This window comes from Moschus berezovskii, chromosome 9 (assembly GCF_049115385.1).
Source record: "Moschus berezovskii isolate FMDL1 chromosome 9, NW_MosBer_1.0, whole genome shotgun sequence".
In the NCBI taxonomy this organism is placed as follows: Eukaryota; Metazoa; Chordata; class Mammalia; order Artiodactyla; family Moschidae; genus Moschus; species Moschus berezovskii.
This window is the reverse complement of record NC_142468.1, coordinates 45951488-46175231: the sequence shown is the minus strand read 5'-3', so window position 1 is coordinate 46175231 and position 223744 is coordinate 45951488. Positions and strand designations below refer to the sequence as shown.

General features: G+C 39.4%; 1 protein-coding gene across 4 annotated transcripts; it reads left to right on the top strand.

The window, feature by feature from the left end:
- Positions 1-10389: 10389 nt before the first annotated feature.
- On the top strand, positions 10390-213806 carry MYO5A (myosin VA). Of its 4 annotated transcripts, XM_055435566.2 has the most exons (41): positions 10390-10552; positions 82414-82524; positions 85517-85688; positions 88963-89107; positions 102316-102472; positions 109211-109354; positions 112049-112130; positions 112763-112870; positions 114614-114720; positions 121099-121364; positions 121993-122074; positions 127268-127408; positions 130432-130557; positions 131853-131936; positions 137340-137501; positions 139310-139407; positions 141425-141511; positions 141600-141708; positions 143864-144075; positions 145902-146058; positions 152792-153031; positions 154004-154252; positions 157031-157124; positions 159239-159387; positions 164447-164560; positions 171044-171187; positions 171414-171467; positions 175056-175283; positions 181836-181936; positions 184986-185066; positions 186667-186865; positions 189172-189246; positions 190528-190621; positions 195747-195893; positions 197923-198077; positions 200218-200307; positions 201825-201975; positions 203409-203691; positions 204933-205107; positions 207125-207205; positions 207489-213806. In XM_055435566.2, the coding sequence occupies exons 1-41, from the start codon at positions 10526-10528 to the stop codon at positions 207639-207641; spliced, it is 5634 nt and encodes a 1877-aa protein (XP_055291541.2). In that variant the 5' UTR covers positions 10390-10525; the 3' UTR covers positions 207642-213806. The 4 variants fall into 4 exon arrangements, with proteins under 4 accessions (XP_055291541.2, XP_088695743.1, XP_088695742.1 ...); XM_088839617.1 differs by lacking the exon at positions 184986-185066; XM_088839616.1 differs by lacking the exon at positions 189172-189246.
- Positions 213807-223744: the final 9938 nt, after the last annotated feature.

Sequence of the window (223744 nt, the reverse complement as noted above, 5' to 3'; positions counted from 1 at the left end):
AATTTGGGTTTCTTTTCCGTTAAACATAGGACTGGTTCATAGTTTGGCTAGCTCTTTTTCATTCTCATCTCAACTCAAATTTAACTTCCTTGGAGGAAATCTTAGTTTATTATTGCCTCCCTAGCACCTAGAAACAGCTTATACATACTCAGATGCTTGTTGAATGGATAAAGTGAATTGGAATATTTATTGGAAGTTAAATGAGAAACCAGGTTAAGGATATGGATGCAGAGAGATTATGCTTGATTCTCCATCTTGGTCATGTCTAGCATTTTTCCTTCCTTGCACTAGGCCTTTATACCTTAAAGTGGTTTTGTTGTTTGAACTCATAACTTTTTAGAAAAACTGTTTTTTCATTTGCACTGAATGCAGCAAGTGCCTTCAGTGGGATGTCAATTGCTGGCGTCAGAATGATAGAACCGAAACCTGGTTCTAAGTTAATAAATAGATTTCTTTTCCTGCTCCTCCTACCTTTTTAAAAGGTAAAACTATACTCGTAGTGATTCTACAGTCGAGTAGTATAGAAGTACATGGTGCAAATCTAGGGATCACAAAATAATGCCTCTACCACCAAGCTGAACTCCCTAGAGGGAGAACATGGGACAGTCAAGCTGTTCCATGTTTCTTCTGGTAGTTGCCTCCATGGCTCTCAGTAGTAGTTTAGACCACTGTTTCCTGATTTCTTAATTTTATATGTAAATGAATAGTTTTCCGGAATGATAAAGGAGGATTAAGTTTACATTCCCTCCTCCTCCCTCCTCCTAAGATCATATCACTACTTTTGATTATAAGGCTTCTTTACAATGTCTAATAATATATTTTCACCATTATTTCTTTACCTATAGGCTGTGAACCATTTCTTGTCTCTAGTGTGTAAGAGGACAATTTTAACATCACTATCCTTCCTTTGACTCTCCTTGCTTCTTGGCTTTTGTCATATGTTCTTACAATTACCTTATTAAGGTTGGTAACTTGCCTTCTGTTTTACAATCATTATTAATAGTCCTCTTAGGTTTATGGGTTGATAACAGTTCACTGCAGATCACAGGGTATACTCTGATTTTTAATTTCTTAACATAGCTTTTTGTTTTTCTTGGTGTTTCTAATTATTTTCCCCCTTATCCTTTTGGCCTATATCATAGCCACAATTATTTTAATACCTTCCGTCACGTCAAGTATTCTGTAGAGTCGTCCTTTGGGCTCCAGCTCCCCTGTAGGCATGTCTCCTTGCTTCAGTCTGAACTTGCTTTATTATCCTAACGCACAGTTGTCACCTTGGGACTTAGCTGCTCTCCCAAACTGAATCCATTATTTTCAGGATTTTATGTGTGGCAACATTGCCTTTTACCAGTATCTTAGGTCAGATTCCCCAGAAGTGGGAACTTCCCTGGAAGTTGAAGTTCTTTATTTTTTAAAAATGTCATGGCTCTTTTGTTTATGTATCATGAACATCTTTCTCCAGCCTGTGGCTTGCCTTGTTTTAGTTGGTGATATTTACTGATACATTCCTAGTTACATTTTAGAACTTAATTCAGGCATACCTTTGAAATCAGACATCTCCTCTTGTACATCATGTTAATTGTTCCATTAACAGAGATACAATAACCATTTCCACAGAACATTATTTTAGCCCTTCCGTTCCGTTCTGTTGCTCAGTCGTGTCCGACTCTATGCGACCCCGTGGACTGTAGCCTACCAGGCTTCTCCGTCCATGGGATTCGCCAGGCAAGAATACCGGAGTGGGTTACCGTTTCCTTCTTCCCGACCCAGGGATCGAACCCGGGTCTCCCGCATTGGAGGCAGACACTTTAACCTCTGAGCCACCAGGGAAGCCCTCAGGCGTGATACATTTTAATTGCCTTCATTCAGTTATCCTCTTCCAGGCAAAATATTTTATTTTGCTCTAGCACTTAGCCCAGTGTCTGGCTGTTTTTAGTGCCCAATAAGTATTTTCTGAAAGAAAATTATACCCTTGGGACTGTAACCATTCCCATTCACCCCATTCATCCCATATACCACACTATAATGGTCAGTATTCTTAATCACAAATTCTTATTTCTGGCTTGTTTAAGGGAAAGGGGATTCATTGAAAGATATCAGGTCACTTACAAAATTGTTAGAAAGGCTGGAGAAACAGTCTTGTAAATCTAGGAACAACCCCAGAAACATGCTACAACAATGGCCTGTTACGGAAGCTGCTGCCACCTTCACCGCAAGCCAGGAACTCAACGCTGATGTGACCACTGTTGTCCCCCAAACTTAGCTCTCTCTGCTACTACCTTCACTGACAAATGGAAGTTCTGGGCAGAGCCTGTTTCTCCATATTTCTCACGTCTGTAACCTAGGTCTTGTCAAATGAAACTGATCTTTGTGGATAGGTCATAGGACTGCATGCAAGATGCAAAGGAGGAGAGGATTTGCGACTATCGGGAGGCAGAACTGCTGCTGCTGCTAAGTCGCTTCAGTCGTGTCCGACTCTGTACAATCCCATAGACAGAAGCCCACCAGGCTCCCCCGTCCCTGGGATTCTCCAGGCAAGAACACAAGTGGGTTGCCATTTCCTTTTCCAATGTGTGAAAGTGAAAGTGAAGTTGCTCAGTCGTGTCCGACTCTTAGCGACCCCATGGATTGCAGCCTACCAGGCTCCTCCATCCATGCGATTTTCTGGGCAAGAGTACTGGAGTGGGGTGCCATTGCCTTCTCCAGGAGGCAGGACTAGTGTCGAAAATTTCCCCAAATACAGAAAGTAAGACAGATGAACACAAGTATGACATACCATTATACCTTCTGGTGTGTTCCTTCAGTAAAATATTTCAGTGTTTTCTACTTGAAGGTGTGAAAACTTCAGAGTTTATTTAATCTCCTTATTCATTTTGATATGCTTAGAAGAATTAAAAGAGGATCTTAAATATACAGCCAGGTAGTATACCCAAGAAGTCAATAAATTTATACAGTCCTAATTCTGAAAGAGATGGGAATACCAGACCACCTGACCTGCATCTTGAGAAACCTATAATGCAGGTCAGGAAGCAACAGTTAGAACTGGACATGGAACAACAGACTGGTTCCAAATAGGAAAAGGAGTACATCAAGGCTGTATATTGTCACCCTGCTTATTTAACTTATATGCAGAGTACATCATGAGGAATGCTGGGCTGGAAGAAGCACAAGCTGGAATCAAGATTGCTGGGAGAAATATCAATAACCTCAGATATGCAGATGATACCACCCTTATGACAGAAAGTGAAGAGGAACTAAAAAGCATCTTGATGAAAGTGAGAGAGAAGAGTGAAAAAGCTGGCTTAAAGCTCAACATTCAGAAAACTAAGATCATGGCATCTGGTCCCATCACTTCATGGGAAATAGATTGAGAAACAGTGGAAACAGTGTCAGACTTTATTTTTGGGGGCTCCAAAATCACTGCAGATGCTGACTGCAGCCATGAAATTAAAAGACACTTACTCCTTGAAAGGAAAGTTATGACCAACCTAGATAGCATATTAAAAAGCAGAGACATTACTTTTCCAACAAAGGTCCATCTTGTCAAGGCTATGGTTTTTCCAGTGGTCATGTATGGATGTGAGAGTTGGACTGTGAAGAAAGCTGATCGCCGAAGAATTGATGCTTTTGAACTGTGGTGTTGGAGAAGACTCTTGAGAGTCCCTTGGACTGCAAGGAGGTCCAACCAGTCCATTCTAAAGGAGATTAGTCCTGGGTGTTCATTGGAAGGACTGATGCTAAAGCTGAAACTGCAATACTTTGGCCACCTCATGCGACGAGTTGACTCACTGGAAAAGACTCTGATGCTGGGAGGGATTGGGCGCAGGAAGAGAAGGGGTCAACAGAGAATGAGATGGTTGGATGGCATCACCAACTCGATGGACATGAGTTTGGGTAAACTCCAGGAGTTGGTGATGGACAGGGAGGCCTGGCGTGCTGTGATTCATGGGGTTGCAAAGAGTCGGACACGACTGAGCGACTGAACTGAACTGAAGCTTTGAGTTATGTATCCCTTCTGACTTGACTCCTAAGTTCGTTTCATTCCCCATGAAAAATAGTGTTTAAGAAGTCACTCAATTCTTGTTATAACTTCTGTTGGATCTTGCTACATGGCAGAACCAGGCAGTCAAAGGCAGGGAGAGAATATGTGAGGACAAACAGGACTGAGAATTTGATTAATAATATCTTAAAATTCTATGGCACTATCCAGTTTCCAGTCCATTTCCTCATTTATCTCACTGAACCCCTCAATGACAATACACACAGAAGTTGCTCGTTTTTAAAAAAAAAAAAAAAGCTCAGGTTTTTCACTTTAGTAGAGTTTGTAAGTAAGCTAGGGGAGGAGGCAAGAGGGATCTAGGTGGTAATAGATATGGAGTTGGAGACATCAGTATGAACTATGGTTTAATATAGGGGGCTACATTACATACACAGGTTCAGTTCAGTTCAGTCGCTCAGTCGTGTCCGACTCTCCGCGACCCCATGAATCACAGCATGCCAGGCCTCCCTGTCCATCACCAACTCCCGGAGTTCACTCAAACTCATGTCCACAGAGTCGGTGATGCCATCCAGCCATCTCATTCTCCGTCGTCCCCTTCTCCTCCCGCCCCCAACCCTTCCCAGCATCAGAGTCTTTTCCAGTGAGTCAACTCGTCGCATGAGGTGGCCAAAGTATTGCAGTTTCAGCTTTAGCATCAGTCCTTCCAATGAACACCCAGGATTGATCTCCTTTAGAATGGACTGGTTGGATCTCCTTGCAGTCCAAGGGACTCTCAAGAGTCTTCTCCAACACCACAGTTCAAAAGCATCAATTCTTCGGCAATCAGCTTTCTTCACAGTCCAACTCTCATACACAGGTTAGCATACACATAATTCCTTGGTCTGTTGTTGAGAAGGTCTAGAAGTAATAATACCGCTGTAGCAACAAGGCTGAGATCATAGCTTTTAATATTCTCCAATAAAATGTATCAGGACTTTTTGGAGAAGTGACTGATTCTAGAACTGTGGCAGGGACTTTACAAGATGAGCTTGTAGAATCTTGTAGTACTAGAAAGAAAGTGCTAAAAATATTATAAATAAATAAAAACCCCAAACCTACACAGAATGATGGAGGGGGTGGGTTAGTATGTGAAAGGGATACAGGTACCAACTGAAATTTCCCAATAGCCAAAGCTTGAGCAATTTGAGCAGCAAAATAAAGTAGTATAACATTATAATGCAAAATGTAAAATAAATATCCATGAGTCTGCATGTATAAGCAAATAGGGGTGATGAGACAAATCATCCATGTAGAAGACTTCCAGGTTTATGGAGGTACTCTCTCCTTAAGGAGGTGGAGCAAGACTCTCCCCTCCTTAAGTGTGGGCTTCATATGGTGACTTTATTCAAGTGTGTAGAAAGGGGGCCTGAATTACTTTGCTGGGGCTGCCATAGGAAAGTACCATAGACTGTGTGGCTTAAACAAAAGAAGTTTATTTTCTCACAATCCTGGAGGCCTGGAACAAAAAAGGACAGTAGGTAAAAATTAAGCAAACCTGACTAAAATACAGGTGTTTGTGATTTCCAGGTGTCTTAACCTATTTAGGCTGCTATAACAAAATAGCATAAATTACTGGATAGCTTTTAAACAATAGAAATTTATTTCTCACAGTTATAGAGGCTAGAAAGTCTGAGATTAAAGTGCCAGCACATTCAGTATATGGTGAGAGCTGACTTCCTCATACGTGGCTGTCTTTTCATTATATCCTTACATGGCAGAAGGGGTATGGGATCTGTCATTTTCACTACTGAGGGACTTTCACCGTTACCACGTGGAAGGGAGACGTGTGTCAGTGGTTATTGGAGGCACACAATGAGAGTGGCTAATAAGTATTTGAAGTCAAGTAATTCAGGAAGATAAAGGCTATATAAAGCAGGCAAGTGCTATGGATTTGAGCAGACAGTATTTCAAGATCTAGAACAAACAACTGCTAGAAGAAGCTAGGCTTAGAGATGCAGAGGCTGCTCCAATAGCAGGTGGTCAGACACAGGCTAGAAGACTGGGAACAAAAGGCCAGAGCTCAGAGATATTTTAGGAAACACAAGATTAGAATCTAGAATTAGAGTAATAGGTACTGGGAATAAAACTAATTGTACCTTTTGAGTTAAGTACGATCCTTTTTATCTTCCTTGCCTGGGGAGTCTTAAAGTGGGGCTAGGCCTAAGCTCCCAAGTGAGAGGAAGCTAGGATAACTGGCTGGAACTAGGGAAGTGCAGGGGTGGGCATTCAGGCGTACCTGATGTCTGCCTTCCAAATTTCAAGGCTTTTAGGTCAGTTTTTGTCTATTCACTCTGCTTTTTCTCCTTCATAGCCTCGTTCCCTCTGGCTGTTCCTTTACATATCTTTTCAACAATAAATGACTCCCTCTCCAACCAGGGTTGCAAAGAGGTAGTGACTGAACACACACACATATGCACCCAAGTCCATATCATCTTTTGGATCTTTTAATTGACTGTATGAGGTTCCCACCCAAGGGTTACCTATGCCTATGCATAGTCCTCTGAGACATTAAATATTAGGGTATATAATTGCCAACAAAATTACTGTAACCACTAATACTGTACTCTGCCTCTAGAGCTGGACCAATGTTACAGAATTAGAATTACTACTTTATGTGACCATGCAGCATAGGCTGCCCCTTCCCCTACCCCTTCAGCCACTTCTTCCAGTGAACTCCCCCAGGCCAGGGACTATATTTCATTCATCTCTGTCTTTATGGTCTTCAGGGCTATTGCATGACAGGCCCTTAATAGATTTTTTTTTTTTTCATTTTGAATAAAGCAATGACCACCCGACTAAAAAACGCTGTTTAGTTTTTCTTTCTCTTCTCTATTTAGTTTTTCTCCATTGCACTGTTGAATTGTGCCCCTTAAAAGATGTTGAAGTCCTCACCCCTACAACCTGTGAATGAGACTTTATTTGGAAATAGGGTCTGTGCAGATGATCAAGATGAAGGCACTAGTGTGGACCCTAATCCAGTATGACCATGTCCTTAGAAAAAGGGGAAATTTAGACAGAAGCATGTATGCACACAAAATACCACATGAAGATGAAGACAGAGATTGATGCAGCAGAAGCCAAGCAATGCCAAAGATTGCTAGGATGCCAAACCTTTAGGATGTAGGAGACAGGCATGGAACAGTCTTCCTTCCAGATCTCAAAAGGAACTAACACTGCCAACACCTTGTTCTGAGACTTCTAGCCTCCAGCTCACACAGTACATTTCTGTCTAAAACATCCAGGTCATGGTTCTTTAATATGGCTCTAGGAGAAAATCTTCCTTCTTCTTTCTCTTGGGCTAGTAAAGTAACCGGAGAAGGCAATGGCAAGCCACTCCAGTACTCTTGCCTAGAAAATCCCATGGATGGAGGAGCCTGGTAGGCTGCAGTCCATGGGGTTGCTACGAGTCAGACATGACTGAGCAACTTCACTTTCCCTTTTCACTTTCACACATTGGAGAAGGAAATGGCAGCCCACTCCAGTGTTCTTGCCTCGAGAATCCCAGGGACGGGGGAGCCTGATGGGCTGCCGTCTATGGGGTCACACAGAGTCGGACACGACTGAAGTGACTTAGCAGCAGCAGCAGCAAACTAATACACTTATCACCTCCACTTTCTAACTTTATAATTGTCTGTCTTCCTGACTAAAATGTAAGCTCCACGGGATCAGGGATTTTATTTGTTTTGTTTACTTTTTTTGCCCCCTAGGCACGTGGGATCTTAGTTCCCCAACCGGGGATCAAATCTGCACCACCTGCATTGGAAACAAGGAGTCTTAACCACCGGGCTGCCAGGGAAGTCTCTGTTTTGTTTACCCTGGAAACCTTAGCATATAGAATATTTTCTGGTACAATGTAGTTCTCAGTGTCTGTTGAAACAGATACTTTGGAGGAAAGAGATTTTCCACAATAATTTGAACACTTCATTTGAAAAACAATCTATATGAAAAATTTCCCCCTTATAAAGCAATAACTGAAAACTTTATCAATTTAAAACAGCATATAAAATGTTCTCTGGTTACTTCTTTGGGAGTGGGAAATCTTGAAACCCTCAGAAGTTGTTCCTACTTCTGGTTTCCCCTGTTCCCTGATGGCAGAGTGCTTGGGACTATGAATATACATGGTTAAGGTAGGGAGGTCAGCAGCAGGGCTTCCTGATTGCTTCTTCCAGCTTTTAAGTCTATTCTGAATGAATTAATGTAAGGTCCAGGGCAGAAAACCCTTTTCCTCTTCCTCATCCTCATTACCTTCCTCCTACAATGGGCCCAAATATTTGAGTGGCTCAGCACCTGTGTTCAGGAATTAGAGGAACATAATTCTAGTTTCTTCAGGGGAAACACAAAACAACCAAAAAACGTCACTGATGCCTATATCACTTAATTTTTTAGTTTTTTTCAGTTTAGGGGAAGAAAAAGTTTTCCTCCACCCTCCAAGGGTCCCTGGCTGGGTCTGAAAATTAAACTGACAAAAAAAGATTAATGCAAGAAAATCATTCTGATTCATATTGCTTTACATGATACAAAAGCCTTCATAAGGAAATGAAGACCCACATAAGTGACAAAACTTACTAGCTTTTATATTGGGTTGAACAAAGAGAAGCAGTTGTGGGAAAGTGACTTAATGTGGGAAGGCTAAAGGAAGATAAGAATTATAACAGGGTCTGTTTGTATAGAATTCTCTTGCTCTTGATTTCTCGTCCTTGAAGATAAGAATGTTACTTTCCTTCTGGTACTAGGGAGGGTATCTTTCATATAGAAATGTCATTTTCTGCTTTTGAGAAAAAGAAGGATGTGTTTGATGTGTTTCAAGGTCCCCCAACTCAAAACAGCCATTATACCAAAGCATCATATACCCTGAGGTGGAATACCCTGAACCCCTTCATCGGGGCACTCCCTGGGAGGTAGGTTACTAGCTGCAGGGTGAGAAAACAGAGTGGTTACCCGCCTTATACAAGGCATGGAGAACCTGTGAGGGGTAGGATTCAAATCTCTTAAATCTCAGTCCAGTGCCTTTCCTGGTGTACTGCTCATAGCTGCACAGATTTTCTCTTTTTTAAAGAAAGGGTGGGATCCAAAGATTTGGTTTCAGAACTGGAAGGTACAGAGAATTCTGCAGGTCTCTGCAGTTATTACCTCTGGCAGATCTGAGCAGACTGTGGACAGTGAGTAAGGGGAGGACTGGCTCCAAGTGTTTCCCCATCAGTGATCTTCCTTCAAGTACACATGCAGGATTCACACCACTACCAAGGCCACCAGCCTTGAGAGATGCTCTTGATAGAAATCCCAGAGCACCAGGACTGACATTAGGCACTTAAGAGTTCAAAGAACTGAGGGAAGGCGGCCACACTAAAAAGAGGTTGGGATGAAAAATACGGAGATTAGCCAAGCTGGAATGAAAGTGTGGCTGGGTAGGGGGTAGCGGGTGAAGACGGCATGGGGGTGGAGTGGAAGGATCACATTCTTGTGCTTGAAGTGCAAGGCTAACAGCGACTAGAGAAAGAGGCTGGGACCAAAGAGTATCGGACCGCTCTGCAGGCGCAGGCCTAGGAGCAGAGGCTCCAGGGCTGCCCCATGGCGGCATCGTGGTACCAGGCGCACTTAAATTTTCTGTAGTTTAAAAAAAACCCTATGCTTTGGTTTCACGAAACGACCCTGCGGCAGATGCTGAAGTGGTCGGGGTGACCATGGTGATTATTTCTCTCAGATTCCCGGTTCTTGCTCACTCCGAGACCTTGAAAGCTAACAAAGCTCTTCTGGAATTTTAGGTTATTCTGTGACCTTCCAAGAAGCCTCTCCCCAAATTCCCTTCTCTACAAATTCTGGGAAGCACAGGAGAAGCAGCCTACAGACTCGCAATCATTTACCTGGCCACCCTCAGCGACACAGCTGTCGCTTCCCCTCTCGGGGGCTGGGCTATTCTGCACCGTCCAGTGCTCGCTTGGGGTCGGGGGCATCCAGGAGGCGACGCGCCCCCGGGAAGGTTGCGCGAGCAGCGGGTGTCCTGGGGCGGGCTTCCGGGCTCCGCAGCGCGCGGGGAGGCGGCGGCGACGCCGGCTGGCAGGCAGGTGATGCTCGGGGCCCGCAGCCGTTGGGAGGCAGCGTGAGCCCGAGAGAACCCGAGGCCGCCGCGGTGGCAGCAGCGCCGGAGCGCAGCCTCCTCGCGTTCCCATAATGCACAGGGCGGCGGCGGCGGCAGCATCACTGGCCGCCGGGGTGGCTGTGGCGGCGACCCGGAGGACCCCGGGCACGCCGCGCGCGCGCCACTGCCCGCGGCGGGCCCGGGAGTGATGGCGAGCCCCCCGCAGGCCGCCCGCGCCTGAGGCGCCGCGCCCCGCCCCGCCCCGCCCGGCGCGGCCCGCCCCGCCCGGCCCTGCCCTGCCCTCCTCCCCGCCGGCGGCTGCCGCGGCGCTTCCTAGTCGGCGCGGGCGGCCGCCCAGGCGAGGTGCGGCCTCCGCACAGGCGGGGGGCGTCGGTGCCGCGGGGCCAGCCATGGCCGCGTCCGAGCTTTACACAAAGGTAAGGCGCCCCGCGAGCCGCGCCGTGGGGAGGGGGCCGGGCCACCCGCCGCCGTCGGCTGTCAGGCCAGGGAGGGCCGGGGCGCGGGGGCCCGGCGCGGCCCCGCCGGCACCACCCCCTTCCCGAGCCTTTCAAAATCCCGGTCCCTGCCGGTGGGTCGCCCGCAGGGGCGCCTTCCTCGTTCGGGCGTTGATGCTTAAGGCGGCGGGGGCAGCCCTGCCTCGGGGTGCCTCTCTGGTCCCTGCCACGCTTCTGGGCCGGGGGCAGCGCGGGTCTCTAAGTGGAAAGAGGGCCCCTGTGGATTTAGTAGGGCGGGCCTGGGTCAGGATTGCTCAGCTCTCACTCTTGCTTTAGGAAAAATCCTGGCTGGTGGGAGATGCTAGATCTGGTCGGTCTCTCCCTGAGGGACACGCGCTTAAAATAACGCCTTGTGTTGGTATGCGGTGCCACTTGTACCGCCAGCCAGCCTTTCTGTGAGATTTGGAATCCTGCAAACGGTCGCCAGTCGATTTTCACCTTTAGTTGCCGGGTTTCAGATTGCTTACCCTGGGGTGGAGAGCATGCAGGCTGATTTCACTGGGATGGTGGATACTCATTTGTCGCTGGGAATTTGCAATCTGCGTGTAATCCCTCAGAGCCTTGTTAGGCTCCATGTCTTCACCAGCCGTTGGGGCGAGCCGCCTTCTTCTGGGTTTAGTCAAGGGAAGTGGCAGCCTTTCCTTTCTTATACTGACGCCAATATTCTCTGGCGCTGCTGATCTCTGAATGGCATATTTTGGAGAACTTACCCGTCAAGACAGTGTGTGGTGCCCTTTGTGACTGTGTGTAGTCATGGCATTTTATACTACCACTCCTCTGTAGGTCAGTGTTTTGGCAGCTATTAATTACCTCTAATGCCAGTTAACAGAATTGCCTTAACTACTCAAGTTTGCATTTGTGTCTTGCATTTCAAGTCTGCATTTATGGTCCCAGAATCATTGCTTCCAAATATGACCCAAGTAAGCCCACGTTACAGCATGTTATAGAAGGAAGAGATCTGGACCGCCCCCCCATCCAGAGACCTTGATTCTAGTCTGGGCCTTTTCACTTACTGTGTGACCTTGGGCAAATCACTTTATCTCTCTGTACTTCAGTTTACTCATCTGTAAATGGAGTTAATTTTACCTGCCCTGCCTCTCACAAGGCTGTTGTATCAAACTTAATAATAGATGGGATTGGTTTTTGTAACCTGTGAATTTCTTTACAAGTATAAGGTATATTTCTTCAAGCATGAAATGAGTCTGCATGAAACATTTCCTGGGATCTCTTTGTTTCCAGCTGCAGATTTGAAAACTACACAATTGAAACTTCTCTCTAAACCTGGTCATTCTTAAGGCATTGTGAATTCTAACATATGATTGAATGCAATTGGAAATTGATCTGAATTTACTTCATTAAGAAACACTTATATAAAGCTAACTATGTGCCAGGTACTGTTTTAAGTGCTTTATACATAGAGGTAAGTGCTAAGAAATATCAGTCATTTTCACAAGAAGAGATAGGGTCTATAAATATTTCTCAATTACTTTGTATAGGCCCCATTCTTCACTGCCTGAGGAGTCCATCCTTCAGCTGCCTGCCTATTTGTAGCCTGCTTAACAAGACTGGTTGGATAATACGTTTCTTTTGGATTTTAGATCTGTCTTCTCAACCACCCCCCTCCCCCCACACACACACCCAAATAATTGGCAAGAAAAAAATTTAAAAGATCCTGGGATTTTTAAAATTGTAAGTTTGAGGCTTTGGTCGTAGCTTCATCACAATCTGTTTTAAAATTCACCCTCTAGTCATTGTAAAGACAAACTGGTTTAGGCATTAATAAGGAAGTTGAGCTTAATTGCCTTCTCCTAAATACATTTGTATCTAAGAATAATCTGGTCACTTGGCTTGTTGGCTTATTCTTTTTGTGAGTGGACCTTAGCTTAATGGCAGGCAGAACTATTTATTGAGCTCCTCCTGAACGCCAGGTAATGTTGAGGGGTTCTCACATGAACAAGACACAGTCCTTTTCCTCAAAGGGCTCACAGCCTGCTTCTTTTATTTTTGGCCCAATTTGAATCTCCAAGGGCATAAATAACCTGCTGTTGCCTCAGCAGCAGGCAGACGGCTGGTATGATGTTTATTTGTAGAAGTTAGGGAACAGGTTGGGACATGAGAAGGTTGGAATGATTCTAAAGGCTTGGGTAGTGATTATTAGAGGAAGAGGGAAATCGTTAGAAGTAATATCAGTGAATAAACACGAGGATTTTTCCCTTGCAGAGGATTATAGGGAAGGAAGTTCTGGGGTAGTCTACAAAGAAAGACGTAATAGTGACATGCCATAATTATGATATTCAACATAAAGCAGTTAAATTTGAAAAGTGCCCTTTTAAAAAATGTCATTCAGAGCTTAAAGGCAGATTTAGATGTGTGATACAAATCAACTCCTATTACAGTGAAAGACAAAAGATCATTCAGTTTATTCTTTTTAGCTAAATTGATAATAATTTTGTCACAGCAACTTAGCAGGGCTTCCTTTTTGTAAATTTTTTCAGCAGTATAAACAGTTTCAAGGCAATAGCCTGGTTCCTAGGATACAGCATTTCTGGAACCTAACATTTTGATTAAAACATGTTTGTTGTTGGTTAAAATAACAGCTTTATTGAAACAGAATTCACATACCATACAATTCACCAATTTAAAATGTACAGCTCAAGGATTTAGTATAACCACACAGTTGTGTGTTGATTTGCTTTAGATCCACCTGACTTGATCCTGAAAGAATTACAGGTGGCTGTGACATTTTATTCGGAGAAGGCAATGGCAACCCACTCCAGTACTCTTGCCTGGAAAATCCCATGGACTGAGAAGCCTGGTAGGCTGCAGTCCGTGGGGTTGCTAAGAGTCGGACATGACTGAGCGACTTCACTTTCCCTTTTCCTTTCGTGCACTGGAGAAGGGAATGGCCTTGCCTGGGGAATCCCAGGGACAGAGGAGCCTGGTGGACTGCTGTCTATGGGGTCACATGGAGTCGGACATGACTGAAGCAACTTAGCAGCAGCAGTGACATTATATCTGGTTTTGAAAATATTTGCTAGTCATGACTTGCCAGTGGATATCTGAATCGTGACATCACCTGTAACTACTTTCAGCAACTTCAAAGGATTCAGCATTTGTGGAACAAGGTTTATTAATTAGACCTGAATGGATCACCAACAGCAATAAAATGGCATCCCAGTCTTCCTCTCATGAGGTTCCCAGACTCCACAGGCAGCACACAAATGCTGTAGAATAGCCAGGATTACCTGAAGTTTAATTAGGAGTTCCATAGTTTGTCAGAATGCTGGATTTTCTAACAGTACAAAAACTATCTAAACCCCTGACTTGAGAAGCCAAGTAAACTTCCTTAGGTGAAACACCTGTTAGGCCAATAGATTGTATATCCTCCTAATCTTCCTTTCCCATTATATTTCTTCATACCTACCGAAGCCACACGGATTAGATATTTTCTGGGATAGTTCCAATTTTATGTTCTATGCTATTGTCCCTTTAAGGCATCAATCCTGGAGATTCTAATATTTTGGTGTTGAAATTACATTTCTCAGACTGCTTCCAACATCTTAAAGCAGAAGAGAAATAACTGATATTGTGCCCTGATTTGGGCTTTGGCAAGTACATTCACTTTTCTAAAGTCTCCTGTCAGGCTCCTTCTGTCTGTATTTCTTCCTGATGTTCTTTGGCCTGTTAATGGTTGGAAACCTCTGTAGCCTTTTCTTTATCCAATTCTCCTTTTCCTTTACTAATTCTAATTTCACTTGACATCCAGCTGACAGTTCTGTCTCAATGGCCTGACTTGTACACATTTTATCTTATTATAGTTATTTGTGTATATGTAAGCCACTCCCACAATAGTGTTAACCCCCTGAGATGCTGATCAGGTTTGTTTACCTCCTATAGAGCCTAGCACAATGTCTTCCACATAGTAGGTGCTCATTAAGTATTTGTTAGATGCATGAAAGAATATTTTAACAGGAGAGAAACAGAAAATAATGGTTTGGGATGATTAGTCCACTTGTAGGACAGAAACTAGGAAATGGCAACCCACTCCAGTGTTCTTGCCTGGAGAATCCCAGGGACGGGGGAGCCTGGTGGGCTTCCGTCTATGGGGTCACACAGAGTCGGACACGACTGAAGTGACTTAGCAGCCGGACAGAAACAGAGTATAAAAAAATGGTTAAACAAGTCAGCACATTTTCAGGCATGTTAAACAGGGTGAGTAATAGAGAGGAGAGCTGGGCATCACGGAGACCAAGGAAACCGCTGGAGGAAACAGAATGGAAAGTGGTGGACATCTGCTAGACTGGGGTACAGGCAGAAGGTGTGAGCTCTCTGTGATGAACAGATTCAGGGTGGGAAGGAGAGGGGATAGTGTAAGTTAACACCAGGGGCTCTAGCTTTAGAAGGTGGAAGTTAATTCTCATTGTATCATGAAGTTTTGCTGACTCTGTGAGATTTGTAAGCTACTCAGAAATACTTCTTTAGACTGCTTGAGCAAAGCAGAATAGTCTTGATTTCCTCTTGAAATTTGTTACTGTTTCTTGCAGTGTGACAGTTTGATGTATTGCCCAATGACTAAAAGGTTACCAGAAAGTTACAATTTTAATGAGAGTTGCTGCTGCTGCTGCTAAGTCACTTCAGTCGTGTCCGACTCTGTGTGACCCCATAGACGGAAGCCCACCAGGCTCCCCTGTCCTTGGGATTCTCCAGGCAAGAACACTGGAGTGGGTTGCCATTTCCTTCTCCAATGTGTGAAAGTGAAAAGTGAAAGTGAGGTCACTCAGTCGTGTCTGACTCTTAGCGACCCCACAGACTGCAGCCTACCAGGCTCCTCCATCCATGGGATTTTCTAGGCAAGAGTACTGGAGTGGCTTGCCGTTGCCGTTGCTACTGCCAGATAAATAGTTTATATCTTCCTGGTGCTTTTTGAATTGGCGGGGGGGGGGGGGGGGGGAGGGGCATTAGGATGATCTGAATGGGGTTCCAGGGATTTAACTTCAGCTTCCAAAAGGTTGAGGTGGGGTGGAGGGGAATAATGTTCCTATTGAGAGTGTGGAAGACGAGGCAGAATTCATCAGGAGAATCTAGAGGCACATGGCCCACTGGAGGATGGATTGGCTTTGTTGGTCCCCACTTTAGGTAGTTCTTAACAAAGTATGAGGTATTATCAGAAGTATAAACTTCTGGCTGATTTGCAGAATAAGACCTGACCCTAGGTGAAATACCAAGTGGGCAGCCCCACTCTACTCTGGCAGGCCTGTCCTGTCCCACGGTGGTTTTCCCAGACTTTCTCCATTTGTCTACCTGGGAGATTGTCTTCTTTCTTCCCTCTGGCTCCTACCTCTGTGTCTCTGTCTTTCTCTAATCAACTTTATTTATGTATAATTTGCATGTAATAAAATTCATTTTAAGTGCACAGTTGGAGTTTTTGATATTCTGTCATGTACCCACCATCACAAACAAGATACAGAACATTTCTATCACTCTCAGAAGTTCTTTGGTTCTTGGGTTCTTCTCTTCCCCTGCTTATTCAAAGCATTTACTGGAGTTGGCTTACCTGAAGGGACAGAGGAAAGAGTTGTTGTTTTTTTTCCCAAAAAATGCATGTTATAGTTCCACCTTGGAGCCCAACTGATACTGATAACAATATAGAGACCCACACTTCATCAACAGTGGGAGATGGGAGTAAATGGAAAGGAATTTAGGTGGTTTATTTAATCCTTCATTCCTCACCTTTACTAATGGTGTTTGCCTTTGATGCCTTGTTTCCTTAGGCCATTAATGTGCTAAAATGCCCTTTAGTCAATTCTGCCCTTTAACAGTTCTCTTGCCCCATCAACCTTAGTTGTAATGCCTGTCTGGGTTTGTACTGATAGAGATTTTTAATCTTTACAGAAACTTAAGGTGTGGCTTCTTCACACCTTAGACAGCCTCCACTTCTCTTTAAAGCCCTTTTCAGTTGAAAGTCTCTTTAACCAGCTTCTGTTTGCATTAAATGTCTCCACAGAGGCCTTTTGCCAATTGTAGAACTTGGGGATGATGTGATTATGCTTTAATTTCAAAATAATAGCTGCAAACTTGATTGAAATCAAGGAAGTGCGTCATCCACTCCTAAGTGTTCATGAGGAACATTTATCTACCTCCTTTGGCCTGAAGTGCCACTGTGTTCATAAATGTGAGCACAGGACTGGACTGGAGGGAGATGGGACTTAAAAAAAAGACAAGTTTTGTCTCTCTATTCACTCATACAAAAACATACATTGCCTTGGCCAGGAATCCTGTGTCTATGGTTGGGGTTTTAACTTGATAAATACATTCTGAACTTCAGAATGGGAGAAATAAAATGATCAGGGAAGTGAAGAGGCTTGACAGAATAAAAAGACAGACTCTTCAAAAAGATGAGGGTGAACTGGGAAAATGGTGAATTATTTAACATCAAGATTAGAAGTTTATAACATGGTCTCTGGGATTCTCTGTCACTGACTTTCATGTCAGACTGCTATTTGACATTGGTTTCATCCTAAGGACAGCTCTTTTCTGGATGAAAAAAAGTGGTAAGTGGCACCCACCAACCACATGGTCTAGCTCCAGGCCTGGAAGAAGAGAGCCTTGTGGAGGATTTCTGATTGACCTTGCTTGCAGTCATGTGCCCTCTCCTGACACTGTGCTGAGGAGGTGATGGGGGAGGAAGGCAGTGAGCAGTCCAGTCTTGCTCATCTCAGAGGCCAGAGGGAGGATGGGACATTGTGATTGATAGTCCCACTCAGACCTTGTGGGGTTGCTGAAAGCTGTTCCCCATCAGAAGGAATGGTGCTAGAGAGACAAAACAATATCCACTATGAATCAGCCACCAAAAGTGCCAAAGTGCATGAGTTCTGCCTCCTGTTCTGATTTTTGAGCAGATGAATGGGAGGGTTTTTGACTGGGAGGATATTGGCTATCTTTCCCCTAGAAAATAACTTCTAATTAAAAGAAAAGCCTTGGAGAATCCATAACAGCAAATGTTGATAAAGCATATGAAGGGGGATAATTAGGAGTGTGAGATTAACAGATATATACTGCTATATATAAAATAGATGGCAACCCACTCCAGTGTTCTTGCCTGGAGAATCCCAGGGACGGGGGAGCCTGGTGGGCTTCCGTCTATGGGGTCACACAGAGTCGGACACGACTGAAGTGACTTAGCAGCAGCAGCAGCAGCAAGAATTTATTGCATAGCATGGAAACTATATTCAGTATCTTATAACAACCTATAATGAAAAATAATCTGGAAAAAAATATAAAATTGAATCACTTTGCTGTACTCCTGAAACTAACATAATATTGTAAATCAACTATGCTTCAATTTTTTAAAAATCTTATTAGATGTAGATGATTTAAAAATTATCTTTTATTCAGTCTTAATTAGAAAGTAATTTTGTGTGAGTTTATATAAATCATTTTCTGCATATGTGTGTTTTAAACAAACGCTACTGTGTTAGACTAAGCCAACAAAGGTCCGTCTAGTCAAAGCTATGGTTTTTCCCGTGGTCATGTATGGATGTGAGAGTTGGACTGTGAAGAAGGCTGATCGCCGAAGAATTGATGCTTTTGAACTGTGGTGCTGGAGAAGACTCTTGAGAGTCCCTTGGACTGCAAGGAGATCCAACCAATCCATTCTAAAGGAGATCAATCCTGGGTGTTCGTTGGAAGGACTGATGCTAAAGCTGAAACTCTCAATATTTTGGCCACCTCATGCGACGAGTTGACTCACTGGAAAAGACTGATGCTGGGAAGGATTGGGGGCGGGAGAAGAAGGGGACGACAGAGAATGAGATGGCTGGATGGCATCACCGACTCGATGGACTTGAGTTTGGATGAACTCCGGGAGTTGGTGATAGACAGGGAGGCCTGGCGTGCTGTGATTCATGGGGTCGCAAAGAGTCAGACACAACTGAGCAACTGAACTGAACTGAACTGAAATTTAATTTAGACTATACTAGTTAGAACCTAATTTTTCATCATACCATACTGGAGTGGTTACAATAAGATAATCAGCTATTTCTTTAAGGATACACTGTCACTTTAAAAATTTTTTATAGCAGTACTTAACACAACTTTTAAACAAGTTTGATCTCTCTATGCTCAAGTTGAAAAATATCTTCTAGTTTGCTAATCATCATGCTCAGGTTGGAAGAACTACTAGAGATATTTTCCATAAAATTAGGAAAAGTACTTCTTAATAATAATAAATTTGGGTCAAAACCTGGATTAAACTGTCATCAATTTAAAATGTGTATTCGTTAAAATCTTATTTTGGAGATGGGAAGTTAAACCCACTAGAGCTAATGTTGGATCTTAAGCCAGCCTTCCTGTTTATACTCATTTTTTTCATTCTAACAAAGATTTCTCCACTTCTGCACTATTCTGTTTTCTGGGGACATGTCCTGTGTGTTGTAGGATATTTAGTGGCATCTCTAACCTTTATCTGCCAGATCCAGTAGCATCCCCCACCCACAGTTGTGACAACCGATTCATGTTGTCTACTGACATTGCCTAATGTTCCCCAGGGAGCAATCCCTGCTCCCCTGCCCCTGCTTGAGAACCACTGTCCTAGATCTTAAGACTTACATTAGGGTAGGAAAAGTGGGAAAGAGTTAAAAATAAAAATGGAGATTAATTGGAAAAACTTTTAAAATTGAATTTTTATTAATATCTCTTCTGCCTAGAAAATCCCGTTGATGGAGGAGCCTGGTAGGCTGTAGTCCATGGGCTTGCTACCAGTCAGACATGACTGAGCGACTTCACTTTCACTTTTCACTTTCACACATTGGAGAAGGAAATGGCGGCCCACTACAGTGTTATTGCCTGGAGAATCCCAGGGACGGGGGAGCCTGGTGGGCTGCCATTTATGGGGTCACACAGAGTTGGACACGACTGAAGTGACTTAGCAGCAGCAGCAGCTTCTGCTTATAGGAATGTTATAGATAATTTAGAGACTATAGAAAAGCATAAAGGAAAATTTTGAAAAAACTATAACATCCAGAGATTATAATTTTCAACAATTAATTTACTCCTTTAAGTCTTTTATCTATTTATATTGGTATTTTTATGATTTTTAAGCTTAATATATATTAAGATAATTTTTTTTTTTTTTTTTTTTTGAACAGAGGAAAATTTATGCGTCGAACCTGGACTGGTCACTTATGATAATATACATGCTACAATTCCATTCTCCCCAATCATTCCACCTTCACCCTCTCCCACAGAGTCCCAAAGACTGTTCTAAATGCCTATGTCTCTTTTGCAGTCTCTTATACAGGGTTCAGGTTACCATAAGATAATTTTTATATTATAAATATTTCTTTATTCAAAAATTTTAAAGCAAATATTTTTAGACTGTGCTCTGTAGCCTGTAGAATCTTAGTTCCTGAACTAGGGATTGAACCCATGTCCGCTACATTGGGAGCTTGGACTTTTAACCACTGGGAGTCCTATAAAATATACACTAAAAATGTTTTTCATGGCTGCATAATATTCCATCACCCAGGTGTACCATAAATTATTTACTGTAATTTATTTTCACTGTGGGCTTCCCTGGTTGCTTTGTTGGTAAAGAACCCACCAGCTAGTAGAGGAGACATGAGTTCAAACCCTGGGTTGGAAGGATTCCCCAGAGGAGAAAATGCCACCCACTCCCATATTCTTGTCTGAGAAATCCCATGGATCAATGAACCTGGCAGGCTACAATCCATGGGTTGAAAAGAGTCTGACATGACTTAGTGACTGAACACTACCACCCTATTACCAATTTTCACTGTAAAAAGAAATGTACTATGATGAGCATTTGTTGTATATAAATCTTTGCTTGGATTAGTAAGCTTTAGTCCATTTCAGACTCTACATCTCTCTGGCAAGGGTTGGAGTTTAGTTTTTCAGGGTAGGGTATTGATATTTATTTCATTTTAAAAATAGCACTTTTTATATATGTTGCTTCAGGGCTAGGATGACCAGATGTCCCATTTCTGCAAGATGCCATCTGCCATCCAGTACCTTTGTTCTGTTTGGAAAAATCCTCTTAGAGTAGAATGTATAAGTTTATTGAAAAAAAAACTAATCCTTTTGGAAATCTGAACTGTTTACTTTTTCTGACAGTTTTCCTTATTGTTGCTCTTATTCACTGTTTCTCCTTGATCTTGGGTGAATCTGGGTCAGAAAATATAATAGAATTAGAAATATTTTTAAAAAGAGAAAAAAAAACAAACCCCATGAAGCTGCTGTCTTAAAGTATAAACAATTACATTGTAACTTGAGAATTACCTGAATATATGTTCAGTTCAGTTCAGTTCAGTCATTCAGTCGTGTCCGACTCTTTGCAAGCTCATGAATCACAGCACGCCAGGCCTCCCTGTCCATCACCAAATCCCGGAGTTCACTCAAACTCACCCCCATCGAGTCGGTGATGCCATCCAGCCATTTCATTCTCTGTCGTCCCCTTCTCCTCTTGCCCCCAATCCCTCCCAGCATCGGAGTCTTTTCCAGTGAGTCAACTCTTCCCATGAGGTGGCCAAAGTATTAGAGCTTCAGCTTTAGTATCAGTCCTTCCAATGAACACTCAGGACTGATCTCCTTTAGAATGGACTGGTTGGATCTCCTTGCAGTCCAAGGGACTCTCAAGAGTCTTCTCCAACACCACAGTTCAAAAGCATCAGTTCTTCACTGATCAGCTTTCTTTATAGTCCAACTCTCACAGCACAAGCTGGAATCAAGATTGCCGGGAAAAATGTCAATAACCTCAGATATGCAGATGACACCACCCTTATGGCAGAAGTGAAGAAGAACTAAAGAGCCTCTTGATGAAAGTGAAAGAGGAGAGTGAAAAAGTTGGCTTAAAACTCAACATTCAGAAAACTAAGATCATGGCATCCGATCCCATCACTTCATGGCAGATAGATGGGGAAACAGTGGAAACAGTGTCAGACTTTATTTTTCTGGGCTCCAAAATCACTGCAGCCATGAAATTAAAAGATGCTTACTCCTTGGAAGGAAAGTTATGACCAAACTAGACAGCATATTAAAAAGCAGAGACATTACTTTGTCAACAGAGTTCGTCTAGTCAAGGCTATGATGTTTCCATTAGTCATGTATGGATGTGAGAGTTGGACTGTGAAGAAAGCTGAGTCCTGAAGAATTGATGCTTTTGAGCTGTCATGTTGGAGAAGACTCTTGAGAGTCCCTTGGACTGCACGGAGATCCAACCAGTCCATCATAAAGGAGATCATCCCTGAATATTCATTGGAAGGACTGATGTTGAAGCTGAAACTCCAATACTTTGGCCACTTGATACAAAGAACTGACTCATTTGAAAAGACCCTGATGCTGGGAAAGATTGAATGCGGGAGGAGAAAGTGATGACAGAGGATGAGATGGTTGGATTGCATCACCGACTCAATGGACAGGAGTTTGAGTAAACTGCAGGAGCTGGTGATGGACAGGGAGGCCTGGCGTGCTTCATTCCATGGGATCTCAAAGAGTGGGAGATGACTGAGCGACTGAACTGAACCAATGCACTTGAAAACGTTAGCGATTATTATTGTTGCTGTTCAGTTACAGCCGTCATTCTCCATTCTGTCATGCTGCTTTGTCTTCTTCATAAGCTCAGCTACCTCTTATTGTCCCTTAGAGACTGGGGCTCCTCGGCTCTGTCCTTGACCTTCCCTTCTTCCCACTGTGCCCTGATCGACTTCTGATGAGTCAGGACCAGCCCTGTGCTGATGACTTCCAAATCTGTTTCTGACCTACTTGCTCTCCCTATAAACAACAGACAGCTGCCTTATGGCCATCTTTAGAAGCATCTCAAACCCAAGGTAGTTAAAATTGAACTTGTCATCTCCTCCCTCTTCATGCCACTGTACCCTACTTAACTTCTCCATTCTAGTTTTCCCATCTTTAGGATGGGATAATAATAATGCCTACTTCATAGTGTTGTTTTGAGGATTAAATGAGATTGTTAATGCAGAGCACTTACAGGAATCTCTGGTACATATTTAAGAAATTTGAGCCACTCTGATTGTTGTTATTTGCATTCTTTATGTGGTGAATAGCATCAACATCTTTATGGCAGAAAGTGAAGAGGAACTAAAAAGCCTCTTGATGAAAGTGAAGAGGAGAGTGAAAAGGTTGTCTTGAAGCTCAACATTCAGAAAACAAAGATCAGGGCATATGGTCCCATCACTTCATGGGGAATAGATGGGAAAACATTGGAAACAGTGTCAGACTTTATTTTTTTGGGCTCCAAAATCACTGTGGATGCTGATTGCAGCCATGAAATTAAAAGACGCTTACTCCTTGGAAGGAAAGTTATGACCAACCTAGATAGTATATTAAAAAGCAGAGACATTACTTTTCCAACAAAGGTCCGTCTAGTCTAGGCTATGGTTTTTCCAGTGGTCACTTATGGATGTGAGAGTTGGACTGTGAAGAAAACTGGTCGCCGAAGAATTGCTTTTGAACTGTGGTGCTGGAGAAGACTCTTGAAAGTCCCTTGGACTGCAAGGAGATCCAACCAGTCTATTCCAAAGGAGATCAATCCTGGGTGTTCATTGGAAGGACTGATGCTAAAGCTGAAACTGCAATACTTTGGCCACCTCATGTGAAGAGTTGACTCACTGGAAAAGACTCTGATGCTGGGAAGGATTGGGGGCAGGAGGAGAAGGGGACAACAGAGAACGAGATGGCTGGATGGCATCACCGACTCGATGGACATGAGTTTGAGTGAACTCCAGGAGTTGGCGATGGACCGGGAGGCCTGGCATGCTGATTCATGGGGTCGCAAAGAGTCGGACACGACTGAGCGACTAAACTGAACTGAACTGAACTGAACCAAAAACTTAGAAATTATCTTGACTTTCTTCCCTGCCCCCATTCCCATCCTACTCTAACTGATAAGTTTCAATTTCCTGATATTATTTTTATTCTGTTTTCATCCTTATTATTTCTTTCCTGAATCCCCAAATAGTGTCCTAAGCAATTTTTGGTATTATTTCCTGTGGTCTGTTTTTCATTGTGCTACCAGAGTGATCTTTATGTAATGCACATATCTGATCCTGTCACTTTCTGTCCTGAAATTCCTCAGTGATACCCCATTGAATTTTGCCTGGAGAATAAATTTATTGATGTAGTGCTTCCTAAACTTTGGTGTCCATCTGAATCACTTGGTCTCATTCAAGTGGAGATTCAGATGAAGATCTGGGGTGGGGGTGGGGCCAAGACAGCTAACAACTTCCAGGTGATGCCAGTGTTGCTGGATTGAAGGCCATACCTCCAGTAGTGAGGCTGTAATGCACAGGGCTCTTCCTAACTTACCTTCACGCTGGGACTGCCTCATTGCTTGTGTTTCCCTCAAGGCATTCAGGTCTTCAGTTGAAGTCAGGAGCTTTCCAGGTGCCTTCTTGCTGCTTTGGAGCATTCCCCTTGCCTGGCTTTCCCTACTCTTTGTGAGTTAGTTCCCCCAGACCTGGTCTGGCTAAGATGCCCTTGTGTCCTGACACCTACCACGCTGCGTTGCAGTTATCTATTTCCTTGTACATCTCTGAGCACCGTAAGGACAAGGGAGATATCTTGTTTTGATTGCAGTTTTTATTGAGCTATAATTCACATACAATGCAATTCATCTATTTAAAGCATGGAATTCAGTGCTTCTCACCTGTTTTTTGACCCAGCATCTAGACCACGGCTTGGTCTAGTAACAAGCCCACAATTCAAAGAATACATTAATTAAATAACATTAAAGTACCATTGGCAATTTTTCTCTAAATCTTCCTCTCCATACCTGTATTTTTGGATTTGAACATTTTAGCATTCATATCATCTTACTTATTCATCAGTAACTCTGCATGAGGCTTTCCTGGTGGCTCAACAGTAAAGAATCCACTTGCAATGCAGGAAACTCAGTTTTGCTCCCTGGACTGAGAAGATCCCCTGAAGAAAGATGGCAACCCACTCTAGTATTTTTGCCTGGGAAATCCCATGGACAGAGGAGCCTGGCAGGCTGCAGTCCATGGAGTCACAGAGTCAGACATGACTTGGTAATTAAACAACAACTATTAACTACTCTTACTGAGCTTCCTCCTCCCAGCCCACAATCCTGTTTTTGGCACCAGGGATGGATCCACTTTATTTTTCTCTTGGTAAGTTTTGATGCAGTTATAAATCACTGTCCCTTGTTCTCCAGTGCTTCCAGTTCTGTTTTCAGCTCATGCTGTAACAAGCAGTACTGACCCAAAGCACAGATCTCAACGTGCTGCTTTCTTGCTCAAGCCCTATGGCTGGTCCCCAATCCACCCCCTTCCCCTCAAAGTGCCTACTACTAGAATGAACTTATTTCTTAGCCTGACATTCAATACTTTTTCTAGCTCTAATATCTTGATTTGGTGTTTTACAACACTGGAGTTCTTAGACTTTCTTAGTTCTTATATGTAGCAATCATCTGAAATACTTTTTAAAATGTAAATTTATGGGTCTTGCCTCCAGAAATTAATACAGTGATTTTGAGAGTCCCGAGAATCTGTTTTTCACCAGTGTGTCAAAAGGGATTCTGATGCAGGTGGTCTGTAGAAGACCTCTCTCAGAAGCTGAAGCAATCTTGCTGCTAGAGGCTGTGTTCCAGCTTTACTTGACTCTGGATTTTGTTCACCATGTTTCCCTCTTGTGTGTTTGTGTGTGTGCTCGTTTGCTCAGTTGTGTCCAACTCTGCATGGACTGTAGCCCACCAGCCTCTTCTGTCCATGGAATTTTTCAGGCAAGAATACTGGAGTGGGTTGCCATTTCCTTCTCCAGGGAATCTTCTCAACCCAGGGATTGAACCTGAGTTCCTTGTGTCTCCTGCATTGGCAGGAAGATTTTTTACCACTAGCACCAGCTGGGAAGCACGCTGTTTCCCTCTTGCCACCTAGCAAGGCTCAATAAGAGTTAATGGAATTGGACTATTTGTTGAGTGGTGTTGATGAGTTTTTTTTTTAATTGTAAGATGACATTACTGTAGACATATTTTTAGCCAATTTTTCCCCCCTGGCTATCCTTAATGTTTTACTTTTAATAGAATATGTGAGAAGACCTGGCACATAGTAGTGACCCAGTAAATCATTTTGCTATTTTTAAAGGCAACTGGAAAAACTGCCTCACTTATGTTAAAACTTAATTGAGAGTCTTCTATAGTGAAAGATGTTCCATTACTTTTGCTAATAATAGGTGTGAAATAGCATAAGAAATGACTTGCAAAATTACTTTAGGAGCTTATTTATTTATAATTTTTTAAATTTTAATTTAAAAAAATTTTTGAGAGCTTTTTAAAAAATATAACAAAAAAAACTGTAAAAATAAGTAATGTTCAGTGCAGAACCTTTGAAAATTCAGAAATACAAAAGAAAAAATTGCATGTAATCCCACTATCCTTAGATGCTTTTAATATTTGATGTAAATATAGTGGGTTTTTTTGTGTGTGTATATTTTCTTTAGCAAAACGGTTTATTTTGTGCAGACTATTTTGCAGCAAGATTTTTTTTTTCTCTAAAGAGTATGTTGTAAACATTTTCCTCTACCAGTACTGTTTTGATATCCTTGGAGGTCAATCCTAAAGGAAATCAATCTGAATATTCATTGGAAGGACTGATGCTAAAGCTGAAGCTCCAACACTTTGGCCACCTGATGTAAAGAGCCAACTTATTGGAGAAGACCCTAATGCTGGGAAAAATTGAAGGCAGGAGGAGAAGGGGACGACAGAGGATGAGATGGTTGGATGGCATCACTGACTTGAAAAACTTGAGTTTGAGCAAGCTCCGGGAGATGGTGAAGGACAGGGAAGCCTGGCGTGCTGCAGTCCGTGGCGTTGCAAAGAGCGACTGAACAACAGCAACAATACCAGTGCATATTCTTAAATACTGTGTTTTTTAATGCTTCCAAGTATTATGTTGCATGAATTAGTCACGTTATTCAACCAATCCCCTTTGATAAGTATGTCCAATTTTTTGACAGTTTAAAGAGAATCAAAAGCCTTTGTGTGTTCCTTTAAAAAGAAACCAATTGTAGTTGTCATTGAATCATCTGACTATAATTATAGAACATCCCATTTTTCTACAATAACAATATCGGTGCAAAAACTTTATTATCATATCAACATTAAGATTAATCCAGTTAGAGCTTAGAAGGACTAGAAAAAAAAATGCAGGAGTATCAAAGCACTCAGGAATAAATCCTTAAATACAACTACATATTTGGTATATTAGAGTGTGTCAGCCACAACAGCCTGCTAGAAGGAAATTCTCCAGACTCGAGAGTTACATAGATCAAGGTTATTGATCAGTGTGCCAGGGGAATGAAGCTGTAGGTTAGCTCCAACCTGAGAGGACAGTTGGTCTCTTCCTTCTCAGGATTTTGGAAATCATATAGTGAGATAAGTTGTGTTGAAGTCAACACATTTCTGTACCTGCCTATTCTTGTTAGTTGAGGAGATTATCCCTGACTAATTAAAGCCATTTGAAATTTGCCAAGCTTTTGCATCCATATTTAATGATGGGACAGTCTGGTTGCTCAGAATATGTTGGATATAGAATAAAAAGTTGACTTAGGCTAAAGGGAAAAGAGTTGTATAGCAAAGGCAGTTATTAAAAAAAAATCACATTTACTAAGTACCTTGGGAAATAATCTCTGAGACATGAGGTCTTGAAAAGTTTGAAAAGGAGTCTTTTTGTTAATGTATTTCAAATAGACCCCCTTGGTTTACAAATACTTTCTTATAATTTGCTTCCAACTGAAATATGTTGGGAAACTGGGCAAGGGTGCTTAGAGGCCGGCTTCTTCAGAAGACATTGAGTCCCTTTGAGGCAGAAGTGGTACCTCTTTGGGTCCGATAGTTTTCTGAGTCGGTGTCAAGAACAATGCCTTATACTCAAGAAAGTTGGAATACTCTGTGGACCATGCAAAGTTGCCTCCTCGGTTATTGCCCAATGGAGTCTTCTAGGTCCAGTTTGTCCCTTGGAGCCAGGGCTCCCACTATGGTGTGTTTAGTAAAGTGAAAGTCACTCAGTCATGTCTGACTCTTTGCGACCCCATAGATTATACAGTCCATGAAATTCTCCAGGCCAGAATACTGGAGCGGGTAGCCTATTTCTTCTCCAGCGGATCTTCCCGACCCAGGGATCAAACCGGGGTCTCCTGCATTGCAGGCAGATTCTTTACCAGCTGAGCTATCAGGGAAGCCCCATGTTTAATAAGGATGTGGACAAAACATGCAGAGTGCAATTTAACTGGTTAGAGTAAGGATTGGGGTATGTCATCTGAGTTTGTGAAAACCTACATGGTGGGGTCATTTAGAAGAACATAATACCAGTTTAAAAAATCTGTAAGAGTCCACTGTAATCCATATCATTCTGTATATTAAACCTAGATTCTTAAAATAATGTTTTTCTTAGGGTTAAACATCTCCTGTATTCTTATTTGGGCTGCGTATCTGTTGGCTATTTTTCAGGATTTTCTAAGGTATAAGTCTGAATGGGTAGAAGCCAAATTAATTGTTATAAAATATATATGGGTAAAATAGTGCCACTACATATGATTCCAGCTTGCAAATTGCTTCTTTTGGGTGGCAATGAAGATTTTGTAAGTCTGAAATTATATAGTTTGATTTTATTCAGAATGTGGTCAATATATAGACACAAAGTCATAGTCAGAGCACCAGAACTACCTCTGTGCATGCTTTTCACTTTAGTCAATTTAATTCCTTAAGTAGCCAGTTGTCCTTTGGTTTTCATTCTTCACTGTCACAGTGCAGTGACATCAGATGCAGCTGGAGCTTAAAGAAGAGGGGTCGTGTTAATTAATTCCAGTGAAACAAAAACTGCCTCAAATAATTAATGGAATACAGTCTTATTAAAAGACTTTAGAACTTTTTTTTTTCCCAAGGACTAGAGAAGGAGAATGGCACAGATTGTTCACTTGAGACCATTTTAAGCTATTGATGCATCTTACAGTCCTCATATAGTGGTTCTGATTTCAACATGAATCATTCAGGCCATGTAGTTATTTTCTCTTGAGGCTCTCTCTTTGCCTTCAATGACAGTTTTCAAGAAAGAAGTTCATGAACTTAGGCTTTGTCACAATCTAAAAATGGCCTCTATTTTATTGTTTTATTTATAGCTGTCATATTTTAGTTTAAATACAGTTGACCTAGCAAGCAAACATTTCTGTGTACAAGTAGGGTGGCAAATACCAGGTCAGGTTGCCTGCTGGATTATTAAAGGGAAGAAGAGGCTATGTATGTTCCCATCATTGTTTCTGTCAGCTGATCTTGCTATTATAAGGTTCTTTTTTTTTTTTTTTTGTCTTCCAAATAGTTAAGGAAATTGGGATTATTGGACTGAGAATGCCAGAGTTAGGGAAAACTGGATTGAGAAAAAAGTAGGAAGATCTTTTTCCCATGTGATTAATTATCTTGGTTTTCCACCTCAATGTTTTATAATCAGTAGAAGCTTGCATTCTGTGACCTATCATTTGAGGACACTGCCTTTGAGCAAACTAGAAAGTTTAATCTACTTTTAGTTTTAATAATAGTTAAAAGGGGGCTTCCCTGGTGGCTCAGAGGATAAAGCATCTGCCTGCAGTGTGGGAGACCTGGGTTCAAGCCCCGGGTTGGAAGATCCCCTAGAGAAGGAAATGGCAACCCACTCCAGTACTCTCCCCTGCAAAATTCCACGGATGGAAGAGCCTGGTAGGCTACAGTGGGATTGCAGTGATCCCACATGACTGAACAACTTCACTTCTCAATAGTTAAAAGGGGAATAAGAGGAAATTAACACATAACATGTAGTTTACAGTTTTTTTCTTTAACAGATAAAAAAGGTCTATGTTTTGTTGTATTGTTGAAAACATGTTCAAAAGAGAATGGACTTATAGACCAACAAGGGAAGAAGAGGGTAGGACAAATCGAGAAACTTGCATTGATGTATATATACTTTGCTTGTGTTCAGTTATTAAAGTCTGACTCTTTGTAACCCCATGCACTGTAGCACACTAGGCTTTACACTGTTATATGTAAGATAGCTAGCTAGTGGAAAGCTACTATATAACACAGGGAGCTCAGCCTAGTGCTCTATGACAACCTAGAGGGATGGGATGGGAGAAGGGAGGGAGGCTTAAGAAGGAGAGGACATATGTGTAATTATGGCTGACTCACATTGTATGGCAGAAACCAACACAACAGTGTAAAGCAATTATCCTCCAGTTAAAAAAAAATTTTTAAGATTTTATATATGTTCCAGAGCTGCATTTTTGGTAGCATAATAATGAAGATATAAAGAAAAATACATGTAAACATATATACATATCATAAAAATGTATTTTTAAAAAGGCTGAAAAGGATAGTTTGAGACTGGGCGATCTGGGTATGATTGCCCACATATGTGTTACCATGTGTGGGGCAGACAGGGTTATGTCTGGGATGGGAACCACCCCAGTAACTCAAGGAACCAATGACTTGCTTACAAATAATATTGGCCCTTGTGCTGTAGAGATGGTACACTCAGAGTAGATGAAACAGGAGGGGTCAGAACAAACAGGGCTAATAGAGATGTATAGTTCTGTTTCTACTTTTGTTTGTATGGTGTATTGCGATATCTTTTTTTGGTTGTTGTTTTGTTAGGTTAGTTGTAATTTTTGTCTAAGCTTCTCAAACTAGCTGTAGAACTTTTGGATTATTTGTCTAGGTTTTGGAAAGGTGTGATATGATTGAAACAGCTCTGCCACTTTAGGATTTGTGTGAATCAGATACGCTATGAAAAGGAAGTAGAGAAAAGACTAAGTATATAAACAAGAGTTAAGCTTTATAAATCTGGATGCATTGAATAACAAATACATAAAATGAATGGGAAATACTGAGAACAAATAAGGTAACAGTAATGTGACATGTTTAAAAGTATGGTGTCCAGTATTAGGTTGCGTTTCTTCCAGTGTGACTATAGACAAATAGTGAAGGTACTCACTCATAGGGCAGCTCGGAGGCTTTATACGTAAGTATGTATGTGAAGCCTTAGCCCAGTACTTGTTGCATCATGTTGTTGTTGTTCAGTGTCCAGTTGTGTCTAACATTTTGCGACCCCATTTTGCGACTGCAGCACGCCAGGCCTCCCTGTCCCTCACCATCTCCCGAAGTTTGGGCTTCCCTGGTGGCTCAGATGGTGCATCATAATGGAGTCCATAATGTTAACTCTTCAGCTGATTTTATTGGCTTATATATTTTAAATGATTTGTAAAAATTCATTTCCTTAAAAGAGAAATCATAACTCTAGATAGTTCTCTACTTACCATATTCTTAACGCTTCTCGATGGTTTCAGACATGAATTACATACACTAATACAATTCTCCCTTCATTCTTGATGGTGTTTGACTAGAAATACTCTCAGTTATGTCTACAATTCAACATTGTCAGCATCTGACATAGCTGTAGCTTTCATTGCAGCCCCTTTATTAATGTTTCCTTCATCAGCATTCTCAACCTTTTTTTTTTTTCTGCCAGAAAAAGGAACTTATTCTAAACCAGGGCTCTTGCAGGTCCTTCACCCAGCTGTAATTAACCAATATAACTAGCACTTTATGAATTATATAGAAATGTGTCATAACCTTAAATTTCAAAATAACAAAGGTTAAATTTCAGAAACTAGACCCAACTCTATTTTTCTTGCCAGTATAAAGGATTGGAAGGCAGATATTCCTTTTTCTAACTTTCGTTATAGTTAGAGATAGCTGTGTGGTTCAGTTTTGGTCAATGTGATATAACAAGAAATCTTCTAGAGGGCCTCTATGGGGTGGGAGCGGGTGGAAATTGTTTTTCAGGTAAAAGGAACAGAAGCAGAAGAATGGTTTGGCTGCATATCTTCTTTCTTTCATTCATAAGTGTGGAATATAATGTACGGAGTTGTGGCAGCAACATTGCAGTTGTGAGATAACAAGGTGGAGAATGGAAAGTTAACAAGCGGAAGTGGCAGAGCAGAAAGATAGAGTCTGGGTTCTCAGTGGTATTTCTGAGCTCTCAGAAGAACTTTGAGGTAGCCTTCTTGGACTTCTTGTTCATACATTATTAAAGTCCTGGTAGTTTAAGCTATTTAGTCATACTTTTCTGTTCCTTGCAGCTGAAAGTATTCCTAACTTAAACAAGATATAGCGACTTCAATGTGAATAAAATTAATATAAATTTGTGAGTCTTTTTCAATTTGTACAGTGATATGCACAGATAACATGGGAATATGACAGAATCCATGAACTGAAGGGTAAATTCTAGTCAAGCTTTTGACATTGCAAAATATGAGCAGTAATGTCAAATAAATTAGCTGTAGTCATAATTTATAGGTATTCTGGCTGCTTTGTGAGTCCTTTCCCATCTTACCTATGACTTTTTAAAGTCTTACTTTCCTTGGGCTTCGCAACATGACCATGACAGATGCACAGACTAAAGGTTCAATAATAAGGGAAAAGCTGTATATGAGAGAAAATAAATGGGTAGAAGACATCAATTAAAAGATGAATGTGTTCAGACCATACCAGTCTCCCAGCCACAGTTGTCCTAGGCAATCCTGGAGTTCCATGTTCTGAATTCCAATGGGGGAGGAAGAGAACAAGATATTAAAAAGGCAAAGAAGCAACAGCAGCAGCCATTGAAGACTTGGAAGAATTCCTGGCAGATATTAAAAGCTCCTTCAACTTTGGGTTCATTTCCACTTGATCTCTCAATCCTTATGTGAAGTTTATGGTGAAGCCATACAACCATGTGCTTAATTCGATCCTTTCAGATTTTCTAACAGTGTTAAGATGTTTGGTAAGTTTGTCCATTTGGTATGAAACTTTAGAGGTAGGCAAGGAAAGGAGTACAGGTGGGAAAGAACTCTTGAGAAGAAGAGTAGTTAGAACATTAAGAAAATTTGAACATGGTGGTAACATTTTTCACTGAGGAACTGCTCTCACTTAAATTTTGTCATTTGCTGAGACTCCCAAGGAAATGCCTCTTTTTAGCACCTTTTAAAAGTTAATCATAAAGGAAGACTAGTTTTTTGTGTAACTAAAGAAATAAACCAAAATATTTTTTGCCAGTGGCACAAAGAGAGAATTATACTTTAAATGGAGGCTGGCACTTGCAAATTCCTATACATGTTCATTTGTTGGTCATCAAGCTTGACAGCCTCTCTGTTCTCTCACTATATGTTTGGGTCATGACTGGCCTTACTGATAATGTGTTTCTGTAGCCTTGTTTCTGATACAGAGTGATTGAGTGATAGTTGCTCAGTCTTGTCCGACTCTTTGTGACCCCATGGACTTTAGCCTGCCCCAGGCTCCTCTGTCCGTGGAATTCTGCAGGCAAGAATACTGGAGTGGGTTTGTAAAAGCACTCACTGTAGGCAGATGTGAAAGGGCTGCAACTGCAGCACTGTTAGATTTAGATCTTATGTACGAGTGATACAGTGTGATCACAGGCTCCACTTTCCATTTCCTCCTCACTCTGTTCTTAATAGACTCTTAAGTGCTTTTGATCTTATTAGAGTCTATTTGTCTTGTGAATTTTTTAAAATTCACTTTTTGTTTACATATATGAATACTTTCTTGACTGCTATTAAAAAGGTAATTAACATTTCATAATGATATGGATATATTATTAAGTAACAGCAACCCACTCCAGTGTTCTTGCCTGGAGAATCCCAGGGATGGGGGAGCCTGGTGGGCTTCCGTCTATGGGGTCACACAGAGTCGGACACGACTGAAGTGACTTAGCAGCAGCAGCAGCAGCAACAAAAACCAAATTGTAGTCTGTATATATGTGTGTGCACATATGCCTGTGTTCTGGAAGAATTTGTACTAACCTGTTTAAATTACTGAAAACAGTTATTTCTAGAGGTATGATTATGTGAGAACTTTGCTTTTTAATTTATATCTATAATATTTGGATTTTTATAATCAGCATACTTTTTTGTTCAGAAAAAATAAATATTTTCTGTCTCTAAGTAGTGCAAATGAAGATGTTTCATAGAAACTTTTTTTGAGTTAAGAAAAGTTTCTTGACAGTATACATGTGCATATATATTAATGTACATAATATATTAAAATAATTTATAATATATCTAACATGTTTGATGCTTTCAGAACTGAGAAATCTCACTCCTTATACTTTTTAAGCCTTGGGATGAGCATCTTGGATTAGGCATGAACTAAGAACATTTGAATGCAGAGTTCCAAAGAATAGCAAGGAGAGATAAGAAAGCCTTCCTCAGTGATCAATGCAAAGAAATAGAGGAAAACAATAGAATAGGAAAAACAGGAGATCTCGTCAAGAAAATAAGAGATACCAAGGGAACATTTCATGGAAAGATGGACTCTATAAAGGCCAGAAATGGTGTGGACCTAACAGAAGCAGAAGATATTAAGAAGAGGTGGCAAGAATACACAGAAGAACTATACAAAAAAGATCTTCACGACAAAGATAATCATGATGGCATGATCACTGACTTAGAGCCAGACATCTTGGAATGTGAAGTCAAATGGGCCTTAGAAAGCATCACTATGAACAAAGCTAGTGGAGGTGATGGAATTCCAGTTGAGCTATTTCAAATCCTGAAAGATGATGCTGTGAAAGTGCTACACTCAATATGCCAGCAAATTTGGAAAACTCAGCAGTGGCCACAGGACTGGAAAAGGTCAGTCTTCATTCTAATCCCAAAGAAAGGCAATGCCAAAGAATGCTCAAACTGCCGCACAATTGTACTCATCTCACACGCTAGTAAAGTCATGCTTAAAATCCTCCAAGCCAGGCTTCAGCAATATGTGAACCGTGAACTTCCAGATGTTCAAGCAGGTTTTAGAAAAGGCAGAGGCACCAGAGATCAAATTGCCAACATGCTCTGGATCATGGAAAAAGCAAGAGAGTTCCAGAAAAACATCTATTTCTCCTTCATTGACTATGCCAAAGCCTTTGACTGTGTGGATCACAATAAACTATGGAACATTCTGAAAGAGATGGGAATACCAGACCACCTGACCTGCCTCTTGAGAAACCTGTATTCAGGTCAGGAAGCTACAGTTAGAACTGGACATGGAACAACAGACTGGTTCCAAATAGGAAAAGGAGTACGTCAAGGTTGTATATTGTCACCCTGCTTATTTAACTTATATGCAGAGTACATCATGAGGAATGCTGGGCTGGAAGAAGCACAAGCTGGAATCAAGATTGCTGGGAGAAATATCAATAACCTCAGATATGCAGATGACACTACCCTTATGCCAGAAAGTGAAGAGGAACTCAAAAGCCTCTTGATGAAAGTGAAAGAGGAGAGTGAAAAGGTCGGCTTGAAGCTCAACATTCAGAAAACCAAGATCATGGCATCTGGTCCCATCACTTCATGGGAAATAGATGGGGAAACAGTGGAAGCAGTGTCAGACTTTGTTCTTTTTGGCTCCAAATCACTGTGGATGCTGATTGCAGCCATGAAATTAAAAGACGCTTACTCCTTGGAGGGAAAGTTATGACCAACCTAGATAGCATATTAAAAAGCAGAGACATTACTTTTCCAACAAAGGTCCATCTAGTCAAGGCTATGGTTTTTCCCGTGGTCATGTATGGACGTGAGAGTTGGACTGTGAAGAAAGCTGATTGCCGAAGAATTGATGCTTTTGAACTGTGGTGCTGGAGAAGACTCTTGAGAGTCCCTTGTACTGCAAGGAGATCCAACCAGTCCATTCTAAAGGAGATCAATCCTGGGTGTTCATTGGAAGGACTGATGCTAAAGCTGAAACTCCAATACTTTGGCCACCTCATGAGAAGAGTTGACTCACTGGAAAAGACTCTGATGCTGGGAAAGGTTGGGGGCGGGAGGAGAAGAGGATGACAGAGAATGAAATGGCTGGATGGCATCGCCTACTCCGATGGACATGAGTTTGAGTGAAGTCCAGGAGTTGGTGATGGACAGGGAGGCCTGGCGTGCTGTGATTCATGGGTTCACAAAGAGTTGGTCACGACTGAGTGACTGAACTGAACTGAACTGAACATTTTTTAGGGAATAGGGGGAAAAGAGGAAAGCTGCCTGTTCAATGTGACTTGAAGAATTCTGAGAAATGCTACAAATAAAGGAAAATCCATGAAGAACTCCCACAGCTCAACAACAAACAATCTGATTTTAAAATGGCCATATGACTTGAATAAACATTTCTCCACAGATGTACAAATGGCTAGTAAGCCTGTGAAAAGATGTTCAATGTCATTAATCATTAGAGAAATACAAATCAAAACCACAATGAGATACTACCTCACACTTGTCAGGATGCCTACTCTCAAAAAACAAAAAATAAAAGAACAAGTGTTGGAGAGGATGTGGAGAAATTGGGACTCTTGTACACTGTTGGTGAAGATATAAAAATAGTTTGTCCACTGTGGAAAGCTGTAAGACAGTTGCTCAAAAAATTATCATAGAATTGCTATCCAATCCAGCAATTCTGCTTATGGGTATATACCTAAAGAATTGAAAGCAGGGTCTCACAGAGATATTTGTACACCTATGTCCAACCACCACCTCCATATTCCTGGCAGCATTATTCATGATATCCAAAATGTGAAAGCACTCCAAGTGTCTAGCAACAGATAGTTGTGTGTGTATATATATATACACAGACACACACAACAGAACATTATTCAGCCTTAAAGAGGAAAGAAGTTCTGACACAAGTTATAATGCAGATGAACCTTGAGGGTATTAAACCAAAAAAAAGTAAACCAGTTCAGTTCAATACAGTCGCTCAGTCATGTCCGACTCTCCGCGACCCCATGAATCACAGCACGCCAGGCCTCCCTGTCCATCACCAACTCCCGGAGTTCACTCAAACTCATGTCCACAGAGTTGGTGATGCCATCCAGCCATCTCATTCTCTGTCATCCCCTTCTCCTCCTGCCCCCAACCTTTCCCAGCATCAGAGTCTTTTCCAGTGAGTCAACTCTTCTCATGAGGTGGCCAAAGTATTGGAGTTTCAGCTTTAGCATCAGTCCTTCCAATGAACACCCAGGATTGATCTCCTTTAGAATGGACTGGTTGGACCTCTTTGCAGTCCAAGGGACTCTCCAGAGTCTTCTCCAACACCACAGTTCAAAAGCATCAATTCTTCGGCACTCAGCTTTCTTCACAGTCCAACCGTCACATCCATACATGACCACAGGAAAAACCATAGCATTGACTAGAGGGACCTTGGTTGGCAAAGTAATGTCTCATCTTTTTAATATGCTATCTAGGTTGGTCATAACTTTCCTTCCAAGGAGTAAGCGTCTTTTAATTTCATGGCTGCAATCAGCATCTGCAGTAATTTCCAGTTACAAAGTGATAAGTACTATATGATTCCACTTATATGAGGTATGAGGAGCCAAATCAATAGAGACAAAGTAAAATGGTGGTTGACAGCCCTGAGGGAAAGAAGGAATGGAGAATTACTGTTTAATAGGTACAGAATTTCAGTTTTGGAAGATGAAAAAGTTGTGTGAATGGATGTTAGTGATGGTATCCCAACAATGTGAATGCACATAATACTGCTGCTGCTAAGTCACTTCAGTCGTGTCCGACTCTGTGTGACCCCATAGACGGAAGCCCACCGGGCTTCCCCATCCCTGGGTTCTCCAGGCAAGAACACTGGAGTGGGTTGCCATTTCCTTCTCCAGCACATAATACTACCAAACTGTATATTTTTAAAAGGTGAAGATGGTAAATTTTACATTATGTGTACTTTGCTGCTGCTGCTGCTAAGTCACTTCAGTCGTGTCCGACTCTGTGTGACCCCACAGACGGAAGCCCACCAGGCTCCCCCGTCCCTGGGATTCTCCAGGCAAGAACACTGGAGTGGGTTGCCATTTCCTTCCCCAATGTGTGAAAGTGAAAAGTGAAAGTGAAGTCGCTCAGTCATGTCTGACTCGTAGCGACCCCACAGACTGCAGCCTACCAGGCTCCTCTGTCCATGGGATTTTCTAGGCAAGAATACTGGAGTGGCTTGCCATTGCCTTCTCCGTATGTGTACTTTACCACACCTAAAAATAATAGTAGTAAATAAAACTCATTAATGCTTCAGAATCTTCTCTTCTAATAATATTCTTAGGTATTCTCTTTGCAAGTTGTTCTTTTATGAGCATAAATATTTTTGATGTCTTACTGTGAGCAAGTATTAGTCGACAGGTAGTGGGAGGACATATCTGGAGCTAGGGTTGAAGGTAAAAGGGCAAAAGTGAAAGTGAAAGTGTTAATTGCTCAGTTGTGTCCAACTTTTTCAGTTCAGTTCAGTTGCTCAGTCGTGCCCGATGGTAGGTGTCCTGGTGGTGTGTACATGCTGGCTCAGGGGCAGCCAAGATTGGAGAGTGCATCTGACTTATTGTCTAAGCTAGGACAATTTGTGGTTGGGTGGTCACTCTACCACTCAAGGCAGTTCAGTTCAGTTGCTCAGTCGTGTCTAACTCTTTGCGACCCCATGAACCACAGCACACCAGGCCTCCCTGTCCATCACCAACTCCCGGAGTTCACCCAAACTCATGTCCATTGAGTCAGTGATGCCATCCAACCATCTCATCCTCTGTCGTCCCCTTCTCCTCCTGCCCTCAATCTTTCCCAGCATTAGGGTCTTTTCAAATGAGTCAGCTCTTCGCATCAGGTGGCCAAAGTATTGGAGTTTCAGCTTCAGCATCAGTCCTTCCAATGAAAATTCAGGACTGACTTCCTTTAGGATGGACTCTCAAGTTTCTCCAACACCACAGTTCAAAAGCATCAATTCTTCGGTGCTCAGCTTTCTTTATAGTCCAACTCTCACATCCATATATGACTACTGGAAAAACCGTAGCCTTGACTGGATGGACCTTTGTTGGCAAAGTAATTTCTCTGTTTTTTAATATGCTGTCTAGTTTGGTCATAACTTTTCTTCCAAGGAGTAAGCATCTTTTTATTTCATGGCTGCAGTCACCATCTGCATTGATTTTGGAGCCCCTCCAAAATAAAGTCTGCCACTCTTTCCACTGTTCCTCCATCTGTTTGCCATGAAATGATGGGGCCAGATACCATGATCTTAGTTTTCTGAATGTTGAGCTTTAAGCCAACTTTTTCACTTTCCTCTTTCACTTTCATCAAGAGGCTCTTTAGTTCTTCTTAACTTTCTGCCATAAGGGTGGTGTCATCTGCATATCTGAGGTTATTGATATTTCCAACTTTTTGCAGCCCCATTAACTGTAGCCCACCAGGCTCCTCTGTCCATGAGATTTCCCAGGCAAGAATACTGAAATGGGTTGATGTTCCTTCTCTGGAGATCTTCCCAACCCAGGGATCAAACCCAGGTCTCCTGCATTTCAGGCTTATTCTTTTTTTTTTATTATTGGAGGCAAATTACCTTACATTAATATATTGGTTGTTTTTGCCATACATTGACACGAATCCGCCCTGGGGGTACATGTGTTCCCCTTTTTGAACCCCCCTCCCACCTCCGTCTTCCCCATATCCTCCCTCCAGGTCATCCCCGTGCACCAGCCCCAAGCATCCATATTCTTTACCATCTAAGCTACCAGGGAAGCCCAAAAAGGGCAAAGGAAGGAAGAAATACTTTGAGCCACTAAAAATAATTTAAGTTGCATTCTAGTTTTGCCTTCACCTGTCCTAGCCCCACAAAGCCTTGAATTCCATAGTATCTACAGTGTTAATAAGAATCTAAAGTGGTATTTTATCTTTGATATGCTTTATAGAATTTTAGACTGCATTACTGGACCAGCAAGTCATTTATAGAGATTCATCAAATATTTACTCATGTTTTTCCATTAGAAGTTAAAGCAGGTGATTTTTTTAGATAGTAATCTTGGTATTGGGCTGATTTTTCTTTATTAGATATATGCCTTGACATTGATTTTTTCAGACTTCCTCCTTTTGTAATGTATAATTTAAAGGCTTAAATTTCCCTCAAAGCACAACTTTGATGATATTATTCTGGTTTTTTTTTTTGGTTGAATTTTTATTATCATTCAGTTTAAAATGGTTGTATTTACCTTGAGAGTTTCTCTCTGACTCTTGGGTATTTAGAAATATATTGTTTTATTTCCAAAAATGTGGAAATTTTCTAGTTATCTTCTGCTATTGATTTGTAGCATAGTTCCACTGTTGACAGTGAGCATATCCTGTTATCTGTGTATGTGCTTTGAAATTTGTTGAGACTTGCCATCCTAACCCCCAATTCCATCTGCCACCAGCTGCTTTTAAGGCTTTTGTTTGGTTTTGGTTATCAGCAGTTGTACCATGACCATATCCACATATGGTATCCATATATATGATTTTCTTTTCACTTTTTTACTATGGGTTGTTGAAGCTTTTTCATATGGCTTAATGTTTTTAATCAGTTTTGGAAAATGTTTGGCTGGTGTCTCTTCAACTAGTTCTGCCCTATATTCTCTATCCTTCTAGAAGTCAGCTGCATATAAGTTAGACTGTTTCACTTCATTCCATATGTCTCTGATCTTATTTTATCTATTACTTTATCTTTTCTATTTTTGGTTCAATATGATTATTTTATAGTGACCTATCTTTTACCTCACAAATCCTCTCTTCTGCTGTCTGATCCATCTACTGAATTCTTAATTTTAGTTATATTTTTCCATTCTAAAGCTTCCATATCTTTTTTTTTTTAGAGTACAATTGCTTTGCAATGTTGTGTTAGTTGCTGCTGTACAGCAAAGTGAGTCAGTTATACATATGCATATATCCACTCTTTTTTAGATTTCCTTCCCATTTGGGTCACCACAGATCACTGAGTAGAGTTCCTTGTGCTATACAGTAGGTTCTTGTTAGTTATCTATTTTATACATAGAAATGTATATAGGTTCTACTTGCCTTTTAAAAACTATTCAAGCTCTCTGGTAAAATTGCCAGCTATTTGTATTTTTTTAATGTATTAATCATTTATTGAGGTATAATTGACAGATAACATTTGGTACTTTCAGGTGTACAACATGATTTGATACTTCCCTTGTGGCTAAGACGGTCAAGCGTCTGCCTACAATGCGGGAGACCCAGGTTCGAACCCTGGGTCAGGAAGTTCCCCTGGAGAAGGAAATGGCAACCCACTCCAGTATTCTTGCCTGGAAAATCCCATAGACGGAGGAGCCCGGTAGGCTACAGTCCATGGGGTCGCAAAGAGTCTGGACATGACTGAGCGACTTCACTTCACTTCACTTCATGTATTGCAGAATGATCACCACAGTAAGTCTAGTTAACATCCATCACCATACATAGTTAAAATTATTTTTTCTTGTGATGAGGACTTTTAAGATTTCTTAGCAACTTTCACATATGCAGTATAGTATTAACTCTAGTCACCATGCTGTACATTACATCCCATGACTGATTTATTTTATAACTGGAAGTTTGTACCGGTTGACCCCCATCATCTGTTTTGCCCACTTCCTACCCCTCTGCCTGTGGTAGCTGCCAGTCTGTTTTCTATCTATGAGCTTGGTTTTTAATCATGTTTTTTTTTTTTAAAGTGTGTGCTTGATCACTCCAATATCTGAGTCACCTGTGTCTCCTTTTCTGTTGTCTCTTCTCTTGGATTTTGGTCATTTAGTCCTTTTTTCTGTCATGCCTGCTAATTTTTTTATTGAATGGAGCACATTCTATATGAAAAATTATAGAGGCTCTGGATGGTAACTTCCAGAAATGATTTAATTTTCTTCTGGCAGCCAGACTGATAGCATTGCCCACTTAGAGATTGAGTTGTTTCACTGTGTTTCAGGCTTTGTGAGGGTAATCAGTTTCCAGGGGCCATATCTTATATAGGATGTTTTAAGGATCTCAGCCGGACACGACTGAGCGACTGAACTGAACCGAACTGAAGGATCTCAGCTGTTGATAAAAGCTGGAATGTATTCACCAGACCCACCAGACCTTATTTCTTCTAAATCTGAGCTCTAATTTTTGTTTCTTCACCTCTTGAGTTGCCAGAATTTCTACTTAGCTGTTTAGCTTCTTAATGGTCGCTTTCTGCTTGGTTTTTCAGCTACTATCCCTTCACAGCTCTAGTTTGTGTACTTAGTTGCTTAGTTGTGTCCTTGTAGAAACTGACAAAATACTACAAAAGGAAATCATGAGTAATTGACACCATTTGTTTTTTTCTAAGATCCTGCCCACCCCCCGCCCACCCAGTCTTGGCGTTCAAGGCTGATTCAAGGTCCAGCTAGTTTTTGTCTTGTTGGACCAGTGAGACTATTAAATTCTAGGCTAATCCTCCCTGCTCAGCTTCCAAACCCCTTAAGGTGAATGGGCAAATGACCTGAGGGAAAAAAGTAACTGTAGGACTCACATCAGTGTATTTCCCTTCTTTATCAGAACTTTGCCCTTCACGTCATGATTTTTTTGGTTTCCCCCCAACACTTTTAATCAGCTGTTTTGTTTTCATTTGCTTTTGCATTTTCTCCATCTTTATTAATTGTTCTCCTTGAGAATATCAGTCTGATACAAGTTATCATATCTAGAACCAAAAGCCCTTTGTTAAGCTATTTTATTAGTGTATATTCTAAATACTTTTTTGTTGTGGAGATGAGGAATTACTCAGATGGTTTGATAAAAAAATTTTTTTGAGTCATTTTAAAGAAACTTTCTGGTAGGTAAAGTCACAGTTTATGAAAATTTTATTTTGGGTATCTTATCAATCATTCCAAAGATGTATATAACCCAGCATATGTGCGTGTGTGGGTGTGAAGTAAATCCTAAAATAGCTTTCTATTTTTAAAGACAGATTCGTTTTTCCTAATATTTTTAGAATCTTCACATTTTTGTTCGTTGTATAGTGTACAAAGTGAAGACCGAATTTTGACTGGTATTCAGCTTATGATCTATTTATAAAAAGGCTGTTTATATATATTTTTATAGAAACCTTATATTTCTTTATTTGTTTTGGGTTGCCCTGCGTCTTTGTTGCTGTGCACGGGCTTTTTCTAGTTGCAGCGAGCAGGGGCTGCTCTTGTCGTGGTGTGCAGGTTGCTCATTGCGGTGGCTTCTTCTTGTGGAACAAGGCTCCAGGGCATGAGAGCTTCAGGAGCTGCTGCGGCTAGGATCAGAAGTTAATGGTGCCAGGGCTTAGTTGCTCCGCGGTGTGTGGAATCTACCTGGACCAAGGATTGAACCTGTGTCCCCTGCTTTGGCAGATGGATTTTGATCTACTGCGCCACCAGGGAAGTCCTATATTTTTTAATAATGTTTCCTAGAGATAAATTTGGATTTGTTTAAAATTTTAAAATAATCAAACCTTAGCTATACATACAAACTTTTTATAATTAAATTTTCTCCATACTAATAATTACTTCTGTCAAGCAAGTTTATTTTCCCATTATATTAGTTATAAATCTTTCTAAAATCCATTATTAAAAATAGGGTGTAATTTATTTTTTATTTGGAAAAGACAGAAGACCCTGGTGAAGAATTTTTTTAAAAAAATTAAAAACTACCCTTCAAAGACAACCAGTGCTAATTTTTGAATATAGTCTCTGTTGTAGATACTGTGCTGTCCTGCCTAGATCTGTCTTTGAGAACTTGCCAACCCTTGTGGCTCAGCTGGTAAAGAATCTGCCTGCAACGTGGGAGACCTGGGTTCAATCCCTGGGTTGGGAAGATCCCCTGGAGACGGGAACAGCTGCCCATTCCAGTATTCTGGCCTGGAGAATTCCATGGGATTGCAAAGAGTCAGACACAACTGAGTGACTTTCACTTTATGTGACTTCAACTCCCTTTTCCCAGCTGCTGTGAGGTGGCTGGGAATTTTCTCAGTGTAGGAGTGACATTTTGCCCAAGGTCATACTCTTCTAAGGCAGCCTATATCCGAAGACTGGTTGATGCAGGCGTGCCTGCGTTGCAGGTCAACTTCTCCTCCGCCCAGTGCTTCCTTCCCTTCCTCCTGTAGCAATAGATCCAGGAGTGCTCCCTAATAAACTGCCTGCACACTAGTGTCCGTCTCACACTGTGCTTCCTGGGGAACACAAACTGTAACAGTCCCTTTCTAGCTGTTTTCATTCAGTTTTTTTATATATATTATATATATATATTTATAAATATATATTATGTATATTTATAAATATATATTTAAATATATTTTATATATTTATAAATATATATTATATATATATGTTATATATTATTTCAAATATGTATGTATACACACACATCATCTGTATTTCTGTGCAGTTCTTTTCCCTATTTATGACATGAGCATTTCCCTTGTTATTTAAAATAGTTAAATTTTCAGATTATTGTATGAATTGGACATAGTTTATTTAACCTTTGCTCTATTGCTAGCATTTAGGTTATTTCCATAGCTTGGGTATTATAAATAATGCTGTTATGAATATTTGTAAAATACATTTTTATGTGTGTTTTGGAATATTTTCATAGACTTGATTCCTAAAGATAAAGTTACTGAATATTTTAAGACACCATGTATATAATGCTAAACTGCTTTCCAGAAAGACTGTACCAGTTTATGCTTCCATCAGTAGTATGTTAATGACTATCACCAAGTGTCCCATTTGTTTAAGTATTCTCTCCCTTCTAAAGAGAGGCGATTGGATATAATTTAAACTTTTCTGAGTGATGAGCCAACGGGATATCATAATAGAGGTAACTGGTAATGTAATGGTACAGTGAAGCTCTCATAGTCTACTAAGCTAATATACAGGATATTTTCTCATTTTAGGGGACCTGCCGTCTTGATTATGAGACCATAAAATCTCACTTTTTACTATTCTCTAATTCCCTGAATTTTTCCAACTTCTCTTCCTTTGCAATATGTACTCTTTTGAGCATCTTCCTGGATTGTGATGGACCTTCTTTAATCCTCAACCAGTTTGTTTAACTTGACATCCTCTTTCACCTCAGCCACCAGGGGTGACTAGACTAGAAGTGGCAACCTGTACTATGTTGATCCTTCCATATCCATTTCCTGGGACTTTCTCAGAGGAGGGAATCTCACTCCCTGTGGTGAGACCTGTAGACTGGATACTCAGAATGTGTGTTGGGCATCTTTCACCAGTCACGGGACCCAGAAAGCAGTGGTTGCAGATACACACAAAGGGGCAGAGATGAGAAACTTGAGAAGGACTGATTAGCTTTCCAAGTCCTGTTTCCAGTTCTGTCTAAAGCACTGTTCCTACTGTTAAGGCTTCATGAAGAACTTTACTGAGTCAAGGTGGGGAATACTTTCTGTGCTCAATGCCCACTGTGAACAAACCTAGACACAATACACAAACCAAGTACATTGAAAAGCAGAGACATCACTTTGTCAACAAAGGTCTGTATAGTCAAAGCTATGGCTTTTCCAACTAGTCATGTATGAATGTGAGAGTTGGAGTATAAGGAAAGCTGAGCTCCGATGAATTGATGCTTTTAAACTGTGGTGTTGGAGAAGACTCTTGAGAGTCCCTTGGACTGCAAGGAGATCCAACCAGTCCATCCTAAAGGAAATCAGTCCTGATTATTCATTGGAAGGACTGATGTTGAAGCTGAAACTTCAATACTTTGGCCACCTGATCCAAGAACTAACTTATTTGAAAAGACCCTGATGCTGGGAATGATTGAAGGCAGGAGGAGAAGGGGATGACAGAGAATGACATGGTTGGATGGCATCACTGACTCAATGGACATGAGTATGGGTAAGCTCTGGGAGTTGGTGATGGACAGGGATGTCTGGCATACTGCAGTCCATGGGTTGCAAAGAGTTGGACATGGCTGAGCAACTGAAGTGAAGTGAAGGAGACCCTTTGCCCCTGTTCCATCTCTAAGTATTTTTCTGGTTTCCAGTCCAGAGATTTCATCTTATGTTTCAGTCATATTGGCAGTTGCATAATGTGTAGGAGGATTAGTGAAAAGCTGTCCACACTGGTAAGGAATGTTTTATTGATGATGAGTCAATGATGATGAGTCAAAAATGCTTTTTGTTTGGAAACCAAGGATGGCACTGCTCAGTGACTAACACCTGTTTGCTTCGTGTAAAACAGGAAAAATGTGTGAGTCTGTATTCCTGGTTTGGGCTGGTCCTCCCTGCATCATTCTTCTTCATCCATTATGGGTTCAGCCGTCATATTGTAGGGGTGTTAGATAGAGCAAGGGGCCAGGCCGTGAAGCTTGTTACACTGATAGTTCATCCTTGGGCTTTTGGTTGTTTTTTCCACCCTTATATTATTATTAAAATCAAATTGCTTTATTTCAGAGTAAAAAAGTATATGCTTTTACTCATATTTCCCCCTACCTCCTATATACCCGCCTAAGTAAACCAAAATTTAATGGTGTCTGTGGAGACTGTGTAGCTGTGAGTCAGAATGCTCAGAATGTCTGGTGTTTAGAACTTGTTGCCAAGGTGATAGATGCTCTGAGTCTAGTGTTTTCCTGAGTACAGTATTATGTGAGTAACATGTTTTAGTACTAAAGAGCACATTTTTAAAATGGAAGCATTTTCCAGTCTTTGTTATTATGCTTTGGGAAAGAGTGGCTTCGTATTTATTTTATGGCTCAGCAATTAAGGACTCAAAGTATAATACACCTGATTTGCAAAACTCTATAAATTAAGATAATTTGTCAGCCACTTAATCTGTAGCTACAGTTAAGTCGCTCTTAAACTTTTGGCTCTGATATATAGTTTGCCTTGGACAAGAGACTAGTTTTTCTGTAGTTTTCCCCCAGAAAGAGACATGTTAACTGATTCTTGAATGCCAAGGTTCACAGTCTGTTCACGTGGTCCAGGACAACCTCTCTCCTTGAAAAGTGGTAGCAGCCCAAGGGTTCTCCAAGCTTCAGTTCTTATCCCCACAAGTCCATATAGCTTTGTTGATTCACAGCGTAAGCATTGCTTCTGAATTTTCTCCTATGATTAAAAACAAACAAGGCATTTCATAATGGAAAAATCTAAAACATGTTCTAAGGTAGAAAAAAACTGTAAGTTCCCATGTACCCATCCTCCATTTTCAATAATACAGCTCTATACCCACCCACTTCTGCTCTTCCAGATTATTTCATAGAAAATCCCAGACGTACTGTCATTTCATCCCAAATTTTTCAGTATATGCAGAAAGGAATGATCATATTTAGGCCTGGCTGTTATCCACTGAAAGACTTGCTTACAAGTCTGACCCTTGGTTAGCATCTGGGAACTTGGGTTTCAGGAGGGTTCTCATTGTCTTCATAGTGATGCACTGTTCCTAAGCTTTGAGCACGAACAATATCAGTTATGCTCAACACTTGCTTCCCTTCTGGGAGTCTGGAATCTTGGTATGTGCTGGACAGAGTGGGCCTCCATAATCAACCTCCAATGAAACCTTGGGTAGGCAATATTGTCACAACTTGTTGCTGGGGGGAATTAAGCACATTCTGTGTGACTGCCCTGGGAGAAGACTCTTGGAAGCTCAAACTTGGTTTCCTGTAGAAGTCACCCTATCTATCTTTTCCTTTTGCTGATTTTGTTTGGTATTATGTTGTTGTAATAAATCTTAGCTATGAGTACGGTATATACTGAGTCGTATGAACTGTCCTAGGGTATCACTGAACCTGGGGATCTCTTAACACAGCATCACTAATACAAGCACTTAAAAAATACGGATATACATATGATAAACACATGTAATCTTTATATCATTATTATACATGAAATATCAATAATAACTTTTAATGACATCAAATGTGAAATTGGTATTTGTACTTCCTGTTGTATCATAAACTGAATTAAGGTTCTGATACTACAGTTGGTTGATATTACTTTAAGTCTCTCTTAATCTACATGTTCCCTTTCTTCCCTTCTCTTTTTCCTTTTTTTTCTTTAAATTTCCTTGAAATTTATTTGTTGAAGAAACTGGGTCATTTGTCTTGTAGTCTACCCTGATTATTTCAGCTGGTTATTATATTGCCATAATGTAGTTTACCGTGTTCCTCTGTAAGTTGGTAACTGGATATAGAGGCTTCTTGTTTGTTTTTGAAAACACATGCCTTCATAAGTCTTGAGGCTATGCCTTAATTTCTATTTGATTAATGTTTGCCAACCACTTTGAGGTACTTGGATTAAAGGGGTTTTAACAGTAAATATCTTTGTTTTCATTAGCATGAGACTACATCTTCTGACACTTGGATCCTACCTGACTCATTGCTCTTTAGAGAATCCAATCGAAAGTACATGTCTCAGAGTTCACTGCTTATCTTAAGGTACTAGCCCTGGCAGAGTTCCCCGGGCTAAAGCTGGCTTTAGTTATTTAGCGTTGGTATAGTGCCATGGGGACCAGATATTATGATGTAAGTGAAAATGTAGTTTTTTCTTAAAGTCTATCATACTATTCTTGAAGACCCTAAAATTTAAAATAGAAAGTGTCAGAAGCTGACTAAAATCTGTAAACCCAGCATTTAATTTGCTATGTGACAGAATCCTTTAGTATCTCAGTAACTAATTTCTAATTAACGTTACTAAGTTGTTCTTCAACTCTGTAGGTAGGAATAGTCGGACAATAGGATCTAATGTAGGTATCACAGCCAACTTTGGTGATATACTTTTTTGAAATGACCCATGTATTAGGGCATTTAATAAACATTTAAAATACAGATGGACACTTTAATTTTAAAAATTTTTAATAAAATACAAAGATTCCCATTTTAACCATTTGTACATATGTAGTTCAATGGTATTAAGTATATTCGTGTTGTTTAACTATCTTTAGAACACTTCATCTTCATCACTGGAACTCTGTACACATTAAACAAGAGCTCCCACTCCTTCCACCCTCCATCCCCATGGTAACCACTTTTCTACTTACTATCTATGAATTTGGCTACTCTAGATGTCTCATATAAGTGGAATTATACATATAAGTGGAATATATTTGTGTTTTTTGTGACTGACTTATTTCACTTAGCATAATATCCTCAACCATCCTTATGGTAGCATGTTAGATTTTGTTCCTTTCCAGAGCAGAATAATGCTGCACTAAATGTATATATAGTTGCTGCTAAGTCACTTCAGTCGTGTCCGACTCTGTGCGACCCCATAGAGGGCAGCCCACCAGACTCCCCCGTCCCTGGGATTCTCCAGGCAAGAACACTGGAGTGGGTTGCCATTTCCTTCTCCTATGTGTGAAAGTGAAAAGTGAAAGTGAAGTTGCTCAGTCGCATCCGACTCTTCGCGGCCCCATGGACTGCAGCCTATCAGGCTCCTCCGTCCATGGGATTTTCTAGGCAAGAGTACTGGAGTGGCTTGCCATTGCCTCCCCCCTTATCTGTAGTTTCATTTTCACAGTTTCAGTTACCTGTGATCAACCAAAGTCCAAAAATATTACATGGAAAATTTCTGACAGCAGATTTGGCAATGATTTCTTGGATATGAAAACGTTTCATAAGTTTTAAATTGCATACTGTTCTGAATAGTATGATAAAATCTCACACCAGGCGGCTCCTTCCTGCTGAGGACGTGAATCACCCCTTTGTCTAGCGTACCCCGCCTGGTTGTTACTTAGTTAGCCATCTTGGTTCAGATCCTCAGTCCTAGCATCTCGGTGCTTGTGTTCAAGTCCCTCTTGTTTTACTTAATAATGGCCCAAAGCACAGAAGCAGTGATGCTGGCAACGCAGATAGTCTCTTACTGTGTCTTATTTATAAATTACTTTATAACAGATATGTGTGCATAGGAAAAAATTAGTGTATGAGTTCAGTTCAATCGCTCCATCGTGTCCGACTCTTTGCAACCCCATGAACCGCAACATGCCAGGCCTCCCTGTCCATCACCAACTCCCGGAGTTCACCCAGACTCATGTCCATTGAGTCAGTGATGCCATCCAACCATCTCATCCTCTGTCCTCCCCTTCTCCTCCTGCCTTCAGTCTTTCCCAGCATCAGGGTCTTTTCAAATGAGTCAGCTCTTTGCATCAGGTCGCCACAGTACTGGAGTTTCAGCTTCAGGATCAGTCCTTCCAATGAATACCCAGGACTGATCTCCTTTAGGATGGACTGGTTGGATCTCCTCACAGTCCAAGGGACTCTCAAGAGTCTTCTCCAACACCACAGTTCAAAAGCATCAAGTCTTCAGCTCTCAGCTTTCTTTATGGTTCAACTGTCACATCCATACATGACTACTGGAAAAACCATAGCCCTGAATAGACGTTTGTTGACAGAGTACTGTCTCTGCTTTTTAATATGCTGTCTAGGTTGGTTATAACTTTCCTTCCAAGGAGTAAGCATCTTTTAATTTCATGGCTGCAGTCACCATCTGCAGTGATTTTGGAGCCCCCAAAATAAAGTCAGCCACTGTTTCCACTGTTTCCCCATCCATTTGCCATGAAGTGATGGGACCAGATGCCATGGTCTTAGTTTTCTGAATGTTGAGCTTTTAGCCAACTTTTTCACTCTCCTTTTTCACTTTCATCAAGAGGTTTTTTAGTTCTTCTTCACCTTCTGCCACAAGGGTGGTGTCGTCTGCATATCTGAGATTATTGATATTTCTCCCGGCAATCTTGATTCCAGCTTGTGCTTCCTCCAGCCAGCCCAGCCTTTCTCATAATGTACTGTGCATATAAGTTAAATAAGCAGGGTGACAATACACAGCCTCGATGTACTCCTTTTCCTGGTTGGAACCAGTCCGTTGTTCCATGTCCAGTTCTAACTGTTGCTTCCTGACCTGCATACAGGTTTCTCAAGAGGCAGGTCAGGTGGTCTGGTATTCCCATCTCTTTCAGAGTTTTCCACAGTTTATTGTGATTCATACAGTCAAAGGCTTTGGCATAGTCAATAAAGCAGAAATAGATGTTTTTCTGGAACTCTCTTGCTTTTTCCATGATCCAGCGGATGTTGGCAATTTGATCTCTGGTGCCTCTGCCTTTTCTAAAACCAGCTTGGACATCTGGAAGTTCATGGTCCATGTATTGCTGAAACCTGGCTTGGAGAATTTTGAGCATGACTTTACTAGCGTGTGAAATGAGTGCAATTGTGCGGTAGTTGGAGCATTCTTTGGCATTGCCTTTCTTGGGATTGGGATGAAGAATGACCTTTTCCAGTCCTGTGGCCACTGCTGAGTTTTCCAAATTTGCTGGCGTATTGAGTGCAGCACTTTCACAGCATCATCTTTGAGGATTTGAAATAGCTCAACTGGAATTCCATCACCTCCACTAGCTTTGTTCATAGATGCTTCCTAAGGCCCACTTGACTTCACATTCCAGAATGTCTGGCTCTAGGTGAGCGTATATGAAAGTCTGGTACTATTCACAGTTTTATGCACCCTCTGTGGGTCTTGTAATGTAAGTACTACATTTTGTTTACTTGTTCATCTGTTAATGGATACTTGGATTGGTTTTACCTTTTGGATATTATGTATAATGCTGCTCCTAACATGGGTGTACAAATATCTCTAAGCCAGCTTTTAGTTCTTTTGGGTAAACACCAAGAAGTGAAATTGCTGGATTGGGTGTTAAATCTATGGTTTTGTTTTTTTTTTTAAGAACTGCCATATTGTTTTTCGCAGCAGCTGTGCCATTTTACATTCCCAACAACAGTGTGCAATGATTCCAGTTTCTTCACGTCCTCTTTAACATTCACTATTTTCTTTCTTTTTTTTTTTTTTGAGAGTAGACATCCTCATGGGCATGAGGTAGTATCTCATTGTGATTTTCATTTGCATTTCCCTCTTTTGGAGAAAAGTTCATTGCCCATTTTTAATCAGATTGGTTGTTTTTGTTGTTGTTATTGTTGAATTGTAGGGGTTCCTTATATAGTCTGGATATTAGCCCCTTGTCAGATATATGATTGGCAAATATTTTCTCCCATTCTCTGGCTTGCCTTTTTCACTCTTGATTGCATCTCAAGACATGTGGGATCGAATTGAACCCACGCCACCTACATTGGAAGCATGGAGTCTTTACCACTGGATCACCAGAGAAGTCCCTGCCTTTTCACTCTTTATTGTGTACTTTGATGCACAAATTTTAAATTTTGCCATAGTCCAGTTTTTTTTTTTCTCTTGCTGCCTGTGATTTTTAGTGCAAGAGCCAAGAAATCATTGCCAAATCTAATGTCAGGAAGCTTTTCCCATTTGTTTTCTTCCAAAGGTTTTATAGTTGTAGGTTTTACATTTAGATCTTTGGTCTGTTTTGAGTTAGTTTTTATATGCAATGTAAAGTTAGAGTCTAACTTCATTCTCTGCAGTTACACTTTTAAACTTTGGCTTAGTAATGCATGGATATGCCATCTCAAGGGCTGGGAGAGGACTCTTGAGCTACCTGCACTGTTGACAACTGCTTGCTGTAGGAAACTTGCCTTAGTTCCTCTCCCCGTGGGCAGTCTTACTAATCTGTCTCATTTTTCTCCAAAATAAGATTTTTCTGAGTTTTAATAAAGTAAGAGAAATTGTTAAATAATATTTACTAATTATAAGTAGTGATTAATTTATAACTTATTGCTTAGATTCTTAAAGCTTTTTATTATGAAAAATTTTAAATATACAAAATATAAAGAGAATAGTAAAACAAATCCCCCAGCACAGAGCTTCATCAGATATCAGTATTTTGCATATATTGTATCTTCTTGTCCCTCTCCCAACATTTTTTTGTTTCTAGAGTATGTTAAGGTAAACCTCAGTCATTTTAATCATTTTGCTATTATTTCTATGCTTAATGTAAACATGCAAAGTTCAAATCAAATATGCATTGTCTTACAGTGTGCTTTTTCTACGTGCTTTATAGTAGAATACTTGTATAATCAATTTACATTGTTTTAAAACCTAGGACTAAGACCAGTCTCATGGAAACAGTGAAAGACTTTATTTTTGGGGGCTCCAAAATCACTGCAGATGGTGACTGCAGCCATGAAATTAAAAGACACTTGCTCCTTGAAAGAAAAGCTATGACCAACCTAGACAGCATATTAAAAAGCAGAGACATTACTTTGCCAACAAAGATCCATCTAGTCGAGGCTATGGTTTTTCCAGTAGTCATGTATGAATGTGAGATTTGGATTATAAGGAAAGCTGAGTGCCTTAGGATTGATGCTTTTGAACTGTGGTGTTGGAGAAGACTCTTGTAAATCCTTTGGACTGCAAGGAGAATCAAACTAGTCAATCCTAAAGAAAATCAGTCCTGAACATTCATTGGAAGGACTGGTGCTGAAGCTGAAGCTCCAGTACTTTGGCCACCTGATGCAAAGAACTGACTCACTAGAAAAGACCCTGATTCTGGGAAAGATTGAAGACAGGAGGAGAAGGGGACAAAGGAGGATGAAATGGTTGGATGGCATCACTGACTCGATAGACATGAGTTGAGTAAGCTCCAGGAGTTTGTGATGGACAGGGAAGCCTGGTGTGCTGCAGTCCATGGGGTCTCAGAGTTGGATACAACTGAGCAGCTGAACTGAGGACCAGCAGTGTAATTTTGACATTTGAAACTGCTTCACGGTTTTATAATTTTGCGTATTGCTTTATGGCATTTCTTTGATCATATCTGCAACTAATATGCCACTTAAGACTCGGGAACCCAAACCTCAGTAGTAACATTGCTCTTTTAAGAAAACATGAACTGCCCTACAGCTCTCTATATTAGAGTGTGATTTCCAAGAACTCATTATTTACAGTTATCAGCTGCATTGATTTCTAAACTGCTCATTTCTAATGAGAACTCACAAGAAAAATTACAAAAATTTGCTTCTTTTTTTTTTACCTTCTCCCCTGATGTCTTGAATCCTGGTGGATATCATATAACAAGTCTACCCACCTGATTCATTATTCTTTCAACCCCCCTTTTTTTTTTAATTAAACTGGAGAATTTAATAAGTTCAATAAAGTGGAAGACTTTTTGCTCTAGAAGTGCTGTGTGGAAGTTAAGAATTCAGAAACACATGACCGTTGAATTGAGAGATAATTAAGGGTCTTCCATTGTTATAGAGCCCAAAGATGGACTCTGGATAGGTCACCTCAGCAGGCTGTTTGAAGCAGGGCTGTTTCGAACTGGGGAGGAGGGATGAGGGGATCAAATTAAAAAATAGGTAAACATTGCTCAATCGTGTCTGACTCTTTGTGACCCCACAGACTGTAGCCCACCAGGCTCCTCTGTCCACGGAATTCTTCAGGCAAGAATACTGGAGTGAGTAGCCACCCCCTTCTCCAGGGGATCTTCCCAGCCCAGGGATCAAACCTGGGTCTCCTGCATTGCAGGCGGATTCTTTACCATTTGAGCCACCAGGGAGGTATTTAATATACAAGTTAATTCCTTTAATCAGAGGAATGAAGACCTTATACAGAGTCCGGAAAGTCAAGAATGATGATCAAGAATAAAGCAAAATTGAAACCAACAAAAGCCTTAAGTGTGAAGCCCATTTTTAACACACTCTTCCATATGCACCTCAAATAGTTTTGTGTCATATAATCTATTTCTCCTCTTTGAGAGCCACCGTATTTTGAACATCGAGGTTAAAAATGCCTATCACAGAGTCTTCTGAAAAGATAGTTAAGAAGCATTCATACATAACACAAATACTAATTCATTACTTTCTTAAGAAAGCCCACATTCCCCACACGGATATTTCAGACTCTGAGTGTCTGCTTCACCCATGTGCCTAAAGGGGTGTGTATTTGTGGGGACGCTTCCACAGAGACTTGATTGTGAGCATCTGATGACTCCAGCAAGCAAGACAGTGTGGCCCCCACTCCTGTTAGTGTTTCTGTGAATGGAAGATCCAGGGGATCTTCCAGACTCTGGCATCGAACCTGGGTCTCCTGTGGCTCCTGCATTGAAAGCGAATTCTTTACCACTGAGCCCTAGCTCAGTATAATGTGAAGTGAAGTGAAATGAAGTCACTCAGTCGTGTCCGACTCTTTGCAACCCCATGGACTGTAGCCTAACAGGCTCCTCAGTCCATGGGATTTTCCAGGCATGAGTACTGAAGTGGGTTGCCATTCCTTCTCCAGGGGATCTTCCTGACCCAGGGATCGAACCCGGGGTCTCCCGCGTTATAGGCAGACGCTTTACTGTCTCAGCTGCCAAGGAAGCCCCAGTATAATGTAGAGGGGTCAAATCCTGACTGCAGCATTTAACTTGACATGTCATCTTGGCTACCTTACCTCACCCAACCTCAGTTCAGCCTAAAAGATTTGCTGTAGTATTTTCAAAAGAATAACATTCAGAGCAGACAAATAGATTTGATTGTTGTTTATAGGTATGACTTAAGAAATTTAATTATTTAACATTACCATAATGCTTCCCTGGTGGCTCAGACAGTAAAGAGTCTGCCTGCAGTGCAGGAGACCTGGGTTCGATCCCTGGGTCAGGAAGATCCTCTGGAGAAGGAAACGGCAACCCACTCCAGTATTCTTGCCTGGAAAATCCCATGGATGGAGGAGCCTGGTAGGCAACAGTCCATAGGGTTGCAAAGACACGACTGAGCGACTTCCCTTTATAATGTTAAAAATAAAAAAGGAGGGGGTGGAGCTAACAGTCTTTATTTTTGTCTTCTCTGTTAAAGTTGCAGGACTTTTTCTACCAAAAGTGTTTTGTTGTTTTTGTTTTAAAAGTAGTCCACTCACTTCACCTGTATAGTTAGTATCCATGGACAAAATTACTTAATAAATCTAAAAAAAAAGAATAAAAATTACGCTAATTTATGTTTTCCTTGTTATTTCATTTCAATAGCATTGATCAGTATAACCCAGTATAATCAGACAATCAGTAAGAATTTCTAAAAGGAGACTTTGTTATGTGAGAATTCAGTATCTCATGATCTCATCAGAGGTTTCATGGAGAGATCAACTGACTTCTTTTAAACCAGCTTCTTAACTCATGTGACGGAAAACTTGACCTCTCCAGAGTCCCCTTAATTCCAGTAGTGTTTGTGAATCTACTCTGCTTTGTCCAAATCCCATACCCAAAACATTTTTTGACATTGAAATGATTCATCATCTAACAATCCTTTTTCACATAACAAATTCACATTTTACTCTCTTTTAAAGATTAGTGTTCTATCATTTACAGATCATTAGTAGAGGGGAAGTAATTTAAAGTATTGGGAGCTTCTTTGTCCCTTGAAGACTGATTAGAAATGAAGATAATTTTTAGTGACAGATACTTGAGTATGAGAGTTCTGTAATTATTCAACTCAGTCTCTTTGCTTGTTATGATCACTCAAAAGAACAGTTTATTCAATTTAGAAAAAACCATATTGAATCAGGAAATAAGGAAATTCCTGCAATTTTTTATTTTGTCTACAAAATTGTTTTATGACTTTAGAAATATAAAAATACACTATATATTCTATGCCATCTCATGTAATAATCAATTAGAAATATTTACATCTGCAAAAGCCTGTGAAAAGTGAAGAAGTGGTCAGGGTTAAAGTTCATCTCCTGCCCTTTCTTTTTCTGGTAATAAAAAGAATTAAAAAGATACAGTGTTTTTCCCCTAAATATCTACTTTCTCCCTTCCCGGCTATTGGAATAGTTTACATTCTTATATTTTTTTAAGGGGTGTGTGTGTGTGTGTGTGTGTGTGCATGTGTATGTGTCTTCTCTTGTAGCTACCCAACTAGCCAGGGCCTCTTGTGTTCCAATTCTTTGCATCTAATTCAGGTAAACTTTTGAGAAAAATGTAATGTGTAAAAGCAAGGCACAGCTAGAAAGTGTTCAACTTTCAGAGTACTTTTGATTCTTCTTGTATAGTCACATTTGTTCATTTAGTGAATGAAACTAATCAACTTATTTTTCCTTAAAATGGAACTTCAAAGGCTGCTGCCTTCTACCTGACCCAGAGTTCAAAATTCCCGTGTTTACTAACAAACCTTTGAGGAGGGATAAAGAAAGTGGTTTCTCTAGTGCTGACTGATTTCTTAGGGAGGCTTTCAGAGCTCTGGTGTGGTTTAGTCATTCAGTCATGTCCTGCTCTCTGCAACCCCATGGACTGTGGCCCTCTAGGCTCTTCTGTGCATGGGATTTTCCAGGGAAGAATACTGGAGTAGATAACCATTTCCTTCTCCAGGGCATCTTCCTGACCCAGGGATCGAACCTGGGTCTCCTGCATTGAGGGCAGACTCTACCAACTGAGTCACCAGGGAAACCCCTCCAGAGCTCTAGCTACCATAAATGCTTGGAAGCGATCTGCTTGCAGCTGCTTTAAGAAAGGATTAGCACCACCAGCAGCAAGGCTTTTGGTCAGAACTACTCATTTTTGTAGTGTGATGTTAGCCATATAGACCTGACTGTTTTTCCAAATTACTGTAATGATAAAAGTTGAAGAACCACAGTTAGGGCTTTGATAAGAATGTGGACACAACCATAAACTAAGGAAAGTTCATCTAGTTTAGGAATGAGCCTTCAAATTCTTGGCATTGTGTCCTTTAAGCTCATTTGCTCAATTAAAATATGTACAGGACCTAGGATACTGGGGAGAGGGGTCAGTTGTTTTTCTAAATTATGGGGTGGGAGTGGGTGGGGAAGGAATACTGAGTGCTGGGAAGGATGTTTCAGGCATGTCTAGGTGTGTCCTGACTGCTAAATGCCTCATATACAAACTATTTTTATTGCTAAGTCTCTACTAACCACCCAGGTGTCACTTTTTCCTTCTTCTACGTCTGAGACTTCTGCCAGAGCATTGCCATCATCAGCGGATCATAAATGAATTCACAGTGCTTGCCATACCCACAGTTCCTTCTGAGGACAACTGTCCTCACCTGCTAGGACTCCTGCTGAGGAAACACATGACCCAGCCTCTCTGGCCAAGTGATTGGACCAGGAGAGGACCTGACCCAAGGATAGCTCACTCATAAGCCAACTAAACTCATGTGACATTGCTTGATCTCAAAAGTTCAGTCTAAATAGAGACAGCAGTATTTAACTAAGCCCTTCAGATATTCTGCTTTGGGAATCACAGCTGAGATAAAAAAGATAAACTAGAGAAGAATGATGTAGACATATGGGCTAAAATAACCCCATTAACAAAGGTGCATAGGAAAGACCACAGATCCCTACCACCGAGCTTCCTGAGGCTGCCTTGGAATCAGCACTGTGTATCATTGTCAGTTTTGGTCTCTGTGAGGCCCAGCCCTTCTCTCGGACCTTATCCTTTTGTTTTTCCATGTATTCTTAGTACTCTGTGCTCTTCCTGTTCTTCACTTGAATGAGTTTAAGTGAGTCTCAGCTTCTTGTAACCTTCAGAGCCCAGTTATAGGCCCTTAGGTACACAAAGGAATAAAAACAGGTAGGTGGTCCAGGGGTGTCAGGGATCAGAGTCACAATTCAGGGCCAGGGATTAGGAACCTCACCTCAGGCTCCCAGCTTTGAGCTGCTTTAACTTCTATGCTAATAGACTTGTCATATTTTATTTTGTTTTTAACAGACTTTATGTTTTAGAGCAGTTTTAGATTCACGGCAATACTGAGCAGAAAAGACAGAGAGTTCCAATATACCTACCCTTCCCGACCCCGCCACACACACACATATACAGCCCTCTTTTAAAAAAAATGCACTGTGAACAGAAAATCAGTGTTACAGATATCAAAAGGTTCAATTTCACTTTGTTGAGTTGTTTTCGATGTTTATGTTGAAAGATTTTTAGAACTTATGAGCAGTAGTTACAGTATCTGCCACCCTTATTAACCTCAGTGTTTCTGTTTTCTTATAGAAAATCTGTTCTGACCCAGAGTTCCTATATTTTTCAATATGGAATACTTAGAGTATAGAATGTGTTAACATCCTCTTCTCCCAGCTCTGGGTGTTCTCTTGCCTCTTCAACAGCATCAAAGAATTCAAGCCCACTCAAAATATAACCATCAGGGATATGAATTCTATTCCTTCCCAGTTTGGGGTTTCCTGTGTGAGGCCTTGAGGAAAGACAGGTAATGTTACAGACATTTGATTTATTTATGTGGGCTGTTCCTAGGCCAGTGGGAGAAAAAAGACGTGGAAGCTTCTTCTATATCCAAAAGCTCTCAAGCTCACAGATCCTAAGCGTCCCCTTCTTACCTTTTTACATATGATCTCTGCCTATGTCTTCTGTACGGACTCTACCCCAGCTCTTCCCTCTCCTATGGTCATAAGAATATCAACACTGCCCAGCCACTTCCTGTTTCTTATGCCTGCATCTCCAAGGACCATGCTGAGAGAGCCACGTTCTTGCTGGCTGCCTCATTTTCTTATAATTGTACTGATGCATTGTATTCTGTTTCTGCTAACAATATGGATATACAAAATTTGCCCAAACATATATAACCATGTAACCATACCTTTTCCTTGATGAAAGCTCTAGCCAATTCATTCATCAACCAGTATTCACTGAATATCTACTATATGCCAGGCGTGAACTCTGGGTATCTCTCTGGTTTCTTCTCATTTCCTGTTATAATGATTCTAAACTATTCATTGTTCCTCAAACATATTTCATTATGTTTCACATCTTCATGCCTTTACTCATGTTGTTTCTGTCTGGAACACACTTCCCCCAGTTGCCTAGCTATACCTTTTCATCTTTCTAGCCCCAGTTAAGTTGTCCCCTCCTTCAGGAAGCCAGTGTGTGCTCCATTTCTTTCCCCACAGTGGGTGACGTTTGCCTTCACTGGGCTCCCATGTCCCCTTGTGCATACCTACACCACCACCATTACCACATCAGGGTAACCATATCTGTGTCCATCTCATCAGCAGACCTTTGAGGGAAAGGCCAATATCTTACTCCTTTTTGTTTCTACAGTTCTTAGAACAGTGCATGGAATAGAATATACACATAATAAACATTTGTGGAACCAAACCGAATCAATCATGGTATAAAGCTAAACAGAAAATCTTGTAGAATCACTGGGTAGTCCATGGTTACATTCAACATTTTTTTTTGTCTTTATTGAATTTGTTACATTATTGCTTCTGTTTTATGCTTTGGGGTTTTTTTGTGTGTGTGTTTTTGTTTTTTTTTTTTTTGGCCATGAGGCATGTGGGATCCCAGCTCCCCAACCAGGGGTTGAACCCACACTTCCTGCATTGGAAGGTGACGTCTCAACCACTGGACCACCAGGGAAGTCCCCTCAACATTATTTTTTATTGCTTGAGACCATTTGCCCAAATCCTCAGCAAGGACAACTGTGGCATTTGTTCCAGCAATATTGTCAATCATGAGTTAGAGGCACACCACCTGGTTTTTACCGTATAAGAGCTGGCTAGGATTTGGGCAGTATGGATTAATGCTCTCGAATCTAGCACTGGTCTCAGCCTCCAAAGGTCATCAGTAGACATGATTATGAACTCTTAATATACGATGAATGTGTGCAGTATGGTCCATTGCACAAATGCCATGGCTCTTGCAGACCCTCTGGTACCCCCAAGTGGAGGAATATAAGGCAACCCAAGCATAAGCCTAGCTGTCAGTGCAGATGCTATATCCCTGGACCTAGATCTGAGCCTGGTGTAGAGTTGGTGCTCAGTAAATACTTGTTGAATAAATGAGTACTTTTGGATAAATGGATTTAGTTATATATACCTGTGAAGGGAGCTATGATTTTTTATTTTGTAGCTTTGTAGATTTTGCTGGAGGCACAGCTAAGGGTTAAAGTTAAGAGGAGATGATGCGAAGGAAAAAGTTTTCTTGTGGGACTTCTTATTCCACAGTTTTCAATAATTGTTTACTAGGGGAAAAGACTGTAGGAAACCAAGTTGTGCAATAATGAAAGAATTTAGTTGAGTCTTGATTTTTCTTTCCTCTTGCCATCTGTGCTACTGTACCATTTCTTGCAAATCTATTAGCTCTGACTCAGAGAGGGGGTTGAGGGGAGGGAGGCAGACAGAGGCAGAGGAAGCCAGAAAAGGACTTATGACATCCTGGGGCTGGATTGAGCCAGCTTTGCAGTTGAAATGAATTGCCCTTGGAACTTTACATTTCCTTGTGAATGAGATGTTTGGCAAAATCAGCTTTAAGCTCTCTTCTGATTCTGAAATTTCACACTCTGTGTGGTTTGAGAGAGTTAGGGATTTTCCTAAATTCTGCAGATGTTTCCTGGGTGGATTAAAAACTGAATATAAATAGATCAAATTGTAGATGATAGTGGAGGTTCTTTGAGTTTTAGCTAAAGACTTTGTAGTTGTTTAACAGTGAAGTTTCCATGGTGATTAGCATTTAGTTCTTCTCATATGCTGTAGGAATAAATTTCTTTCCTGTCATAATCCCTATTAGTTATTATTAGAGCCAACACTGCGATTGATATGAAAAGACAGACCTCATTTACATAAATAATGAATTTGAACAAAGTGGGTAACCTTTTTTGTAAGACAATTTTTTTTTTTTTTAGAGCAGGTTAGAGTTCATAGTAAAATTGAGTGAAAGGTACAGAGATTTCTCAAATACTCTATCATTACATAAACATAGCCTCCATTATCAACATCCCCCACTAGGGTGGTATATTATAACTGAAGAAGTTACATTGATACTTATAATAACCCAAAGTTCACAGTTTACATTATAGTTCATTCTTAGTGTTGTACATTCTTTGGATTTATATAAATAAATAATGACATGTAGCTATCATTATGGTATCATACAGAGTTTTTGTTTTTATTTTTTTCCTTAAACTTCCCTAAATATCTTCTGTACTCTGCCTGTTCATCTCTCCCCATCTCCACCCCTGGCAACCTTTGATCTTTTTATTGTTTTCCTGTAATTTTGCCTTTTCCAGAATGCCATTTAGTTGGAATCATGTAGTGTGTAGTTTTAAGATTCCTCCCTGTCTTTTCATGGCTTGATAGTAATTTCTTTTTCAGTTCAGTTCAGTTCAGTTGCTCAGTCGTGTCCGACTCTCTGCGACCCCATGAATCACAGCACGCCAGGCCTCCCTGTCTATCACCAACTCCCGGAGTTCACTCAGACTCAAGTCCACAGAGTCGGTGATGCCATCCAGCCATCTCATCCTCGGTTGTCCCCTTCTCCTCCCGCCCCCAACCCTTCCCAGCATCAGAGTCTTTTCCAGTGAGTCAACTCGTCGCATGAGGTGGCCAAAGTATTGCAGTCTAAAGTCTTAGTTGCAGTATGCAAAATCTAGTTCCCTGACTAGGGATTGAACCCAGGCCCCCTGCATTTGCAATGTGGAGTCTTAACCACTGGACCACCAGGGGTTCCCTGTGTGTAGGTTTTTATGTGGACATAACTTTTCAATTCCTTTAGGTAAATACCATGGATCACCAGACTTTATTCTAAAGTTGCTTTACCATTTTGATTCCCACCAGCAGTGAATGAGAACTCCTGTGGCTCCACATCCTTGCTAACATTTGGTGCTGTCAAGTGTTCCAAACTTTGACCATTCCAGTAAGTGTGTAGTGGTATCTAGTACATGCATGCTCAGTTGCTCTGTCATGTTCAATGCTTTGCAACTTCTTGGACTGTACCACAACAGACTCCTCTCTCTGTTCATGGGATTCTCCAGGCAAAAATACTGGAGTGGGTTGCCATTTCCTCCTCCAGTGGATCTTCCTATCCAGGGATCAAACCCGAGTCTCCTGCATTGGCAGGCAGATTCTTTATCACTGAGCCACCTGGGAAGCCCAGTGGTATCTCATTGATATCTTAATTTGCATTTCTGCCTTGATACATGATGTGGAACATGTTTTCATATGCCTATTTGCCACTTTATGTCTTCTATAGTGGGGTGTCTGTTAAGGCCCATTTTTTAGACAGTTTGTTTTTTCTTATTGTTGAGTTTTAGGAGTTCTTTGCGTATTTTGGATAACAGTCTTTTATCAGATATATCTTTCTGAAAATATTTTTCCCCAGTCTATGATCTGTGTTCTCATTCTCTTAACATTGTCTTTCACAGTGCAGAAGTTTTAATTTCAATGAAGTCCATTTTATTAGTTATTTCTTTCATGGATCAAGTGTTTGTTGTATCACCATACCCAGGGTCATCTAGGTTTTCTTCTGTGTTATCTTCCAGGAGTTTTATAGTTTAATATTTTACATTTTAGTTCTATAATCTGTTTGAATTTATTTTTGTGAAAGGTGTAAGATTTGTATGGGTTTCTCAGGTGATTCAGTGGTAAAGAATCCACCTGCCAATGCAGGAGATTCAGGAGACAGAGGAAGGAAATGGCAACGCACTCTCCTGTTCTTGCCTGGGAAATCCCATGGACAGAGGAGCCTGGCAGGCTACAGTCCATGGGGTCACAAAGAGTCGAATCCAACTGAGCATGCATGCACACAAGATCTGTGTGGATTCATTTTTCGAGTTTGGATGTTCACTTATTCCAGCACCGTTTATTGAAGACTGTTTTTCTCCATTGTGTTGTCTTTGTTCCTTTGCCAAAGGTCAGCTGACTACGTTTATGTGGATGTATTTCTAACCTCTCTATTCTATTCCGTTGATCCCTTTGTCTTTGATTTCACCATTCTGGTCTCCTTTCCCCACAGAGGTCTCACAGAGGGTGTCAGTCACTCATGACTGGGCAAAAGGATGAATGTTCTGATGACACAGACTTTAAGTATTGTTCACAAGAGTATAAACCATGAATGAAAACCTGTTGACTGTCAAGCCATTATTTTATGGGATATATGAAAGTGTATTAAACAAAAATATAATCATAAAATGATGCTGTTTTGCACTTGCCCTTTTCCAGTCAGCAGTATCTTTCCATATCAGTACATAGAGACCTATCTTACTGTTTTTTTAGTATTCCATTATATAGATATACCATAAATTATTAATTATATATTGTACTGTAACTTACTAACTATATATTCCTGTAATTATATTAACCTTTATATTAATACAGGTACACATTAGCCTTTATATCATTGTATTGTTTCTAAATATTCAGTTTTACAAAGAGTGCTACAGAACATTTTTGGAAATAATTATTTGTATTTTCTAGTATTTCATGACAAAAATTCCTAAAGACTTTCCGAGTCAAGGATGTATATATTTTTTAAAGCTTTTGGTTTTATTATAAAACTAATACTTATCAAAAAATGCAAAATATAGAAATACATAAAATACAAATCAGATGTCTACCTGCATCCCAGTTTGATATGCTTCCCTGAAATATGCATTTCATATTGTAAAAGAAATTACCCAGTTGCTATCTAAAAAGGTTGTACCTACTTATATTGACAGTATATGAAAATGCTTATTGTCCACTTTCTTCCCAACTTATGTTATTATCTACTCTAAGTTTTTTCAGATCCAATACACATCATTTTAAGTTGTACTTTCAATTTGCGTTTCTTTAACTACTAGTGAATTGGACACCTTATGTTTAATTTTTTTTAATGATGCTCCTGTGAGTTGCCTGTTTTATTTTGCCTATTTTGCTATAGGGTTATCCTTTTCTTATTAATTTGTATGAGCTCTTTATACAGTAAGGGAATTAGTTTGCTACAAATTTTGAGGAGCCGATTTTCTTTTTTTCCCTTTGTTTGTGATGTATTTTGCCACCCAGAAATTTTACATTTTTCTTAAACATCTTTTGAGCCAGCCGGTTTTTTTTTTTTTTTTTTTTGGGCCAAATATAGACCCTAGGACAACTTTTTCTGCTGCTTTTCTCAGCTAAAATTTAATTAAAAGGACATTCCCCGCCCCCCCCCCCTTTTCTTAAAGCGAGGCAAATAGAATAAGGAAATGCCTGGAGCCCAGGGATCGTTGGTGCTTTCATTCAGAGGCAGGCTGCTGCTGCTGCTGCTAAGTCACTTCAGTCGTGTCCGACTCTGTGTGACCCCATAGATGGAAGCCCACCAGGCTCCCCCGTCCCTGGGATTCTCCAGGCAAGAACACTGGAGTGGGTTGCCATTTCCTTCAGGCTAGCAGGGTTCTTTTCCTTAGGTAATTCAACCAGTCTGCAAGGTGTCTTGCTCAGTTGCCCTCTCAGAGCTGGCTTATTCAAGTGTCCCTCCCCTTATCCCTGCCGTTGAACTCACTCCCAAGGTTCTTGTTTTCAGGGTAAGAATCTCTCCTCTAGCTCCCAACATTCATAAGGCAATACCAACTGAACTGCCCTCCCAGCCCCTGCCCTTTGGCAAAGGTGACTCTTTCTCCCTCCAGTGCAAACCCCATTTGCCTAATATGAATGACATTCTGGAAATAATTGTGTATATTAGATAAATTCTGTCTACATTCAGAATGTGAGGGACAGTAGTATACATACAACTTGGGGCAAGAACAACTAATCACAAGCAGAGGTTGTACAAGGTGTGCTTTTGACTGTTTACAGAACTGCCTATTTAGGCTGTTAGAAATATCTGGTCACTCATTACCCAGTTTTTAAAAAGCCTTTGATGAATCCCTGTCTTCTGCAGTATAAAGACCAAACTACTTAACATGGGATGTGAGGTCTTCCACATCCTGGTCCTGACCTATTTCTTCAGCCATATAAATAATATGCTAACTACCTTATCCAAACGTTTATCAGTTTGTTGCCAGGCATTGTTCTAGGCTCTAGAATTTGTGATTGTCCTTGCTTTTACAGGGCTTTCAGATTAGCTGGGGAGACAGAAAATCCCAAGTAAACAAATTAATTTATAGGGTGGCCAGGGAGGACCTTTCTGAAAAGGAGACATCTACAGTGAGACCTGAAGAGTGGGAAGGAACCAGCTGTAACAAAAGTTGGGAGGTCTAGAGAAAGATGCCATCGGCAGAGGGCACAGCAACAGCCTTGAAGTTAGAAAGAGTTGGAGTGTTCTAGAATAAAAGAAGGCAGGCATACTCAGAGTTCAGACAAAGGGAGAAGACCACAATGAGGTGATGTTAAACCCAAGGGCAGGGGCCACATTTCATGGTGCATTGTAGACTATAGTAAAGGAATTCAGATTAAGCCAAACAAGGTGCTTAAATCTGGGGTTGGGATGAAATAAGGGTGATGACAACATAATGTAAAGGTCTTTAAACTTTAGCTCATTGATCTGTTAACAACTCTCTGATGTGAGTATTATTAGTAACTAGTTTTATGGATGAGGTCCCTGAAGAAGGAAGTTGGGTAATTTACTCAAAGTCTTCCAATACAATTGAAGTATTGAGTCACTGGATCTGTCTGACTCCAAAACCCATGTGCTTAACCTTAACTCTAAATTCTATTTTGTCTAATTGCTTTGTTTTGTGAGAAACTTAAAATTCAGAGATTAAAAATAAGCAAGAATGAGACACTGTTCAAAAAAATCAGACCTTTCAATCTGAAAGGATTAAAGAATGAACTTTTTATCTGGCAGAAGCTCAGAAAGCTATGAAACCCAAGAAGAGGGCATCATGGACTTATTCACTGTGTACATGAGAACTCAGGGACATCTTTTGAAGCTTCAAAGAAGTAATTATAGGTCAAATAAAAGGAAGTACTTTTTATACAGTGGGGAGCAAATAGAAGGAGCTGATTATCCCAGATACAGATTGAAAATAAAATAAATTTAGAGTAGCTTTTATGGAGGCTGTAGAGTGAGTCAGTAAAACAGAACCTCTTTTGTATGAATCATGCCAAAAATTGTAGCAGAAGCTTAAATGACTAAAAATATTAGGAAAAATGAGTAAGGGAAAACTAATTCTATGTACAATAATGAAAAAGGAAAGCAATTTTAGGTGTGATAATTTTGCAGCATTTAAAATTTTTAGTTTTTTATGTATTGAGAAGGAATACATAAACTCATAAAATTTTGTTAAGAGTAGGAAGCCACTATAAAGGGATAGAAAAGAATGTCTTCCTCAGTCATCACAGACAATAAAATTCTTATTTCCAGGGAAATCCATTTTGATAGGCTAGAAGGGTGTGGTCACATCAGTTCCAGGATCCCAACTTGACATCTGAGGAAAAAGCTGAGGCCCCAGTTCTTTCAGAACCTTTTGCTTGTGCTGCATTTGTCTTTCAAAATGTTCTTCCAGCTACATGCGGTTGGAGTTAACTCTTGCTTAAAAACAAATGTCCTTTATTTCATAAATTAGGAGATTTTTACAACCTAAAATTGAGCAACATTGGGACTTGAGCTTTCTCTTATCCCCATTGTCCTGTCAATTCCTGTCAGTCCTGCTGAGAATCCCCAGCCCCTCCATGCAGATGCTCTTGTCCATTCAGTGCTACCCTTTAGTACCTTACAGCTGTCACAGCTGAGGGAAGAAGAGTGTACACTTGGTCTCTCTAGAAGTTTGGGAATTGTTGAGTTCATAACAACAATTATGAACTGCATAACCTCAATATCTAATGATTTCTACTTCTTGGTTTTCTAGTAATTGTCTCACCACAGTCAGGGTGCAAGCATGGCCAGCAGCTTCATGGGTCCAGAACCATTTCTGTGCTTCTCCTCTTCCTTCAGGATGTCTGTGGAGCACCTGCCTCCTTGGTATGCATCACACACCTAGTTGAGCCTTCAGCATATCAAATGAACACCACAACATTATATTAATAGCCTAGTCTGTTGTATATGCAATTTAAAATGTTAATGCTACAAAGTCAAATTGTGAATTTTGTTCAGACAGTTTTTATGGGAAAGGTTGGGGGCGGGAGGAGAAGGGGATGACAGAGAATGAGATGGCTGGATGGCATCACCGACTCTGTGGACATGAGTTTGAGTGAACTCCAGGAGTTGGTGATGGACAGGGAGGCCTGGCGTGCTGTGATTCATGGGGTCGCGGAGAGTCGGACACGACTGAGCGACTGAACTGAACTGAACTGAACCATTAAAAAAAGTCTATCCAAGCTTTGGAAAAAGGGATAGTTAGCACATAAGATATGAATATGTTCTTGTAACATAGAGGCTCTTCATGTTTATGCATGTTCTATTGATTAGAGTAATCTCCTGTTGAGAAATGCTGGGCATTTCATTTGGGCAAGCCAGGCTTGTATTTTTAAGTGTTGTGACAGGATTATTGTTTTCACTCATGCTTGTACTGGTAGCTAATGAAATTATTTTCCATTCTCTTCTGTGGCTTCTGCCATGATTGGTTTTCTGTTTTAGTATACCATTTCTTCAGATTTCAAATCCATGAAAGTTCTGTGGTTCCTAACAACTTATCATTCATTTATTTTTTATTTATTCATTCATTCAACTGATATCTCCTGAACATCTACTTTGCTAAACACTGGGCCAGGTGTGAGGATGATGCCAGTGGATATGTCATGGATATTGTCCCCAAGGAGGTCACGATCTAGTTAAAGAGACGAACGTATGGGAAAATAATTACAATGGAATGTGGCAAATTCATAGAATAAAACCCAGAAATTACAGAGGGTCCAAGCAGAAGTCCCTACCTTAACTTGATGGTCAAGAAAGGCTTTCAAGAGGTCAAAACACTTAAACTCTCTCTTTTATTGAAATATATTTATTTATTTATGGCTGTGCTGGGTCTTCGTTGTTGAGAGGGCTTTCTCTAGTTGCGTTGCATGGGCTTCTCACTGCAGTGACTTCTCTTGTTGTGGAGCACAGGCTCTAGGGCGCATGACCTTCAGTAATTGCAGTGCACGGTTCAGTAGTTGTGGCTCCTGGGCTCTAGGGCACAGGCTCAGTACTTGTGGCACAAGGGCATAGTTGCTCCATGACATGTGGGATCTTCCAAGATCAGGAATTGAACCAATGTTTCCTGCACTGACAGGCAGATTCTTTACCACTGAGCCACCAGGGGAGTCCAAACTGGGTTTTTTAGGATTGACTGTAAATTTCTTTTAGACAAGGGCTGAAAAAATAGAAGAAAAGAGAAAAATGCAGAGATATAGAGTCAGATGTGAATAAGAACAATGTGTACAGTAAATAATCTGCTGTTTGTTCTCACTTCTAACATTTCTATTGGTTTTTCACATTAGGAATGTATCTTATTATTGATGGTATCTTCACTTCAGTTCTGTCGCTCAGTCGTGTCCGACTCTTTGCAACCCCATGAATCACAGCACGCCAGGCCTCCCTGTCCATCACCAACTCCCGGAGTTCACTCAAACTCATGTCCATTGAGCCGGTGATGCCATCCAGCCATCTCATTCTCTGTCGTCCCCGTCTCCTCCCTCCCCCAATCCCTCCCAGCATCAGAGTCTTTTCCAGTGAGTCAACTCTTCACATGAGGTGGTCAAAGTATTGGAGTTTCAGCTTCAGCATCAGTCCCTCCAATGAACACCCAGGATTGATCTCCTTTAGAATAGACTGGTTGGATCTCCTTGCAGTCCAAGGGACTCTCAAGAGTCTTCTCCAGCACCACAGTTCAAAAGCATCAATTCTTCGGCAATCAGCTTTCTTCACAGTCCAACTCTCATATCCATACATGACCACTGGAAAAACCATAGCCTTGACTAGATGGACCTTGGTTGGCAAAGTAATGTCTCTGCTTTTTACTATGCTATTTAGGTTGGTCATAACTTTCCTTCCAAGGAGTAAGCGTCTTTTAATTTCATGGCTACAATCAGCATCCGCAGTAATTTTGGAGCCCAAAAAAATAAAGTCTAACACTGTTTCCACTGTTTCCCCATCTATTTCCCATGAAGTGATGGGACCAGATGCCATGATCTTTGTTTTCTGAATGTTGAGCTTCAAGCCAACCTTTTCACTCTCCTCTTTCACTTTCATCAAGAGGCTTTTGAGTTCCTCTTCACTTTCTGCCATAAGGGTGGTGTCATCTGCATATCTGAGGTTATTGATATTTCTCCCGGCAATCTTGATTCCAGCTTGTGCTTCTTCCAGCCCAGCATTCCTCATGATGTACTCTGCATATAAGTTAAATAAGCAGGGTGACAGTATACAACCTTGACGTACTTCTTTTCCTATTTGGAACCAGTCTGTTGTTCCGTGTCCAGTTCTAACTGTTGCTTCTTGATCTGAATACAGGTTTCTCAAGAGGCAGGTCAGGTGGTCTGGTATTCCCATCTCTTTCAGAATTTTCCACAGTTTATTGTGACACCTATTGTAGATAAGACAGTATGTTTAGCCCTGGACATCAGTTTTGAGCAAAATAGACCTAGTCCCTATCATCATGATCTTTATAGTAAAGAAAAAGTACAGGATTCTGTAAGAAAGCATTAGTAGAGGTGCTTAATTTAGATGGAGAGGTCAAGAGGGTCTTTTCAAATAATAGATACTGAAGCTGAATGTGAAAGGTTAAGTAGCAATCAGTCCCATAGCCAGTGAAGCTAAGGGTTCCTTCCAGGCCAAGAGAAAGCATGAGAGAAAGTCTTGACATTTGAGGTAGCATGAATTAAGTCGTAGAAGGAAAACCAATGCAGATAGCCCTTGGTGGGGTGGAGAAAGTGGGTAGTGGGGACTGTAATGAGATGTGGCTGTTTCTTCAAACGTTTGGAGGAGGTGCCCAGTAATGCAAGGCTCTAGAGGATTATGTGAATGTTTTATCCCAAGTTATGAAGGATTTTAAGAGTTATGTGAATGGTTTATCCCAGTTTATTTAAGAATGATTCTTTAAGCAAAGCAAAAATTGTCAGATTTTTCCATTTCAAAAATACAACTCTGGCTGCTAGTTTGAAAATCGGGAAGGAAAGCTTGATAGAGAGCTGTTTTCAGCATCAGGATGAAGGATGATGGTGCCGGGACTTGGGTGGTGGTCATGGAGGTGGAGAGAGCTGAACTGAAGCTAGCAGTATATTGGAGGCAGAACTCAGTGATGAGTTTGATATAGGAATGCTGGAGAGTATGGTGCTGCGTATCAGTTTTCTCCCTAGAGCAGCTAACTGGCTGAGTAGAGGTGTGTGTCCGTTACTGAGATGGAGATAATGCAGTAAAGATAGTTTTAAAGGAAGATTGAAGAGGAGTTCTGTTTTGGACTTGTTAAGTTTAAGATGCCTATGAGACATTTAAATAGGGATCTTAAGAAGTTATATGAGTCTGGGTCTGGAGTTTAACAGAAAGGTCTGGGCTAGAGATCGAAATTTGGGGAAAACAGGTATTCAAACTCACTGGATAGGGTGCAGTGTAAAATCAAAAATGACAGTATTAATATCTAATCATAATAATAATATTAATGAGGATATCTAATGTTGATTTTGGACTTCCCTGGTGGCTCAGACGGTAGAAGCATCTGTCTACAATGCGGGAGACCCAGGTTCAAGCCCTGGGTTGGGAAGATCCCCTGGAGAAGGAAATGGCAATCCACTCCAGTAGTAACTCTTTATCATAGGCATTATTATTACTCTTTTTGTAGATGAGGCCCAGAAAAGCCAGTGTTAGTAAACCACAAAACCCAGTCCAGTCCAACAGCTTGCCTCTTAATACTACACTAGAAGAGAGAAAAACCTTCCCTGGTGGCCCAGATTGTAAAGAATTTGCCTGCAATGCAAGAGACTTTGGTTCGATCCCTGGGTTGGGAAGATTTCTTGGAGAAGGGAATAGCAACCCACTCCAGTATTCTTGCCTGGAGAACTCCATGGACAGAGGAGTCTGGAGGGCTACAGCCATGGGGTCACAAAGAGTCAGACATGACTGAGTGACTTTCACTTTCACAAGAGAGAAAAGACTCAGCTCAGAGGTCCAGGCAATTCCAACATTTAGAGGTTGGATGGCAGAGGCAGAGCTGCGAAAGGAGTGATGTGATGGTTAGGAGGGAACCGTGAGAATAGGGAGGCTCAGAAGCCAGGCAAAGAGCATTCCAGGTAGGTTGCCAAGGCCAGCAGTCAAATGCTGCTAAAAGGTGGGCACTCCTAGGACACAGGCATGAACTGGGTGATGAGGATAGGGAAAAGGTTTGCCAGGCTTGGAATTTAACATGAGTAAAGAGATAGGTATGGAGGTACCAGATGTTGTTAGAGGGTTAAACACAAGCAGGAATGGTGAAAAATGAGACTGAAGACGTTGTCAGAGGCCAGATCATGAAGGACCTGCAATACCCCAAGGTAGCTCCAGACCGTTGATCTCTGCCAGAAGTGTGCACCCCCCAAACTGGGGGCAAACAAAAGTGAGCTGCCTGTTATAAACAGGAGGGAAAGATATATCTATGTTATCTCATATAATGTCTGTTTTGTCAGATTCCTTCAAAATTTAGCATGTTGAGTGTTGATCATTTTCAATTTATAGATGTGTTGAGTCACTGTGTTGTGCACCAGGAGCTGTCTTAGTATTGTAGGTCAATTATACCTTAAAAACATACAGTCTCAAGGAAAAAGAGATCAGATTTGTAGTTACCAGAGGCAGGAGGTTGGGGAAGCAGGAGTTGGGCGAGGGTACAAACTTCCAGTTATAAGGTAAATAAATACTACGGATGTAACACACAACATGATTAACATAATCATGTTCATACATTACATAACATAACAATAATATAATTAACACCTGTGTGTTACAAATGAAAGTTGTTAAGAGAGTAAATCCTAAGGGTTCTCATCACAAGGAAAAATATATTAAAAATTTTTTCTTTAATTTTGTTATCTATATGAGATGGTGGGTATTCACTAAACTTGAGATGTGGTAATCATTTCATAGTGTATATAAGCCAAATCATAATGATGTACACCTTAAACTTATACCGTGCTGCATGTCAACTACATCTCAAAAAAACCTGGAAGAAAAAAATTTACTATGTTGAGACATTTTAATTTCAGATTTAAAAACTACCCATGACTTCTTTCAGCACCAAATCATTTATCAGACTGGTAGATGTTCTGTGTCGGAGAAGGCAATGGCAAGCCACTCCAGTACTGTTGCCTAGAAAATCCCATGGACGGAGGAGCCTGGTAGGCTGCAGTCCGTGGGGTCGCTAAGGGTCGGACACGACTGAGCGACTTCACTTTCACTTTTCACTTTCCACTTTCACACATTGGAGAAGGAAATGGCAACCCACTCCAGTGTTCTTGCCTGGAGAATCCCAGGGACGGGGGAGCCTAGTGGGCTTCCGTCTATGGGGTCGCACAGAGTCGGATACGACTGAAGTGACTTAGCAGCAGCAGATGTTCTGTGTGGAAGGAAGACATCTATATACAAAGGTACATAATTAGCATGACTGTTTTTATACTTCTTTCTATACTGGGAACAAGTGTTGAAAGTGGTAGGAAAGTGTGGGTTGTTTTGCTTAATTGGGCAACCTTGATCACAATCAGGGGAAAGTGATTCATTGAGTTTCTGTCCTTCATTGTATATCCTGAGTGGTTTTGAAGCCAGAGATTGTCCTGGGTTTGAATTCTGCCTCTGTCATTTATTAGCTAAGTGACTTTGGGGTCAGTTACTTAACCTTTCTCAAGCTGTTTGTTGAATGAGAGACTTCTTTAATAATTACAGTTATAAAACATATTGCAAGAATTAAGTAAAGGATATAAATTAGGAATTTTCTTTATCCTAATCAAACAAAAAGCCTTACAGTGAAGATGATCAATAGGATTCCTTTCTTTGTTTTTGATTCTGTCTTACCTTTGGTTATTTTGCCTATTTAGAATTTTATAATTTGTCTTTAAATATCTGTAGCTAACTGTCGATAGAAATAGTAATTTTTTCTAGATGTGAATTTGAAGACTGTGCTTATAAAGTGAGACCTAGTTCCTAAAATAATCTTTACAAGAATATTAAAGAACTGTAGTATCTAAAAATATTCATTCTGAAGCTCTGCCATATCATATAGAATTCTAGAGAAATAAGATTATTTAATTTTTGCTACTTGATGGTGACAAAATATATTCATTAATTTTCAAGGTTCTTGTTTTCTTCATGAAATTAAAATAATTTCATTGCCTGCTGGAAGCTGACTTCACAGTACATGCAGGGTAACTTTAAGAGTTACAAAAAAATCAAAAGTCTTAAATTAACCCTGTCATTTTGTCATTTATAGAAGTAAATGAACTGGAATCATTCATTTATTAAAATCTTAGCCCTTGGCAGGTTTTTTTTTTTTTTTTTTTGCTGTTATTCCCTGAACTCATTTCTTGGCAGAGCTTCATTCTATGATCACAGCCAATTGGAATACTAAGGATGGATTCCTGGCTGACCACTGTGGCTTTGACAGATTGTCTTAGATGAGACATCCTTAAGTCTCATCTGATGACATGGACCAGTTTAATAGCACTTTTCATTACAACACAAAGGGGGTCAATTTTGGAGTTGGGGAGGGGAGTTTCTTTCTGAAATCTATTTTAATTAGGGAGAAGAGAGGTAGAGTGAAAAGAATGTTTGGCTTATAGAGTAGACATGGATTTGGATTCAAGCTCTAAGGTCTAAGCCTTGATACAAGCATACCTTAGAGATGCTGTGAGTTTGGTTCTGCACCACTGCAATAAAGCGAATATCGGAATAAAATGAGTCACAGTAATGTTTTGGTTTCCCAGTGCATAATACAAGGTATGTTTACACTATACTGTAGTCTATTAAGTGCTCAATAGCATTATGTCTAAAAAAAGCAATGTACATACCTTAACTAAAAATTACTTTATTGCTTCCCTGGTGGTTCAGTGGTAAAGAGCCTGCCAGTGCAGGAGATGTGTTTTCAATCCCTGCGTCAGGAACATCCCCTGGAGAAAGAAATGGCAACCCACTCCAGTATTCTTGCCTGGAGAATCCCATGGACAGAGGAACCTGGCGGGTTACAGTCCATGGGGTTGCAAAAGAGTCAGGCACAACTTAGTGACAAAAAAAAAATAAAAAACAACCCAAAAGCTAATCGTCATCTTTGCCTTCAGCAACTTGTAAGCTTTTTTTTGGTGGAGGGTCTTGCCTCCACATTGATCTTTGCTTACTGATCAGGGTAATGATTGTTGACAGTTGAGGTGGCTATGGCAATTTCATTAAATAAGACAACATTGAAATTTGCTGCATTAATTGACTTGCCCTTTTATGAACTATTTTTCTGTATCGTGCAGTGCTGTTTGATAGCACTTTACCCACAAGAAATTCTTTCAAAATGGGAGTCAAGCCTCTCAAACCCTGCTGCTTTGTTGTCATTTCAGCCATCTTCACCAGGAGTAGATTCCCTCTCCCAAAAATACTTTCTTTGCACCTCCACAAGAAGCAACTTCTCATTTAGGTTTTATTGTGAGATTGCCCTAATTCAGTCACATCTTTGGGCTCCACTTCTAATGCTTGCTATTTCTATCACATCTGCAGTTATTTCCTCCACTGAAATCTTGAACTCAAAGTCATCCATGAGGGTCAGAATCAACTTCTTCCAAACTCCTGTTAATGTTGGTATTTGACCTCTTCCCATGAATCATGATTAATAGGCATCTAGAACGGTGACTTCTTTCCAGAATGGTTCAATTTGCCCAGTTCTATTAGAGGATAGCAGTAAAAAGTATTTCTTAAAGAAAAAGACTTGAAAGTCAGAGTGACTCCTGATCTGTGAGCTGCAGAATGAATGCTCTGTTAACAGGCATGAAAACCACATTAATCTTGTTTTATATCTCCGTCAGAGCCCTTGAGTGGTCAAGTGCATTGTCAATGAACAGTAATGTTTTGAAAGTAATCTTTTTCCCTTGAGCAATTGGTCTCAACAGTGGGGTTAAAACATTCAGTAAACCATGTTGTCAACAGTTGTGCTGTCAACCAGGCTTTGTTGTTCCATTTATACAGCACAGGCAGAGTAGTTTTAGCATAATTTTTAAGGGCCCTTAGGATTTGGGGTATAGTATATGAGCATTGTCTTCAGTTTCAAACTACCAGCTCCATTGGCCCCTAACAAGAGAGTCAGCCTGTCCTTTGAAGCTGTGAAGCCAGGCATTAACTTCTCTCCAGCTATGAGAGTCCTAGAGGGCATCTTCTTCCAAAATAAGGCTGTTGTGTCTACACTGAAAATCTGTTGTTTAGGGTAGCCACCTTCAGTATTTTAACTAAATCATCTGAATAACTTGCTGCAGCGTCTGTATCAGCAGTTGCTGCTTCACCTTGCACTTCCATGTTATGAAAATGACTTCTTTCCTTCAACCTTCACATTCTTCTTCTGCAGCTTCCTTACCTCTCAGCCTTTGTGTAATTGAAGAGAGTTAGAGCCTTGCTCTAGATTTGGCTTTGGCCTAAGGGAATGTTGTGGCTGGTTTGATCTTCCTTCCAGACCACTCCAACTTTTTCCATATCAATGATTTGTGTGTTCTTGGGAGTAGCACTTTTAATTTCCTTTAAGAACTTTTTCTTTGGATTCACAACTTGACTATTTGGTATAAGTGCTTTTGGTCTAGCTCAGCCTTCAATGCACCATCCTCACAGCTTAATCATTTCTAGCTTTTGACTTAAAGTGAGAGACCTGCAACTCTTCCTTTCACATGAAAACTTAGAGGCCATTATAAGGTTATTAATTTGCCTAATATCAATATTGTTGTGTCCTAAAGAATAGGAAGGTTCAAGGAGAGGAAGAGCCAGGGAAATAACCAGTAGTTGGAGCAGTCAGAACACACAGAATTATCAGTTAAGTTCACCATCTTATGTGGATGTGGTTCGCTGCACCACAAAACAATTACAATAGTAATATCAAAGGTCACAGATCACCATAACAAATACAACAGGAATGAAAAAGTTTTAAATATTGTGAGAATTATCAAAATGTGACACAGAGATGAAGTGAGCAAATCTTGTTGAAAAAATGGTGCCAGTAGACTTGCCTGACACAGGGTTGCCACAGACCCTCAATTTGTAAAAGGTGGCCACATCTGCAAAGTACAGTAAAGCAGAGTGGAGTGCAGTAAAGTGAGGTACGCTTGTATCTGTTAAAAGGCCTCAGAGGGGCACAGGACGCTTCTGCTCTTCACTTCCGGCCCCACCCAGAATGCCCCTTTTCTTCATCCCCAAACATTCTCTTCTCTTTCCCCCATTTTGGTGTGACCCTCTTTCCCTGCTCCAGTCCCTTGGCTTACCTTTCTTCCCATCCATTCCCCACTTTACCGCTGTAGGAGATGGTTGGTGGAAATGGTGGTCACATCACCTCTTTGCCTTCTGAGTGGTGGGATTGGGAGTGGGGCTCTATGTGCTGGAAGTGAGGTGCAGCTTCCACTCTACATAAATTACGAGGGGATGGAGATTTGTTTGAGGGAGGAAAGGGTGTTTCATTACTTCTCTGCTCTGTGCCTGTCTGGCTGTTTTTCCTTCTGTCAAACCAAAACTTCCTATATAACTCAGCTCTCCAAAGTCACTTTCATCTTTCTCTACTTCTGGAAATTAGAGACCCTTTAGAAGATTCTGGGAGCCTCTTTCTGATACTTCTTTTAAGCTACCCAATTAGAGTATAATGTCTAAGGCCAGGAACATTCATGTAGTAAAGGTTTATTAAGAAATTATTAGATGGGCTCCAAAATCACTGCAGATGCTGATTGCAGCCATGAAATTAAAAGACGCTTACTCCTTGGAAGGAAAGTTATGACCAACCTTGATAGTATATTAAAAAGCAGAGACATTACTTTGCCAACAAAGGTCCGTCTAGTCAAGGCAATGGTTTTTCCCGTGGTCATGTATGGATGTGAGAGTTGGACTGTGAAGAAAGCTGATCGCTGAAGAATCGATGCTTTTGAACTGTGGTGTTGGAGAAGACTCTTGAGAGTCCCTTATACTGCAAGGAGATCCAGCTAGTCCATTCTAAAGGAGATCAATCCTGGATGTTCATTGGAGGGACTGATGCTAAAGCTGAAACTGCAATACTTTGGCCACCTCATGCGACGAGTTGACTCACTGGAAAAGACTCTGATGCTGGGAAAGGTTGGGGGCGGGAGGAGAAGGGGACGACGGAGAATGAGATGGCTGGATGGCATCACCGACTCTGTGGACATGAGTTTGAGTGTACTCCGGGAGTTGGTGATGGACAGGGAGGCCTGGCGTGCTGTGATTCATGGGGTCGTGGAGAGTCGGACACAACTGAGCGACTGAACTGAACTGAACTGTGTTAAGTGCTGAAGAGACAAAGGTGAATGAGACGCACTCTTCCTCTCAAGGAACCAACAGTCTGTAGAGGGAGATAGGCCAGCACAGTTATCGTTTAGTGGGATAAGTATTCTAGAAGAAAATTGCATGAGGTAATGGGGACATTGAGAGTAGAGTGCCAAATGATGGTGGGAAGTCAGGAAGTTCTTCTTAGAGAAGGCAGTATTTTAACACAGATGTGAAGGATAAATAGGAGTCTGCTGTTTGAAAGCAAAGGCTTATTTACGATACAGTAAACCCGTAGTTTGGCATGACCAGACAATGGCAGTGATGATTGAAAATGGAGGGAAAATGAAATGTTTAAGAATATATTCCACTGAGAGGTAAGGTTCTAATCCTGATCCTAAGTGGTGAGTATATGGGAATTTATTATGTCAATAGATACTGTGTGTGTGTGCATGTCTGTAGTTTCTGGAAAGTCCATTATGTGCTTTAACATAGTAGTTCCTAAATTTTCTACCTGAAAAACATGTCTTTAGGGTTATATGAATTATTTAGTAACCATTTGTCTATCACTGTTAATGTCAGGGATCAGAGGAAAGGGTATTGATGATTCAGGATTTCTCTTCTGCTTCAGTTCATAGCCTAGAGGAGCACTTAGTTATTATAAGCTTGTTTGAATTGTCATATAAAGCATTCATTTTTGTGAATGTTTTCAATGGAGTATTAAAATTGAACCAAATAGATTCCATGTTGCCAAACTGCTTATGACTTAATAGGAGAACTATTAAAGATGTTCATATGTGTGGTCTGTATGCAAATAACATACATGGGAGTTTGAGGAAGGGAGAGAATCACATGGATCAGATTTTGGGGATTTAGGGACTGGTCATTTACGGTCAGTCTTATTCCCAAGGTGTCTGAGGCCTCAGAAACTGTTATTCTGAGTGCTCAAACTTTTGGATTCCTTGACTGACAAAATGCAAGTTCGCAAAATTTCCAGTGAGTCACCTGCATTAATCAAGAACCTCTTGAGTCTTGTCATTGTGGTAGAATACAATGAGAATGATGACTGCTGCCTCCTTCAGCACACAGGGATGGGTGTAACCCCTGAGAAGCCATGCTGTTTGGTGCCCCTCTCTGCAGGGATCAGTGCAGGCATGTCCCCTGAACCCGCCTTTCCAGGGCTTTCCCATTAGACTCAGTCAGCTTTACCGCGTCATAAATTATGTTGTACGACAGATGATTTTTATTTTCCTTGCAAGCTATTAATCTTTGATGTGTGTTTATATTTCAGTGTTTGCTGTTTTAAGCCTTTTCTCTTTTCTTCATGTCCTACAGTTTTTGTGGCTTTAGTCACAGTACCTCATATCCCAAATCCTTGCTTTCCCTTCTCCTACAGTTTCTACATCAGTGTTCACGCTTTCTTTGCCTACTACTCCACTACTCTTCTCTGAGTCTCTGACTTCTACCCCATCCCAGCTGTGCTTTGTGGCTTCAGGAAAAATCCTGAGGTGGGTCTCTGAAGTTTGCCTTTGCTTCTTCTCTTCTCCATTCTCCTAACTTTTCCCCCTTCCCTTGTCCTACCTCTGCCTTAAATAGAATCAACACAAATGTCCCACTAACTGTGGTCAAGGAGGTGAGCCAATCTAGATGGGGTTTAAAGATGGCTTAAGGAGCATGCAGTCTAGTGTAGGAGGTCTGAGGTATTGTAAGTGAGGCATTTGAAGGACTCACAAGGTAATGAGGGATCGAGTAGTGTGAGTTAAAAATGGAATGGGGAGCATTGCAGGAAAGCTTCACCCTCTATTAGCTAATGGAGACAGCTGGTGACAGAGTTGTTACAAGACATTGGACCTTCCCTTGTCTTGTCTTGCTGGGAACTCTGTCGGGGCTGGTTCATTTTGGCTAGGATTATCTTTCACTAACTGCTTTGGTTTCACTAGGTACCTGAGCAGACTTAGTGGGTAGGTGTATCCACTCCTATTTCTGATTCCTCCCTGACTGTTGCTAACGCATCTCTCTTTTAGGTTCTCATGTGATCTTGGGACCTTGCCTTCTTGTCTTCCTTTTCAGTCTTCACACTGGATGTAGCTGAACAAGCTTAGTCCTCTTCATCAGGGCTACTGTGTGTATTTTGTCTGGGGGCCTATGGGGACAGTGGAAAGTAGGGTTGGAGGTGATAGAGGCAATAGGAAGGGGCGTTGTCAGGTTGAGATTCCTCTCTGTTTCAGCATCTGCTGCTGCTGCTAAGTCACGTCAGTCGTGTCCAACTCTGTGACCCCATAGACGGCAGCCCACCAGGCTCCCCCGTCCCTGGGATTCTCCAGGCAAGAACACTGGAGTGGGTTGCCATTTCCTTCTCCAATGCATGAAAGGAAAAGTGAAAGTGAAGTCACTGAATCGTGTCCGACTCTTAGTGACCCCATGGACTGCAGCCTACCAGGCTCCTCCGCCCATGGGATTTTCTAGGCGAGAGTACTGGAGTGGGTTGCCATGTTTCAGCATCTAAGGTATATATATTTTCCCAGCTGACCTAGTTCTGTTATAGTTGTTTCTGCAGAGTCACTGATCCTCACTGATTAAGATGGAAAAGAATAATAAGGAGACAGTGGTAATAATAGACTGACTTCTGATCTACTTCTCCTTGGATACTTTCCCTAGAGATAGAGATAAGATAAAGGGGAAGCTGGTTGTCAGAGTGATGTTTGGTATTTCAATATCTTGCCTCTGGTGAGTGTAAGGTCCTTAGCCTCTGTCTTCTATCTGTAGGTGTTGTTAACATCTGGCTCTTGGAAATCAAACCCTTGGCAAAGTACCAGCTCATTACTGCTTCCAAAATACTTGTAGAAATCTGAGCTAGAGCTTGCTATGGACAAAACACAAAGGCACTTCTTTCTAGATTTAGTTGAAAACTCATGTTTAGAGCAGGTCAGCCATGATTCTACACACTCACTTGGACCCATTTTGCTTTTTTGTGTTTTCATCAGTCAAGGTAGTAGGTTATTTCATGACTCTGAATCTCATGTTCTAGACATCTGTTTTGGAACTAGTAAATCCTTTCAGAAAAAGTTATAGAAATACTGGTTTTCTAAAGTAGGCTTCAGAGTGGAAGCAGTTAGTAAATAGAAATGTTTATTTGTTTAATTTATTTTTTAGTTGGTGGAAAAACGCTTTACAATTTTGTGATGGTTTCTGCCATACAACAGTTATGGCAAATCAGCTGTGATTATTATACCTGTACCACCTCCCTCTTGAGCCTCCCAGAAATCTTTATTGAATGAGTAAGATGTAAGTAATGAGTATGGATATTACTCAGTTTAAGGAGCTGTATAACTGAGGGAAAAGTTATGAAATAAGTTGTAGTAACATAAGTTGTAGTAATGTAGTAACATTATTTCTTGTGGAAAAAACATTTAATAACAATCTCAGCATATACTTATATATTGGTTTATGCTTTTCACAGAGTTTTTGTGTGTATAAACCTTGGAGATAAACTAGATGAGTCTTGCTTTCATCCCCCATCTTGCAGATACCTGAAATAAAAGCTAAAAGACCAATCTGGTAGTCCTGGGATTGGAACCCATAATCCAGCTTGGTACTCTTTTCTCTGCAAACTGTTCAGACCAAAAATCTGCGTAAATCTTCTTGCCTGGAGAATCCCAGGGATGGGGGAGGCTGGTGGGCTTCAGTCTGTGGGGTCACACAGAGTCAGACACGACTGAAGTGACTTAGCAGCAGCAGCAGCAGCATGATAATAAGAGATAAATAAAACAGTGGGTGAGGTTTTTTTCTGTTTTTTTTTTTTTTAATGCTCACTTTTATTTAATTTAAGGATTGGCATTCTTTTAGCCAATACTCAGGGCCCAGCCATGTACCAGATACACAAGCACTTAATACAGTGTTGAACAAGACAAATATGGAACTTACATTCTAACAAAGTAAGAAAAATAGTAAATACGTAAACAAGAAATAACATAAGTAAATTCAGGTAGTAATAAAAGCGCTGAAGAAAATAGAGAAAGGCTGGTGTTGGTGATATTTTTATATGTGATATAGTCCTAAAAATGGGCACCAAGGTTTAGTGTACATATGTTTTAAAGGGAGATTCCTTTCTAAGGAATCCAAGCAGTCATAAAACACCTCCTCATTGTGGCATTTGGAGGACCCAATCAAAATTGATCTGAAATTCAAAATTGGCTTAAGTCCAGAGGGTGTAGTTGAGGCTAAAGATTTGCTGTTTTAGAAACTCCTCTTGATACCTCTTTCATGATATTGAGGCTAGGGTGAATTTTACCATTTTCACTCATCTTTATAAGATAATGAAGACAAAATATAGACAGTAGTGCCTTCTCAGTTTTTAAAAATTAGCAACAGAGTTTTCTTCAAAGCAAATTCCAGATGTCCACTATGTAAAACAGCTGTGACTCCTCTGCTCATACCGTAATGATCCCCCATTAATACTGAGAAATCACTAAGGGTTTGCAGAACACAGGATGAACACTACAATAAAAAATTCACATTTTAAATTTTATGATTGAAAAAATAGCTGTGCTGCTGAAACTGGCACAGTCGCCATGCCAGAGCTTCCAGATCTTGTTCTTAAACCCATGAAAGTCTGCATTCAGTGAAAAAATAGGTTTATATGTACATTTTAATCTAAAATTAATTTTGAGGTAGCATTCTTAATATAAGGCAAAGTCAAATTTTAATCAAGGCTATTTCTTCAGAGCATAGTTCTCCCCACTTCCCTAGTGTTATTGAGATAGAATTGACATACTGCACTGTATGAGTTTAAGGTGTATGGCATAATGATTTGAATTGCATATATTGTGAAATTATTACCACAATACAGAGGATGCCTTTTAATAATGTGGGCTTGATGGTACTACTGAGGCTAAAGTACTTTTCATCTGCTAATTTAAAAGTTAAATTTCATATTGGCTGCATTTTATTTTGTTCTTAAACTGTTTAATTATAAATACATCCATGATTTTTTAATATCATTATAAAGAAATTGAATTGCTGAGTTAAATTTTTTTTCTTCTTGTCTTCTAGTTTGCCAGGGTTTGGATACCTGATCCTGAAGAAGTTTGGAAGTCAGCAGAGCTGCTCAAAGATTATAAGCCAGGAGATAAAGTTCTCCTGCTTCATCTTGAGGATGGAAAGGTAGGAATTCTGCTTTTATTTGTTGTTATTGGCATAAAGTGAAAGAAATTCAAAAGGGTAAATTTGCTGTGAGATATTTCACTTAGAAGTTAAATTTTGAATAAATCTAATATTTTCACTTAATTGATAAAAATGGCAAACAAGTTTCTATCCCAGAGGGTTAGTAAAAATAGCAGATACTTTAAAAAATCCATTATTTTGGCTTATAAATTTATTATGACCTGATTTAGATTCATATATAATCCTCCCATTGATATTTCTGTTTATCTGTATTTTGTTTAGGATATCACTTAAATAATTCATATTAACTAAGAAAACAACATTTCAAGAGCCAGCTTGAGATATGATATTTGCTGGAACTAGGTATTTGAAAAATATTTACTTAAAAGCTATTATCTATAAAACCCTTTGCTAGTGGCCAGAAAAACCTATAACCAGCTGTGTCTCTATACTTTCCCATCTGCATTCACTGCAGAATAGACTCTTAGTTCCACCCTTTTTATTCTCTCCATGGCATTTGACAGGGCATGTCACACTTTTAGTGTGACATTAATTACCTCTAAACAATTTATAATCTAGCCAGGAGAGGCAGGATATAAAGAGTAGTTCAATACTGCAATACTAAAAATGTCAAAAGATAAGCTTATGATTAATTGCCAAGTGAGTAATACTGTCCTGACAGTTAATATGTATTGAACATTACTATGTACCAGGTGTAGTTCTAAGTCCTTTGTATCCTATAACTCACTTAATCCTCACAACAATCCTGTGAGGTGGGCCTGTTATTATTACCACTTTATGGATGAAGTACTGAGACTCAGAAAGTTTGGGACTTGCTCAGAGTTATACAGGCATTAAGGGATGAAGTTGGGACTTTAAGCCAGTAGATTGTCTTGATGGTCTGTGCTCATCACCACTGTGCTGTACTATAAAGACAGTGAGGACTTTAGGGTCCCAAGAGAGGGAAATATCGCTGTGGGGTGCTTCAGGGAAGGCTCCCAAGAGAAGGAAGAGTTTTGACTAGACAGAATTTGGATTAACAAAGAGGAAGGGGATAGACTCTGTGAGCCTTGGAATATATTTTGAAGATAGTGAATATCACAAGTTGACTGAACAGAGATTTAGAAAGTTGTGTGTTCTAGTTCAAGGCTAGTGTGTTAAGGTACCTGCTATGTATCATGTTAAGAGGAGGCAAAAAATGTGCTCTCTGACATTAATATCAAATAAGAAAGTACATATGCTTATGAATAGTGTGACATATGATATAATAAATATAAATAAGAAACAAAAATAGAACAGAGTGGAGTCTGGCCAGAGGAACTGATGAAGGCTAAGAGTCAGAGAGGCATCGTCTAAAGAACGAATCGACAAGGTGGAGTGCGTTTCAGGGATCTGGAGGAACCTCGGCAAGGGCAGGGAAGCGTGCACAGTATTGTGCATTTGGGGAACTGTACAGGTTTCATGTTGTTGGGATTTGATGGGAGAGGACTGGCAGGAGTATGGGGGTGGGAACCAGATCATAGAGAGCCTCATGTTCATGCTGCAACTCTTAAACTTCAACTGGTATATCTGGGAAGTGACTATAGTGTTTTTAAACAGAAGAAGAATGCCGGGTTTTCTATTTTAGAAAGGACTCACTGGTGGTGGAGTGAAGAATGAATTTCAGGAGAGCAAAACAGAGGCAAGCTGATTATTCAGAAAGAAGGCAGGGCAGAATTAGACCAGATTAGAAGGGCCTTGACTACCAAATAAGGAATTAACTTATTCAATATTCATTGATCATCCACTCTGTGAGGCACGTTAGGTACTTTAGGCTATATTTTCTTATGATAATTCTCACAGCAAACCTGTGGGTTCGCACATGGTATTGTAACTATTTTCCAAATAAGGAAGCCCAGACTCAGAGACATTAAGCAGTCTACCTGAGATCACACAGCCATTTTTTGTACGGCAGGAACCAATGCAAAGGCTAATCAGCTTTGGAAAAGGACATTAGACCCTAATAAACAGACAAAGACCCTAATAAACAGACAAAGAGAGGTCAAGGGCCAGACTGTAAAAATTTCCTCCCCATTTTGCAGAATTCATTCCAACCTGATTTGAACACTTGACCTCTATGTATCTCTTTGGTATTAACAAAAGTCTTTTTACAAAACTAACTGTCCATCTCTGCAATTATATTGCCGTTTTTTTCCTTTTCATGTCTTGTATGTTCCTTAATACATAATTGAGTGAGTCTCCATGTTTGACTTTGCCATAAAGCCATATTCCTTAAAATGAGTAGTACTTCTTAATTTGGAGGGCTAAGCACTTCATTAAAAGTCTAATAAAAACTATGGACTGTATTTTAAAGAAATACACATATGTGTATGTACTTACACATACAAGCATAGATGCAAAGTGTTAACATCTAATTTTAAGGGATTCTTGGGCCACTCTGGGTTCAGGAGTTCCCAAGTACTTACCACATACCAAACATTGTCTCCTTTAATTTTTACCATACACCTGTGAGCTATTTCCATTATGCCCTTTTTACAAATGAAAGATTAAGGTTAAATAATATACAAAGAACACACAAGGAGTAAATAACAGTTTCAGGACTTGAACCTGCGTTGATCTGGCTCTAGAGCCAAGCTCTTACCACTCTCTTATGCTGTCTGTTACTTATACCAGGTGAAGAGGACAAAAAATCAATTATTTTCCCATAGAAAATGATCTGGCCTAGTAACTAGGTAGAAAAAATATTCTAGGCTTTGACTTTTCAAACTGTATTAGCAAAAGTTGCTATGAGTTAATACATCTAGTGAAAATAGACTCTCATTATTTTTTGCTGTTTCCACCAATTTCTGTGGTTTTTGGGGGTACCAGGAAAAAATGTTTTTAATAACTGAGAAACAAATCAGGAGTAGGAAATGATCAAAATGTATTAATACATGCCTGTATCCGGTTTTTGCCATGATTTATCCAGATGCTGTATCTTGTGCATTTTCAGGATTTGGAATATCGTCTAGATCCAAAGACCAAGGAACTGCCTCATTTAAGAAACCCTGACATACTTGTGGGTGAAAATGACCTCACAGCCCTCAGTTATCTTCACGAGCCTGCTGTACTCCACAATCTCAGAGTCCGCTTTATTGATTCCAAACTTATTTATACATATTGTGGTGAGTGTGTATTGCTGTCTGAGTGAACTGTGAATTCTTTTTGCTAGTGGACATAACCATGGAAATAATGTGCATGAGAAAGAAGGCTGTGGGTGGATCTTTTCTTCGAAACATATTCACTTCAGAGTTATCAAAAGATTTCAGTTCAGTTCAGTTCGGTTCAGTTGCTCAGCCGTGTCCAACTCTGCACGCCAGGCCTCCCTGTCCATTACCAACTCCCAGAGTTTATCCAAACTCATGTCCATTGATTCAGTGATGCCATCCAACCATCTCATCCTCTGTCATCCCCTTCTCCTCCCACCTTCAATCTTTCCCAGCATCAGGGTCTTTTCAAATGAGTCAGTTCTTCGCATCAGGTGGCCAAAGTATTGGAGCTTCAGCTTCAGCGTCAGTCCTTCCAATGAATATTCAGGACTGATTTCCTTTAGGATGGACTGATTGGATCTCCTTGCAGTCCAAGGGACTCTCAAGAGTCTTCTTCAACACTGCAGTTCAAAAGCATCAATTCTTCAGTGCTCAGCTTTCTTTATAGTCCAACACTCACATCCATACATGACGACTGGAAAAACCATAGCTTTTGACTAGACAGATCTTTGTTGGCAAAGTAATGTCTCTCTGCTTTTTAATATGCTGTCTAGGATGGTCATAACTTTCCTTCCAAGGAGTAAGCGTCTTAACTGCATGGCTGCAGTCACCATCTGCAGTGATTTTGGAGCCCCAAAAAATAAAGTCAGCCACTGTTTGCACTGTTCCCCCATCTATTTGCCATGAAGTGATGGGACTGGATGCTATGATCTTAGTTTTCTAAATGTTGAGCTTTAAGCCAACTTTTTCACTCTCCTCTTTCACTTTCATCAAGAGGCTCTTTAGTTCTTCTTCACTTTCTGCCATAAGGGTGGTGTCATCTGCATATCTGAGGTTATTGATATTTCTCCCGGCAATCTTGATTCCAGCTTGTGCTTCCTCCAGCTCAATGTTTCTCATGATGTACTCTGCATATAAGTTAAATAAGCAGGAAAGCAATATACAGCCTTGACATACTCCTTTTCCTATTTGGAACCAGTCTGTTGTCCCATGTCCAGTTCTAACTGTTGCTTCCTGGCCTACATACAGATTCTCAAAAGATTTACCAATGTTCATTAGCTAGTTGCATTTTATGCTGAATAAACTCTTTTATGAACTTAACACAATATTACTCAGAATACAAAGAACTGGGTCCATCTTTTGCTTTTTCTCTGCAGAGAAGTGATATGCCATATTCGATATTGTTATTTTCATCTCTTACAAAAAACAATACTTGAAGAGTAGACATCCAAAGACTTATCTTTGGGGCAGGTTCAAGATGTTTTTTCTTTTTCTCAATTGCTTAACAGTGCAGGACTGACTTGAGTTGCAGTAATACTTCTTGCTTGATCTGTTTGCCTGGGCCCCTGCCCATTCCGTACTAGCTGCCAGTGACACAGCCTAGGATTATTTTTTTCCCTGTCATAGCAGTTAAGTATACATGTGTGTGTTCCCCCTTTCCTTCTTTTTCTTCTTTCTCTGTTTCCTTCTTATTCTTCATTTTCTCTAACTCTTTTTTCTCTACTGATTTTTTATCCTTCTTTCACTAAGTATTATCTGCTGAATCTCAGGTCTGGGATTCCATCCATTTCCTTCTAAATCTCTGCTGCATGTACCCAACTTAGCACTCAACATTTCTTCATTGGGCTCCAGTTTGGGGCAGGGACAGCTATCTTTTCTTCTTAAAAGAATTTATATTTTTTATATCCTTGATATTTGCTCTTTTTCTTTCCTACCTATTAAGTCTTTTGCTCAATTTTCATTTTTTCTTCAGTTTATCTTTCTTGCACATATGCTACCTTCCCAGTGAAGCCTTTCTTGTCCACCCTATATTTTCTTCTCCTAGGCATAAGTATTTGTTTAATCCACCATTTTCCTAACTATCTATCCTGTTATATATATATATATTTTTTTTTTTTTTTCTGTCTGAATTTCCCTCTAGATTACAGGGTCCAGGAGGACAAAGATTTTTCCTTTTAAAAAAAATTTTTTTAATTGAAATATAGTTGATGTGGTGGCTCAGACGGTAAAGAATCTACCTGCAATGCGGGAGGCCTGGGTTCGATCCCTGGGTTGGGAAGATCCTCTGGAGAAGGGAATGGCTACACACTCCAGTATTCTTGCCTGGAGAATTCCATGGACAGAGGAGCCTGGTGGGCCCTAGTCCATGGGGTCGCAAAGAGTTGGACATCACTGAGCAACTTAGACTTTCGCTTTACAATGTTATATAACTTACAGGTGTATGGTATAGTGAGACACAGTTTTTAAAGGTTATACTCTATTACATTAGTCTTTTTTTTTTTACTGCTATAAATATAGCACTTAGAAAAGACTCAAAACTTAATTGTAGTCAAATATTTGTTGAATGAATGACTAAAGTTAACATATATCTGCTATAAAATTTAAGGAAATACCAAAAAAAGTATAAAAAAGGAAAAATAATTACATGTAATTCACCACTGAAAAATAAGCAATATTAAGTTGTCTTATATCCTGTGTGTAAATGTAAAAGAGTATAAATAAATATAAAAATGGAATCAGTCTATATATAGTTGTGTGTTGTGTTTTCCTATGGCACTTAATATTTGTCACAAACATAATCTGGATCACATGGATATAATAATACGTATTAAACCACTCTCCCTTTTTAAAAAAAATTATTGAAATATAATTGATTCACAGTGTCATATTTAGTTTCTGCTATATAGCAACGTGACTCAGTTATACATATGTGTGTTCTTTTTCATGTACTTCTCCATTGTGGTTTATCACAGGATATAGAATATAGTTTCCTGTGCTATACATAAACCACTGTCCCTCTGTTATGTATTTTGTTTCTACTTTTCACTGTTATGAATAACATTATAATAAATGTCTTTATTTTTTTTTAATCCCTTTACATGAATATACGTTTATTTCATTTGGATACATTTCTAGAAGTGGAATTTTTGGTTTAAATATTATAAAAATATTTGAATATCTTCCAATATTACCACAATTTTTACTACTTTAAATAACCTAGTCTTATTTGTAAATGGTGTTTTAGTTAGGACTTAATGGTTCACAGGCAAATGCTATGGTATATTTTGACTCTTAACAATTTGTTAGTTTGATATTAATTGAATTTTAACTGTGATTTTCACTTTACCAAGTTTGATATGCCCATTAGGATATTATTGACTTCTTTTGTTTTTTTTACCTTTCTTCCCAGGTATAGTCCTAGTAGCTATAAATCCTTATGAACAGCTGCCTATTTATGGAGAAGATATTATTAATGCATATAGTGGTCAGAACATGGGTGATATGGATCCACATATCTTTGCAGTAGCTGAAGAAGCTTACAAGCAAATGGCCAGGTTGGTGGAAGCTCTATTACTGTTTCATTACTTTTATTGGATATAATCTTTTCTTCTTTACTGAGTCACAGGTATTTTAAAATGCAGTGACTAACAACTTGTAAATTATTAAATAAATAGCCTCGATTAATTTGTTTCAGGTGGCCTGAATTATTATCAAAATAACCTAACATTTGTAAAAGGACATATAGTTTTTAAAAATTACCTTTGGTATCTCACTATAATCCTGTGACTAATCAAGGACAGATGTTACGTTTTATAGATGCATGGATCAAGGTTTGGAGGTATTAAGTGACTTGCCCAATGTTATTCGTCCAGTGAGTGGCAGACCAGAACTCAAAGGCCTAAATGCTGGTATAAATCTGTCTGTATCTGGAGTAATTAAAACAGGAAACTGTGAGTTTTAAGTTAGCGAATTTTAGAGCATCAGTGATCCTGAACAGCATCAGGAAAATGTCTTTGATGATAACTATGGAACCCTAATATTTTTAGAGTGGAGAATGAGAGAAAAATCTACTTTTAAGACTAGATTATGCTTTTGGTAATATAATTTAATGCAAAATTATGCATTCATTGAAGAATAGTCTATTTTTAACCTATTTCTCCAGTCTACAGGTAAGGATGTGGCATGTTATAAATATGATATTGGAAACCCTCAAGCAGTTTATGGAGAGAAAACTAATACTGCAGAGATTTTATTTTCTCCTTTCCAACAAGAGAGAATGTTTGTACATAATTGGACCAGTGTGTGACAGAATTTTAGAATTATTTCAATGACAGAATCCCTAGAAGTCACTATACCCTTTTGTTAGTAAAATAGTATTGATACTTCTAATGACAGGTAACAGCTATTAAGTACTCTTTCTGTGCAAGGCACTGTTTAATTGTCTCCCATTTACTAAGTAGTTTTATCCTTATAGGACTCATCTAAGGTTGGCATTGTCATTTTATAGATAAGAAAGCTAATGATAGAAATGAACTTTTACAAATCAGAAATATAGTCACGAACATAGAGAATAGATTTGTTTCTGGGGTGAGGCAGAGTAGAAGGACGGACTGGGAGTTTGGGATTAGCTTATGCAAACTATTATATACAGAACGAATAAACAACAAGGTCCTATGTATAGCATAAGAAACTATATTCAGTATTCTGTGATAAACCATAATGAGAAAGAACATTAAAAAATAAATGTATTAGTAAAATGATTTTAAAATCAGTCTGACACTATGAAATATTGACATATTAAATATAAAATGATAAAACATGGTTTTGTTCTACATGTCATATTATTTCAGATTCTGCTATAGAATAGTAACCAAAAGTTTACTTTTAAGTTTAAAAGTGAGAAAATTCAATTTATTGATATAATTTTTTTCCCTTGAAATATTGGGTTGGCCAGAGTTCATTTGGATTTTTCCACTACATCTTATGGAAAAACAAACTTGAATGAAATTTTTGGCCAACCCAGTAGAAAAGCCTGCCAGTATTTTATTTGTTTGGTATTGAGCTCTGCAAAACAATGTTAGCACCTTACAAGTTGAACCTGAGAGCTACTGGACAGAGAGGGGATTCGTGGCATTCCCTACCTAAAAATAATCCCTGGAAAATTTTTTACTTTTCATAATTATATGACTTTTTTGAAAATACTATTTTTAAATATGAAAGCTTGACTCTCACCATCCTTGTTACTGGTAATCCACAGTTTTAGGTTTATATGAATGTTTCTGGCTTTTTACCCTTTGATTTGCTTTGGTTTCTTAATATTACCTCCTTAATATTTCCTCTGTGACTCCAGCATAACTTCTTAATGGCAAGTTTGTTTTCCCTTTGTTCAGTTTTGTTTTTAGACAGTTTTCAAATATGCATCAGTCAATGATGATATTATGATTGCCACTTATATGAATTACTCTACACCCATAAAATGTGCCACAAGTCCATGCATTGGGAGCATGGAGTCTTAACCACTGGACTACCAGGGAAGTCCCTAAGGTGATTATTTTAAACTTTGAAATTAGTAAGTACCTTGAGGGAAAATACTTTGAGACTATGCAAATATCCTGTTTCTCATAATATACTTTCACTCACTAATTTTAACATCATCAGCGGTTCTTACCTGCAGCAGTTATTACTGTAGTGTTTGCCAGATGGTTGTTTGCTATTTTCATCATTCCTTCTACAGGTATGAATAGGAAGTCTAATCTAAGGAAAAGCTATTTCTTTCCTCCAACTTACTTATTATTTATTTTGTAATTGTATCAGCATGAACTCATGGACATGTATTTCATACTATGGATTATTCTGCATTCGCGTGTGTGTACTTAGTTGTTTAGTCATGTCCAACTCTTTGCAACCCCATGGACTGCAGCCTGCCAGGCTCCTCTGTCCATGGGCTTCTCCAGGAAGAATACTGGAGTGGGTTGCCATGTCCTCCTCCAGGGGATCTTCCCAATCCAGGGATCGAACCCAGGTCTCCTGCATTGTAGACGGATTCTTTACCTATTCTACATTACTATCATTATTTATTTTGTTCACACTGTCTCAAATTTGGCCACTGAGAGCTCTTTCCAGTGTCCTTTCACATTCTCCATCATCTTTTGAGCATTTCCCTACTTTCTAGCACCACCTGACTCATTTTCTAATTTTCTTGCCCCAACCCACAATGAATTCAGCCATTTCTTCAAGGACCCCAGGTTCCTTGTACTGAAGAAATGGTACTTAGGAACTAAGATCTGGGTGCTAGATGCATTCACTACTTGGGTATCCTTGCCTATAAACCTTCTCAGTGCACACAGCTAAGAAATATGTTGCCCCCCACACCTTCACCAACAGAAGGTGTTGTCATAATTTAAAATTTCCACCAAACTGACAGGTGAGAAATGGTATCCTAGTGCTGTTTTAATTTACCTTTCTCTAAGTAGCACAGACTTTGCTCATCTTTACACACACACACATACCTGTATCTATATAATGTATATATATTTAAAACCATAAAGCCATTAAAATCATACTGATTCCTCTAATTTCAGTTCAACACCACAGTTTTTACTTAATTTACATTTTGTCTTTATTTTTTAAATTTGTATTGATGTTTATTCTTGCTTTGACTAGTGTTGGGGTACCATATGGTGATCTTCTGTTTTTTTTTAATTTTATTTACTTGTTTATTTATTTATTGGTTAAACTGGGTCTTCGTTGCTGTATGCGGCTTTGTCTGATTGCAGTGAGTGGGCTTCTCGTTGTGGTGACTTCTCTTATTGTGAAGCACGGGCTCTAGGTACACAGGCTTCAATCATTGAGGCTCATGGGCTCTAGTGGTGCATTGACTCAGTTGCCCTGTGGCATGTGGAATCTTCCTGGATCAGGGATTGAACTCATGTCACCTGCATTGGAAGATGAGTCTTAACCACTGGACCACCAGGGAAGTCCCCAAACCACAGTTTTTATTCTTTATTTCTTTTTTCTTCTTTTAACTTACTTCTTTGATCTTGAGAAACCTGACTCTCCTTATCCATAGTATATTTACTTGTTTACTCAATCCTAGAATATTCTTAGTTTCAGAAATGCTAACCCCTAGCCCTGTGAAAAGCAAATTTACCACTCAAATGCAATATTTGTGTCCAGGTCATTTTGTCTTTAGTCTTATATAATATGAAGTACCAATTTCCAAAGTTACCTAGGTTGGTTCATTTTTTCCCCACTTACTTTATTAATTTGTTGAACCGCTCTCCCATATATGATCACTTAGATTGTTTGCAACATTTTGCAATTGCAAACAGCACTACAATAAATAAGTTTGTATATTTATTATTTATTATATACATTTTTATATTTGTATTTGTGTCTCTTCCAAATTGCTTTTAATGAAGTCTTGGTAACAAAATATACAGTCTAACTCAGATACACCATGGAGCAAGGCCTAGATAATGAGATAATTTTGCCCACATCTTGAGGATAAGCGTGATATATTTGTCTTTATGAACTTTTTTTTTTTTTAATGTAAACTCTGTACAACATTCTCCAGGAGCTAGAGCCCAAGAGAACCCACTGGGAGTCTATCATCGGTAGGACCTCAGAGGCCTCTCAGGGATGGAAGGAGAGGTAGGCAGTTTTTCCACAGCCGGAGGAGGCTGCAGCTGTCCTCATCTCTGCCGGGAGTACCAGGCAGTGGCAAGCAGCACTGGAAGAACAGAGTGGGGCAGTGGTATTGGGCAGCTCTCAGTATCAGGATCATAAATATTTGGAACAGTCCAACTGGTGATATTTATTGCCAGTGGGGCCAGAGCTGGAGGAAGATTTCTCATCCACAAGGGGCAGAAAATGCACCTCTCTGCTTGAAGAGGGACAGGAGAGGTGATGGGAGAAGAGATAGAGCAAGGGACTCTCACATTCTTGGCTACCTCAACTGGACAATTGCCACAGGGCCATGAGCAGCTTAAACCACCCAACTGCTTTTGGGAGGAGGGTGCAGAATCTAATCACTGACAGGCCTTGGTAGTTTAGGTTCATACCTGTTACAGAGCTTTTCTCTATCAACTTGGTATCACAGGAATTCCTCTGCTGGGGTAGAAGGTCTGGTTGAATGTGTCTTCATGTCCAACATTGGTCCTTTTGCTCCAAGCCAGGACCCAGTTGCTCTTGGAACCTATGGCTCCCATGTCTAACACAGTGCTGTTTGAGCTGAACACCATGGCCTTGGTGACTTGTGACACAATGGTTTGAAAATCAAAATCGCTGTGTAAGCAGATGGGTTTGGGGCCTATCAGCTAGTACATAGCAGAAGTAGGGTTTGACTTCACATTGTACACAGTCTTACCCCCAAAGCCTAATTGCTTGCATTGGGTTACACAGTGTTTAGTGCTAATGGAGTAACCTTGACCAGACAGGTTAGAGGTGGAGCACATTTTTGTATTTTTAAAAGTGGCTTTTGTAGGTCAAAAGGTAGGTGTAAATATATTGCCAGATTCCCTCTAAAAGAGTTGTTCTGGTTTGCATTTTTGCCTGAATTGTTCAAGAGTGTCTATTTCCCCATAGCTTTATCAACAAAATATGTAATCTGTGTGTGTATGTGTGTATGTGCTTAGTCTCATCTGACTCTTTGCGGCCCCATGGACCATAGCCCGCCAGGTTCCTCTATCCTCAAACTGTCCAGGCAAGAATACTGGAATGGGTTGTCATTTACTACTCTGTGGGATCTTCCCCACCCAGGGATCAAACCTGCATCTCTTGCGTCTGCTACATTGGCAGGGGATTCTTTACCACTGTGTCATGTTCTTGCCAGTTTAGTGGTATCTTAATGTTGTTTTCATCTGCATTTCTTTAAATATGAGTAAGTTTGAATATCTTTTCATATGTTTAAGAGCAGTTTCATTTTTTGTTTCTTTGTTTATGGGCTGAATTGTTGATTCAACTTTTTCCATTTTTCTGTTGTTTTTTGGTTTTTTGATCCTCAATTTTAATAGTTAAATATATATATATATATAAAAGATATATTAGCCCTTTATCTGTTTTATATTGCAAATACTTCCCCTCAATTTTATTTTGCTTGTAATGTCCTTTTCCAAGCAAATTTATTAATCTTTTTTATTTCTTTGGATTTTAAGTCACTGTTAGAAAACCTTTCTCTACACCAAAGCAAAAAAGATTTAATCCTCTTTTCTTCTAGTGTTTGTATTGTTTTTATATCTTACCTTTAGATCACTGATCCCATTGGAGTTTATACTTTTGTATGATGAGAGATATGGATCTAAATTAGTCTTTTCTCCAAATGTCTATACAGTTATCTCAGTGTCACTATTAAGAAGCCCATCTTTGCCCCAGTTATTTGAGATGCCACCTAAAGTTTATCATGCCCTCAATTTTCTTATGTTCTTGGTTTAATTTCTTGGCTATATTCTTTCCTCTTCCTTTATTCATGTCCCAGTACCACACTGCTTTGATTATAGTGAATTTATAGTATGTTTATGTTTGTGTGTCTGATACAATTAACCACCCCTCCCCACACACACTGTCTTTTTCATTATTTTCCTGGTTCTCCTTAAGCATTTGTTTTTCAATGTAGATTTTGGTATTAACTTACCCAACTCTGTAAAAAATAAAGCTATCTTTTGAGTAATAACATGAAGGAAAGGAGGAAGCAAGCCATTCAGATATCTGGAGAAAGAATATTCCAAGCAGAGAAATTAGCAATTGCAAGGACCATACAAAGCCTTGAGGACTTTTGTAGCATATTTGACTTTTTCTCTGAGTGTGGGTTTTGAGCAGGGGAATGACATGATCTGGCAGCTGTGTTAAAAATTCATGATAGATTCCTACCAAAAATGTATATCCTGAATCTAATCATGAGAAAAACTGTAAATGAGGTGTATACTGACAAATAGCTCTATATACTCTTCAAAATCACCAAGATCAAGATAGTCAAAGAAAGGCTGAGGAACTATTCCTGATTAAAGGAGAGAGTGGAAACATGCCAGTTAATGCAGTGAATATTTGGAATTGAATCCTTGATAATGAGGGAGACAGGGTAACTTTGTTAGGGGCAATACTGGATGATTGTAAAATAGGAATATAGACTGTAGATTAATAGTTTTATATCAATTTTACATTTCCTGATTTTGATATAGTAGATATGTAAGAGCAATGTCATTGTTCTTAGGAAGTATGCTCTAAAATATGTAGGCATTATCATGTCTATAACCTACTCGCAGAGTTTCAGAAAATATCAAAATAAGAGAAACAGAGACATTTATGAAACAAATGAGCAAAATCTAAACGGTGAATCTGAGTACAGCATGTACAGGAATTCAGTTTACTCTTTTTGCCATTTTCTGTAAGTTTGAAATCATCTCAAAGGTAAAAAAACAAACAAAACAAAAGGACTGAATGTAATGCAACAAGGGTCACTTCCAGGTAACTAGTTAGGAGGATTTTGTATTGATCCAAGCAAGAGCTAATGATAATCTAATAGAGGAGAATACAGTCAGAGATGGTGAGAAGTGGATGGGCTCTGGATAAGTTTTTAAGGTAGAACATAATAAGGCTTGCTTATATGGGGGTATGAGAGGAAAAGAGAAGTCAGGGATGGTGGCAAAGTATTTGGTCTGAGCACCTAAAAGGTTGGAGTTGCTGTTTACTGAGATGGAGGAAATTCAGGCAGAGCAGATTGTGCATGTAGGGGTGGACGTGTTGGAAGAAGGACAGGGTGGAGTTCCATTTTAGGTATTTAGGACTGAAATGGCATTTTGGACATCTGTCCTCAAAGCACAGTTGACACAAGTGATTCTTGCCCCGTAGATACATGTCCAGTGGCAGCAGCATAACTAGGACCCTTAGCTCATTACTTCTTTCTCAGCATGACGCTTACAGAGAATCATGTCCTCATAGAATATTTTCATAGACTAGCCTCTTAATTTTAACTGTCCTGTCAGCTTACAGAAGAGAAGAACTCATGGGCTGCTATGTCTGTTTGTCTTCTCATATTTTTGTTTTACATTCTTATCAGTCTTTTCTCATCCTGAAACTGATTGCTCTCTGATAATTAAAGCACAGCATTATTTTCCTTTAAACATCGGGGCATTTTTTTTTTAATCTCTTTTTTCTCTTTAAAACCAAGTAATATTGATTGATTTCATATTGTTTTCCTCCACTGTGAATGGTAGAGCAAATAAATTTTATTGATTGTTTCATTTATCGGTTTTCTTAAAATAAATTTTAGAATCACATGCATAACCTTAATGTAAGGGAAACAATATCCATACTAGTTGAAGCTACATAAACAAATGACTATATAAGCTTAAATCTTCCGGTCTCCCTGGACCTCAGCTTTATTACCTGAAATAGAACACTTGCACTAGATGATGTAGCTTTACATTGAAAGCATTCTTTGGTATGCATTCATTTCCATTTGGCTCATGCGGACTAATGCAGAAGTCTTTTACTCTTTCCAATGGAGGGCAAACCATGGCGAGGAGCTTGCAGAGAAGCAGAAGGAGCATAGTATAGACTTTTCATCTGGAAACTAAGAGATGTGGAGTGTAACAACTCACCTCTGCTTTAACCTTGGACGAGCCATCTGACCTCTCTGCATTATTGTTTCCCCCAACCAAGAAAAGATAATATTTATTATGCTTACATCAGAGATGAAAATTACCTCAGCTGATAAACATAAAAAGCATTTTGAAAATTACTATTTAAATCTAAGCTGTTACTCTCATCACAGTCTTCATCATCATGGAGTCTCACAGCTCTATTGCTAGGCCTTTCCTTAGGGTGGGCCCTTCTTGCATTTGTTTAGGCAGTCTCTGAAGCTTAAACATCTCTCTCTTTTATCTACCCAGAGTGGATATTCTGTCCTTGAATAATTTAGTTCCTGGGGTTTCAGGTGCTTCTCCATAGTTTAATTCTATTGCCTTTTCCTGTACAACCTTGTTTCTCGTTATTATTATATATGAGTCAATTCAGGCATCACCTTCTCTAGAAAGCATTTCCTGACATCTCCTCCTCATATCTCCTTCTCCTTCTCCATGTTTTCATAAGATCCTGAGTAGGCCTCTTTTCTTGTAATTGTTGTTGTCATTGTTTAGTCACTTATTCATGTCTGACTCTTCGCGACCCAATGGATGTGTAACCTGCCAGACTCCTCTGTCCATTGGATTTCCCAGGCAAGAATACTGGCATGGGTTGCCATTTCCTTCTCCGGGGATCTTTCCAATCCAGAGATCTAAATTGCATCTTCTGTACTAGCAGGCAGATTCTTTACCACTGAGCCACCAGGTCCACTATATTTTGACTGTACTTTTTAGTCAATGGTCAATAGGCCATGACCATAGAGTCTTTTATCTTCATAAAGTGTTTGGCATATTGTGACTACTCATTTCATTGTTTAATGAATGAATGAAGCAGCATTTTTGGGTGGTAGCTTTTGATTCACATTATAGCCTCTGGAAGTACCATTGACTAAACAGATCACAACAGTTCACTTCTACTTCAGGGCACCCAGTACCCAGGCCATTTAGGATCATTGCAGAGACACTTGAGAGGACTGGCTAAGCCGGAAATCATAAATTCTCAGTTCCTGCAGCCTTAGGATGCTCCAGATTGATTTGTCCTTGATGAAGAATGGTAAATCTGTATTCCTTAATATGGTTTTATCAGGTCCTTGAAATGATATCTACATCCCAGTAGCAAATGAAGGGTCTTATAAGGATGAGAGCACCTTAAGGATCAGCTAATCAAAATTTGGAAGAACAATAAATTATTGTTTATGTATTTGCACACTTTCACTTTCAACTTTCTAAAACTTAGAGCTCAAATAAGTAGAGTAGGATAGACTCTGATATTCACCTTAAAACCATAAAATTTTTTATCCCTTATGTTTTTGGCTGTTTTCTCCCTTTCTCTATTATACTTTTTCTATTTTTCCCTTTTCATGTCTTTATTATGTATTACCCTTCTTCCTTTTATGTCTCTAGTTGTCTTTCTTTCTTCTGCCTATCTCTGCTTTTGTCTCTTTTTGACATTTCATCCTGTGGCCACATATAGCTGAACAACATTTTAAAGATGACTGTACTTATTTTATACACATTTCTATTTCCTGTTCTTCATTTAAAAGCAGGTAGAAAGAGCTTACATTTTTTTCTCTTTGTAGCCCTGTGTTGATTTTGACTATCTCAGATTCAAGGGTCCTACAGAGAAGAAATGTTTGGCCATGTCAAATATAGCCCTTTAAGACCATCTGAGCATCTGTAGGCCTGTCCTATTCCAATTGTACTTGGTCCCAAGAGTTTACCTGGCTTAGAGACATGCTGTGGCATATCCAATATCTGAAAAATCAACTCTGGAGTTAAACTTTTAGTTTATAGTATTAATAATTTAGAATTGAGAAGGACTTTGGGTGCTATTTAATCATTAAAATGAGGGAAACTATGACCCAGAGGGGCATGCAGTTGCTCAAAGTCATGAAATTGGTAAATGACAGGTCAAAGATCAGATCTTGATTCAGAGAAATTTCTGTAATGGAAGAGTGGTGCTTATGTATATACTGGAGTGCTCTACTAGGCTTGGGGAAGAAGGGAAGCCTCTGGCCAGAAGCAGGGGAATATAATAAATAATGGAGTCCCTTAAAAACTGCTGGTCATGTGGGTCCTGGATCCTAAATCTCCTGGAAAAGAAAATGTATCTGGTGTGTGCTTGATATCACTGTGTGTATGTGTGTATTTGTACAAATCTGTGTCATCCATCTGAACAATCCTCAACCTTATCTCCTTTCAGAGTTCTCTTTTTCCCCATGGTGTAAGAAAGGGCTACTACATAATGAAGTTTAAATTTTTTGATATAACATTTTATCACGCATGCATGCATGCTCAGTTGCTCAGTCATGTCTGACTCTTTGCAACCCCATGAACTGTCGCCCACCAGGCTCCTTTGTCCATGGGATTTTCCAGGCAAGAATACTGCAGTGGGGGTACCATTTCTTTCTCCAGGGGATCTTCCCAACTCAAGGATCAAACCTGCATCTCATGCATTGGCAGGTGGATTCTTTACCACTGAACCACCTGGGAAGCCCCAACTCTTTATCAGAAAGACTTGAAATAGTATTTGAAAGGCAGTACAGTTTAGCATAACAGTTCCCACTAATATTTCCTTTTCATCAGTCTAGTGGAAGCCTCTTCACCTTGTTTATTGTCGGAAGGCATGCTGGGAGAATTTTGTCAAGGTAGCTGTCACACAGGGGATAGTGACAGAACTGATCATTCAGGAATTAAGAAGAGATAGTTTTTCTAATTATAGAAGGGAATCCAAAGGCTGCTGATACTGTCCTTTGATTAATGTATCTGAGAACATTAAAATGTTCTAAATGACTGAAAAATAGAAAGGTGGTATTAGTCCTACAATGAGAACCGGTTAAGAGTGATTTGTCTTGAAGTCATTTGTACAGAGGCAGTGAGAGTATCTGAGTCTAGAAATTCAAATAAAAGGGAATGAGTTGATGACTGTGAGGTTCAAGGATTTTTTTTAGAAATGAGAATTATATGCAAGCTTTTACTATAAGTATTAAATATTCCTTAGTGTGTCACCTAGGTCCTAATTTTCCCCATGGTATGGGAGTCAAAGTGTCAGAACAGGCTGTTTATCAGCCCTGGTAGTGTGATGTGAACTACTTAATCAGGCCTGAGTTGGATATTCCCATTGTATTTTTCAAATTTTCTAAAATAATGTGGTGACTCCCATTTCTCAATGAAAAAAAAGCCTTTATCATAGAAAAATCTTTGTACTTTGGAAACTTATTGTGAGTACTTTTGATTCTACCACTTTGGTATCTCTTAAACCCATCTGCCTGTCTCAGTCAATATACCACAATCTTTGTTCAGACTTTCATACCTTTCCATATGGACCCCCTGCAACTCATATCCACATTGTTGCCAGAGTGATTTTACTGATTGGATTGTTTATTTTCTGTTTAAAACCCTGAAGTAGCACTCTGTGACCTTTAGGTAAACTTCAGATTCCTTAACATCTCATGTAAGATCTTTGTGATCCACTTCTTATTAACCTCTGTGGCCTTATCTGTCATTACTTCATGTTCTAGCCAAATTGAATTATCTAATGTTTCCTAACTTCTCATGCATCTGAGCCTTCGCTTATGTTATCTCCTTTCCCTGGAGTGTTTCTTTCCTAACTTCTTCCCTTGCTTTCTCTTACTCATCTTTCTAGACTTTGCTAAGGGATCATCTCTAGGAAGCCCTCCTTGATCACCTCTTCTTCTCAAGACCTCATTATATTTATTATAGTCTTTAATTATTAGTTTGTCTTTCCTCTCAGACCATCAACCACTGGAGGATACAGATCATAGCTTTTTAAGCTTGTATCCCTTGTATCTAGCACCATGTTTGGTGTGTAGTAGGTGTCTGCTATGGAGAAGGCAATGGCAACCCACTCCAGTACTCTTGCCTGGAAAATCCCATGGGTGGAGGAGCCTGGTAGGCTGTAGTCCATGGGGTCGCGAAGAGTCGGACATGACTGAGCGACTTCACTTTCACTTTTCACTTTCATGCATTGGAGAAGGAAATGGCAGCCCACTCCAGTGTTCTTGCCTGGAGAATCCCAGAGATGGCGGAGCCTGGTGGGCTACCATCTGTGGGGTCGCACAGAGTCGGACACGACTGAAGTGACTTAGCAGCAGCAGCAGCAGCAGGTGTCTGCTAAATGCTTGTTGGGTAAGTAAATCTCTTTTAAAAGACGAAAAGGTTATCTTCTGTAGTGAAATAACTTCCTAATCTTGTGGCGTGTAGGATAGTTCCACTGAAAACCCCTAAAGTCATCTTGTCTCTCTGTAAATTAAGGGCACAAAGGATGCCACCTTTATGAACTTGTTCAGTTAATTTGATGAATCGTAGCTGATTGCTGGTTTCATCTCAGGAAGTTTTAGTTTCCTGCTTCTGTCCCAGTCAAAGTCATAACCAAGGCAGATTTATTCCTAGACTTACTTTCACTCAATGCACATTTGCTAAGCATTTGTGATGTGTAGACTCTGGACTAGGTGCTGGATATTAACAGTATGGTAACATAGGTCCTTATCCTCAAAGAAATGTTAGTCTTATGAGCAAGTTCATCACCTAGAGTTTTGAGTCACTGTATGAGTGAATTAAAGATGTATGTAATAGTAGATAGTCTTTGAGTTCTAACATATTTGAATGAATCAGCCAACAAATGAACTGTTTATTCTCTGGTAATGAGGGTACTTTAATGAGAACTGGAATTTGTGAGAGATACTACTTTATGGACTGTTAGCCAGTAGATAATTTGTCATTTTAATTAAGTAGTATTTTCTTCTAAATTCACTTGCTGTAACTCCTGTCTCTTTTGAAGGTGGTTGACAACAGTGCTGTAAAATACAAAAATAATTTTCTTTATTAATAGAGTAATATATTTGAGATATTTACACATAAAACATTCAGACTGTTACAGACTCATTCTTAGATGCAATGCTCTCAAATTTAATGCTTGATATCTTCTTCTCCTTCTCTATTCATTGTTACTTCGTAAGTAGTTATTTTTATTAGGAAATGTCGTTCTTGGGTTCCTTCTCACAATTTTGCATATATGAACCAGCAAGAATTCACCTTGGCTCATTGATGAGAACACAGAGAAAATGATGTTAATCACATTTGGAAGTGGGCAGTAATGTCAGTTACTCTTCTTTGTTTTACAGAGATGAACGAAATCAGTCCATCATTGTAAGTGGAGAGTCTGGGGCAGGAAAAACAGTCTCAGCTAAGTATGCCATGAGATATTTTGCAACAGTCAGTGGTTCTGCCAGTGAAGCCAATGTTGAGGAAAAGGTGTTGGCTTCCAACCCCATCATGGAGGTAAGACAGCAGCAGCCACGGCCTTCTTACTGTATCCTCTCCGTAAGAACCACACTGAAAAATTTAATTGAAACATCACATGTCAGAAAGTTTGGGACCTCCCAACCACTAAGAGTAGGAAAATACTGTTCCAGATATTAGTAAGAGATCTAGGAAAAGTAAAAATTCAATAGACATTTTAAGTAAAGTTCAGCTATAAAGGATTACACTGTATTCCATAAACCTGTGTTTTTAACCTACCACTCCAAGTAGCTGACAATGGCACTTCTTTTCCTCAATTAATCAATTTGTATCTATTGCTGCTTGTACTGGAAATATAAACTACTCCTTTCCCCCCAATCCTGAGCTTATTTAAGCTCCTTCTAAAACGTAGGATTCACTATGCTCAAGCATGAATGAGTTTTATTCTTCCTTTACCCAGATTTCATTTTCTGTATGTAGTCTAACCTGTTTAGCTGTAAGTTTTTATGTTTTTCCAGGTAGAACTATAAACTTAAATCATGATCTTGGAAACATTTTTCTGCATATTTCTGTCAAGCATATCACACAGTTTTAGATTCAGTTCAGTTCAGTCGCTCGGTCGTGTCCAACTCTTTGCGACCCCGTGAATCACAGCACGCCAGGCCTCCCTGTCCATCACCAACTCCCGGACTTCACTCAAACTCATGTCCATTGGAATCATTATCATACTGAAATTAGAAGACTTCTAGGGAAAATCTTGTTAATAAGCACCATCTATTTTGTCTCTGGGCAATGGACTAAACAATTTTAAGAGTTTCTTTCAAATTCCATAGCTTTTAATATAACAAAATAAGCAATTTCCACAACATTTGTAAGTAAGACAATAATTAATTATTCTTTAAAAACTAACGTAGACTTCAAAATACTATTTGTGTAGCAAAAATATGCTGAGAAAAACCTAAGAAAAAATTTGTATTAATTTTAAACTCTAGTAAAATATACAATCTCAATGCTAAGAACTTCATCTCTTCATGTAAAGTTACCCCTATTCAGTTCAGTCGCTCAGTTGTGTCCGACTCTCTGCGACCCCATGAATCACAGCATGCCAGGCCTCCCTGTCCATCACCAACTCCCGGAGTTCACTCAAACTCATGTCCACAGAGTCGGTGATGCCATCCAGCCATCTCATTCTCAGTCGTCCCCTTCTCCTCCCACCCCCAACCTTTCCCAGCATCAGATTCTACATCATTAATATCTAAGTTTAAAGAAATGTACTAATATAAATTCTTGAAAAAAGAAAGGTCAGTGAAAATATGTCCTTTTTTCCCCCTTTTGTTAATTTAACTTTTTAAAAAATTTTTATAATGTTGTGTTGGTTTCTGCCATTCAGCAACACAAATCAACCATAATTATATACACATCCTCTCCCTCCCTAGCCTCCCTCCCCTCCCCACCATCCCATCCCTCCAGGTCATCACGGAGCCCCAGACTGGATTTCCTGTGCTAGACAGCAACTTCTCACCAGCTATCCATCTTATACCTGATAGTGTATATATGTTGATGCTACTTTCTCCATTTGTCTCACTCTCTCCCTCCCCAAGACCGTTCTCTAATGGAGTCCATCTGTATCTCCATCCCTTCCTGCAAATAAGTTCATCAATACCATTTTTTCAGATTCCCTATATATGTGTTAATATATTTGTTTTTCTCTTTCTGATTTACTTCACTCTGTATAACAGGCTCTAGGTTCATCCAACTCACTAGAACTGACTCAAACTCATTGAAAAGATATCCTTTCAAAAGTAGACTATATGTACAAAGTAGACATGCTCAGACCAAAGAAAATAGACCTTTTCATGTGAAAACTTGAGTGTTTTAGGATTTGTAACTGGAGGATTATTTGTGTATTGATGCGATTTTATGAAGGTTACATTAAATGGAGCAAATAAGTCTCAGTAAATGGAGAGAAATGACTTTGCACATGCAGAAACAAACTTTTTTTTTTTTTTTAACTAATAATCCTAGTCAGCATTCTTTATTCCTTTCTTTCCCTTTGTCAAGTCTTATTTGTCAACCAAACACAGATGGCGTTTAGAACTGGCCTGGTGTACCAGTGATACAAGTGGTTTTTGCACTAATCAGTCCAGAGGTAATTGTGCCTGGTGTGCAGTGCTGTGTGTGACACTTTAGAATAGTATGCTGTGACCCCTTGCCCACAGGGCTACCTTCTAGAGAAGCGGGACTTCTGTTCTTGGGATTGAGAAAATAAGAGATGCTGGGGAAGTTAAGAGCCTCACGGGCTGGGGGAGCTATGGAAAGAGAACTGGAAATGTTTTCTGAAATAGCATGGACAAGAGAAAACAGATGCTTATGTCAAAAGAAAGCAGTAAAGATCTTAAGAAAATATTAAGATTTTGAAAGAATTTAAACTATATAGATATAATGGTGGATCCTACTCATGTTACTATTGTGATAATATAGTCTGTGTAGCCCATTTCTTGTTTTGGTTTAGATAACAGCAGGGATTTACTTTCTGCCATTATTTTTTGCTGTTTTTGATCATAACAACAAATTCTTGGTGTTCAACAATAGTTTAGTCCATTCTTAGTTCCTAACGTTAGAAGATACCAAAGTCCTGATTATGATGGCATTAGGAAACCCCATCTCTTTTAGATTCAAACCGTATAATAACAAAAGTCTGAAATGAAGCTTCTGGAATATGTCAAGTTGAATAAAATATTTTATGACCTTGCTATATTCTAAAAAATAACTACATTTTTTCCTATAACACAGATTTGTGTTATGTAGGAGTGATATTAAAATTTTGAAATGGCTACAGATACTACTTTTTAAATACAGTTATAAGGAATTTACCTCGTTTGCTAGGAAGAAAGAAAAAAGACAGCAGTTATACATTTTAAAAAATTAATTAAAAAAAATTTATTGATAGCTGTTATGCTTTGCTGCTTCATTCTATTATATTGTTTAGTTTCTCTGCAGGAATTTGGATTAATAAAATTTATTAAAGAGATAACTACTTTTCAACAACTACAAATAAGGAAAAAAATAAAAAATAAAAAAAAAAATAAGGGCATCCCAAATTGAAAGGTTAAAATGGAATATAGGGCTGAAAAATGGTGACAAAGGGTTTACAGTTACAGGAAGAAAACATAGGTAAAATATTGAATATGTGGCCTAGAAAATTTGTAGCTTTTAAGCCTGCCTCAGGATTATGTTCTATATCAGAGCCCTTTACTGCGATGTCAAGAAAGGCGTGTCTATGTCTCCAGTGATTACAGTCATCCCACACCTTGAACATTGCAGCCCAGTGACTTATGGGATTTGCACATTATCCTTTGGAAAGCCAGCCACTTCTCATACTCAGCATAGACTCCTTTTGCAAAATACAAATGATGTACAGAGAACTAAATGATTCCTTTTTGCTCAATTTTATGACATTTGCTTTTTAGCCCTTCTTATTTCCTAGAAATTTTTATCCTAAGATAGGAACCAGGAAAGTGATAGGGGCACACCAGGTCTTAATAGTTCTTTTTCCTCTTTAATAAATTGTAGTTGAAGATTTTCATCTCCATTTAGTAAAGAAGAATAATGCACTCAACATGTCATTGAAATCAGTAGTGAAATCAAGACCACAAAACTTCTTTCCTTTAACAATTTCTTGCTGATTGAAATGAAAATAGCATTAGGGAGGCTGTTATAAATACAGTACTTGTAAGACTGATGAAACACTTAGGGGGAAAGGACAAAAGGCACTATTTATATCCAGAACCTTGTTTCCGTATCGGGTTAAAGGCTTAGAATCATATAGTTTTAATTTTGAAAGGGATGCTACTGCTCATCTATTCTAGAAGCTGAAGCTGAACAGTTCTATGAAGACCTGCAAGACTTTCTAGAACTAACACCCGAAAAAAAGATGTCCTTCTCTTCATAGGGGACTGGAATGGAAAAGTAGGAAGTAAAGAGAGTACTCTGTTACCTGTACTCCAGTTACTTGGAGTAACAGGCAAGTTTGGCCTTGGAGTGCAAAATGAAGCAGGGCAAAGGCGAACAGAGTTTTTCCAAGAGAATGCACTGGTCTTAGCAAACACCCACTTCCAACAACACAAGAGATGAGTCTACCCATAGACATCACCAGATGTTCAATATTGAAATCAGACTGATTATATTCTTTGCAGTTGAAGATGCAGAAGCTCTATATAGTCAGCAAAAACAAGACCTGTAGTTGACTGTGGCTCAGGTCATGAACCCCTTATTGCCAAAGTCAGACTTAAATTGAAGAAAGTAGGGGAAACCACTAGGCCATTCAGGTATGACCTAAATCAAATCCCTTATGGTTATACAGTAGAAGTGACAAATAGATTCTAGGGATTAGATCTGATAGAGTACCTGAAGAACTATGGGTGGAGGTTCATAACAATGTACAGGAGGTAGTGATCAAAACCATCCCCAAGAAAAAGAAATACAAAAAGGCAAAATGGTTGTCTGAGGAGGCCTTACAAATAGCTGAGAAAAGAGAAGCAAAAGGCAAAGGAGCTCCTTGGGCTTTGAAATCACTGCAGATGGTGTCTGCAGCCATGAAATTAAAAGACACTTTCTCCTTGGAAGAAAAGCTATGACAAACCTAGACAGCATATTGAAAAGCAGAGACGTTACTTTGCTGACAAATGTCTGTATAGTCAAAGCTATCGTTTTTCCAGTAACCATGCAGAGATATGAGAATTGGACTATAAAGAAGGCTGAGTGTCAAAGAATTGATGATTTTGAACTTGGTCTTGGAGAAGACTCTTGAGAGTCCCTTGGACTGGAAGGAGACCAAACCAGTCAATCCTAAAGGAAATCAATCCTGAATATTCATTAGAAGGACTGATGCTGAAGCTGAATATCCAGTACTTTGGCCATCTAATGTGAAGAACCGACTCATTAGAAAAGACCCTGATGCCGGGGAAAGATTGAAGGCAGGAGCAGGAGTGGGTGACAGAGGACGAGATGGTTGGATGGCATCACTGATTCAATGGACATGAGTTTGAGCAGGCTCTGGGGGATGGTGAAGGGCAGGGAAGCCTTCCGTGTTGCAATCCATGGAGTTGCAAAGAGTCTTACACAACTGAGCCACTGAACAACTACTGCTCATCTATTCTAGTCAGTCAACACATGAGGACACTAATGCTCTTCAGAGGATTAAATGATGCAAGTTGGTGGTAGGGCCTGCTGTGATACCCAAGTCCTCAGACTTATATATTTCATTATACTCAAAGACAAAAGATCAGTTTCAACGCTGGCAGCTCACTGCTTCTTCTCAGAGTGTAGTGATTGTGGCAGGTCCACTCCACACCCTGAGGCGATCCAAGGGAGGTGACATGTGGAGACTGGGATAGGAGTTGGGAGGGAGGAGCAGCTGTGGACCACCTTCTCCCAGCTCGCGTAGTTGCTGGGGAAGGTGCTGAGACAGTGCCCCGGAAGCACTCAGTGACTCTCCCTGCTCTGCCACTGCTACCACATGTAACCTCATCTCCTCTTTGACAGACTGTGTTGTGTTGAAAGAAGACTTTGCATTGATACATTAGTTTCATTTTCTAAACAAAATAAACTAATAGGAATATATGGAGACTTTTTGTTGTGTTTTTTGTAGTGTCAAGTTTTGCTGAAAAAGTAGTTTCCAGCCATTCTTTCCATCTTTAATGTTAATCTTAAATTTAGCAGTGTTCTCATTGTCAGAACAGAATAGGATAATACCTGTCATATTTCAAAGACTAAACGTGTTTTCTTTGATTGATCAGAGATTCTAATGTGTTAATTTTTGTGGCTGTGCTACTACTGTTTTCATCACTTGTGTTTGTATTGCCTTTTTTTTTTTCCTATATTACCTTCTTAATGCTGCAGAGCATTCTCATATCTTTCTGCTGTGGTTTCAGTGTCCTAATCCTAGTAGTCACAGGCTTTGCATAGGGAAAGATATTAATTATATAAAATTATTTAATTAAGCGTTTAATATATGCACTGTGTGAAACCATGCTTTTCTAACTGTAGCATGCTTTTTGCTTTGCCTTGAAGGTAAAAATTATAGAAGCATGTCACCTCAATCAGAAGACAGTGTATATGCCATTTAAGTGTTTAAGATTATATTAAAATTTTAGCAGAAAGTTACATTCTTTACATTCTGTAGCAGATGTCTCGCAAGTTAGATACCACTATCAAATTCAAAGCCAAATTTTACTGTCTCTGGTTTCTGAAAATTGCTTTGAATTGAGGTGGTAATTACTAACACTCCACTGATAAGCAATCCAGCTGAAACAAAGAGACCCTGAACACCAGAGCAATATTTCCACGAAAATATTAATTTGTCTTAGCCAGCTTATTTACATGAAACAGACTACATTTCAAGAAATCAAAAACCTAGTTATTTAACCAGGATGGCTTGTGCCTAGGCAGCACCTGGTCCCATCCGTTCTTTTCCTTTGCTGACGTGAATGAGTGTGTTCCATGGTGAAGACCTCCCATCCGCTGGCCTCCCGTCTGCTGTTTCTGGAAATCACTTGTGTGAAAATAACAAGGCTGATACCGACTATTAGTATATACCTGTGTGATTGTGCAGTGACAAAGCATGCGGTTTGCAGGGGCAAAATTGGTTCTGATTTTAAAAGAATCACTTTTAAAGGGTTGTGTTCACCTCTGTTCTGTCTCTCCCTGAACAAATCTGTTCATGTCAGGGCATGAATTGCACTTCTAAAACCGTATTTTTTTTCCCTTATTTTTCAGTCAATTGGAAATGCTAAAACAACCAGGAATGATAATAGTAGCCGTTTTGGGAAGTATATTGAGATTGGCTTTGATAAGAGATATCGAATCATTGGTGCCAATATGAGAACTTACCTTTTAGAGAAATCCAGAGTGGTATTCCAGGTAAGCCAGGCCAGTAAATATACAGATTGCTGTATCATTCCAGAGCTCACTTTATTCCCAGATTCTCTTGAGCATGTTATGTCAGTATTACTACAAACTACATCTGGACTGAAACATGTGAAACGATCCTGTCAGAGAATACCCCTTAGACTGATAGTCTTGGGACTGGACAGTGATTTAGGTTTAATGGTTTTGACTGTTTCCTCCAGACGCATGTAGGAAAAGATTAGTTAAGAAGAGGTGCTGTTAGTTTAGTCTTGTCTGTCACATTTCCCAGTTAATAGGGAAGACATTGGTCTATGCTTCAATGAGTTATAGTTTGAACTCAGTTTTAAAAAAAAATGTTCTTGACCTTCTTCCTTCCTTCTTTTCTTTCAGAATATGGTATTGTTTAGATAAAATGTTGGGAGTTAATAGATCCTCATAACTCAGTTGTGAACCACTGTCAGAAAACACACTCAAGTCTACGTATTGGTATAAGACTTTCATTCACACATATGCTGGTAGTCCTTTTGAAGGGGGTAGTGGGGGTGGCTTCCAGGATCTCAGTTCCCCAACCTGGGATTAAACCCAGGGCTTGGCAATGAAAATCTGGAATCCTCCCCACCCCCAGGGAACTCCTGCTGTTACTCCTTTTTTATTTGTAAATGGGAAACACTATACATTACAACACTGACAGACATGTTTATGCTCAGGGAATGTGGACTTACCATTGGAAAACTCCTAGTATAGGACTCCTGGGGACCCATTGCAAACTGTGAGATGGGGTTCCTCTAGCCCCTTCACTGATGCCTGCCTCATGGAGATTGCAATAGCCCTGGCATTGCCATATAGCTGAGTCTGTAGTTTCCATTGCACAAGTCTATTAAGGCTTAGAACGTGTGTAGAAAAACATACTGAAAGTCATGAGTTTGGGCAACCTAGAACTATTCAGGCTTTGACTTTAGGGATGTGCCTGATTTGTGGCTACCTAAATGTAATACCTGATTTGTATAATAAAGCAATAGTTTCCCTCCTCCATTGTTCTAATATCTAGATACACACAGAACAGTGTTATTGTGCACACATGTATGCTTGAATAGGTTAAAAAAATATTTAGTAGCCAGAAGAAACAATGGGGGAAATATATGATCCAAGAGAAGACTTGAGTCTAAATAGTACAGATTTGATTGATAGGTAGATGATGAAAGGGAAAATTGGTATGGTGATCAAAGACTAGTAGTGGGGCCTAACCCTTCTTGTCTAGAAACTGTGAAGCAATTCTAGCTGTTCCCCAATCCTCAAGGCTATATAATATTGAGGATGTTTGGTTATATCAAAGTGAGTCCGACAGAGAGTACATATGTGATATTGCTTCATGTACAAAGATGATCAAAGCATTTCTGTAGATTCTCCAGCTTTTTTAATTGTCTGTGTACTGAACCCCCTAAAATATTGCCTGAAAAGTGAAAAGTGAAAGTGGCTCATTTGTGTCTGACTCTTTGCAACCCCATGGACTATACAGTTCATGGACTTCTCCAGGCCAGAATACTGGAATGGGTAGCCTTTCCCTTCTCCAGGGGATCTTCCCAACCCAGGGATCGGACCCAGGTCTCCCACATTGCAGGCAGATTCTTTACCAGCTGAGCCACAAGGGAAGCCCAAGAATACTGGAGTGGGTAGCCTATCCCTTTTCCAGCGGATCTTCCTGACCCAGGAATCGAACCGGGGTGTCCTGCATTGTAGGCAAATTCTTTACCAACTGAACTATGAGGGAAGCCCTCATATTGCCTATTCGTGCTTATAGGCATTGGTATATTGTTTTTTTGTTTAGGGTCTTCTGTCCATGTAATAAGTTTTCTTTACCAGACATCAGCCCCCATTATGCATGAAACCTGACTTTGGCCTTACTTGCTCTATTCTTCTGTCAACTGAGTTCAGCTGGTAGAGAATCTGCCTGCAGTGTTGGAGACCTGGGTTCAATCCCTGGGTTGGGAAGATCCCCTGGAGAAGAGAAATGTTACTCACTTCAGTATTCTGGCCTGGAGAATTCAATGTACTGTATAATCCATGGGTTCACAAAGAACAGGCACAAGTGAGTGACTTTCACTTTCTGTCAACTGAATACACTGCAAAATTCAGGAATATGATGATAGAATATAAGAATTAAGTTTTGCATGAACAGTAGTATTATATTGTATTTTGAAAGTATATATGTGGAAGAAGGCAGTCAGAAAATACTAAGAAATGGTCTTAGAATTGTACACAATTTATTTTCTATTTGAAATATATTTTTATTGATTTTTAAATATATAATCTAAATTGATATGGATGATGTAGTGCATTTGTGGATTTCTTACAAACAACTACAGTAGATGGTCCAGTCTAAGATATGGGAAAGATGGGACTTTTTTCCCCAGAGTGTTAGGAAGACCATGAATCTAAGAGGTACTATGAGAAAATATGAATATTGGGCCAACAGAGATTTTAGCTTCCCCAAAAGTCACTGATCTCTTATAACAGTGCCATATAGCAAGCTGTTTACTAGTTTAAAAAGCATTACTATCACATATATTATGTTGAATGTGACCAACACATACACTCACACAGATGCACATAGTTAATAAATCACATTTCAATAACCATAGATATTAAACATAAAACTTTTCTGAATTTTAGATTAAAATTCTGTAATTGAAAACTCTTATTTCAAAGGCAGAAGAGGAGAGAAACTATCATATCTTCTATCAACTTTGTGCCTCCGCAAACTCACCTGAATTTAAAGTGCTGCGATTAGGTATGAATATGACATTAGATTTATTGTGCTGGTATTATCTTCTGTATATTTCCAAGTTCATAACTTCTTAAAAAAGAGATTATCTTGTACTGAAATATTTAAGGATGAAATAAGAGGTCTACAGTTGACCTCAAGATAACCCGTGGGACGGATACGGGGTAAGTGGCTGTATAAGTGGAACAAGATTAGTCTTGAGTTGATACTTGTTTAAGATGAGTGTGATGAGTACACAAGGGCTCATTATACTAGTTTCTCTACTTTTGTGTATGTTTGAAATTTGCCTTGTTTAAAAGGAAAGGAAATATAAAGGCGTTTATGTGGTAGAACCATATGAGGTCTCTGATGAAGAAAGGAGGAAAGTGTTTGAAGAACACTTTCATGTAGCATTGTAGCATGTAGATTGAAATAAAACCTTTAGGAAAGGACTATTCACTTAAACTCTACAAACATTTTGCTCCATTATTTAATTTGAGTCTTGTATTAAAATGTAGCTAAAAATACAGACAGTCAGACTCCAGACTCTATACAATTAATTGTGCTTTCGCTGCCTCTAAAGCAGAGTGGACATAAGGGTAGAAGTCAAGGCCTTTTCATAGACTGCAAATCTTTTAAAAATTTGTCCTTGATTGCAGGAGATGCAAATAACTTTCATTACACGAATCAAGGTGGCAGTCCAGTGATTGAAGGAGTAGATGATGCCAAGGAGATGGCACATACCAGGCAGGCCTGCACTTTGCTAGGTATGTAATCTTATCCTTGAATTCTTGGAAGCAATAACTCTGTGACTCAAGCAACCTTTGATTTGGAATAGTGGCTTAGCTTCATATTAAGTGGTGAAAATTTGGGGGAGATTAACTTTTTTTTTTTTTTCGGATTTAATTTTCTTCATAAAAAAATTTGGGCATCAAATGGGCATAGAGTTTCTCTTGGGGATGATGAGGACTATACTGAAAATATGTTATGGTAATGATTGTACAACTTTGTAAATTTACCCAAAATTTTTGAATTTCAATCTTAAGATGGATGAGTTTTATGATATGTACATTATTCTTCAATAAATCTATTTGAAACATACGTTCAGGGCTTCAGGGAAAGATATGGGATTGTTTACTTAAATTTTTACAAAATCTGAAACGTAGAGCTAAATGAAATGGGTTTCTATTCAGAAACTCATGTTTTATAGGATTTTTTTGTGTATTTGGTTTTTTTTTTTCATTTTGGGTATGTTTTTGTGGCCTGGAAATGTGGTTGAGCTGGCTTGATGACAAAATAATGTATTACATGTAGTTTATTTGTTTCTGAAATGGCTCAGGTCACTGTTTTGTTTCTAGATTTTAAAAAATATATTGGATCTACATATAAATAAATTGACCTTTAGAAATGTAGCATACAACTTTTAGTGCTGAATTATTTTTTTAAATGCTTGAGCATATGAATAACTCAAAAGCCATATATTGGTATTTTGTTGAGTAACCTGAGATGAGTTAATTTAATTTAAAAGTATTGCTAATCAGAATATGATCCAGGACCACTATGGAGCTTGTAAATGCATATTATAGTTTGAGAAACACTGCTTTACTTCCAGTACTAACTCTGTTTATAAACAGAAAATTGCGAATTTGAAAAAGCCATAATGCAGGAGATGGTAGAAACATTCCTTGTAAAATGAATTCTGAATTACCTGTATATGATTGCATATTTGGAAATAATTTTACTATTTTCACTTAAACTAATATATATCTAATATTCTGGAAACATCTTACCTTATTGAAAAGTGAAGCCTCATCTGGTGAAACACCAACGGCTGATCTGCATTCTCATCCTGCCTGATCTTCCAGGTCCTGCTCTAGTTCTTTGTTTAGGCACTCACTTGTCAGGCTGGGGCAGAGCACCAGCCTGAACATTTTTAATTGTGTGGTCTCTTTGAATTATTCTTGGTCTGTAGTTAAAAGAAGTGATTGAATAATTTGACTTAAAACCACCTTACTGAGCCACAACTTGCATTTAGAGTAGAGCTAAATAGAAAAAGGTAATAGTGTTAGTGAGATACTTAAATCGTGTGATGAATTTGTTTAGCACTTACCATGTGTCACACAGTGTGTTAACTTTACTAAGTGTATTTTCTCCTTTAATGTTTACAAACTCCCTTTGAGATAGTCTCTAATGTCCCTGTGTCTCAAATCAGAAACTAGAAGGGTGAAGGTGTCTGCCCGTGTGAGATGGCAGGTCAGGAGCAGAGCCCGGCTTCCTGCTGAGGTGTGTCTCACTGCACAGCCCATGCTGTAAACCATTGTGCTAAAGTGCATCATGTGTTAAGGTCAACAAAGGTGAAAGTGTTGTTAACTATGGTACATTATAATGTGTCCAACATCTGGCAGTATTCAAGTGTTAAAAATCAAACTCTTAAAAAGCTAAATTATCTGCTTTAATTGTTTAGTTCCTTTTCTGAAATTAATCACTGTTCATTTATTCTGTTGTTTCAGGAATTAGTGAATCTTATCAGATGGGAATTTTCCGAATACTTGCTGGCATCCTACACTTAGGCAATGTTGTGTTTATGTCTCGAGATTCAGACAGCTGCACAATCCCTGTGAGTTCATAGCAAGCTTCCTGTGATGACAGTTGACTTGTGTTTTAGTTTTGTTGATTCTTTATGGGAACATTGTGTTTGAAGTCTCTCTATTAACTAATGTTAATAATTATCAGAGAGATAATTATTGGAGATATACAATGTCTAGAGTAGAATTTTGAACCATTGATAAATGTGGATTCAGATCTGTGGTTCACAGCGATTGTGTGTGTGGGAGGGATGGGGGAGGAGAGAACTTGGGTATATGTGTGAGCTGGATTGGTGAGTCTACAGCGAAGAGATTATTTGGCCCATGACACACATACCAGAATTGATAAGTTTATTTGTCCTGTGGAATATGGTTTAAAAGTTACTGAAGAAATTGTTAGTAGTGATTACTCCTGGGAAAAGGAATTAGATGACTGGAGAGAGATGGTGTCTTCACTATGAGTTACATATTCTTCCCCATGTAGAGATGACTACACACTGAGAATAAAATCCAATTCATTTGTTTAAACTGTAATAAAACCTAATAGTCTCAGAATGTTCTCATTGGGCATTGTGATTTGCAGTATTTTCTGATCACCACCCTCAAAGATCACACACAATGCACACACTCACACATACATGTAGACACTTATTAGGTGTTTTTTTAACTTTATTAAAATGGATGCAGTTTTAATATAATTAATTCTTTTTCCATCTTGCTTCCTCAAGGATTATAATAGGAAACAATTCTGAGATTTATGTTTCACTCTTCAGACACCCAAGTTGATATTTGCAAATCTACATGTAGATTAATTCATGTGACTTAAATTTGGGTAAATGAGACTTTAGTTTTAAAATACATGTTTCAGCATCTCTGCCTGGGTTCAATCCCAGCTTTACCATTTAGGCGCTCTATGTTTTGGAGTTACTTAACTTCTCTGAACCCTAGTTTCCTCATTTTTAAAATGAAAGAGACTTTGCTTTTTACCAATTTTGGACTGGTTGCTCTGATCCCGCTTCATGCTGGATAAATTATATTCTAAAAATATTTGTAATAAATACATAAGAACTTTAATAAATACATAATAAATATTTTAATATATATATAAACTGAGTGAAAATAGGAACTCGGAACAGAGCAGAACCCTGAAGCACGGACTCACCTGGGAGGCATTTGCTGAACCCAGTGACATTGAGCTATGGTTTTCATAGCCAAGTGGGGTGCAGAAGACAAAAAACAAAGCCTCAGACTCCTATAAACAGGGGAACATGAAGGCAAACTTCTGCCTGAGACCCTAAATGGGGAACATGCTTACCACCTCCTCCAAGAGTACAAAGAAAAATCAAGTCTCTAAGCTAGGCAGAGGGTGTGAGGGGGCAGAAATAGTTCCCTAAAAATTTGGAGCAATGAGCTGCCCCTCACACTTATTTCCCAGTTTGTTTTCATAGTTCCTGGACGGTCCCCAACAGCAACATACACTAAACTTAGCTTAAATTGATCCTGGATTGGTAGTGCCCTGGGTGCCTGACAGAACCAAATGCAAATCCACCTTCAATCCAGGCCTCAACAGAGTCCCGTGAGAAAAGTTACAATAAATACTGACTCATAGTCAAAAATCTCAAATCTCATGATAAAACAAAATAGAAAGAGCTAGGCAAAACAACAGATAGCAGTCAAACCTACCAAGAATGCCGAAAGCAATCAATAGCAGATTTGACATAACTGAGCAGAGAAGTGATAAGCTGAAAGACAGACAGGAAGAAACAATCCAAAATGCAAGATGGGACCCACAGATGGAGCCCTTAACAATAGTGAAAAGAGATAAAGAATGGAGTAATGAAATCTAATTTTAATCTAATGAGAATTTCTAAGGGAAAGAAGAGAATGAGGCAGACAAAATGTTTGAAGAGGTAATTACTAACAAATTTCAGAACCTGTGAAAATGACACTATACCACAGATTTGGAAAGGACAAAAAATCCTAGATAGAATAAATAAAAAGAAACCCACCTCTAGGCTCACCATAATGCTCCCATAGGCAGAGAGAAAAGGCTTGAAACACAAAGAAAGATAAGACATACTAGTGTTGAAAAAGTAGCAATTAAACTGATTGCTCACTTCCCAACTGCAATAATAGGAGTCAGAAAACAGTGGACCATCTTCAGTGTTCTAGAGTAAATAATTACTAACTTAGAATCATATATCCAGTAAAGGTATCTTTTTAGAATAAGGAAAAGATAGATGTGTTTTTGGACAAATAGAAACTTGTGAGAAGTTGTCACCAATAGGCCCTCACTAAAGCTGGGAAGGATTGGGGGCGGGAGAAGGGGACGACAGAGAATGAGATGGCTGGATGGCATCACTGACTCGATGGACATGAGTTTGAGTGAACTCTAGGAGTTGGTGATGGACAGGGAGGCCTGGCGTGCTGTGATTCATGGGGTCTCAAAGAATTGGTCACGACTGAGCGACTGAACTGAACTGAACTGAAAGGAAACATTAAAAGACATGGTTCAGACAGAAGGAAAGTGATCTGGATACAAGATCTAAAATTCCAGAGGGAATGGTGAATCAATTTTAAAAATGGGCAAATTTTGATTAATTAAAAGAATAATAATTATGAATTGAGCTTTCCAGGTGTAACTAGTGGTAAAGAACCCACCTGCCAATGCAGGAGATGAGATGTAAGAGACGCAGGTTCAATCCCTGGGTTGGGAAGATCCCCTGGAGGAGGGCATGGCAACCCACTCCAGTATTCTTGCCTGGAGAATCCCATGGACAGAGGAGCCTAGCAGGCTACAGTCCATAGGGTTGCGCAGAGTCAGACACAAATAGTGTATTGGTCCTCAAAATACTTTTTACAAAAAACTCATTACAGAGGGAAAGGTAGTAGAGAAACCTCACAGACATTCCTATAATCAAGCAACCAGTCAGCATCGCATGAGTCCTGATGCAGCATCCTAAGGAGGGTGCCACATCGCTTCTCTAGTATTCCCACCAAAAAGGCGTGCTGAATCTGATCATGAGGCAACATCATACAGACCCAAACTGAGGGGCACACTACCCTTCTAAAGTATAAAGTTCTCAAAAGACAAAACAAAAGAGTGGAGAGCTCCTCAAGTTAATAGAGATTAATGAAATAACTAAATTCAATGTACCTAGACTGGATCCTGGACCATAGAAATGGATCCTGGTCCCTAACAACCCCATCCTCAGAGGACATTATTAGGTCAGTCAGTAAAATTTACTAGGTAATAGAGTTGTATCACTGCTAATTTTCTGATTTTATTCATTGTACTATAGTTATATAAGATAATTTTAGGAAAATACACAGTAGAGTATTCAGTACCAAAAGGGCATCATGTTTGCAACATGCTTGCAAAAGATTCTAAAAAAATAATATGTATGTAGATGTATGTGAAAGAGTGAGAGAGAAAGAGCAAACTCGGTAAAATGTTAATATTTAGGGAATCTGGGTGAAGGGAATACTTTGTACTTTTCTTGCAACTTTTCTGTTAGTCTGAAATTAGAATAAAAAGTTTAAAAAACTAAAGTGAATTACCGGCCCTTTCTTCCTTCCAAAAAGATAGAACTAAAATGCTAGATAGCAAAGCTTATAGATTGGGATTGAATGTTTGGAGTTCATGTTATTTAATTACATTAAGTTAACTAATGTATCAATTCTTCTATCATAAAAACAGAAACAGAAAGTGAAGCTTTCAAACTAATAAAGATGAAAATGAACTAAAAAATAATCTAAATATAGCAAGAAAGGGAGAGAAATTTTTAGAAAGGGAGGGACAAGTAAAGGCACAAAAAAGGTATTAATAGAAATAATAATTACAAATGAACCAATGTTTTAGTAATATGGATTGTCAGACCAGTTTCAGAATTCAGGTATATACTTTTGAAAGAAGCATTCCTGAAAAATAAAGGTACAGATAGTTTGAAAGTAAAAAGTTGAGAAAAGACACACCATCATAGCTAGGAAAAAACCTGGTAGAGCTGTATTGATACTGGACAAAATAGACTTTGAGGCCAAAAGCAGTACTAGAGATAGAGTCCGGAGAAGGCAATGGCAAGCCACTCCAGTACTCTTGCCTGGAAAATCCCATGGACGGAGAAGCCTGGTAGGCTGCAGTCCATGGGGTCGCTACGAGTCAGACATGATTGAGCGACTTCACTTTCACTTTTCACTTTCACACATTGGAGAAGGAAATGGCAACCCACTCCAGTGTTCTTGCCTGGAGAATCCCAGGGACGGGGGAGCCTGGTGGGCTTCCGTCTATGGGGTCACACAGAGTTGGACACGACTAAAGTGACTTAGCAGCAGCAGAGATAGAGTCACTTATGTATTGATAGAGATTTTTATTCACCAGGAAGATGTAATAGTTCTAAACTTGCGTGTACTTAATGATGAAGTCTCAAAATATATAAAGCAGAAGATTACCACAAGAATAAAAAGACAAATATGTCATAGAAGTCAGAGAATCAATAATTCTCTCAATTATTGATAGGTGATTCATGGGGTCACAAAGAGTCGGACATGACTGAGCAACTGAACTGAACTGAACTGAAAGAAGTCTAAAAATTAGTTATGTTATAGAAAATTTGAACCAAACAGTTAACAACATCGACCTCATAGAATGAAATGGTAGTACCATTCAAATAAAATGTTTACAGTGCTGATCCACTTCTAAATGATGTCCCACAATTCATATATAAATGGATGAAATAAGCTGCTTATTTAAGGGAGTTGATCTATGTTGATGGTGATGGTGCTGATTTGTGTCTGAAGTGATTACTTGGGAGGAGGGGAAATGAAAGGAAGAAGGGACTGCTTCAGTGGGAAGGGTCAGTGGGGAGGGTGTCAAGAGACCCAGGGTTTAATGACAATTCTGACATGAACTGGTGGTGTGCTTTTTGCCAAGTTAGTCTTTTGGATGTTATGTCCTAATTTGTCAATTAGAGATAGCAGTGTTCACCCTGCCTGCTCTTCAGGAATGTTATCAGATGCAACTGAAACATGTGAGTGAAGATGTTAAAAAATATAATGTACTAACATGAGTTAAATAAGTATTTTTAATTTATGAATACTTTGCATGCCTACTCATGCAAAACCTATGGAAGACATTGTAGGGGATACAGGGATCCCTGTAGGTAAGGGGTTCCCAACCTCCAGGATCTAATGCCTGATGATCTGAGGTGGAACTGATATGATAGTAACAGAAATAAAGTGCACAGTAAATGTAATGCTCTTGAAGCATCCCCAAACCATTCCCCCACTCCATAATCCATGGAAAAATTGTCTTCTACAGAGTCAGTCCTTGGTGCCAAAAAGGTTGGGGATCCCTGCCATAGATGATGCAGGGGATCCTTAGATTAGAAATACTAGTCTAAGAAGCCACACAAATAACTATTGTCTGTTTATAACCTTTTAGTACCTCCACCTCACACCTCCCCACCATTGGCCTTCATTGCTCTTAGAGGAAAGACCAGCCATGGAACAGCCTCCGGCTTCATCCCCTACATTTTCTCCCTCAGGTAGCTTCAGTCCCTCACATCTCTGGTTTCCCTCCTACCACAGGACTTTTATACCAGATGTCCCCTCTACTTAGAAGACCCTTTCACCAAGTTAACCCCTTCTTATTCTTCAGATCTCAACTCCATTTCTCAAGGCCACTGTCTCCTGTCTCCCTGAATAGGGCACATTCCTTACACATGGAATCTTAGTATAGTGTCCTCCTTTGTAGTAATTTTAATTTTAGGGAGCAATCATTTAGTTAATGTCCATTTCCCCTAGTGACTATAAGTTCTAGGAGGACAGGGTGAAAGTGAAAGTATTAGTTGTTCAGTCAGATCCGACTCTTTGCGACCCCATGGACTGTGTAGCCCACCAGGCTCCTCAGTCCATGGAATTCTCTAGGCAAGAATACTGGAGTGGGTAGCCAGTCCCTTTCCAGGGGATCTTCTTGACCCAGGAATCGAACCCGGGTCTCCTGCATTGTAGATGAATCCTTTTACTCTCTGAGCCACCAAGGAAGCCAGTATATGTCTATTTTTTTTTTCTGCTGGCATATAATAATATCTGCTGGCATATATTTGTAGACAAGCTGACTCATTTTCTGACTGACTAAATGAATGTGCCTGAAGACGGATGCAAATAAGTACGATAAAGAGACAAAGGAAGAGGTCATTTTTTACAGTGAGTCCTGGAAGCGATTACAAAATGCTGCCTAGATCCTGGTTTGATGGATGATTGTGATGATCACTGATCAGCTTCAAATGCTCTTGGTGTTTGTTGTAGCAGAGAAATTGTCAGGTTTAATTGTTACCTCTTTGTTCATATTTTTTAGTAAATTCTTACTTGATTGATCTGGCCCTAGGAAATAACCCGTTCTTTTTTGGCAGCCCAAGCACGAACCCCTAAGCATCTTCTGTGACCTCATGGGTGTGGACTTTGAGGAGATGTGTCACTGGCTCTGCCATCGGAAGCTGGCCACTGCCACAGAGACGTACATCAAGCCCATCTCCAAGCTGCAGGCCACGAATGCCCGTGATGCACTGGCCAAGCACATCTATGCCAAGCTCTTTAACTGGATTGTAGATCATGTCAATCAGGCACTCCATTCTGCTGTCAAACAGCATTCCTTTATCGGTGTGCTGGACATTTATGGGTGAGTGTATTTGGCTTAGTGATCTGAGCATTTCTTTCTAGACATTATCTAGTAACTCCAAGTAGGTATTTGATTACGTCTCCTAATGGTGAGCTAAAGGGAAAATTAGAAGATAATTTTTTAAAATCAAGTTTCATTTGCTAGTTTGCCTTCTCTGGGTACCTCTCTTTAATGTTGAACCCCTTCCTAACATTTGTGCTTTTTGATACCTAATTTTTCATCATCTGGTTCACTTTTCAAAAAAAAAAAAAACCTATGACATTTCTATTTCCCTCCCTTCTGTGTTTATGTAAACATTGTGAATCTGTGAATTGACAAGATCAGTAGCTTTATCGTAATTCTGATTGTTCCCTACTTGGGGACGAATATGCCCTCAAAAACTCATACTATTGAATATATTCACATGCTGTAGCCTTGAAAAAAAAATCTCTGCCACTTTGTTGATGTCTTTCTGCTGGGTACATATTTTGTGTTACTAACTTAGAAAGCCTTATCTTTACTGATGTGGAAAGAAAGTTTTGCAATGTTAGGGAATTTCCTATTTCTCTCTAATGTGCACGTTTTGAATATTTTTTAAAAGCTATTTTTTGCTTTTTCTCCTCTTCCCATATTATTTTTGATTTTACAGATTTGAAACATTTGAGATAAATAGTTTTGAACAGTTTTGCATAAATTATGCAAATGAAAAGCTACAGCAACAATTCAATATGGTAAGAATTTTTTTGTTTAAATAATATTCTGCCAAAAATTATTCTTTGAATTCCTGGTATGTGTTTAAACACTGGCTCCTGAAGTGAAGTTACGAATTTCAATTATTATGTATGGTGTAAAGCAGGTAAACTGCTGAGGAACTTATGATTAATGAATGATGCAACCTTGGAAAGATGTTTATGGTCCAGATTGGATTCAAGGTCATCTGCTATCTGAGAATAGTAAAAGTTTGGTCCAAATAAATTGAGAGAAGGAAGCAGAAACTGTGTTAGATAGTGACATAGGGGTGTGAAACTTTGACCCCAGAGATATCGTTCAGTTGGTTGTCCCTGAGACTAACTATATGTGGAATTAATACTATCTTAACTCTTACTTGCTATATTAGCAAAATGTCAGGACAGTCTGATGATAAGACCGTTGGATGGCATCATCAACTCAATGGACATGAGTTTGAGCAAACTCCAGGAGATAGTGAAGGACAGGGAACCCTGGCATGCTGTAGTCCATGGGGTCACAAAGAATTGGACATGACTGAGCGACCGAACAGCAACAGGGCAAAAAAGTCAGGACATATTCTCTTTTCTACATATTTTTTATGTATTCTATTTTATATATTCTCTTTTCAACAGTCTGAGACATTCACTGGGACAATGGTAGTGGAAGGATTTTGAGTGGCTTTTGTGAAGTAGTAATAGCAGATATATTATCATGGTGTTGGGGGATTTGGAAGCACTTAAAAATGGTTGGGCTACAGGCTCTATGGTGGGGTTGATGGTGACATCTGGGAGGTCACCTTCCAGGACTGCTGCTGCCAGTGCCCTGTCCCCAAGGCAAGCCACTGCCAACCCATGCCTCCACAGGATACTCTCCAACACGAGCAGGCAAATCCAAGCTCAAGTGGATTCAGATTCAACTTAAAACATGTTCCTCAGAATGTCAGATTTCTCAGGATGTTAACAGATATTCCACAAGATAAAGTCATGTTAAAAAAAAAGAAATGCTGCAAGCCCTCTGCATCTCTATGTAGGGATTTATAAAGCACATTAGCTGAGGGGAAGAAAAAAAAACACAGAGAAATCAAGCAGGAAATATATTTAAATTGGCTAAGCAAAAAAAGGAGAAGGCAATGGCACCCCACTCCGGTACAGTTGCCTGGAAAATCCCATGGACGGAGGAGCCTGGTAGGCTGCAGTCCATGGGGTCGCTAAGGGTCAGACACGACTGAGCGACTTCACTTTCACTTTTCACTTTCACACATTGGAGAAGGAAATGGCAACCCACTCCCGTGTTCTTGCCTGGAGAATCCCAGGGATGGGGGAGCCTGGTGGGCTTCCGTCTATGGGGTCACACAGAGTTGGACACGACTGAAGCGACTTAGCAGCAGCAGCAGCAGCAACAAACAAACAAACAAAAAAAAGTTAAAAAGATTGGAATCTAACTCTGCATTGATTTTCCAGGGGACCTTGGGCAAGTTAATTGACCTTGCTGGGCCTTAGTCACCTCATCTGTATAATGGGGATGGTAATAGTACCTATTGCATGTAGTTATATGGATTAAAGAGTTGGGATATGTAAAGTGCTCACCACATGCTAAGTACAAGTTTTAAGTGCAAGTTCAGGCATGGTTATTATTGATAAAATAGAATGTTTAAAATGAATCACCTATAGGAATTAGAATATGAAAAAGAATAGAACTGAAGAATGGGTAAGAGCCCTCTTATCTTCATCATACAAAGAGAGAGGTTGAGTGGTATACCCTACAATAGATGAATGAAAAATGGAAATTTAAAGATTATTTTAAGTTACAAAAATAATAAAAACCAAAAGATCTAAAAATTGTAATATCGGAAGGATAGAGGAAGAACAGTAGAGAGTAACATATATAAATTTGGCCTCATCTGTCTCATCAGGAAATCAATAGATAGTTTTAAATGAATAAATAAAATAATAGCTGATAAGCAAATACATCTTTCCTGGTGGCTCAGCTGGTAAAGAACCCACCTGCCAATGCAGGAGACACAGGTGATGTGGGTTTGATCCCTGGGCCAAGAAGATCCCTTATGGGAGGGCATGGCAACCCACTCCAGTATTCTTGCAGAAAAAATCCCATGGACAGAGTAAAGAGTCGAACTTGACTGAAGCAATTGAGCACACAACAACAAGCATATTGTTAGGGCTTCCCTGGTGGCTCAGCAGTAAACAATATGCCTGCAATACAGAGATACAAGTTGAATCCTTGGGTCAGGAAGATACCCTGGAGAAGGAAATGGCAACCCTCTCCAATATTCTTGCTTGGAAAATTCCGTGTACAGAGGAGCCTGGCAGGCTACATTCCATGGGGTCACAAAAGATTCCTACACAGCTTAGTGATTAAACAATAACAACAACAAAGCATATTGTTCAGAGATAAATATTAGGAGAAATAGCTGAGGGAGTTAAAAATGGTTGTTTTCAATGAATGAGACTGGGATTGGGTCAGTATAGAATAAGGGATTGTTGCTTGTCATCATAAAACCTTTAGACTATTTGATCTTTGTAAAATATTGCATAAAATATTGTACTTTGATAAAAATTTGGACCCTCTTTTTAGCAAATTAAGCTACTTAGTATAGTGAAATAATGTAGAAGTGACCGTAAAATTTTAAGCTGTTTCTGTAAGAATGTGACTGGTATATTTTGTGTCTCTGCATAAGGAACATTAATAAAAACCTGTCAGACACTAAGTGGAATATTATTTTTTCTCAAGATTTTCCTGAGTTTCTCAGTACTTTAATCAACAGCTGAGCCTTCTGCTCTTTCCCAGTATATTTTGGCACAAGGTGACTGGAAGTATTAAGGAACTAATGCCAGCCTCATTAGGGACTTGCCAATTTGTTTATTTCTCGAGGACCTCATGTCTCTGCATGTGTGCTTCTGACTTTCTTGTTTCCCTTTTCCTCTTTCTGTCTCTATCCATCTGTTTCTTCTCTCTCTCTCTCTTTCCTCATACACACACACACGCATGCACACACACACACACACTGCAGCTTAACCTCTCTCTGCACAAGAGAGAGAGACTTCCCTCTCTCTCTTATTTCTCTTCCTTCTCTCTTCCCTCCCTCTTATTATCAGATGGCATATATTTTCCTTCAGATGGTATATATTTTGTCTAGGTTTTTGCTTCCTCACTTACCTCACACTTTCTGTGAACAAGCAGTGGTTGAGGTGCTTCTGTCTTCTTAACTTGCTTAACTCCCATTTATCTTGACTTCTTGCAGCATCAGCTTTCACTGTTAATTGTCTTTTTCCCAGTTCTTATATCTGAGGAAAGAGAATGTGATTAATCCAGTTCATTTGTTCATCAGAGATCTCTGGCCCTTAGCTAGCTGTGTCTTGGAGCATGGGGTCTTACAGTAAAGAACATGGTGCTCAGGCTGCTCCCACAGCAGGGCCTGTGGGGTGGGCAGTGGGCAGGAGAAACATGGTGACTGGCAGGTTTAGTGCTTGGAGTCATTACCTTATGGAGTAAGCATCTCTTGCCATATTGAACCTCATGCCCTTAATTTTGCAATTAAGAATAGAAAATTTTTGAGGTCCCATGGATTTTGCCAAACTAAACATAGAGACTTGTATGAGAAACAGGCTTTAAAGTTTGGAGCAGTGTTTCTATTGTCAATGTGAAGACCACACTGCATACAGATTAATGAATTAAAGAAAGATAGGACTCATTTGTGAGGAATTATTGGTACCATCACCCAGGGCATCTTGCTGACACATGGTGTCCCATTTACCTTCTCATTAATCAAAAGAACAGAAGAAATTTGCTTTCTAATTAACATTACATAAATATTCATATGTAATACAAGTTTGGGTTGTTTTTTTTTTTAACTAAAGCTTTCACACCTGGTTAGACTATGAATGCTGCAAATGAGCCAAGAACAACATTATAATAAGTGTAGAATAAAGTGGGAAAGTTCCAGATGTGGAATAAAGTATCAGAAATCTTGGTAACCCTTAGGTTTCATGGGGGTTTGAGTTCTAGGAAATATGTGTTGTCTGGTAATAGCCACAGAGGGATAATCTTCCCAGAAAAGTTGCAGGACATGTGAGAGAACCAGTGTGACAAAGGAGACAAGAAAGGAAAGCAGAACCCTGCAGGAAGAAATGAGTACAGGTCATTAGCACCTATAGAAACTAGAATTTGTGGGTTGGCTCCATTGGCTGGTCAGCTTGATGCAGTGCTTCTATTGCCCTTCCTTCCTAGACCAACCTAACTACCTGTCACTGCAGACATCAGGTCACACAGCCCTTCCTCAAGGAAACCTTCCATTGCTACCCTGTTCCAAATTAGTTAGGGACCTCTGAGCTCATAGCTGGCCATTATTTTTCTCTGGAACATTATTGCAGTTTGTAATTCTGTTTCTTGTGATTGTTTGGTTTCTGTCTGTTTTTCCCACTAGTCTTCAAAGTCTATTAGGGCTGAATCTGTGTCTATTTTGCTAATGGTGTGTAGTGACTGGGACATGGTAGACAGTCAATACATATTTGTGCTTAAGTGAGTGAATGGAGATGAGAAGCAGTGGCTGAAGCATTTAGCAGAAATAGTGATATATTTGTAGTGGTTGCAGCTGCTGGCAGAATTGGATGTAGAAGCCAGAAAAGTGAGCCATAGATTCCCTGACTGTGGAGGATAATCAAGGCAGACACAAAAGACCAACTGTTATCTAATTCTGAGGCACATGAACTTCAACACCATGGTCCCTTAAAAGAATTACTTTGTCATGCTGTAAGCATCATCACCCAGAATGTTTCAGTAGTCTGGAGGGCATCCTCTTTGCAGGTTGTTCAAGGCCAGCTAAGGCATTTCTATGCCCATATGGTTAGCAACACTGTGCGATAATTTAAGGGGCCAAAAAGTACATAGTGTGGTTTTGGATATATACATATCAAAAAATCAAAAGCTGCCACATTTATCAGCTATTTGAATATTCACATACCTAGATTTTCTTGTTTGCCAAAAATCCTGTGTAGCTGAAGTCTTGCCATGTGTGGTTTCTATTTGCTTTCTTATATTGTTCTCTGCCTGTAAATCATGTTTCTCCAAAATTGCTGCTAGAAGCCATTGACTGTCTCAAATTTTGTTTTATACATGTTTATTGACTAACATTTATGACAGTGATGTAGTAATGCCAGTTTTTTTCCTTTTCATTCCAGCATGTTTTCAAATTAGAACAAGAAGAATATATGAAAGAACAAATTCCATGGACACTCATAGATTTTTATGATAATCAGCCTTGCATTAATCTTATAGAATCTAAACTGGGCATTCTAGATTTACTGGATGAGGAGTGCAAGGTAAGTATGATCTTCTGATGTATTTAATATATCAAAATTTTGCATTGAGGTAGAATGGTAAGTAGGTTTAAGCAGAGATTCAGTAGTAAACCATGAAGTGCCACAGTGGCAACAAGTGGGGGTTACCCTAACTTGCATTCTGAAGGATCACTAGCTCCAAAGCGTTCAAAATATAGTTGAAACTAGGAGAATCTCCCTTCCCTTTTCAGCTGATTCTAAGTTATGTGAAAAACTGGCATTAGATACAGCTACTACCAATTTTACCCACTTTTGTTATTGTTATGCTTATATTTGGTACTTTTGTTCAATAGTATGATATAGTTCAGGAAATGTAAGAAATTGTACAAAAGGTATTTTGAATAATAGTTCTAGATAGCTATAATTTTAAACTTGACTAGTTGTTCTTTATTACTTAAATATATGGTAGGTAAGGAGTTTTAGTTTTAATATTTGAAGATGCAGCATGTGGAAAAAATATTGGATCCCTGGCTTCACTGATGAGTGATTCTAGACAAACAACCTATCCTTTCCCTTAGTTGTTCTTTAGTTTATATGCCATAAGTTATAAGTTCATGTATGCTGATCCTCCTAAGCATCCAAATTTCCTACAACATTAAGAATGCAGAGACAAATGCTGTTATGTTTTCACTTATATGTAAAATCTAAAAAAATAAAATGAACAAATGAATGTAACAAAACAAAAAGAGCCTCCTGGATACTAGAGAACAAACTAGTGGTTACCATTGTGGAGATGGTTGGTGGGAAGGGCAAGATAGGTGAGGGCAGGATTAAGAGGGACAAACTACTAGGTATAAAATAAACAAGATACATGGATGTAATGTACAGCACATGGAATATAGAGTTTTATAGTAACTTCACATGGAGTATAATTGAATCACTATGTTATACTGAAACTAATATAATACTGTACATCAACTATAACTTCAATAAACAAAAAGAATACATGTAAAGGTGCTCAATTTCACTTGAAATTAAATAAAACATAAATCAAAACAAAAATAGGACACTGCTTTTTACCTATCAAGTAAGTTTAAATTTGATAAAACCAAATTTGTATTTATTGCATATATACTCAAGTTATGACCAACCTTGATAGTATATTAAAAAGCAGAGACATTACTTTGCCAACCAAGGTCCGTCTAGTCAAGGCTATGGTTTTTCCCGTGGTCATGTATGGATGTGAGAGTTGGACTGTGAAGAAAGCTGATCGCCAAAGAATCAATGCTTTTGAACTGTGGTTTTGGAGAAGACTCTTGAGAGTCCCTTGTAGTGCAAGGAGATCCAACCAGTCCATTCTAAAGGAGATCAATCCTGGGTGTTCATTGGAAGGACTGATGCTAAAGCTGAAACCAATACTTTGGCCACCTCATGCGACGAGTTGACTCACTGGAAAAGACTCTGATGCTGGGAAAGATTTGGGGCGGGAGGAGAAGGGGACGACGGAGAATGAGATGGCTGGATGGCATCACCGACTCTGTGGCCATGAGTTTGAGTGAAGTCCGGGAGTTGGTGATGGACAGGGAGGCCTGGCGTGCTGTGATTCATGGGGTCGCGGAGAGTCGGACACGACTGAGCAACTGAACTGAACTGAACTGAACTGACTCTTGATGAAGGACAAAAGTTAGTAGAACATATTTTTGAGGAATATTTATCAAGATTTTAAATACACATACCTTTTGAACCAGAAGTAGAAATGCTGAGAGTTTACCCTATGAATATACTTACAAAAGAATCCAAAGTTTTTGTTTAAAAGGAGCCATTGTGGCAGTTTTCATAATAACAAAAAATCAGTAACAACCTAGTAGTCATAAATACAAGAATGCTATTATTAAGAAGAAAAAAAAAATACAAGGATGGCTAAGTTGAGGATCCTCTTGGTAAATGTCATATTGCACATGAAAATATGTGGGTTATTTTTAAATACTGATTTCTAACATAATTCCACAGTGATAAGAGAACAGACTCTGTATAATTTCAATACCTTTAGACCCTGAAATTTTTGCAGCATGTTTTATATCCCTGGACATATCCCAGTGTCTCCTTGTTTATAGTCTATGGGAACTTGAATCGAATTTATATCCTACTGTTGTATAAAAATTGTATAAATCTTAATTATGTTGAGTTGGTTCACAGTGCTTTTCAGATCTAGTAGATCCTTCTACTTCTCTGTATATTCATTCTATTAATTTTTGAGGATTTGATATTGCAACTCTAACTAAAAATCTTCATTTACCTACTTAAAACAATACTTGTAGTATATAGTGGAACTATATGTAACTTTGTTCTTGTGTTTTTCAAATCTCCTGTAAATGGGTTATCATACTTTCTTAATTTAAAAAAATAAAAATTTTTTAAAATGCAAAGAGTTTATAGAATGATACTATTTGTATCCATGCCTTTAAAGACAGATAAAGCAGTTGGTGGAAATGGTGAGAAGAGACTGTTCTCTGTTTTATACCTTTCTGAATTATTTAAATAATCTACTATGTGCAAATGTTATTTTTATTTAACAAATTGTTTGAAATATATGATAATCATGGTGATTCATCTTTCATTTGTGAGGCTTTCATTGCTATAAAAGTATATTGAGTATTTGTTTGATGACCCTTGGTCCAGGCAGAAAAGCTTGGGCAGGTCTCAGTCGTTGCTTTTCGTTCCCAGGTGGCGCTAGTGGTTAAGAATCTGCCTGCCAATGCAAGAGACCCAAGAATCTTAAGTTTGATCCTTGGGTCAGAAAGACCCCCTGGAGTAGGAAATGGCAACCCACTTTAGTATTCTTGCCTGAAAAATTACATGGACAGAGGAAAACACACACACACACACACACACCCCAATCATTGGTTTTGGACCTCTGAGAGAGAAATGTGAAAGGAATGAGTTCCTGAATTGGATGTTAAAGTTGTTAGGCAAAGCCAAAACACGGTCTCTTGGATGATGCATCAGAAGAATCTCATAACGATATTCACCTTGTTTTCTTACTCTTTTTTTTCTCCTGAATGTAGATGCCTAAAGGTACAGATGACACTTGGGCCCAAAAATTGTACAACACACATTTGAACAAGTGTGCACTATTTGAGAAGCCCCGCCTATCAAACAAAGCTTTCATCATCCAGCATTTTGCTGACAAAGTAAGGAAGCTTTATTATCTCTTTTCTATTTGAATACTTAAGTTCAAAGAGGAAAAAAATCAATAGTCAATAGATAGCAGTTTTTTCTTTGCTGCGCTTTCATTCTTTAGCTCTTTTTAGGAAAAGTAAGCTTAATTGTTGGCTTATTGGTTTAACCTAAATGGAATTATATTATGAAATAAGTGAGTGTTTACAGTCCTATATCTATGAAATAAGTGAGTGTTTACAGTCCTGTATCTATAATTCTAAAATCCAAGAAACTCTGAAATACACAAGTATTTTCATAATTCATTTAGTGGCTAAACCTCATCTTTGACCTGAAGTAACATGAGGTTATTTATAGTCTTCATTTATCCCAGTTAGGTGGATATTTATATATTTCAGTATAGAAATATTAATATGTTTGATTACAGATTGCTGCTTCAGATCTACTTAAAGATTCTGGATAGTGACCCCAGAGGTTTCAGAAAAGAAATTGTGGATGAGTGTGGCCCTCTGAGATTGATTCAGTGGGTCCCTGCTAATAAGGCGTGCAGACCTGCTGCTTCACAGGTTCTAGAGTCTACTCAGAAAATCTGGAGCTGTGACACTAGTTTATATTTCAAGGAGGTTATGGGGGCAGGCTTCTGGTAAGCTTCCCATGGTCCCTGTCAGGAATTGAGGGTTTTCAGAGTCTGTCCTACGTCTAGCTGGAGATCTTTGGATGGCTTCAGGACCATCTAAGGGCTTTGTAGTACAGGCTGGGGACCTTTGAGTGGTAGATAGCTGAAGTCTTTTAGAAAGAGGGAGAGTCCAGTCTCATGTAGTCCTACTTACCAGCTCATACAGTATTTACCCAGCCTCCACCTCTGTCCATGGTCATCACTTCAGCTTTCTGCCAGATAGCTATGTGTTCCTTCTGACCCTCTCTCACACATCAGTCTCTTCTTCCCCAAAGTAGACTTTCCCCTGCGGAAAGGCGAACCAGGTTTGGAGGAGATACAGTGGTTGGCCTTGGGGGAGCTCTCTTTGGCTTGCTTGAGAGAAGAGAACAGCTTCTTATGAGTCTGCTTATGCATGAATTGGGATCATCTTTTAGATCACAGTTAATCAGCACTGCCACTGTTCTCCAGGAAAAGCAGTATTTGAGAGTTTTACTCTAGAGTTAACATGCTTCTTATCAAGAATGATACTAGTTTCTTAGAATAAAACTAATAATACTTCACTGAGAGCCTATCATATAGCCTGGGCCTAACACTTATTTTTGTTGTTGATGATAAATTGTATGCTAAGGAGGTTTTCCGATATGTTTTCAGGTGGAATACCAGTGTGAAGGCTTTCTGGAAAAGAATAAAGACACCGTTTTTGAAGAACAAATTAAAGTTCTTAAATCAAGCAAGGTAACCTTGTATAGGCTTTCTCCAATCAGGATATATTCATTAAAATGTTCATGACTTAAGCATTAGCTTTTTAACAATAATAATAATTTTTCTAACAAAATCAGCCCTACTGTTGATTTAATTTATCAAATAGACGTGTCATGTATTTTAAATGCCTTACAAATGTTAATTCATCTAATCCTATGAGGAGGTGATATTATCACTGCTGCATTTTACAGAGGAGGGAACTGAGGCACAGAAACTTTGTAGCTAGTCACTTTCCAAACCAAATTAAAATTCAGGCTGTTGAGCTGAGAGTCTGCATTTTTAACCACGATGCACTGGTATTTTATGTGAAATTATTGCCTCACAGCAGTTCCAGGCTCTCTTGTGCCTTTGTGAGACCCCATGAGAGAAAATTGATGGTTTTGGTTTTTGCTATGTCATTTTGAAGGGATGCATCAGAAACATGGCCTTAAGCACTCCATCCAGGTAAAAACTGACCTCTGGATCACTGAGTACAATTTCAGATGTGGTTCGAAGCACTTCAGAATTATTCTTCTTAGGCTTAGATACCAGAAACTCTGCATTCTAGTAAGAATATTCCAGATTGTAACAAACTGTGATGTGTATCTGAGGTTGATTATGAGGTCGATCCCAACATCTACCTCTGACTCTCATCAGGAAAGCGTTGGGAGGGGAGCACAGCTCATGTCCATCCTACAGAGAGCAAACCAGGAAGTTAGTTACTTGGTTACTTAGTTTAACAAAGTAGATATTCAAGTATTCAGTGAAAGATTAAAAATATTCATGTGAATTCTTACTGATTTCTGATCAGCACTTTCTCTTTTTCTGTTTTTTTCTAAGAAAGTCCTTTTAACTTCAATGGAATGTTATATGAACATTTTGATTATTGTTTTCGGAATAAAAATGTTTACTTTCAATAGAAAGATCATATAAGGACCAAATTCCAGTTTTAACCGTCAGAAAATAATGAGTCTATAGTCTTAAGTATCTGTAGGAAGTCAGTTTTTTACTTATCCTTGTAAGCCCTGAATATTAATGCTTTATAACTCATAGGAATGATGTGTAAGAGAAAATTCTCTCACAGTGCCAATCATTGATGTTGTTTAGTTTTTATTGTTGTTCAAAAACAGTCGGGTCCAACTCCGCGACCCCATGTACTGCAGCATGCCAGGCCTCCCTGGCCTTCACTGTGTCCTGGAGTTTGCTCAAACTCATGTCTGTTGAGTTGATGATGACATCCAACCATCTCATCCTCTGTCACCCCATTCTCCTCGTGCCCTCAATCTTTTCCAGCATTAGAGTCTTTTCCATCAGAGCTTTAGCTTCAGTGTCAGTTCTTCCAATGAATATTCAGGGTTGATTTCCTTTAGGATTGACTGGTTTGATCTCCTTGCAATCCAAGAGACTCTCAAGAGTCTTCTCCAGCTCCATGGTTCGAAAGCATCAATTCTTCTTTGCTCAGCCTTCTTTACAATCCAACTCTCATATCTGTACATGACTACAGGAAAAACCATAGCTTTGACTATACAGATCTTTGTTGGCAAAGTGAAAAAACCATGGAATTCTAATGGTACTACTCTAAATAATTTAGCTTACACAGAGCATTCATCAATTCTTATTCCCCAGGTACCCATAATCTTTTGTGATTTTATTCTGAACTTTTCTGTTTGGCTAGTGAATCCTTAATTTCCAGAAAGTAGCTCTGTATTCTGAGGAATCATTTGGAGTGACTTCCAGTCTCTATGGGGCTTCCCAGGTGGCACTAGTGGTAAAGAACCCTCCAGCCAATGCAGGAGACATAAGAGACATGGGTTCGATCCCTGGGTTGGGAAGATCCCCTGGAGAAGGGCATCTTCTCAGTATTCTTGCCTAGAGAACTCCTGGATAGAGAAACCTGGTGGGCTGTAGTTCATAGGGTTGCAAAGAGTTGGACACGACTGAAGCGACTTAGCACAGCACAGCCAGTCTCTATAGCACAGTTGCAGTTGGGACAGAGGTGGTGTGAAATGTACATCCACTGCTCCCAGTCAGCAGGAAAAACCCAGCCCAAGGGTATGAACTTTATATTTTAATTTTTCTGTATCTGATAGGAAGTAAGTGTAACCTACTATTGATTTGTACTCTTGAAAGTACTAACTTTAGAAGATCAATATTTGTGTTATGTGCTTTATTTTTGTGGTAATACAGTATGGGGTTCTGTTTGTATGTGTATGTGTTTTGTCTTCTTTTTTTTTTTTCCTGTAATTTTGCAGCTTCTGGCCAAAATTGTCAACTTAAAATATAATTAAGGTATTTAAAAATAGAAGGTGTCTTAATTTATATTTTCTCACCATAAAAATATCTTCTGTTGCCACATCAAGTATCAAGAAACATGTAAATTGGGACTCGACTAAATACTATTAAATTGCAACTCTACCAAATACCGTGAAAAAGAATTATAACCTCTGCTCTCAGTTTTGCTAACTGATGAGGGGAAGCACAGTTCATCTACTGAGTTTATGCTGCAAACCTTTCTCATCGTAAAATAGAATCATGATAGTATCTTCATTCAAGTGTTGTTATAAAGATTAAATAGGTTGTATTAAGCTCTCAGAGCAGTGCTTCATGTATAAAAAGCTTAGTGAATAATAGTGTTGTTACTGAGATGATTTCCCACATCTTCATGAAGCAGTTACTTGGATGCTTCTGTCTTTTTTAGTACTATTTCATAGACATATAAGTTCAGCCTTAAACTATTCAGATTCCTGTCTTAAGTATAGACAGATCAAAGAAACAAGATATGTCCAGGCATATCTACCTACTTATATATCTAACTGTCTGTTTCTCTGCCTTTCTCTCTTCAAATTAAGTCAGTAGGGTGAGGAGTGCTGAGACTGTAATAAACTGGTTGGTTTGAGATCCATGAGGAAGGTCAGTGTGGCTGGAGTGAGGAGGTGATGGTAGGTGAATAGAATGTGTAGGATGGGTAAAGAGAGGCCACTTTTTGGAGGAAAGTATGGTAAAGAGTTGGAGAAGGAAATGGCAACCCACTCCCATATGCGTGCCTAGAGAACCCCACAGAGCCTGGAGTGTGCTACAGTTCACGGGACCGCAAAGAGCTGGACACAGCTTAGCAACTGAGCAACAACAATGGTAAAGAGTGTGGATTTTATTCCTGTTGGAAAGTTTGGACAGTTTTCATGTGGGGGATGATGTGCTATTGTGTGGAGATACGGGGACGCTGGAAATGGGGAGTAATAATCCAGGGGAGAGGCAGTGGATTAAGATACTGAAGTATAGCAGTGGAAATGGCTTATCATTTATTTGTGGGGAGAGTTGACAGGTTTTGTTGATGGTTTGAGTATGGAGAGTGAGAAAAGGGGAGAAATTGAAGATTATTTCTGTGTTTTGGGCCTCAATGCTGGATGAATAATGGTGCCACTTACTGAGGTAAAGACATAAAAGATCAGGCTTTGAGAGAAAGAATCAAAAGAGTTCTGTCTTGGACTCTTGGAGATGGAGAACAGACTTGCGGTTGCCCAGGGGAATGGGTTGGGGGAGGGGTGGGGTGGGAGGTTGGAGTTAGCAGATATAAGCTATTGTATATAGAGCGGATTAGCAACAAGGTCCTACTGTTGCAGCACAGGGAACTGTATTCAATATCCTATGAAAAACCATAGTGGGAGAGAATGTGAAAAAAGAACAACATGTATCTATGTATAACTGAGTCACTTTGCTTTTAGTGGAAATTAGCATGACATTGCAGATCAACTATGCTTCAATTAAAATAAAAATTCTGTCTTGGACATGAAGAACCAGGAAAGAAGTCTGAGAAAAATGGCCATGAGGAAGCAGGAACGCTGCCTAAAGAAGAAATCATAGAGTAGTTTCTAATATGACAATGTAAAACTCACTTTTTAGAAATGGAAACTCAATGTAGAGAATTTTAAATTCATAATTTGTATAAAGAGGACACAAAACTTATGTGTGTGTGTATTCTGAACTTTCTCAACATTGAGCAGTTTTCTGGTAGATATTGTAGAGATTTAGTTAAATTGTAGCACCAGTGATGAATATGATATTTCAAACCAGCTCTATTAACCATTGTACACAGAAGAGACAAAAACAAACTTAGGTAGGCAGTGCTAATGTAGAGCTAGCAATTTACTTCTGAATGATAGAACAGTATAGATTCCAGAGTACTTGGCCTAGTATCAAGTAACTTAACATCTTAACTCCATGCTGAGTTTTCAGATCAAATCTATTAGGAACTCTTATTTTTCCCCTTTGTAATACAATATAGTGGTAAAACATTCCCCACTCCCCTACTTTGTAGCCCACCAAGCTATATGAACTCTGTAAATCAAAGGATACATTCATTTGTGTAGCAGCCATTATTGATATGTCATGTATAACAATTTGTTATATACATCATGAATTATATCCTAAATTATCCTTATAGTTAACATACACATTGTAGTAAACAAAATTAACTGATTTTGTTGTGTAATGAAAGAATTCTCTTAAGAAAATTATTTCTTCTGGAGATACTCTGAGATTATTAGATAAATGGTTGTTGCAATTATACTTTGACTTATAAGAAGGATTTACTTTATTTCTATGGAATGCATCACTGTTGTAAAGATATGTACGTATATCAAAATGTTCCTGTTGATTAGTTTGAAGTCTCTTTAGTTCCATAAATTTTTTTTCAACCACTTACACTTATACTATCCATCCATTTATTAACTACCAGATCTTTTAATAGTCTTTCTTTTCATTATCCTGATAGAACACAAAATTGATTGCAGGAATTATGCAGTTAAGTTATAAATCCTTTGAAAACAAATGCAAAGCTTTACTCTTTTTCCTACAATCCAAACTACTTTCTAAAAATTACTATTAATTCATGATTTTTAAAAATCTTATATTGTAAAACTAGTTATTGACACCCTTCTCGATTGTAATGTTTTTTAGCTGGTGCTCACCATTTGAATTGGTGTATAGATAAATGAAGCTTGATGATGGAACATTTTGTGGAACTGAGGTGATAAGCTAGGACTTCCAGTTAATCTTTTGCTCATAAAATAGTTATCATTTAAAACCAGTAAAATGTTTAGAGTGGGCATTTCCCATGAATTAAGATTTCAGATCTCAGCAGAACAGTTTTGATTTTGTTTTCCCCCCAAAAAGGTTGTAGAATTATTGCATTGTCCACCTATATTTCTGTAGCACTTATGTCCCTTCTGCTCATATTTTTGGCTCCTACCACAGATATTGATTATTTCTGGAATGTGACTCTGAAAGAAGTTAAGGAAGGGAATCACTATGGATTGCAAATCATCCTAATGTTTCTGTAAAGATTTCCATTTGAGTTTGGATTTAGAGTGTGATTTCCTTTTACTGTTTCTGACTCAGTTTAAGATGCTACCAGAATTATTTCAAGACGATGAGAAAGCCATCAGCCCAACCTCAGCCACCTCTTCAGGGCGCACGCCTCTCACCCGCACCCCTTCAAAGCCCACCAAAGGCAGACCAGGCCAGACGGCCAAAGAGCATAAGAAAACAGTGGGGCACCAGGTGAGTTCAGGAGCCGCCGCTGCAATGCTGCTTCCCTTATGGCTCAACTGGAGCCTCAGCTCTTCTTTTGTGAGCCTCTCAGGTGGGTTCCTCAGGTGACAAGAGGCTGGGGCGCTCACTCTGAGAATGTGAAACTCTGTCCATTCATGCTTCCATACTCCTCCTCTCATATCATAGACCCGTGACTGCAGAAGCCTTGCCCAAAATCATTTTCTCTACATTTTAATTCTTCTAGTGCATATCTTCCCTCACAAACCACTGCTGCCTTTGTTTTGGTCTCTGGCTGTTTCCTCTCTAGAGTTGTACAACTCCTTCAGCCCAGGAACCCTGCCCCTCATTTCTGATGTCTTGTGCACCCAGGGGTGGGGGGTGGGGAGGCATAAGAAACATGACACACAAGCTTTGTGCCCAAGCAAGGGTTTGGGCCTTGGGCAGGGGACTGAGTGCTAGTCAGTTTGTTTTCCTGAGTAGACAAGAAGCAGGGCCTGACACAGGCCCACACCCCTCAGTCTCATCCCATGTCCCTAAAGGTAACCCCAGCCTGGCTATACTCTCAGATTCTCCCCTTCATTTCCTATACTTTTTTGAAGTCATCTGCTACTTTCCAGAGAAGGCGATGGCACCCCACTCCAGTATTCTTGCCTGGAAAATCCCGTGGATGAGGGAGCCTGGTAGGCTGCAGTCCATGGGGTCACTAGGAGTAGGACATGACTGAGCAACTTCACTTTCACTTTTCACTATCATGCACTGGAGAAGAAAATGGCAACCCACTCCAGCGTTCTTGCCTGGAGAATCTCAGGGATGGGGGAGCCTGGTGGGCTGCCGTCTATGGGGTTGCACAGAGTCGGTCACGACTGAAGCGACTTAGCAACAGCAGCAGCTACTTTTTTCTGTATTGTACAGCAAAATTCCCACTGTACATGATTAAATGACCCTTGGACTGCGAGGAGATCCAACCAGTCCATCCTAAAGGAGATCAGTCCTGGGTGTTCATTGGAAGGACTGATGCTGAGGCTGAAACTCCAATACTTTAGCCACCTCATGCAAAGAGCTGACTCATTGGAAAAGACCCTGATGCTGGGAAGGATTGGGGGCAGGAGGAGAAGGGGACGACAGAGGATGAGATGGCTGGATGGCATCACCAACTCGATTCACTTGAGTCTGGGTGAACTCCAGGAGTTAGTGATGGACAGGGAGGCCTGGCGTGCTGCGATTCATGGGGTCGCAAAGAGTCGGACACAACTGAGCGACTAAACTGAACTGAACTGAATATCCTTAAAGCAAGGTTGTATTTTTAGTCAAAGTTTTGAGTGTACAACAGAAAGCCACAGAAATCTATATTAAAAGTAGGGGGGAGATGTGTGTGGAAGAATGAACTCTAATATAATAATAATGATGATGTGTCCAAATGGGTTCGTCAACTGTAACATATGTGCCACTGTGGTGGGAAGAGTTGATAATGGGGAGGCCATGCCTGTGCCAGGGCAGAGGGTATGTGGGAAGTTACTGTGTCTTCTGTCTGACATTGCTGTAAACCTTAAACCACTCTAAGAAAATAAAGTCTATTTTAAAGGGTCTGGGGGAGAGGGAAAATTAAGGATGTCCCACGGAGCAGAGTAAGCATGTGAATGGTAGGATTTAAGGAAATTTGAACTGAAAGCCCTAGCAGCTCCACTACTGGGGGCTGGTCAGGTTCACATGTGGCCAAGTCATCTCCACTAGTGCCATTAGAAGAAAAGTTTAGGTTGTTTTATGTCATCTTTGGCTTTGACAAACCTTGATGCGCCTTTCTGCTCTTTTTCATGCAGTTCCGAAACTCCCTCCACCTGCTTATGGAGACCCTGAACGCCACTACCCCTCACTATGTGCGCTGTATCAAGCCTAACGACTTCAAGTTCCCATTCACGTAAGTATTTCTCAACTGCTGAATTTAAAAGAATCCATATCTCATAAGGATTGTAAAACCGGCAGCTGGGAAAAAAAATACATGGGTAAATTTTCATGTCTTGTAGAAGGAATAGTTAATAGAATTGACTAGTTAACAGAATTTTTTTCAGTTTTTGTTCCCTTTTAAGAGTTTGAGAACAGGGACATCCCTGGTGGTCCAGTGGCCAAGACTCCATGCTCCCACTTGTTGGGGCCTGGATTCATTTCTTGGTCAGGGAACTAAGATCCACAGGCCATGCAGTTCAGACCCCCCCCCCAAAAAAAAAATGTGAGAACAAATTAGCAGCTGGCCTTCTGACAATTTTAAACATTTGAGGTCAACCACACATTTCTAGTTCTACTTTCTATTTGGAATTTACTTCAGTTTAAGACCTTCTTGGTTAATTTGGGCTTCAGTTAAAACCAGAGCTGGGTGAGATAAGGTTGCTTTAGCAAAGGTTCGCAGTCATCCCTGCTGTGAAAGCATCAGAAGAGTCTGCTTTTTACCACACATCTTGTCTTCCATCAACATCATACATGAGAGGAGGTTTTTTCCAAAACAGAAATATTTCTCTAATTTTGAAGGTAATGCATGCACGTTGTAAAAACAATTTTTAGGAAATATAGAATAGTATAAAAGTAAATGAGAAAGCATTTCATTATACCTAGAGAGGTAATAAGTATTAACTGACACAGATCCTTCTTGATCAGTCCTTCCCTGCTCTGTGTGTGTACCTGTGAGAGAGAGAGAGAGACATTAATAAGAGAGAAGGAATCATGCTATAATTGATGTTTTACTTCGCTTTCAACTTAATAAATTGTGTTTTCCATGTTCGTAAATACAAATCGTTATCACCATTTTAATGGCTACATCATATCCCATTATAGAGACATACCATCATTCATTTAAGTTATTCCCTGTTGATGGCCATTTGGGTTATTCCTTGGCTATGATAAACATCTTTTGCTAAACATTTCTGTATATTTGCCTGCCTGAATATCTCCTTAGACTACTGTATTTCTAGAACAGGAATTTGTGGGTCAAAGATTAGGCACCTTCCCAAACACTGTAATAACTCCCACTCTGCAGCATGTGCATACTCCTTTACCCATGCCCCTGCCACTCCTGCCTGCTGATTCTGCCTTAGACTGCAGGGCACTTCTCAAAGACTGTTGTATTCTTCTCATTCCCAAGAAGCCTTCCTGGAGGAGGTGAGAAGCAGAAAGCTTTCATGCCCTGGGCAACTCTCCTGGACAGCCCCAGGGCCCATTACCTTGCATCAACCAACCCCATCTCCCATCACCAACAAAACACTGAGAAGATGGCACCACAGAAGCCTCAGATAGGTCATTCAGGGCATAACTAGGGAGTAAGGCGAGTGATCATCCTGTAAGAAGCAGGCCTTGCTACTTCCTCTTTTAGTGTCAATTTAGCATTAAGGTGCTGTTTATTTAGAGTGAACTGCAGGTAAGATAAAAAATATTTTTCACTGACATGGACACTGTTAATGATTAGTATGTATACACTGAGTTAAATAGCTTTTAGAACATCAGTAATTAACAACAACAACAAAAAAACCCGAATGGGGCATGTTTAATTTGTTCTTCTTGTTAAAGAAATCTCCAGAGCTCACTAGTCGTTATTCTGGGGTAGCTCTGTATGGTGAACTAAAAAATTATGAGACCATCTAGTCAGGCCAAGGCATGTAATGAGCATTGCACAGTACAGAGGAGTTTGGGCTTTTTAAATATGCTCAGTGGTATTTCTTATGAGTTTTTGGTATTTCTTATGAGTATGTTCTTACTGCTAGTGATCTTTCCCACTCTCAAAATGGAGTTTTCAATTTTGAATCAGTACTCCAATATTTGAATTTTTTTTTTTCTAATTTATTCATTTGACTCTTTACAAAAGAATTCAGACTCTGGATTGAGGACAGTAGTTTGTGGCTAGAACCAGACATTTTTTGTGTACTAATGATTTCCACCTTTACTCATAGGTTTGATGAGAAGAGGGCAGTGCAGCAGCTGAGAGCATGCGGTGTCCTGGAAACCATTCGGATCAGCGCAGCAGGTTTCCCCTCTCGGTGGGCCTGGCAGTTTTCAAATACAAGGGATCCTCATGGGGGAGGTTCCTGTTCCTTTAGATAAGCTGACATGAGTTTCTTTTCCTAGGTGGACTTACCAAGAATTTTTCAGCCGCTATCGGGTCCTAATGAAGCAAAAAGATGTGCTCAGTGACAGAAAGCAAACATGCAAGAATGTTTTAGAGAAACTGATAGTGGTAAGAAAGATTTTCACTTATCTGTATCTGAACAGATGTTTGCCAAAGGCCTTGGGATTATAACCCGTACACGTCCTAGGGGTGTCCAAATAGCACTAATTCAATGAATTCAGGAATGGGAGGGTGGAGAGGCACACTGTCTCTACAATGGAAGGACTAGTGAGGACAATAGCCCAGTTTCAAGAAACAGGATGGTGAGGCCTGAACCCAGGCTTCAGATGCATTCTTTTTAGAACTGGATCATTTTCAATAAAAAATTACCAAGTACTTACTTATGAAAGACACCAGGCGAAATGCTGTGTGATTAAGAAAAAATAAGTCTTATCCTTAGGAAACATAGTATGTCTTCGAAATCAATGCATTTTAAAGACAAGTATAATATACCTTAGTGTCTATGAAATACTGAGTGAATGAGACAAGAAATCAGAGGAAGACAAAGCCACTTCTGCTGTGGAGAGGAGGAACAATTCATGGGAGACATGTATTTTGGGTCAGGCCCTGAAAGATGGGTAAGACTGTGTAAAACTGGAAGGAGACTATCCTAATAGGGAGCAAAGCTCGTGGAAGCAGGAAAGCATAGTTTTCTCAAAAAAAAGTACAGTAGGATTTTTGTTTTTGCAGTAAAAAAATTGGTGCCTGGGAAGTAAGGAATTCGTTAGGAAATCTGGGTTGGTGTTTGAAGGGTCTTGCCTACCAAGCTAAGGCATTTGCAGACTTTAGAATGCATCAGAGTCACCTACAGGACTTGTTACACTACAGATTGCCAGTCCCAACCTCCAGAATTTCTGATTTGGTCGTCTGGGATGCACCCAATAATTTGCATTCTATCAAGTTCCCAGTGATGCTGACGCTGGTTTGAGACTACACTTGGACAGCCACTGATGTACGCTGTGGAGAATTTAAGATTCATGAAATGTTATAGGTTGGATGGATTAACTCACTTTGAAGTAATTAGTAATAATTACTAGTTATTAATTAGATATAATATCTCTTCTCTGATAATAATTTTTTTTTTCCTTGAAATAGCTTAGGCCACTTTCCTGGTGATGTGTAAAAGAATTGGGTCCATTTTGAATTTGGCCCAAGTGCTTTCTAGGGAATGAAGAGCAGAAAGTAGGGACAGTCATCCCACACCAGCTTCCTCCCCCAGACCTCTCCCAGCTGAGCTTTGGGACCACAAGGCAGAGGAGGGCAGGCTTGGGGAGCAGGGAGAAGGGGAGCTGAGATGAGATGGGGCTGGGAAAGGGAACCACTTACTAGCTTTTCCAGCTAGCTTCCTTTGTAAGATTTATTGATTTAAACTGAAATAGTTTTAGATGTATGTGATTTCCTATTTTCTCTTTTCATGTACAAGATAGGAAATATTTGCTTACAGTGAAAAGTTATTTTCTCTGTTTTCACTTTGAATTTCAGATCACAATATTGATTGTTACAAATAAACTCTACTCTTTCAATGTGAGATGCTTAATAAATCACACGCTTTTAGTTGGATCAGAATGTAATAGACTGAAAATAGCATGCCTTTCTATCTGTGTTTACTGCTCAACTTTGCTTATAATCAGAAATCAGTGAGCATTATAAATGATTATATTTTTGAAATTTGTAGACAGACTTACTATTGATAAAACCGAGAAATAATTGTTGAGAAACTTAACTCTTAACATGAATATGCAGCATTTTTAATCTTTTTGTTTTTATTTTGTATGTATTACTTCCTGCTTTTTTCTTCACACTGGTGTTTTTGTCCCTTCAGCTTTCTCATGGAACTTACAGCCCGATGTAATCCTTACAGCCCGGGTCAGTCAGAGGGAGTGTCAGCATCTCCATTTCCTTGAGATATTTAAAATACAAACAAGCAAATAGTAGCTGCCTATAACCCACAACCAAGTTTTGGGCTTCAGATAATAACTCCAGGTAGACTAATTCTGGAAAATAACTCTTAAACTGCAGTTTTCCTTAAAGTCCCTTCTATTCGCTCAACTTGCCTAGGATCAAAAAGCTGGCTCCATTAGATATCTGTGATATAGCCCAAGTTTTAGCTAATAGTTTCATCCCTTTACTGATTCTGCTTTTAGACATATTTTTTTTTCTCTTTAAAATTCACTTATTTGGTCATCATTTCTACTGCTGAGTATACAGTTTCTTCCAAATACAGGACAAGGACAAATACCAGTTTGGGAAGACAAAGATCTTTTTCCGGGCTGGTCAAGTGGCCTATCTAGAAAAATTGAGGGCAGACAAGCTGAGGGCTGCCTGCATCCGGATCCAGAAGACGATCAGAGGGTGGCTGCTGCGGAAGAAGTACCTGCGCATGCGCAAGGCTGCCATCACTGTGCAGAGATATGTACGAGGCCACCAGGCCCGATGGTAGGTGTCCTGGTGGAGTGTACACGCTGGCTCAGGGGCAGCCAAGATTGTAGAGTGCATCTGACTTATTGTCTAAGCTAGGACAGTTTGCGGTGGGGTGGTCACTCTACCACTCAAGGCAGTTCAGTTCAGTCACTCAGTTGTGTCCGACTAAGTCCTGTCTTTGCAACCCCGTGAACCGCAGCACACCAGGCCTCCTTGTCCATCACCTATTCCCAGAGTTTACCCAAACTCATGTCCATTGAGTCGGTGATGCCATCCAACCATCTCATCCTCTGTCATCTCCTTCTCCTCCTGCCTTCAATCTTTCCCAGAATCAGGGTCTTTTCAAATGAGTCAGTTCTTCTCATCAGGTGGCCAAAGTATTAGAGTTTCAGCTTCAACATCAGTCCTTCCAATGAACACCCAGGACTGATCTCCTTTAGGATGGACCGGTTGGATCTCCTTACAGTCCAAGGGACTCTCAAGAGTCTTTTCCAACACCAAAGTTCAAAAGCATCAATTCTTTGGTGCTCAGCTTTCTTTATAGTCCAACTCTCACAGCCACTCAAGGCAGCATCTTACCTTTTATTAGTTCCAAGGAATTAACTCATAAGACAGTTAAATAGAATATAATTTCACTCACCTTTAAGAATCAGATTAAACCTCAAAAAAACCTACAAATTACTGTCTACTCGTGTCCTCAGTATTTATTTTTTATACATTTATATTGGACTTCCCTGGTGGCTCAGCTGGTAAAGAATCTGCCTTCAGTGTGGGAGACCTGGGTTTGATCCAGGAAAGGCTACCCACTCCAGTATTCTGGCCTGGAGAATTCCATGGACTATATAGTCCATGGGGTTGCAAAGAGTCAGACGCTAAGCGACTTTCACTTTTACTTTTAATGGACTTGAAGAAATCATCTGTAAATTATACAGATCAATATACAACAATCATCAATATAACCATTAAAAAGGACTCCATTGAGGTGTTTTTAGAAGCAATAAGCTGAGAACTGTAGACAAGAATTAACTTACAGATGTTTACATATTAGGATAATTTTAATTTAGAGCTATCAGAAGACATGAATTAATGATAAAAAAAACTTATGCCCAAGTAAATAAATTGAGGAAAAACATCATGCATTCGCAATGAATAGAGCTCAGGAAGCTGGTGATAAGTAGGTATGGTATTACTGTGTAAACTGGTCTGCTGTGTAAAGGGGACATAGCCTGGGGTAATGAGCACAGTCCTAAAAGGAATAAATCTTTATGACCTTCAGCTTCTTTATTGTAAAATCGAGTAATATGGGACAGCCCACATTTTAGGGTTAGGTCTAAAGGAGATCAATCCTGGGTGTTCATTGGAAGGACTGATGCTAAAGCTGAAACTCCAATACTTTGGCCACCTCATGCGAAGAGTTGACTCACTGGAAAAGACTCTGATGCTGGGAGGGATTGGGGGCGGGAGGAGAAGGGGACGACAGAGAATGAGATGGCTGGATGGTATCACCGACTCGATGGACATTGAGTGAACTCCGGGAGTTGGTGATGGACAGGGAGGCCTGGCGTGCAGTGATTCATGGGGTCGCAGAGAGTAGGACACGACTGAGCGGCTTAACTGAACTGAACTGAACTGAAAGCTCATTTGAGATAACAGATAGATATTCAGGGATCATAAAATAACTACAAATATAAGAAATATAAATGTTGATTTAACATGTATGTTATTAGAAAAATCAATGGAAGTACTACTTACTATGCCAAGATATTGGTGCTTTCATCCTCTACAAAATGTGTTCCTGGGTTTTTCTGACTACTGACAACTTGCCACTCTTTCTCTACCAGCTATGCTAAGTTCCTGCGCAGAACCAAGGCAGCCACTATCATTCAGAAGTACTGGCGCATGTATGTAGCTCGCTGGAGATACAAGATCACGCGAACTGCCACAATTGTCCTTCAGTCTTATTTGAGAGGCTACTTGGCCAGAAATAGGTATCACAAGGTGAGGCATTGTTTCCAACTTTTGTATTCATCCCATTAATGTTAATCAAATTCCATGTCTGTACAAAGTGCCACAGGGCCTCCTACGGATGTAAGACTTGTATGGAAACAAGGAAGATCCCCTGGAGAAGCGATAGGCTACCCACTCCAATATTCTTGGGCTTCCCTTGTGGCTCAACTGGTAAAGAATTCACCTGCAATGCAGGAGACCTGCATTCGATCCCTGGATTGGAAAGATCCTCTGGAGAAGGGAAAGGCTACCTACTTCAGTATTCTGGCCTGGAGAATTCCATGTGGTTGGGAAGAGTCAGACATGACTGAACAACTTTCACTTTCCCTTTCAACCAACAATTGAAATATATTTTTAAATATTAAATAATAAGTACATATTTATTTATCAACATGACTTGGAAAAAGAAAGCTTACCTTTTTATTCCCTTTGCATATGTAATTTGGGGGGGGAAGGGACATTTTAGTTTCCTGTGGCTGCTGTAATACATTACCACCAACTTGGTAGCTAGAAACAAGTTCAATTTCTCATTGAACTTTCTCACAGTTCTAGAGGCAAGAACTGTGAAAATAAGACGTCAGCAGAGCTACACTCCCTCCAGATGCAAAGCTGGGAGGACCAATTCCTTGCCTTTTCTAGTGCTGGAGGCCACCAGGATTCCTTATACTTTTGTGCCCATATCACTCCAAGCCCTGCCTCCATCTTCATTCACATCATCATCTCTCTGTGTCTAACTTTACTTCCTTTTGTCGGTCTCTTATGAGAACATTTGTGATGGATTTGGGTCCCACCTAGATAATCCAGGATAATCTCTCCATCTCAAGATCCTTAACTTAATTATACCTTCAAAGACCCTCTCCTCAAATAAGATAGCATTTACAGATTCATGGAGGAATCTAGGGGTCTTTATTCAGCTAATTATGGTAAGCTTTGAATAGCTAAAGTATATAACAGATGAACAGAAGATTAAGAATGAAACAAATTTGGAAGAATTTACCATGATAAAGTGAAATCAAATGTAATATCAATGTAGTTAAAGTTGTATTAACTCAAGTGTGATCCTATAGAAGTATTTGACAAGTAAGCTGTATGTCTAGCACTAATTATTATGACTAGAGAGAATAGATCACCAGATTAGTCTTGAAGCTCAACATTCAGAAAACAAAGATCATGGCATCTGGTCCCGTCACTTCATGGGAAATAGATGGAAAAACAGTGGAAACAGTGTCAGCCTTTATTTTTGGGGGCTCCAAAATCACTGCAGATGCTGATTGCAGCCATGAAATTAAAAGACGCTTACTCCTTGGAAGGAAAGTTATGACCAACCTTGATAGTATATTAAAAAGCAGAGACATTACTTTGCCAACAAAGGTCCATCTAGTCAAGGCTATGGTTTTTCCCGTGGTCGTGTATGGATGTGAGAGTTGGACTGTGAAGAAAGCTGATCGCCGAAGAATTGATGCTTTTGAACTGTGGTGCTGGAGAAGACTCTTGAGAGTCCCTTGTAGTGCAAGGAGATCCAACCAGTCCATTCTAAAGGAGATCAATCCTGGGTGTTCATTGGAAGGACTGATGCTAAAGCTGAAACTGCAATACTTTGGCCACCTCATGCGACGAGTTGACTCACTGGAAAAGACTCTGATTCTGGGAAAGGTTGGGGGTGAGAGGAGAAGGGGACGACAGAGAACAAGATGGCTGGATGGCATCACCGACTTGATGGACATGAGTCTGAGTGAACTCCGGGAGTTGGTGATGGACAGGGAGGCCTGGCGTGCTGTGATTCATGGGGTCGCGGAGAGTCGGACATGACTGAGTGACTGAACTGAACTGAAGCATCACCTCTAACAATATATGGTCTGGTCGATGAATTTTTTTTCTCTTTTTTATTTCAGCAAGGTTTTGAGTCTGTTCTTTAGATTCATCCACCTTATTAGAACTGAATGAAATGTGTTCCTTTTCATGGCTGAGTAGTATTCCATAGTATATATGTACCGCAGCTTCTTTATCCATTCATCTATTGATGGAAATATAGGTTGCTTCCATGTTTTAGCTGTTGTAAATAGTGCTGCAATGAACATTAGGGTACATGTATCTTTTTTCAACTTTGGTTTCCTTAGGGTATATGCCTAGTAGTGGGATTGCTGGGTCATATGGTGGTTTTATTCCTAGTCTTTTAAGGAATCTCCATACCATCTTCCATAATGGCTGTATCAGTTTACATTCCCACCAGAAGTGTAAGACGGTTCCCTTTTCTCTGTACCCTCTCCAGCATTTATTGTTTGTAGACTTTTTGATGATGACCATTCTCACCTGTGTGAGTTGATATCTCATTGTAGTGTTTATTTGCATTTCTCTAATAATGAGCAATGTTGAATGTCTTTTCATGTGTTTGTTAGCCATCTGTGTGTCTTCTTTGGAGAAATGTCTGTGTAGGTCTTTTTTCTACTTTTTGATTGGGTTGTTTGTTTTTCTGGTGTTGACTTGTATGAGCTGCTTGTGTATTTTTTGAAATTAATCCTATGTTAGTTGTCATTTCCTATTTTTTTCCCCATTCTGAGGGTTGTCTTTTCTTCTTGCTTATAGTTTCCTTTGCTGTGCAAAAGCCTTTACGTTTAATTAGGTCCTGCTTGTTTATTTTGTTTTTATTTCTATTACTCTAGGAGTTGGGTCATAGAGGATCTTGCTGTGATTTATATCATGGAGTGTTCTGCCTATGTTTTCCTCTAAGAGTCTTATAGTTTCTGGTCTTAAATTTAGGTCTTTAATCCATTTTGATTTTATCTTGGTGTATGGTGTTAGGAAGTGTTCTAATTTCATTCTTTCACTCATAGCTGTCCAGTTTTTCCAGCACCACTTATTGAAGATGATATCTTTGCCCCATTGTATATTCTTGCCTCCTTTGTTAAAAATAAGGTACCCATAGATGTGTGGGTTTATCTCTGGGCTTTCTATCTTGTTCCATTGGTCTATATTTCTGTTTTTGTGCCAGTACCATACTGTCTTGATGACTGTAGCTTTGTAGTTTAGTCTGGAGACTGTTCTTTAGAACATATTCCTAATAAGCCAGAAATACTCTGATGCTGGGAAAGATTGAAGGCGGGAGGAGAAGGGAATGACAGAGGATGAGATGGTTAGATGGCATCATGGACTCAATGGACATGAGTTTGAGTAAACTCCAGAAGTTGGTGATGGACAGGGAGGCCTGGTGTGCTGCAGTCCATGGGGTCACAAAGAGTTGGACACGACTGAGTGACTGAACTGAACTGAACAGTCTAGATCTTGGAGCCCTTTGGGCATCATTAGAAGGAGAGTCAGTTGAGTGATATAGGACATTTCTCTAATCATAGGCAGCATGTGGGCATGCCCTGGACCCTATTCATGTATTTATTTTACTTTCTCAATTTAAATTAATTTTAGACAGCAAAGAAAAATGGAAAGCTAATGAGGCTTGAATGAGCATATTTAAATAGCTGTGCTTTGAAGAAAATTTGAAGACAGTTTCTCCAGGTCTTTCTGCCCATGCCTGCTTTATGGTTCTTTCTTTCCAAGCATGAGCTTTCAAGGGAAGGTAAACCTTATTAAACTTGACCTATTAGATACGCCAAACCGGTTACTCCCCTGTTTTCCTCAGTACTGTCTTTAGGAACATCTAAACTGAGGTTTGAGGCTATTGGTTAGCAGTAGAAGTCTCTAGCCAGCTTATTTCCCACTGTGACTGGACCTAGTGAGGGTACCAGCTTAGAGACTAGTTTATGTGTAGGCCAGTGGCACCCCCTTAGTGATTCTTGTAGCTGTGATTCCAATCTCAGCCTCCCCTTCTCGGCTTTGGGAGGTCTTAAAGTGAAAGCAAGTGTTATTATGTCTCTGACTCACCAATGGAAATGAGATTGAGAATGGAAGCTCTAATTATATACTGTTTCCATTTGACTGAAATTACAGAAATGGACCAATGTCTGAAGTTACACAGGAGAAGGAAATTGAATAGGAAAATTGGCATTAGTAGCTTTGCCACTGTGTGCTGCTTGAGTTTTTTTTAATTCTGAAAGCCTTCAGTTTGCCATCACTGAGTTTTACAGTTTGTCATTAGTCATCCAGATAGACAGGGGCTTCCCTCAGGATTCTGATGTTGAGTGACAGCAAAGGATGCCCTGCCTCACTGCAGCGTGATGCATGGTGACTGCACTTAGTGGGAACTGAAGGCTACCTTGGCATTAGGAAAACAGTCCAAAGGTGCAGTCTTGAGTTAGCTGAAGACACTATATAGGTCTCTGAAACACCTATGTTTATTTTGTTGTTGTTTAGTTGCTAAGTCATGTCTGACTCTTTTTGGGACCCCTTAGACTGTAGCCTGCAAGGCTTCTCTGTCCAGGGGAATTTTCAGGCAATATGTTGGAATGGGTTGCCATTTTCTTCACCAGAGGATCTTTCTGACACAGGGATCAAACCCACATCTCCTGCTTAGCAGGCTGATTCTTTACCACTGAGTCACCAGGGAAACCCGTGCTTATTTTGTATTTTATGAGTTTAAACACAACCACTTATTTCTTTTGTATCATCTGGGATGGCATATGATTTCATTATTTTTCTCAGCTACAAAACCTAAAAATAGGAACTGTTTTTTCAAAGATCTTATCAAATTGCTGCTATCTGAATAGATGGTTTCAGTGATTTTTTACACATTTTAAAAAAGTTTCATGAAAGATACGTTGTATCCCTTTATCATAATCACTAGGGAGTACTTAAGTGAATACATTGTAACATTCATATCACACAAGTTCAGTTCAGTTCAGTCACTCAGTCATGTCTGACTCTTTATGACCCCATGAACTGCAGCATGCCAGGCCTCCCTGTCCATCACCAACTGCTGGAGTCTATCCAAACCCATGTCCATTGAGTCGGTGATGCTATCCAACCATCTCATCCTCTGTCATCCCCTTCTCCTCCTGCCCTCAGTCTTTCCCAGCATTAGGGTCTTTTCAAATGAGTCAGTTCTTCTCATCAGGTGGCCAAAGTATTGGCGTTTCAGCTTCAACATCAGTCCTTCCAATGAACACTCAGGACTGATCTCCTTTAGGATGGACTGGTTGGATCTCCTTGCAGTCCAAGGGACTCTCAAGAGTCTTCTCCAACACCACAGTTCAAAAGCATCAATTCTTCAGCGCTCAGCTTTCTTTATAGTCCAACTCTCATATCCATACATGACTACTGGAAAAACCATAGCCTTGACTAGACGGACCTTGGTTGACAAACTAATGTCTGTTTTTTAATATGCTGTCTCGGTTGGTCATAACTTTCCAAGGAGTAAGCGTCTTTTAATTTCATGGCTTCAGTCACCGTCTGCAGTTATTTTGGAGCCTCCCAAAAATAAAGTCAGCCATTGTTTCCCCATCTATTTGCCATTTTATAAAATAATAGTTTTGAAAGGACCTCAAAGTCTTGCTAGTTCAACCCTTCCTAAAATTTAAGAATTTCCCCATCATTCCTGGAAATTGTACAATCTCTGCTTGATGGTCATTAGTAACAAAAGATTTATCTCATAAGGATGAATGAGTGTTTATAAGTTTAGGGGAATATCTTTTTTTAAGACAACACAATATAAAATTAAAATTTGTTTACTTTATCTTCCTTTTAGCTTTCCTTTTCAAGTTCTATCCCTACTACCTTTAAACCCCATGAGTGGATTTGTGCTACATTTGTAAAGCAATGAGAAATCTTCACTAGAGTGGTATTCCTCACAAATGGCAAATGAGAGAATCATTTTTTTGTTTCTGGGGAAAAATCAATAAATTAATAATAAACTTTTCAGTACCCTAAGTGTTGGCTTCTATAGCCTGCTTACCAGCCATACCCTATGTCCTCAAGCAGAGACCTAATGCACAGTGACATGGAACCAGCAGTAAGGGTAGTGCATAAATCTATTTTCAGTTCAGTTCAGTTCAGTCGCTCAGTCGTGACCGACTCTTTGCGACCCCATGAATCACAACACACCAGGCCTCCCTGTCCATCACCAACTCCCGGAGTTCACTCAAATTCATGTCCATCGAGCCAGTGATGCCATCCAGCCATCTCATTCTCTGTCGTCCCCTTCTCCTCCCACCCCCAATCCTGCATCAGAGTCTTTTCCAGTGAGTCAACTCTTCACATGAGGTGGCCAAAGTACTGGAGTTTCAGCTTTAGCATCAGTCCTTCTGATGAACATCCAGGATCGATCTCCTTTAGAATGGACTGGTTGGATCTCCTTGCAGTACAAAATCTATTTTACTAGCACATAATTCACAGGGTATCAAGTTTTGTTTATTTTCTGAAGGATAACCGGTTGCTTTTAGAAATCATGTAGTCATAAAAAACCTAATGCATTTTTCTTTCTTTTTAGATTAGTTTTCTATTTAGTAATCTAGTGTCTTTAATTTTGATGGCTCTTATGTGTATACTCTGTTTATCATCATACATAGACATGTAATCCCACATATGAAATGTGGATATAATACATGTTTTATATATGTTTCTCAAATTGCCTTTTAAAGATTACATTTCAATCATCTTTTAAAATAATTTGTGCCTCCATATATTTGTGGTAAGTACACTCCATATTGTTGCTTCAGCTTTTCCAGTGTCTTTCCCTTTAGTTGGTATGTGGTTCTCAGCCTTCATCCATAGGTTGATAGAGTTGAACATTGAGTATAGTCCAGGGTCTGACATTACTTGCACCTACCCTTCTTTCCAGATACTCCGTGAGCACAAAGCAGTCATCATTCAGAAGTGGGTCCGTGGCTGGCTGGCTCGCACCTACTACAGGAGGAGCATTCATGCCATCATCTACCTTCAGTGCTGCTTCCGACGGATGATGGCCAAGCGTGAGCTGAAGAAACTTAAGATCGAGGCCCGCTCCGTGGAGCGCTATAAGAAGCTCCACATTGGCATGGAGAACAAGATCATGCAGCTGCAGCGCAAAGTTGATGAGCAGGTGTGTTTTGAACAGCAGCCCTAAAAGTGCAACATGCCCAATGAAATACACTGGGATTATCTTCAGCATTGTCTCCTCTTGACTTAACCTTTCAGTCTCAGCAAAAAAAAAGTAAAACAGTAGTGACATTAATGAGCATGGAAATAGTGACAAGCTCATAGGTAAGATTATAATTGAGAGGACCAAGGCAGGAAATTGTTTCCTAGCAGTCCAAAAGGTCAGGACTGAGAGTCATATTGTACTTTATATTTTACACAGCTCTTTCATCATTATCATTCAGTTATGTGTAATATATTGTTCTTTTTGTAGATGAGTTGTTCAGCACTGAGATGGCAAAAGAAGCAGGAAGATGTCCATGCTTCTGAGGAAGCTACAGTCTATTTGCAGAGATAACAGTTTGGTTTCTTACAGATAGTTATTACCAAGTAATATTTTAGCACATGCAAATTATATAGGTAGTTAGTGACATGTAAATACTAATGATGACAAAGAAAAACAGAAAACAGAATGAAAGGTTAGGTTTTCTGAATGGGAGGAGTTTCCAGATGTTAGACAAAGAGATTTGTAAGACGTGATTTTGAGGCTGTTTTACCATTGCTATACATCACTAGCCAGCACATGGCTTTCAGTAGGACACTGATTTGTTTTTAAAAACAAATCTAGATTTCCCTATTCCTGGATTGAGAATCAGGAAAGAGAATTTAGTATGGTAACTCTCCTTGTGACTATGAGAGAATCACATCTATGTTGCTCATCTCACGTAAAACATAAATAATTGTGTCTGTTCTCTTTTTGTATCACTAAGAGGGTACTGATTGTGTTACTTCAAATGTTGTCACTAGTATTTTGGTTAGAGGCTATATCAGTGCTGCGGTGATATAGGATGAATATGATGAATAGGTATGGTTTTTTCACTAAGTACAATTCATGGTGTGTATATTTACTTACTGTCACTCACATGTGTGTTTAAAGAACAAAGACTACAAATGCCTCATGGAGAAACTGACCAATCTGGAAGGAATATACAACTCGGAGACCGAGAAACTACGAAGTGATTTAGAACGTCTTCAGCTAAGTGAAGAAGAAGCTAAGATTGCTACTGGACGGGTCCTCAGTCTGCAGGAAGAAATTGCCAAGCTAAGGAAAGACCTGGAACAAACTCAGTCTGAGAAAAAATCCATTGAGGAACGTGCTGATAGATACAAACAAGAAACTGAGCAGGTAGGAGCTAATGTTCATATCCTCATCTACTCCTTTCACAAAGGGGACGTGCTGTCATATTGACTTGGTTGGCCACTGTAGCTCAATGTAGGTCTCGGTTGAAGGTAAAACACACTTTCAGTCAGTTGACTGTTCATTATTAGTGTTTTTCCCCAAGGAGTTCTTCCATATGCTGGATGAGTAGCTATAGGTCTTTTAGTAGAACATTTTACTCTACTAAGAATAGAAGGAAAGCAGTGTTATAAGAAGAAAATTGATGGCCAAGTACCTACTATACACTTTTTGTTGAATGTATAGATCTGTGTGGAGTCAGCCAGTTTAAGGTGATTAAGAAGTAAATTAAACAATAAACTGTCAGTAGGTAGTAGGGATTTTTATGGAAACCTACATTAAGGCTATTTTGAGAAGTCCACCAGAAATCCAAATGTCTGCACACTGGCCATAGTCAAGAACTGCTATGCAAAAAATAACAACAAAACTGCTTACAGATTGACGAATGTTTCCACACTACAAATTTGTATTAACTTATATCAAAACTTTATTAAATACAGAAAACACGAAGGCTCTCAAGAAGTAATGAGGAGTATTGTTTAAACATAAGAAAAAATACCTCAACATAAGGCTTACTGGGAAAAAGTAATAGATTTTTAGAGATCCTACTAGTATTACCATCTTCAAATGAAAACAGAGTTGACTCTGTTGGCTGTAACTACTTCTGAACCTTAACAGCAGCTTATGCAGTAAGAACCTCTGAAGGAGCTTAGACAGTTCAGGTAAGAGAGTGTCACTAATAAGGTGACAATCCTTCCATGATATTCAGGATCCTGATTAAAATAAACCCATCTATATCTTCAACAGATCTTGACTCTGTGTCTGGAAACAGTTTCCCTGATAGCCTAGTCCATAAAGAATCTGCCTGCAGTGCAGGAGACCCGGGTTCAATCCCTGGGTCGGGAACATCCCCTGGAGAAAGATTCAGTATTCTTCAGTATTCTTGCCTGGAAAATCATATGGAGAGAGGAACTTAGTGGGCTACTGCCCCTGAGGTCGCAAGAGTTAGACATGACTTAGCAACTAAACCACCATTAATATATGTTATTTTGACATGGCAAGCTTATTCTATTGAATATATATCCAATGAGATACTCTTGAGGTTTAGGATCTGTCTTTCCCATTTTCTCAGTCTCTTTTTTTTCCCCATTTCCTGAGTGCCTGAAAGTTCCCAAAATTCCTTAGAAACTATAGAGTATTAACTTGGTAGGGGTATTCTCTTTTCCTTTTCATAGTCAAATTCACACCTTTCTAGTTAGATAGATAGTATACCCAAACATATTCAGATTTCTCCTTTCTTCTTGTTTTATTATCTGCGGCTTTCACAGGAATATCTATAGGCACTACCATTAAGTCTTTTAGATGGAGTGTGGTAATGAAGAATGAAAACATTTCCCTGGGAGAGCTAGCCTTGTGGTCAGGAAAGCTGCACTGCCAGTCAGCCTGATCAAGGAGCCTAGAAGGTCCAAAGAACTGTGCTTCTTAACCAGGAATGTGTATCAGAATTGGCTGGAGAGTTTTTAAAAAGATACCTGCCCAAGCTCTGGGAGTGTGGGTCGGACACATTTATTTTGAAAAAGCACCACAGGTTGCGTACCCCTGACAAAGAGCGGCTTCTCTCAAGAGCACCCAAACAACCCAGCCTTTGTACTGAGAGCAGACCTTCTCAGGAAAGAAGGAAGAGACTGGACAACCAGACAGAGCACCTCCTGGCCTGATGTCTGCCGTGGCTCAGCGCTGTAACTTCAGTTCTCTGTTCTTCAGGGATCCTTGGTCACAGCCCATTGTCTCCATCGCTGAACTCTTCATACGTTCTCTTTATTACTAAAGCTGTTCCTTCAAGAGTTCTGTGAACTTCCACTTAGAGAAAGGAATTCACATTTCACTTATTCAGGTTTCACTTCAGCACACATTCTATTACAAAGCTAAACTATATAAATTATCAACTTTGCAAAGTTACCTTTGGTTTTGATTTTTGCTTCCTGAGAATTCTTATCCAACCAGGAACCAGAAAGTTAAAAGGTCAACATTTTTTTATTCTGGTAAAATATGCTTATATGTAACTTTAAATTTACCATTTTAAATGTTTTGAGTGTAAAGTTCTATGACATTAGTTATAGTCACATAGTTGTAAGGCCAATGCTTAAATGTGGAATAAAAGTTTACAACCTTGCAAAACTCTTAAAAGGAGATGAAATAAAATTCTCAAGACAGAGAGCAGGGAGCTTTGGAAGGTCTTCAGTGAATTTCATACTTTTCTTGTCCTCTGTAATCTCTGTTGAATCTTGGATACACATAAGCATTGTGTTAAGCTGTTGGGGTGAAAAGGCGTTATCATTACTTTAGGAGCAAATGCTTACTAGGTGTCAGGCAATTGGTAAATGCTCAAGGTACAAAGTAAAACAACAACAGAAAATCATCTTTGTCCTCCAATAATTTCTAGTCAATCAGGGAAGTAAAAGTAAATCATTTATAAGGGCTATAAAGAGGCATATTCGGGGTTCTGTAGCAGTCCAGTGGAGAGACATATAATTGGAAGGAGTTTCTGGGAAAGCTTTCTGGGGGGTAATGCTTGAACCAAGTGTAAAGGATGACTGAATATAACTCAGCAAAGAAGTGAGACAGTGAGACGTGGAAGTAAGGAGTGACTACTGTGTGGTCTTAGTATTCAGTATTGGGTTTCCTCTGTTTGTTGCAGCCATTTCAGTTTATTGTTTCATTTTATAGCTGGTGTCAAATCTGAAGGAAGAAAATACTTTGCTGAAGCAGGAAAAAGAGGCCCTCAATCACCGTATCGTGGAGCAGGCTAAGGAGATGACAGGTAAGGCTCATGTGGGCCCAGCCTACTGCACTCCAAACAACCTGAGACCAAGGGTTTATTAGTTACAACTTTTCTTATTTAGCCTGGCATCAATAAGTTTTCAGAGTTCCAGAGGCAGGCACTCTAAACATTTGGTTGAATTAGTTGGTGAATTTGTAAATCTGATCTCCCTATGTACAAATATGAATTCATGCTTAGTCAATATCGTATATAACTTAAAAAAATAATTGTATGTATGATTTATAGCTTATAGAAGTCCTCTTGATTTAGGACAAATTCTTGAGCTATTATGTATATTATAGGAGTATATGTATCTGTATATATTATTGATTTTGCTAAATGAATGAATACTAATTTCCTAAGATCACCCACTCTTTGCCATCTTAAACAACAACAAAAAAAAGACACTGATTAGAGGTAGATATTTATTTGCTGTTGGTAAGATAAATTAAAATGGTGATAATTTACAAGAAATCCACATATACATAAACATGAGATAAGAAGATGTATATCTAAACTACAGCAATTGGTGGTAGAAATAAAAAGGAAGAGGTAGGTTAGAGTGAAAAATATATGAAAAGAATTAACAGATTATCTTTTTTTATATGGTATTCAAAAGAGGAGCAAAAATTTTCTAAAGTGTTGCAACGAGTTATCAAAACAATGTGTTGTTAGTAATGAGGAAATTGAGGAAAACAAGTCTGTGTTTATGAGGCAAGTCAATTAAAATTGGGGTGTTAGCTAGGGTCTCCAGATAGAGATGATCTGAAAGCAAATTGAGATTAAAGAGAGAACCCTCAGGGGTTTTCCCCACACCATACCCTTCTTCCTAATTAAAGGGAATACTGTATAGAAAAGAGAAGAAAATCTGGAATTTATAGGATAATCATAAAAAAAGGGATAAGGTGAAGAAAAAGAGTCATAAAAGAAAGTTAAGATAGAAGGAGAAAACAGTCATTGAAGACATGGAAAGAAGGTTGCTAGGATACAGTATGTAGTGGAAAAATCCAGAATGATGATAATTCTTCTAGAAAAATAGGAGATGTTATTTGGTACTAAAGAGAACAAAGCAAATAGCAGTGGATTTGCTTAGGGAAAATTTGTTGGTAGCCTTGGGCACCTTCCCACAAACTTGTGAGGATAAAAGGCATTTTATAGATTGTTATCTAAAGAAAAAATTATTTCATTCATTTATTTACAAATTATTAAAGCTCTAGGACAGGGGAACACTGTGGAGGCAGTCATAACAGGGCATTTGGAAGTCCTTGCCCTCATGGAGCTAACAGGTAAAGAAATGGTAAGCAAAAGAAGCAGGCAGGACAGATTAAGATATAGCCACAAAATATGAGGTAGGAAGCTCAATATTTATAAATGTGGCTGACACAGCTCATTGAGAGAAAGCACATGGCTGAGATTTAAGGCTTTTTTATTGATAATTTGATCTGCAATCAAGGGCTAGTCTCCAGTCCAAATGATATCCTATCTACATGCCAGCCACTAGCAATAGAGAGGGTAGAGTGAGGTGAGTGAATGGAAAAGTCGAGTCCCCAGCAGCACATAGCAGTGGTGACAACAAAGGACCAGGTGTGGCAGTTTACCTGAATAGAATGGAAGGAGTAACAGGACAAGGGCATCTGCAGTGTTGGGAAACTGTAAGACAGAAGCCAGGGACTGAGAGATGAGTGGAGGGAGTCTGGAGAGCAGGACAGCTAGGTCCTCTGAGAAGTCACTGTTCCCCTAGAGGCCTGAAGAATGTCTCTAACTTTTTGAACAAAAGAATTTTATGAGTAGCCTGAAACAGAATACTATTGGAATAAAAAAATATATACTTCTAGTTACTGAACGCTGACTAGTGAAAGTTATCAAGGATGTGCTGTAACCAATGAATAAACTAGTTCTGTTCATGGACGAACACAACAGATGATTGTTGTTATTAATAAATTATTTTATTCTTTGGTCATGATATTTCTCTTTTCCTGCCTCCACTAAGATACTCTTCCATAGTGCTGCTAAAAGTAGAACCCCTCCCAAAGACTGTAAGCCAGTGCCCATGTTTTTATTCTTGCATTTTGTGAAGCTGTCTTTGGTATGTTTTTCTCTCTCTCTTCTTTCAGAGACTATGGAGAAGAAGTTAGTAGAAGAAACAAAACAACTGGAACTCGATCTTAATGATGAAAGACTGAGATATCAGAACCTTCTGAATGAGTTTAGTCGCTTGGAAGAACGCTATGATGACCTCAAGGAAGAGATGACTTTGATGGTGGTGAGTCAAATACTTTTGCCCATTTTTATAAAAAATTTAAACGTGTTCAAAACTAGATAGAATAGTAGCATAAACCCCTGTGTATTCCATGTACTCATCATTCAGTTCCAAAATAGTCATCACATTTCTATCTCCCATTCTAACCTACATCACACTCCATCCAATGGATTGGATTGTCTTAAAGCAAATCCCAGGAATCACATCACTGTATTCATAAATAGCTTTATAAACTCAAACACTTTGAAGACTAGACTATATGTCAGTGTTGCTGGACTTTGTTTATGTACTGAATGATTTAATGTAAAATTTGCTTATAGAGCAAATATTTATAAGGTCAAGTATTTTCTCAGTAGTTTTTGTAATTTAAAAGACATATTCCTAAACAGAAAATTCATCTGTTATTTGTAATAAATTGTCTTACCTATTTCATGGACTCTTCTGCATCTGGCCGAGTACTTTTTGTACTTTTGATAGTGCTGCACACCATCCCTGGTCTACTTATTCTAATATCAGGAAACAGAGTTCCCTGACAATCTTGTTCCTGCAACTATCAGCCTTAAATGTAACCTAATGGCACAAATGGCCAGAAATGCCCTGAAACGTTTGCTGTAAAACACAAGATAATTTGGATGGGTGTGGTCACGATGGCAGAAGAGGAGGACCCTGTGCCTAACTCTTCCCACAGGCATACCAAAATTATAACTATTTACAGAGCAATTGTGTATAAGAATGACTCAAAGACTAGCAGTGTTAAAGTACTGTTAAACTGCTACACTCAATATGCCAGCAGCAAATTTGGAAAGCTCAGCAGTGGCCATAGGACTGGAAAAGTTCAGTTTTCTGTCCAATCCCAAAGAAAGGCAAATGCCAAAGAATGTTCAAACTACCAGACAATTGCACTCATCTCACATGCTAGCAAAGTAATGCTCAAAATTCCCCGAGCTAGACTTCAACAGCACCTGAACCGAGAACTTTCAGATGTTCAAGCTGGATTTAGAAAAGACAAAGGAACCAGAGATCAAGTTGCCAACATCTGTTGGATCATAGAAAAAGCAAGAGAATTCCAGAAAAGCGTTTACTTCTGCTTCATTGACTACACTAAAAACTTTGTGTGGATCACAACCAACTGTGGAAAATTGTTCAAGAGTTGGGAATTTCAGACCACCTGACCTGCCTCCTGAGAAATCTGTATGCCAGTCAAGAAGCGACAGTTAAACCCGGACATGGAACAACAGACTGGTATTAAATCAGGAAAGGAGTACGTCAAGGCTATATATTGTCACCCCACTTATTTAACTTCTATGTAGAGTACATCATGTGAAATGCTGGGCTGGGTGAAGCACAAGCTAGAATCAAGATTGCCAGGAGAAATATCAATAATCTCAGATATGCAAATGACACCACCCTTATGGCAGAAAGCGAAGAACTAAAGAGCCTCTTGATGAAAGTGAAAGAGGACAGTGAAAAACCTGGCTTAAAACTCAAATTCAAAAAACTGAGATCATGACATCTGGTCCCATCACTTCAATGCAAATAGATGGGGAAACAATGGAAACAGTGACAGACTTTACTTTCTTGGGCCCCAAAATCACTGCAGATGGTAGCTGTAGCCATGATATTAAAAAATGCTTGCTCCTTGAAAGAAAAGTTATGGCAAACCTAGGCAGCATATTGAAAAGCAGAAACATTACTTTGTCCACAAAGGTCTGTCTCGTCAAAGCTATGGTTTTTCCAGTAGTCATGTATGGATGCGAAAGTTGGACCATAAAGAAAGCTGAGCGGCAAAGAATTGATGCTTTTGAAATGTGGTGTTGGAGAAGACTCTTGAGAGTCCCTTGGACTGCAAGGAGATCAAACCAGTCAATCCTAAAGGAAATCAGTCCTGAATATTTATTGGAAGGACTGATGCTGAAGCTCCAATACTTTGGCTACCTGATATGAAGAACTAACTCATTAGAAAAGACCCTAATGCTGGGAAAGATGGAAGGTAGGAGGAGAAGGAGATAATAGAGGATGAAATAGTTGGATGGTATCACCAATTCAATGGACATGAGTTTGAGCAAGCTCTGGGAGTTGGTGATGGACAGGAAAGCCTGGTGTGCTGCAGTCCGTGGGGTTGCAAAGAGTTGGACACTACTGAGTGACTAAACTGAACTGAAGACTAGCAGAAATTATTTCATGCAACTAAAGATATAAAAAAGAAACCTCAACAAAATGGATAGAAGATTAAAGGATACACATAACAAAAGATATAAAATATGATGACAAAAACACTAATAGTGGAAGAGGAACTAAGAATGCATGGTTGTTATAATGTTTTGAACTTGAGATCATCATATTTAAATAATTATATATGTGTGTGTATGTGTGTATATGTATATGATTGAACCTCCTTTATTGTTGCTTATATGATCCTTGGCGTAACCACAAACATATTATAGATATACACATACTTAAAAAGAGAGTAATCCAAATATAATAGTAAAGATAGTCATCAAATCACAAGAAAGAAAGGAACAAAAAGGAACTATACCAACCAGAAAACAACTAACAAAATGGCAATATGTACATACCTATCAATAATTACTTTCAGAGTATTAGACTAAGTGCTCTAATCAAAAGACCTAGAGTGTCAGAATGGATAATGGAAACAAGACATAAAGACAGACAGACAGACACACACACACCTGTGAGATAGTCTCTTCAGTTACAAAGACACACACAGACTAAAAGGGAGAGAATGGAAAAAAGATATTCCATGGAAATTAAAAGACAGCTGGAATGGCAAGAGTCAGACAATTGACTATTGACTTTAAGACAAAGAGTGTAACAAGAGACAAAAAAGGACATTACATAATAACAAAAGGATCAGTCCAACAAGAGGATATAATAGTGGTAAATATATGTTTACCCATCATAGGCGCATCTGAATACATACAGAAAATATTAACAAATGTAAAGGGAGAGATTGACAGGTACACAATAATAGTAAGGGACTTTTAACACCCCACTTACATCAAAGGGCAGAACATCCAGAAGATTGAAATCATATCAATCATCTTTTCCACCACAATGCTATGAGAATAGAAATCAACTACAAGAAAAAAAACCTGAAAAAACAAATACATGGAGCTAAGCATACACTATTAAACAACCAATGGGTCACTGAAGACACCAAAGAGGAAATTTTGAAAATACCTGGAGATAAATGAAAGTGGAAACACGGTGATTAACATCTGTGGAATGCAGCAAAAACAGTTCAAGAAGGAAATTTTAATGACAAATAAATAAGCAGTCTAGCCTTATACCTAAAGGAAATATTGTCAAAAAAGAACAAACAAAATTCAACATTAGTAGGAGAAAAAAAAAGATTAGAGTGGAAATGAAATAGAAACTAAGAATCAGTTAAAAAGATGCACAAAATTAAAGAGCTGGTCCTGTGAAAAGATAAACAAAATTGATAAACTCATAATCATCAAGACAAAAAGAGAGAGCCCAGGTTAATAAAATCAGAAATGAAAGAGTAGTTATACCACAGAAATACACAGGATCATAAGAGGCTACTGGACAATTCCATGCCAATAAAATGAGCAATCTAGAAGAAATAGACAAATTCCTAGAAACATACAATCTCCCGATACTGAATCACAAAGAAACAGAAAATATGAACAGGTCAAATGTCAGTATTGGAATTGAATCAACAGTCCAAACACTTCCAACATAAGTCCAGGGCCAGATGACTTCACAGGTGAATTCTGTCAAACATTTTAAGAAAAGTTAACACCTATGCTTCTCAATCTATTCCAGAAAGCTTCCAAACTCATTCTGTGAGGCATCACACTGATACCAAAATGAGACAAAGAAATCACATACACACACAGAGAAAATTGTAGGCCTATGCTTCTCAATCTATTCCAGAAAGCTTCCAAACTCGTTCTGTGAGACATCACACTGATACCAAATCAGACAAAGAAATCACACATGCACACACACACACACACACACACACACACAAAGAAAATTGCAGGCCAAAATTATTAATAAACACAGAACATACAAAGTGGTCAGGCTTGAGACACCAACTACTCCTGAGGGCTTGTTTCCCTGTGGTCGCACAGATGGGTCTGCTTTGTCTAAGCCTGAATGTTGGAAGGAACAAGGCAAAAAGCTCTTTGTGGCTTCTGGCTCTTTTCCTGCACCTTGGAAGGAGTAAAGGAAATTGGACAGATCACAAAGCTTTCAGAGGCCTTTTTGAAGCTCTCAGGATTTGTAACCCTAGAAGATCCAGGCCACTGAACCTCTCTACCTCTTCTGTGGGGGGCATCCTCAGAGCGAGGGGCCCAAACCCCACCTTTTTATTTCCTCTTCCTTCAAGTCATTCTTTAACCACTTCTCCAGAAAGGAAGCAACTGCAAATACCTAACTTTTCAATTCCCCACAGACTTGCTGAATACTAGTTCATTAGTTACCACATGTCATGAAACTATCACCTGGACTCCCCGAATTAATAACCCAAGGATCTTCCCAGAGCAGCTTCCTTTCCTGTTCTGCACACTCATCCTTGCCACCGCTGACTCCAGAGCTTCAGCTCCATGCATAAAACTGACAGAAGTTGTAGTTGCCTGTGTGAAAAGTCCCCTCCTGTGACCTATTAATATGGTGCAGTAAAATGATTGTGCTGTCACTGAATATATCCTGTGGACTTTGGGGGACATTTTGTTTGATTATAATATGGAGTCATCATACTTATGCTTCACCTAGTGCGACTAGCCACTCAACTTTAAGAGGGAATCTGCCGATAATCAGAGATGATTTTTGAGCATTTAGTTTTGAGACTGTACTTGTCACACCCTCCTGGTGCATCTTTCTGTTTCTTTGAGCAGCTCAGGAGGTGACCCTTTGTAACAGTTTGTTAAGACAACATGGAATAGATTGTTTGGGCATGAAAGCATTAGGTCAGGAAGATTAGAACCAAGTTAAGGTGGATGCTGTCTTAACTATGCCAAGTTCAATTATTTAATTATGTTGTGTTAACTGTAGCTGCTTATTTGTGTTGCAGAATGTGCCTAAGCCTGGACACAAGAGAACAGACTCTACCCACAGCAGCAATGAGTCTGAATACACCTTTAGCTCTGAAATTGCAGAAACTGAAGATATTCCATCAAGGACAGAGGTATATTTTAGACACCTATCAATAAAAGTAAGATGTGCCCATCCTGTTATTAACAGAGAACATTTCCATTGCAGGGAGGACCCCATTTGTTCATAAATGTAACGTTTGTTTTATATTCTTATAAATGACTTGAAGGTGCTTAATTAGCTGTGTATATTACTTCCCTGGTGGCTCAGACAGTAAAGCATCTGCCTACAATGAGGGAGACCCGGGTTCAATCCCTGAGTCAAGAAAATCTCCTAGAGAAGGAAATGGCAACCCACTCCAGTATTCTTGCCTGGAAAATCCCATGGACAGAGGATCCTGGCAGGCTACAGTCCATGGGGTCACGAAGAGTCGGACACGACTGACTTCACTTTCACATACATACCTATTACATATTTTTGTCAATCAATATTTCAATTTTTAATGTGATTTCGAGGACCAGATTTTCCCTTTTGTAATTCCCTTTTATACCTTAACATGTTCTGTGTGTAAAAGATATAGCCTGTCATGAATTTATTTTAGACTGAGGTCATTTTTTGAAAAGTAAGCTTTTATCCTAGAATATTATAATATAAATACCAATGCCCTGCTGCTGCTGCTACTAAGTCACTTCAGTCGTGTCCAACTCTGTGCGACCCCATAGACGGCAGCCCACCAGGCCCCCCCGTCCCTGGGATTCTCCAGGCAAGAACACTGGAGTGGGTTGCCATTGCGTTCTCCAATGCACGAAAGTGAAGTCGCTCAGTCGTGTCTGACTCTTAGAGACCCATGGACTGCAGCCTACGAGGCTCCTCTACCCATGGGATTTTCCAGGCAAGAGTACTGAGTGGGTTGCCATTTCCTTCTCCAACCAATGCCCTAGAGTTTAGCAAAATTGCTGCCTGTTTGGTGACAGTTTGTACCAATGTAATTCTCTTCTACAAAAAGGCATGGAAAACAGCTTATGAATCTGTCTTAGTGTTTTGTGTTACATGGTTTGAAATCAAAATGACATATTACTGTAACTCCAAGAGTACAGTGACTTTAAGTTAGATTGTTCCCAAACTAATTCTCATAGCTTCTTCAAATATGATATTAGTTTCTGTAATGGGTAATTCAGGCACATTATTTTCTATTTTTATCTCATATTCTGAGAAAATGGCCAAGTCAGAAATAGACTGCTCCTGGCAGAACAGCTGAAAAAAATTGAATGATTCTTTCCTTTCTTAGTTCTACTTGGGAATGAAAAGTTTCTCCATATCATTCTGCTCATTTTAAAGAAAGTGTTACATAGTTGGAATGTCATATAGTTGGACAAGGGGGCCAAGTAACTGGTCCAGAGTCACAGCTTATAAGTGGCGGAGCCAGTATTCTAACTGAGGCTTGTCTGTTCAGAGCTCCACACTTCACCTTCTCCCACTCAGGGGTTCTACACTGCCGTTCTCCAGTCCCCTTTCTACCTACAGATAAACAGATAACATTAGTCTGGGGACATTGATACAGCAGTATGGCCAGTATGTAATAGCAGAGGTTGTTCAAGTTATCTGTTGTGCAACAAACCATTCCTGACTTTAGTGGTTTCAAACTACAGCAATTTATCATTGCTCACAGTTCTTTGGGTTTTGACTGGGTGGTACTTCTGTCCCTTATGGTGTGGGTTGGAGTATCTCCCTGCATTCAGCTGGGGTGAGCAGGTCTCCTCCTTGGGTCTCTCCATTTTGCTTCTCTCTTCAATAATACAGTGAGTGGTTCTAAGAGTGCAAGGGCAAAAGATGTCAGGCTGTTAGGGCCAGACCCAGAACTGGCATGGCAGCAGTTCTGCCACATTTTGTGGTCAAAGCGAAGTATGAGGCCAGCCCAGATTCAAGGAGGGGAATGGACGCCATCTCTTAATGGGAGGAAAGTTATTTTTGTTGGGTGATCGTTGGTAGCCATCTTTGGAGATTACCCCAGAGTTAGACTTTGAAGATTTCAAAATTACAGCTTCTGAGCCTTTAGTGGATATAAAGGTATTTTCTCCAAATTCTTACAGAGGGGAGAGGTCACCTTTTTCATTTCTCATTCTCACTTGTTTTATGTCAAGTGACTGAACTGAACTGAACAGTGGGATTTGGTACATTTTTCATCTTTTTTGAAAAATGAAGTATGAATTGCGCTTCAGAAATCACCAACAGATCTTGGGGTATTGATACTGTCTGTCACATGCACTGACCACCAGCAGTAGGTCATACACAGGAAGTCTTCTCTCGGTAACGAGGAAGGGTAATGACTGAACTAGTCATGCTTGTTGCTTGTGACTGAGTGCATGCATCTGAGATGTGGCTGGCTTTGGTTAGTGCTGTCTTCATCACGGGGCAGACTACAGTAACTCTGCTCCTTAGGACTGAGTCCATAACCTTAGCCTCAGTCTCTCTGCATTTCAGTTTCCTCCTCTATAAAGTGGCACTGCTATTATTATCTTACTTTATAGTGATGCTTTGAAGATTAAGTGAGTTAATTTTTACACACTTGGAACAGTGTTAGATACATAGTAAGTGTTCAATAAATAAAGGTTTTTGCTCTAATAAACAGGCTTTAAACCCAGTCTAATAAATAGACTGGGTGTGGCCAGGATCAGAACAATGGGAATCTGTACAACTGATAATAGAAAAAGAGAGATTGATCATCAAAGGGAAGTTGGGCAGGAGAGACATGGCAATCTAAGGCTATGGCTGTCACTTTGCTCTTCAAGTTACTTATGACCTTCAGGTTTGCATTTCTTCCTGCTACTTCCTCTATAATGGCCAGGCTTACAAATCACCTCTCAACTCCTGTCTGTAGTATTCCCAAGTAGCTCCTTTAGAATCCAGGGGCCAGGGCAATAATGGGATCACTCTTGCTTATGAATTGATTTTTTAAATTAAAATAGCTTGTTTTAAAACACAGAATTCTGACCTCAGTCATGTATTAATAGCAAAATTTGATGTAAAAATAAAGGATTAATGTCTCTTTAGTCACAAATCATAGACGTGTGATTTGCTGTTCACAAGTTACAGTGGCACCTCCACTGCTGTTTCTCTGTGGAGAACTTACCTGCTAGCTCCCCTTGCCTTACAACCCTCCCACACTTCCAGCATCTTTGTGGTCTGGGGTTACAAAGACCACGTAACACTTTTGGGAATCATTGCTTTCCCTGCTGTGTCATGCACCTTTCTTAGTAACCATTGACTAATTATCTCAGTTCTGCTTCTGCTCTCAAGCTTCCTCACACTTGTCAAATCCAGGGAAAGTGTCACTGTAACTTTCTCAGCTACTGTTAGCAATAATTCCAGGATGACTGCCAGGCCTGTCATGGTAATTTTGTGAAGAAATTCTGTTATTTTCCTGATTTTCCTCTAATGAGAGACTGTTGTTATTTTTTAGATTAGTTTTTAAAGCTTCACTTTCTTGGAAAAGCCCTAGATGACAAAGTCCTTACAAAGGAAAGAAAGCGAAAACAAAACCCTAGACACTTTCCTGAGCTAGATGGTCCAGTCATCCTCCTTGCTCATGTGGTATGGGGAGGACAATATCTCTTCGATTATACGTGTCATTAGAGATAAGAATGGGCACCATTTGGAGCACTCTTAGTTACTAATCATTATGTCTCAGTTTTGCACTTGTCAAGTGTTCCTATCCATAAAATTTTGTTCTTATCTATAGAAATTAGTTAATTTTTTGTGTAATATTAGCTGATATCTAAAGAGTTATCCCACCCTATTTTAATAAAAGGATTCCTTTTCAACAAAAATGATCATTCAAGCCTGAGAGGAATTATTCCCAAATGATGACATTTTAAGTACAGTGAATAAAATATATTCACTCATAGAATGAAGGCTTCAGTTATAGTATGAAAAAAGGACTAAATAATTAAAATTTTCAGGGATGTAGACATCATTAATGGGCTTCCCCAGTGGTTCAGTGGTAAAGAATCCTTCTGCAATGTAGGAGCCACAGGAGACACGGGTTCAATCCCTGGGTCGGAAAGATCCCCTGGAAGGGAGGGAATGGCAAGCCGCTCCATCATTCTTGCCTGCAGAATCCCCATGGACAGAAGAGTCTGGTGGGCTACAGAGCATCGGGTCACAAAGAGTGGGACATGACTGAAGCAACTTTGCACGTATACGTACATCATTAATAAGATGAACAAACATTAAAATACATAAGATGGAATGTTTATAGTATAAATAAGCTAAAATATAAGTATTTGTGGGGTGTATAGAAATAAGTATTTATATGAATGAAATTCTGTAGTGATTTCATGTTCAGGGAATATGTTATCTCTATTCTACTAAGTCAGGACAGATCGTATACCCAAACTTTTTCTTGCTCTGAGCAGGATAAAGTGGACAGTAAGAAAATGTCCAGGTCTAACTAGCTGGTAGGTAAATGACCCTGATCACCTGTAAGTGCCCCACCTCTTGGTTTAGTTGATTCTTCTTAGGTGTTTGTTTTTTTTTTTTCAGAACTAGAATGATGCTGAACTTGGCACTACTAGGAATTCACAAAAGATCAAAGATAGCTAATAAATATAAAAATTATTCAACCTCATTAAATGGCAAAGAAATATAAGTTAAAACAATAATGAAATACCACTATTGGTATGTCAATTGAGCCAGTTTTTTTTAATGATATAACAGTCATTGCTGCTCCAGGCAAGGTGGTGGTGATGAAAGTATAAACAGGCCTAATAGACTTTAAAACATTAATGTTTAGATATTTATGTACTAGGATGTTTATTTTAGTATATTTCAATACAAAAATTAGAAATAACTTCAGTGCTTATCTGTAACATGATGATGAAGCACATGATGGTATACATTTAATACAGCCATCAAAAAATTATGGTTTCAAGTACCATATTATAAATTTGGAAAACAATTATAATAAATGCTAAGTTTTTAAGGTGGTACAAAATTATGATGAAATATTTTTCCTGTTCTTTAAATTTGTAGAAAAAAGACTAGACAAAAATTGTGAGTTTTCTCTGGATATGAGGGTATACTTACAGTTCTCATTCTCATACTTTTCTTATTTCCTAAATTTTCTATGAAAACTTATTTTGCTTTTATATCAAGAAAAAACTTTTTTTTTAAGTTGACATTTGGAAATATAAGATTTGCTGATCAGTTAAGAGGGCTTCCGTTGTGGCTCAGTTTGGTAAAGAATCCACCTGCAATGTAGGAGATCTGGGTTCGGTCCCTGGGTTAGGAAAATCCCCTGGAGAAGGGAGAGGTTAATAATTATACTATTAATTATTATTTATTATAATTATATTAATCATTATAATTAGTAATAATTATACTTTTATCATTTAATTAAATAAGTAAGTTGTTGTTACCATTCTTTTTCTCTCTGACAAAAAGAGACTCTTTATCCTCTCCATTGAGTCTAATGATACAGTTCTTTCTCTTAACTCATTAAAAATTCAAACACAAAGTAAATGAAGTAAAACAATTACGACATTCTCAGAATTTCCATGATGGTTAATTACTTCCTTTTGCTTCGCTTGAATTAGTGTATCTTTATTTATCCTGGTAGTTCTTGCTGTGATTCTCTTTTGGAACCAGTTGACATACTTTTAAATGCTACAAGGTTATCTTAGTTTATTAAGGGCTATATATGTTTTGGTTTTTTTGTTTTCTCTCTGTATGACCTCAATATATTTATACTAGCATTTCACCTTTTCAAAAATCATTTTTCCTAGTTACAAAAGTAGTACATGCTTATTGTACACAATTCAAATATAGAAATGTATGAAATTGAAAATGAAACTTTCCCACAGTACCTCCCATCCTCTAAGATAACCTTGATGGCCTTCTAGATTTTTGTATGCCATGGGCTTGGTATATTTAAAAGTCACATGTTTTGTTTTTTTTTTTTTTTAAGAAAAATTAGATCACAATATAGATACTATCTGCCACTTGTATATTTCACTTAATACTTTTATCTAGAACATATTTATCTACTTGTGTAGATCTACTTCATTCTTTTTAACAGCTATAAATATTTCATAGTTTGATTATACCAGAATTTATTTAAGTAGCTCTCCTATTGACCAGTATTTGGAGTCTTTTCAGGCTTTGTGATTACAAAAATACTACAGTGAACATCTTTTATACTGATATTTTTGTGTACTTGTGTAAGTATTTTTGTAGAATTAATTCTTAAACATAGATTGCTAGTTTAATGGATATACAGATTTAAATTTTAATGAATACAGCTCACTTTCCCTTCTAAAGGGCCTACTTATACTTCCACTAACATCATGTAAGACACTGTTAGTCTTTGTCAATATGATGGAGGAAAGGGATACCTCACTGTTGTTTAATTTGCATTTCTCCATTTATTAGCTGGTTGGATGTGTTATTCATATACTCTTTGGCCATTTATATTTCTCTTAAAAGTTTGCCTATTTTTCTATCTAGCGGCTCATCATTTTCTCATCAGGTTTTACATCTTATGAATCATCTTGACCATCTTATAATTTCTGGAGTTTAGGAGCCAAGTGAGAAGAAGGTGCCTCTGGACATGTCATTGTTCCTTAAGCTCCAGAAGCGGGTCACAGAGCTGGAGCAGGAGAAGCAGGTGATGCAGGATGAGCTGGACCGCAAGGAGGAGCAGGTGTTCCGCAGCAAGGCAAAGGTGAGCAGTGCTCTCCCACCCTAGGGCCATGGCAAACTGGGTTCTGTGGTCTCTCCTTTAATGGGAACTCAGGCCAGCAGTACTTTAATCAAATAAGATTTCCTTCAAGTGAGGGCTAACCTCTCCTTACTGTTTTCTGCAGAGCTAGGTAATATTCTAAAAGTAAAAATTAACAATTAAACTGTAACTACTTATTTATAAAGTTCTTAACTTTGTTTTTCCCTAGGAAGAAGAAAGACCACAGATTAGAGGTGCAGAACTGGAATATGAGTCACTCAAGGTAATGGGAAGTGTCTGGTCAAGACTTTGAATATCTTGTTTTGTCATGAAACCCATTCAGAGCCTCTTTCCCTCCGAGAACATCCTTAATGGTACCTGAGGCCCTAGCTTAAGCTCTTTTCAGGCATTATTTCTAGCCTTGCATTGTTACCTTTTTGAAATTCTCTTTCAATGAGCTATAACTCAGCCTAAGCAGTAGCTGCCTTTGGAGGCTGTAGAAAGTAGTAAAGGACATGGACCCTGGTGTCAGACTGCCTGCATTCAAATGCTAGATCCACCACTATATGGCTATATGCAAATAATCCTTTCTGTGCCTCAGTTTTCTCATCTATACAGTAGGAATAATGATAATAATCTTATAGGACTTTCATGAGGATTATATGAAGTAATTCATGTAAACTGTGTAGAATAGTGCCCAGCACATAGTAAAGACACAACATATGTTGGCTGCTGTCATTATCTTCATCATTTTAAAATACAGGCACTTTATACATCAGCCTTAATTTTTAACAACAATCCTGCAAGTAAGCATTTTAATTCCCATTTTATAGATGAAGAAACCAACACTAAGAAGTGTAAGTAACTTCCTAAGATAACCCCACTAGAAACTGACAGGAGCTGACTTTGAATGTTGATGTCTCTGACTCCAAACCCCATGCTCTAACCATCAAATCCCACTGAAATTGTGTGTTTGTAGAGAAAGACAGATATTTGTTTACAGAGAAGAAACATATTCCAACATGTTTTAAAGAACAGTTGGAAGGAAGGGGATGGAGGTGGAGAACTGTATCTTCTTAGTGGTTTAAGGCAGAGTCTCACTAGATGGAGATAAGTTGCCACTGTGTGTTGTAGAGCACATGAACACAGGAAAAGGCACTGGTTAGGAACATTAGTTCCTAAAATACAGAGCATCTTGGGTAACACAGAGATGAAGTCCAGAGGGGAAACTGTCCCATTGTTTGATTCAGAGCTGGCTGTGCACCACCTGGCTCCTTCCTTTGCTTTCCAGAATCAAAATTTTGAGCCCCTAGAAGTCTGAGCTATCAGATTGTCAGCTGTGAAGCCAGCCCCAGCTCCAAAAGTTTCCTAGATTATTAATTAATTTATTAGCCTTAAATTTATTATTCTCAAATGTTTTCTGATTATGCCAGTTTTTAAACTTTTTTTCTGCTTTTGAAAATTATGGTTTAAAATAGCTGGGAAATTGCAATAAGGTTCATAATTATAACCAAACAAAACTAAAAATTAGAAAAGCCACAAAATATTTAACAGTAGGCATTTACATATACTCGAGAACTCCTGAGGTCTCTCTAAACATTCATGAAAATTTTTTTTGTTTTTAGTAATATTATGCAAGTCTAGTCCTGATAAATTATTTCCTAATACTGTGATTAGGAACATAATCTATGCACATTAAGTGGCCCCTGTTCTGTGTGGATTGCTCCTTCCCACAGTCCAGAGCCGCTGACAAGTGCCTCCTCTCCAGGCTGTATGGCATCTTGGTGTGGAGAGTGCCTGTCCTCTACCCTCCCAAACCCACAATGCCTTGTTCAACTCCTTCCCCTGAAGACAGTAAGAGTGATTCTAAACACTTGATTTGTAATACCTTGTATTTACCTTAAAATTTGAAATGTTTTTCCTTTATCTTGTTTAGTCCTTGTCACACTTCTGAGATAATTTTTTGTTTCCTTTATAAGATCAATTAACTGAAGCCTTAGAACAGTGAAGAGATTTACTATCAGTTGGTAAAGTCTGATCTTGAATCCAGATCGCCAAACAATAGGAAACATGCTAGGTTCCCATCACAACTTGTTTTAAAACTAATTTTCACCCCCAAAATATGATATTTACTTTTTAAATACCCCCCAGCACCTTTTTTACCCTTTCTAAATTATGACATAATTAAATATCTTGCTCCCCCAATGAAAGTACTACTAGGGTAGTACATTTTTATGTTTGTAGAAAAAGAAAAGGGTAGGAGCAAAGGGTCATCTCTATTATTCTCCTTTGTCTTTTATATTCTTTGCCTAGAAAACCAAATCATGATATGGGTTATGCAAGACAGGAATCAAATGGGATGGGATGGGACAGGCCAAAGGAACAGGTATAGGAATCTGATCTCCAGATCTTCTGCTTCTGCCTACCTTTCACAAAAAAATGGACAAAGAGAGACATTCTCTGTAGTATGTTAAAAATGAAGCCCGGATCACAAAATTCCAAAGTGTTAGCGCAGTGTTTCTTGAAATGTGGTCCCTGGGCCATCTGCGTCAACATCACCTGGAAACTTGATGGAAAAGCGAATCTGTGGGCCTCACACCAAATCTAAAGCCCTCCACCCTCTAGGTGATTCTGATGCATGTTAAAGTTTGGGAAACATGGCATCGGAGCTAAGGTGATAAAGTAGAGACATTCATGTGTTTTCTGTTACAGAAACAGAAATACGAATCTGATTACTTCGGTGGGATACTGGGATAGGAAGGAGCATTCATTTACACATAAGAATGAACTAATCCGTGAAAGAAAAGATTATAAATTCTTAAACCAGAAAAAAAAAAAAAAGGGCTTCAGATAGTATGACATATTGAAATGTCTAATTTGGTGCTACAAACCTAAGATTGCTTCTCTGGAAGAAGCAGTAAAATGTTTTATGTTTGTGTGGAAGGGTCTCACTTTCATTATTGTAAAATCTTAACACCATATGCTAAACAAATCAGCATGGTACTTTTAATGCCTCTCTGCTTCACTGTTTCCCACCCAGTATCCTATGACCTTTGTATTTTAGTGTCAGTAAACAGAGTTTAGCATCAGAACTCTATTCTGGGTTCCTGTTGCCATTGTTTGAGCAGAGCGTGCCAAGGGCAGTGCTAACTGGTGACGTGAGGATGGCTGGTGGTATGTGACAGTATGGAGATGGTGAAGGGTGTGTGTGTCCATCTGGATGGCTGAAGGAGGAGGTGGCCCATCCTCTCCTTCCACTTCTCAAGGTTTCTGCCAGCACCTTCACGAGACTGTCACAAAGAAAAGAAGTTTCAAAAATATATTGTTTGTTGTTATTGAAACACTATAGAGAATTTTATTAGCTTAAATGTCATACAATTTCTTAATTAGAAATTAGAAGCCTAAAATTACAGTGGTTTTTCTCATCCCCTTTACAAAGGAGATAAGAGGATGCTACTCAGTGTTTCAGGGATCTGCTCATCTGAACCATTCATTAGAAGTAACCTGACAGTTGGACCCTCATACTTGCACTTATATTTACACATAAAGAAAACCTGAGCTTAGTACTTAACCAAACTCATACCTAAGGACTCAACATTCTCTTCAGACCTGTGAACACACCCTGGGCAGACCTGGAACAAATTTGATTCTGAAACCTGGGTTGATGAAGCAAACTATCATTCACCTTGTTCAGTTCCACTTGATGTTGACTTTCTGAATTTGCAGAGGTGAGTTCCCAGGGGAGCCATTCCCTAGGGTGGCTCTGGTGATCTTTTCCAGCAGAATTCTTCTGCTCTCCTGGGGAAAGGTAAGTAATCCTATGTAAAGCTGAGGAAGACGGTGATGAACCATTCTTTGTCTCGTCCTACAGCGTCAAGAACTAGAATCAGAAAACAAAAAACTGAAAAATGAGCTAAATGAGTTACGAAAGGCCCTCAGTGAGAAAAGTGCCCCGGAGGTGACTGCCCCAGGCGCACCAGCGTACCGTGTACTCATGGAGCAGCTGACCTCTGTGAGTGAGGAGCTCGATGTCCGCAAGGAGGAAGTCCTCATCCTGAGGTCTCAGCTGGTGAGCCAAAAGGAAGCCATCCAACCCAAGGTGAGCATGAGCAAGTGGTGAAGGTGGGTGTTAGGGACTGGCCTCTTCCTGTTCTTTCCCTCCAATTTATGTGAAGGAAACATAAGTATATTTAGTCTAATTGAGGATATCATCATTTGAAAAAAAGAAACTCAACATTGTTTAAAAACTGTTGCAAACTCCAAGTAGACTGAGCAAGAAGCAAATGAAATCCCAACTGCTTCTCAAAGTTTCACCTTTCACTCATTAACAAAGGGCTTTTAAAATGAATATTTTTATAATAATCTGACCACGATAAATTTTGATCAGAAATACGATTCTGTTAAGTACAAAAATCCATAAATTACCTTGCTGTGGGAAGCCATTAAATACAATTTTAAATTATTTGTTTAAAATAGCCTGTTTAACTGGGAAGATAACACATGTAAAAATTATACATGAGATCAATGACGAGAAGTGACATGGAGATGATTTCTGCTCACCTCAGGGAATTCTGTTTAATGTGGGAGTGGGCCCAGATGAAAGGGGCTGTATTTAGTGATTCCACAGAAGGAACCTAGGATGGAGATATAAATGGTTCTTTGAAGTCCTTCCCTGCCCTCAGGTAACTTCAAATCCGACACTGTTGTGTGTTGGTGAGAAGTGGGCTTTTTGTCATTTGATACCAGAGAGAATTCGAGTAATCATCATAAAACCTGGTCTACGTTCCTCCTTGCCCATATTCATGCAGCAAAGTGTTACCAAGAATTAGGCAATCAAGTATCCCAGCTGCGTGATATGCCATGTGAAAAATGACTGTAAGTCAAAAACCAGTATATGCCATACAATATCACTTACACATGAAATCTAAAAACAGAAGCAGATTCATAGAACAAACTAGTGATTGCAGGGTAGGAGGCATGTAGAGTGTTGGGTAAAATAGGTAAGGCAATTAAGAGGTACAAACTTCCAGTTATAAATAAGGCATAGGGATGTAATTTATAGCATAGGGAATATAGTCAATAGTACTGTAATAACTCTGGTGACAGATTATAATTAGACATTTTAATGATCATGATCATTTTGTAATGTATAAAAATATCTACTTTGTTGCATAAATGAAGCTAATATAATATTGTATCTCAATATAATTCAATTTTTAAAAGGCTATAGTGTATAATAAATGGGATGCCTAGAAGGTTCAAGAGCACTTCTCATAGAAATGGTAGTTCTGCATGTGGCTAAGGTACCAGACCTGGCACATGACGTCCTTGATAACGACAACTCACACAGGGGACTGAGCCTCTGAGAAACCAGCCTCCCTCTGCATGCTAGCTGGAGTGAGTCCAAAATGAGGATCCCTTTGTCTGGTTTCCTGTGACAATCTGATATTCTATAATAACCAGAAACTTTAGTAAAAGTTAATGGAAAGAAAAATGAGCCAGGGAACATAAAACAGCTCAGCTCACAAGAGCATGTAGTTCTGGTATCACACACTCTTACCTGCCTGCCTCACATATTCTGTGTGACGACTTCTCTCCAGCCCCTGTTGAGCTGGCCCTATCTAACCAAGGTCCCTGCTCTCTAGGTTCTCAGCCCACACATAGCATCAGCTTGTTCTCTCTTAGGAGAAATGCACAGGACACTGACTGAGACCTTTCAATCCCAGGGCTGTTTGACCCACTCCACTTCTAGTCAAGAGACATTTCACAAGTCCTTTGCAGGCAGTGACACCCCATGAGCCAGGTGATGATAGAGCCCAGCCACATCTAGTTTACCTGCTCTACCTCTGCAAGTATTCTGCGAGGCTTCACTTGGACTAATGAATGACCTCCTGTCAAGGCATTACTGAAACTCTCACAAACCTAAGATAAGAATTTCACCCCAATACATGAGCAGGAGGCTTGTTTTCTCACATCCTCACAAATACTGTACAATTAGAAAAATCAAAACAACTCAAAAAGAATTTCAACTGAGAATTAAGAATTTTCATTCCGTAAGTATGTATTAATGTCCACCGCATGCCAGTTCCATGAATACTAATTTACATACAGAGTTAGTTTTAGGAGAAACCAGTCATGATTGTTTTCACAGTTAGCTTTTTCTGTTTTGATGGGGACTCATTGATGGAATTTATTTATGGAACTAAGAGTTTGTTGTTTTTTCCATTTGTTTTCCGTGCTTGCTGACTTGTGGTTTTTCAGGATGACAAGGTAATTCTAATTTTTTAATTGTTTAGCAAATACTTCTATTTAATCCTAGGTTTTAGTTTACTAGTATCCCCCAGTATATGCAGTTGATCCTTTCTGGACACTTTGGTATTGACAAATTAATTTCCTGTTTGACCTCTTCCTATTTGAGAAGTCATTGGTAAAATTATGGATGTCATAGGTTCCTGTCTGTATCACAGAGTGGCCTCCATGACTTTTGAACTCATAGTCAGCTCTGTGACCCTCAGTGGTAGTAATGGTGGGCCCCCACAGCAGGGAGGAAAGCCCTTAACTCAGAGACACAAGCTGTCATTTCTACCAGATGTGGGTTTGCTAGCCAAGGGTGAGGAGGAGCCTGAGGAGCTAAGCATCCCCTTCTTGGGAAGGGTGGGATTTACCTACATGGTGCAGCCCTTTCAAAACTTCTGGTTCCTGTCTTGGCAGAAACTCTGAGCAGTGAGTAAGGAACTTCCTAGCGCTGATAGTCTGAGTCTAATCCCATACTTACCTGTTTCTTAGCTAAGGTAGACCAGAGGAGGGAAGGACTGGCTACTTTATACCATCCTTCCTTTGGACTGGCTCACTAGATCAACTTACCTAATTTACTAAAAGTTCAAAACCACATCATATATGTTCTCAGATGTCAGAGAATACATGGAGCATTATTTAATATAGAAACTGGTTCTTTGAGTTATTACTTAAAACTAAAATTCTGAGTGTGGGGAAATTCCCTGGCAGTCTAGTAGTTCGGACTCCATGCTTCCACTACAGGGGACACGGGTTCAATCCATGGTTGGGCAACTAAGATCCCACAAGCCATGCAGCACAGCCAAATTAAAGAGAAAAAATCTGAGTATGGCTTTTTAAGAATAGAAATATTTTATGCCTTAATAAAAGAGGAAAAAAAAATAAATTTTCTATCAAATATATGCTGCTAAGTCACTTCAGTCGTGTCCGACTCCGTGTGACCCCACAGACGGCAGCCCATCAGGCTCCCCCGTCCCTGGGACTCTCCAGGCAAGAACACTGGAGTGGGTTGCCATTTCCTTCTCCAATGTGTGAAAGTGAAAAGTGAAAGTGAAGTCGCTCAGTCATGTCTGACTCGTAGCGACCCCATGGACTGCAGCCTACCAGGATCTTCCTTCCATGGGATTTTCTAGGCAAGAGTACTGGAGTGGCTTGCCATTGCCTTCTCCGATCAAATATAATATATTAAAATATTTATAAAACATAGCTAAAATACTTTTTAAATGCTATATGTAGTGTTTATGTGAAAGATTTTTAAAATTCAGTAGAATATAAATTCCTTATAGCTTTTATCGTATTTTAAGTATGAATTTGTAAACTCACAAAAGGACAGCATTAGCATATAAGTAGGATTTTTTTTTTAAATAAATACTGGAATTCAAAAGCAAGTATTGTTTTCATTAAAGTTATCTTGGTCTCTAAGATCACAATATTTGAAGTGTATTCTATTATCTCCACTTTACTGTGAGACCTGGATTTAGAGCAAACATTGACTAAAGGATTAGGCATATACTATTTAGACAAATAGAGTGGGCCCATGGATTCTAAAGGGTGTTATGTTTTAGAGATTATTAGAACAGTTGTTTTTATTGTCTATTTTGCCCTGGTTTAGGAGGGATAGAGAGCGGCTGGAGTAGAACCAAAATTTTGAAATTATATTGATTGTCAAACAGATTAGACCAAAAAGGAAAAAAAAAGGAAGTAAAAATGTTAGCAGAAAAGTCCTTTCTGTACAAAATCATTAGTTATTCTGACCTGCCAGATGTTTATTTCAAAAGCTTATATACTATTCCTATACCGTAACAGAGTAAAAAACATTGAATAACAGCAGATGGTAAATATTTCCAAGGAGCTATATCCTTCCCATTTATATATATATCTAAAGATGTGAGATAAAACTTTAGTTTTGCTGAAACATATAATCTAAACACCACTTTTTTTGTACTGAGTTTTTAACAGAAAAATGAGTTTTGTGTTGAACTTTTCGTATTTCTTAGGGCATTTGTTATAATGTTTTGTTATAATCAGTCTAGAAACAGAAGAAAGAACAGCTTTGTACATTCCATTGAATACTTTCTTGGTGTTCTTGCCTGGTTATTGTTTTAAAGCTATATATACTGGATGGATCAGTTCAGTTCAGTTCAGTTCAGTCGCTCAGTCGTGTCCGACTCTCCGCGACCCCATGAATCACAGCACGCCAGGCCTCCCTGTCCATCACCAACTCCCGGAGTACACTTAAACTCATGTCCACAGAGTCGGTGATGCCATCCAGCCATCTCATTCTCCGTCGTCCCCTTCTCCTCCCGCCCCCAACCTTTCCCAGCATCAGAGTCTTTTCCAGTGAGTCAACTCGTCTCATGAGGTGGCCAAAGTATTGGAGTTTCAGCTTTAGCATCAGTCCTTCCAATGAACATCCAGGATTGATCTCCTTTAGAATGGACTGGTTGGATCTCCTTGCAGTATAAAGGACTCTCAAGAGTCTTCTCCAACACCACAGTTCAAAAGCATCGATTCTTCGGCGATCAGCTTTCTTCACAGTCCAACTCTCACATCCATACATGACCACGGGAAAAACCATTGCCTTGACTAGATGGACCTTGGTCGGCAAAGTAATGTCTCTGCTTTTTAATATACTATCAAGGTTGGTCATAACTTTCCTTCCAAGGAGCAAGCGTCTTTTAATTTCATGGCTGCAATCAGCATCTGCAGTGATTTTGGAGCCCAAAAAAACAAAGTCTGACACTGTTTCCACTGTTTTTCCATCTATTTCCCATGAAGTGATGGGACCAGATGCCATGATCTTTGTTTTCTGAATGTTGAGCTTCAAGCCAACCTTTTCACTCTCTTCTTTCACTTTCATCAAGAGGCTTTTGAGTTCCTCTTCACTTTCTGCCATAAGGGTAGTGTCATCTGCATATCTGAGGTTATTGATATTTCTCCCAGCAATCCTGATTCCAGTGTGTGCTTCTTCCAGCCCAGCGTTCCTCATGATGTACTCTGCGTATAAGTTAAATAAGCAAGGTGACAATATACAACCTTGACGCACTCCTTTTCCTATTTGGAACCAGTCTGTTGTTCCATGACCGGTTCTAACTGTTGCTTCCTGACCTGCATACAGGTTTCTCAAGAGGCAGGTCAGGTGGTCTGGGATTCCCATCTCTTTCAGAATGTTCCACAGTTTATTGTGATCCACACAGTCAAAGGCTTTGGCATAGTCAATGAAGCAGAAATAGATGTTTTTCTGAAACTCTCTTGCTTTCTCCATGATCCAGCGGATGTTGGCAATTTGATCTCTGGTGCCTCTGCCTTTTCTAAAACCTGCTTGAACATCTGGGAGTTCACGGTTTACATACTGCTGAAGCCTGGCTTGGAGAATTTTGAGCATGACTTTACTAGCGTGTGAGATGAGTGCAATTGTGCGGTAGTTTGAGCATTCTTTGGCATTGCCTTTCTTTGGGATTGGAATGAAGACTGACCTCTTCCAGTCCTGTGGCCACTGCTGAGTTTTCCAAATCTGCTGGCATATTGAGTGCAGCACTTTCACAGCATCATCTTTCAAGACTTGAAATAGCTCAACTGGAATTCCATCACCACTAGCTTTGTTCGTAGTGATGCTTTCTAAGGCCCACTTGACTTCACATTCCAAGATGTCTGGCTCTAGGTCAGTGATCACATTATCGTGACTATCTTGGTCGTGAAGATCTTTTTTGTACAGTTCTTCTGAGTATTCCTGCCACCTCTTCTTAATATCTTCTGCTTCTGTTAGGTCCATACCATTTCTGTCCTTTATCGAGCTCATCTTTGCATGAAAAGTTCCCTTGGAATCTCTAATTTTCTTGAAGAGGTCTCTTGTTTTTCCTTTTCTGTTGTTTTCCTCTATTTCTTTGCATTGATCACTGAGGAAGGCTTTCTTATCTCTCCTTGCTATTCTTTGGAACTCTGCATTCAGATGCTTATATCATCTGAATACTGGATGGATAGAAATAAATATATTTAAAAGTGTATATAGTTTTAGCATTAGAATAGTAACCAGGCAAGAACACCGATATTTATGTATGTATGTATTTCACACAGCATAAAACACACATGGCCTATCAATGATTTTGTTTACTCTGGAATCACACCATCTTTGTAGTAGAGTGTTAGGGATTCTCAAGAGAGGGACTGGAGGTGCCTCGTTCTCTTAACTGCCTATGCCCCACTCTCTGTAGTCACCCTGGGGCTAGGGCAGATGCTGTGGTGGGGCAGGTGTGTTGTGGAACACATAAACCCCCTATTCTGTTAGAAAGAAAAATGTTACATGTGGTCCAAAGCTTTTAAGTTAACACTTAATGTGGAAATGTCTTTTCCCCTTTAGAACACAATGACAGATTCCACAATACTTTTAGAAGATGTACAAAAAATGAAAGATAAAGGCGAAATAGCACAAGCATATATTGGTTTGAAAGAAACCAACAGGTAAGTTGATCTTTTTTTATTCATTTTGGTTTAATCATGTTAATCTTTAGTCTTCAAGCCAACCTCTTGTAAAGTGGGTACAGATGTTTATGCATTGTTTTGTTAGACATCAGCTGACCTTCAAAAGAGATCTAAAGTTTCCAATATATTCCCAGTTAAAATCTCATTTATAAGACGGTAGCATTACTGATAAGAAATTGAAAGGAAAATGTTCTTTACATCAAGGGAGTATATTTCTGTGTTTTTTAGGGCCTTAGCCTTGAGAAATAAAATCAATTGCTTACTCTGTAGCTTGGACTATCTTGGGTAGTGACTTCCATTTGTTATTCCGGATGGTTATTTGTGAAGGTTTGTAGGGGCAGCTGAATCTTTCAGTAATTGAAATTTAATGTAAAGAGAAGTGATGAAATAGTTGAATCACATCTGTGTTGGCCATATAATTCTCAAAGTGTACCATGACTTCCCAGGATGAGACCTTGATATTTGAGACCAAGTTTTTGTCACATTTCCTAAGGTGTTCTGAGAAAATCCTAACACTGGTTTTTATCTCATTTACTCTAAACATGAATGAAGTTGTGGATGGCACTTAGCTCAGTCTTAAGCGTCTTGGGTGGGCTGAGAGTGCAGATTTGCACAGTCACTAAATGACTGAACTTTCCCCAAAGCTTTCCCCGTGGCTAAGATTATCACTGCTCATTTCTGAAATTTCTCGGCCTTTCTGCCACTCCTGCTTCCCAAAGAACCTTCATGCTATTAAACTCTGAGCTTAAAAGACTACATTCTTAAAAGAACTTGGCCAGTGATGATAACAGAGATTATTAGTATACATCTAGATCTCCTGATGCATAATATCAAAATTGGTATACAGAAATACTTCACAGACTAAAGAATACTGCCATGCAAGATATAAGTTATTTACTGCCTTCTTTTATGGACAAGAGTAGAGAATGCTTATAAAAGTATTTGGTTAAACTTAAATTTTAATTTATGAATGTAAGTTGTAAGCATACCTTATAGCTCAGAATGTGTTAGTGTAAAAAGAGCTATATTAAATTGTTCATCCATCCACTCAGCTATTCAGTCACCAGATATATGTTGTATACCTGTTTCATCCCAGACCATGTGCCAAATACTGGCAATAGAGTATTAAGCAAGGTAAATGCAGTCTTTCCCTTCACAGAGTTTATAGAGTGTTGGGGAGATAGCCAAGAGAATTTGGACTTCCCTCCAATGACGGTGCGGAGAAGGCAATGGCAAGCCACTCCAGTACTCTTGCCTAGAAAATCCCATGGATGGAGGAGCCTGGTAGGCTGCAGTCCGTGGGGTCGCTAAGGGTCAGACACGACTCAGCGACTTCACTTTCACTTTTCACTTTCACACATTGGAGAAGGAAATGGCAGCCCGCTCCTGTGTTCTTGCCTGGAGAATCCCAGGGACGGGGGAGCCTGGTGGGCTTCCGTCTATGGGGTCACACAGAGTCGGACACAACTGAAGCGACTTAGCAGCAGCAGCAGCCAATGACGGTGGAAGCCGTTGAAAGATTTTTAGTAGGAGAATGGTATGATGAGATTGGAAAACTAGCATTGGCTTTTATGTTAGAGCATAGACTGTAGTGGAACAGGATTAAAACCATAAAGACCAGTTATTCCCATAATTTAATGACTGGTTATAGTGACTTTAACTTAGTTGGTAACCATTGGGATTGAAAGAAGTGGGACACTTAGAAAGATACTTAAGATGAGGTGAGCAGCCTTGCAGTTTACTGGATGTGTGGTCAGGGAAGGGGGATCATGAAGAGCAACTCCGCAGCATCTGTGGTGGATACTTGGTTGGATATAGAGAGGCCACTTCACCACCCTGGGTCTGGGTTGTGGGGAAGTACAGGAATTTATCAGTAGATTTACAAATATTTAAGGAAGTAGGAAGACATCCAAGAAGAGAACTTCATTCGGTGATTGAAAATATAGATCTGAAACAGGAGAGACGTGTGGGCTGAGATGTAAATATTGAAGTCATTGGCGTGTAATAATACAATCGAGACCACGCAAATAGACTAACTCTCCAGGGAAAGATGGTAAATGGAAAGTAGAAGAGCAATCTGTGAAATTCGTTTTATGTAAACATGGTATCAACAACAAAAGTCTAGTAAGAGGAGTAAGATCCTGGGCTCTGTAGTCAGATAGCACCTGCCAGGTATCTAACTTCTAAACCTTGGTGTCTTCTGCAATATGGCAAATGATATATGTTGTTACTAGGAGAACTAAATGAAATAATGCCTATGGAAGGATGTAAAACAGTGTCTGATACTTGGCAAACACTCAAAATATTATTTTTATATACTCCAAAAAAAACCTCTTCATCAGTTTTGTCAGTTGTACATACTTTTAATAAAATGTGTGACTTTTCTAATAAAAAAGCAATTTCCCCAGGTCTTAAAATTAATTTTTGACACAACAGTTTTTTTTTAAGTTGTGTCATAAAAGCTGGGAACTTTGGACATATTTATCAGTTACTCCTATAAGAACTTTTAAAAGCAATTTTAAAAATACAAAACTAGATTTTGTCAAGCTAAAACAAATTCCTACCCAGAAGACTTAAAACTTCATTTTGAAGTGAATTATAAAGATTGCCACGTGAAGACAATAGCTTAAATTTTCATTCTATATGTGTATGACTGTTGTGGTTAGTCTCTAACATAATGTGTGACATAAGATCACTCTGCTAGCTGAACAAAATGTTAAAAACAGAATGTCTTTCTCACCTCCTGAGTCATTCATTATTTTGCAGGAAAAGTAGCCCTGGATCCTTGATTATTTTGTTTTAAATTCTCCATCTTTACATGTGATGTTACATATTACTCATTTTTTAAAAAAAATATTAACCAAAAATAATTTCTGTGGTAATGTCTTAAAGTCATCTGTAATTAATAAAGACAGTCCTAGTGACTTAATAACATGTTGAAATACCATGTGCTGCTGTTGACCATCGTCATCTCATTACCACCCTGTATCCCTTTGTGTTTTGCATTGTTGTTCCTTTTGCATGGAAGATCATCTGCTATGGATTGCCATGAATTGAATGAGGATGGAGAGCTGTTGCTGGTTTATGAAGGGTTAAAACAAGCCAACAGGTTATACTTGTCTCCTCAAAGTGGAATGTTATTAATTTGTTGTTTTTCCTACTAACAGTGGCCTCCTGACTTTAACTTCTGTATTATACATTGTCTTCCTGGGTAAATTTCAGACACTAAAATTTGTGAATGTCTCACTAAGAGTGGAAGAAAATCCAAACCTCTCAACTAGAGCCCAAACAACTGGAGGAAAGATTAATACATATTACTTAGCGGTTTCTTCTTTGGAATCATGATCAATTCAAAGGATATCCGTGCCTGGGCAATATAGCTACATTCTCATATATTACCATCATGCTGCCTAACAGCAGTATTCAGTTCATTACTTGGCATTCAGTGTGGTTTTTGTGAAATTCGGATTTGTGAAACAGCAAACCAGGAGGGTTTCCTGCACAGCTATAGTTCAAAATAATTACCCAAACTCATCACTGGGTTTTTTTGGTCCTAAAAATACTGTTTTTATGTCTTAAAAATATCATTTCAGTGATTAATTTTTAAACTACTTAATAGACTGCTTTGTTCAAGGAGCTTCTACTTATTCTGCTTTTTTCTTATCACATACTGTTGTCATTAACTTTGTGGTGTTATTGGTTCAGATTCTTTGGAAATTTCATAATCCCCAAAATATTTTTAGTCTGTTGTTTACTCTTTGCTTATAATAGTATCAGTAAGTTTTGCCCAGCATTTGCTAACCAAGGGGATTGGAATAAAAACATCTTTTCTTTCTTCCTGTTAGTTAATTCCTATCTATAACTTTGTTTTGTCTTTGGGAAAGGGAGTGAATGTAGAATGGGGGTACCTGGTAGAGGGAGGTTGCCAGTTGGCTCTGGTATTCTCTGGCCAGTGCCCTAGTCCATGGCACAGCTGACCTATATGTTTGCTCAAAGAAGCGCAAGAACCACTCTGTTGGTCTCACTAATAGTGATCTTCCAAAACCATCTCTTGTTAGGATTCTTTTACTGATAAGGAAATTATAGGGGAAAAGAAGATGACAAATTTAAAATATAAACAAAATTTCAGAACTCTGTCTGCATTTGGGTAAATCTGTATGTATTTCAGAATAGCACTCTAGCCTTTCTCGCCTTCAGAGATAAAAGTGGGACCCTGATCACAACCCCCTGCCTGGTATTAGTAATGCTGAAGGTCTTCAAGGCAGATTTAATTAAAGTGGGCGTTTGTAATCTTGCCCTCCATGGTGACTGTTTTGTGGCAAAAGCATTATAGTAATACTAATTTTGCCAACTTAAATGCTACTTTAAATTAATGTTACTGCAAATGTAGTAAGCCAGGTTAAAATTATGTCTTTTAATTGTTTTAGTCATTATTTCCTATGAAGCTTTCAAAGGAGTAAAATTCTCCTGTTTTTCAGGGCCTCTAAGAACTTTGTAGTAGGGTCCTCAATTCAGAAAGACACATATGTGAGTGCATTCATTTCATTTCTGGCTCCATTTGAGTTTCTAGACTCCAATCAAATCAGAAGCTACACAGACACTACAGAGTCCCCATTTTTCTGCCCTTGCAAGTGAGCACAAAGCCTCACACCCACTAGGTAGGGACTCAGATGTCCCCTCCCTTTCCTCCCTGTGTGGCTTCTCTGCAGGCTCCTGGAGTCCCAGCTGCAGTCTCAGAAGAGGAGCCATGAGAATGAGGCTGAAGCTCTCCGCGGGGAAATCCAGAGCCTGAAGGAGGAGAACAACCGGCAGCAGCAGCTGCTGGCCCAGAACCTACAGCTGCCCCCAGAGGCCCGCATTGAGGCCAGCCTGCAGCACGAGATCACTCGGCTCACCAATGAGAACCTGGTAAGGACAGCAGAGCAGCCCTCCGTGCTTTTAGAGCAAAGCCTCCTTCCTGGCTGAGAAAGATGCCGTTCACTGCCCCATACCTGTGACCCTTCTTCTCTAGCCCAGACACAGTAAAGAAAATACAACTGTGTTGGTAGAAGCGAGAAAGGCATGTACTCAGTGGTTTGTCACAGAAGGCTCAGGCACCTCTCAGCACCTCAGCCCTCACTTGGAGGGTGTGGATGTGTGCTGGGGTCTTGATATCCTTGAGAACTCAGCTTCCTCCACTGCAGCTGCACAGTCTTTGCCATCCAGGGGATTCTGTGGTTGTCACAACCTTTGGTCCCCAGGCACCAGTGAGGCCCTCTCAGCCCCTTCTCAGGCAGACAGCAGGGTTAGAGTTAGTCAAGGAGCAGATGGCAGAACCAAAGAGGGCTGTAGGTTGACCTTGGTTGGAACTCCAGGGTCAGGAGAAACATCAGGATTCAAGTTTCTACATTCTTGATTCTTTTTAATAGAATTCAGGCAGTGAATGGAGAGATTTTTTTTTTTTCCTTGCCAGATAGATTCTGAGTGATGGCACAAAGTCCAATTTTTTTTTTTCTCTTTCTGTCCTTTCTTTTATAGAAAATATTTTCCAAAATATTTCTTTCTCAGCCACAAAATAACTTTTATTACAGATTTCTACTTAGGTTTGATGAATATATTTATTAAATTAAAAGTCATTGAAAAGTTATATTTCCTTTTTTTTTTTTTTTTTTGCGGGTGGTGGGTGGGGCTTTGCCACACGGCTTACAGGGTCTCAGTTCTCTGACCAAGGAACTCCCAATTCCACATTTCTATGTAAAATCTATACTGAAGTGTTAGATTGGTTTTCAGAAAAGCTGTTTAGGGCTAGTGGTAATTGTTTCTTTAATTCAGGGTTTTAATAACTTGTAATAATAGTTTGGATTTTCTCTGAAGATTTAGCAACCTGAATTATCCATTCAGGATATGCATAATCCAGTGATCATTTGCATTACAGGTAGTTTTCTAGTGTCACCTGTTCAACCATCTTTTATATTAGTTGGAAGCAAAATCCAAAGGTATTCTTTTCCCAGTCTGTCCTTCCTTCTGAGGACAGCATGCTGGTGAGACTGTGGGAATGGGAGAGATGGGTGAGGACTTGAAGTCTAGACTTTTTCCAAAGTGCCTGAAATGTCACTGATTTGTGGGGGAAGATCTGATTCGTGAACTATTTCAAGATGTCATTTTATTATTCACAAGTATATTGTTGTTTAAACTAACAGTGCTTCAGTGCCTAAGAATTGATAAATATACTCAAAACATAATAATGATTGATTAGCATATACATTCTGTGCTTTTAAATCATTATCTTAAAATACAAGGTGAAACCATGAAATGAAGATGCTTCTGGGTGGTAGATTCTCAGAGTTGTTTTGCTAAGTTGGTTAAGCATTTCCCTTGCAATCTTGTGTGCATTATTACTTTTCTTTTTGATTTTGTATAGCTGATACAAAAATAAATCAATCCCTTCCATATTCTAAGCTGGTGAAACCTAGTTTGAATTTTAGGAAAACTCTTTGTAGGTTCATAGGCTTCTCCTGCCTCACTGATTGCTAATTCAGGAGAATGGATCCAAACTTACCTACAGGGGATGATGCAGTTTTTCACTGTCATTAGAGTGTATTATTTTTGCATTACTGTAGGAAGCACTTGGGCAGAATATTAAAGCACCAGTGAGCGTAGGCTTTGTGTTCTACGAAACTCTACCCTGAAAACCCTTCCCACCCACCTACCCCACAAATGCAAACACAGAGATGACTGTTCTGCCTCCTCTAGTAAGCAAACTTCACAGGTTGCCCCAAGCTGCCCTTCAGAGAAGGAAGGCACACAGCTTCTGCCCAGTCTTTCCAACATCAGACAAGAGCTCCAACTTTGCCAGTATTCTCACTTTTGTTTGAATTGCCTTCCCCACTCTTGCTGCTGCTGCTGGCAGCAGAGAAAGTGCAGCAGCCTAGGAGCAGGTCTGAGGAGTGAAATAACAACCTTGTCTGGGGAATATGGACCACAGCTCTCTTTACCTGCTAATATCTCCTGTTTCCTCCAAGCATGTAAGAATGTATTTGTGGATATAGAATCAGAATCATCTGTACTAGAAAAACTAGAGGGCAATGACAGATGTCAAATCAGAGTCGTTTGAGTCTATATATATAGATTCTTTATCTGTGTTTTAAATTATTTTAAAATTGATTTTGCTGAGAGGTGGGATTCCCCTCAAAGACACAGAGAAAAACAAACATCCATTGTGCCTGTTTTTTCAGTATTTTGAGGAATTATATGCAGATGACCCTAAGAAGTATCAGTCATATCGGATTTCACTTTACAGACGGATGATTGTATGTAAAAGAGTGCTTCTCTGTCATCTTCCTCACTGTTTCTAGCCCTCTATAAGCGAAGAGCACTCTGCCTGCCCTTCCTGGGAGGTCTCTTCAGAAACTTTCACAAAACCTGTTTCTCCCCACAGCTGTCTTTTAGCCAGTGATGTCGCCTCTGTCAGTGTCCTGCGTCCATTGTCACCTTTGGTTTGTTATTAACACTAGGCTTACAGTGTGATGGAAGCAAAATATGATTTGAAAGGTAAAGTAAAAATCCAAGAAGCACAACTGAACACTTTGAAATGTTAGCAACTGTTCCTTTTGAATCATTGGTCTAATATCTAAATCAGCCCTGTCTAAATTGGAAAAAGAATGAGTACTTGTATTTATAAATGTCTTTTAAAATCCATAACCTGAATAACAACCACAGACCCCTTAAATCATTGCTTTATTTCTGCTTGAAGCTCCTGGTTTGCTGTGCCCACTTTTCTTCTTAATTATTGATCGTTTGTCTTTGCCTGTCATTTGAAAGAATTCTTGATTAGGGAGCTGAGTATCACACCTTTTTTAAACCCCTGCCCATGAATGTACTGTTCTTGTTTTCTCTTTTTGCACAAATCATATGGAATTATCCCCTTTTTTTCCTATAAGCAAAATTATATTACCCAGGAGATTTCTATGGGTATGTTATCTAACTGCCACTTAGTCTGTCAACCACTCTATACTGTTCTTTGTGGTTATTTTTTAACTTACCTTTTAATACCCAAAACCTCTTAACTTTTCTTAAGTTACCGGACTAGTTTTAGCCTCTCCAAAGGGTGGAACTCATAGAGACAGTGCTTCACACCCATAGGTGTCAGTTAAAAGCCCCTAAGTTCAACCATCCTTAAAGCTTCACACAAAACTGTGTGCATTCATCAAAATTTACCTTTCTTATTCCCCCTTTAAATGAAAAACTTTCTACTGAAATAGCAGTACATTTTATGAGCATTTAATTGTTTTGCCCCCACGGAGTCTACTGGAGTCTACTCACTCCATAGTGAGCCTGCTATCCATCACGCTGTAAAGGAGTTACTGCACTGTATATTTTAACATTTGCTATTATTATAGCTGCCTTTCCTATTGCCTGCCAGTTTTAGCCAGGTGGGGCTCCACCAATGAGCTTTTATGGAGCTTTAATGTAAAACTAACTTTTTATGTAAAACTAAGTACTGTTTCTGTAACTTTGTGTCTGCTTTCCTTCTCTGCATTTTAGATGGCTTATTTTGATCTTTCTGTTATACTTTTCATTTTGATCTTTAGGATTTGATGGAACAACTCGAAAAACAAGATAAGACTGTCCGGAAATTGAAAAAACAACTGAAAGTATTTGCCAAAAAAATTGGTGAACTAGAAGGTATTTAAACATGTTTTTATGACAGTTGCTGAGCCTTGGTTTTATATGCTATACTAGTGGCTTAAGAGTGTGGCTCAATTTGTGTGTGAATATTAGGGACAATAACAAAAATGACCTTCAGCAAACCTGGCCTCCGTGGAGTGGAAATTTTCATTGCTGAGTGGGGAGAAATGTTCTTTTCATGGTAGTACTAACTTACAAAGAGAGAATTCATTCAATAAACATCTAATGACTATCTTCTATATGCCAGATACTGTGCTAGGCAGTATTGCATATCAGTTAAGAGCGTGGATTCTGTAGCCAAGTTTCTTGGGTTTAAATACTGGCTCTTCTACTATTAGTCATCTGATATTGGGCAAGTTGCTGAACCTGTCTATTCCTCACTGTTCCCACCTGTTAAATGGGAATGATAATATCTACCTGACATGGTTTGTAATGATTAAATTAATTAATATGTGGAATGAATCTAGTATGATTCCTGACACATAGTAAATGCTATCTACAACTTATTTTTATTACTGTTAGTATCAGGGATACTAAGATGAGTAAGACAGAGTCTGTGTCCTCAAAGAACTTACCATCAAATGGAGAACAAAAAGAGAAGTAAATAAGAAAAAATGAATTGTAGTTATAAAGGAGATTCTATAAAACAAGATTTATATATGATGATGATGGGAAAACACCTTGAGAAAGAATCAAATATCAGTTTTTATTATATACAAATGATTCTTGTGGGTGAGTGTTTGTTCCTTCAGTAAGTAGGTGCCAGGGATGTAGCAGTGAACAGGTCTAAAGCCACATTGTAAGCTTATTCCAGCAATGATCTCATTGTTCTAGAGATTTTGAGCCCCTCTTTGGAATTGCCTTCAGACCTATGCAAGTTATTACCATTTTGACCAGAAATGATAGTGTGCAGTCTGACTACCCATCTATTCTGTCATTGTCACTGAATAATTTTTGCTGTACTCAAAGGGTGAACTTTGCCCATCACTGGGAATATTCAAAAGAATCTGGCATGATTGACTATCTGGCTTTCATTCCTCCAGCATGCCAGGCCTGCCATAACTCTTCCATCTGTTTGATCTTCCTGCTTCTGTTTTATCAAGGCCTGCTTATCCTTTGAGACCAGAGTTATATGTCACATGCTCAAGAGCAGCCTTTCCTGATCATCCAGACAGACCCTACGGCTGTACCCTCTGTGGTACCACAATTCACTTCCCACCTTTATGGTTTTCACTGTCATGTTTTAGCAAATTTTCTGTCTGATTACTGGCTTCCTCAATGGATTGTGATCTTTTTGAGCATGGTGACCATCTGTTATTTCCCCCTGTTTTCACAGCACCTAGCATATTGTCTGACCTGTCATAATCATTCCATTAATGTTTGTTAAACGTGTAAATAAATGTCAGAAATATTTACAACAGTAACATGGATATTTACTTTGAAGAGGATAATATTCCCTCCCATGTACAAATACTGAAATATTTGTTTAGATATCAGATAGATTACTTTATAGTCGTGTTTTATTATATAATCCTTTAGCATTATCTGATTCATCTATTAAAATTTTGAACCTCCAAATCACATACATAGGCTGTAATGTCTGTTGGCAGAACTTTAAAAAATCTTTATTCAGAGAACCTTTCTGCACTTAACTCTGCATCAATTATATCATGAGATGATAATTAGACACCAGAGTATCTGCTTAAAAGAAACTGATTTTAAGGGTATTAACTTGTAGAATTATTTTTTTAAGCTCCTAATGATTCATTTACTATATGTTAGTAACTTTTGATAAATGGAAAAATCACTCATTTTACATTTTTACTTAGCTTTCTTTGATATGTATATTTTTACTTAAAGGGATACCTGAAAATATTTCATGATGTTAGTGATTTTAAGCCATTTTCAATCAGAATTCAACCTCATCAGTTAAACTGTCCTGCCAATTGTATTCTTAAATCTATAAGGACATTTGAGAAGGCAATTCATAGATTAAACAAAAAAGACATGATAGTCTTAAAAACTGAGTTAAATGATACACGTCTACAGAATAAGATGAAATTGGCTTATGCGTCTTGAGCGCTTACTGAGTGCAGTGTCCTTCCCCTCCCCAAGGCAGAGCTACAAGTTCTTCCCACACCTTTATCTTCTGTTGTATTATCCCCACAGTGTGTAGAAAACGCTGATAACTTTGTATAGCAAAGCACTTTCTAATAGCTAAAAGTTTTCTTATTTTTTCTAAATATATAATAATATATTTAAATTCTTCTAGTTGAAAACAGCAAGACTTACCTCCTCCTATGGGCTACACTTAATTAAAGAGACATTTTTAGACACCATCTAAGACTCTTTTTAATGCCACCATACCTAATTTTAGCAGAAATTATATATCTAAATCAAGAGTGTTTCAAAGTTTGATGTGCTTTGTGCTATATTTTAATCCAGGAGTGGGTGTTCCATCTCAATTTTCATAAAGTCAGTGAACTTAGACCTGAAAGAATTCTAGAAATCAGTTAATTACTTCATAGGAGAACGGAGCTGAGACCCAGAAACCGTGACTTCCAAAGTCTCAGCCACTTAGTGGCCAAAGTGGAACTAGAATCCGTGCCTTCTGAGGACCACTGACTTCTCTCCTTTGCATTGTATTTCTCAACAGATTTTTTATTCTTATAGTAATTCATTTGACTGTCTCAGTTAAACCTGAGATCAAGGTCTTCCCTGTACCAAAAGTGAGGGGAAAAAAATCTTCCAATTTCCTTTCTTTTTCTAGGATAAAAAGGTTCAGGAATGTTTTTCTCTCAAGTATAAACAATCTAGATGATAGAAATAGGTATTGCTTCAGAGCTTTCTAGAAAGATGTCTGTATTAGATGGAGAATTGGGCTAAATGACCCCTAGTGTCCCTTGGGTCTTTAAAAACTGTGTGGTATTCTGGCTTCTCTCTTAGGCTTTATATTTTCCTGATACTACATAAGGGTTGACATTTTAATTACTATATGATTTGTTAAATAAATCAAGGTTATGTTGAGCTGATACCTATATTTTATCTGTGAGTTTTTTTCAAGACTCTAATCTCTGACAAGAATTCAAAGACAGAGAAAATTTTAATGAAAATATGGCAAATTTTATCTCTGGCATTTTTGTACAGAACCAAAAATATCTTCTTTAGAGATATCTGAAAGGAAAGTGAAGGTTTCTTTTGAAACATGTAATCTCTTAGTTAAAATATTCACTATATTTTATAAATTCTGAGGCACACAATTTTTCACATTTTAACATCTCTGAAATTATGATGTATCTTATAGCAGTTGTTAGGTTGTAGTTTAATTGGCAGTATTTTTCCTTCCTTGGTGTTATATAAAATAATACTATATGTCATAATCAAATATGATAAAATTGGTAGGTTTAAAACATTTTGAGTTATTCAGAGTCCACATATGTGCATTTGTTGATAAACTTAGTATCAATACGTTGAATCCGTTTCCTTCCAGTTTCCCCTCATAGAATTGTTCCTGTGGCTCAAAGCAACTAGTTTTTAGATGGCAGGGATTCTATTATTTTGTTTTACATACAGAACATATACAGGAGCTGTGAGGGCCATTGTATGCTGATTCTGAGAGCCCCCTGGTGTTGTGTTTAAACTGTCTCCAGAAATAATTTATGTAAAACTAAATAGCTTGAATCTCATATCTCTTGTGGAGATGCATGCATTTTTCCATTAGTTCTGGGTTCCAGACTGTATCATACATCTGAAACACTAGGTTATGGAAGGTGGCCACAGTCCTGATTTGTCCAATTATAGTATGATCGCTCTTTAGATATCATAATATTGATAGACGGTGGTGATTTTCAGCGCTGACAGCCCCGATGTGTGATGCTGCAGCATGAGGTGGACGAGGTGTCCCCAGGCTCTCTGCCACACGACCAAGAGCGCTGGCAGCTACTGGTGTTCTCTGTGATAACCTTGTGCTGTGGAACTGGCTTCCCAGAACTAACACAGGAAATTGCCCAGAGTGACTGGAGAAGCACTGCTGATACCTTGTGGACTCAGCAAGATAGAACTTTCTAATGCATCTGGTCTGCATTTTGTTTGCCAACAGTCTCTGAACTCAGACTCAATCTGCACTTAAATAGATGTCTTAACTGCTCCTCTTCCTATAGAAAAGAGAATTAAAAATGTGCTTGCTAGCATATAGCTCCACAAACACCGTTGTAACTCATGTTCTCTTGCATTTCCCAGATGAGATGAAATTGGAGACTTTTCTTTTAACCCCAAGTTCTTTTCTCACAGCTGCCATCAACAGTGGTGATTATTTTTAACATCTGAAAGGGTTGTTCACCAGTGGTTGTACTTTTTTGGTTGCAACTTTGTGGTAGGATTTTTAACACTTTATTAAAAACAAACAAACAAAAAAATGAATAAATTTAGGAAATTATTTTAATATTAAATACAGAGGCTTCCCCAGGTGGCTCAGTGGTAAAGAATCCTCCTGGTAGTGCAGGAGATATGGGTTCAATCCCTGAGTCTGGAAGATCCCTTGGAAAAGGAAATGGCAACCCACTCCGGTATTCTTGCTTGGAAAATCCCATGAAGAGAGGAGCCTGGCAGGCTATAGTCCATGGGGTCACAAAGAGTCAAACACAACTGAGCACACACACACACAAACATATTAAGTACAGGTTGTTTTATCTGCTCATGGTTTCTTTGGGAATGAGGGGTGCCTCTATAGAATATTGAATTTCCTTCTATGAATTAAAGTCTAAATATATTTAGACCTTTATGATTGATACTGATTAGTTAACTAAGAAGTTAAGCCACTTACTTTGAGGACATTTAATCTTATTACAAAATAAAATATATTACAAAAAGATGCTTTTGAATCAAGTAAGATTCTTGATGTTGGTAGTAGTAAGTACTAGTTGTTGTCAGAGTGACATTAACATATAATTTTACCATCTATCCATCCAGTTTTACCAAAAAAAATTATTTAAAGAAGGGGAAATTAAGTGGCAAATATGGCAAGTTTCTGTTGTTACAGAGTTCACTTAAAATTAATAGGAACATGAAACCGCTCATCTTTTCTACCTGGAAAACATTTTTCTTCTTTTTGTTTCTAATGAAGTGGGCCAGATGGAGAACATATCGCCAGGACAGATCATTGATGAACCCATTCGTCCAGTCAACATTCCCAGGAAAGAAAAGGATTTCCAAGGAATGCTGGAATACAAGAAGGAGGATGAGCAAAAACTTGTGAAGAACCTGATTCTGGGTAAGTATTTCCTGTGTGAGATGAAAGGTCTTTCTGGTACGTGTCAGTTGTGGGAGAGTTTAGTCACTCATTTATTAAATATTTACACTGGTTTCTTTAGTCAACCTTGCGTGCTGTGTGCAGTACTGCCACAGCATTCTGACCCCATCATGGCTGTCAGCCACCCTACAGGGACACCAGCAAGGACTGCCTATTAGGGTCACGTGAGGCCTTCTCAGCTCCTGTTGCCCATTATAGTAACCCAGGAAGCTTTTGAAAAGTGCTGATGTATGTTCCCCCCTGCAGACTAATTACGTCAGAATGTCTAGAGGAAAGAACCTGGCCATGTCCCTAGTTCTTTTTTTTATCTCAAGAGATTCTGACATGTAGCTAGCTGCAGTTGAACACCACTGCCCTAGGCCATTTAAGTCCCTGAATTTCTCTTGTTCCTTACTTCCCTAGGAAGGTATATGACTAAATATGTCACGAAAAACAGTTTAGTAGTAGGGAAGGAACAGAATTATTAAGGAAAAGATTCCAGCAGTGGAAAGAGAGGGCTGACTGGACAATGGAGATGGGAATAGAAGAAGCCCTTCAGAGCAGCAGAAGGCCTTTGAGTCTGGGTATGAGCCCACTGGCTCTGCAAGACTTTTTAGGGGAGCATGGGAAATAGTTCAGGAGTGTATGCAGCCCATAAGTTGTGAACTCAAAACACTACAAGCCTCTCCTTTCAGCCTTTGCAGAGCATTCCTCCCCCCAGGTGCCAGGGTGGCAGCAGTGTGGTTGGCAGTGGTTTAATGTTCCTAGAGTTCATGGTGTTAAACTTAGAACTATATATAGATGCAGAGGCGCTTAGGTTTCAGTGTGATCTTCACTTTGAAAAAATGGTAAGAAGCCACTGGTTTTTAAGCATAGAATTAAAAAAGATTCATCAATTCAATAAACGTTTGGGGCATTCCTACTGTGTGCTAAGCATTTTCTAGGTATTGGGTAATGAACAAAGTCTCTATTCTCAAAGAGTTTATATTCCATGGGGTGGGGGGAGGTAGATAAAAACAAATAAGGGGGTGAGAAAGATAAACAGTGAAAGCAGGTGTGCAAATTTATATAAAGCTGTTAGGAAGGACCTCTTTGACAAGGTGATCTCCTTTGGACAGAGACCAAAGGAAGTAAGGAAGCAAGTCCTGCTGATAGCTGAGAAAAGAACATTCCAGACAGAAAGCCTTGGGGTGGGCACATGCCTGGCATCTTCACCCAGCAACAAGGAGACCCATTTAATGGGGGACACAGTGAGCTGGAAAGGGGAGCAGGCCAGATCACACAGCCATGGTGAGGATTTCGGGTTTTACAAATGAGTGAAATGAGAAGCTACTTGGAAGATTTTCAGAACAAGAGTGACATGATCTGACTACATTTTCTTATAGAATTACTCTGGTTGTTATGTGGAAACTGTACTACTGAGGAGCGAGGGGTGAGTCAGGGAGACCAGTTGGGAAGCTCTCACTGGGATCCAGGGGAAGATGGTGGCAGCCTAGACTAGGGGAGCTGGTAGAGAAGTAGCAGGATTATTCTGGACATGTCTTATGTGTAGAGCCAACAGGATTTGTTGATGGATTAGATGTGTGATGTGAGAAAAGGAAAGAAGATAAAGATGATGACAAGTTTTATATCCTGAGAAACTAGAAGGCAGACACTGCCACTTACTGAGATGGGACAACTCCTGGAAGAGCAGGTTCCATGAGGGATGGGCTTTGTGGGACAGGCCTGAGCAGAGATGTCAAAAGCCACTTGTTACATGAGCCTAGAGTCAAAGGAAAAGTCAGGGCAGGAGATAGACATTTAAGAGTTGTCATTGTGTAAGCAACTAAGATTCTCATGTCCCTGCAGTCAAGAAATCCTCTACTCTAAAATATGCTTTTTTAAAAACATGACCTATTTACCCTGAATGATTGATCTCTTACATGAGAACTGTGCTTTTATATCTCAAAAAGCATTCCTTATGAAGACTTTCAAAGTTATATAAGACTGTTTTTCCTCTTTTCTTTTTTAGAACTGAAGCCACGTGGTGTAGCAGTCAATTTGATTCCAGGGTTACCAGCATATATCCTGTTTATGTGTGTTCGACATGCTGACTACCTGAATGATGATCAGAAAGTAAGGTCGTTGCTAACATCAACAATTAATAGCATCAAAAAAGTATTAAAGGTTAGTTCATGTTCAACAAATTTCTCATAATGAATATTAATGATGACAGGGTCTATACAGAGGTATTTTTCCATCATTAGACATGAGCTGCTGCTGCTGCTAAGTCACTTCAGTCATGTCCGACTCTGCGTGACCCCATAGACGGCAGCCCACCAGGCTCCCCGATCCTGGGGATTCTGAGCTAAGTTGCCAGTTATGGCCATATTTTAGTCTTAACTGATACCTTCCATTATAGGAAATATTCATTATGTAATGTGTCTGTGTACTTTCTTTTAAAACAGGGCTCATATTGAACAATAATCAAAATTAATTCAATATACCTACATTTAGTTGTGAAATAAACTAAGTTTCTTCATAGAAATGGTTTGCTTTGAGGTCTGTCTTAGAACTAAATTAAAAATACTTAGTGAAGTTCATATATACAGGGAATATGATGTTATAGTTAAAATAGGTGTTAAAAATGTTTAGTAATAGCTAGCCCAGGTATGGGGGAGCCTGGTGGGCTTCCGTCTATGGGGTCATACAGAGTCGGACACGACTGAAGTGACTTAGCAGCAGCAGCAGCAGCCCATTCATATAAAAAGCTGTCTGATAAAATATTTAAAATTCTCTTCTGACTTTTCTTCCCATTATTCTCCAGCTCACCCCATAATTTTCCTTGTTACCTGAAATGCCTGGTTTCATATGAGCAGCAACACATAGATACTAATCAGAGAGGAAACACTTGGAAAAGGCAGCGAAGTTACATAATAGAACAGAAAGCCCTACATAATTCAGTAATCACTGAATCACGTTGCATAATCATCCTTTTGACAACCTAGAAAAACAGTGAACGTTATTCTTAGTTGTAACCATTTTTCAGTGCACAGTTCTGTGGCATTAAGTGCATTCATATCGTTGTATAACCATCACCATCATCATCTCCAGAACTTTTTCAGCTTCCCCAACTGAAACTCTGCACCCATTAAACACTCTCACCCAGCCCTGGTCATAACCTTTAATGCCGTCCTTAGTCCCTACTGCACAGATACTCTGTGTGGTTACATTCTACAGTGGTTGCTAAAGTGTGGAGTTTCTAAATATTTTAGCATTCAAAAATTGATGAGTGTCTTCTGAATGGAGCTCATGTAATTTTTGGTATATTGATGGTATATTGCATTTATTAGACTATGAATTTTACTACTTCTTAACGCCTATGAAGACAGCAAAACAAAATCATGAAGTTTTCTCCCTCTCATCTTAATTACAAGAAGAAATTTATCTAATTTGACTGATTATTGTACCAGATTGTTTAAAGATTTAAAATGAGTAGCTACTTGGGACTTCCCTGGTGGTTAAGACTTCCATTTTCCAGTTATTAAGACTTTGCCTTCCAATGCAGAGGGTGTGGGTTTGATCCCTGGTCAGGGACCAAAGATCCCACATGCCTTGTAGTAGAAAAACCAAAACATAAAATAGAAACAATATTGTCATGAATTCAATAAAGACTTTAGAAAAAAGTAAAATAATTTTAAAAATGTAAAAAAGCGTAGATTCTTGAAAATAACACTCTTTTGGAACATCCTTTTTTTAAATTGAAGTGCATTTGTCTCACGTCCTGTTTTGATTTAGATCTGTTCTTTGACGTGTGGCCCAGTACTGATGAAAAACCAGACTGTCCAGTGCTCTGCACAGGACTCCCTCCATCCCAAGTCTGATTCACTCCTCAGAAATTGTATCTTAATCACTGACAAGATTTTTAACCTATTCTGGGTTTTAGTGCTTCACAGTGTTTGTGATTCTCCTTTGTACCTTTAGTCCTTTCTTATTCCCTTCAGTAACGCCCAGGGAAGTAAGTTTGGGTAAGTTAGACTTGGTGAATTGTTTTCTGCCTAAAGGGACTACTAAGCTAGTATCAACGGAATGAATGGGCATCACTTTCTAATGGCAAGAAAACAGATGCCAAGCAAGGTAACAACTAATGAATTCAGTGGTTGAATTCTGTAGCAGCAACATGAGGCTTTGCAACTGTAATGTGATTGATTTTTATAATTGTTGTTAATGGTAAGTGAAGGAAACGGGCCTTCTGGTATCTATTCTGTTTTTTCAGACTTTTGTTTCCATAAGGAAAAAGCTAATTTAGGCTTCTTCTCTCTTTTAGAAAAGAGGTGATGATTTTGAAACCGTCTCCTTTTGGCTTTCAAACACGTGCCGATTTTTGCACTGTTTAAAGCAGTACAGTGGAGAAGAGGTGAGAAAACCTTGATTACAAAACCAGCATGCTATACTTTCTCTGAACTTTTTAAGGAAAAAACTTAAAGCACAAAATGTTTAGTCATTTGTTAATTTAGAAACCTGGATTCAGAAGTGGCTTGACAGTTTATAGCTCTTTTTGACATTCATTATTTATGATACTGACTTGGGAAGTAGCATAGTTTCTTCCCTCTGAGAGTTTGTATTATGAGAAAGCACAGCAGAAATAAAATGAGCATTGGTCATTGAATAGTTATCGCACTGAAACTTTTTGTTAAGATGTGAAAATGAGGTTTTCAAGGATTGATATATTGAGCTGTTTAAAGAAATGAATCAATTTTAGCTTTCTATAATACAATAAAAGTGATCATGTTAAAAGATATCTCAAGATTTTTCCAAAAATATGTTTTGCTTTTGCTTATAGTGATGTGTTCATCAGTTAGTTGATAGACTTCCTATTTCAAAACTACATATTTATAATTATTATTTATTAATGGCTACATAGTATATATCATAGTATATATGACTATATATTATATTGTTTAATTCTTACATCTCTGTGAGGTAGGAATTCTAACCCAGTTTTACAGATGAGGAAACTAAGACTCAAAGAAGTTCATCTTTGTGCCCACAAATGCTGCCCTTCATGCCTCCCCATCCTTTGCTATCAGAACAGGCAGAGAAGCTGAGCAGTGGACACTTTCTGAGCACTCATAGGCTTGGAGCAGAAGAATGTCCTGGCAAATGATGGGAAATACAGTATGAATAAGACATGGCCCCTGAGCAGGTGGGACTGACAGACCAGAATCCCCCAGAGGGCCTGTTAACTGTCCTGTCAGTCCCCAGTTCTAGACCATGTTGTCAAGTAAGTTGTAGAGAGGCAGATGCTTGAGTGTGGCCAGAATCCATCAAGTAGGCAAAAGTACCTGCCTGTACAGTTGGCTTTCCGTGTTACCACATACCATCAAAAGATTCCATTCTAAGCTTGGACTGCGAAGCCTGTATGAATACCATAAAATATAATAAAGGAAAAATTTTTATTTATTCACCAGTCTCTGTAGAAATGACCAATTTTAAGAAAATTATGTATGTCCTTCAGGTACGGAGTTTATAAACAAGACTCTATTTAATGAACTGAAGTTAAGAGATTGGCACTTTACATAATTTAGTGTTTGGCAGTAAACCAGCTGTTTCATAAATGAAAACACTCATTAGTTTTTTTTCAAATTGAGTTCCCCTATCTTATTTCATTGACATTGCTGGTGGAAAGGCTTAAATGCTAGACTGCCAAGTTTATATATTATTCAAATGCTGGTAAGAAGTGGAAGCAAGGACATGATAGAAACAAATACACAAAATTTGGGAAGGATTATCCTGGCATTTATGTGGAGTTTGGATGGGAACTCTTAGGAGAAAGGTAAAAAAGAGCATGAGGATGTTGATCAAATGAGAGAGTTAAACAGACAGGAGACATTTTATTTCAGGTATGTCATTAACTCTGCATTATGGCTCTAGGGCTTTATGAAACACAACACCTCTCGCCAGAATGAACACTGCCTCACCAATTTTGACTTGGCTGAGTACCGGCAGGTGCTCAGTGACTTGGCAATTCAGATTTACCAGCAGCTTGTGCGGGTGTTAGAGAACATCCTTCAGCCAATGATTGGTAAGTCCAGGGCATTGCTGATGTCCAGGTCTGTCTCGTGGCACATGTGTCAGAACATGTATTCATATGGAGAAGATAAAGTAATAAGACTCAGTCTCAAAATTAGCTGAGGAATCTCAGAACCACAGCCATGACTAACTGGGGCACATCAAAATCCCTACTTCTACTTGATGGAAATGGCAGGATCTATTAATAGTTTCCCTCTCTAATGTGTAATGCCTCTCTCTTAAGATTGGGTTATGCTTTATATCCAGCAACAGACCCCAGACCTTGTCCAGTTTTCAAAAACAAAAATACTTGAAACTTTCATCAAACTGCAGAGAACTTTCTAGGGGTCCAAATAAAACTAAAGAGACTGAGGAGGGTTTGCAGACTACCTGATAGGCTATAGTAACAGGGCTAGGAAGGTACCATGACAACAAGAACAGGTCTCAGACACTCCATGCTGAGTTGTTCATTTCATGGCCCCTGTGGAATCATTAAAGGCAATTTGGTTTAAAAGTTGCAGTTTCTCATTGGATGAGCGACTAATCAGTGTGTGTGTCTATGTATATGAGATTCCATGTACCTCTCTTTATATGCGTGCGCTTACTCTGGGTATGTATATATGTATCATGCTACCTATATTCCTTTGGAAAGTGGAGCAGGTGTGAAATTGGAATTAGAGGGCATGTAAATATTGCTGGCTGCTGATTTTGTGCGAAGCTGTTGAGGGAAGCTCAGGGCAAGGAAGGGCCCAGCTCTCCAGCCCCTTGTGACTGCCCTCTCCCAAGACCACTGCCTGGTCTCCTGTTTTTCTTACTACTTGATTTGTTTGCTTCTGAGGCTCGATACTCCTGGAGAATACTTATCTTCTCCCTAATTGCCTCTCTCTTAAAAACCTCTCTTTCAAAAACCCTCCCAAGAAACTTTCAGTTCAGTTCAGTGCAGTTCAGTCGCTCAGTCATGTCCGACTCTTTGCGACCCCACGAATCACAGCACGCCAGGCCTCCCTGTCCATCACCAACTCCCGGAGTTCACTCAAACTCACCCCCATAGAGTCGGTGATGCCATCCAGCCATCTCATTCTCTGTCATCCCCTTCTCCTCCTTCCCCCAATCCCTCCCAGCATCAGAGTCTTTTCCAGTGAGTCAACTCATCGCATGAGGTGGCCAAAGTATTGGAGTTTCAGCTTCAGCATCAGTCCTTCCAATGAACAAAGACTACTGTTTCATATTTTAGAAAATAATCCATTAAAATTTCATGCTAAATGTTTGCATTTAAGGATAATTCTTTCATTAAAGTTTAAAATCCAGATGCCCTTTTACTTGTAGTTCCTTTTCCCTCTATTTTGATGCTCACATCGATTTCCTAAATTGTGTGTGTGTGTGTGTGTGCATGTGCGTGTGTTTCCATCAAAATCTTCTTCTCTGACATATGAACTTCTCCTTTAGTCTCCGGAATGCTGGAGCATGAAACCATTCAGGGTGTGTCTGGGGTGAAGCCCACAGGGCTAAGAAAGCGAACCTCCAGCATTGCTGACGAGGGTACCTACACACTGGACTCGATTCTGCGACAGCTCAACTCCTTCCACTCGGTCATGTGTCAGCACGGCATGGACCCTGAACTGATCAAGCAGGTGGTCAAGCAGATGTTCTACATCGTGGGAGCCGTCACCCTGAACAACCTCCTCTTGCGGAAGGACATGTGCTCCTGGAGTAAAGGCATGCAGATCAGGTGAGCAAACTCCAACACCTGTCATGGCCTTCTCGGGCTGCCTGTCTGCTAGGGTTCACGTGAGGCCCAGCGCCTGATGTCTGAAACCCGCCATGTAAGCAGTAAGGGCAGACCAGGCATGGAGCCGTTTCCTCTTGACTGAACTTCCTCCACTATCATTCATAGTTGCGCCCAGCGTGCCTTCAGCCACTGCTTGTTGGAACCCAGCTCCATGTAAAGTTAGCTCATTTGAGGGAGTAATCCTTTTACTGATTTTTGAAATATGCCCCTGTCAGTTTTAAGAAAAGCTGCACTCAATTTTGTCCAACTGCTCCTCAGCATAACCTTATTAGCATAATAGAATTATATTTTTGGCAAATAATTTATTTTAAAACAGCTAGAAAATTCACCAAGAGAGGGGGAAAGTATTTCTTCTGTAAAAGTCTGTAGTTAATCTTAGGAAATTTGCCCTTCTTTCCAAATTTTCCATTCTGACTCATGTCCATTGTAGACAGCAGTCAGAAGGTAATGCCTTACACTCAGATCATTGCATTTATTTCTCTGCAAGCTCTGTTTATACCTACGAAGCCCCTCTTTGCCTGATTACTAAGTCCTGACCGTGGATCTGTTTATCTGACTCCTGTTTTGCAAACCACTGTCACTTGGTTGGCCACCTCTTAAAACCTCAGCATCTGTGTAGTTTCTGTGTCTCTCTCCATATTTTCTGTTTGCCTCTTCCTATGCCCCCACTTGCCCTTCTTGCCTACATCCCCAAAATTCCTCAGGCCACTACCTCCATCATCCAGGCTCTTCCCTGAAAAGGGTCAGAGCACAGGATGGGGATCTTATTATGTCCACTAGCTTGGAGTTTGATATAAGGAACAGAGAGTAATTAGAGGATTACCAATTCTCTCCTCTCAAATTTTTTACAGCTGGAACATGTTTTCTGCTCTGCTGTTTAATAAGGACACAACCATATTATGTGTTCTATTTTTTTTTAGCACACCTTATTTTATAACTTGCTATTATAGCTACATTTCTGTCTTCCATTAAAGAGAATTATAATCTCTAGAATTATACTCATTCTTATATAATTATGATTATAAACCTGATTATTTATAGTGATAAATTTTTAAGCACAACTAATGATTTAAAAAACAGAATTCAACTGAAATTCCTAACAAAGCCATGCACAGAAAAATTAAAACATTTATGATAACATTCGGTAAATTTGCATCCCCCTCAACCCTTTTTTGACATAGGTACAATGTCAGTCAACTAGAAGAATGGCTGCGTGACAAGAATTTGATGAACAGTGGGGCTAAGGAAACCCTGGAGCCTCTCATTCAGGCTGCTCAGCTTCTGCAAGTGAAAAAGAAAACAGATGATGACGCAGAAGCCATTTGTTCCATGTGCAATGCTTTAACTACTGCCCAGGTAAGACAACTTTCCCTATTATAAAATTCATCAAAGGTAACATTGAGGGAAGTCACGAAGGCGTCTAGCTATTGCTCCTGTCTCTGAGCTAACTTCATCTGTGTCAGAGATGATATATATCAATACTTTAGATCTTGAAGACAGGAGATTTTACCACGAAGTATATTTCAGTACTAGTCAATTCATGCACATTCAACATTCAGTAAATATTTATCCATTCTCTACACTGTTCTGTGTAATGTTCCAGCCACTCAGATAAAACCAGGAACAAGGCAAAGTTTCTGTTTTTATGGGGTATACTCTATGGAGCTTGAACTCCAAAGAGTCTTGTATATTATTTGATAATTGAATGATTCTTTAGACTTACCTATTTAAGACAGATAATTCTTTTTTTAATTGACATGTAGTTGACGTATAATATGATGTTAGTCTCAGGTATACTACTCAGTGGTTTGACATTTGCATACTTTATGAAATGATAACCATGATAAGTCTAGCAACTATATGTCCCCATTTAAGGTTATTACAATATTATAAACCATATTCCTTATATTGTAGGTTGTATCCTCATGCTTTCTTTACTTTATAACTAGAGGTTTGTACCTCTTAATCCCTTCACCTATTTTGAACACCCCATGTCCCTCCCCTCTGGCAACCAACTGTTTGATCTCAGGATCACTTAAGTTGTCCCAGAGGTCTCTTAAAACCATCCTTATTTCTTTTCATTCTTTTTTCTATAAAGTTTCAGTGATTTGATTTACACTACTGTCTTCCATCTCATATCCACTCCCTTGTATCATTTAGTCTACTGTTGATGCCTTCCAGTGTCTTTTTTTATTTCAATTATTGTATTATTCAGCTTTTTCTGGTTCTTTATATTTTCTAACTCTTTGTGAGTTCATCCCTACTTCTCCTGAGTACAGTGAGCATCTTTATGATCATAACCTTGTACTCTTTATCAAGTAGATTGCTCATCTCCACTTCATTTAGTACTTCTGAGGTTATGTCTCATTCCTTTGGTTGAAACATATTCCTATCTTCTCATTTTTCCCAGATTTTTTTCCCTCTGCATTAAGTCAGCTGGTTACATTTCCCAATCTTAAAGATTGGCCTTATATAGGAAACATCCTGTGGGGCTCAGAAGCATGCTGCCATCTGGTCGCCAGAGCTCTGTGCCCAGGGGTAACCCCCTATGTGGGCTGTATAGTCCCTTCTGTTGTGGCAGGGCCACAGTAGTTCTACTGTGGGCTCCCTAGTGGGCAGGGTTGGCCCCTGGCCTGATTGGCTGCCCCACCCTGCTTCCTTTGGTTTCTGCTGCCCCATGATTTGGTGGGGCCAGCTCCTAGCACAGCTGGCCACAGGGCTAGGGAAACCCAGGACTGGTGCTAGGCCCTTGGTAGGTAATTAAGCCCTGAGCACTAATAAGCTAGTGGGAGGATTCCAAATGGTGATGAGGATGAATAACTAGTCATTCAGGGAAAGTATTGAATTTAAGGCAGTGAAAAGATGGGAAGGGCACTGGAGGACAGTTGCCACAGCATGAGGCAAGGCACAGGCATAAACATGCCCACTTTTCTTTTGCCTAGTTATTTTTGTGCTGACTTTTGGATTTTTTAAATGTTCATCACTTATCTCAAAACATAGAAATCTTACATAGGTTACACATAGAATATAAATAGAAAGTAATTAGCTGAATACTCAGGACACTGATAACTATTGTTACTTTGAGAAAATGAGAGCATGAGAGTGGGAGTACTTTCACTTTTCATGATTTTTCAAATTTATCTTGCTTCTTAAAATGTACAGATATTATATTAATACACTCTTATTGTAAAAATTTTAATAATAAAGGTAAGTGTGCCTTCAGAACAGCTCCCTCTCCCATCTTGTCCTAACCAAGCCCTGAGTAGAATTGAAAGCAATAGGCAAAGATCCTTTCCATTTTCCCGATTAGAGGTACCTGGAATGTATGTATTTGATATTATGCTAAAAATTTTGATCATTTTGTTTCTCCCAGATTGTCAAAGTGTTGAATTTGTATACACCGGTTAATGAGTTTGAAGAAAGAGTTTCTGTGTCATTTATTCGTACTATACAGGTAAGATCTCCCAGGTCTCCTTTTGCTTCAGTTTACCAACACAGTCATTTGGATGGAAATTTTATAATTTATTGAAGGATAATGAAGTTTTTATTATATTATTGTATCATTTTCATAGTGCATTAATTTTTTGATAATAACTTATTGAGAGGAAATGAAGTGATTTGAAAACAAATATAAACATTTGTCATTCATTGAGGGTTTTTGGTAGAATTTTGTCTAAAAAAAATAAGTTTATAGATTCAAAGAATTGATGTTCTGTTTGGTTTTTTTTTTTCCTCAGATGCGTTTACGAGACAGGAAAGACTCTCCTCAACTACTCATGGATGCAAAACACATCTTTCCTGTCACCTTTCCTTTTAACCCCTCTTCCCTTGCGTTAGAAACCATCCAGATTCCAGCCAGCCTGGGCCTGGGATTCATATCACGGGTCTGAAAGTGATATCAAGGCAAATATTGACAATACATTTCCTTCCTGAAATAAGAACCCATTATTTCAAGTGAGCTACTGAAAACACATTTTAAAAGATAGTACTTATTATCTCCCAAATAAGGGATTATTGACCATAACTGCCCCTAGAATACTTTTCACCATCTTGGAAAGAAAGGTTCCTTTGTGCTGTGTTACCTTCATAACAACACTTGTCCTTGGTCAGTTAGGTGTCTGCCATTGACGTGCAGGTGAATGATGGAAGAAAAGAAAAAAAATATGTCTTCAGCTGCCAGCATTTATTTTAAATCCTTATCACTGCATCTAAATGATATAAAAAACCTGAATTCCAGATATGAATATGAGCTGTTGTTAAGAAGGTGCCATCAAGGAACCTCCTGTGTGCTAACCAGAAGAATTGAAAGAAGAAATCACCACCAAGTACATATCATACCAGCTTAGGAATCAATTATGTTGATAATGTCAAACTGGAACAAACAAATAAACTGACATTATGTAAAGTAACTGGATAAGTAGCTCCCTTCTATGTGTCACTATGATGTAGAGATATTAAGAGAATGTTGGTTTGCTTAGAGCATGAAAGTCCATTTGTACTGTAGTTTACTGAGCATTTTAAATTGCTGCTACGTACTATGTTCTTTAAAATGTAAGTGATATTCATATTAGGCAGTACAACAATAAGCTTCTCTTTTATCAACTCTGTTTACAGTCCAGTCAGATTAGTTTTAACTGGATTACATGCACATATCTACAGATTCACCCACACAAGTAGCAGACACTGGGGAGTCATGTAGTAATATGACACAACGTTTGACATTTAGCGATAGGACTAGGCAAAGTGGTTATTGTTGATGTCATTTATTCAGGATGTGTTATATTGATATGCTCATTAACTTTCCCTGGGTGATATCACATCAGGGTACAGTGTTCTGTGAAGTGGCTTATTTTTGGTTACCAGATCTGATTCCTGCAGTGCATATTTTCAACCCTGACAGGTTTTCTTTCTTCTTAATTTATTAAGAATTAATCTCAGTATCTAGAGAGGATTGTCAGAATACTCACGATTCGGGTCTTGAAATCTTGATTCTTTTATGAATTATGCAAAAGAAAGTATGTAATAAATAATTGATTCCATTTTTTAGGCTTTGCAACTTCTATAAATGTTCTCAGTACCACTAGATATTTTAAAGAGCATCATATTAGAAATACTTTGACCTATATAAAAATATAAGGAGATTGCTGAATTTTACAGGGGACTTGGTTTAATAACACCCAGATTCTATAAGTTTTCATTCTGACATTCTAAGTAAACATAGTCTCCATTTGTCCCACAAATCTTAAACAATAAATATTTCAGATTGTGCAAAAGCAAATTCTTAGCTTTCACTAGAAACTCTGGTTCGGAATTACAATCATAGATTTGTATAAATTAACTGTTAGATGATCTATAAAATATGTGCAATATTATTAATGGAAGTAAAACATTTTCAAATCAGTGATAAAGATTGTTATTAAAAGATAAATACTGTCTGTTAACTTATTTGAGCCTCAAATTCCTCATTTATATAGTAAGAGTGTTAGATAGCCGGTTCCTAAGGTCCCGTCCACTTCTGAAGTTCTCTCCTCAGAGTGCTCGGACCACAGAGAAGTGAGCCGCAGGTATTCGGTAAGGTTAGCCTAGTGTTTGCAGCACGTTAATTTTGAGGGATTAATAAAATGTAAAATCATAGGTTTATGAAGCTATAATTTTTAAATGTACATGATTTATATTCATGCTTTTAGAAATTTAGTTCAGGCAATTTTTATTGAATTGTGTACTGCTGTATTCAGATTGGATATATTTATTCATTTGCAAAATCAAGCAAAAATGCTACTCTGGATTCTCTCAATTTTCCTTGGTTGTCAATGTGGTTTTCAATAACTTTTGAAACCACCTAGTTAGTACTGAATGTGTCAGAGTCTAAGAACATAGATGGGACTTGGGTGGGAGAGGTGTCCCCTCAATGATTGTAGGCTCCCCTACTGAAACCCAGAAATCCTCCCAGGCCCTTTACCAGGTTAGTCCTGTGTAGCATGTTCCACGCACACCCTGAGTCATGTCGGGTCTTCAGGCTCACGCTCTAGCTTCCACTGCCACTGCAGCCCTTTGTCTTTATCCTGAGGCATGTCTAGTCTGGGCCTTTCTCTCTCTCCTATCTCCCATCTTTCTGCTACAAAGCCTCTATTCTGCACCCGAGCCACAGGCTCTCCTATTCAGGGATGGCTGCGCAAAGATTATGCTATTTCAGGGCTCCAGCTTCCTCCAGGGCCTATCCAGAACCCCAGATGGGGATCTGAATTAATTTCTCTTAGTGGCCTGAAGATCTCAGTCACAACAGAAATACCTTACAACCACAGAACTCCAAATCCTGGTAAGTCATTCTGTGTCCTAGTTTCTTGGAGATGCAACAATATTCACTGACTGTGGGTATCCTTGGCCTCTCTGAGGGCTTCTCACCTTTCCCTCTGTCCATTCACACTTTATTACCCAGCCTCAAACAAACCTCTGCCAGCCCTCCACACCATCCATCCACTCACTTATCCATTCATTCTTTCCCTTCCTTCAGCCATGCCAGGTATCCCCTCAACTGTACTCACCTGCTCTGACTATGTTGAAGGCTGTGGGTGGAGTCAGTCTTCAGTTGTTCCGCCGACCTGCCTGAGGACTTCCCTTCAGGCCAATTTTAACATGAGTTCTTACTGTTCTCACTTTTTTGCAGAACTTCTTAGCATTACCACTAATACGCTTGTTCATAATTCCAACATGACACACTATAGGAACTCAAAGAAAGTTCTTTGAGAAAACAATTCACTGTCTCAATAGCCACTTCTCAACAGTCTCTTCCCCACTCACCTTACATGGAGACTGAGCTCACACCTTGGAAAGCACACCTGAAAACTTAGCAGCCGCTTCCCTTGTTGTACCTTCTCTCAGGTTAAGGTTTTGCTCTGCCTGAGAGAAACTATAATGAAGGGAAAAAATGAGCATGGGGTAAAATTCATGAAGTGTAGCTTCGTGGTTCCTTCCGAAGTTGTGAAAATTCCCCATGCACCTGACACTTCTTTCCTTGATTGCAAAAGTACAAAAATATGTATTCCAAAGCCAACTGAGAGGAGATTTGGGGATTTGGGTCAGTTTGTCTCATTTGCTTTATTTCATTCATTTCAATGGATAATTGAAAATTGCCTCTTTCTGGGTAAGTGATTATGTATAATATAGATCAAAGCTTTTAATAACACAGTTTAATAATTTATTTTATTAGAATTTCAGTATAGTGGTGGTTGTGAGAAATGACTTCCCAGGTAACCCTAGGTGAAGGGGCACCTGGCACAATCCTGAGATGTCCTCATATTCTCTCTTTCTCTTCCACACATACACAGTCTTCAGTAACTTCAACTGTTTAACATAAAGCAAAGCAAAAATGTCACCCTTGAATGTGGCCCTTCAGTTCTCCTACTGAAAGGGGGTGTAGAAACAGTACCTTGTATCTGGCCAGCTCACTTGCTCTGTTACCTCACTGTGTCCTCACAGCAGCCCTGGAAGGTAGGAGGGTAGCTACTGCCATCCTTGTGTGTGTGAAAATTTGAGACAGATAAGGTCAGTGACTTGCCTGACTAAGGTTGCCTAGGTTGCCTAAGCTGTGCCATTTTTCCACACTCAGCAGTGGCAGTGACAGCACATGTAGGGCAGGAGACTAGAGAAAGTCCCCAGGTTCCATTTTGCTCCTCCTGGTACCCGTGGGGTGCCCTGGCCCAGCACAAGCTGCTCTTTTTCTCTTATCAGAGTTGGCTACTGGCCTATGGGAGGTGAATAAATGCTAAGTACCAAGTTATTGGTGCTGATCAGATGGGGTGCCTTGTGGTTTCCTTTTTGTCATAGTTACCAACTCTAACTGGGCTTCCCTGTGGGCCAGCTGGTAAAGAATCTGCCTGCAATGCGGGAGACCTGGGTTCGATCCCTGGTTTGGGAAGATACCCTGGATAAGGAAAAGGGTACCCACTCCAGTATTCTGGCTTGGAGAATTCCAGGGGGTCACAAAGAGTCAGACACGATTGAGTGACTTTCAGTTTCACCAACTATAACTAGGTTTGGCTTTTGTAATAGATCAGTGCCCCACCCCCCAGAGGGTGCAGGACTCTGTTTTGGTCATTATTTAGTAGCAGGCTGTCCCAGCCTGACAGGAAATGGAGAGAGCCTCCCAACAGTTAAGAAGAAGGTCACTGTCAACACACAGCCCTCAAAGTCACTATGAGAGCCACCAGGTAAGCTAGCTGAGCAGCCTGGAGAGAACCTGTGGGCACAGGCCAGGTTCCTGGGTCCCTTCTGAGGGCTGTCTACCAGGCAGGCCATACACAAGTCTTTGTGTGTTTGAACATGACAGTGTGTGCATGCTGCCAGTGTTGGCTTTGGTGCCAAGAGGTTAGGGAGGCACTGTATGCATAAGGGCACTGATTTCTTCTCAGGCTGTGCTGTGAGGGCAGCCTTAACCCCCGCTCCCTTCCCTCCTAGAGCTGCCTTAAGTTCTCTGGAACTCCTCCTCTGTAAGGGGAAGTCTTGCCTGGAAAGGTATCTTGCCCTGTTTCTCAAGGAGTGAGGGTGTGGGTGGGCATGGCCTCCTTTCTTCCTTCCCATTCTGCATGACCTTCCCCTCCTGTTTCTTCTTCCTCTGCTCTCATTTCCAAACAGGTATTGGAACTCTGAGGCAGCCACAACCTCACAGCCAATGAAATGTGATCTTAGAGAGTGTTTCTTGAGTTTGGGGGGCTCTGTTGTTACAAGTAAGCAAATGAACATATGAAAGAAATATAGAGATAATTTAGATTCTTGGTAATTTTTAAATGGCTTGTTTCCCACTGAACTGATGTTTTCTTAGGCTAAAGGGTATAGTTGTAAAACCTTTCATGGACATGCATTAAAATTTTTTTTAAGAACACTTTACCCATATCAAAACTGGAGTGAAAATAGGAAACAGCGCTATAATTCTAATTCATTGTATTACCCTAAATTAAGTCAAACAGATTAAAATAGATGTCTCAATAGATCAGAAACTGGAAGGCACTATGTAAAATATCTGCCAAAATACATTTTATACATTTTTTATTTTATAATTTGGTCTAGTTAAAATGCTCATTAGCTCAATTTAATGGGTGTTACTAGATTCATTAAGATGTCTAAATATGAATACCATTTCCTTAGTATTGTAATGTTGCTTGAAATATTTGACAGAAAACATTTCTTTTTAGAAAAATGTTTTTTGAAGTTTGTATGTACAATTCAGTGCTTAGTAGGTCAGTATATATTTTCATGACATTTTTCAGAGTCAATAGTTTCGAATATCTTATTGTTATTATATGTTATTAAAACTTAGCCTACATTTCAGGCTCTCTACAACACTTGAGCCATTTAATTTTTCCAACATATGCTGAATTTTTCCTTCAAATGTGGATATATGTGTTATAATTTATGATCCTAATTGTGAATTTTTGTGGAACCCAGGAGTTAAGTTGATTTTCTTGTGTCCTTGGAGAATTTAAGTTGCTCTAACAGTGTTGCCTAGAAATGAGCTTATGACATTTAATATATTGTATTTTAATTACTAACTTAAATTGTCAACTTACTGTGAAATGGATATGTCTTTTAACTACCATGGCATTGAACATTGGAGTTTTTCTTTTTCCTTGTTGGATCTGGAAAAGGAATTCTACTTTGACCTACATGGAAAAACATGATCTAGTTAATCTTTGAAAAGTTCTTAGGTGAAATATTCCTCCATGAAAAAGGAAGCAAAAGTATTGAGAAGTGAAAGGCATTATCAAACAACACTAGTTTTCAACTAAACCCACGCCAGCATATCTCACATGAAATTTTAAAAAATAAGTTAATAATGCACCTCATGTCAACAAAAGCCTTTGAAACATGGGTTTTCACTAGATATCACCTAGTGCTAAGAGGAAAACCAAAACAATATCAGATAGACATTTATGCTCTAAATTTGTAGTTGTCTGATGTTGTACTTAGTAAATGTGTGTCATTAATGCTGTATTCTCCTAGCTATTAAAGAAAATTGTTCAAATAAAGATATGGATGTAAAGGATTTTTGTTAGTGTCATAAATAAACCCACATCACATACACCAACATAGATCACATTGGGGCTATGAAACACACCTTTAAATTTTAAAAGACGAACACTAAAAATCAGTGACAGAAAGATAGCTGGAAAATCCCCAAATACTTGAGATTAAATAACACATGGGTCAAAGAAGAATTCTCTAGAGAAATTTTAAAATATTTTGAACTAAATATAAGTGAAAATACAGGTTAAAAATGAATCTATATATAAGAACAAAAACAGACGCATAGACAAAACATACTTCAAAAAAAGAAAAATTTCTGTTTCAGTTCAGTTGCTCAGTCATGTCCAACTCTTTGCAACCCCATGGACTGCTCACGCCAGGCCTCCCTGTCCATCACCAACTCCTGAAGTTTACTCAAACTCATGTCCATTGAGTCAGTGATGACATCCAACCATCTCTTCCTCTGTCGTCCTCCTCTCCTCCTGCCCTCAATCTTTCCCAGCATCAGGGTCTTTTCAGATGAGTCAGTTCTTTGCATCAGGTGGCCAAAGTATTGGAGTTTCAGCTTCAGCATCAGTCCTTCCAGTGAACAACCGGGATTGATTTGCTTTAGGTTGGACTGGTTGGATCTCCTTGGAGTCCAAGGGACTCTCAAGAGTCTTCTCCAGCACCACAGTTCAAAAGCATCAATTCTTCGGCGATCAGCTTTCTTTATAGTCCAACTCTCACATCCATACATGACTACTAGAAAAACCATAGCCTTGACTAGATGGACCTTTGTTGACAAAGAAATGTCTCTGCTTTTTAATATGCTGTCTAGGTTGGTCATAACTTTCCTTCCAAGTGGTAAGCTTCTTTTAATTTCATGGCTGCAATCAGCATCTGCAGTGATTTTGGAGCCCCCAAAATAAAGTTTTATGCTGTTTCCACTGTTTCCCCATCTATCTGCCATGAAGTAATGGGACCAGATGTAATGATCTTAGTTTTCTGAATGTTGAGTTTTAAGCCAACTTTTTCACTCTCCTCTTTCACATTCATCAAGAGGATCTTTAGTTCTTCTTCACTTTCTGCCATAAGGGTGGTGTCATCTGCATATCTGAGATAATTGATATTTCTCCCAGCAATCTTGATTCCAGCTTGTGCTTCTTCCAGCCCAGCGTTCCTCATGATGTACTCTGCATATAAGTTAAATAAGCAGGGTGACAATATACAGCCTTGACGTACTCCCTTTTCCTATTTGGAACCAGTCTGTTGTTCCATGTCCAGTTCTAACTGTTGCTTCCTGACCTGCATACAGGTTTCTCAGGAGGCAGGTCAGGTGGTCTGGTATTCCCATCTTTCGGAATTTTCCACAATCTGTCATGATCCACAAACTTAAAGGCTTTGGCATTGTCAATAAAGCAAAAATGTTTTTCTGGAATGCTTGCTTTTTCGATGATCCAGCAGATGTTGGAAATTTGATCTCTGGTTCCTCTGCCTTTTCTAAAACCAGCTTGAACATCTGGAAGTTCACCGTTCACATATTGCTGAAGCCTGGCTTGGAGAATTTTGAGCATTACTTTACTAGCATGTGAGATGAATGTATAATCATAAGGGATTTTTTTTAGGTCACACCTGAATGGTCTAGTGGTTTTCCCCACTTTCTTCAATTTAAGTCTGAATTTGGCAATAAGGAGTTCCTGATCTGAGCCACAGTCAGCTCCCAGTCTTGTTTTTGCTGACTGTATAGAACTTCTCCATCTTTGGCTGCAAAGAATGTAATCAATCTGATTTCGGTGTTGGCCATCTGGTGATGTCCATGTGTAGAGTTTTCTCTTGTGTTGTTGGAAGAGGGTGTTTGCTATGACCAGTCCGTTCTCTTGGCAAAACTCTATTAGCCTTTGCCCTGCTTCATTGCGTGCTCCAAGGCCAAATTTGTTTGTTACTCCAGGTGTTTCTTGACTTCCTACTTTTGCATTCCAGTCCCTTATAATGAAAAGGACATCTTTTTCGGGTGTTAGTTCATCAAACCATTCAACTTCAGCTTCTTCAGCATTACTGTCGGGGCATAGACTTGGATTATCGTGATATGGAATAGTTTGCCTTGGAAATGAACAGAGATCATTCTGTCGTTTTTGAGATTGCATCCAAGTACTGCATTTCAAAATTTCTGTTTACCAAAGGGGAAAGGGAAGTAGGGGTAAATTGGGATTGTGGGATTAATAGATACAAACTATGCCTTTTTCTCAGACAAGGAGATAATATCCTTGAGTGGTGTTCGTTCTTCTCCTTGATACCCTGTAAATTAAATAGTATGATTAAAGTTAACAGCAGTGAAATATTGTTTAAGATGGCAATGGCAACCCACTCCAGTACTCTTGCCTGGAAAATCCCATGGACAGAGGAGCTTGGTAGGCTGCAGTCCGTGGGGCCTCTAGGAGTCGGACACAACTGAGCGACTTCACTTTCACCTTTCACTTTCATGCATTGGAGAAGGAAATGGCAACCCACTCCAGTGTTCTTGCCTGGAGAATCCCAGGGACGGGGGAGCATGGTGGGCTGCCATCTATGGGGTCACACGGAGTCAGACACGACTGGAGTGACTTAGCAGCAGCATTACTATAAATAAAACAGATAAACAACAGGATTTACTGTAGCTGTTCCTGTATGGCACAAGGAACTGTATTCAATGTCTTATAATAATCTATAATGGAAAATAATCTAAAATATACATATATGAGAAAAGAATAAGCTTTGCCTGAGTTCTTGTTTTTGTTTTTGATGTTTTTAAAAATTGTATACACCTAACAGAACCAAAATGGCAACCCACTCCACTGTTCTTGCCTGGAGAATCCCAGGGACGGGGGAGCCTGGTGGGCCTCTGTCTGTGGGGTCGCACAGAGTCGGACATGACTGAAGCAACTTAGCAGCAGCAGCAGCAACAGAACCCCAAGATACATGAAGTAAAATTTGACAAAATTGAGAGGATAAATTGACAGCAATAATTGCAGCCATCAATATCATATTCTCTGTAGTTAGCAGAAGTAGACAAAATCAGCAAGAATATATAAGACTTGAAAACAATATTAACCACCTTGATCTAACTGACATTTATAGAACCCTTTACCCATATTCTTTGAAGTACATACTGATCATTCTTCAGAATAAATCACATACAAGACAATGAAGAGTTTAGTACATTGAACAATACTGAGATCACATAAAGAATGTTCTCTGACCACAATACAGAATGGAAGCAAATTAAAAACCAACAGAATCAAATTAGAAAACAATAGAAGGAAATTTGCAAAATATGTGAATATTTGGAAATTAAACAAGACACATCTAATAACGAAGAAATCACAAGGGAAATTAAAAAATATTTTGAACTCTTCAATTTCTTTCAAAACAAAAATGCCACAAAGTCAAAATTTATGAGATGTCGCCAAAGCTGATCATAGAAGGAAACTGATAACTTTAAATTCCTTTGTTGAAAAAGAAGCCTTATTCGTATCAGCCACTTTAAGAGGAACGTTTCCCCCCCACCTTAGTGCTTTTGGCTGGTAATTAAAATGCTGCTTTATTGACTATGTCAAAGCCTTTGACTATCACAATAAACTGTGGAAAATTCTGAAAGAGATGGGAATACCAGACCACCTGACCTGCCTCTTGAGAAACCTGTATGCAGGTCAGGAAGCAACAGTTAGAACTGGACATGGAACAACAGACTGGTTCCAAATAGGAAAAGGAGTACGTCAAGGCTATATATTGTCACCCTGCTTATTTAACTTATATGCAGAGTATATCATGAGGAACGCTGGGCTGGAAGAAGCACAAGCTGGAATCAAGATTGCTGGGAGAAATATCAATTATCTCAGATATGCAGATGACACCACCCTTATGGCAGAAAGCGAAGAAGAATTAAAGATCCTCTTGATGAACGTGAAAGAGGAGAGTGAAAAGGTTGGCTTAAAACTCAACATTCAGAAAACTAAGATCATGGCATCTGGTCCCATCATTTTATGGGAAATAGATGGGGAAACAGTAGAAACAGTGTCAGACTTTATTTTGGGGGGCTCCAAAATCACTGCAGATGGTGATTGCTGCCATGCAATTAAAAGATGCTTACTCCTTGGAAGGAAAGTTATGACCAACCTAGACAGCATATTAAAAATCAGAGATATTACTTTGCCAACAAAAGTCCATCTAGCCAAGGCTATGGTTTTTCCTGTGGTCATGTATGGATGTCAGAGTTGGACTGTGAAGAAAGCTGAGCGCCGAAGAATTGATGCTTTTGAACTGTGGAGTTGGAGAAGACTCTTGAGAGTTCCTTGGACTGCAAGGAGATCCAACCAGTCCAACCTAAAGGAGATCAGTCCTGGGTGTTCATTGGAAGGACTGATGCTGAGGCTGAAACTCCAATACTTTGGCCACCTCATGCAAAGAGTTGACTCATTGGAAAAGACCCTGATGCTGGGAGGGATTCGGGGCAGGAGGAGAAGGGGACAACAGAAGATGAGATGGCTGGATGGCATCACCGACTCTGTGGACATGAGTTTGAGTGAACTGTGGGAGTTGGTGATGGACAGGGAGGCCTGGCGTGCTGTGATTCATGGGGTCGCAAAGAGTCGGACACGACTGAGCAACTGAACTGAACTAAAGGCTTTTAAATCAAATTTACTACATCTGCATGTGGAAAGCACATAAATATGAAGAATTCCAAAGAAGTAAACATATATTCTGGAATAATGACAAAGAGGTATCATATATTCTGGACTAAGTCTCAAAGTGACTTGGAGACTTCAAAGGGAAGTAAGGTAATTTCAGGACGATAATAATGTTTGGTAAACAAATATTTGCTGGCAATGGGGCACAGAGAGGACTCTGAGCCTGCTCATTTTCAGCTGAAAATAATCCAGATGCCAGAGTAGCACATCTTGGAGTGGTATGTGCCCTGAGCCTCATCATCACAAAATGAAACAACCCAAATACTTAGTAAGAGAATGAATCCGAGTTACAATATTAGAGTTACACCTGGTGTCTGCCTTCTTTTTGGGCTTCCCTTGTGGCTCAGCTGGTCAAGAATCTGCCTGCAATGCAGGAGACCTGAGTTTGATCCCTGGGTTAGGGAGATCCCCTGGAGAAGGGAAAGGCTACCCACTCCAGTATTCTGGCCTGGAGAATTCCAATGGACTCTATATAGTCCATGGAGTTGCAAAGAGTTGGACATGACTGAGTGACTTTCACTTTCAAGAGAATGAATCAATAAACTGTAGAATATTGATACAATGGAATATTATACAGCAACAAAATAGTAAACTACAGCTACATGCAGCAGCATAGATAAATGTCATGTAAAAAGCCAAATGCAAAAAGTTACAAACATGATTCCACCTATAAAAACATCTAAAATAGGTAAAACTAATGCATATTGACAGAGGTCATTAAAGTGTTTATCTGTAAGGGGTAATGGCTTGCAGTCACATGGAAGGAGGATGTCAGAAATGTTCCATGCCTGAGTTGAGTGGTGATTACTTGAGTGTGTTGCTGTATTCCATGTATAAGAATATATTGAGATACACAGTTATTATTTGTGTACTTTTCTATATATAATTTTATTCTTCAACAAAATTTTTTTACTTACAGAAAAAAGTAGGAATTCTCTGCTGGTCCAGTGGTTAGGACTCAGCACTTTCACCGTCATGGTCTGGTTTTAATCCTTGGTCAGGGAACTAAAGTTCTACGAGCTGTGTGGTATGGCTAATAATAATACTAAATTTGAAAATCAAGAAAAAAGTAATTAGACCTTTAGATTCCTTTCTTAACTGTGAGAAACTACTCAGATGTCCCTACACAAATTATGCCTTTTCATTTTATTTATGTTATTTTGGACAATAAGTGCACAGAATTGAATTTACCATAGTTTTCTTATTTTGGCTCCTATTGTGGTTGGTCCATGTCAAGCCCTCTTTAATATTTTTGGCTTCACTTTTTGCTTTATCCCCAGTCCCACTTCCCTCAACCTCATAAATATCCACTTTTGTTTATTTAATGAATGACTTCATAATTTATCACCCACACGTTTATTTACACATGCTTACATCCATGGACAACACATAGTATTGCAGTTTTTGTGAGTTTAAAATATATGTGACTTGTGCTAGCCATCTGTTCAGCAGTGTTTCTCATATCTCTTAAGTGGTACAGGTAGCTCATGTCCACTCCTACCAGAAGCTGTGCAGTTTTATATTGTAAGCATACATTATTTTACTTAATCATCCTCCCTTTTGATGGATATTTAAGTGTTTCCATTTCTTTGATATACAACTGTGTTGTGATGAACATCTACTTAACTGTCTCTCTGGGTGACAATGTGAGACTTCATGAGAAATTTTTCTGCCTGAATTTATTTTCACTACGTATTCTCAGATTGCTCTCTTGAATAGGAGTATCAGTACAGTCAGTTCTCCATATCCACAGGTTTTGCATCCACAGATTTGACCACCCTCAGATCCAAAACATAAAAATATTTAAATTTCAGTAATTTCCAAAAAAGCAAAACTTGAATTTCCAGCAGCTGTTTACATAGTATTTTCATTGTATTCAGTTCAGTTCAGTTGCTCAGTCATGTCCAACTCTTTGCAACCCCATGAATCACAGCATGCCAGGCCTCCCTGTCCATCACCAACTCCCGGAGTTCACCCAAACTCACGTCCATCGAATCAGTGATGCCATCCAGCCATCTCATCCTCTGTCGTCCCCGTCTCCTCCTGCCCCCAATCCCTCCCAGCATCAGAGTCTTTTCCAGTGAGTCAACTCGTCACATGAGGTGGCCAAAGTATTGGAGTTTCAGCCTCAGCATCAGTCCTTCCAATGAACATCCAGGATTGATCTCCTTTAGAATGGACTGGTTGGATCTCCTTGCACTACAAGGGACTCTCAAGAGTCTTCTCCAGCACCACAGTTCAAAAGCATCAATTCTTCGGCAATCAGCTTTCTTCACAGTCCAACTCTCACATCCATACATGACCACGGGAAAAACCATAGCCTTGACTAGATGGACCTTTGTTGGCAAAGTAATGTCTCTGCTTTTTAATATGCTATTTAGGTTGGTCATAACTTTCCTTCCAAGGAGTAAGCATCTTTTAATTTCATGACTGCAATCAGCATCCGCAGTGATTTTGGAGCCCCAAAAAATAAAGTCTGACACTGTTTCCACTGTTTCCCCATCTATTTCCCATGAAGTGATGGGACCAGATGCCATGATCTTTGTTTTCTGAATGTTGAGCTTCAAGCCAACCTTTTCACTCTCCTCTTTCACTTTCATCAAGAGGCTTTTGAGTTCCTCTTCACTTTCTGCCATAAGGGTAGTGTCATCTGCATATCTGAGGTTATTGATATTTCTCCTAGCAATCTTGATTCCAGCTTGTGCTTCTTCCAGTCCAGCGTTCCTCATGATGTACTCTGCATATAAGTTAAATAAGCAGGGTGACAATATATAGCCTTGACCTACTCCTTTCCTATTTGGAACCAGTCTGTTGTTCCAGGTCCAGTTCTAACTGTTGCTTCCTAACCGCATATAGGTTTCTCAAGAGGCAGGTCAGGTGGTCTGGGATTCCCATCTCTTTCAGAATTTTCCACAGTTTATTGTGATCCACACAGTCAAAGGCTTTGGCATAGTCAATGAAGCAGAAATAGATGTTTTTCTGGAACTCTCGTGCTTTTTTCATGATCCAGCGGATGTTGGCAAATTGATCTCTGGTTCCACTGCCTTTTCTAAAACCAGCTTGAACATCTGGAAATTCACAGTTCATAGGTTATATGCAAATACTATGCCATTATACACAAGGGACTTGAGCAATGGAAGAATTTGGTATCTTTGTGGGTCCTAGGACCAGTTCCCCCTGGATTCCAAAGGATGATTGTGTAGTTCCCACAGCTGTGTGAGCAAAACAGTCCTTGTTTCCTCACATCCTAGGCAACATATGATGTTTTCCAATCTAAATATTGTTCCCAATCATATGGGAGCAAAGTGATATCTTCATTTGCATTTCTCTACTAATAAAGTTGATATGTCTTTATATGCTAACCAGCCATTTGAGTATCCCCATACACAAATTGCCTATTCATTTCCGCTACCAATTGTCCAATTTTTAAAACTGGAGTTTCCATCTTTTTTTTAACCAATTTACAATAGTTTCTTATATATTCTAGATATTAATTACTTTTTTTAATTACAAATATATTTCCTAATCTGTTGCCTTTTTTGTGTGAATGGTGTTCTTTACTGAACAGAAATGTTCACTTTGATGACCTCAAATTTATAATTTTTCCTTTCTATAGCGCTGCAACTTTGTATCTTAACTCATTCTTTCTTAACCCAACAGTTAAGATATTACCCCCGACTTCCCTGGCCTAACAGTGGTTAAGACTCTGCCATTCCACCGCCAGGGGCACAGATTTCCACGTGCCAAGCACTGCAGAGATATTACCCCTATTTTTTTTCTGGTTTTGCTTTTAAGTTTTAATCATGAATCCTTCTGGAGTTTATTTTTGGATGTACTGTTTGCCATGCACTTGCTTTTTTCTCCCTATATAATGACCCTTCATCTCTTCCTTTCTCATCAGGTTCTCTAGGCCACTATATAATGCAAGGTCCTGTTGGAGGACTCCGTTCTGTTCCATTATTCATGTATTCATTCCCATGACAGTATCACACAATTTTAATTTCTTTGTGATATCAGTTCAGTTCAGTTCAGTCGCTCAGTCGTGTCCGACTCTCCGCGATCCCATGAATCACAGCATGCCAGGCCTCCCTGTCCATCACCAACACCCGGAGTACACTCAAACTCATGTCCACAGAGTCGGTGATGCCATCCAGCCATCTCATTCTCCGTTGTCCCCTTCTCCTCCCACCCCCAACCTTTCCCAGCATCAGAGTCTTTTCCAGTGAGTCAACTCGTCGCATGAGGTGGCCAAAGTATTGCAGTTTCAGCTTTAGCATCAGTCCCTCCAATGAACACCCAGGATTGATCTCCTTTAGAATGGACTGGTTGGATCTCCTTGCAGTATAAGGGACTCTCAAGAGTCTTCTCCAACACCACAGTTCAAAAGCATCGATTCTTCGGCGATCAGCTTTCTTCACAGTCCAACTCTCACATCCATACATGACCATGGGAAAAACCATTGCCTTGACTAGACGGACCTTGGTTGGCAAAGTAATGTCTCTGCTTTTTAATATACTATCAAGGTTGGTCATAACTTTCCTTCCAAGGAGCAAGCGTCTTTTAATTTCATGGCTGCAATCATGCAGTGATTTTGGAGCCCAAAAAAATAAAGTCTGACACTGTTTCCACTGTTTTTCATCTATTTCCCATGAAGTGATGGGACCAGATGCCATGATCTTTGTTTTCTGAATGTTGAGCTTCAAGCCAACCTTTCACTCTCTTCTTTCACTTTCATCAAGAGGCTTTTGAGTTCCTCTTCACTTTCTGCCATAAGGGTAGTGTCATCTGCTTATCTGAGGTTATTGATATTTCTCCCAGCAATCTTGATTCCAGCTTGTGCTTCTTCCAGCCCAGCGTTCCTCATGATGTACTCTGCATATAAGTTAAATAAGCAAGGTGACAATATACAACCTTGACGTACACCTTTTCCTATTTGGAACCAGTCTGTTGTTCCATGTCCAGTTCTAACTGTTGCTTCCTGACCTGCATACAGGTTTCTCAAGAGGCAGGTCAGGTGGTCTGGGATTCCCATCTCTTTCAGAATGTTCCACAGTTTATTATGATCGACACAGTCAAAGGCTTTGGCATAATCGAGGTAGGGCTAATCTCTCCTCTTTGTTCTTTGAGAATTGTCTTAGTTATACACAGGCTTTTATTCAATAAAAAATATAAAGTCAAGTTGCTCAGTCATGTCCAACTCGGTGATCCCATGGACTGCAGTCAACCAGGCTCCTCCTTCCATGGAATTTTCCAGGTAAGAGTACTGA

Coding starts and splice junctions, on each gene's coding strand:
- MYO5A (XM_055435566.2), top strand. CDS start 10,526: ATGGCCGCGTCCGAGCTTTACACAAAG. Junction 89,108..102,315: donor GCTTACAAGCAAATGGCCAG/GTTGGTGGAAGC, acceptor TTTGTTTTACAG/AGATGAACGAAATCAGTCCA. Junction 181,937..184,985: donor GGTTTGAAAGAAACCAACAG/GTAAGTTGATCT, acceptor TTTGCATGGAAG/ATCATCTGCTATGGATTGCC.